General features: G+C 36.7%; 4 protein-coding genes and 1 non-coding gene across 6 annotated transcripts; 2 read left to right on the forward strand and 3 right to left on the reverse strand.

Annotated features, from left to right (window-relative positions):
• The first annotated feature begins 25877 nt into the window (after positions 1-25877).
• LOC125242653 (tyrosine kinase receptor Cad96Ca) lies at positions 25878-135636 on the forward strand. 2 transcript variants are annotated; one of them, XM_048151495.1, is made up of 11 exons: positions 25878-26048; positions 81057-81212; positions 95644-95876; positions 96134-96625; positions 97061-97165; positions 100282-100420; positions 113281-113432; positions 116093-116275; positions 130680-130819; positions 133795-133936; positions 134499-135636. In XM_048151495.1, the coding sequence occupies exons 2-11, from the start codon at positions 81164-81166 to the stop codon at positions 134721-134723; spliced, it is 1860 nt and encodes a 619-aa protein (XP_048007452.1). In that variant the 5' UTR covers positions 25878-26048; positions 81057-81163; the 3' UTR covers positions 134724-135636. The 2 variants fall into 2 exon arrangements, with proteins under 2 accessions (XP_048007452.1, XP_048007453.1); XM_048151496.1 differs by lacking the exon at positions 25878-26048 and adding an exon at positions 65840-66164.
• Positions 135637-136767: 1131 nt separating this feature from the next.
• Positions 136768-139036, reverse strand: LOC125224799. The gene has a single exon (XM_048128259.1). It carries the CDS (start codon positions 138739-138741, stop codon positions 136768-136770), a length of 1974 nt encoding a protein of 657 aa, XP_047984216.1. The 5' UTR covers positions 138742-139036.
• A 35439-nt stretch (positions 139037-174475) lies between these two features.
• LOC125224665 lies at positions 174476-175090 on the reverse strand. Its single transcript, XM_048128093.1, has one exon. It carries the CDS (start codon positions 175088-175090, stop codon positions 174476-174478), a length of 615 nt encoding a protein of 204 aa, XP_047984050.1.
• A 3647-nt stretch (positions 175091-178737) lies between these two features.
• Positions 178738-220178, forward strand: LOC125224667. The gene is made up of 5 exons (XM_048128094.1): positions 178738-178768; positions 178840-178949; positions 182058-182138; positions 209412-209567; positions 220155-220178. The coding sequence occupies exons 1-4, from the start codon at positions 178738-178740 to the stop codon at positions 209553-209555; spliced, it is 366 nt and encodes a 121-aa protein (XP_047984051.1). The 3' UTR covers positions 209556-209567; positions 220155-220178.
• Positions 187752-187823, reverse strand: Trnaa-ggc. The gene has a single exon. It is a non-coding gene; the product is annotated as a tRNA-Ala (tRNA).
• Positions 220179-231376: the final 11198 nt, after the last annotated feature.

The following is a 231376-nucleotide window of genomic DNA, read 5'->3' on the forward strand; positions in this document are numbered from 1 at the left end:
AACACTTTTCTAATTTTATATTTTTTAATAAACAATTTGAATGTATGACACAATGCTGTTTTATTTAAGTGAAATTATTGTATTATGTTTAAAAAATGCATAAATACACTTACAATATCTTGCACTAATAAGTTTAATTAAGATTCTTTCATGACAAATACAATAGTTTTCAGTATGACAGTTTCTAAAAACAGGTGTTAGTTTTTGGTGAAGTGCCTTTTAAGCTGTTATACCAGTGTTTCATAATGTTAGCTAGTGGCTGTTATGCATTTTTTTCGATTCTACTTTTGTTTGAAACGTCTTATTATATGTTCTTTTGAGTTGGGTTTTAAAGTTAATAGTTGCATAAGTTAAGTATCCGTTCCCTAAGAAACTATGAATATGGTGGTTAGAACTTTATCCTGGCTTTGAAAAAATGACATTTTTCTAACGTGCACTTTATTTCGTAAATACGTACATATATCGGAATACAATCATATTGATCAAATAAACAACACAAAGACCTCCAACTTCGTAGTACGTCATTTTATTGTATAATAAATAAACAAAAAGTTATGATTATTTTTCAAAAAAAAAAAGTTTATATTGACTCTCCTGTAAAGTTTGCAAAATGCACGTTAGTCAATTAGCCTTTCCAGCGTCGATAATATATTAAGTTGAACAGTATGGAAACGGACTCAATTTAATTTTCCGAATAAAATACCCGAGATTACTAGGAGTAACGTTAACTCAAAAATAAATGTTTTATAAAAAAACAATGATTCTTTTCTTATTTACTCATGATACATAGCTTTGGAATCAACACATATCTGCCTGTCACAAAAGGGTCATAAAAGTCATAAAAGGCCTTTAACTAAACATATATAAATGTGACGTTATATGGGTAAAGGGACTTTATTGCCGATGGCGCTTACGTCCCGCGGCGTCGTATTTGTACGCGAACATCTCTCATAACGCCGTAAGCGCCATCGACAATAAGGTCCCTTTACTCAGATAATGTCACAAATAGTAGTACTGTAGGTATAAAAATAAAAATAAATATAAATTGGGGGACAGCTTACACAGATCAACTTAGCCCCAAACTAAGCAAAGCTTGTACTATGGGTGCTAAGCGACGATATACATACTTAAATAGATAAATACATTACATACTTATATACATAGAAAACATCCATGACTCAGGAACAAATATCTATGCTCATCACACAAATAAATGCCCTTACCGGGATTCGAACCTGGGACCGCAGCTCAGCAGGCAGGGTCACTACCGACTGAGCCAGACCGGTCGTCGGTATATTCCTGAAACCCGGAAATCATATTATTAAAATAATAAGCCGACTCCATATTTGTTCAACATTTGCAGGGGTTTTGGCAACTTTAGGAGCATTTCTTTTTTTTTGCCATAAAAAAAATTGATTGTTTTAGGGAATTTTAGGTCAATTGTACTCAGAATCACGAGTACTTTCAATCTCACTGGGAGACAAAAAGTGTCCCAGAATTTCCATACATTTTTGTTACTTTCCTCCTTTGTTGCCCCATGCAACATATACGGAAAATGGTAACAAAAAAAGAAAAAATCGTATGGGACAATTTTTTTAACTACTACGATTGAAAAAGCTAGTAATTCTGAGTAGAAACAGCATTTTGTTTTTCAAAAATATCACACTTCATAAAAGTGGCAAAAAAAAAAAAAGAAATGCTCTAAATTTAATTAAATAAAATCTAATCGCGGAATTTCCGATCCGTTGATGTGCCATTTTAAATAGAGTCTGTGAAAAGTTTTTCATGAAAGCAACTGGTGAAAGCTAGAAGAAAAATAACTGCCATCTCATTTTCCGCTTCTCAAAGCCTTCATTTTTCTATCATTTAGACTTTTTATAATAAAGGACCTAACTTTTCAACTTAAAGGACAGGACGTTGAGAAAAAATAATGAAGTTCAGAACATTGCTTGAACTGTGCTTACTGAGACGCAGACTGGGTGTCTGTCCCATAAAAAGACCCGAGGGGCTAACTTCGAACCCTTTGCGAGTACCTACCACGCTGGTGCTAACAATGTTAAAAATGGTCAACAGATTTTGTGAGATATCCAATTAGGGAATCCATACTTAATGACTATTTTAAATGGGAAAGTGTGTGTGTCTATTTTTTGTCTCTCTTTCGCGGCAAAACGGAGCGACGAATTGACGTAATTTGGTAGATTGAGATGGGTGAAGGGAATGGAGAGTGACAATTGCTACTTTTTGTCTCTTTTTAACCCCCCACATCCCTAAAATGAGGGAGTGATGTTTGTATGGAGCATTCCGCACTTTTTGAATATAACGTGAGCAAAGCCGCGGGAAAAAGTTAGTCAGTTTATAATTTATGAGGTAACATAGTTTGTATTATTATATCACTTTTATCGGGATCCCTCTTTTTTATGGGATAGGAGGCAAAGGAGGCAAACTAGCAGACAGGTCGCCTGATAGTAAGCGATCACTGCCGCCCATGGACACCCGAAACAACAGAGGTGTAGGAGGTGCGTTGCGGGCCTTTGAAATGGGTGTACGAGCTTTCCTTGAAGGTTTGAAGGTCAGTTTGTTTAGTACCTCTCCGGTCATTTATGCATCAGGAGGGTAGCTAATTGCCCCACATGTTAGATCATCTCTCGTCATTTTTTTTTAAAGTAAGCGTTTAAGCGAGAACAAAGATTTCGATTTACAAGTACTCATAATATAATATGTAATAAATCTTCTTTTTCCTAAAATTATTCCGAAATGTTCATTTCGTTCATTTTGACACAGCGAAGGCCGGTTTACTCTTGGCAGTAATCTCAGGATTTGGCGAAGGCGACTGATGTAATCTGGCTAAAGATTTTCATTTTAATAAACGTCGAAAAAGTTATCTCGAGATTTGGTTCGGATACATTTGTGTGTAATTGACGTCATTACGCTACATCAACGAAAAATAGTACTTTTGAATCTGACAGTTCCAATTTAACTCCATTACTAGGAACCTTTAAGGCGAACAAAACCTACAAAAATCTTCCTAATTCTAAGCCCTCAAGACACTGTTAAGACAGCGTTGTCTGTTTAGTGTGCGTAGCCGAATGCACAAACGCTCACGATAATAACTCTTTCGTAGCTATCTATCTCTATTACTCTTGCGTATTGGCGCGATAGAGCCAAACGACATTTCTTCGGCGTTTCGGTGGCGTTTCGCGTCGCAGAAATGCCATTCGGCTACGGGGTCAGTGCAATTTCAATGTCGGGGAATGTATTTTTTAATAAATCAGTACATTGCTATTATGGACCTGCAAATTTCCCCACTTTTAGAACTGCTATTTCCTGATGATTTTTACGTTATTGACTTAATGAAAACACAGTCATGGTTACTATAATTATGCTGTGTATTAAATAACGAAAACAATAAACAAAATAAAACTATGTGACAAATATTAACAGTGGGTTTCGTAGAACATAAGTGATACTGATTTAAACATAAACTAATCGTTTTATTAGAAAACATGCGCCGACGGGACTCTTTCCAAAATTACGAAATTTTCAACAGCGCAAAAATACTGAAAATATCCTATTTTTGTTTTGAAATGGAAACTGTCTACTTCATAAATTTTGAGAAAGTTTCATTAAATTTCCATAAACTTTCCAATTTTTAGGGTTCCGTACCTCAAAGAGGAAAAACGGAACCCTTATAGGATCACTCGCGTGTCTGTCTGTCCCTCTGTCACAGCCGATTTCTCCGAAACTACTGGACCGATTTACTTGAAATTTGGCACACGTATGTAAACCTGTGGCCCAAAGACGGACATGCAATATAATCAAATGAAATTAAACGAAATTTAATCATAAGGGGCACTTTTGGGGGTAAAATTGAAAATTAAAAATCAAAGTTATTAGAACTATATTGTGATACATATCAAATGAAAGAGCATTTTATAAGCATTTCAAATATATTTTTTTTATAGTTTTTATTTTGGTAATTTAGAAGTTATTTAAGAAAAATTACCATTCCCCCCCCCTTATCTCCGAAACTACTTAGCGTAAAATTTTCAAAAAAATACACGAGATATCCCTCTACCTGTAGATTACAGGAAAACCTATTAGAAATCTACAGTCAAGCGTAAGTCGGACTTAAGAGAAAAAAACTCAAATTGAGATTTTCACTCACTGCCGCTGCAAGTACTTACTAAATGTTTTGAAATTTTGTGAGCGCCATGGACAGGTAGAAAGAAATTCATTTCTGTTTAGAAATTGTTAAAAATTTTAATCATTTGCCAAAATGACTTAAGTCCCTACTAAAAAAGAGGCGCTTAAGACTGTTTAGAACTGCACTGACCATAATATTGCCCTAATAGGTCCAAAAAATGGTGTATATATACGAAAACAAAAAAAATGTGCCACCGACAACCAAAATCTGAAGTCTATTTGCTCTATCTCTTATAGTTTCCAAAATATACGCAAAATCTTTAAAGTACAAATCTAGTGTACGTTGCTATCACATGTCGTCAGGCGCTCATGACCTTTTTGTATGGAAATGTCGAAATCCGACTCGCACTTTACCGATTTTCATAGAAAGTTGTGTTTTATTATAGTTTTGAAGGAGGTTTCTTGTTTTTAACCACCAACGCAAAAACGACGGAGTGTTATAATAATAATAGGTTTGACGCTTGACATGTCTGTCTGGCATCATAGCTCCCGAACGAATCAATCGATTTTGATTTAGTTTTTAATGTTTAAGGTGAATTCGTCGAGATTTTTTTTTGTACCACGTAGGTGGCAAACATGCATACGGTCCGCCTGATGGAAAGCGGTCACTGTTACATATGGACGCCTGCCACTCAAGGAGTGGCACATGTGCGTTGCCGAGTCGACTCATTAGAAACTTGTACAAACCTGTACTTAGAAGGGGCCTGGGTGCCGACGACTCAAAGGACCGAAGGAAGGAGGAGGAAGGAAGGAGGAAGGATCTATTGTCCTAATTACTTCCGTAGGTCCTCCAGTTGCGATACAGGCTGCCAACATTTTAATTACACTTTGTGCATTTTAATCTTTCGGGTCGCATGACCACGCCGTTGATAGTTCATAATTAATGGGAAAATACTTGAACAGGCATCCACGACTACTTTCCTAGGTTTAAAGATTGATCAGGGCTTAAACTGGGACCAGCAAGTAGATAAACCGTGTGGTAGTCGGGGCAGTGCGTGCTTTGCCTTAGGTCGAGTTGCAAAGTCTGTGGCTCCAGAAGTAGCCCGGACATGCTATTTCGCCACTGTCCATTCATTAATACAGTACGTTGCGGAGGTCTGGTTTGGGGATGTTGTCCTGAATGGGAGAGGGTCTTTCGCTTTCAGAAACGAGCTGTCAGGATCGTTGCTCAGGCACCTGTAGACAGTAGACACTCCGGCCAAAGAACTCTTTAAAAATAAGAATCCTTAAGCTAGGAACACACTACGCGGACGTCCGTCGTAAATCGACCGCGGACGGGGATCTGGACAATGAATATACACTTAACCGTGCAAACTATCGGTCGACGGACGTGGACGTGGCCTTGAGCGCATGGACGTCCGTTCGAAATCTGGCTCGCTGGATGTTTTGTTCCGTGCACACTGTTCGGTCGCGGTCGCGGTCGATTTACGACGGACGTCCGCGTAGTATGTTCCTAGCTTTACACTCATTACACTGCCTGCAATAGTTATCATGCAGGTAGCCATTTATGTAAGAGAGAACTTGGCAGCATACAAAACCAGGGGCGGCACACTCCGCGATTCTATCGCCGCGCTACAAGTACATGTCAGCGGCCGCGAGTTCGCGGCCCATTCATTGGCGACGACCTTCGCGCGGCGCAATAATAGTTATTTGTATAATAGTTATTTGAAGAATCATGAACTTGCGAGTTATTTATAGAATCCTGAATTTGCGAGTTTTTTAACACACGAGAAGTAAAATACATTTGCACCCGAGTGTAACACAAAACTTTTCCCCTCACTGTAGCGAGGAAACTACAACGCAAGAAATGCGTTTATCACTGCTTCCAGTAGTTCCACAGGTGGTAAATGATGTTTATTACTAGATTCACCTACTTTTATCAATTTTAAAGCAGTTCATTTGAATTTATTCAAGGTCAAATTACTTTACCCACTCACCAGTGGGTAAAATGCGTTTTTACCCGCTGGTATTGAAGGACAAAACACGTGTTTCCGAGCTAGTGAGGGGAAAAATTCAATGTTGGCTGCTCGCGTGCGGTCCGTTTGTTAATGTAGGTAAGAATTTAGAATGGCGTCATTTTGTGAACATCAAAGGAGCCTTCCGTACTTGTACTATTATACATAATATATTCTGTGACAAAACTAATAACATGTGTTCCAAGTACAACATTCGAAATGCCGGAAAGTTAGTAGGTATCGACCGTAAATTGGCGAAATTCAATTTACGGTCAAATTAACACATGTGATGGACCCTGCCGTCTATAATAAATTGCCGCAATATGTGGTTGAAGCGCCTAGTGTGTCGAACTTTAAGTACCTATCGCTTAAAAAATTGGCTGGTCGAGCACCCGTTCTACACTAATGACAATTTTTTTATTACCTAATTAGAAAAATATTTTTGTGCATTTTTTATATCTTGCCTAACTTTTTGTAATTTCAATCTTCTGTCTATTTATTCTCTAAGTATTATTGCTGTATAAATATTATTTTTTTAAATCAAATCTTGACGTGTAAAATGGCGTTACAAATATGAATAAATGAATATGAGTATAAGTAGTATGATTATTTTAACCATTGAAAGTTTGTACGGAACCCTCGGTGGGCGAGTCCAACTCGCACTTGGCCGGTTTTTTTTCTCTTATGTTTTCGCAACTTGTACATCAGTGATCACTTGATCAGTGATCACCAGTGATCGGGTATTTGCGGGATGTCAAGTATTAGAAACAGTGATAAGGTTACGCCGTCTGGCCCGTGATATTTTATGTCATATTAGACAAATGATCAGATGGATCGCCTGATAGTAAGCAATTACCGTCGCTCATGAACAATGAGATTACAAGACTTATAAGTAAACTGTAAATTAAACTGTTCGAAAAATAAACGCTATTCCCGTGCAAGTATTACAATATATAAAATAAACGATATTGAATAAGCAAGTGTTGTAAATAGGAATGATTATATAAAAATATAAAATAATAAAAATATACACAACTTATTATTTAGGTGTGTCATATAAAAAAGTCAAACTTCATCATAGAACCTGAATTTAACATAGAACGTGAAATTCTTCTTTTGTTTCACTGCCCAGACTATCACACAGTTTATCTACTTGCTGGTCCCATTTTAAGCCGTGATCTGTAGTCATGGATGCCTGATCTATAGTCCCGTCTGGCAGAAAGCATGAAACTTGGCATGTATATAGCTTATAGGATTATAAGAAAAAATTGAAGTAGAAACACGCCGATGTGTCAATGTTTCCCCTCTTTCCCCCCACTTTTGTATCCCTGATTTCAGTTTTTTTATATTTCCATGAAAATCGTAAAAGCTACAACAATAACGTCTAAGAGAAGTATATTCTCTATAAAATTCTCTACAATACTGTCTTTGGAAGTATATAGCTAGAACTTATAATTTTCAAACTATGCTCATTTTACCTTTGCCATATTTGTGTTTGGTGACCAGTAGCTGGATAAGTAAGGCCAGCGACTTTGCACTTTTGCCTGTGGCGATGCTGCTTGGCAAAATTGTTCCTTGGGTCAAACTGATCCGATTTATCCCAATAGTCATGAAATCGCACGTGACTACTCCCCACAAAGAGAAGGGGAAGGGGCCGGTTCCCTCGATGAAATCTATGCAATACTTCTTCTTGCTCTTAGCGACTAGGGCAAATCGTATATCATTTCCGTGTAATGTAGGGACGTGTTAATCGTTTCTGAAAAAATCGTTGTACCTTTTCATACAAAAATAACGATTTTATAACAAAATAATGTTTTTTTTATGTATTTAATTGTAACAGCCTATGGGCATTATGGGCCCTAGTCGCTAAGAGCAAGAAGAAGTATTGCATAGAATTCATCGAGGGAACCGGCCCCTTACCCTTCTCTTTGTAGGGAGTAGTCACGTGCGATTTCATGACTATTGGGATAAATCGGATCAGTTTGACCCAAGGAACAATTTTGCCAAGCAGCATCGCCACAGGCAAAAGTGCAAAGTCGCTGGCCTTACTTATCCTACTGGTCACCAAACACGAATATGGCAAAGGGAAAATGAGCATAGTTTGAAAATTATAAGTTCTAGCTATACATATACTTCCAAAGACAGTATTGTAGAGAATTTTATAGAGAATATACTTCTCTTAGACGTTATTGTTGTAGCTTTTACGGTTTTCATGGAAATATAAAAAAAACTGAAAAAAGGCATACAAAAGTGGGGAGAAGGAGGGGAAACGTTGACACCTCGGCGTGTTTCTACTTCAATTTTTTCTTATAACCCTATAAGCTATATACATGCCAAGTTTCATGCTTTCTGCCAGACGGGACTATATATTCATACTAATGCTCTGTTAACGCTCCGCACTATTCAAGTATTTTCCCATTAATATGAACTATCAACGGCGTGGTCATGCGGCCCGAAAGATTAAAATGCACAAAGTGAGTCTTTTTGAGATTTAAAGCTAAGCCATTCCATGCGAACCATTGACGCCGTGGCTTGCGTGGGCGACGGTTGCGCGATGGTCGCGCGACGGTGATGCGACGCATACGAAATCAAACCTTATCGATATGGAAGTAGACGATGCGATGAGACGCGACGGCGAGTTATATAATGTCTTTGGCTAGAAGTATAGGTACTCTAATGAGCATTATTGTATTTAGCGCCATCTCTCGGCAAAATTTACTAAGTAATTTACGCGACTTGAGACTTGTGTGAACCTTTAGGCATGGAAAGTCACATGAAAAGTTGTCGAAACTAATAATAGATGACGCTGCATTTGAATATATTGACTGATAACTCTACTAAATTGAATATAATCTAAGGTAGAGCAGAGTCTAACTGGGGAAGTACCTCCGCTTTACAAAAGACTGCGGTCAAATAGGACTAGACCTTACTCATTGTTGTGTTCCTGCCGGTGAGTAAGGCAGCCAGAGCTCAACGAGGGAGGACCTACGGAACTAATTAGGACAATAGATTGTCCTTTGAGTCGTCGGCACCCAGGCCCCTTCTAAGTACAGGTTTGTACAAGTTTCTAATGAGTCGGCAACGCACATGTGCCACTCCTTGAGTGGCAGGCGTCCATAGGTTACAGTGACCGCTTTCCATAAGGCAGACCGTATGCCTGTTTCCCACCTACGTGGTACAAAAAAAAACTGTCGACGAATTCACCTTAAACATTAAAAACTAAGTCAAAATCGATTGATTCGTTCGGGAGCTATGATGCCACAGACAGACATGTCAAGCGTCAAACCTTAAATTATTATAAAACACTCCGTCGTTTTTGCGTTGGTGGTTAAAAACAAGAAACTTCCTTCAAAACTATAATAAAACACAACTTTCTATGGAAATTGGTCAAGTGCGAGTCGGATTTCGACATTTCCATACAAACAGGTCATGAGCGCCTGACGAAATGTAATGGCAACGTACACTAAATTTCGTACTTAGATTTCGCGTATATTTCGGAAACGATAAGAGATAGAGCAAAATGGACTTCTGATTTTGGTTGTCGGTGGCACAATTTTTTTGTTTTCGTATATATATATATATATATATATACACCTTTTTTTGGACCTATGTGGGCAATATTATGGTCAGTGAAGTTATAAATGGTCTTAAGCGCCTCCTTTTTGGTAGGAACTTAAGTCATTTTGGAAAATGTTTTTTTTTTGAACAATTTCTATAACAAACGAAACAGAAATTAATTTCTTTATACCTGTCCAACGCGATTACAACATTTTAAGACGTTTAGTAACTACTTGCAGCGGCAGTGAGTGGAATTCGTAATCTGAGTTTTTTTCTCTTAAGTCCGACTTACGCTTGACTGTAGATATCTAATAGGTTTTCCTGTAATCTACAGGTAGAGGGCTATCTCGTGTATTTTTTTGAAAATTTTACGCTAAGTAATTTCGGAGATAAGGGGGGAATGGTCATTTTTTGCGTATTTTCTTAAATTACTTCTAAATTACCAAAATAAAAAAAATATGCTTCAAATGCTTATAACATGCTCTTTCATTTGATATGTAACACAATATAGTTTTAATAACTTTGATTTTTAATTTTCAATGTTACCCCCCAAAAGTGGCCCCTGTGATTAAATTTCATTTAATTAAATTACATATCCGTCTTTGGGCCACAGGTTTACATATGTGTGCCAAATTTCAAGTAAATCGGTCCAGTACTTTCGGAGAAATCGGCTGTGACAGAGGGACAGACAGACACGCGAGTGATCCTATAAGGGTTCCGTTTTTCCTCTTTCAGTTTCAGTTTCAAATTATTTATTCCCATAAGAATATAATACATATTCACTTAAATGAGAACATATAGCTTTATCTAATTGTAAATACATTGGTAGCAACAAGCAACATGCTATGAGAGTGTTAGTGAATTTATTTACAGGTTTATAAATAAGTTCCAACTATAGTATAACATGCTTCAATGACCTTAGGTAGTATACAAAGTTATTAAACATATTTGAAATCATTTGATAATCATTGTTGTTTCATGAAACTATTGTAAATTGTTATAATTCAATTATTATCTTTTCACCACATCAACTGGTAAACAAATAAAAGATTTTTTGTAAACAGATGGCAAAATTGCATCTTATCCACAAGCAAGTTTAGTGTGCAAAGCAATTTCATACAGATTGAATCTTAATGTTTTAAGCTGGCTGGTAGAATTTACCTGTAAATGATGATTTTAAATCATTAATATTGAATAAATTGATGAAAATTTGATTTAGTTTGATGTTTTACTATCAGTAGTTTGTTTGTGTTGGTGTGGTAAAAATATCTTTCTTCATTTGCAATTTCGATTTACATTTACATTTAAATTATTATTATGTATTAGTATTGCTTATATTAATGTGCTTAATATATGTTTACATTGTTTTTAACATTTCAGACTTTTCTTGAACATTTTAATAGAATTTAAAGTTTTAATACTTATTGGCCGCTCATTACATTATTTTATTTTACTCCCACATGCGTTAAATTTTTTCAAAGATAGAAGTTAATTATATTATTTAGATAAATATTTAATGACAACTTGTTTACACTTATGTACTACAGCAGTCTATCAGTTGGTATTAAATTTTCTTTGTGTCTAGAGGTCTTCTGTAGAGTCCGGGGATGTTCCAAGTTTAGTGGGTCTTCTTTAATGATTCTAGGGCTACCCTTTATAAATCTTATTGATAAATTGCTTTCTCCACTTTCCTGGCGTTGCTTTAGCTCATTTCTCAAATGCTTAAGGTAGTCATACTGGGCGCGAGTTTGGTCTGAATGTATTTTGATTTGCTCGTCGCACTTAGATCTGTTTCGCAAGATATGTTTCACTGTGGCCGTTGCTTCAAATGATACTTTTATAGGGCGATTCTTTTCAGCAGCATATTTTCCAACTCGAGATACTTTCAAAGGTTCCGGCGGACTCTTTTCTTCATAGATTTTTGAGATAATACTGAACACTTGTTCTCTGTCCATTTTGTAGCGTTCAGCCCCAGTGTTTCCAGTAGCTTCTGTTATGCCCAGTATGATTATATTTTTTTCTCTAAGACAGCGGTCCCTAAATTCGGCTACCATTTCTTCACATGATAATGGCTTCAGAGTTGAGACAGTTGGGGCGATTTTAAGGTTCTGTACATCAGTTTCCAAAGCTGTTACCTTCTTCTCAGTTTCGGCACCTGAGTTTTTCAGCTGAAGGATGTCATTTTTAATAATATTTTGCTCGTGAGTTATGTTTTGGTTCGTTTTTTTAATAATTGCCAACTCCTCTTTTAACTCCAGTATATCTGATCTCACACCTGACAACTGGTCAGTTATTGTCTTGGTAAATTTACTGAACATCTTGGATTGCGCTTTGGTGAAATCGGCCATAAACTCTGTGCGGAAATCTGCCAACTGATTTGCAATTTCATTGTCCGGTTGCTTTCTTTTCCGATGACCACGATTAAGATCTAGCTTTTTGCTATGTTTTCCCGAAGTGGACTCCGAGTCAGAGTTATTATTTGTTGAAGTGTCGCTCATTGTTATTAAGTACACATATCACTTTTATTCACAATAATTAACGATTTATAGTTGCCAAAACCGGCCAAGTGCGAGTCGGGCTCGCGCACAAAGGGTTCCGTAGCAGCAAATATAATAAACTTATTATGTCAATTTATACACCTGCCAAAATTACAGTTAAATCAACCTATCTCAAAAACTATAAGAGATACTTTGATCAAACCAAAAATCGTTGAAAGAGTTAATTAGCATGCATCACCTCTATTTTTTTTAGAATTTTATACCCCGTAGTTATAAAAATAGAGGGGGGGGGACATACTTTTTACGACTTTGAGAGCTGATATCTCAAAAACCGTTCACTTTAAGAAAAATGTTTTTTAGAAAACTTTATATCATTTTAAAAGACCTTTCCATTGATACCCCACACGGGTATGTACATCGAAAAAAAAAATTTTCATCCCTCAGTTACATGTATGGGGGCCCCACCCCCAATTCTTTTTTTTTACTATTTAGTGTCATAATTTTGTAGCGGTTCATACAACACATATTCCCATCAAATTTCATCACTGTAGTACTTATAGTTTCCGAGTAAATCGGCTGTGACAGACGGACAGACGGACAGACGGACAGACGGACAGACGGACATGACGAAACTATAAGGGTTCCGTTTTTGCCATTTTGGCTACGGAACCCTAAAAATGAGGGCGGTGATGACAACGCGATGTCGCGATTGTAAAAAGCATAAGCGGCGGGAGTTTTGCTGGCGCTTACGACATTTTGTACAGCACTCTGTTTCTTGGAGGTTAAGATTTCTTTTCTATAATTTTGTGTGAAATATTTCCTTCTGTTAGTTAATTATCACCATATATTATTGTTCTGACTATGATGCACTTGTGTTTTGTAGAAAAAATCAATTTAATTCGTTTCTAAGCCAGTAAAAGATTATTTATTTGCGGAGCGAATCTTGACAGATGTTGCTTGCGCGCGTTCCGTTATACTCTTTGAGGTACGGAACCCTAAAAATCAGCAAATAACATTGATGATTTGATATCGCATTTAAAACATTGACCCGTAATAGCAATATATTACATATTGATTGTCAATCCCTCCAATGAGGCCGCCATTTAACGGACGAAGGCCTCTTAATACGGAGTTTTTGTTGCTTCCCTTCAGACTCGTACTATCGAAGTTCCAGAGTAGGTAATAAAATTAAGCCATCAATCAGGATCTAAAAAAAGAACATTATCGGTATTTAATTATTTGTGAACAGGGCACATAGAGACATGTCCTGTCCAATGAAACGAAGGCTTTTTGCGGTTTATTTACTTTTAGATAAAAAACAAAGAGAAATTTTATAAAATTCGGTTGGTTATTTTGTTTACTGCGATCATTTGTTAGCAAATACAAAATATAATATTAAGCTTCAAACAGTACCTACCTACCAGTGGCGGGGGTAAAAATTTTCGTTGGTAAAGCCGGAGGGGTTTTTGGAATCTGTTTTGTATGGACTTCTACAGATACTAGAGAATTTTAGGGAACCCGTTGGGAATCACGTTGTATCGACGCTCTGCCACTGCTGCCTACTCAATAGAGGTAGGTAGAAGCTACAAATTAAAGTTTAAAGTTGCAAGAAATATAAGTTCAAATAATAGAAATAAATATTTTTTGATCTCATTATTATTTCAATTCAAGTGAACTGCATAGAGTTCCTACTTGTTGCAAAGAATCTAACCTAAGTTATTGGCGTTTTTGCTATTCAATCGCGCAAGGCTCCAAAGAGCTTGACATTTTCATCACATTTTTTTAACACCTCAGTCAAACTGTAGGTACCTCAGAGCTAATAAAAAAGTGACGTATTATAATTGCTTCTGTGTGAGTGCCATGACTTCTGTTTGTTACCCGTCTATCGTAAACCACGTTAATGTCACGGAAAATTATATTTATCGTATAGAGAAAATGAAGAGCGCTGCAAAACAGAGAACAAAAAAAAACTAACAATAGGCGAGACTACTAAAAAAACTAATTAGTCCGTCAATTAGATTATGAAAGAATATAACGAAAAATTACGACGGTACAGTGCGTTGAATTTTCGCGTGACGTCACGCCTAGGTACAATTTTTACTTAGAAGTGACGTCACAAGCCCCCACTCCGGAACTTTGATGCTCTATATCTTTGTATTTTTTCATTAATTAGAAAAAGCGAAAATTATGTGTACAGTAGTTTTGGACGATCTAACTGACGGACTAAACAGAATGCCATTTTTTTATGTAGTCGTCATCCCTATTTCCTTGACTTTCTCGTTATTCAGAAACTTATTAAAAATGTAGGGTACTCAGAATGGTACTCAGAATGGTACCTACATTGGTAGGTAAAGTGTAACAATAGGTGTTTAAAAGTTTCTTAAAAAGTCCCATAACTCTTACGTCTACAGAAATGAAGAGCTATGGGGAAATATTTTACATAACTTTTGTACATCCATATGTTTACACTTGACTGTACCTCAGCTACAGATGAATTTTATTGTGCATTGAAGTATAAATGCTTCGCTCCGTGCAATCCGTGCAAGTCTTCATATTCCTGAAATACTTGGTATAATCTGTTTTGTAGCACCTTAAAAGCGTTGTCAAATACCTTTGCGCGCTTCGTTGTGCAAGGAGTTATTGCAGCTTATTGGACTAAGAACTTTAAAGTGGTTTAGGATAACAAAAAATAAAACCGCCTTCAAAAAAAGCGTGTTACAAAACACGGAGAAACTAAAAAGCCAAAAATAATAAACCTTCGAATTCAGATTTATTATCGGATTGCAATAATCTAAACATCCAAATTATAAACAAATCAATTATTTTTGTAGTCGGTACCAGACCTGTTCGTCGCCTTGCTATTTCCTGTTTGCCCCACCCAACCATACGCAGGCTGGCCCCGACTCCAAAAATAATTGATTTGTTTATAATTTGGATGTTTAGATTATTGCAATCCGATAATAAATCTGAATTCGAAGGTTTATTATTTTTGGCTTTTTAGTTTCTCCGTGTTTTGTAACACGCTTTTTTTGAAGGCGGTTTTATTTTTTGTTAAAAAGTTAATTTATTTGTTGATTTTTAGTGGTTCCTAGTGATATTATATGTATCAGTCCGAATATGTGTACAGTAGTGAAAGAATTATCCTTTAACTCCTAACCGTTGAGGAGTTGACCTTCCATCATCAGCTCAGCCACATAAAATTATTACCATCAGGCGTAAATACTGGTGTACCTTTGAAAAATACACTAAGAACATTACATGTGCCTATAACATTTGAAGAGTTCCCTCGATTTCTCCAAGATCCCATCATCAGACCCCGACTTGGTGCCAATGGGACCATCTCGGGGTTATACCCGTTCGATCAAAAAAAATAATTTGAAAATCGGTCCACGATCCTCGGAGATATCGAGTAACATACATACAAAAAAAAAATAAAAAAAAAAATAAAAAAAAACATTCAGTCGAATTGAGAACCTCCTCCTTTTTTGAAGTCGGTTAAAAATAAAATTGCTTTTGTATTTGTAATTGTTTTGATATTTGTTCCTGAGTCATGGATGTTTTCTATGTATATAAGTATGTATGTTATCTATTTAAGTATGTATATCGTCGCTTAGCACCCATAGTACAAGCTTTGCTTAGTTTGGGACTAAGTTGATCTGTGTAAGGTGTCCCCCAATATTTATTTATTTATTTATTTTTGAGTGCTCTTTGGTATTAAAGTTTTAAGCAACCTAAAGTTACTAAGTACTGCTGTTTAATGGTTCTGGGATTAAAATATAGTTATTTGTTATACAAGGGGGCAAAGTTGTACCTATTTTAACGTCGAGTGTGGAATTGAAAAACGGACAAGTGAAAGGATTCTATAGTTGAACCACGAGCGAAGCGAGTGGTTCGAGAATAGAATCCTGAACTTGCGAGTTTTTTAACACACGAGAAGTAAAATAGATTTGCACCCGAGTGTAACACAAAACTTTTCCCCTCACTATAGCGAGGAAACTACAACGCAAAAAATGCGTTTATCACTGCTACCAGTAGGTCCACAGGTGGTAAATCATCTTTATTACTAGATTCACCTACCTTCATCAATTTTAAAGCAGTTAATTTGACTTTATTCAAGGTCAAATTACTTTACCCACTAGTGGATAAAATGCGTTTTTACCCGCTGGTATTAAAGGACAAAAAACGTGTTTCCGAGCTAGTGAGGGGAAAAATACTTTTTGTGTCTTACACAAAGTGCAGTCGCTTTTTCGGTGAAGGAAAACATCGTAGGGAAACCGGACTAATTCCAATAAGGCCCATTTACCCTTCGGGTTGGAAGGTCAGATGGCAGTCGCTTTCGTAAAAACTAGTGCCTACGCGAAATCTTGGGATTAGTTGTCAAAGCGGACCCCAGGATCCCATGAGCCGTGGCAAATGCCGGGATAACGCAAGGAGGAGGACACAAAGTACAACACTCTTTCACTGAGGGGTACTTTAGCAGACAAGTATTTTTGGGCTTCGTCTATTGACTTGAGCGGTATACATGATGTTCAGGAGGACTTTCCTGCTCGGATTCCCTACATACGCTCTTATCAGAAAATATATGTAACCCGAAGAGATGAGAAACACACATATTATGGCCGAATAGCTAAGGCATCTGCCACGATAGCAGAAGACACATTCCAGCAAGTAACTGAAAGTCTTTGGGTCATTATTAGTATAAGTATATTATATTTATTTCAGTTTATGAAGATGGGAGTTGGAGGCGTAAGACCGTATTGAGAAGCTGGTTACGATGCCCATTAGCGAGATAAAAACTACTTGGAGAAGAATTAAGCTGGTATGAGAATAAAGTATTACTAATTATAAACAGTTTTTGGTATTTATCGTTCTAATTGTGATATATTATCTTAAACAAATGTACATTCCATCCTTCAATATGGAGTACATGCACTTACATTAAAAATAGTAAGTATTTCTACAATATTTCCAAATATATTTCGATAGTCAGACAAACCGGAAATCCGTACAATGTTACGTACCGTCCCAGACTCGTATCTAAATAGACTATTGCACCTACCGCCTTCTGTCTAAGTATACATATTTAATTAAATAAATAGATCATATGATTCAATATAATTATTTTCCTCACTATACCTCTAGGTGGTAAGTGGGCAACATTTTCCGTTTTTCCAGCAATATTCCAAGTTAGCATAACAAACGGATTTGTTTTTTGACAGTAAATAAGTATGACTATTAATGGCTTGGCTCCCTCTCCAATATTGGACTTCTTGGTACCCTCACAGCGTCCAATGTATTGCAAGAATCTCTAACGATTTTGTAGCGTCAGGTTTAAAACAAAGCCATTATTGTGTATGCATATTTATTTTTATATGAGTACTCATAATCACAATAATTACCGTATGGCATACCTACATTATCAGTAAAGAAAAACAGAAAACACACATTAAAGTAACGCAGTGAATTTTGAAGTGAAGCATTAACAGCTTTTTATTTACCAAAGCAGACGCTGAGAGATAATTTTAGATATATGTCTGGCACAGTTACAGTATGTCGACCGTCAAACTACCTAGTCTAAGCATCCGGCTACGAAGTTAGATATTGGTTTCTGGATAATGTCCTTGCACACGTTGTTTAGTAATAGGTAGTTGGTTTGTAGATATGTCTATTAGACATTACATCGGATTATTTAGGCGTACGTGCATGCCTTCGCTTGAACCACTAATAAAATGAACACCCTAGTAAAGCAGCCCTATTCTTAGTTAATTCCCCGAATAGTCGTGCCATCTAGCATGGCAGATAAGTACTAGTGCTACCCGGTGACCAGCGCTACACTATGCAGTAGACCAAAATTATTTCAAATAAAATGTAAAAAAATAAAGTTTTTTGTCATTTTTAGAGCAGTCCGATAAGATTGACTATGCGGTATTTATATTTATCTGTTGTGAGCAATGAACGCTAAAGAAAATGACTTAACAGATTCCTTTAAAAGCTTCCATTTCGTTGCCATTTATGAAACCTTAGAACTTGGATCTGACTTGTTGATCGAAAGGATAAATTAAATTACATAATTAGTAGCAAGAAATTTTTTAACATTTCGGGCTTGATTCCGGCTATTTATGACCTTTATATTCACATTTAAAATTAATCCAGGTGATTGAAATTTACCTGTATAATTTCGTGATGTTTTAGGCCGATAAAATTACGAGTAAGTATATGAATCTCATAATTATTTTTAAATCGGGACTTAATCGCGTATAACTACATATTAAACTGACCTCCTCCTATAAAGACGGTGTACACGCCATTATCCAAAGTTGCAGGAAGCCTAAGATCACCTAAGGACGTTATACCGTTTCAATCACCTGGCGTTTATAAAATTGATTGCAGTTGTGGTAGCTCCTACATTGGAGAAACTAAGCGCACCATAGAAGAAAGGGTAAAGGAGCACATCGCGGCTGTGAAAAATCGTCAGGTCAACAAGTCTGCCGTGGCTGAACATTTGTTAGAGTCAGGGCCAAACCACTGGATCGAACTACATGACCCTAAAGTCCTTTCCACGGAACGCCATTTCTACAGTAGAAAAGTGCGCGAAGCCATTGAAATCAAAAACATCGCAATTTCAATCGGGACGAAGGTTTTAGGATCTCATCCACATGGAATCCTGTCATTAATAAGTGTAAGCCGAAAATAATATCGACAGTCGTTAAATCGAATATCGTCAGTGTTGTATGTCGACAGAGTAACATCCCTAGTGCGCAAACAGTTCAAGTTGATAATCAAAACCAAGTGCGGGTAGTTCGAAAAACTCGCGCGGCTGTCAGAAGGTGTTGATGTCATTTCAAGCCAGTCTTCTCCGAGACCACGGGGACAACGCCGTCCTTGAAACGTTGGAGGTCAGTTTAATATGTAGTTATACGCGATTAAGTCCCGATTTAAAAATAATTATGTGTAATAATCGTGAAAGTTTAAATCAGTGTAAGTATATGAATCTCTTCTATTTCTCAAGTGACACGGATACTCGGTTAAATTATATTCAAATGTAAGCAATGAAGCTAGAACAATGATGTAGCGTGTCAACATCACACGCTAAAGCAGAGTAGAGCAATTAACAGTGCAGAGTCGTTGCCATCTTATACACGGTGTAACATAGAAAACTGAATAATTTTAACAGCGTATTTCATCGGGTACCACGGCGGGCGGGTGGTCTAGTGGTAAAAAGGCGTTAGCCGCGTAAGCTGAAGACCCGGGTTCGATTCCCGGCTCGACCACCAGTGGGTTTTGTCGTTTTTTCTTTCGTGTATGATATCTATTTCAATTTATAATTTATATATAGTAGTGTGACTACTTGAAAAAAGAACAAATCAAAAAATATTCACTAAAATAATTTGATTTGTTCCCTAGTTGTATTTCACCTTTATTTTCCCTCAGAAATGCGTAGTTAAAATCTTTCGGTTTCCTCATGTTACACCGTGTATATCGGAGCAAGCAAAGAGCTCACAAATATACGATCTCAATAGAGACGTGTTCCGATATTAGTGATTAATTTTGAATCAACCTATTGGTAATACAATGAAGGTAATCTTAATGTGTACGGTTCTACTTCTAAAACTGTAACGTCTCTTTCAAAAGTTTCGAATTAGTTTTAGGTTTTATACTTAATTTATTCATTTATGTACCCGCAATGTTCCTTTTGCTATATAATGTTCATAAATCAATGCTGGATATTATTATATGTTCATATCTATTCATCGTGGATGTAAATATATTGATAATGTAATAGCTATATGTTACATTGTATGTAATGTGACATAGAAAAGATTTTGAAATTGTCTATTATGGAAAACAAATCGTTGCAAACCTAATAAAACAATCAATAACCTAACCACAAAATTAAAATTTTGAAAAAACCCCGACCGCGACATAGTGGACCGATTTTCATGAAACATGGCTAAGAACACTCCCGACTTACTCAGCTTTTAGACAAAAAAAACTAAATCCAAATATCGGGTCATCCGTTCGGGAGCTACGATGCCACAGACAGACACACACACAGACAGACAGACAGTCGGACAGACAGACAGACAGACACACACACAGACAGACACGTCAAACTTATAACACCCCGTTGTTTTTGCGTCGGGGTTTAAAAATACATTCAAAAACCGAATTGAATAAACCTAAATAAACAATCATGAGTTATAAATGTCGTATGTAAGGTCAGTGTGGGGAAGACCGTCTACCCGGAAAGACCGTCTATTGACTATAACTTTTTTGTTTACATATATACGCCTCTCACACTCTTAATATCCTATTACCTTTTCTTAATAAAAAAGTTTCAAAAACAGATAAGTAGTTGGATTTATATGAGTCTGTAATATCGTGACTAAATTGTATCGCAGGTGTTCGTTGTAATAACAGTATTATGCAATATCTGGACCTGAAAAAAAACCGGCCAAGAGCGTGTCGGGCCACGCTCAGTGTAGGGTTCCGTAGTTTTCCGTATTTTTCTCAAAAACTACTGAACCTATCAAGTTCAAAACAATTTTCCTAGAAAGTTTTTATAAAGATCTACTATTGTGATTTTTTTCATATTTTTTGAACATAGGGTTCAAAAGTTAGAGGGGGGGGGGACGCACTTTTTTTTCCTTTAGAAGCGATTATTTCCGAAAATATTGATATTATCAAAAAACAATCTTAGTAAACCCTTCTTCATTTTTAAATACCTATCCAACAATATATCACACGTTGGGGTTGGAATGAAAAAAAATATCCGCCCCCAATTTACATGTAGGGGGGGTACCCTAATAAAACATTTTTTTCCATTTTTTATTTTTGCACTTTGTTGGCGTGATTGATATACATATTGGTACCAAATTTCAGCTTTCTAGTGCTTACAGGTACTGAGATTATCCGCGGACGGACGGACGGACGGACGGACGGACGGACGGACGGACAGACAGACATGGCGAAACTATAAGGGTTCCTAGTTTGTTAATTTATGTATGTTTTTTAGGTTAGACCACGCTGCTTTCTGTGTCGCGGAATGCCCATTTTACTTGAGGCTGTAACATTACCGCAACCGCATATACACCGATATAATAGTCTTAAGGATGTTTGTTACATGACGCGACCACATCAGTAAAACAAATTATATTTGCTTGTGCTTTGTAGCCTTTTTCGCTGCGAATTGCACCAATAACACGTTAGTTACGTTTGTTGCCACCGGGCTGGGTGGCGCTAGATGCGGCAGGCTGGGCTGACAGCTGATGTGGTCGCGTTCAATGTAATGTAGTTGATAATGTTTTATTAAAATTTGTGTTCTGTTATGTTTTCCTTTTTTTCCCGTTTTTTGTGATTTATGTGTATTCTTGGTTTTTTTATGTAAATAGTTTTATTTTTTCTGTCTCTTTTCTTCATTTTCTTTTTCTTTTTATTGTTGTGTGTTTGTTATCTGTCGTGGCATCACCGAATGGGCCCTACGGAAGACCAGCGCTGGCTTCCAGCTAGCATTATGCTGAGTTGGGTCCATTTCGTGATGCGCACTTACTTAATGTTCTGTTCTCTGTTTTTTGTCCTATTCTTGTGTGTACATGTACGTACGTGTTTGTGAGCGTCATGAATAAATGTCTTTTATCTTTTATCTTTTTTTTTAGTTGACTACGGAACCCTAAAAAGGTTATGAACCCCATCTACGGGACTTATGCCGGTCTTGCCTTATAAATATAAAAATGCTTATATGTTCAAAATTGTAACATTATTTTATTAATTATCTAGCACATTCTGCCCTGTTATTACGTAAAATTGGTAAAATAACAATGATCATGATTTTGGAACCTAGTCTCATATGAAATTACGCGACAACAAGCACTAGACGGTCTTTCTGTACTCATCGCGGGAGGACGGTCAACCCGCCGAGCCTTATAAAATGTGATTTTTATGACTTAAAAGTACCTTATTTCACCAAAATATTATAAAATATTTGTAAAATATAATATTTGCTATCTCATAGGACCATGCGCATGATGCCAGACTACATTAATTATAGAGTTTTATCCACTCAAACTTTATTTCAAATAAACTATGCCGGTCTTGCCCGCACTGACCTTAATATAAAAGGCAGAATAAACAAAAATAATCGTTACTAAAAATATCCGTGTACAAAACTATGTAGGTACATAAGTACATATTTGGATGCTGATAAGCAACAATGTGTCAACCCACACGCCAACCATTTTGAGAAAATGGCGTCTAAAGATTTTTTCTCATTTTTTTGTGTTTCTCTTTAAAAACGTTGTTATTATATAGATTGTTGTGTTTTTCAGCTATAATACGTTCAGTAGTAGTGATTATTGTAGCTTAATTTCAAAACAAACTTCAATTTGACGAAATAATGCCCTTTTCTTTTATTGCGAATTGTTCGACGACGTCAAACTTTTTCAAGACTGTGTTATGATACTTAACCCACTTTTGCTAATTGTTTAAAAATATCTATGAGTCTTAAATAAACATGTTAAAGCACATAAATTGTTGTTGTAAAATACTCTACCTATGCATATTTTTAACTTTATAAGTGTTAAGTAACATATCAGTCATGGTCACTTATGTTATTAGGTATGTAGGAATCAATACATTATTTATTAATCAAACCTTTTAATGATTTTTCTACTCCCGAACTGTTATTCGTCATTTACAGGATTGTGCGTATCGAAAAAACTGAAAACGCATTGTTTGATTCTGTAATCATGGCAACGCATTGCATTAACTTTGGGCAGCTGAGCTGACAGTGCAAACCTTTGCAATACAGGAAACAGTGTGAATTTCGCGAGAATTATTAAAAAAAAACTATTAAAACCTAAGTGCATGGTCGTTGTAAAAGTATTGTATGCAATGGTGTTTAACTGACTCCAAAATACTCGTGGAAAGTACGCCACTCATATTTCTTGACCTCCTTTAAACGCCTGTTGAATAAAATACTATAAATTAACTATTAGAGTAATGATCATTTCTAGACACATATTTAAATTATCTGTGCTTTTTCAACAAAAAATCGTTACAAAAACCAAATAATCATCTTTAAAAAAAATAAACTACTTATCTAAAATATACAACAAAATATTTTTTTACGCTAAGAAATAGACTAAGTCATTTAAATTATGAATAACTCATGACTTGTACAAGAACAAAACATAAAATATCTTTAACAAAATAATAAACTACCATTCAGTAAGTATTCAAAAATCAAACAATATTTTTATGCATACATTAACACGTCTTAATGTAATTAGTAATTATAAAAAAATAGTAGCTTATATTAGATTTTTATATAAACACGTACTTGTAAAAAATGTTTGCAAACTATAATAACGAATATGTATATTCATGACTTAAAATGTTCAATTTCGTACTGAATTTACCATTCATGTGCAAAAATATACTAATGGACTAAGTCATAACTTATTCAAACATAAATTAATATGAACAGTTATATTTTACAATATAGTGTCATGGTACTTACACCAAAAACGAACAATTTATGACCCGAATATAATTTAACAATAATGACTTATGTTTTATAACACGGGTCGTAGCATAAAACAACGAATAAAATATCATTTTGCAATAATCATTCAAGTCTCATAGTGGGTAACTATGTCATTTTTTGCATTTTGCAAGAATGAGTCAAGTGTAAAAAAATCGTTGAGTCAACCCTCATAACACATTATTGTAATTTAAATATGTCTTCTGCCAATTACTATAATAAGTTAAGGTTCTTGACACATTAATGCAAAACAGGCAACACACGATAAAGGATTTGTGTTATCCTATTTTTTTACTTTTGGGATAGTGAAAATTTTCAAAATGAAAAGGTCATTTTTGCAAATAGAAGTTTAAAAATCCAGCTACAACATGGCATTAAAATCTCATTTTTTTAGTTTTTGTGGGTTGACACATTATTGCTTATCACCATCACATATATAATGTAATATACAAATTTTGTATATTACATTATAATCTTATATTCTTGTATCTTGTACTTATTCTTATAAATTCTTGTTACATTAGTGAGCAAAAAAGAATATTTGTATTGTATTTTTAACCCCCGACGCAAAAACGACGGGGTGTTATAAGTTTAACGTGTATGTATGTCTGTCTGTCTGTCTGTCTCTCTGTCTGTTTGTCTGTCTGTCTGTCTGTGGCATCGTAGCTCTCGAACGGATGAACCGATTTTGATTTAGTTTTTTTTTGTCTGAAAGCTGAGTTAGTCGGGAGTGTTCTTAGTTATGTTTCATGAAAATCGGTCCACTATGTCGCGGTCGGGGGTTTTTTCAAAATTTTTATTTTGTGGTTAGGTTATGTATTGAAAGGAAGTTTCCTTCCAAATAATAGGATAGGTATTATCCCGTATGTACGTACTATGAATCCTGTGTATCCTAACACTCCTATTTCGCTTTGTTTTTTTGTTAGACTTAATACACATTTTATAGTCCCAGTTTAAAATTACGAATTACATTCACAAGTTACTTGTATATGTAAGCCTGCAAAGTTTAATATTTTGATTTCAAATGTGAGCAATGGCATTAACATAAATTGAGCCCGGTGAAGCGGTGTCAGTTCATAGTTTCTCCAAATCTACATTATTCTACATGCTCAAAAATAGCGTGACCATTTCAGAACTTGTTACGGACTTTTCCTTCATTACATGTTTTAAAATTAGTTTCCATTTTACAAATTGTATTGTAAAGAAAACTAAAACCTTAGTTTCATTGATAATGATTGCTATATATCATATACAAATAAGTCAAATAACTTTTATCATAGAACCAAGTTACACAGAAACTTATATTATTATACTTAAATACATCTATAAAATATTGATTTTAGTCTATATGTGGTAGGGCGACACCGTCAAAAGCGAGCCTTCGTGCGTTTTCACATTATCCGATCCGATATCGGATGTCGGACCGATATCCCATACATTAAGATATCCCATATTAAGAGCGTACACCCATCTTAAAGGCCGGCAACGCACCTCCAACACCTCTGTTGTTTCGGGTGTCCATGGGCGGCGGTGATCGCTTACCATCAGGCGACCTGTCTGCTCGTTTGCCTCCTATCCCATAAAAAAAAACATTACAGGCGCCATCATGGATTTTATCTATTGAAATCCTTCCGACATCCGATATCGGATCGGATAATGTGAAAACGCACTTCGGGTGATTGCCTCGCAGGCGTTGTTGTATTTCCTTTGTTTTTCGGTTTCGGCTGTTTTCAAAACGGATGTGACGGGTTTTGAAAGAAGGAGTGTCGGTGTCAACAACACGGATGTCAAAAAGCGTCTCCCTCTGAGCGCCCCATACCTACCCCACGGCAGGCTATATCTCATTGTATCTCTTAGGCATCGTATAATAATTTAACAAGCGCTTTCAATCAAAACTCAGATTCCAAGTTCTACAATATAAAACTATGACTCGTACTTACCGACAATCAATTTACAATTGAGAGTAAAGCTAACAGTGACACTTCGCATTCATTAACTTCCCAGTCACACTGAATTATTCTTAACATACTAAAGAATACAGTTTATATTAGAGTTGGCTACAAACCGGGTTGATTGTAGTGGGGAAGAGGCTTCTGCGCGCACGCAGCCAGTGTGACGCGAGCGCCGTGCGCGGAGGCAGTTTTAACGATTTGGTGAACCAAAACGACACAGAACTGCTTTTCATCGAGTGAAAGTGCTAGGATCTGTGAAACGTGATAAGTGTTTGAGTAAACAATCTTGCAACTAGTTTTTTTGTGCGGTAAAGTGAATCTCTGATCTGTGGATGACACGGTAGGTCTGATCTTGCTTTTGATTCTGTTTTGAGTCGTGTAGGAAGTCATAACTTTGAGAGGTAACGTGTGGGTCTTCACCTTTTCGAACGGTGGATGCTAAGGAATTGAAAGTGAGTCATTGGCGGAGAATTTAGGTATTGTTGTTTAGTCATAATGTACATTTATTAAAATGATCTACGAGAGAAAAGTTCAAGATATTTTTAAAACAAACTTATACATTTTTACATAATATTTCTTAATATTATACACAAATTGTGAAAGACAATGAATTGGTATGAAGCGAATCCTTTTATATCTCATAATAAAAGCCCATACAAAAACGATTCACACAATGTCTTTTGTAAATAATTATGATTTTATGATATAAAACAAAGAGTAACTCGTTCCAAACTATGCATGGTGACGATGATAATATTTTGAAGAAAACGAAAAGAAAGGCTGAGATATGTAAATAATGTACACAAATGAAAGCGTTCCGTTCCGTTTTCTACAAACGGTGGGCAATATCAGCAAGAACATAGTTGATACAAAAGTATTAGGTATATATAAATTACATTAAGTACCTATATAGACAATTGGAAAATCTTTAGCACATTGGAAGGAATGGAATTTTTCTTAAATCAATTAAAACATAATAAACAACCAGCATAATGACATATCCGAGGCATCGTGATCATTAGTGATTGGACATTAGGCAAAGAATAATTACAAGTGGCTTATGCAAGAAGCCGATTGTCGAATAACTTCCTCGTCATACAAGGTCAAATCCGGAGAAGGGATAAGCCCAACGTTGCTGCTCGCGGATCTCAAGGTCTTATCACAAAAACTCATTAGTAACGCGAGCTTCGGTCTATCAGGTTCTCAATCGGCCAGTTATACCTGACCCAAAGTCCACTAGACTTAGTATAGAATCCTGAGACCAGCCTTTGTTTTTGAACTTGGAACTCCCAATTAATCTTTATAAGTTCTAAATAGCCAGTCATACCCCCGTATTCATAAACGTTCACTAAAGTTATCAGGCCGATAAAGTTCGTTTGTCCCTTTCTATCACACCAATACGTCGGAAAAGGACAAACGAACTTTATCGGCTTGATAACTTTAGTGGACGTTTATGAATAAGGGCGTAAGTAGATGGTTTTCATAACTTCTTGTTAGATTTTGAGCATCTAAAATTGAGCTTTTGACAAGTGTACGATGGTCGATTGGAATATAATATGTTATTTTAAGCTTCACATAAGTTAAATAAGCTTTGTGTTAAATGAAGCGTAATTTTAACAGGATTTCCCGCTTTGATTCTTGCCAATCATGACTTATTGTGTTGTTTGGTGTTATAGGCTCAATCATCAATTTTGTTATTTAACATCAAAACATTTCTCCCATAAAATTGTAAAAATGAGGCAGCTAGCTATGGTTAGTTACAATGGTTCAAATAAGTGCAAAAAATACTGTAGTACCTACGATGGATTCATTGTGTATAACTTTTTATACTGGGTGTCGATTTTTGAATGTCGACCATTAAATTTCGTGAAATTCGTTCAATAATATCTCCATTACTAGCGATTTACATTCTACTAATAGAATCGAAAACGAGTCGTCATTACCACAGTATAATAAAGAGTACTATCGTACAGTATGGCCACTCCCGCCCCCCGCTGAAAGTGCCGCCCACCCCCTCTCGGTTACCTCACAGTTACCGCCTGTCAAAAACACGAACAGTCGACCTGTCTTATTTCACTCATACAAGCATAGTACGCGTTCACCTACACGAGCTAAGACTGTGTGCTAGGAATGCGCCTCTTTCAATATATTTGATTGCCAGTGTCCGAGGTGTGTCATTACCACTAGATTTAAAATTACCAGCCGTCCTTTTTCAAAAATAGCATTCCCTCGTTTCCCACAGACTTTCGAACGGCGAATTCGTGCGTTCGAAATTCAAATATCGGTCCCCTGAAGTGTAAATTAGACAATCACTCTTAATAATAAAAGTTATCCCTGTTCCGCATAAAATTCAAAATTCAAAGTCAAATCTCAGTTGACAGTAAATTTTACTTTCTGACATTCTTAATCCTCTAAGATAATTGCGAAATAAACAACAACTCTCGGGCTTGGGTGATTTTATCTTGCAACTTGAACAATTCTCTTTTAATGCCAGCACTTTAGAATTGAATACAATCAGAGTGGCTTCACTGACACTTTTATTTATGTACTTACCCCCTTATTCATAAACGTACTCTAAAGTTATCAAGTCGATAAAATTCGTTTGTCCCTTTCCGACGTATTGGTGTGATAGAAAGGGACAAACGAACTTTATCGGCTTGATAACTTTAGTGAACGTTTATGAAGAAGGGGGTTAGTACTTATACAATTTTCTGAATTTGATCCGGTGTTTCTTTAAGATGCTACCTAATTTAATATATTATGTAATGGTAACTTTATGAAGGCTATAAAAGTTGATTACCGCGTTTATGCACGAGGCGAGGGGGAGAAAAACGTATTTATTTATTTATCCCGTGTGGTGACGGGTTAAGAATTTCACCACCCCCTTTCTTCCCGTGGGTATCGTAGAAGTCGACTGTGGGATATGGGTTAAATTGTGGCGAAGTCGAGAGGCTGGCAACCTGTCACGTAATGTCACAATTTGGACTTCTTTCAACCCCTTTTTGCCAAGAGTGGCACTGAAACTTAGTAGTTCATGTGCTCTGCCTACCCCTTTATAGGATACATGCGTAATTGTGATGTAAGTATGTATGTATGTTATTTATAGTCAAACCAATTTTAAAACAATTCATTATTTCAGCTAGTTCTCAATCAATGTTGCATGTATATGTGTTAATTACTTAACCTTCACTAACCCTCACTCTTCATAAAAAAGTAATTGGCTGAAAACGTCATTTCTTATCCATTTCAAGTACGAGTAATTGCTCTGTTAAACGACCCAAGGACCTTAATGGTTCTATTATTAAACGGTGGGAAACAACCCGTTAATCAATTAAAATTGTTTTGTTTACTTGAATATATAGATAGCTAGACATTATGTATAATGCCCGGGCATTATATATAATGCCCTTATTAAGAGGGCTTTCATGTGAAAAATAGTGAAATCGTAACCGAGCGCTTAATAATACCGTGTGTGGTATCAAATTAAAGAGCTTTCCGAGTAGTTTACAAATATATAACATATTATAGGACTTTTTATACTTAGTCTAACAAAATATGAGAAAATGTCCAGAAGTGGCAATAATTGTGACGGGGAAGGCTCGTTTTCAAAAAATTGACAAAAATATATAATAGAAATTTACAATCACTAAGGCATAAGAGCAATTTTAGTAAACGTTGCAGATTAATTTTGTATGAAAATAACTCCGATGTGATGTAGATTTTCAAAGAAATTGTCAGTTAATTTTAGGTAATTTCTGAAAAAATTGAATTCGTCTTAGCCTTGTTTACTCTTTTTTAAAACCTTATAATAAAAATGTAGTCTAAAAAGTTTGTAGTACAGGATATACGTATTATAAATTTACCAGTTTCAGTATTCCAAATTGTCCAAATTTTACAAATAAAATCGACTAATCCAGCGCTATACGCGGCTTTTCCTAAACGTGCATTCATAATTAATTTACTGAGTTAGTTTTCTAAAATCCAGTCTGATAAGCATCAAGATGATAAGATGCTCTAATTGAAACTTGAATTAAATATATCTATTGGATAACGGAAAGTGTAGTATTTCACCGACTAAAACTATCAATTTTACATTATTTTGACGTTTTTCTCGAAAGCAGCCTTAATCACTTGGGCTATACATCGATCTAAACTACCTAGATGCACCATCATGGCTTAGAATGTGTCCGCAGCAAATTGTGCTTGAAAATGTTCTAAGCACAATTGGGCGGTCAGTAGCGCTTCATCCGCCGTGTCGGCAACATGCCTAAGTGCTCCGTAAAAAAGTGCATAAATAACACCTTATATACGTTAAAAAAGGATGACGTATCGTATTTCCGGTAAGTAATTGTTAATAATTTTATAATGTTATGCATTTGTGGCCAAAATGGCTTCCTAACTTACTAAAAACATTTATTTTCTAGAATAATTAAAGTAAATTCCTTGATTTGGTCTTACGCAGTTTGTCTCTTTCTCTCGCGCTATACTAGTAATGAGCGGACGGCGACAAAAGATGGATGAAGTGGAACATAGTTAAAAATGGAATGATGGAGTCGCTAATTTATATTTTTTGTAAAAGAAGCCTATTTCATGTTATTAGTGTATGTATTTATTTATTATTATGGACCAATAAGTCTGAAATAAATGATTTCAATTCAATAATATTAATACATATCTTATAAATTACTTTAATTATAAAAAGAAACAACCCGGGAATAGCAAATTCGTTTTTAAGTAATAAAAAAGGTTTTTATTCCAGATTCCCAAAACAAGACGTTGAAAGGGGAAAATGGCGCAAGATTATAGCTGAGGAGCGGAGAGAAGATTTACCCACACAAAGCTTTGAAAGAAATTACGTAGAATAATAAATTAATGTCATCATTCAATTCTTCTTTGTTTTAATAGCTACTTAATTCATATTCTCCAAGTGCACCATCCCTCACACACACCACATACAATCCCTCAACTGTTTACCTTCACATAATCGCTACACATACACTCACTACACGCACACACACACACATATGTTATATATATTAGACGACCGGTCTGGCTCAGTCGGTAGTGACCCTGTCTGCTAAGCCGCGGTCCTGGGTTCGAATCCCGGTAAGGGCATTTATTTGTGTGATGAGCACAGATATTTGTTCCTGAGTCATGGATGTATCCTATGTATATAAGTATGTATTTATCTATTTAAGTATGTATATCGTCGTTTAGTACCCATAGTACAAGCTTTGCTTAGTTTGGGGCTAAGTTGATCTGTGTAAGGTGTCCCCAATATCTATTTATTTATTTATAAACATACATACACATACACACACACACACACACACACACACACACACACATATATATATATATATATATATATATATTAAACAGTTTTTCGCAAAAATACCGCAAATTTCCTCATTCTCGCCTTTCATCTCATAGCGCGACTCCCATGATGCCTCTGTCCATCCTCGTTCCCAATTTAAAAATGGCGTTTAGATTGTTGCAGCGCGAACGAAATTAAACTTATGTTGGTTGCAATAAGACGTAGATTTGTTTAAAAATATGCACACCTGAGATCTGCGGTCATAAAATTTTATGGCTTTCGCGATGATCACATTCATTAATGCCATAACCGCCAATTGCTTGCATTTGAAATTGAACTCTAAGTACTAAGAAATAACGTTGTTTTTGTAAAAAAATTAAAGTAGTTTTTACTACATTGCGAAGTTTTCGTTTGTCAACTAAACGCACACATTTGCAACTAAGCGATCGGACACTTTTGAGTGTCGAATTTGTAGGCGATAGTGTATCTAGGGAAGTTTAAATCGATGGGGCTATAACATATACATACACTAGCTTTTTCCCAAGTTTCGCTCGCGTTAAATTCGAAAATTGCGGAATGCTCCATACAAACTTCCAACCCATATTTTAGGGAAGTGGGGGGTTAGAAGGAGACAAAAAGTAGCCTATGTCACTCTCCATCCCTTCAACTATCTCTACTTAAAAAATCAAGTCAATTCGTCGCACAGTTTTGCCGTAAAAGGCGGACAAACAAACAGACACACACTTTCCCATTTATAATATTACTTAGTAAGTATACGTATGGATAATATACATATAAACTCGCGCCTGTATTTCCAAAAGGGTACCTAAAGTAAAGTGAAGTAATAGTACATTACATCAGAGGCCGGGAAAATGAGGATTTCCGGCCAAGTGGGTATATACGGCCGAGCGAGCGTGCGAGCGAGGCCGGATAGGGATACGAGGCCGGGAATCCGTTTTCACGCCGAGGCATGTATAGTGCTTTTCTCAAACATACAATGAAATAAAAAAAAATGCTCTAAAGGACAATATTTTATAAAAAAAAGTTACTTTGCAGGCCTAGGCCTAAAAAATAATATGAAATCCCTTTACAGTCCTCTCGAGTTATTGCGCCCAAAAAGCGATACTTCCCAGCCCATTTTAAGGAACGTAAAGACAATATTTCATTGCATGTTTGAGAAAAGTAAATTTATTAATTAAATAAAAACACAAAGTTTTACACACAGGCAATTTCCGATGGACTACAAACTAGGCTAGGCCTGTATCTTGCAGTGCCTGTACCTATGCTACTAGGCAGAGTATACATGTACATGAAACTGCTCCAAGAAACCAATACTTTACTTGTAAAGTGTGTCAACTTAAAACACTCTTTTCAGTCGTTTCTTTTTAATTTATCGCTACTCGTTTCGAATTTCCACTTTTCGGCACACGTATCGTAACTTGTTACACGTAACACACGTGTAATTATACACGTGTTTCATTTGTACGGTGACTCGACACTATAGTCAGGTGGCAAGGCATTTATTGTAATTGGGTCAGACGCAGCTGTGAACATTAAGATGCTACAGGAGTGAAAATGCTAAAATGGAAAGGAGCTCTGCTTTAACTATAGTTAAATATACTAGTGTTATTAACTAGATTTATGGAAAAATTGTCCATTGAGAACAATTCAGTTAAAAGATATTGCGAAAAAATTTAAAATCGAGGTTCCGCTCTCGACTGTTTCCTCCTTCAAGACTTAATCAATCGTTACGAAATTTGGGAATCTGAATAACAATGAGATATTCTGTGTCGGACCGTTTAGTTTTTTTGCCTAATTGTTACCAATTTTGAAAACCAGACCTTTTTTTGCGCCATAATCAATAAGGTCCTTTTTGGAAATTTTTGATGGGCTCTATCATCTTTAAAAATAATAATATCAAAGAGGATCGAGTATTATAGAGAGTTACTGTCGAAGTAAAATGTGTAATCACAGTGCATAGACTGCCATCTCTTGACACAGGCTTAAAACTTTTGAACCTCAGTTTTGACAATTTGGCCCATATTCTTAGCTTGATATGTGTTAAAATGTCAAATATTAGTATTAGCGCCATCTAGTTGAGCGTACTCCAAATGTGTAATGCTATCTAGGCCACCGTACCTTTTTCTGTATGGTACTAAGGTACGTTTTTTCCTTAGACTTTATCTGTCTATATATATATGTCTTTAATAATCAAAAAAATCAAAACGATCCGACACAGATAAAAATAATAATAATCTGTATTGAAAAAATCATTGCTCTGTCTTCAAAAACCAGGGAGGAAATATTCGAGATCGTTTGTATGGAGAATTGACCCTTCCTGTATCGTCTTAATGGCTATAAAGCCTACGTTTCTGACTTAACCCTTTACCAGATAAATGGTGTCCTTTAGCAGAATTTACGCAGCTACCTTATCTCTGGTACCTAATTTTAACCTACGATTTATAAACCGGACTAATGGTTATAAGAAGCATATCATAACGTGATATAAAGTTTTTAACTTAATATGCAGAAACAGAATTGTTGCAAGTTAGAACTTTAGAGGTACGGTATTGGCTTAAATAAAATACGAGTAGCTAGTACATATTCGTATGTAGATGCAGCTAGTTGCAAAAATACTAGCTTTATTTGACGTTCATATGCGCATTGTAATATGCCTACTTGAAAAATAAATATTTCATTTTCATTTTCATTTCATTTCATTTTTCATTTTCACTTTACCCTCTTGCAAAGAAGTTTGCCGAGCAACTCTGTAGTCAATGTAGTCATCTCTATTTCTCTGTAGTAGTTGTCTACATCGTGCATTGGAACTTAAAATGTAAGTTCAGAGCCTGTAGCCATGAGTATATTTGTTAATGCTCCGTATCCCTTTAAAAACGAGAAATCGAGATTTGCTAAATATGTTAACAACTCTCACGATCGTATCAGCTCGTATTGAAAGGGGTATTGCATGAACGTAGCTCAAGTTCCGATGCACGTAGACAATCCAATAGTAGACGTTTAGACGATAGCAGTGGGTGACCCGTTAGTAATCAATGTTATATCAAAATAACTCCATACAATTAATGCTATTTTTTTTTAAATGTGTAGTAGTGCACCCTGTGTAGTAGTTTGTTACCAGAAACTCGGCGCTATCGGTATACGCTTTGTTTCTGAGTGTATGTTGGTGTGATCCGGGAGAGTGATGTGTGTATGTGATGATTTGTGAAGTGTAATGGTGTGTGTTGGGTGTACCTACGTCCTTATAGTGTAAGGAGTGAACATGTGATCAATTCAATTCGGTATCCTGTAAGAGTCACATGAGGTTTGACAATGTAAGTGGAAGTCACGGATTTCTACCAAGAAAACTCATGCTACTCGAACGGAATTTGGGTAATAATGTTGATACCATATAGATTTTATATACCTATCACCATAGATCAAGCAAGCGCATCTACATAGCGTGCCAAACGAACTCGGTCAAAACGTCTTGGTAGGCCGACCCTACTCACATCTTGTAACTTTCGCTCGTCAATTTTTGTACATTCCACATACTTACGCATATTTTTGTATATTCAATGAAAACATTAAAAAAAATCCTCGCTTCTACGTGATATTACATTGAAACACACAAAAATTGTGAACACCTAAGGGCCAGAGACATATTTCCTTACAGGTAAATAATTATGTCAGCACATAATGTGACACGCTCTGCCCCTTAACAAATATGTAGGTTAGGTAACTTATTTCTTCTAGTGGTTGACACCGAAGCCAAAGAGTTTGCAAGTCTCGGAGAAATACCCAGCCGTTCTGCAGCTTACAATTTATGATCTATTACAGTCATCTGATTAGTTAACAGATCTACACAGCGGGGGATTAATAACTTGCATGTCGATGTTAAAAGTAATTCTTTTTTTCCATTCATTTAATAAATAATAAATATTTCAGTCTGGAACTACATAAAAATGCAATCTGATTAATTAAAATAATAATACCCATACCCGTTTATTAAAATTCCAACATGTTTTTTGTGAGATCTAAAAATTCTGTGATAAATAATTTTCTTCATAATGGTGTAAATATTAAAAAGGATGTGGTTGGGTAGTTTTAGATTCTCTTTAGAATATCAAAATAAATGCGAAGCAAAGAGCACCCCTTTTAACCCTTTTCCAGACCACATGCAACTAGAAAGTTTTCCCAAAGAAACCTAATATATTCTGCCTAAGGCAGCTTTACAGATTTATTACAGATTTCACGAAATTATAATATTATTACATATAATTTCAACCTTATATTGGAATACTAAAACTGAAATTCTGTTAGCGCGAATGCGGTCGATATATCGTAATGTGTCTGGAAAGTGGTCGAATATTTAAGTAAATAATTGAGAATGTTTAGTCAAAGAGGTTTGAGTATTATAGAGAGTTACTGTCAAAGAAAAATGTGTAATCACAGTGCATAGTCAGCCATCTCTCGACACAGGCTTAAAAATTTTGAACCTCAGTTTTGACAATTTGGCCCATATTCCTAGCTTGATATGTGTTAAAATGTCAAATGTCATTATTAGCGCCATCTAGTCGAGAGTCCTCCAAAGGTGTAGCGCCGTCTAGCCGAGATTCCTCCAAAGGTGTATCGCCATCTAGCCGACCGTACCTTTTTCTCTATAGTTCCGAGGTACGTTTTTTTCCTAGACTTTATCTGTCTATACGAAGTTACGTCTTTGGTTTAGTATAGGGTAGTGTAGATTTTACTTTGTTTTATGTTTGCCAATCATGCTAAATTATAAATAAAACCATGGATATGATTTTGATATTTAGCTCCAAATCCCAAAACGGAATTCTACAGATGTCGTGCGAAAATATTTGCCTTCGTATTCTTACGGAAACGTATGAACATATCATGCTATTTCAGTCCGGTATTGTCTGAACTTGCATTACAAAGACGAACGTTTCCGGAATAATTCAACTACGAAATTCTTGAACGTAAAAATTTTGGTACTTAAACATAAAATTACTTGAATTCTTAAACACAAGAAATATGACAAAATAAATTATTAATTATTATTCTCTTTATTGATTTCCATTCTTAATTAATGGTAAAGTGTTGTCGCGTCGGGGGACCGCTCTCAATATTAGCGCGAGGGCAGACGTCGTTGACGGTTGTGTTTCCGATGCAGACTTTAGAGTCTTATTTTAAGATTGGGTGTTGAAATTTTTGCTCAGCACTTATCTAGTTTGTTTGATTGTAAACACTTCGTTACTTGTAATTCTAATACTTCCTTTGACATTTTGGTTGTAAGTATAGTTACATTGTTCATGTTCAGGTAGTTAGTTTAATGTATGTACCTAGTGAATTTTTTGTTAAACATTTATTAAGTTAGTTTAGCTGTGTAAATATTTAGTTTTTAAGTTTTAAGTTAGACAGGCAAAGAGCGGTCCCCCGACGCGACAACACTTTACCATTAATTAAGAATGGAAATCAATAAAGAGAATAATAATTAATAATTTATTTTGTCATATTTCTTGTGTTTAAGAATTCAAGTAATTTTATGTTTAAGTACCAAAATTTTTACGTTCAAGAATTTCGTAGTTGAATTAGGCTTTCATCTTACGTATTTCGTAAGAAGGTAGAAGGTAGGTAGATATTCCTAAGAAGAAGAAGGTAGGTATTTCGTAAGAAGGAAGGTAGGTATTCCTAGAGCTACTTATTTAGTTATTTTATTACTTTTTGAAAGGTCGCACTTTTAGTTTTTTTCACCCTTTTTTATTTAATTTATAATTTAATTCACCTTTTTTTGTGTCGGGGGTTTTTTAAATTTATAATTTAAGGTTTTTATTTCTTTCTTTTTATAGGGGGCTCTTTCTTTTGTCATATTTCTTGTGTTTTGGAATTCAAGTACCGAAATGTATGTTAAGTACTTACCTACATTTTTTACGTTTAAGATGTTCTAGATGTAAGTGCATGCTGTTTTTATTAAAATACTAAAGTCACTATAAGTGTGCCGTTCAGATTTGAGGAGTTCCGTTCTGACCAACATCAGGAGTTCCACTGCACCAAATGTCACTGTTCTGGACGTAAGGGCATGCTGATCTTATAAAAATACCAAAGTCACTATAAGCGTGCCGTTCAGATTTGAGGAGTTCCGTTCTGACCATCATCAGCAGTTCCACTGCACCAAATGTCACTGTTCCGTACGTAAATGCATGCCATTCCTTTAAAAACACAAAAATCACCATATGTATGCCTTTCAGATTTGAGGAGTTCTCTCGATTTCTCCAGGATCCCATCATCAGAACTGGGTTCTGAGAAAAATGGGACCAATCTGTATTCATATACTATCAATCAAAAGAAAAAAATTAAAATCGGTCCAGTAACGACGGAGATATCGAGGAACAAACATAAAAAAAATACACACGAATTGAGAACCCCTTCCTTTGAGATTTGAGGCGGCGGTTAAAAATCAGCACCGATAACATGGTCGCGCCAGGCCGTCCTTTTCGCACTTACTAATACTACAAATATCACAGAATATTATAATAGTACAAATACAGAAGGCTCACTCCTTTGATGTTCATAAAATGCCGCCATTCTAAATTCTTACCTACATTAACAAACGGACCGCACGCGGGCAGCCGACATTGAATTCTATTGCGCCGCGTGAAGGTCGTCACCAGTGAACGGGCCGCGAAACTCGCGGCCGCCGCCATGTACATGTAGCGCGGCGATAGAATCGCGGAATGAGCCGCCCCTTTAGGCCTAGCACATGATTGCCGCGAGAGTATGTCGCCGCGAGATAGATGAGATGACACGTCTTTGTCGTAATTGTATTTAGTGACATAGGAACCGGTAGTCTATCTCGCGGTGACATACTCTCGCGGCAATCATGTGCTAACCCTGCTGGTTTTATCATTTATCGCGCGATCATGCTTGCCTCTGTAATCCATAATAAATAAATAAATAAATAATTTTGTGGCGGCGACCATCTTGGACCAGCGGCCATCACCTACAGCTACATAAATACATACATACATACATACATACAATCACGCCTGTGTCCCATGAAGGGGTAGGCAGAGCACATGAAACTACTCAGGTTTCAGTGCCACTGTTGGCAAATAAGGGGTTGAAAGAAAACGAAACTGTGACATTGCAGTAATAGGTTGCCAGCCTCTCGCCTACGCCACAATTTAACCCACATCCCACAGTCGCCTTCTACGACACCCACGAGAAGAAAGGCCCTCACCTACAGCTAATATAAATAAAAAGACTCGGCTAATTCACCTTTTATAAACAAAAAAATAAATCAAAATCGGTAGATCCGTTCAGGACACGATACGATGCCACAGACAGACACACACATACCCACATACACACACACACACACACACACACACACGCAGACAGATAGACATGTCAAACTTATAACACCTCGTCGTTTTGCGTCGGGGGTTAAAACACAACTTTCTATGATTATTGGTCAAGTGCGAGTCGGATTTCGACTCTTCCATACAATTTAGTCATGAGCGCCTGATGGAGTGTGAAAGCAACAATTTCACAAACAAATAGTAGAAGTTTAGTACATTTCGTATTTTCAAGACGTTATATCTCGGAAACGATAAGAGATAGACCAAAATGGACTTCAGATTTGGGCTTTCGGTGGCACAATAGTGCCACACGAATTTTATATTTTCGTATATATAGACATTTTTTGGACCGATTTGGATAAATTTTTTTTTTCAAAAAAATCTAACCCGGGTGTAAAATCTTTATTTTTTGAGCTAGAAGGCTGAAAAAAATACTACTTGGGTGTTTTTCTAATATATTTCGGGCCGCTAAGAATCAGCCACATAACATTGTAATTTTTTTTTATAAAAAAAAAACTAATTAATATTTTGAAAAAACCGCCGACATAGTGGACCGATTACCATCAAACATGGCTAAGAACACTCCCGACTAATTCAGCTTTCAAACAAAAAAAACTAAATCAAAATCGGTTCATCCGTTCGAGAGCTACGATGCCACAGACAGACACACACACAGACAAACAGACAGACAGACAGACAGACAGACAGACAGACAGACAGACAGACAGACAGACAGACAGACGGACAGACAGACACGTCAAACTTATAACACCCCTTCGTTTTTGCGTCGGGGGTTAAAAATACGAAGGAAAACCTTTTCGCACTACATCTGTAACTTGGTTCGTTCTATTTTCAAAAGTAACTCGAATAGTTACAAACATTGGTGAGTTGGCCTGTGTGGTGACGGGTTAAGAATTTCACCACCCCCTTTCTTCCCGTGGGTGTCGTAGAAGGCGACTATGGGATATGGGTTAAATTGTGGCGTAGGCGAGAGGCTGGCAACCTGTCACTGCAATGTCACAGTTTCGTTTTCTTTCAACCCCTTTTTTGCCAAGAGTGGCACTGAAGCTTTAGTAGTTTCATGTGTTCTGCCTACCCCTTTATGGGATATAGGCGTGATTGTATGTATGTATGTATGTATTGGTGAGTTTTTGACATTTAAGAGTACGTTGCTCGTTTGCTGCCTATTTCATTAAAAAAAATAGCATCCATTGTATGGAGATAGTCAAGCGTTCCCAAACGGATATTTACTAGAACCATAATAGTACATTACGATACATTGCAGAAAAAAGGAAGTACAGAACGTGTGCCGATAAATTAAAACGCGGCAGAAGGGAGTGATTTTAATCGACACCAGTTACGATTTTCCTTTTCGCACGTGTATCGTACGACATTTTCCAGTACAAATGGCCCTCTGAAGCCTTGATCTGACAAAATGACCCATTTTGCGCATGAATAGCTCCATCTGTACCAAGGATTATATATATAGGATTTACATAGTTCATACTAGTTTTTAGCGCCACCTATTAAGTACTGTCATAACTACACTGATCATTTATCTGCATTTATTTTTTCAAAATGTGTATTGACGTGATATCATGATTTTAAAATAAAGAAATATGTTATTTGTTCTTATAAAAAATAAAAACACTCAAAAATATTAGGGGAAAATATGATTTTGGCCACTTCCAGGCTGCGAACAGCGCCATCTAGTTTTAAGCCTAAAAGGCCCATACATTTCAGGGGTACGCTTTTTTATGGGCTTTGTCAGTCCCGTATTGTATCGTTCATGATCTGTACTGAACATTACTTTTTTCATGACTTACGCTATCGAGTTGCGTTTTCTAGCATGTAATAAAGTTATAGTAGAGGTTCACATGACGGAAACTTCCATAGTAACCATCGCGCGAAGATATTTGATCACGTGAGCATTTCGAAATAGCTTCAATTATCACGGCTCTTATACGATATAGAGGCAAACGAGATTCCTAACGAACGGCCACATTCTTCTCATTCGTTTCACCAAAGACATATATAACTCCGTATAGACAGATAAAGTCTAAGAAAAAAACGTACCTCAGTACCATACAGAAAAAGGTACGGTGGCCTAGATAGCACTACACCTTTGGGGAACGCTCAGCTAGATGGCCCTAATATTAATATTTGACATTTTAACACATATCAAGCTAAGAATATGGGCCAAATTGTCAAAACTGAGGTTCAAAAGTTTTAAGCCTGTGTCAAGAGATGGCAGTCTATGCACTGTGATTAGACATTTTGCCAAAGAGAAAACAGGATTTTGAGGAGCATCATCAGGAAAAATCGTCATGCAAGAGCAGGAGAACTTACCTAACTATGGCATGACGCGATCAAAATAAACATTTCAGTCGATACCTGAAAGACAGTAATGAAAATAATGGGCTTCGGTTTTCACACCGCTAAACAGAAACCATTACTTACTCAAAAGCAGAAAACTAACAGGTTGAAATTTGCACAAAAGTACAGAAACTGGACTGCCGATCAGTGGCGAAAAATAATATGGAGCGACAAATCCAAATTTGAGGTCATAGTTGGCGATGAACGAAGTAAAGTCATTCAATGTAAAGGAGATGCATTTCACAAAGACTGTCTTGAACGCAAGGTGTAGTTTCCAGCATCTTTAAATGATTTGGGGCTGTATGTCGGCACAGGGTGTGGGATGTCTGCAATTTATAGATGGAACCGTCAATGCAGAGAAATACAAAAGCATCTTGGAATAGAGTTCACTACCGTCTATAAGAAAGTTCAAGTATATAAATGGATTTACTTTTCAACGAGATGGTGCCTCATGTCATACTGGCAAGACAACGATGGAGTGGCTGAAACAAAAACAAATTCCTACCATATCATGGCCATCCAGCAGTCCAGACTTGTCTCCCATAAAAACTTTGTAGTGGTAAATGAAGAAAAAGTTGCGAAAAGATCCTTCTAAATCCAAAGCTGATTTTAAGGAGAAACTTGTGGGTGTCTGGAATGGAATAACCCCTGAGGAGTATAGACAGTTGGTAGATACAATGCCGCTCAGAATTAAGGCCGTTTTAGATGCAAAAGGTGACGCCACCAAGTGGTAGTTGTTCTTTTCTGCATCGGCTACGCTGAAGACGAACATTTTTGCGAGTGTTACATTTGGTGAAATTATGTTTTTTTGTTTACTAGTGAGGAAAATTGTTAATTTATGTTTTGAATAAATAAAATATGCATTATAAGCTCTCTTGTTTTTATGTTACATGTTCTACTAATCATCTAATTCATCCTGAATTTTGAGGTCGAAGTTAGGACATAATATTTTTTTCATACTAGACGATATCATTTGCATTGGGGCTCGTATGTTTTGTCTAGTATATTTTTTTTTTCCCTTATAAATATCCCCTTTCCCCTATAAATGAGTACAAACTATTCCAAGATAATTTAATAAATATACTATATTATTGGGTTGGCACAAAAGTAATGACACACTCTACAAAACTCTATATATTTCCTTTCTTAAGTTAATTGTTTTCGATAATATTCTAGTATGTTGTAGAACATTCTAGGTACTTCTAATGTGAGGGTATATAAAGCCGCCCTCGTGATTGGTTTAGTTAGATTGAAATAAAATGGACGAGCGACAAGTTCGAACACTTTACTTATACGAGTACTTGTTAGGCCACAGTGCGCGGGCTGCGGCTGACAATATCAACACTGCATTGGGCGCTGGAAGTACAAGCCATGCCACGGTGTCCAGATGGTTTGACCGTTTTAAATCAGGAGACAGGAGCCTTGAAAGTCAGTCACGCTCAGGGCGACCACCTGCATTCAATGATGACGATTTACGCCGCGAACTACAGTCGAATCCTGATGCTACTACTCGTGAATTAGCGGAAGCACTTAACTGCAGTCACCACGTTGTGGAATACTATCTGCATGAGCTTGGGTATCGAAAAGTTTTGGATCGATGGGTACCGCACATCCTTACCGACGCTAGTCGTGCAGTCCGTGTCGCCATCTGTCAATCACTTTTGCTGCGACCCCGACGTAAAGAGTTTTTGACTGATCTGGTTACGGGAGATGAATCATGGATTTATTATGAGAACGATACACGTCGTGCTTTTTGGCTGCCTTGAGAAGAAACGCCACCAACTCAACCAAAGCTGAGTCAAAAGAACCGCTTAAAAGTTTTGCTTTGTTGTTTCTGGGACTCGCAAGGCATGCTGTTTCATGAACTATTACACAATGAAACTGTAAACGCTAACAAATATTCAACACAGCTCACCGAACTATCTTCTGCTATCAAGAAAAAATTACGAAGACGAGCCACTGTAATTTTACTACATGATAACGCACGACCTCATGTCGCATCTATCGTTCGCCAACCGCTGCAAAACTTGGGCTGGGAGACGATACCCCACCCACCTTATTCTCCAGACCTCGCACCATCAGACTTTCATTTTTTTAGAGCCCTGAAACGACATTTGCGGGGTAAACAATTCAATGATTTCCATGATGTACAGGTGGAGTTGAACAACTTTTTCGAGGCACAGCCATCAGAGTTCTGGGCGAAAGGCGTCCAAACTTTGCCGGATCGTTGGCAAGAAGTCATAGATGCTAATGGTGATAACATCATCGACTAAGCTTTTTGTATTGTAATAATAATAAAAAATATAAAACGTAAACCAAGTGTCTCATTACTTTTGTGCCAACCCAATATTTTACTTACATGCAGGAAATAGGCCGGCTTATTATATTTAGGATTAAGTACTTTAATTATAAGATGCCCTGTTTCTTTTTTAATTTATGTGTACCATATTGCAATAACTTGTAGGGTAAATATCATGTTGCTGTAACCACCACCTGTACCTAGTGTAAGATCTGTACATCAACATGAGAGGAATAAAAAATCTATTCTATTTTATTCTATATCGTTGGGCCCTAAGAATGAGGTAGAAATTCGAATTACACTCGATATATTTTTTTTAACTTAAGTACTTGAAATACATTTCTAAACTCCGTGTAGCTTGTTATGTAATGGGGTGGTGAAATTATAAAATACATGTACTCGTAAAATATATATTTATTTAAAAATAAAATAAATGAAATATGATATTTATTCACTTTTAATGTTTTACCTATCCGAGTAAAATAAATAGGTGTTACACCTTATTGGCGGGTCAGTTAAATAATTTTCTAGATTATGGTTATCGTGGATTTTGGCAAAGTAACATTATAAGTTTGTTTTAGTTTTCATTCAGTCAAAACCAAAGACATAGTAAATAATAAAGTAGTTCAAGGATGATTTATATAGTTAGGATTTACAATGTTCATACTAAGAATCGCAGCTCATTTTTTTAACGCCACCTATTAAATACTATCATAACTACACTGAATGATGATGCCTACATTTTTTTTTGTTTCAAAATGTGTATGGAAGTGATATCATGATATTAAAATAAATCAATATACGTTCATATGTTCTTATAAAAAATAAAAACGCAAAAATATTTGGGAAAATATGATTCTTGCCATTTCCAGGCTGCGAAACAGCGCCATCTAGTTTTAAGCCTAAAAACCCCATACATTTCAGGGGTACGCTTTTTTGTATGGGCTTTGTCAGTCCCGTATTATATCGTTCTAGTTCTATTTCGACCTTTAAATCGCATACAGATTTTGTTTAATAATCCGAACAGTAAAATTCAGTAAAGTAAACCGATCAATATCAATAAGAGGAAACGGCTTACACTCTCTACGAGTTAGTACACAGTAACTCTTCATACAATGTCGTCTGCTCGCGACGTGTCAACACTTTGGAAAGGCCACCCGGATGCTTCCATAATGAGATGAGCACACGTTCGGAGAACTCCTGGGCACGTAGCCAATATCACATCGCTTACACTTCGTAAGAGGTTTTCGTAGCTAGCTCTCTCTATCGCTCTTCTGTAGTGGCGCGACAGAGACACTCCGTTTCGATCGCCTCATAGCGTCAACGATTGTCATTTCAGCTAGGCCAGCTGATCAGTTGCCATTTACATTATACAATTACTTGTTTGCAAGGCACGTGCGAGGAGTACCAAAGGGGATTATGTACCTATATTCTTTGAATATAACCTTTTCCCCTCACTAGCTCGGAAACACGTGTTTTGTCCTTTAATACCAGCCGGTAAAAACGCATTTTATCCACTAGTGGGTAAAGTAATTTGACCTTGAATAAAGTCAAATAAACTGCTTTAAAATTGATAAAAGTAGGTGAATCTAGTAATAATGATGATTTACCACCTGTGGAACTACTGGAAGCAGTGATAAACGCATTTTTTGCGTTGTAGTTTCCTCGCTATAGTGAGGGGAAAAGTTTCGTGTTACACTCGGGTGCAAATGTATTTTACTTCTCGTGTGTTAAAAAACTCGCAAGTTCAGGATTCTATTCTCGAACCACTCGCTTCGCTCGTGGTTCAACTATAGAATCCTTTCACTTGCTCGTTTTTCAATTCCACACTCTGCGTTAAAATACAACTTTGCCCCCTTGTATAACAAATAACTATTATCAAGTGTCACGTCATTATATTCTAACAACATAAAATGGTGATTGGAACTTTTACTCTCGTTTAAAAATTCATTGGCAATTCAATATGTCAACGGAATAACGCAGTTATGATTATGAAAGACTTATTCACACACAACTCATACCTTTCATGAATTGGTTAACTTATGTCACTTGTAGGTACTCTCGTCTTATCATTGAGTTATTATATTATTATAAGTTTGTTTATGGGAATGAAAGGAGTTGATGGATTTCTTTTCCCGGAGAAATCTAGTGCAAAGTGAATTAAGGAAGCTTGTAAAAATTCAGTAATTCAACTGGAATTTTCACCTCAGCACTTCCGAGAGAGGTCCATTATGAACTATGAACCGGGCACGTTCTTAAAATGGCATTCGTAGTAATCAAATATAGGTTTTCAAAGGGCCACGTTGACTGAATTGCATCCTGATTATTGGGGAAGGTGTGATGGAATACCTACACAATACTTTGTCCAATAGATAGACATAAAAAAATATAGGCGGAAGGTTTTCAGCGGGATCTAAATAACCTTAAATAATAAGGTTGTCTGGAACAGATCGCTTAAAGCGATAAAACCGCCTGACCTACCTTTGTGTTTAATGTAAATCTGTTATGTTTGTGGTGCAAAAAATATTATTTAAGTACTTACTTATGCTATCCTGTACACGTACAGTGCACGCTCTCATGAAGCATACCATATACTGAAATAGTCAGATATTGGTACCGTAATATCAGTACCGTGGTACTGCTTTTGTCTCTTCAACTTTATATAAATGATATGATTTTTTTTGGCGAGCAAGTGGTTATCAGTCATATTATATTGTCGTGATGGAAAAGTGGTGACATGATGATTGATGATACAAGCATATTGTAAACTACTTGATTTTTTTATAACTTAGTACCTAAATAAATAAAAACAAATACCCCCTTTCACGACAAAACGACCATTGAAAGAGAATAAGGGCCAGTAATTGCATCAACCACATTTGACAGACACATCATCGTCACGCAGCATGCAGACGTCTATGGAACTTCCCATACAATAAAATTTAACGAACGCTTTAACGATGACACGGTTTAGTGCAACCGAACCTAAAGAGTATATTTTACTTCTGTTAAAGTTCACAACCACACTACACAATGCAATGTCTGAGGAATGCAAATTGCAACTCAAATAGCTTTATAACGTTTGCTTGCCATATTTGCGTAATACGGTCTATTTGGTATTTAGTTATTTACTCATTTGCGAGGTTAAGACGAAGCAGTTGAAATGATCACGTTGTTCAATAATTGAATTTCAAAGAGCTTATATACACTTAGAAGAATGGATTCGATCATTTTGGAGTAATTGGCGGAGATACGGGGAACCGTTGAATAGAACTTTTGTGTAGATCGAAATCGATGACGCTACATTGTACTTGTGGTATTCTAATAAATGGCGGTGTACTGGCAACACTCAGTTGCTGTCAAGATGGCACCAAGTGTGTGAGGTCGGAGAATGCCGTACAGAGAAATAGTTGTTTTATTTATTACAGAACTCCTCCTTTTGATATAATATATTAAAAGAGGACAGTACAGTACTTAAAACGTCTGAAGATCCAATCGTTCGTGATGTTAGGTATACTGAACATATAGCGAGTCACCAACTTTAACGTAACCTACATAATAGAGAAAAATATATACATTGAAATGCATGCCAGGACTGTCAAAAACGAAGGAGTCAGGGTTAATGTTTATAAAATGAAAATTGGTATAACACCAAGCCTTAGGAAACTTAATTGAGGTTAGTACATAGACACATCAACGTCATGCAGCAGAAATCTATGGAATACCCCTTAAAAAAAACCGAACACTAAATTTGATGACAGACGGTATGTGCAACCGACCCTCATTTTTCGTCATAAATGCCTAAAAAATATGCCTTTATTTCCTCATTTATTTAAGCCGTGTACATCCATAAATAAAATTCAAAACACGGAAACATACTCTGTCTCAACTATTATCATTATTATTGCGAACTAACTCTCAGGGGTTGTATTGTATCTCAACGCTCCCTCACTTTGCTTTTCCAACAAACTTTGATTGCTTAATTAAGATGGAGCCGTTTAAGATTTCAGAAAACAGTGCGCTTACTCGAGAACCACGAATAATAACTTCCATTTTCATGCTTATAATTGATTGGCTTTCAATGGAAATGAAGAGGCTAAAATTATCTGTCACTAAATTAACCTGTACGTAAAATTGGCTGGTGAACTCTCGGTACAATACTTCCTCTATAATTTTTGGCAATTTGTCGAAGTACGATTGTTACATGGGTAAATTTTACTAATGGCAAGTCTATACAATCATATGCGAGCCATCCTTCTACGTTATCACAACATATCGATCTGTCAGTGAAGAAAAAAAAACTTCTGACAATTATTACAGATTGGTCTTGTATTTTCCTTGCCCTGCTTCAGACTCTTCCGAGCCCTGTTCGATCTGAATACGAAAGTCGCGTACATCATCATAGTAAATACATACTTATACTTAAATAACGATAGCCACTTTATCAGACAATATAAAGGCCTTAGAGCCCACGAGTTTTTTTATGTTTTAGAATAAAATGAGAAAGTGAACACCGCCCACAATTGATTATACTAGTGGAACCAAAAATGACATGCATTTTCAGTAACCTTATAACGTCAAAAACTTATCGTAGAGGCTTAGGTAGTTGCATTGTAATTCGTTTACATGTTTAACTAGGCCCATTAGGTATACTGTATTTATTATTCTTCTTCCATTGCCATATCCTACCGGAGGTTGGCTATCATAAGGACTATACACTGACTTAAGATACAGCCGCGCGGAATAATTATCGAGTGATTTCTTTAAACCATGTTCGCAGATTTTTGAGCCAGGAGTTACGTCGTCGTCCGGATGATCGTTCCCTTGGATCTTTCCCTGGATTATGAGTTGAAGGAGTTCATACTTCTCGTTTCGCATGATACTGTATTTAGAGTTATTTTAATAACTCCTAGATTAAAAATGGCACCAATTGGTGGTATGGTTTTTTGTTTTGTATGTACATTTAAATATATTAGGAATTAAGGAAGTATCATATAACGTATTACTTCACTATGAAAGTATTATACCTTTATCTTAAACTAGCTAATTTATGATCTTTTAGAATACCAGTCGAATTGTTCTTACAAACTGAGAAGGCCTAGCAAATGTATGCGACTTTTTCCATGGCTTCCCTAAAATTTTATTACATTAGATTATTTATATTTTACCTATCACCTATAAAATAAAGTTTATTCATTTACCAATTGCCTTTTCCTTAAACGATTTCACTACAGTCAGTAATTACCCTCTCTTCCAAGAAGGTATTCCACGAAGTTAGGAAAGGTGAAATCAAAGTAGAATTTCGCTTCCCTAGAGGTGAGTTTAAAAGGTCTCTCAAACATGTTCACCGGCGCTGTCTTTATTAACAGAACTATATAGTTCACCGCATCGACTTGGCTAAATTTACTTTAAATAGAACTGAAATCTAGAACGGTAAATTCTATGCTTTAGTAAATTACAATAATGAAGCAGCATGTCGTCACTACTTTGAAAAAATCTCGTATCTCACGCTGCTCCTCAAAGTTAAAACGCAGTAAGTCTATATGCATTCCATACATACTTACTACAATTTTCTATTTATTGACAGACGAAGATACAAGTTTTTTTAAAAGTAGTGACGATGTGTATTACAGGATCTACGGTTTCATCTGAAGTTGATACTAGAAAATCAAGGATGAAAATATGTACATCCCGTATTAACCATTTATGTATTTATTACGTTTTTTGTTATCAGAATTAAACCAGCAGGCCTAGCACATGATGGCCGCGGGAGTATGTCGCCGCGAGATAGACTACCTGTCCTTATGTCATTAATACAATTAGACAAAGACGTGTCATCTATCTCGCGGCGACATACTCCCGCGGCCATCATGTGCTAGGCCTACAGCTAGAGGTTTCAGCTCAACAAACCCTGAAAACCTTTAGCTGGTTTAATTCTATTCTAAAAAAAAATGATGTGAAGACGTGAGAGAAGCAGATCTTCGGTCTCTATTACATTTCTTTATATAAATACTAGCTTTTGCCCACGGCTTCGCTCGCGTTAGAAAGAGACAAAACGTAGCCTATGTCACTCTCCATCCCTTCCACTATCTCCACTTAAAAAATCACGTCAATTCGTCGCTCCGTTTTGCCGTGAAAGACGGACAAACAAACAGACACACACACTTTCGCATTTATAATATTAGTATGGATTACAATAGACGTTGGGCAAAGTTGACATTGTTTTGCTAGACGGTTGCTATCCTGAGATCCTGACTGGCATCTCAATAACGAATTCCATGAAGAAAGCAAAAACTAGAAATATGATGTGTGCGTAGCCGAATGGCACAAACGCTCACGAAATGCTTACGGAACGAAACGCTCGTAGATATCTATCTCTATCGCGTGACAGAGCCAGACTACCTTTCGCGGCGTTTCGTTTTCGTTTCGCGTCGCAGAAATGACATTCGGCTACGGGACCTGGTAGCTTTCAGCAATGAAGAAAACGACATGATCAGTTTTATTTCCCGAATCGCTCAAAGTTTAAATAATATCTTACATTTACATGAGATAGGAGGCAAATGAGCAACCTGCCCTGATGGTAAGTGATCACCGCCGCTCATAGACACTCCAAAAGGGTTAGAGGTACGTTGCCGGCCTTTAATATGGGAGTAAGTTTTTATATTGAAGGTTTGTCTAAAATTTAACTTTTTACTTTCCCTTTAATTCTAGCGCTGGTAGCCTACACTGAGAGAAAATTCAACCAGTTTTCATGTTCGTTCAACAAGTTTTTTGGTTAAAATAGCGCCTACGTGCTCTTTGGTTCAAACAACAAGCTACTTGTCATTTGAATCGGCAATATATTTGAATCAACAAGTCGATTTTATAAAAACAACCTGACACATTGTTTTAAACATGCTGATTCAAACGGATAAACCGCAACAAGTCGAACTTGTTAAATTCACAATGCAAATTTCTCTCAGTGTAGCGGTAAGTACGTTCGACTTTCGTTCCGGAGGTCGCGGGTTCGAACCCCGGCTCGCACTAATGAGAGTAATGAGTTTTTCGGAATTTATGTGCGAAATATCATTTGATATTTGCCAGTCGCTTTTCGGTGAAGGAAAACATCGTGAGGAAACCGGACTAATTCCAATAAGGTTTAGTTTACCCTTCGGGTTGGAGGGTCAGATGGCAGTCGCTTTCGTAAAAACCAGTGTCTACGCCAAATCTTAGGATTAGTAGTCAAAGCGGACCCTAGGATCCCATGAGCCGTGGCAAATGCTGGGATAAAGCAAGGAGGACGACGACTTCCCCTTTAATTGTTCTTCTTGTATACTGTACTGTAGCTATTCCTGTACTGGGGATTAACGCTCAAATTGCCGCTGCTGCCTAAGCATTATGGAGCTCGGTTTTCGCACCTAATTGCGATCTTGACCTCGCATCGCAGATTACGTACAGGTATGTGCATTCTATAGACGATATACCGTGTAGTTGCAAACTAAAAATAAATTTGTCTGATTTCCCTCTGTTTTCATTACATATGCCACCATTTAGTGTCTTTAATTTCCTAGTTTGGACAAACAAAAATATGCACCTTGTATTTTTAAAAACGGTTGAAAGATTGAACGATGAAATTAAATTGTACCTATAAGACCGATTTAAAATAAATAAATCATACAACCAAACCGTGGTCTAGATACTTAATTTTGCGAAACATCTAAGTAGTTTTGTTGTCGTACTCTCCTTACGATATCTTTTCTTAATTTTTAATTTAGTTAACTATTTTACCAGTTAATAGACCTGCTGAGCAGGAAAGCGTACCCTGGCGCTGAGCCGGGAAAACGCTAGGTTGAAGAAGAAGAATAGACCTGCTGTTTGGGACCCATTTCTTGTATGAATATCATACATACATACATACAATACATACAATCACGCCTGTATCCCATGAAGGGGTAGGCAGAGCGCATGAAACTACCCAAGTTTCAGTGCCACTCTTGGCAAATAAGGGGTTGTATTAATATCGAAATCAATTAATAAGATATTTACAATCGACACCATGGTAATTAATACGTCATTGCATGTAAAACAATTGCAGTAATAAATTTGAATATCACATTGTTCTCCAATTGATATGCAACGTTTCCAACTAATGTCATATTTTTTTCTAGAACTTGTAACTTTCCATCTTAATGGCTAGCGCCATCTGCTTAAGATAGCTCTTAGCAGAAACTAATGGTACAGTTGGGTAAAATTATCTTGAGAGAGAATTTTCTTTCATTGAAATAAGTATGACAAAAATCCAGCATAACTAGAATTTCTATAAATTTTATTTTTAACCCCTGACGCAAAAACGACGGGGTGTTTGTCCGTCTGTCTGTCTGTCTGTGTGTGTGGCTGTCTGTGGCATCGTAGCTCCCGAACGGATGAACCGATTTTGATTTAGTTATTTGTTTGAAAGCTGAATTAGTCGGGAGTGTTCTTAGCCGTATTTCATGAAAATCGGTCCACTATGTCGGGGTTTTTTTCAAAATTATAATTTTGTGATTATGACCGATATCAACTATTATGAAAGTACAAACGTATCAGTAAACATGTCATTCAATTTCAATCAGTCTTAGTACAGTCACAGACTTTAAATGTTGATCCACTTCTAGCTCATTTTATACTGGAACGTCATAGCTTAACTATGCTTAACTATCAGATGACCATACAAAAAGTACTGACGTTGTCTGAACTAGCATGTCAAATAGGTACGATCGTTTCCGAGAAAATACGACGATAAACATCTGTAACATGCTCTTCTGTTTCTAGGATTGTCTAAAACTTGTTATAAAACTTGTTAAATTAAAAGTCGTTTACGAACACAATTACAGTTCTGTGTCGCCGTAGTGAACTAGTAAAAGGTCACGACAGCGTTGCTCACATATGCCTGACAACATTTCAACATGCTTTCACAATCAATTCATCACAATCATTCTTACACAGATTGACTGAGGCCCACGGTAAGCTCAAGAAGGCTTGTGCTGTGGGTACTCAGACAACGATATATATAATATATAAATACTTATATACATAGAAAACATCCATGACTCAGGAACAAATATCTGTGCTCATCACACTAATAAATGTCCTTACCGGGATTCGAACCCGGGACCGCGGCGCAGCAGGCAGGGTCACTACCGACTGCGCCAGACCGGTCGTCATCAGTCAGGTCGGTCGTCAGGTCTTGTGGAGAATGGTACTGTAGGGAACGAGTTAATTTAGAATTTCAAAGAGAAACATTTTATCATAGTACGATACGATATCATTACGATACGAGCTTTTTTAGGGTTCCGTAGTCAACTAGGAACCCTTATAGTTTCGCCATGTCTGTCTGTCCGTCCGTCCGTCCGTCCGTCCGTCCGTCCGTCCGTCCGTCCGTCCGTCCGTCCGTCCGTCCGCGGATAATCTCAGTAACCGTAAGCACTAGAATGCTGAAATTTGGTACCAATATGTATATCAATCACGCCAACAAAGTGCAAAAATAAAAAATGGAAAAAGATGTTTTATTAGGGTACCCCCCCTACATGTAAAGTGGGGGCTGATATTTTTTTTCATTTCAACCCCAACGTGTGATATATTGTTGGATAGGTATTTAAAAATGAATAAGGGTTTACTAAGATTGTTTTTTGATAATATGAATATTTTTGGAAATAATCGCTCCTAAAGGAAAAAAAGTGCGTCCCCCCCCCCCTCTAACTTTTGAACCATATGTTTAAAAAATATGAAAAAAATCGCAAAAGTAGAACTTTATAAAGACTTTCTAGGAAAATTGTTTTGAACTTGATAGGTTTAGTAGTTTTTGAGAAAAATACGGAAAACTACGGAACCCTACACTGAGCGTGGCCCGACACGCTCTTGGCCGGTTTTTGATAACTAGCTACCAGTGGCGGGGCGTCGATAAATACAACTCGATTCCCTAAAATTCTCCAGTATCTGTAGAAGTCCATACAAAACAGATCCCGAAAACGCCTCCGATTTTAACAACGACTTATATCACACTACATACTTATATCACATGCACATGTCATACTCAATGGCGTCAATAGCTTTGGTATGAAATGTATTTTAATTTACCGAAATATAGGGTGTTAAAAAAATAGTCACGGATATTTTACGGGGACATTAAAACAAATTAACTTCCACTAGAAATTTAAAAAAAACTTTTCATATGATTTTTTTTTGTTTTCATTTCGGTTCAGCGGAAAAACTGGCCAGGTACAGTTAAGGGATACTAAAACCTGTTCAATGAGTTTTCATTAAATGATTACATTAACAGGTTGTTTTAACGTAGCAAACTTGTTTCCTGGTTTACTCAAAAAAAAAAGATAATATAACCTATGATGTTTCGTACATAAATACATTTCAGGAACGGTGTATCATCAGCCGTAAAAATATCCTTGACTAATATTGTGAAACCCTTAATATAAAATATTCACATTAAATTTACCGCTTAAAGACGCGTTCATCATTAAGATACAAGTGAGGAAAACAGGAAATTCAAAACGAGAGAAATAAAACAAAACACTACCGAAGGGCACTGAGATTAGTGACTTAGTTGGCAAAGTGCTGAATTCAGGGCCATGAGTTTGATTCGCTACCCAGGCAGTAGGTAATTTGTCCACTTTTAAATTTATTCTAAGATTATAACCAAAAATGTGCCTAGTGGTCTTGACAAATAAGAAATCTTGGTGTCACTTTTCCCAGAGGGCTCCCATTTATTTTCAAAGGAACATCAAGTTGTGTCAACTCGAATAAATTTTACATAGCAAAGCGACGTATCTTGGTTAATATGTACATAAGTGTGTCTTAAATAGTGTATATTCTCACTAATATACCTATTACTATACTTAATAAATAAAAGTACGGTGACATTTTTGTATGACATACTTTTAACTAAGTAATAGCCGACACGGCTTATTATTTCATTCAAGATAGAAAAGATAAAAGTCACCTGCTGAATATACACCGTGTCCAATAAGTCCGAATACTCACATTTTACTTCAGTTCTAAAGATATAGGGATCACAGGCCATCAAATTCTTATTTAAACTAAAGAGTATATTCCTCTTAATAAAATACAAGCACAAAGTACATGAAATTTCCGAAGTGTCTAAGAAAAACAAAGAGGTAAATTGCCAACAAAATACTTGCTCGGCACGCAGGTGACGAGTTATTTTTTATAAGGAGAATCTGTATGTGATAAAACAGACGCCACGTGTCCAAAATAAACTATTATGGGTACCGAGGATAGATAACGTTCCGGGCAACTAGAAAAATGTGCCTAGGTTCCAGAGCTCACCATCGGCCCAGGTGTGGGATGCAGTATGTAAGCGAGGTAAACTACCTTCAGTACTTACAGATAAAAGCGTTAAAATCAACGTTTTTTTCTTTAAAACCAAGGTTTTGGAGAAAAAAATGACTTAAAGTTAAAAAGGATGCTTGGGAATGAGTATCATGTGTCCCAACAAGACGCACCTCCAGCACATTCGGCAAATGGTATTCTAGCGTAGTTTCAGACTAATTTGGCAGTTTTTTATCCGAAACATGAGTGGCCACCCAGGCCTCCAGGTTTAGGCGTATTAGACTATTTTGTATGGTCATACATGCTTTGATTGAAGACTAAATTTTAATAAAATCATAAACCTAGATCATTTCAAAAAGGTTATCGAGAGTATTTGGGATGAAATGTGAAGAAAACGGTGCGTGCCGCGTGTGATCCGTTTGAGAAGCGTTTGAGGCTGGTAAACAAGTTAATGCTGGAGTTATTCCAAAACATTTGTTGTGAATGTAGTAAATAAGAGTGCCATTCATAAAATATAATAATAATGTAGTAACTATTTGTTCATTTTGTTTTATTGGATATTTGTGCTGTATTCAAACTTATTGGACACGGTGTACAATTCCGGAGTCCTTTAAAGTACAAATGAGCTGCTTTACTACTTAAATATTTAAATAGTGTAAGATGCAGCCGGATCTAAGCTTGCGCAAACGCGACGCGGATCACGGATCTACCTTTCATAACCCTCTCGCGTCCGTCTCGTTACGTGCAGCTCGTATTCATTTAGACCACGCGAAGTCGAGTTTAAGTAGTAACTACCTACCTATTATCATTTTACTTCAGTTTAATTTTACAGGACGCAGTGCTTAAGCACTAAGTTTATTTTTCGTCTTTTTAATATCTCAACGGTTCCCATGTCCTTTTAAAACTTGAATATAAGTAATTATGTATTTTAATAGTTTACGTAAATAATGTTTTTTTATGATTTACTCACGGCCAAGTGGGTGCTTAATCTATGCGCGTAAAATGTTGATATCAAAATGTAAGTTTTCCTTTTAGTGTCTTTAAAATAAACTCTTTAAAACTCGTGTGAAAATGGTTAGGCTTACTAAATGGAAATATATTGAACTTGCCAGCCTGTGCCTTATCTCAGATGTTTTTTTGACCCCAAGCCAAGCACTTAGATACCTAAGTAAATACCTACGATAAAATTTATATTTAATCGAGCTACTTGTTGAATGTCGTCGAGTTTACCTAGTTTTACTCCAAGGAGTCCATATCTTCACAAGTTTGATAAGACTTAATTTAATTTTGTGGTGCGTTCTAAACTTTGTCGAACAAAACATATTAAATAATAGAATGAGTTGACAAAATATTACTTGTATTTGTTACTTCTTATAACAACTTTGTATTTACTTTTACCTATTAAAGTTTTCACAAAACTCTATTAAAAGCTAAAGGTTATTTTGTACATGACTTTGTACTTTCGCCAGTTTAGCAAATTTAACTTTGATCATAATGCTACGAAAACTTCTGTGTAACAAACTGTTGGTTATTTATTACTCGCATTTTCTTGTTATTTTTAGTTTCAAACTAGAATAACTTTGTCTAGTATTCGTGGAATACCTTGACGCGATGTATTCTGACCGCTCAACGAAGGCAGCGCGTATGGGCGCCTTAACCAGAGGCTAGCTCGTGCCTCAAAATACATAACATGCGAACATGATTAAAGTCCAATTTATACTGGGTTATATACATATTATATCTGAGGCGAGCACTTACGTCGCGCATGCTAAGGGAACGCTCAACACAAGTAAAATGAATTCGTGACTTGTGCTAATAATGGCCGACTCATAAACCTATAAAATTATTAGGCCTAGCCTAGCCAGTTCAATAAGCAAAAATATTGTATAATGTTATTTACTTTAACGATACGTTGTTCTTTTGTAACTTTATGATTGTGTTTTAACACGCATCTTTTCTTATAAGTATCAATTTGCATTATTACTGCATAAATGTTCCTTTTGAAGTTCATTGTACATTCTTCTCAGAAAAAGCCTTATAGATGAAATACAATAATAAATGATCGTTTTTCGCTCACAAAGTATTTCAATGCTGTTTCATGTCAAAGTGACGATCTTTTTAAAAAAAAGCTCCTTTTAACTTCCATTTTCAAACAATAGAGATGAAAATAGAGTTCTATTTTCTAATTATATTTTAACATAAGTCCTTGACTGGCCTTGACTGGGAGGCCATTGTAACTAATCCATATTTTCCATGCCGCAGTCCGACCTAGTTTTTGTAGGTAACTTTTAGTTTGTTATTTAGTTTTATTTATAGGTTTAATTTTATTCATAGGTTTAGTTTAGTTTTCATGTTATTGTTTTAGGTATTACTAGTTTATATGGTTTTGTGTTTAATTTAATATTTAATAAATATCATTTGCTAAAAAAAAAAAAAAAAATATTTTCCATTATTACACTATGATGTTGAGTTCTACATGTATCCACTGAACACGCCTACCATATATAACCGGTGGTAACTGGACACTCTATTTAATAATGCAAACATTGTAAAACATGGAATAAATGGACCATTTACATTTGCCCTCCAGCCGAGATTTGCCCCGCTGTACCTTAACAGCTTTTTATGCGGTAAATGATTAAAAATAGATGTCTAATTTTAGCTTATAATGTAGAGGTGCGTGCTAATTGTAGAGATTCGTACTAGATTTACATGTACCTTCTATAATATATATATTAGAGTTTTAGAAATAGTATGATAATAATAACGTAAACATGTGATATTATTAGCTTCAGTAATACAACTAATACATGAATCATAATAACCTACTATATACCTAAGCATCATAAAAATACAAATATTTTCATATAAAGGTACCTATAATGTTAATGCCTAAATAGGCTAGTTTCCTACTAGTCAAATCAGCTCCTTTTTAAGAACTGTCAAAACGATTTGCTAATATGGAATTACTATGAAATACTGAGGAGTGACGTCACGTTCAATTCATTTACTTTATAACTTTCTCTTTGACTTATTAAATAGAAATGATGTGTAAACTTAACTACTGTCCATGTTTTTCTTCTAATTATGTGGTGCTTTATTTCGTGCACTGCATAAAATATTTTGTTTTAAGTATAGAAAACTAGCCTATTATAAACAACTGATTGAAGGTTCAAACTTCAAAAACAAAAATAAAGCAATAACTGCTAGTAAGGTGCACACACTTGTCAGTTTTTTACCAGTCTCTGCGCGTCCACGTGCGACTGGTCACTGACTTTTGACTAACGGTAGCCACGCCATGTGACCACACTACATCTCATTCCAAAACGCAGTCGCTATCGGACCTCTCATAGATATGTATACAATGTATGTGACGACCGGTCTGGCGCAGTCGGTAGTGACCCTGCCTGCTGCGCCGCGGTCCCGGGTTCGAATCCCGGTAAGGGCATTTATTTGTGTGATGAGCACAGATATTTGTTCCCGAGTCATGGATGTTTTCTATATATATAAGTATTTATATATTATATATATCGTTGTCTGAGTACCCACAACACAAGCCTTCTTGAGCTTACCGTGGGACTCAGTCAATCTGTGTGAGTCAGTAAAAAAAAAAAAATGTCCTTAGTTAAGGCGTTGAAAATGTGTTTATATATATCTGATGCCGGTACAGCGATACGATATTTCTAGTCTGGTGGGGAAACACATCTTGATCACCGGCTCGTTGCAATCGTGTTGATTTACCTCGTGTTTTAGATAGATTGCGGTGGCGATGAGCAATGAGGTAGTTAGTATATATGTATGTGTATGATGGAAGGTGGCCTCTCCGTTTGATGACGGACATATTTTTTATTTTAGTTTTGTGTTATTTTTCTTCCCTGCTAGGATAAATCACAGTGACAGTTTAACCCCCTTATTCATAAACGTTCACTAAAGTTATCAAGCCGATAAAGTTCGTTTGTCCCTTTCTGACGTATTGGTGTGATAGAAAGAGACAAACGAGAGGTTAGTATTTATATTTACGGCATCCCTTAATGCCTTCATTGCATTTTTTAGTATTCAATTTTAAAACGATGCTTATCCTACACCTGTCGCTAGGTGGCCTAGCGGTTAACGTGCGACTTTCAATTCGGAGGTCGCGGGTTCGAACCCCGGCTCGTAACAATGAGTTTTTCGAAACTTATGTGCGAAATGTCATTTCATATTTTGACAGTCGTTTTTCGGTGAAGGAAAACATCGTGAGGAAATCGGACTAATTCCAATAAGGATTAGTTAGCCTTCGGGTAGGAAGGTCAGATGGCAGTAACTTTCGTAATAAGTGCCTACACCAAATCTTGGGATTAGTTGACAAAGTGGACTAACACTTTGCGATGGTAGTAACTTAGTAGTTTTAGAGGCGTACCTACCGCTCCTATACGCGATTCTCTATCGATAGTACTAGCTACGCAGTTCGAGGTGTACCGATATTTCGTGGAGCCCTGACAGTGGCCATGAGACGACCGGACAGACGGCGTCATCGGCGGCACATCAAAGCTCGCCGGCGTTATTTACGAGCCCTTTCTCTTTGCTGCCAGAATCATTGCCATCACCTGTCGATCCGAGTCGATGGTTTAGATAAACCAGTAAGTATGAGCTACTCTTTGAAGCTCCTTGTTTAGGTACATGTAAAGACAATAATTTCATATTATAAAAAAGTGCCCCGTCGCGACTATGGTGTCAGTTTCTTTGTAATTTAATGTTCGCGAGAAACTTACTTTTCCCGGGTCATCAAGTAGGTGGGCGTTTTAGTGTTTTCTACATAGATCCGGCGCCGGGTCGGGTGATCATCACGTTACACTGGTTTTCTTGAAAAATCTACTCGCCCGCTGCTGTCCTTCCGATGACATACTACTCTTAATCTTTAGGCCCCTCTTAAGGGTATTTTCCCCTCACTAGTTCGAAAACACGTGTTTTATCCAGCGGGTAAAAACGCATTTTATCCACTAGTGGGTAAAGTAATTTGACCTTGAATGTAGTCAAATTAACTGCTTTAAAATTGATAAAAGTAGGTGAATCTAATAATGAAGATGATTTACCACCTGTGGAACTACTGGAAGCAGTGATAAACGCATTTTTTGCGTTGTAGTTTCCTCGCTATAGTGAGGGGAAAAGTTGTGTTACTGAAATGTATGGAAATAATCTAAATAAACATGAATAAAACTGGAGATTCTAAGACAGGACAAAAGCAAACACGAGCCGCTTGTACATGAACAGCCCCTTAGTAGTATTGATGGTGGTCAGCTTTTGGGACTCTTCTGATAATTTTATTTGATTGTAGGCCTGACTACAGTCTAATTTAGAGTAATGTTGACCATTGCTTAATTTAGCAAAAACTTCATCGATCCTAGGCAAAGGGTATTTATCAACGTGAATATCTTTATTTAATGTTACCGAATAGTCTGCACATATCCTAATACTGCCATTAGATTTCGGCACCGGGACAATGGGCGTCGCGTACTCAGAGTGGTTTACTGGTTCTAATATACCGACCTCAACTAACCTTGCGAGTTCGGCCTCCACTGCATCCTTAATAGCAAAAGGCAAAGGGCGCGCTTTACAAAACTTCGGACTCGTACCTTCCTTCAACCGTAAATTAACCTCGGATCGTGTATAACAGCCTAATTCCTTATTAAATAATTCGTTATACTTGTTGACCAATTCTCGTATCTCTGGGTTATTCTCTGGAAATAAATCAATTTTATGTACTTTAGACGCAATAGTCATATCAAATGCAGACATAAACTCTCGCCCAAGTAACGGTGAACCGCCATTTTCGACAACATAGAATCGAATATTTTGCGAGCGCCCTTGAAAGTTGGCTAGTGTATGAAAATGGCCTAAGGGCGAAATTTTATGTCCGTTGTAAAAACACATCTTAATATTACTTTTTACAAGTTTCTTGTGTGAAAAACGTTTGAAATACAACTCACTTGATATTACATTAGTGCCTGAACCAGAGTCTATTTCCATAATAAGATTGATATTGCCATCAAGTGTAATCGGAACTAGGAATGGTTTGTTATTATTAACTGACCTTAAGTTAAAAAGCTGACATTCTTTACAATTATGAATCGAATCCGTTTCATCAGAACTAGAGTTTGTTCCCGTGTTAATATGATTAACTGATTTAATCTTGGAACTGCACATCTTCAGTAGATGACCCTTCTCCTTGCACCTTTGACAGCGGTAGTTCTTGTATCGACATGTCTCGGCCGCGTGGCTCTTCATGCCACAGACTGCGCAACGGTCTTCTTTCTTGTGCACCTTCTCAGGCCCGCCTGGGCGCGCAGCGCGTGTCCACAACAGGGGCGCCTCCTTGGCCTCAGTACTCGCGGCAGCGATCGCCGCGGCGCTAGCTGTAGTTGCGCGCGCCTGTTTTGCGACCACTGTCTGTTGTGCTACTTCTAATGCCTTTGAGAATGTAAGTTTTGACGCATCTTGCTCACAAACGCGATCTCTGACTGCTCCTGATCTCAGTCCGAGAACGAAGCGGTCGCGGTACACTTTATCGAGAGAAGATTCAAAATCACAGTGAACAGCCAAGCCTCTCAATCGAGCTGCCCAATCCTCTACGCTTTCTGCCTCCGCTTGCATTGCGTTATAGAACTTACTAAGGTCCGCAAATGTTGCACGTTTCGGGGTCAGATGCTTGTTCAACACTTCTATCAACTCGTCAAATTTTGAACTCTCAACCACGTTAGGGTGAAGTAAATTACGGAGTAAAAGATAGGCTTCGTCGGATAAATGAGTCAATAAGACAGCACGTTTCTTGTCCTCGGAATCTATTCCATTTAACAAAATGAACTGTTTTACCTTGTTACAGAAAATTTCCCATTGTTGCGTTTTGGGTTCAAATGCACTTAAAGTGCCGATAGTCATCGTCGCCATGTGAAATGTATGGAAATAATCTAAATAAACATGAATAAAACTGGAGATTCTAAGACAGGACAAAAGAATATATTTTCTCTCAGAAAGACATTGACAACATCCACTCACAACCATAAACAATGAGATAGAGGATACATATCAGTTACACACAGGTGAAATAGTACATTTCGATACAAGTGCGAAAAAGAGGAAGTTCGAAACGAGTGGCGATAAATTAAAACACGACCGAAGGGAGTGTTTTAAATCGACACGAGTTACGAATTCCCTTTTCGCACGTGTATCGAACGACGTTTTTCAGTACAGATGGACCTCCGAACGGTAAAATCAGGCAATAGTTACAGATTGTATCAGTTTTCACAATTAAAACGTTTTCAAAAAGAATATACCTACGCTGATTTTGTGGAAAAAGTCAAAACAATCTTTAAATGGAGATAAAGCTACGAATGTATTTTTGGAATACGTACGGTTAATAGATAAACAAGAAAACAGTAGAAAGGTGGATAGTTTATCGGTATTCTACAGGTTACATTTCGTGAAGTGTGCGATGGGATTATTGAAAGTTAAACCAAATTGTTGAATAAATAGAGTAATATAGGAATAAGTTTCCTTTATACCACGATTTAGAAACATAAGAAAAAAAAATATGTTTTGCCCATCCAGGCTTTTAATTCATAATTTCCAAAAAGTGGAATACGTCCTTTATAAATCACATTGGTCAGGACGAGGATAAACACGGACTTGCGTTTCACAGTTAAGTCGTCACTTCACCACTGATTCGCACAAAAGGATTTGTGCATCCAGCTTTATCATCATGTGAACGGCTAAGGAGTGAAACTCATTTTCGTCACATCTATTACCAGCCCACTATAACTTGGAACTTTAAGGGTATTTATTTACTGCCTTCTATTTATTTTTTCGTATTTTAATATTTGAACAATTTGTATTATAAATAATGTATTCATCACATTCCTATTTTTATTCGTATGATATAAATCAAGACTGAATAGGTAAACCGGCGCCGTCATAGACTGCATCGAAACTTTTCTTCGGGTGAGATTATAAGTCAAAATTCGGCTGCCCTAAGCAGAAATCAAGTATCTGGGTTTTGCCAAATTTTACAGTAGAGCGAAAAAACGTTTTTTTTTTTATTTTTCCTGATTACCTGCTTATTAATTAATTGATAGCCTTTTAAACAGACGAACTTTATTATACTAGATATCATTAATAGTGTACTATAATTATTTTTTCAAAATGATTAGCACAATCATTTTAAAATACAAAACCGGCCAAGAGCGTGTCGGGCCACGCTTAGTGTAGGGTTCCGTAGTTTTTCGTATTTTTCTCAAAAACTACTGAACCTATCAAGTTCAAAACAATTTTCCTAGAAAGTATTTATAAAGTTCTACTTTTGTGATTTTTTTCATATTTTTTAAACATATGGTTCAAAAGTTAGAGGGGGGGGACGCACTTTTTTTTCCTTTAGGAGCGATTATTTCCGAAAATATTAATATTATCAAAAAACGGTCTTAGTAAACCCTTATTCATTTTTAAATACCTATCCAACAATATATCACACGTTGGGGTTGGAATGAAAAAAAATATCAGCCCCCACTTTACATGTAGAGGGGGTACCCTAATAAAACATTTTTTTCCATTTTTTATTTTTGCACTTTGTTGGCGTGATTGATATACGTATTGGTACCAAATTTCAGCTTTCTAGTGCTTACGGTTACTGAGATTATCCGCGGACGGACGGACGGACGGACGGACGGACGGACGGACGGACGGACGGACGGACGGACGGACGGACAGACAGACATGGCGAAACTATAAGGGTTCCTAGTTGACTACGGAACCCTAAAAACAGCTTTCTGTGTAGATTGCGATAAGAAAATTTTAAAGCTTTTCTACAAGAAAGCAAGTATCTTGAACTATTTTCTTGAGCTTTGGTAGTCTTGTTATTTTTAACTGTATCTAAAACAAAAACTACAGAACGGATTTTCATGGGGTTTTCACCAATAAATAGAATGATTCTTGAGAAAGGTTTTAGTATATAAGTATATAATTTGTTGAGATCTTATTTGAATTAGTTGAAATATGTCAATTTTTGCTAATCAAGTCGGACAAAATTCTGCTGGCTGAGAGCTTTAATCGAAAACGCTGCCTAAACTGTTTGAGCTATATCAAAACAATGTATTGCGAAATTGTGTATCTTTCATAGACCTACAAAAAAAGTCTGTAATAGCATATATGTATACAATGGCCGCTGGTATATGTATACAATGTATACATTTTAGATAGATTCCTTTATCGTAGTGTATGTCATGCTTGTGTAAATAAGGTTTTAATATAAATGCAATGTTGGAGTAATCCACGGAAAAGAAGCTCTGGTTGTGTTTGAATGCAAGTTGTCTTAAGATTATAGGTTTAAGAGGTTTTTCTGTCACGAAGAGTTCAAAAATACTCATGAAATTGAATCAATTACTTACGTTGTAGGAGACTCTTTAAATCATAAAAAATAATGAAAGTTATAGTCTTTCTTAATTATAATAATAGGGAACTTGACTGTAGTTAAAATAAATTATTTTATATCATGCACGAAATAAAGCGTCAGATAATTATGAGAAAAACATGGACAGCAGTTATTTTTAAATCCAATTTCTATTTAATAAGTCAGGTAGAAATATATAAAGTAACGGAGTTGACCGCGACGTCACTCAATTCAATTTCATATAAATTCCATATTAGCAAGTCTTTTAAATTCGTTTTCACAGTTCTTAAAAAGAAGCTGATTTAACTAGGAGGCTAGTAGCCTATTGATCAACTAACCAACATGCAATAATTATGTAAGTATGTTCGATATATGTATTTTCGTATTTTGTATAAAAGAAGTTACATATTACAGGTAAATAAGACAAGTTCCTCGTGATTTTACTGTATACATCTGGTTGTTTTTAATACTAAGGCAATTTCTACCTGAAACCCAAATTAATACATGTATAAGTAATTACAAGCTTTTGACATCATAACAAAATGATAGACGCCGGAGTCAAGTAACTTCGCAATGAATATCAATAGTTCTACGCTAAAGTCAAGTAACTTATCAATAAATATCAGTATTTCTACACTGAAGTCAAGTAACTTCGCAATCGATATCAATATTTCAACTCTGAAGTCAAGTAACTTAGCCATCTAATATGAATTGCAAGTATCTTTCGCAAGATACTCGATTTCAAGATAGAAATAGGGTAGATACTTGACTTTAGCTTAGAATACCCCGTTAAAAAAAGATACTTGAATTTTTTAAAGTTCTATATTTTGAAAAATATACATTATAAAAATTTCAAAAAAGTACTGAAATATGTATTTTGAAAAAATGAATCGAATGATGTAAAAAACCACTTTTTGGAAAAATTGAGATACTTGATTTCTGCGTAGGGCAGCCGAAATGCTTTACTTCTTTCCAATCCATACTTCCATACTTAATATGTATTATAAATGGGAAAGTGTGTGTCTGTTTGTTTCATTTGTTTGTCCGTCTTTCACGGCAAAACGGAGCGACTAATTGTCGTGATTTTTTAAGTGGAGATAGTTGAAGGGATGGAAAGTGACATAGGCTACTTTTTGTGTCTTTCTAATGCGAGCGAAGCCGCGGGCAAAAGCTAGTAATAAAACTATAAAGTATAGTGCCTAATAGTACCTACTGACAAATTTTACGAGACCAATGAAATTGAAAAGGGCCAACTTTTGACGTTTTTATCCTTTATACTGCAGGACGCTTGGTGGACCGCATAAGTTATCAGCTGCAAAAGTGCATGGCGAATTTATCAATGAATGCATTCATAATTTCTCCATGCCATTTTGCAGCTCACTGTACAATGTATATCTAAGAGGCTATTGCCAGATTAGTGGTCATGGGGTATTACGCCACGCGCACACGGGCGCACGCGCAGGCGCCGGTCGCGCGCGCGCACGCACTGCTCAACTCCATGCTAGAAGCATACCCGGAGTGTGATTTGTTCGCTAGTGCAATTGGATGATTGATGATGGAATGTAAGAAGGAGATTGAGAGGGAGATGCCTGTAAGTAGTATTACTATTAATTAAGCTAACTTTGTAAAATATACTTTTATACATGATGTATAAGTATTATCGATACCAATTTGTGCCGCTGTGGCCTTAGCTGTTAAGGTACAATTGTAAACTGGGAATAAATAAATAAATTATATGTATATGAGCGACCTATAGAATCAAAAATATTTAATTTCGTATAAATTTCTACTACCTACTTAATTAATTTTATCAATACAAATAAGACAATATTACAGATCCTATTTATCTTAAGATCACTGGCCGTGAACACAAACAATTTTGTGTTTTCCCCAGCATTACTTAGCAAATTGGCAGACCAAAACATCTCGTTGACAAGGCGTTAGCGGCTTTGTTGTTAACTCATTAAGGTGTAGAACCGGTTCGATGACGTCAGGTAGTGGGGTCCGTGGTCACGACTTGCGTGCGACCAGTCATCCGAGAGATCCGGCGCGAGCGCGTCGCCGCCGCTAGCGCCATCTTTTATTTGTTTATCAAACTTTCAAATTGTACATCAAATATTGCACAACATTGAAATTACAGACTTTTAAAAAAACTTTGAATAAAACCCGTTTAAAACAAATGTCTAAGTGATTATTTTATTGTGTTTTGTGTTGACTATAAAATAAATTTCTAACGATTAACGTAATCTAGACAGGATTTAGTATCATTAATGAACTTTCTATTTTGTTAAACGAATCAATTGGATGTGAATCGAATGGCGCTGAACGACAGTTTTCTACATAAACTTTCTCCGATACATGATTGGGTAATTGCATTTACTTATATAGTTTCTATAGGTAATCATTATTCCTTAGTCACGTTACGCGTTAAGGCGAACTGTCATCATGGTTAACAAAATAGATGTAGGCGTATTTTATTCATAAAGGGTTTACTGTTACTTATTTTATAATAATTCTTGAATTAAACGCTTAAAATAAATAAAATGTTACTGTAAAAGCCCAAGGTATGGTATAAACTCAGTTTTACCGGGAAATCCTTGGTTTTATCGATGCCGTTTGGTAAAAGCCCGAAGTAAGAAATATTTGTTGTTACACCTGTAAACCTAGGTCTTATCACGGCAGTCAGTACTTTGTTGTATGTTGTGTCACTTGTATATCAGGAAGAATTTGAACAACTTCTGTCTTCAAAATTGGATCAGCTAGTTACTTAGTACCATAATATTGAATGTTAGGCACCTTATACAATAGGCCAAGCAATAAAAAAATATAGAAAGAAATGCAAGGACCAAAACTTTTGACTTCGTAACTTTATTTGGGCTAGTTAGGAATCTTAGGAGCTTAACATATCCAACATACCTTGACATAAGTTCCAGGCTGTACCCCTAAAACTGGAAGTACAAAAAATAAGTACCTATCCCAGGTACTGAAGCAATAAAAACCGATTAAATTTGTTGCAAGCTGATTTATATTTAGGATACTTTGTACAGTTTACGAGATATCGGCTATTGAATATTTTATTCGGTGGTCAAAAAATTTACAAATAAATTAGTCTATTTTGCAGACAGCATAAAGACCCTTTAAGCATAGAAGACCGCAAAAAGGTCCTAAATCATTAACAATCGATTCAGAGTGATTTCGGCATTTTTTTTAAATATGACAATAAAAATATACCTATCAGTTCCGAAATCCTCGAATTGGAGTTTGATTCAGCAAACAAAAATTAGAAATCGCACGTTCTTGCTTGACACTATTTTGCTAATTGCTGACCACTGTTTCTTAATTGTTGTCAACGTTGTATAATATTTGGGAAACAGCGATAAGACCTAGCTTACCTAGATCGATTTGTCACTCCCGATAATTCCCATATAGCAAATCTGTTTTAAATGCGAATAATATGATTCAAGAGTCTCTCAGTTAAAGATAAGAAATAATAATATAACCCAATTCAAAAGGCAGGTAAGTATGGTCGCGCGATAAATGATAAAACATCAGGCATTCCATTACATATCGAACTTACAAATAGTGCGATAGGGACGGCCTGATGTTTTATCATTTATCGCGCGACCTTGCTTGCCTGCCAGAACGATATCGCTATCCGAAATATTTCATTCGTCATCGTACGTCTCGCCAGACGATATTCGAATGACATCCTCCATATAGTTATGGCGTAATTATGTGGTCCTGATTTTTAAGATGTTTTACTTCACACAAAATAAGTAAAAGCAATTGTCTTTCTTTATTACTTCTTTTATACCAGTGCCCTGTTTATCAAAACTTACAAGCCTTGTATTACAAGCATTTTGCCTGTAAAATTATTCATTATTACAAGAAAGTGTTTATCAAAACTTCACTTGTAGACTACAAGTTACAAGTGACGTTTTTAATTTTACAAGTATATTTTTACACGTGTATTCGTGATTTTGTTTATCAAAATATTACTTGTAAGTTACAACTTGTAAAAAATGACGCAAAAACCTTAGGGAGTCCGGAGACCCTCTATTCCGTATTACAAGTTCACAAGTGTCGGTTGGTAGGTGTTTTTAATTATAATATTTTATTTCAAAATGTGGCTAAATGATTCGAGTGGCCACGGAACCAGATTTATAATAGTCATGTTCATACAATAAAAAATATAGTAGATTATGTTAGAAGGGAGCAAAATTACATATTTACAGCGAGAGCGTAAATTGAATCCTGAGCATAGCGAGGGATTCAAGTGTTAACAAAAGGTGGAAATTTTGTTAATATTATATACTGATAACATGAAGTCCTTGAAGGAAAAGTGCAACTTTGCTCCTCACAGAGAAAAAAGTAGCCTTTCCCTTGAGTGCTGTGAAAATATCATTTTAAAATCCCGCTTCTAACGAATAGCATTTGTCGAATTATATCAATAAGCTCACTAATTCCAATAAGGTCTAGTTTACCCTTCAGGTTGGAAGGACAGATGGCAGTCGCTTTAGTAAAAACTAGTGCCTATGCCAAATCTTGGGATTAAATGTCAAAGCGGACCCCAGCCTCCATGAGCCATGGCAAATGGCGGGATAACGCAAGGAGGATGAGGATGATATCAATTAGCTCATATGTGACTATGTCAAAAATTTAAATGGCTATGTGCCGGAAAATTTCGTACGATACACGTGGGAAAAGGGAATTCGTATTTTTTTTTATATGTTAGGCACAGACGTTATACTATTCAGCCATGTATTTAACTAGTCCACAACCATTTAAAAACAAAAAAAAGTGACATGGCGGGGAAAGAACATGGTTGCGGTACATTAATTTGATTTTAGAATTCACAAGAATTACAAGTAAAAATTTACAAGTGTGTAATTTCACAATCCTTGTAAGCTTTTTTTGATAAACGTAATTTACACGTACTTGTGAAATTTTTCTTGTAACGTGTAACTTGTGAACTTGTAGACTTGTAATATTTGATAAACAGGGCACAGTTCTACAAGTTCACAAGTTACCCATTACAAGCTAATTTTTACAAGTAAGTACGTGTAAATTGTGTTTATCAAAAAATACAAGATTTGTAAAATGTGTAATTTTGTAAACTTGTAAATTTTTACTTGTAAATTCTAAAATCAAATCAATGTACCGCCACCATGTTCTTTTCCCGCCACGTCACTTTTTTTTGTTTTTAAATGGCTGTGGCCTGGTTAAATACGTGGCTGAATAGTATAACGCCTGACATCAAAAAAAAATACGAATTCCCTTTTCGCACGTCGTGTATCGTACGAAATTTTCCGGCACATGGCCATTAAAATTTTTGAAATAGTCACGTATGAGCTAATTGATAGCGGAGTAGATATTTATAATAGAAGCGGAATTTGAAAATGATATTTTCACATCACTCAAGGGAAAGGCTACTTTTTTCTCTGTGAGGAGGGAGCAAAGTTGCACTTTTCCTTCAAGGACTTCATGTTGTCAGTATAAAATATTAACAAAATTTCCACCTTATGTTAACACTTGAATCCCTCGCTATGCTCAGGATTCAATTTACGCTCTCGCTGTAAATATCTAATTTTGCTCCCTTCTAACATTATCTACTATATTTATTGTATGAACATGACTATTATAAATCTGGTTCCGTGGCCACTCGAATCATTTAAGAATAAGAATAAGAATAAGAATTTATTTATTGCCTCAAAAAACTTACAAGTAACCTTACATTTAGCTTCATAGTATTTAGCCTCATTTTGAAATAAAATCTAATTAAAAACACCAACCAACCGACACTTGTGAACTTGTATACGGAATAGAGGGTTTTGCGTCATTTTTTACAAGTTGTAACTTACAAGTATATTTTGATGAACAAAATCACGAATACACGTGTAAAAATATACTTGTAAAATTAAAAACGTCACTTGTAACTTGTAGTCTACAAGTGAAGTTTTGATAAACACATTCTTGTAATAATGAATAATTTTACAGGCAAAATGCTTGTAATACAAGTCTTGTAAGTTTTGATAAACAGGGCACTGATCTATTCATTTCATTATAGTTGACTTGTAAAGTCCATACACAAGATGGTATGTAGGTTATAAGAACTATAAATGTATACTACGTAGTCTAACGCTCAATTTAATAGTTATGATGTAGAAAATAGTAAAGTATCGGTAATCCACGAGTGATCGCGAGAGAAAGCCGCGCCGCGGCACGCTTTACCGCGCGTGGTCAAGTGGACCATTGTAGCTGTGAATTATCACTTGAAAGTTAATCCTAAGCTGTTATTTTAATTTAAAACCCGAAGAATGTTCGATGAGTTTACGTTTACACACATACAAACATGCATAACCCTATTTCCTCGATGGGATTTTTGTGATCAAATCAGAGAACTTGAAGAAAGGTCAGGTGCACCTTAAAACGCACCTAGCGTATATGTACATAGAATGTTATGAAAGCGATAGAAGCGACAATTAGTGTCAATTCATCGTCTATGTCCACCCCCTCCGGGACTAATTGTACATAAATATTATAAGACCTTTTTTCACAAACTGAGGCCACTGTAATTTCAACAAAGCTATACTAAAACCATAATTAGGTTCCGAAAATAAAAGATGGCTGACCAATGGCTGGCTATAGATACCCTTATAAGTATTAGATGTTAATATTAAGTATTATTGTACAAGTTGTACAACAGAGTTATCTCCAAAAAATGTTTTCAAATTCGCTCCTCTCGCCAACTCGATCCACATCTTAACGAAATACAGTACAGGGAAAATGAGTCAGTATTTTTTCCTTTTTACTTATTATAGAGAAACGGTCCAAAATATTTTTAAATAATTTCCTAGTATGCCTTTTCCTTGTACTGCCCGTGTACAGTAATATTTTCCATAAAGTTTTTCGTGCAGTCAGGTGTCAGTACCAAACCTTTTTTTTAAATTTAAATTGGTCGAATTTCTGGATTTTCTGGAATTTCGTATATTTAGCCCTTTATTTATTTAGCACGCAATCTGAGTGGGCCTGCGGAGTTTTCTGAGAATAGAAGAAATAAAATGGCAATAATAGTTTTGAATGATTTACGGTTAATTTAACACGACTTATTTATATTGGCCGGAATATAAAATGAGATCGTTTATTTGGCTCGGAGTTGCTATCATTTTAGTTATTTTAGTATTACTATCTAAAGCTGTTGGTTTTCCATGAAAATAAATAAATAAAATATAATACACCGTCATTTACTCATCGTTGTTTGTCGATCTTGATATTACGATGTAAGTAACATAAACACATTATACTGACCATGGTTTAAGATATACCGATTAATTCCGGTCACTGCAACTTAAGGAAAAGCAAACCCAAGTAATATTTTCACGCGGATTGTTTACTGTAAGTTAAAAAAAGGAAATAATTAATCTGAAACTGTGCAAAGTATTGTCGTGTACTGACAGTTATTGTTTTTCCTGAGGCCTGTGTCACCGCGTTTACAATGATAGTCCGACAGCAACACTTCGTCGTTTAATGTATGTCCAATAAGTAAATATTGATGCTGGGTGCTAATGTTAATTATTGATCCAGATATGGGCTACACATTGTCTGTCAACACCAATACATATATTACAAAAAAATAACACTCTTACAGTTTGTGAAGAAGAAGCGCTGGTAGCCTAGCGGTAAGTGCGAGCGACTTTCGTTCTGGAGGTCACGGGTTCGAACCCCGGCTCGCACCAACCAATGAGTTTTTCATTTATGTGCGAAATGTCATTTGATATTTGCCAGTCGCTTTTCGGCGAAGGAAAACATCGTGAGGATAACGCAAGGAGGATGATGATGACAGTTTGTGAAGCAAGAGATTAACTTTATAAATAAATAAAGTAAGTGATCCAATAATTGACAAAAAACATTCCGCGATTATTTTGACATCACCTCAAAATAGAACCAGGATCATAGGTGATTTAGGGGTCAAACTTCCGACTGAACAACAAAATCCAGTTCTTCTTAGTTTCCAGGTTACATATTACAGGCTGATGCTGAGCCTAGTGCACATCTTTATAGTAGATTATACACCAAGGGAATAAAACACTGTTTTATGTTACGGGCGCGACATTGAATCCTGAACGTAACGAAGGACTCCTAGTTTTACTCCCGAGCGTAGCGAGGGAGTTATAGAATCAATTCCCGAGCGAAGCGAGGGAATTAAGACTGAGTCCTGAGTGCAGTGAGGGATTCAAGCGCCCAAGACAAAAACAGTTTTATTCCCGAGGTATATACTCTACTTTTCTCACCTTATGCGAGACAAGAAAAAACAGCAAATTAATAGTGTTTATATTTATATATTTAAGAAAATAATTATAATTTAAAAATACAAGTTTATATTTGAGACATTAGTCCAATTATGGAAACTTGTCACAACTCGTTTCTGACAGCATTTCAACAAATGAAGATCGTGCGTCAAATGAAAATCGAGTCGGTCGCGGCTTCGGTTTTTGAAAATCGAGTTGGCCATGCCCGCCGCGGGCATTACGGCTTAACGAAATTAGACTTTATCGTCATAGCAATAAGGTGCAATTATTTGGCAATTACATTATTGCGCCGTGTGTAATAATGAATTTTCATACAACATTATATCACGGTTGTTGACAAGGGATATAATGTCATGCTTTCCGTGAAGTTCTAATGACATATAATCCGACTTTGTCGAGCATGAGGTGTGAAAAATTACTTGTACACGTTACGTACATTGTACTTTTATAATATAAGTAGGTAGTTTAAATTTAAGAAAAGCGTTTTCACTTTTTTTTACATATTTAATTTATACACATCGCATAGCATCAGACAATGTATGCCTTTCAGATTTGAGGAGTTCCCTCGATTTCTCCAGGATCCCATCATCAGAACTGGGTTCTGAGAAAAATGGGACCAATCTGTATGCATATACATTCAATCAAAAAAAAATTTTTCAACATCGGTCCAGTAACGACGGAGATATCGAGGAACAAACAACCGTCCTTCTTGAGATATGAGACGACGGTTAAAAATAATGTTAATTAATCGCGTTCGACCTGTATGTGACTTTAAATATAATATGTTTAATGATTTCTTATCAAGTGCTAAAATATAAAGTTTCATGGTTTTATCATTTAAAATTAAGAAATCCCATACAAACTTTCAACCTCTTTTTCAACCCCTTCATCCCTTTTTTTCGAAATAAAAAGTAGCCTATGTTCTGTCTCAGGGTCTAAAGATTGTCTGTTCCAAATTTCATCAAAATCGGTTACGTGCTTACGTGGTTTAAGCGGGAAAGCGTAACAGACAGACAGACAGACAGACAGACAGACAGAGTTACTTTCACATTTATAATATTAGTATGGAATAGTATGGATTATAAACTCTATTAATACCCAACTCTTCTTTAAAGTATCGAGTTCTAATTTTATCCCGCTGCGTACAAATAAGTTTATCCTTTATTCGAAAACTTTTCAGGTTTACAAATTAATGGTGTTTCATGAAACGCCTCCGGATGAATGAGCCGGGTCGACGCGATCGGAAGTTACTTCCTAGCAAATGGATAAAAAGTTTATCCCAAAACTTGGTAGGCCGGTAAAATGCCCAAACCAAACACTGAGGCTGTCATTGGTAATGAGATAATCACATTAGTTACAAATTCCCCTTTCGCACGTGTATCGTACGAAGTTTTTCAACAGATATGGCCCTTAGTTTAGACTTGACAAGAAATGTATAGGGTACTACTTTGCGAACTAGTGCGGAGAAAAAACACCGTATATACTGAACAATATATTTTTCTAATCAGTTAACTTTGTACAATGTAAAAAATAATGAATGTAAGTGGGAGAAAAATTAAGTGCTATAAGGAACAAAGGAGATGGCGGGACGACCTGGACGCATTCTACCCAAAATGGTGGGAGAATGCCGACAACAGGGTCGAGTGGAGAAAGCGAGGGGAGGCCTTTGCCCAGCAGTGGGACACAAAAGAGGCTAAAAAAAAGGAACAATTAACTGTGTTTACAATCGTAATTTACACTCTATATAGGGTGCCGCTCTGTCGAGGGCTCCACAAGCCTTCGGAAATGTCATATACTTGAAATTTTTGACCCTTGCCTTCGTGACCCGGTGGCCGTGCGGTTTAGGCATCCGTCCGGTAAATGGAGGACGCTGGTTCGATTCCAGTTCGGGACACTTGGTCACTTTTTCTTTGTTTTGTATATGACATTTATTTCATATTAATCATAATTTATTTCTAAGCATATATTTCTAATCTCTCTCTTGAGAATCTGTGGAGTATGTGCCGACAACCTCCGATCGCCCAGGAAGTGGCTCAGCGGAAATGGAGATGGATCGGTCATACCCTTCGAAGAGGAGCTACCAACAGCGCCAGTATCGCGTTTGAGTGGCGGCCTCAAGGAGGAAAGAGGGCCCGCAAACGCCCCGTACACACCTGGAGGCGGAGCGTTGAGAACGAGCTGAGGGAATATGTACTGAGCTGGAACGAGGTCAAGGCGGTGGCTCAAGATAGAAAGGCGTGGAAGGATCTTGTGGAGGCCCTATGCACCTATGGGGTGCCTTAGGACATACAACAACAACAACATATATTTCTAATACTCGTTACGTTAATGGATTCATAGGCAACGTATCTAATTTTTGCCTTAGATGAGTATACGCATTCAGAATTTTTGGAAGTGTCACCGAACTCATTCTAAGGTGAAAAATAGTATAGTTAAACAGATTTCAGTCCCAATCAAGTACCAGGCTCACAGCTGTGCACTGCAGTGTGCATTTGAAAGCAGATAACTTTGCCCGCTACTCGCAAGAGCTAACTTTTAGAAGCTCGTATCCCAACTGTATTTTCTGATACAAAGTGCAACAATGCTGTTATGATTAAGGTATAATTTCAAATGAAAGATGAAGAGTAGATAGGATTAGTGAAGATGATATTGTGAACAAAGCTGTCGTGACATCCTTTGCTTTGCAACGATATTGCGAACTGTTCAGGCGTGTGTTTGTACTTGAATTGAAACTAACATTACTGTCATTTACTTTGTTTTTTAATTACATAATAATGCATATATTTGACGACCGGTCTGGCGCAGTCGGTAGTGACCCTGCCTGCTACGCAGCGGTCCCGGGTTCGAATCCCGGTAAGGGCATTTATTTGTGTGATGAGATAATTGTTCCTGAGTCATGGTTGTTTTCTATGTATATAAGTATTTATATATTATATATATCGTTGTCTGAGTACCCACAACACAAGCCTTCTTGAGCTTACCGTGGGCTTCAGTCAATCTGTGTAAGAATATCCTATAATATTTAATATTTATTTATGTATTTTATTTATTTATATTGAGAATAAGAAGTTTTTTCACCCACGAATGTAATTTAGGAACTTCTACACAATATTTATTATTTTACCGATGTCGATAAATTGTACTTTCTTAAGACAGTTTTGATTAGTTAACTATGACAATGTGGTATGCCTATGAATTAACGAATAATTATAATATAACTTATATACTTATTATGAATACATATAAAACTGTCATAATTTTCATAGTTGATAGCTACTAAGTAAGTTACCCTAAATAGGCTACTAGACTCATATCTAATTTTGCACAATAAATGATTGTCTTCTGTAATATTTGACATAAGAAACCAATATTTAATGATTTTGGGTATTAAATGTGTACGATGACTAAGTATTTTTAATTCAAAAATGTATTTTTTTTTTTAATTTTGGCCATTGAAAACGCTGTCGGCCGTGTAGTGACGTCATAGAATTCATGTCAAATCAATCACTGACATAATGACCTTTATGCCTCGTACTTAAAGTGTCAGAAAGCGTTGTTTTCACTGTGAATTACTTCATTCACAGAAAATCTACAGATGACATGGCTGATGTTGTTTCTGCCTGATTACGTAAAAGTATTCTTTAAAAATATTTTTGCGGTTTATAGAGTCATAATAAAATATAGTGATATTTTTTTCGGTTAACTGGACAGTAAGTAATAATACAAGACAAACTTTAAAAAAGGGTCAAGTAGCCTATTTATATTTTTAATATTCTAACCTCAAATCTCTCAAGGAAGGTGGTTTTCAAGTCGTATGTATGTTTTTTTTTGTTCCACGATATATTATCTCCGTCGTTACTGGACCGATTTTGAAATTTTTTTATTTATTGAATGTATATGCATACAGATTGGTCCCATTTTTCTCAGAACCCAGTTCTGATGACGGAATCCTGGAGATATCGAGGGAACTCCTCAAATCTGAAAGGCACACATATGGTGATTTTTGTGTTTTTTAAGGAACAGCATGCATTTACGTATGGAACAGTGACATTTGGTGCAGTGGAACTGCTGATGATGGTCAGAACGGAACTCCTCAAATCTGAACGGCACGCTTATAGTGACTTTGGTATTTTTATAAGAACAGCATGCACTTACGTCCAGAACAGTGACATTTGGTGCAGCGGAACCGCTGATGATGGTCAGAACGGAACTCCTCAAATCTGAACGGCACGCTTATAGTGACTTTATTATTTTTATAAGAACAGCATGCACTTACGTCCAGAACAGTGACATTTGGTGCAGTGGAACTGCTGATGATGGTCAGAACCGAACTCCTCAAATCTGAACGGCACACTTATGGTTACTTTGGTATTTTTATAAGAACAGCATGCACTTACGTCCAGAACAATGACATTTGGTGCAGTGGAACTGCTGATGAAGATCAGATCGGAACTCCTTAAATCTGAACGGCGCACTTATAGTGACTTTGGTATTTTTATAAGAATAGCATGCATTTAAGTTCAGAACAGAATATAGAGTTTTCAAGTCAAATTTTGTCAAACTTTGATTTCTTATAATCGGATTCATGGGGGATTGTTGAGGAAACTCCTCAAACCTTAACGGTATACGTATATTCATTTGTGTTGCCATCAAATAATTAAAGTATTAAAAGCAGTTTTAAAAAATACCTACACAATCCAACATTCGCAAGTAGCTTTCACCAGAACCCCAACGGCGGCGGTTTTTTTTCTTAAAAATTATATTCGAAAAAGTAAATAGCTTACATGACTTTTTTAAAAAACAAGTATTCGGTTATCGATTTATTATTAACTGGAAATTCCTTAGTTAATTGACGTCATTGCCACCAAAACTTCTATATCAAAGTAAGTGACCGTTGAAATATGTGCAGCTCAAGTCAGGGGTTCTTAAAGTAAGGGCCGACAGAAAAACAAATAACTCTTAACCAGTTATTATTGATCTCTCTATTACACACTTAAAATCGTGAATCGATCAAACACATGGAGAATCGATCAAACAGCTGTTATATTATGTTATGATCCCATGACATGCAAGTCAAAATAAAAATCGATCCAAAATTGACGAAGTACTGTCATATCAATATCAGATACTTACAAAACCAACAATTAAATTTATAACTACCTTATTATGCACCATCGTATTTGAAGACGGTTTTAATTAGCCATTAAAATTCACTACCACATAGTCTCTAAAGTTTCTGAAAAATAATGTTTAGCGGCCCGCTACTTGGTCGCCCAGGTACATTTCCACAGTGATACCAGTGCAATAAACAAACTATCCGACAAAAACGGTTTTTTAGATTCAATAAATATACCAAAACGTTTTGTGTTAAAATTTATTTTTGTTTGAACAGAGTCATTATTTGTGTAATGGAATATGTAAAGATTTTTAAAAAACTTGTAAAATATCGGCAATTTTAATACCTCGAATGGTGCAAATTTTTTATAGCACCGGCCACACCTTTGTTTACAATAATTCCGGCTAATTCAAAATAGGAATATAGTAAACTCCGAAATTGGGCTACTCATTTCACTCGGCTGTTTGTCGAACCTCGAACGGAAACATGATCAAAGAGATGTAGCGAAGACCTCTGTCACTGTCACCTTGCTTCGAAATTAATTATTTTCCTCTTATCTCCGTAACTCAAAGTGAAAAAACAGTGCAAGCACATCATAGAAATTCAAATAAATGCTCTTGGCGTCTTTTGTTTCCTTAGGTATGTGGGTATAATGTAAAATACCCCATAATGGACGGTGATGCCATTATGGACAAAATAAACACAAATCCTTAAAAATAAGCATCTAAAATTAGTTTCTAAAAACTGACGGCATTGTACCATAAACAAGAGTCATAGAGCTGCTTAATTTTGAAGTTTTATTTAATTCGGTTATTTCTGAAGGATTTGGCGGCAAGATAAAAGTCATCAGTTTACTGAAAAAAATATCACGACGAATTCTTAGTAATGTTGCTAAGAGAGTTGAGTTCATGTATAAAATAATAAAAAAATAATACTCGGTGTAAACTTGAATGAGTTTTACTTACTGCATTAACCATGAGATAAGGTATAAAACATACTAGTGTGTTACTCCAAAGATATAAAGAAATAGTGTTTTTTTGCGAATGTCCATAACTGGAACCGGAAAACTGCCTACCTCCTACGATGGACAAGGAACAATTTACGAAACCAAAATTTACAAGAAACAATCCTATGTTAAAATAATCCAAACTAATTTTATTGGGGTATATAAAATTGACTAAATGAGTATCAGTTGGCTTTAAAAGTAAAATTTTAAACTTATTTCACTGTCCATAATGGGGGATCCATTACTGGAGAACTGCCGTCCATGATTGAAGAAAAAACACCTTATTTTAATTTGTTAATTATGAAGAAACCAATAGGAATATCTATTCTGCAATATGCTTAAAATGTAAAAGAAGGATAAGACATTCAAGTTTTAACACGCTTAGCGGTAAAATTTATACATGTATCAGTGAAATATCAAAAATAGGCAAAATTTTATCTTAAACTGTCCATAATTGGGTCCGTTACCTTATTTGTCCTCATTTATTAATTTTTGCAGCTTTCAATTCAGGATTGCTATTTTCCCATTTCATGGGTATTTCAAAGAAGATTTAAAAAATAACTGTTTTCAGGAATTAATTATATTCCCAACTGGAAATTATCTAAACCTTTATTTCGTTTTAAATTTCAGTAATCCGAGCTTGATCCATGTCAGGAGTCGTGAAATATTTCAGAGCCGAAAAAGCTTTGATTTCCCTAGGATTGCTAAGCCACCACCAACCAAAAGGATCCCACTATCATTTTTAATGGCATTTCTATGAATTTCTTGGCTGAAACATAATCGGATTACATTTATTTAGAACCAAAGAAATGTACGAAAAGTTTCCAGTTTTTTCCACTGGAAATTCATTCATGGAAAATATATTCTGACATCTATGCATGTTATTACTTGAATAATATTATATTTTCTACATTTCTGAGTTTCTCTTGTGTTAGAAATAATTAGAATGTTCCTATACAATCCAATCTGCGGCTTTGACTTACAAATTAAAGAAGGAAGAGAAAATATTTTAATTTTTATTTTTCTACTTGTCGACTGTAATCTGTCAATTAGGCCACCACAGACTAAACTATAAGTGCTAACTTTTCAGTGTTGGATACTCTATGGCAGTTCCGACTCAATTATAATAAGCTCATTAGAACTTCATACAATTTCTATACTAATTTGCGATACCTGGCAAATTTTCCTGCATCTGAAATTCATTTTTTTTTATCTGTCGCGTTATCGGCCAATCAGAGACGGTTATTACAAACAATTGGTTGCTAGGTAATTCGATGTTGATACAACGGTGAACGACACTATTAACATTAATTTTAATTTGCATGAATGATGATATTTCCGTCCACTGATGATGAAGATGATGACTCGTAGAAAAAGTATTGTATACAATAGTGATATAATTAAGCTTTTCACTCTCGTACCGTACTATTAGGCCACTCAGCAAGCTTCGTGGCTTAAACATGGTACTCGACTGAAAAGCTTTGTATTATATCACGATTGTATAAAATACTATTATTCAACAATTTGGCTTTATGATAAAAGTGTATAAGAGGAGTTTAAAGACAATAAATGATCAATATTTTTTTCATCACATTTGCTGTTTAAAGGTCTCATTGCGTCTACGACACGTGTACTGGAGAATAATGTAGGTACTATTTTATTCCCAAGGGAGTAATGGATTTAGTTTTAATAATCAATATGATCCGTACAAATACTTCAGGCAAATGTTTCAATCAGCCAAGGATTTTTTTTGCACAACCAAAATTTAACTATTAAGCTATAAAAAAATATTATACGATCTATAAAATGCATTTTATTTATGTTTTACAATTATTTCGGTGTGTTTTGCATTTATTTCGTAAATTTAACTCAAATAAATCGTTATAATTTACAATCCGGCAATATGTTCTCGATACGCGCTTGACCGCGTGCCAGAGCGAGGCGCCCACCGTTGCCTAGCAACGGAGAGTACAACAGAGGCTTCAATGACCAAAATGAATGAATGAATGAAAAATAAGTAAAAAAAAATTGTTAAATTATATGCTTCTTTGAACATTGCATTTAATTTATATGCAGTATGTTCGTGTTTGTTTTCGTTCAAAAAGTGTTTGTTATCAAAAACAATTGATTTAATTTGAATAATCTGATATAGATCAAGAATTCAAGATACACTACTGGTCGCAACGCCGCCGTAGCGTTGAAGGTTTTGCCTTATGACTTTTCCTCTGTATTTTTCTCTCAAATGTGATGAAAAACATTGTATGTAACTCCGGAGGTAAGGACATTAATAACTTGTGTCTATAATCAACTCCAGCCTGCGGCTGTCGTGGATTATTAACACACGTTATTAATGTCCTCCTTACCTCCCTTGTTGCACAATAAATAAATATAAATAAATATTAAGTATAGGACCCTCTTACACAGATTGACTGAGTCCCACGGTAAGCTCAAGAAGGCTTGTGTTGTGGGTACTCAGACAACGATATATATAATATGTAAATACTTATATACATAGAAAACATCCATGACTCAGGAAGAAATATCTGTGCTCATCACACAAATAAATGCCTTTACCGGGATTCGAACCCGGGACCGCGGCTTAGCAGGCAGGGTCACTACCCGCTAGGCCAGACCGGTCGTCAACGGTACAATGTACTATTGTATTTTGTATATGTATCTTATACTTCATAGAGATAAAAAAAAAATTGAAACTAAAGTGCTCCTGGAATTACTCTTTTTCGATGACTAGGAAGGTGTATACGTATAGTTTAGTTTTAGATATTATGTTACATTAAAACATTTTAAACGCATTATATTATTGTTTCAGGTGACAGTGTAATACATGTGCTAAGTGAGTGATGAGGTGCAGTGTAGTGTCACCACAAATGCGGCGGCGACGGTTTCCCCCCACCGCCGTGCAGTGACCACGCAGCCATGCTGACACAGACGTTGTGGATATTCCTGACAGGATGCTTGGCGTTCGGTAAGTGTGAAAATAAAAGTAGAAATTGAAAAGTGGCAACAAAACTGGATGATACTATTATTTTTAATATTATTTTTGCCACTTATTCGTTTTTACTCTTTTTTGGCAGACTATTGAATCGTCACAGATAAGGCGATACCCCTGTCAATATATGTCTGTATATGTAGAGACCACGCTATAAGGCTGACAAATACGTCGTGTAAGATCCAAGAAACATGCACGCGGACTCACAAATTTTTATCATCAACTTTTACTTAGCAGCAGCTCCGAAATCATACAAAAATACAAATTTAGGGTACCTATTGGTACTTCTTTTAACAGAATCTGTGGTCATTCGACGTTATGAGTACATTTAAAATTGGAAATTACGGATTGTCATAGCTCAAATTGTTACGAAACATTATTCTGCTGTTTCATTTCACTAGGATATTGTTTTTAAGCTCTTATGCTCGTATTGATATTTATATTATTTATCATAAACCATGATCGCAAGAGGTTAAAAAGTTAAATATAGGTAGCATAGCAGAGGTTCAAGTCACGACGGTTACAACATTTATCGTAGAAATAAATCGAAATAGAAAACTAAACAAATTCACATCTCTAAATCGACGCTTCTCCGAGACAACGTCTCAGAAAATGTGAAAATGTGATTAGGGGCCGTCCATAAATTACGTCATTCTAAATTAGGGGGGGGGTTTGGTCTGCGGATGACGGTAAATGATAGATGGGGGGGGGGGGGGGTGTTTCGAAATTGACGTCATTCTTATTTATTTATTTATAGTTTATTTTTCACGTACAAAAAGATTATTTCTAAAAAGAAATTTCTTCCGGCACACCTAGTAAGTGAGACTGCAAATGTGAGAGGCGGCTAAGGCGCATACAATACTAAAATAACTCATAATAAACATACATAAGTAATGCAACATAGATGTACACAAATACAGTAATAACTACAGATAAAATACTCTAACAATAATATTACATATAATACTAGCTGCCCGCCCCGGCTTCGCCCGTGGTACTTAAATGTATTATACATATAAACCTTCTTTAAGAATCAGTCTATCTATTTAAAAAAACCGCATCAGAATCCGTTGCGTAGTTTTAAAGATCTAAGCATACATAGGGACAGACAGCGAAAGCGACTTTGTTTTATACTATGTATTTATATTATATTATAAGTAGTTATATTATATCAATGATTATTGCCAAAGTAAAAATAATAAAAGATGATTCTATAACCAAGTGTTTTAATCATATAATACCCTATTTTTCTCAAATCTGCAATGTTTTATTTTGTCAAACTGGTAATGACGTCAATTTTGGGAGAAGGGGGGGGGTCATTAAGATATGACGATAGGATGATTATAGGGGGGGGGTCTAAAATCTGAAAAAATCGATGACGTAATTTATGGACAGCCCCTTAGTCACATATGTCACAAGACAAGTCGTATGTTTGTTTTAATATGTCAACTAATAACAAAGCCAATCCAACTTAATAACAGCGCGTACAACTTGGGTTCAAGCTTAATATTACCTAGATGACTTGGGCGAAGTTGAGATGCTGCTCATTAATGTAATAAATGTTTGTGAAATATACTAATATGCCGAGCTAGAAATTATGCAATTTATGACGGTCACCGGTGTCACGATAATTCTGAATAGACGCAATACTAAACACACATTTTGGTTGTAAAATGGATCATGTGGTGTGAATGCTTCATTTGAAGATATCTTCGAAACGAAAATACTGACTATTGTAGCCACCGCGCCGCGCTTAAATGAAAAGTTATTTATTATTTATTTATTTATTTTATTTCAAAAAACTTATGACTATATTACATTTTTTCTTTTCGCCAAACTGGAACCAGTTTGTTGGCGAATAGTGCGCTCTCAAACATATTTTACCTTAATTAAGTTGTTTACCACAAACCACAATGCAACTTACAACTAACATGCGTTTGCGTACCTACTTCGTCTCACGACAGCAGCGTCTTCAACGACTTTACTTTGAACGTAGCCAGCTTGCAAGTGTCAAAAGTTTCAAAATGTTGTGTTTATCAGATATATTTATATCCGATTAGATTTCCTTATTTCATTATAAAAAGTAGGTATACTATAAACTTGCTACTTGTCCAAATTATTTCCATCTCATCTCAATTAATTTAAATTATAAAATCATGTTTGGTGGTCCTTGGTGTCCAAGGAATTAAAGTTTGCTCCCAACTTTAATATGTCTACCGTACACTAACTTACGAGTAAGTATTTCTCTCTGAACTGAATTTGACCTATAAGACTAATTTCGAACTACTTTAATAGTTCTCATGCTGAACTAATTATCGTTAAACGAGAAACTGCTTAAATGTAAATACCTTCTTGAGTTTAAGGGTAATTGGTGCGACTCAATTTTAATTTGCTAACAGTAGGTATACAGCTGTTAACAGAATCAAAAATTAAAGTAAGATTTTAGATTATGATGAAAATATAATATGAAATAAAAAGTAGCTAAGTAGAAAATTAATAAAATAAAAAAATAAATATTGGGGACACCTTACACAGATCAACTTAGCCCCAAACTAAGCAAAGCTTGTACTATGGGTGCTAAGCGACGATATACATACTTAAATAGATAAATACATATTTATATACATAGAAAACATCCATGACTCAGGAACAAATATCTGTGCTCATCACACAAATAAATGCCCTTACCAGGATTCGAACCCAGGACCGCGGCTCAGCAGGCAGGGTCACTACCGACTAAGCCAGACCGGTCGTCAAAAACTTATGATTGATCATTAGCCATCACCAATTGCGATCATTCTAAGTTCAAATATTTGATTGGCCAGGTAAAATTTTGCGTCCTCGCCTCGCTCGTAACTCTCAAAATGACTACTGACTAGTGTGACCACACTGACCGCATTGAGGCAGACGGCTAGCGCCGGTGACCACGCGACCATGCCGCCTGTGCAATAATTGGGTCTCCCTAGTAATCCGACAACACAGCACTGCAAATAATTATTAGTAGCTAGCGAAAGGTACAAGCCTTGTATTACAAGTGTGTTTCCATGGAAACCCATACGATTTGACAATTCGCGCACTTGTAATACAAGGCTTGTACCTTTCGAGAAACGGGCCCCTTGTAGTTAAGTGCAAATGAAATGAACACATGATTTTCATGATATAGAAGTAGAGAGAATCAAGCATTCTCTATCGTGAAACGCATCACGCATTATACTTGTAACGACATGTAAATAAATTGAGATAAATCATACAAGGTACATGTTTATCCATGAAAAATTGTTACATAATTCTAGTTTAAAATCAAAATACCTATAACTTAAGACGTTATTATCAAGATATTTGTATGCTCTAGGTAATTATTATAATAATCGTAGTAGGTAACATATTTTAGGCACATTGAAAAACGAAGCAGGTAAGTACATAAATAAGCTTGTAAAACTTGTAATTAACTTGTAACTAATCATGTATTATGTTTATACATTTCTGTATTTAATAATTAATGATTCTACAACAATAAAATTGCTTGTTTCTGAACTAATTCGATGTGAGTAACAAAAATTGGTACAATAAATCATACCTAATCGAATAAATTAGAAAAAAATATATACAGGTGATTAATCTTCATAGTGTTATTATATTATTCCATTTTTTATTGCATACGTGATGTTAATAAATCGGATCAACGAAATTGGCTCACTCGCATACAATTGCCATAATGAATGCTAGTTAGGTAATTACGAATACATTACAATATCCGCCTGGATTAATTAAAACCAGAATACTGTTTAAATTCCCTATCCGATTGAACGTCTAGGACCTTTGGTATGTTAAAGCGCGATATGACTTTATTTGTATGAGTTGATACTTATACCTGATTGGTTTTGCCAACGATTTAGGCTGTCCATATTTCACTTGGAATTCAATTGTACACTGACTAAATCAATCAAACCCGTTAAGCATTATATCTGTACCGTAATAGTAATTAGATTCAAATTGCTTTTAGGAAATAATAACTGTTATGATAATAGACATACTTAAGTTTATCGATGTCTGCGTCTAAGTCCGATACCATATAGAGGCCTAAGCGCTCACTTGACCGGTTTTTTCTATGCGTATTAGAAGTCTCGAAGCATTAGACGTTCTTAGAAAGTACTAGGACTGTATAAACTACGAGCAGGTCTAGGCTAGCATTCCCGTATGTGGGACGTCCCGAGTCCAGTGCGGATGCATGTGTGCTACACATACACGCATCTGATCAATACGCGACGTCTCTACGATCCCTATGACCGTTCCTTTCTAGCTCGTGGCGTATCGACGTTTGAAAGGAGATGGGTGCTATACGCATCTAGGACATTGGTTCTGGAGAAAAAAAAACTATTCACGACGAGTCCCGGTTTGTGTGTGCCTTCGGGATAAGGCTTTATTTGTTATGGCCCTAACGGGTGGGCTGAACTTGTACTAAGGCAGCATACAGTTTCAGAAGTCTGTGCTGAATAGATATTGGGATTTAACTGATAGTATTACACATATGTTTGACACATTAATTCTATTTCTAAGCTGTTTCTTAGGGTCAACACACAAGCAAATTCTGAAAATACATACCTAGGTAATACCCATGCATAGGTAAAAATTTAGACATTCTGGATTATGGATTTGTATATTTGACTAATATTATTAGCTTGCTCATAAATATTAGAGTGAGCAATATACAAAAACGAGACTGAATATTTTATTTTCAAGTCGAGTTTCAGAGCCACCAATTATCAACAAATCAGCGACGTTTCAGGAAAGACGTCCAATTTGAAAACAAAAAATAAAATGCAAACCTATGTATTTTTTATGTAAGTACCTAAGTAAATATATTATATTGACTTGTAAAAGAGGCCTTGTGGCCTACTTGTCAATATCATACCTACTTAAATGTATTCATTTATGATTTTGAATGCTCGGATTTTAAGTACCAACAGATCAGTTCAGCACAGAATTAACGCAAGATGGATGAAATGGCCACAGGTCACAGGCACAACGTGCGATCCCCGCATGCCCCTTAGTCTGAAGGGGAAAAGTCTTGTATGAAAGTGAGTGCTGGGTCGTCAAGAAGAAGGATGAGAGAAGTCTGCATGTGAATGAAATGAGAATGTTGCGATGGATGTGTGGTGTGACAAGACGGGATAGGATTCGGAATGAGTATATAAGGAGAAGCCTGAGAGTAGCGCCAGTGACAGAGAAGTTGAGAGGAAGCAGATTAGCATGGTATGGGTGTGTAATGCGGAGGGATGAAAGCAATATTATAAAACGAGTGGTAAATATTATGAAGGTGGATGGTGACAACGGTAGTAGAAGGCCTAATACAAGATGGATGGAATGTGTGAACAATGATATGAGAGTGAAAGGTGTTAGTATGGAAATGACGGCTGATAGAGAGGAATGGAGGAGGAAAATCTGCTGCGCCGACCCCAAATAATGAGAAGAGGGCAAGAGAATGATTTATAATTTTTGAATAAGATATTTGCAAATTTGTTCGGAACCCACGGTGCGCGACCAGCCTTTTCTTATCCACCACTAAAAATAACATCAGTTTCATAATAAATCATTGGCAACAAAATATGATCATTGCCCAAAAAAAGTTAAACTATCGATATGTTAGTCTCACTACAAGAAATGACCTTGAAGTGTTACAGGTTCCATCTTAGAATGGGTATAATAATAGCCAAGCAAATATATTGTAGTATGCATATGCATAACAGACCTAGAGTCTGAGCTAAAAAAGAATAGTTACAGAAAGTATAGCAACGTCGGAAATTCAGACGCTCCGTGGCTATCGAAATGCATATATTGCTTTTCTTATTGGTTAGGCCAGCAATTCGGAAAAACGATTTTTCCAAACAGTTGGCCTAGCCAAAGTTTCAGTCAGTGACGTTACGACCGGGAGAGCTAGCTGGGCCATTTTTTTTTCAAAGTTGTCCACCCCACTTTTTTTGTAACATGGGTATTTTTAAGCCATTCATACTCAGCATCGCGAGGTCTTTCGATCCTGATAGGAGAAAAAAAATGCCGCAAGTTTTCCATACATTATTCAAACCTTCCATTCCGTTATCGCCATACAAAATGTATGAAAAAATGGTAACGGAATAGGAAGCAAACCTTGGGACACTTTTTTTTCTCCTATTAGGATTGATAGAGCTCGTGATTCTGAGCGGACCACATAAAAATTTCCAAATCCAAAAAATATGGGGGGAAAAACTTTCAAAATAAAATGGCCCAGCTACGAACGCTTACGAAGCGTAAGCTATTATGTCAGTGACTGGGTATAGCCTAAATATACGTTTCATTTTGTCAACATCCACGTGTACGGATAAAACTACAAGCCATGTGTACTCAGCTGACACAATCCAATAAGACGTCAACATGAGGATCCGTTTCTAGGTAAACATTAGACAAACAGGAAACATAATAATAAGGATAACAATACGTACCGATGTAGTGCGAAAAGATTTGCCTTCGTATTGTTACGCAAACGTACGAACGTGTCATGCTATTTCAGTCAGTCTCAGTACAAGATGTACTGACTTGGACTGAACTGGCATGACAAATACGAAGGTTTCTGGGAAAATACGAAGGAATCCCTTTTCACACTACTGTACACATCGATGATGGAAAAAAATAATTATCTACATCTCTAACCTTAATTAGTGTCTACACGTGCAGAAAATAATTCGAAACAAGTGGCAATAAATTAAAAGAGCATTTCTTTTTTTTTCGCCACTTTCATGAAATGTGATATTTTAGAAAAAAAAATTGCTATTTCTACTTACAATCACTAGCTATTTCAATCCTAGTAATTAAAAAAAATGGTCCCATACGATTTTTTCTTATTTTGTTACCATTGTCAGTACATATTGTGTGGGGTAACAAAAGAGGAAAGTAACAAAAATGTATGGAAATTCTGGGGCACTTTTTGTCTCCGAGTGAGATTGAAAGTACTCTTGATTCTGAGTACAATTAGTAATGCAGAAATTGCAGAACATTCCCAAAAAGCGGAAACATTCTTGAGAATGTTCGCAGAACATTCCTGCAACATGAAATTTATTGTTTAAGAACGAACATACTTGAAATAAAGTTTAAATGGGCATAATATAAAACTATAATTATGTTATTATACATATAATATTGCCTATTACAGTAAGATATTTTGTCGATAAGTGATAAGTTACCAATAAGTTGCTTAAATTCTCACTTCGACTTTCAGACTTCACGGTTTTAGTCCTAACTTTTTTAAATTGGATACCGAACTATTATTTTTTGTATATTTATAATATTATTTCTTGATTGATTGATTGATTTTGATTTGGTCATGTCAAAATATTAATAAAAAAAAAAGATCGCTGTCAGGATCGAACCTGAGAACATCGGCATACGAAGCCAGCGCACTACCACGGGACTACTAAATCATGGTATAAATTACGAAGTTACTAAGTATTCTGATAAATTCTCGTTCTCGAGAACATTCTCAGAAGTTACCGAAAATTCTCATGAGGAAAGTTCTGCAACTTTGGAAACTTCTCGTCCGTGCATTGCTAAGTACAATTGACCTACAATTCCCTAAAAAAATCAAAATAAAAAAAATGGCAAAAAAAAAAATAAGAAATGCTCAAAAATCAACCTTTGAAATCGACATGAGGTGCAAAATTAATTTTTCGCATACATTTTACAGTAGATACTTACATATTATTATAATGCCACTTTAAAGATTCGACCACGGAAAGGACGAGAAAAAGCAATATGTGGATAATTTCCGATTTTCTGGACGATGCGAAGCAGAAAAACTAAGTAACTATACAATCCTTAATTAATTATAAATTACCTTAATTTATTATAAAATGCCATGACTCTGTAAGACAAATAATTTATCTGTGAAAGAGATTTAAGTAAATAGTTTATGAAACAAAATAGTAGGTTTTATTGAATAATTTACTACCCCTATATTTTAATGTACCATTTGTAGCCAACAGTAACTTTACTTTAGTACCAAACAAATCTTAGTCGGTCGGACCCGCGATATAAAATCGCAAATATATGTTTGAATAAACCATCCCTTGCAGTTTGTAAATACCTAATGAATTATAATATATAGTCAGACGACGCAACGGAGCCACGCTGTTACGTCGTCGCCCAAATCTAATGTTTAATTTGTTTATTTTTTGTATGTCTTTTGTATTTTTTTTTGTGAGTCATGTTTTGTATTTTGTAGTTTCACAGTGCCTTGGTGTAAACTGTAATGCTGTGTTACTTTTTTGATTAAATAAATAAATAATAAAAAAATCTTTTATTTCGTAATACATCAAAACTTATGTTTACTAATTTAACTATATCGCTACACTTTTAATCTGCTTGGTCCAGTAGACAAACATACCGTACTCTTTTTAGGGTTCCCTGCCATTACATGTTCACTTTTTTGTCAGTCCGACAGTCTGTCTGATTATTTCGCGTCTTTAGATAAAAAAAAACTCATATAACACAAAACCAAAAACTTTGTTTCAGGCCGGGATTAGAACCCTGACACCTGCGACGTGCCTGCGATTATTAGACCGACCCTTTTAGCTATTACGCGCCGCTGATGCTCGGCTGACGAAATTAGCGACCATATTTATTTTGCGTTTACTAATGCGAAAGAAAAACGCTAAGCTCGATCGATTTTCACCCTCGAAAACCCCCACATAACAAATTTCAGCGAAATCGTTAAAGCGGTTTTCGAGATCGTCGGTATACATATATAAATAAATAAAGAATTGCTTGTTTAAAGGTATAACATAAGATATTTACGTACTTAGATCTAGTCTACTAAAATCGCTGTCAATAGAAATAGTTGAAAATAACATAGTACCTAAGTAGGTAAACAATGTAAAAAATCTTTCGATATAAATACCTACCCATATTCATTCAAGTACTATATTACAGTTTTAATGATTTAGGACCACGATGTGGCAAAAATTTATAAAATAACAAGATGATATATCCAGTATTTGATGTGAAAGAATAGTTATTTGTTTTACAAGGGGGCAAAGTAGTTGTTTACCCGCACGTGCCAAAATTGATACCAGAGCAAGCTAAAGATTCCAATATTGAACCGCGAGCGTAGCGAGTGGTTCAAAAAGTGGAATCTTGAGCGTTGCGAGGGTATCAAGGCACGAAGGTTAAACAAACTTTGCCACCGAGTGAAACACAAAATTTTTCACCACACCAACACGAACAAAATACTGACTATATAAAACATCAAAATAAATGAAATCCATCAATTTATTCAATATTTTATGATTCAATATTATCATTTATAGCTAAAATCTAGCAGCCAGATTAAGACATCGAATTAAAATTTGTATGAAATTACTTTGTGGTGAAAAAATAATTTAAGATATTTTCAATACGTGAAAGGTTTGTTTACATTGTCAGCAAATTTTAGTGATGGCGTCGTTACGGTCTGTCGACGATGCATGTGAAAATTTGAATCTTTTATGTCGGCGTGAAAGAATGTAAGACATGTTTGTACCGCCAAACCTTATTCTCAAGGGAATCAAAATTAATAGGTTACTTCTGGTTAAACAAGAACAATGCAATTTGAGAAACAATGTCCTTTTATGCTATGAATACCGGAAAAATTAAAAGTACCAAAGTAATAAATAAGAAATAAGTTTTTTGTACGGATAAAGAATTTCTATGAAACCCTCGGTAGGTGGGTCAAATTTGTACTTGTCTGTTTTTTTTTTTCATTTAGTTACACGATATGATTCGACTTGGTACTATGGGCATAATGTTTATAGAAATAAGTGAAATTTTTTCACGTGTTCCCCCAGAAATAGGTTTTAAAAGATTAATAAACTACAAAATAAGGTAAATGACTGTGTAAGTACCTTTACGTGGCATATAACAGTCATAACCGTAAAGTTATATTATGGGCAGAGGAAGTTGTTTGACTTTTTGTCAAAGTAAAGTTTAAAACTAAGTCCCAGTTTTAAGGCAAACATAATACCTACATATGTACATGCAAACTTGGTCTTCGCAGTAAACAAATCGTGACTTAAATTTGCGACGAGCAGGGTTGAGAATACGACATAATTCCTGCCGTGATATGAAGACATTCCCTATTTAGCATAACGCAGAAATTTCAATAAAGTAAAGAAGCCAATATAAAACACGTTCCATAAGTGAAAACCGACGCACACAAATAACCATAGTTAGGGCATTCTAGATTATGTCTTAAGAACTACGCGAAAGACTTTAATACCGTTTGTGCGATGTTCAGGCCTTATATTTCTAACGCTGGACCGTCTTAATACAAGCCCTACCAAAAGTTCATTATCTTACAGTTGAGTTTAGAGTGTCCACGTTTTGGAAAGAACTCCTATGCATTTTTGCTAGCCTGGTACCTCGGACGCGCACACATCGCACCGGCTCGACTCTCATTCCACACTTCAAGGCTATAACCCACATCGGCTGGAGTTTTCTGTCCCTTACGCGCGCGACATCATACGCGGAGATCTGACAAGGTCGTCTATAGTTTACGTCAGGTATTTAGCAAGTCTAGACGAAGACTGCCATGTGAACTTTCTTGCACACCGGACGCTACCTCATTCCGTGGAAAGGAGGATTGTAAAAACTAGTCCGAAACGAAACCATAGTGGATTGTTCCGTATTTGCACAGTACATACCTATATATGATGGGGATGTCGGCATGTTTGACCATCATAATATGAAATGATGTCCATTGAATTAAGTCAACATGATAGATAATTATTATTAATTCTAGAACACAAATAACTATTTTCTAACGTAGGTACACCTTCTTGTACAACATTTATTAAAATTGGATCGAAACATGTCGAACGCTATATCGACTTAATACGTGAGTAACCCGCTTAAAATATTTTTAAATACTTATAATTCCTCTGGGATTTATAATGTTTTGGTGGTGGTCTGGTTTAAAAAATAAAAAAACTTATTCGTAATTATTAATTACAAAAACAATCTGCAGACAATACAGTCTCAGTTACAGTAAGCAGCAGACAATAATTACACATAATTACTACGCTAATTTTGCAATACTACTACGAATAATTTTGCAATTAAAAAATAAGTAAAACATTCAAATTATGTTTAATATTCACTAGATTAAGTATCAGATATTAAAAAAATGCCATGCGATAAACCTGTATGTACAATATATGTAGGTACTACAATACATGTTAATATTTTATGTTCAGTAGGGACAAAAAATATGAATATAAATCATTTTCATAACACAAACTGATAAAGATTGTTCTTAATTTTTCAAAATCGTCGTGTTGATGTACAGATTTACAATTAGTATTTTCCCTGTGTTGATTAGTGCGGTGAAAATTTTTGTGTTTTACTCGTTGGTAATTCGTTTAACCTTCGACCATTGAAACCCTCTCAACGCTAAAAATTCACAGTTTGAATCTATCGCTTGCTCAGGTATCAATATGTACTATTATTAGTACGAGCGGTTAAACAATTTTTCCTCCTTGCAAAACAAAGAACTATTATCGGTACCTCTGGGTTCCTAAGAAGGATCGCTAAATATGAAACGATAAGGGTGATTGGTGATGCTTTGGATAAAGTTTACTTTAAGCCAAGTTGCATAAATGGTATAACTTCGTAAGTCCGGGCGTCCTTGTACAGGGTTTTGAACTCATATAAATAAAACAAGTCTTAAATTCAAAATCGGAAAAATTGTTCAGAGTTTTAACGAAGATAAGTTGGTGACGAGACGATGATGTAATAATTAATTTTAGTTATGAGTTTTTATGCACGAAAAAATTAAAACTAGTGGTTAGTGACGATATAGCTATATAACTACCTTATATAAGGTACACCGGGTTAAAATCCCGACTGGGGGATTGGGGGACAATTGTAACTGATCCATTTTTTCCATTATTACACTATTAAAGTGGGTTCCACGTGCTGACTGTATCCACTGAACACGCGTGTCATGTATAACCAGTGGACACTCTAATTAATAATGCAAACATTGTAAAACATGGGAAAAAATGAATCAGTTGCATTTGTTCCCCAGTCGAAATTGTACCGCTGTACCCAAATAATACTCCTACTTACGTGGTATGTATTTCAATAGATAGGAGTAAATATGACTATGAATCTACATAAAAGCCATTAGGCTTGAAAGTTTTTTTTCGCGTAAATTTAAACTTTTTGTTAAGCGGCTATCATATCAGGCTGTCCTTTTCTTGGACTTTAAGGTTTATCAGTTTTATCACACAAAATTTAGTGTGCAGCGCCCGTAGATTTTGGTTAACAAAACAACATTAATTAGATACCTACCTTCTATCAGAATTTTATTTAGTCGTAACAAGTCCTCATAACTGAAAATTTATATAAAACTGTAAAAGCAATAAAGTTAATGTTGCTGAAACCATTCCGTTCGTAATGGACCATTAAACAAAAACAATTATTAGACCAAACAGTTTCGGTAGTAAAATTTATTTTTGTTACTATCAATATCTTCTTACTTAGCTGATTTGGGAATGAAGAAATATGGTTAACTGTCAAAGTCAATTAAGCTGTCTCAGGGACCAATATGAAAGCCTCCTAATCGCATGTTTATTCACGAAAGTGTAAAATATAAATAAAGAATTTTAGCGCAGAAGCAAATTCACTACGTTCGAAGTATCAGCGCGACCGCGAGGTTCGAGAAGCAAGCAAGCAAGCACCTTTGTAGATTTTTATCGTCGAGCGATGCGTCAACTTTACGCACATCAACTAACACTAGTCATCACATCCCACGACCATAACTTTTGGTAACCATATCGAATGTTCCACATCTCTCAATTAGAAAGGGACCAATGACATTCTGTAGCAAGGTGCTGCATTTCGTGGACGCCCGGTGAAAGTGAACGAGGGTCGCCTGACTTTCACTCAACCTTGTGTTACGGTGGACGTTACGTTATATTATAACTCCTATTATGTATTCAACGCGTGTTTCGTAACGGTTAATATTTTGATCGAATACGGTCACATATTATTAGATTTTTTTTTGTATCCTTTAATTTTTTGCTGTTGCCAGTGCTGGAATAATTTAGGTACCTATTCTATAAAGGTAATTACCGTTTGTTAATTTTAATTGAGAAAACTACTCCACTTAAGAATTGCCGTGTCTAAAAGGGTGATAAAGCATAACTAGTTGAGTAAATGACTTGATTTGGGCTGAGTTACAGGAGTGTAATCGCATAAGTGGTTCAAGCGAATGCACATACACCTAAAAATATAGCGGTCTCACCATAGAAAAAAATATAATCTAAATACTTAAGGTACTCTCCCTTCATGTTTCATAGTCTCGACTGCCCAGTATATTTACTTTATGGTCTTTATAATCAATCTCATCATACATGTGATTGCGGATTGATTCAATATTAACTGTAATTAACAAAATAAAGTTAAGCGTTACTTAGATATTGATATTACTGTTAATGTAACAAATACTACGTCGTGATAAATGGATACCAACATATCCTAATTTATTGCCAGATTTGGGACATTATGATGTAGGTTCGTGAAGCCATCAAGTTAAAGATATCATCGCATTTTGTCTATATTACCCTTTGGGTGTAATAAAACATGAACTCGTATTTCTTTTTGTAAATGTTTTAACGTGGATCTACCATAATGTTTTACAGAACCAGTTTTCGACAACTAGAAACAGAATAGTAACAGAAATGCATTCTCGAACGAGATAATATTTTTCTTCTTTGAAGATTAAACTCAAGGATAAACCTCTAAGTGGAACTCGGAAAAAAATACTTTTTATTTATTCAGCCATAGAATTCTAACCTCAAGATCTTGAAAGCTTCAAATGGCAGCAAAATAGATTACCCATTGTTACTTGTTTCCATATGAATTCATTTGAAGAAACAATCTTTGTAATACCTACTCATTTAATTAAATAAGTTTTGAGAGGTACTGTTTCAAAAGTCATTCATCGACTTGCAGAATACTTAGTAAAAAGTTTATCTATTGAATTTTTTTTATCTTGCTTTAAATTTTTATTTAGGTTGCAATTGGAAAACCATCAATCAATACTGTCATTGCTGAATCCATACTAATATTATAATTGGGAAAGTGTGTTTCTTTTTGTTTGTCCACCTTTCACGGCAAAACGGAGCGATGAATTGTCGTGAGTTTTTTAAGTGGAGATAGTTGAAGGAATGGAGAGTGACATAGGCTACTTTTTGTCTCTTTTTAACGCGAGCGAAGCCACGGGCAAAAGCTAGTACTTTTATATTCGAACAAGTAATAACCATTGATTTTTGACATAAATCCTCAAAGTTATATATTCGTAGTCACACAAATGCTTATATCATTTTTTTTCTTCCAGCATCGCCTCAAATCATCGCCGACCTGCAGAATCTGCAGAACCTCCTACAAGTTCAGCGGGTATGGTACGCGAGGGTCACGGACCCCAAGGGCACGGAAGTGGCCAGGGCGTTCATGGACGCCAAGGGGGACCAGGCCGTCAAATATTACCTGGACACTCGCGGCCCTCCCACGCCCTTTGCGATCAACTCTCGCACAGGAGTCGTCACTGTCAATGATACACTTATCGATAAGGTATGTTGATCGAGCTAATGAAGAAAAAAAAAACGGTTTAGGAAATATGAAAAATATTCGTTAAATAGAAACAAAGTAATAAGAAATTTTATATATTTGAAATTCATAATTATCATGTTAGTCATTAAAAAGTCTTAGCAATTAAATGAAAATGCAGGTAACCTAGTACCTACTTCATTGCTCACGTCTAGTTATTCATATGATAAAGTCAAGTAGTATTTTGGTAAGTAATAGTAATTTGAACTTTTCTATTCCAGGAAAACAAAACGTACTTATTATGGGTTTATGCAGACGATGGCACTATACCAAAAAAGACAGAAATTTTGGCTTTAATCACCGACGCCAGTGGAAGTAGGAAAAAAGTCCCGAGCCCCCCACCTTTCCCTCCTAATTTCCCAGACCTCTTTCCTCGTCCAATTTCAATGGGGACACCGATTCAACCACCAACCAAAGTAACTGATGAAGTTTTTGAAGAAACTACAGTACCTGATATAACTACAACTGTGACATCAGTTCAAACAACTGTTAAAATAGAAGACCGTAACGAGACACACAGAGACAATACGAGTATAATAAAAGAAGTAAACGACCCAACAGAATCTCCTGATGTAAATAATAATGATGTGTCGTTTGCTACTATTATACCGTTGATTGCTATAGGTGGACTAATCGTTATTGTAGTAGCAGTTATTATCTTTGTTTGGAAGAGGAATCATGGACAGAAAGAACCGAGCAAGAAGGATGATATGGTAAGTTCTTTTAATAAGTATGTAACAGCATTCAGCACAGCAAGACATAGAATTACAATATTTTAACACATTGCATTAATAACATGTTCGCTATCGTACACAGTTCATACGAAAGTAACAAATAATCGCTCAAAATATAATTATATCTAAATAAAATTTATAACTATTTTTAAAATCGAAAATCTACAGTTAACAAAAATCTATCATTGTCGTCAACTTGCATCAACCTCGGGCCTCCTTTCTGATTAGTAAGTTCATTTTTAAACTCATTATTATAGTCTAAACTTGACTCAAAAGCCTTCTTTCTATCATGATCATCACATTCATCACCACCTTACATTCCTCAATTCATATCTCAGTTGTTCAAAACTGATTTACAAATTATCAGGAATTTGTCAGCTTCTCAATTCTCAATTGATATGTCCTCCTCCGCAGACCAAAGATTCGAGTGGCATCGTTCTTCAAGAGCCGACCTTGAACTGGGAGCGGCCGCGGGCCTACTCCAACCGGTACGAGGCGTGGGACAACGGCCATTTGCAGGTCAGTCTGCCCTTGCCATTCCTACAATTTGGCTGAACGAGAACAGTCATAGAATGTATTGGATCCTAACTTAGGGGCACCAACGTTTCCGCTTCATAAGCATTTCGTAGCGATATGGTATATCGATCTATTTTATTGGCGTGACAGAGCCAGACTACGTTTCGATCGACACGTAGCGTCAACTATTTATTTTCACTTCTCATGACGACCGGTCTGGCCTAGCGCGTAGCGACCCTGCCTGCTAAGCCGCGGTCCCGGGTTCGAATCCCGGTAAGGGCATTTATTTGTGTGATGAACACAGATATTTGTTCCTGAGTCATGGATGTTTTCTATGTATATATGTATGTATTTATCTATATAAGTAAGTATATCGTCGCCTAGCACCTATAGTACAAGCTTTGCTTAGTTTGGGGCTAGGTTGATCTGTGTAAGGCCCCAATATTTATATTTATTTATTTTGCTAGACCAGCATATCTCACGACTCTTCTATTTCCGCAATGATTTGTCAGATGTAGTCAGTCGTTTTTAAGTCCTATCTAAAACTGAAATATGTTCTTAGTATCGCATTTCGCGCTCCTCCATCACTGGTGGGTGGAGTATCCTTCTTAGCGGCTAGAATGGAGTTCTCGTATTAAAAGCAGCGTTGGTGCACGCTAGTCACGTTAAACTTGTTGCGAAACGTCACGTAAACCTTATCCGAGACCTTCGTATAATTATATTACGTACAATGATTCTGGACAACTTTACTGTCACTGTCACAGGTGCGACTGAACTTTCAAAAGCAAGTTCGGCTTTGCAAGCTACATCCGAGCACACGCTCGAAATTAGTTAGGGTCGCCGTTGCCGATTATGGCAGGGATAGCTATATATCGCGCTCCAAGACCCTCCCGTCAATTGACACTTACAATATGACCTCCTGAGACCACTTTATATCGCGTTATCCCGGCTTTTCCCAGGGTTCACATTAATCTTACAACTAGGGAATTTAAACACTGTAAAGGAGGGTAAATTCAAAACTTGGATTTCTTTGTAAATTTCAAGTGTAGGACGTCTAAAATACCGTGACAGTAGCAATAACAAACCACCCTGTAGTAAGAGATAATCAAGCTACTAAGTCTTATCAAACATAACAACCGATATTGAAGGGTGTCATGTCAATCATGTCGCCAATTGGCCTTTTCGTTAGGGGCTACTAACTTACCTAAATGTTGATATGGGTTCTATTGTTACTGAATATATAGTAAATAGGTCAACATCAAACATTCGTACAGCAAGTAGGCCACAAGGGCCCTATTTTCGTACGAACAAGAGTAGGTACCTACAAACGGTTATGAAACTATTTAGTAAATACAATTGGAAAATTTGGGAATTCTAGCTGAAGTATGTACCTAACTACTTATTAATTAGAGACCTATAAAGTCTCTAAATGTCAAATTTCAATACACTTAAATAATATTGTTAAAAATACAGAATTTTTGAAGGCAGAATAAATGAGCGTAAAATTTATTAATACTTACTTCCTCCATTAATGCAATAAAGTAATTCTAGACAGTCTAGACGGCCATGGCATTGAACCCGCCATGCCATACGTGTCTTTTAATACTCATTGAGATGTTAGTTTAATTTAAAGTATTTTTAAGTTAGTTTTACATGTACAGAGAAATTTTGAATAAACAGTCTATATTAAGGAATTATTTGTATAATCCAAGTTTCAAGAATGACAATTTATCACAATTTCCCAAAGCTTTCGTGTACTGAAGTTTGATATTATTGTATATTATTCGAGTAATTAATGACTTTAATCAATGTTTACTCTAAAACAACTAAAGCTTGCAAATCTTAGAATTTTCAGTAAAAGCATGGGCTTAGCCTACAATTTTAAGTAAACGTTGTGGATTGTAACAAACCATTAGGTAAATATTAATTTAGCTGGAATTTAAAGTATGAGTAAATTAAGTTCACCACAAAGTTACTGAAGCAAATGCTTTACAGTCATAATTACTGTTTTATTTAAAGCTACTATTATACTTATATCTCAGAGTATTAAATATAATATTTAGATACCTATACCACTCACGTTACTCTAGCCTCTGTGCCTACTGTGCCTAAACATTTTACGCACTCATGCCTGATGATGATGATGGGACTCATATAAACCTTAAAATCTTAATTTACAATTAAAATAACTACAAACTACTTATACATAAAAAGAAAAATAAAACCACACTAAATGGAATCTAAATCTGACTATTTATAGTAGATAATGCCTTAACTTAAAGCATTAAGTGCGCCTTTTTGTACTGCAATATTTTTTTGTTCAATACAGATTATATAAGTATAAAAAAGGTCCTTGCGGTAGAACCAAAGATGCTGGCTGCGATATCACGCCCTCAGCCTTGAATAATGCTGGGAGCGAATATTCTCACTGACATTTTCATTGACAGCATGGAGCGTGGAAAACAAATGGAATGCGTTTCCTTTGAGCGGCAATAAGCTGAGCGGCAAATTGCACCAAATTTCGTTACTCCAGCAATATTGTTCGAGTTTTTGCGCGTTTTTTGTGCAGAGAACATACTTTGTGCGCCAGAAAAATGCAAGCTCTCGTGTGGCACGTACAATTACTCTTTATTAAATTCTGCTTTCAATTTTACTATCGCTACACCATCGCTACACATAGGTAATTTTAGTAGTTTTTTTACACAAACTAATTTATATCTAGTGATAGGTATTAAATTTTGATGCAGCACTGATCTTTAACTGGCACAATCAGGCACATCTCAGTAATAATAAATAATTGAGCCTATACAGTATACTTACCATAGTTTTGGGAACAGACCTCTTCTGACGTGTGAGACACCATAACTATTAATAGTTTATTATGTACTTACGAATAGCCAACGATAAAGTTTTTTTCAAAATAAGTAGGGTTATAATTCTTTATAATATGAAACAATCACTGACATTGAGTTTTATCAAAGAATGCTATTGATGAATGTGACGTCCTAAGTAGCACAACTTGCAATCTCGCGCGCAAGTGCATTCTTGAAGTTCGAACACGCTTCGATGTTTTGACGCTGATCAATACTTTTATAACAAAAAATTGTTTATCTTTTCAGTTGTCAGAAGAGACCACGATCACGAAGGATGAACCGAGCGACGAGTGGGAGTTCCCTCGGCACCGACTGAGAATCTTCAACATTGTGGGCGAGGGCGCCTTCGGCCAGGTCTGGCGTGCCCAAGCCATCGACATCGATGGTAAGTGACCTCAGTCTCAGGGAGACCTAGCGCGCAAGCTTAAAGCCATGCCAGTGTGCGTAGCCGAAAGCCGAATACACAAACGCTCACGATAATATCTCTTTCGTATCTATCTATACCTATATCCCTATCGCTCTTGCGTATTAGCGCAACAGAGCTAAACTGCGTTTCTGTCGGCGTCTGGCGTGAAAATGCCATTCGGCTAGCAGGCCAGATATGTGCGTGTCCTACAGTTACAGGAGAACGCATGTTGTGGCGTATTATTCGGTGCACCACTGGTACTGCCTTAGCTCGAAAACGAGCAATAAGGCACAATGAGGATCGCACTCGTCCGGACTCTCATTTTAGTTTTACTTGTGACAGATGTGGTAGATAATATGATCACGGATTGGATTATATAGCCGCAAGCGGCGCTGCCGCTCGATCAATGCTGCTTAAATCATCTGTAATGTACAAGGCCTAATTTTAATGATTTTATTTGTACTTTCTGTTTTAATTAACTATAATGATGTTGACGATCTTTTAGTGAAAGCCTTTATTTATTTTATAATTGTGCGAAATACTGTGTTCATTTTCTTAAAAAAAATCTATCTATCTATTTCTCTAATGATGATGATGCTGATGACTGGTACTGCCTTCACTTAATAGGTTTCTATGTATGTTAAATCTTATGAAGTCAAATCAGTTCTAACTACTACGCAGCACTCCAGTTAAATGTCATGAAACTCGTCTGTGATTTTTCGTACCTACTGTGTAAATCAACCCTAAACTCTGTTTCATAATGGCATAGTATTTAAATTAAGTATCATTTGTGAATGACAAAACCTATACCCAATACCATGTTATTTATTAAAGTACGAATCAAGTAAGGTAACGGACCCAATCATGGACGGTTTAAGAAAAATTTTCGCCTCTTTTCGATATTTCACTGATAAATGTAAAAATTCTACCGCTAAGCGTGTTAAATCTTGAATGTCCTATCCTTCTTTTACATTTCAAGCGTATTGCAGAATGGATACTCCTATTGGTTTCTTCATAGTTAACAAATTAAAAATAGGTGTTTTTTCTCCAATTATGGACGGCAGTTCTCCAGTAATGGATCCCCCATTATGGACAGTGAAATAAGTTTAAAATTTTACTTTTAAAGCCAACTGATACTCATGAGTCAATATACAATTAGTTTGAGTTATTTTAACATAGGATTGTTTCTTGTAAATTTTGGTTTTGTAAATTGTTCCTTGTCCATCATAGGAGGTAGGCAGTTTTTCGGTTCCAGTAATGGACACTCGCAAAATAACGCCATTTCTTTATATCTTTGGAGCAACAAACTAGTATGTTTTGTACCTTATCTCATGCTTAATGCAGTAAGTAAAACGCATTCAAGTTTACACCGAGTATTATTTTTTTATTATTTTATACATGAACTTAACTCTCTTAGCAACATTACTAAGAATTCGTCTTGATATTTTTTTCAGCAAACTGATGAATTTTATCTTGTCGCCAAATCCTTCAGAAATAACCGAATTAATTGAAACTTCAAAATGAAACAGCTCTACAACTCTAGTTTATGGTACATAGCTGTCAGTTTTTAACCGTCGCCTCATATCTCAAGAAGGACGGTTATCAAGTCGTCTGTATGTTTTTTATTTTTTTTAATGTTTGTTCCTCGATATCTCCGTCGTTACTGGACCGATTTTGAAAAAAAAAAAAATTTTATTGAATGTATATACATACAGATTGGTCCCATTTTTCTCAGAACCCAGTTCTGATGATGGGATCCTGGAGAAATCGAGGGAACTCCTCGAATCTGAAAGGCATACATATGGTGATTTTTGTGTTTTTAAAGGAACAGCATGCATTAAGGTACGGAACAGTGACATTTGGTGCAATGGAACTGCTGATGATGGCCAGAACGGAACTCTTCAAATCTGAACGGCACGCTTATAGTGACTTTGGTATTTTTATAAGAACAGCATGCACTTTCGTCCAGAACAGTGACATTTGGTGCAGTGGAATTGCTGATGATGGTCAGAACCAAACTCCTCAAATCTGAAAGGCACGCTTATAGTGACTTTGGTATTTTTATAAGAACAGCATGCACTTTCGTCCAGAACAGTGACATTTGGTGCAGTGGAACTGCTGATGATGGCCAGAACCAAACTCCTCAAATCTGAACGGCACGCTTATAGTGACTTTGCCATTTTTATAAGAACAGCATGCGCTTACGTCTAGAACAGTGACATTTGGTACAGTGGAACTGCTGATGATGGTCAGAACCGAACTCCTCAAATCTGAACGGCACGCTTATAGTGACTTTGGTATTTTTATAAGAACAGTATGCACTTACGTCCAGAACAGTGACATTTGGTGCAGTGGAACTGCTGATGATAGTCAGGACCGTACTCCTCAAATCTGAACGGCACACTCATAGTGACTTTGGTATTTTTGTAAGAAAAGCATGCATTTAAGTTCAGAACAGTGACATTTATTTAGTTATGTTTGTTAAGCATATTGAGTTTTCAAGTCAAAGTTTGTCAAGCTTCGATGTCTTATAATATAACGTTAAGGTTTGAGGAGTTTCCTCAATTCCTCATGAATCCGTCATGAGAAATTGAGGAAACTCCTCAAACCTTAACGTTATACGTATATTCATTTGTGTTGCCATCTAATAATTAAAGTATTAAAAGCAGTTTTAAAAAATACTTACACATTTCTACATAATCCAACATTCGCAAGTAGCTTTCACCAGAACCCGAAAGGCGACGGTTTTTTTTTCTTAAAAATTATTAGAAACTAATTTTAGATACTTATTTTTAAGGATTTGTGTTTTTTTGTCCATAATGGCATCACCGTCCATTATGGGGTACTTCACCTTAGTTTGTTATTGTTATTACAATGCTGAGCCTTTGTGTGAAGGTGACATTTTTTATTTAAAAGACAAAGGCTGTTGTAAAGTTTCCATAAAACTAAAAATGTTAAATCTCTGCTCAAAACAAATGCCAACTTTAATTCAAGTGCCAAAAACTTGTATAGAGAGCACTCTGAATGTGAAGAGCAAAAGTATTAAATGATGATCCTTGTGTTAAAAAAACTGAATCCAGTAACAATCTACATCTATACGAGTACCATTAATATTCAGTATGAATAGACATACAGTCAGCAGTCTAGCGGCTGTAATCTGTATAGATGTATTTTGACAACCGGTCTGGCCTAGTCGGTAGCGACCCTGCCTGCTACGTCGCGGTCCCGGGTTCGAATCCCGGTAAGGGCATTTATTTGTGTGATGAGCAAACATATTTGTTCCTGAGTCATGGATGTTTTCTATGTATTTAAGTATTATATATATCGTTGTCTGTGTACCCACAACACAAGCCTTCTTGAGCTTACTGTGGGACAGTCAATCTGTGTAAGAATGTCCTATAATATTTATTTATTTATTTATATTTTAATAAATTACTCATGATTATATTGATGATGCTGACTACGCTAATCTCTGGTAGATACATAGCTTGTCCGCTTTACGAGATTATAGCCAACCTAATCTTAATCTTGTACTATAAAATAAAGTTCTAGTTAATACCTAATTGGTTCCTTTTCTTTCTCACTTAGATATCTGGCCTATATGGGAATGCTTAATATAACTCTTATAAGAAGTCACTGCTATATGATGCCGGCCTGTCAATATCTCAAGGGACGTTTCTTTAAACAAGTATTTTTTCCGGCCAATAATAGTCACTGAACGGACAAATATTCGACATACGAATTAGTATGTTGTATACCTATTAGACATTATTACCAACGTGCGTAAGAACGTTTTCACATTGATCCGATATCGGATGTAGGACTAATATCCTATATAATAAGCATGCCATCTTTGTTTATTTTCCTTTGAAATCCTTCTGACATCCGATATCGGATCGGATAATGTGAAAACGCACTAACGGGGTAGTACTAATTGTCACAAACACACAATTTTATGGTCATGTCAAACATGCTATACTCGTCAAGTCGTCAGCCAATCTGAATCCTAGGCCACTGTAGAACCCTTTCAAAGTAAAAGTGAAACTGACTTCTAGACCAAATAAAGCACGGTTTCAATACGACAGGGATCTAGAGTGGCCTAGGATTCTATTTGGTTGGCTGTACCTACACATTATATGCGGCAGCAGTTGAAACTATATTTTGTCTGAATGAGATATAATATTTAAAATTAACAACAATATTAGGGGCAGCGTCAGTGCACAAGTTGGGTACCTAATAGTGAATAGATATTATACATTTTTATTTAAGAATTTCTCTTAAAGCCTCCGCCACACATAAAGCGTTTTGATAGCGTAGCGTCAGCGGAGCGCAATGATAGCGGTGAGCCGGCGGAACGCTGGCGTTCCGCTCGCATTCCGCTCGCAATCCGCGCTCGCTAGTTCCCGCCGGCGTCCGCTGGGCGCAACGCCAGCGCGTTCGTCGGGCGCACCGCTATCGTTGCGCTCCGCTAACGCTCCGCTACCGCTCCGCCTACGCTATCAAAACGAGCACGTGTGGCCGAGCTTTTAACCTTTACATTTGGTATCTATCTAAAGCCTGACCAGAAATATGTACCCACGTGAAAAATAAAGACAGATAACAGTTAGACATAGGTGTGTATTTACTAAATTACTATTTAATGTTAAATTTAGGGTAAGCATTATTTAGAATTATAGCAACTTAAGAACGGTACATAGCTTTGTAAAAAATGAGCGCTGTCTCGCCAACAAACTGCATGAGCAGTTTGGCGAGAAACTATAAAAATGTAAAATGTATGTTACCTTTAAATAAATAAAAAAAAAAATAAAAATAAAGGGCTCTGTAATATAACATGTGCAAAAAAAACAGAAACAGTTCTTTGAAGAACATCAAGCAGATTATACCTCACTTAAAGCCTGACCAGAAATATATGACTACGGGCCATGTTGTGGAATTTCATTAGAACTATTTTCTTCATACTATACTGAACTCTCATCCCATTCACCAGAATAACAGCGCCCTCCTGACAACAGTCATATATTTCTGTTCTCGCTTTAGTTACCTAGGTTATATGCATGGTTAAAACAAAATAGGCGAGAGGCTGGCAACCTGTCACTGCACTGTCACAGTTTCGTTTTCTTTCAACCCCTTATATGCCAAGAGTGGCACTGAAGCTTTAGTAGTTTCATGTTTTCGGCCTACCCCTTTGTGGGATACAGGCGTGATTGTATGTATGTATGTTAAAATAAAATACCAAACATTTTGACGTTCCACTATTTAGCTTTATTAATTATGCGTTTTATGACCACTAGTTTCATTATACTAGTAACATACTCATAATCATTAGAGAGATGAGAACCTGTAAATTTGAACTGTAATAAAGCAATTTTGGATGCTAATAGGTATTGTTTTCCAAGCTGTTATAATAAATATTGGGGGACACCTTACACAGATCAACTTAGCCCCAAACTAAGCAAAGCTTGTACTATGGGTGCTAAGCGACGATATACATACTTAAATAGATAAATACATACTTACGAGTATAATACATAGAAAACATCCATGACTCAGGAACAAATATCTGTGCTCATCACACAAATAAATGCCCTTACCGGGATTCGAACCTGGGACCGCGGCTCAGCAGGCAGGGTCACTACCTACTGAGCCAGACCGGTCGTCGTGTTATTATGCGGATAAATCCCGTTACAGCGAGCGTTTTCGAGCTCTACGTTCAAAACGATATTGTAATAAATTATTGCTTGTTCTATTGTGAAGCCAAAGAGGATCGAGTGTATAGAGAAACTGTCAAAGTAAAATGTGTAGTCACCGTGCATAGACTGCCATCTCCCGACACATAATTAAAACTTTTGAACCTCAGTTTTGGCAATTTAACTCATATTCTGAAGTTGGCATATGTGTTAAATTGACAAATATTAATATTAGCAGAGAATCATCATACCATACCGTACATTTTTCTTGATAGTTCCATGCTACATTTTTTCCCAAAACTAACTATCTACGGAGTTAAATAATAATATGTCTTTGTTGAAGCACTCACTCTTTAAGATAATTAGGTAAATACGAATAAATACTGACAACGTTTTCGTACCGCAAGCCTCGCAGTCGATTCAAGAGTTTTCCCGCTTTGAGAGGGAAAGTGGCGTGATTTCAGATTTGAACCTAGTTCAGTTCATTTCAGGGGCATTTATTTTTATGATGTACACGTGTAGATAATCTGTTCCTAAGTTATGGGTAGTTTCTACATAATATAGTTGTTAGTCCTACACAGTACAGGTTTTGTTTAGTTTGAAGATGGGTTCATCTGTGTAAAATGTACCTCAATATTAATATATCTTCTCTACAGCTTATAAGACAAAGTCGCCCGCCGCGTCTGTATGTGTGTGTATGTGTGTTCACGATATAAAATCAAAAACGAATGAGAGGATTTTCATACGGTTCTGATCTATAAATAAAGTGACTCTTGAGGAAGGTTTGGGTATATAATTCGTTGAGGTTTTGTTTGAATTGGTTGAAATATGACGATATTTGCTAATTGAGTCGGACCAAAATCCAGCTGGCTGAGAGCTTTAATCGAAAACGCTGCCCAAACCGCTTTAGCTAAGTATATCAAAACAATGCATGGCGAAATCGATGTCTCACTTATATAATATGACCACGACCACAAAAAAAAAACCCCGCGACTTTTACGGATAACTTAGTTACTATCACCATTTTTAGGGTTCCGTACCAAAAAGGTACAACAGGAACCCTTATGGTGCGACTCTGTCCGTCTGTCACATTGTTAAATATCTCGAGAACTGTATATGCTATCGATATGAAATTTGGAATAGTTGTAAACATTGTGAACCTCTACAATTTGAAAGTATTTTTTTTAAATTAATTAATATAAATGATAGAAAATGGCCAAAATGAAAGGGGGGCAAACTGAAAATTTCAAGTAACTAGGTCAAGTGGGGTATCGTTAGAAAGAGCTCAAATTGTACATATCAAAACTATTTTTTATAATTTTTTGGTTCTGGAAAAAAAATGTTTTTTGAAGAAAAATGTAAAAAAAAATACCGTCCCCCCCCTGATCTCCGAAGTTTACCAACATAAATTTATGAATTTTTACCAAACATAGCTATTAAAATGAATATTACAGGAAAAATAAAATCGTACACGTATCTTGAAAATGTTTTTATTTATTTATAAAAAACTTTTCAGATTTACATTTTCAATTTCAACACCCTTGCGGGTGTTTATTGTACCTGTATTTTTTTAACAAAATAACAATGAAATTACCTGCCTTCAAATAGAAGCAAACTGGTTAAAATCGGTTCACGCAATAAACAATTATTCCATAAAAATTATCTTCCATACTAACTCGCGCACATTAGTTCACTCAATTTGCCGATAGATGTCGCTGTACGTTGAACGCTCATTTCCTACATCGCGTTTTTCCTGATATAAATGAGGTCGGTTCAGGAGCGTCCTTGCGACATGTCGTAAGTCGTAAACTATTGAAGTCGAATAGTCTTGATTTTATTTGGACGTTGTCTAATAAAAATAAAATTGTATATTAAAATATTACTTGTTATGTGGGAAATTGAGTCTTGAGGGATTTAGTCAAATCTGTAGAGTTCTATGAATAACATTTTGATGATTCAACTATTGAAAGTTTGTACGGAACCCTAGGTGAGCGAGTCCGACTCGCACTTGACCGGTTTTTTTATATTAATCCCCGTGCGTAGCCGGGGGCGCGGGCCGCTAGTACTTACAAGCTTTTATTCAACTTGCCTTGTTAGTATGTTAGTTTGGGTCCAAACGTAGAAGCTAAATTTGACCCACTTCCCGGCTTCCGATTGAGCTGAAATTTTGCACACATATGTAAATTACGTGACAATGCAATAATATGGTATTATGAAACTGATCTGATGATGGAGTAGAAAGGTGGTCATATGAACTCTGTTATGAAACGTCGTATCCCTTTCCAGTAAGGGCCAGGTTTTTAGAAACGTCTCGGAGAGTAGTAGATTACTGTTGAAAGAAAGGTACAGTGGGCGATAAAAGCTTATGTCAATAATGAAATTGCAAAAACCTTATTTTATATTTATCAAACTATACGGCGTTTTAGTTAGGAAAGCACCGTCCGGTATACAACATGTCATAAATACATTAATGCACGATGAATTTGTGAAATTATTTAGCAAACACTTTGCCATGCGACATTAGTTTTGCATTTACTTGCAGTTAGTTAAATTCGAGTCACTGTGCATTATGCTCATACCTACTTGTCGCTTTTATAGTCTGTAGGAAACTCGAATGAATTTACAAGTTAATTTAAAATTGCATATAAGGTACAGAGGATTTTCAACTGAACGAATTTTGTCCATGCTTTAACACTATAATATTAACTTGAGCTCCATGTGTATTCACTAATGCAAAAATACAGTAATACAGTAATCCAAAAATGGTAAAACATGGAAAAAATCGAGCTGTTGATATTTACCCTCAATAATGTAATTATACCTACCCTGTACCTGTACCTTGCTTCTAGATTCATATATTAGGCGTATAATTTAAATAAAAGAGAAATGTTTCGCTTGTGCAGTAATAGGCTAGTTTCACATATTCATATTCATATTCATATATTTATTGATAAAGTTAATTACAAGTCAAGAAAAATGTACATATAATGGTTTACACTTGTATGTAAATATAAGTTACAAATACATCACTCAAACAGTTTACAATTATATCTATTTATAAACAGGAAATACAATGTCATTTTTTTATCAATATCCAATAACACATACAATTAATTTAATACAATATAAAATTCTACAATATTTTTATTATACATATCACTATAAAATCAATTCACATTTCATTTCATGTTGTAAGACCGTGGATCAATGACACCCGAAAAATTCATCTATGGTGTAGCAAGCTAATTCCAGTAATATTTTTTTGATTTTATTGTAAAATACGATATCGCTCGGGGCAGCTCTTATCTCGGCAGGCAATGAGTTATACAGTCTGACCCCCAACACGCCAACGGATTTTTTGGCTTTTGCAGTGGTGTGGGCCGGGACCAGAAGAAGCGTTGCACCGCGTGTGCTTCTGCCCGACTGCTGTTCACGTGTTTTATACGAGCTGATATTTTTTCTTACGTACTTGCACGCTTCCAATATGTAAACGCTAGGTAATGTTAGTATTTTGTACTTAATGAATAGGGTATGTGCCGAGTGGTCGAAAGGTTTCCCCGCGATTATTCGTATGGCTCGCTTTTGGAGTTTGAACACTCGTTCGCGATCCGCAGCCGTCCCCCAAAGATCAACGCCATATATCATTGTCGAGTGAAAGTACCCGTAGTACGCCTTTAGTATATTGTCATTCGAAAGCGTCGGGGCTAATCTGGACAATGCAAACGCCGCTGAAGATAACCTATCACACATCAGGTCTATGTGAGCTGACCATGTTAGACCAGAGTCAAACATGAAACCCAAGTATTTTGTTTGGTCAACTTGGGGTAATGGGGTGTGATTGAGATATATTTCTAAGTTAGTGTGGCAGTTTCGAAGTTGGAAATTAATTAAACACGTTTTCTCCACGTTTAAGAGCATACCGTTGGCGCGGAACCTTTGCGATATTTGCGTCATAACATTGGTCAGCTTCAGTGTTAGTGTTTCGGTATCCTCAGCGTTGACTATTATGCAAGTATCATCTGCGTAGGTCACGTACTCGGCATCAGAGCAGGCAGCCGTGATGTCGTTCACAAGCAATAAAAATAAATAATTCCCAATCGTTGATCCTTGGGGCACGGCACACTCTCCTGTGGCTTCTAGACTGGATTTGGAATTAAGGACGTGGGTGCGCTGTACTCGGTTTCTAAGAAATGACGCGATTAACTTGTGAAAGTTGCCTCCAATCCCGTAGCACCACATTTTTTGTAGAAGGAGCTGGTGATCCACCATCTCGAAGGCGCGCGACAGGTCGCAGAAGACAGCTGCGACCTTCCGCCCGCCACCGAGGTGGGCGAGCACCCGCTCCTTCAGGTCGCGCGCCGCGCTCACAGTCGACCGCCCCGCCTGGTACGCGTACTGCTGTTTATTAAGGATGTTATTACTCATAAGGTGATCCATGATTCGCTTACTTAGCAGTTTTTCAAAGATCTTGGAGACTATAGGTATAAGTGCGACAGGCCTAAAATTCTTGAGAACATGCATCTCGCCTTTTCCCTTATAAATAGGTTGAATTTTAATGACCTTGAGGGAGTCAGGATACACACCCTCTAAAACGCAATTATTAAACAACTTTAATATTAACGATATTACGATAGGTGGGAAGTAGCCTAGTACGTTAGTGGTCATATCGTTGCTATCCCTAGATGGTTTACACTTTATCTGTTTTAGTGCTAGGATTATTTCATTAAGTGTAAAAGGCGCAAACTGTAACTCGTCGAGCTCAGCCGGTAAGTATTTTTCAAGATAAGCGAGCGCATCTCTAGGGCACTGTTTCGGATTGTGGGCATTCGCAGTAGTATAATACCGGTTTAGCGCATGCGCGGCAGCAGTGGCACGCGCCTCGGCGCAGTCGCCCTCCGACCGGCTAACGAGTACGTCTATCGCACCGCTGCCGCGCCTGTTGTTATTGCACGTCTCGGATGCTATGATACGCCACACACCTCGGTGCATGTCGTCACATAATTCAATATGTTTATTTATGTACTTGGTTCTTCGTTTTTAAAAGTTCTAGGGAATATCTTAACTCAAGTTCTAACAAATGTGAAAACATGTCGACATCACCCTTCGATAGACTTTGTTTACAAGTGCGAATTTGGTTACGTAACTCTCGTAAAGTGTCATTGGTCCACACACTAGACTTATTTTTAACAGGGCACTTCTTTTCTGGGAAATGCACATTAAAATAATGTTTTATAACATTTAGAACGGACTCACATTGCATACTAGGACATATATTTCTTGATAACAAGGTGTCCCAGTCATAAAAACTTAAAGTTTGTTTAAAACTATGATTTTTTTCCTTTGAAAAGGAACGTTTTACTACATAGCATGTTTTTAAGTCAGCTTTGCCTACACTGATTGCGATACTTGTACTCAAATGGTCAGACAGATTCAGTTGGTTGCAAATATTGTATTATTTGTCTTGCAAGTATTGTACTTTTTATGGTAGTTTTAGATAAATTTGTGTAAATGTGGTCAATACAAGTCTCTGTTGACATTGTTATTCTAGTTGGTTGGTGAATTTGTTGTTTGAATCCAAACTGTTTTAAAATATTACATAATGATTTAGTATTATTATTCGGGGCAAGAAAATCCATGTTTATATCTCCAACTATGACAACTTTATTATTACTTATTACATTTAGACTAAATAATTGGTTGAGTTTTGAGAACAATATATCACTATCAGCGTTCGGAGGTCGATATATACATACTACAATTAGTTCCATGCCTATACATTCGACAGCACAGATCTCAAACTGCTTCTCCAATGAGAGGTCGGATACTTCACGTCGCTCGATAGTCGTGATGTCAGGATTGACGTATATGCAAGCACCACCTCCTTTGCGCGTCGGTCTGCAGTACTGGGCACGGAGACTATAGTTTAATATGTTCACAGAGGAGATTTGCGTTGATGACAACCAATGCTCCGTTATACACAGCACATCTATTCGATCGCGAAGTTGTAGTTCACATTCCAGCTTACATGTTTTGTGTTCGAGTCTGTTTATATTTTGATGGAGTATGGTGACCAGCTTCGTGCTTGACTTATTATTGTTGAGAATCGGCGGTGACGGAGGCTGGGGCGGTGTCATCGACGGTGGTGGCAACGGCGGCGACGTCAGAGGCTCCGTCAGCGGCTGCGGAGCGTCGCCGGCAGTTGCGGGGCGAGCCTCTCGCACGCCCGGCGCCGTGCCGAAACCACTCCCGAACCTCCGTCATGGGAGGCCAATTTTCACCATTCATAAGAATGTCAAAACTGCTCCGCGCCACCGTTATCACGAAAGATGCATAGTGATTGTGCCTTAGCTGTAACTTTTCCACTATACTGTCAGTGACGCCGCATTTTTTATGGATATATGACTTAATGTCATCAGGAGTCGTGTTAGTTGCAAAAAAGCATGCATGAATTTTTTTTGCGCGTTCAGCTGTCATATATAGATACAGATGTCATATATACCATAGATCAAGCAAACGTATCTACTTAGCGTGTCGAATGAACTCAGTGAAATCCACTGAGTTGTCCGTCTTTACTCGCAGCTTGCAGCTTTCGGGCGTCAATTTTTGTAAGTTGAAGTCAACCAAAACATAAAAAATGCCTCGTTACGTGATATTCAATTGCAACAACACAAAAATTATGAACAATCAAGAGCCTGAGACATATTTAAAATTACAGGCAAGAATCAACTTCAGTACAAAATTTGACACGCTCGGCCCCTATACAAATATATGAATTTGTTTCTTCTATCTAAATTAAGTTCTGTGGCTAGTTTCCTACTAGTCGCGTCAGCTTTTTAAGAACTGTCAAAACGATTTGCTAATGTGGAATTACTATGAAATACTGAGGAGTGACGTCACGGTCAATTCATTTACTTTATATCTTTCTCTTTGACTTATTAAATATAAATTATGGTTAAACATAAACTACTGTCCATATTTTTCTTCTAATTATGTGGTGCTTTATTTCGTGCCCTGCATAAAATATTTTATTTTAAGTATAGGAAACTAGGCTATTGTGGTAGCAGGTGTGAATGCGAAGCTGATAAAATATGTGCCAAGTAAAGTCATCACACCAGAAACAAATGATTAATTTAACTTTGGAATGTTTTTCAGGTAAGAAAGGCGAGCAGACAGTGGCAGTAAAGACGCTGAAAGAAAACGCGTCAGAGAAGGAGAAGACAGACCTCGTGCAAGAACTGATAGTGATGAAAAACCTCGGCACCCATCCCAATGTAGTCAGGCTCATAGGTTGCTGCACTGAAAAGGTAAGGACAATTTTCCAGGAATGTTAAAAGTCTGTAATGTTTAGGGTGGCTCACGTACATATATATGAAAAAACTTATTTTTCGATGGGGTACTTATGGACTAAGAACTGAGAATTTATGGAAAGTTAGTGTTTAAAAAACCTTAGAACAAAAACATGGCCGACGGGCCGGATTAGATAATATCAAAGAGGATCAAGTATTATAGAGAGTTACTGTCAAAGTAAAATGTGTAATCACATCTCTTGACACAAGCTTAAAACTGTAAAACCTCAGTTTTGACAATTTGGCCCATATTATTAGCTTGATGCGTGTTAAAATGTCAAATATTAATATTAGCGCCATCTAGCCGAGCGTTCCCCAAAGGTATAACGCCATCTAGGCCACCGTACCTACATCTATACGGTTCTGAGGTACTCTCTACATTGTCCCAAAGTTTCATCCTTGAGAAGCGGCTAGCGGCTCTGGGCTTTTTGGACATAAATTTTGTAATGATATCTCAACAACAAGCCCTTTGATTTGAAATATTTAATAGTGTAAGAAATCTGGTTTTCATTTAATTTTGTACACTATTTCAACATGTGATTTATAAGTTACAAAATAGCAAAAATAAAATATATTTTTATAAATTTTTCAAAATTTTTTCTTTGATGAAGAAATTGAAATTTCCGTGTACAAAGAAAAAAAATGTTTAAACAATTTGAAAATGAAAAAAAAATATTTCATTAGTTTTCATACAAAATAAAAATAAAAATATCCACACTTACTATCATGTCAATGACCACTATAGGTACCTAAATCCCGGAGCCCGACGGCTAACAGTCCACTCGCATTGACGAAATAAAACTGACAAACGGTTGGCGTCTACGACTATTTTAGAGATTACTGCGTTTTATTGTATCAATTTTATAAAAAAAGCTTTTGAAGTTTTTGAGTTTATGGCTTTTATGATTTTTTTGTTTCTTTAATTATACTTATATTTTTTTTACGAAAATAACTTTAAGTTATAAACATTTCTAACTGAAGGTGTGTGGTTAAGCTTACTTTTAACGTTAACATTCCTAGTAACAATAGTGATAATATGTGATATACCAACATACTTCCCTACTCGTACATACCCGGTGTAAGATGAGGGAACCGAAAGATTTTAACTACGCTTTTCGGAGGGCAAAATAAAGATAAAAATAAATGTTATATATTATGTTATATTCAAAAAAATTGTAATTTTTTTTAAATAAAAAGTATTAATTTTACTTAAAAATGTTATTGGTAAAACTGGCATTTAAAATAAAAATTTACATTTTTTTTTTCTAAAAAAAATACTTCTTGTAATGAGTTACTACTTATTTTTTGACATCTATCAACGAGGATAGTTAGATTGTCCGATAACGGCTTCATCACCATCAAAATAGCCTTATCTTCTGAAAAATAATAAGTGTTATTTTTTAAATGCTTATACACATATGGATATGAGGAAATTATGTCAGTTATCGAAGATACATGTATAATAGAAAAAATATTTACACAAACGTAACAGAACAAATAAGTAAAAAAAACTATTACTACAGTTTCTTTAAGTTAGTTAATTGCTGTTAAATTATGTAATTTAATGCTTAAATCACAGGTCAGATAAAAATATCCTCCTAAAATTCTATTAATAGTATCTGTAGAACAGATTATTCAATTTAACTTTAGAATAACTCAAACTAAATTAATTTCATTACAAATGCCAAGGAAGAGTCGTGATAAACGTCAAGATCTGATCCTTAAGCTAGTAGATCCAATAATCTCATATTAAAGAGTCGACTTCATTTTTCTACTAAACCCGAGAGGTTATCAACTTTGAGCTTTTAAGAAAGACTTAGTTTCATTTTTAATAAATGTTAGACTATTAGGACAGTGTGGCGAGCTATCTCGATAATGATAAGCCATTTATTAAGCGCTGCGATAGTTTCTCTTATCTACTGAAATATCAATTTCTACATCGATGATTTTACTTAAAAGAAAATGTTGTCTAAATTATGTTCAGTTCAATAACTACTACTTTTGTCTGAAACCCTTCGAGTCCCAGTGACATCATATGATGTCAGTAAAATATAAGTAAATACGTATAAATGCTTGGGGCTCGAAGGGTTAAAATAAAGCCATCCCTATCTCAATTCTTGCAGTTAACTGCACTCGGACCTATTGCTTTTCTAAATCACAATATTATTTTGTCTTTCACTACACATTTATAATATTATTTATATAAATGAGTAGGTACGATTAACAATAACTGGTCGTGTAAAGCCACTAGTTTACGCTCCATTGTATCGTAGTATTATAGTGATGACAAAGAGAGATATACTATTATGCTACGGAGCATGAATATGAGCAATTGGCATTTGACCTACGCAGCCTATTTCACGTGCTCTGCCTTCCCCTGATTAGAAAACAAGCGTGAGTTAATATATGTACTTATATCAAATCCCGTGTAGTGACGGGTTAAGAATTTCACCACCCATTTCCACCCGTGAGTGTCGTAGAAGTAGACTGTGCGTAGACGAGAGGCTGACACCCTGTCACAACTTCGTTTCCTTTAATCCTCTTAATTGCCGAGAGTGGCACCGAAGCGTGATTATAAGTATGAATGTATGTACACTAATCCATCAATATCTTCCTAGGAGCCAACCCTAGTAATAATGGAGTTCGTGAGCCTCGGAAAGCTCCAGCAGTTTCTGCGAGACTCCCGAGCAGAGCGGCACTACGGCAACACTCACGCCGGGAGCCAGTTCCTCACCTCGCGAGACCTCACCCACTTCGCGTACCAGGTGGCGCGGGGCATGGACTTCCTCAGTTCTAAAGGGGTAAGTGTATAACTCAGAGTTATATCATCATCATCATCATCAGCCTATCGCAGTCCACTGCTGGACATAGGCCTCCCCAATTTCACGCCACCGTTTCCGATCTTCGGCTGCTCGCATCCAGCTGCTGCCAGCCATCCCGCGCAAATCGTCGCTCCACCTTGCCTGAGGCCGTCCTACACTACGCTTGCCGAGACGCGGTCTCTACTCAAGAACTCGTTTACCCCAACGGTTGTCGGTTCTACGGCTAATATGGCCAGCCCACTGCCACTTCAGCTTGCTAATACGGTGGGCTATGTCGATCACTTTGGTTCTCTGCCGGATAACCTCATTTCTGATTCGATCCCGCAGAGAGACGCCGAGCATAGCCCTTTCCATAGCCCGCTGAGCGACTTTGAACTTGTGGACCAGCCGTACTGTCAGTGTCCACGTTTCGGCCCCGTACGTCATGACGGGTAGGACGCACTGATTGAAGACTTTTGTCTTCAGGCACTGTGGGATCGACGATGTAAAAACTCGACGTAGCTTCCCAAATGCTGCCCAACCTAGCTGAATTCTTCTATTCACCTCATCCTCGAAGTTGTTTCTACCCATCTGCAATGTTTGCCCGAGATAAACATATCTTTGAACAACTTCGAGAACGGCGCCGTGTACCGCGATCGGTTCCGGTAGTACATGTTCATTGAACATGACCTTGGTTTTATCCAAGTTCATCCGTAGGCCGATGCGTACAGAAGAGTCAGCCAGGTCGTTCAGCATCTGTTGTAGGTCCTGCAGCGTTTCTGACACGATGACGATATCATCAGCGAATCGCAAGTGAGAGATGTACTTGCCATTAATGTTGATGCCACGTCCTTTCCAGCTCAGAGTCTTAAACATGTCCTCCATTGCATTTGAGAACAATTTCGGGGAGATGACGTCCCCTTGTCTCACACCTCTATGCAATGGTATAGGACTTGTTTGCTGATTCTGTACTTGGACGGACATGGTGGCGGCCTCGTAAAGACATCTCATCACTTGGATATACCGCCAATCTACTTGACATCGCTGCAAGGACTCCAGAACGGACCAGATCTCAATCGAGTCAAAAGCCTTCTCATAGTCCACAAATGCTAGACACAGGGGCTGATTATACTCCTCGGTCTTCTGTATAATCTGCCGCACTGTGTGGATGTGGTCTATGGTGCCGTATCCACTCCGAAATCCAGCCTGCTCCGGAGGTTGGAATTCGTCGAGTCTTCGCGCAAGACGGTTCGTGATCACTCTTGAGAACAGCTTATAGACATGGCTTAGAAGAGAAATGGGTCGATAGTTCTTCATCAAGGTTTTGTCTCCCTTTTTGAAGAACAGGACGACCACACTTCTACTCCATGCCTCCGGAGTTCTCCCTTCGAATAGGACAGCGTTAAAAAGCTTTTGGAGCTCCCTCAGTACGGGTTTACCACCTGCCTTTAACAACTCTGTTGTAACGCCATCCTCTTCAGGGGCTTTTCCGTTTTTAAGCCGCCCAAGAGCGATCTCGATTTCGCCGATACTGACTTCTGGCAGGTCTTCGGTGTAGTGGCGTGTTAAAGTAGCTCTAGAATCCTCATTTTCAGGATCAGGTCGAGATGCATGTGAAGCGTATAACCGGCCATAGAAGTTTTCCACTTCAGAAAGGACTGCCGGCTTCGAAGTAACGACTTCTCCACGAGCTGTGGTCAACTTCGTCAGGTGGCTTCTTCCTAGAGATTGTACGAACACCTTTGACCCCCGGTTCTGCTCGATCGCTCTTTCAATCGCAAGAGTATTGGAGCACCGAAGATCGTGTCGTACGTGCTTATTGATCTCTCGGTTTAGAGTCCGTTTCCCTGACGAAGTGACGGGTGGGTTTTCACGTCTTTCCTTCATTAGCCCTAAGGTCTCTTCCGAAAGCTTTTTTTTTATTGAACATAGTGCAAGCTTACAGTCTGAACCAATACACCTACACATTAACAATACATGCAATATAATAAAAATAAAACATGCTTAGGTAAAATGTCGAACAAGTCAAACTAATCAAATAAACAATTAAGAGGAAAAATAAAATGAGAAAATTTAAAACAATGTCAAAACAGATTACAGGTCAGTCAAATAAAAATTTATAAATTGTCTAGCAGTTTTGCATAAGTATGCTAAACGATCGGCAAACATGTCAACGTCAACGTGCTGAGTGAGCATCGCCTGGAGAAGCGTTAAAGCACGCGTGGTGGGCGCGTGCCTCGCGTAACACGTGCGAGCGGTCGGCCGCTGCAGCAGACACGGCCGGCGACGCGGTGCCACCGCCCCTCCAAGTCGCGCGGCACACGCTTGGGAACTAATAACCCTATCTTTCCTAACACATCTGGGCTATCAACATGGTGGTGGATGATGGAGAGATAGTGTATCAGGAGCAGCAACTTCCTCCTCAAACCGAGGGTGTCTAGCCCAACCATCCCCGAGACAAAAATGGAAGGGTAGAGGTACGGGTAGTATCCATAAGCTTTCTTGTACAACCAGCGTGCAAATTTCCGTTGTGTTTTCTCAAGCATTAAGGAATACTTGGCTTCATACGGATCCCAGACAACCGCACCATACTCCAACTTACTGCGTACGTAAGCATTATAGAGAACCTTGGCCACTCCGACGTGAAATTGCTTGGATATTCTCATTACAAATCCTAAGGTTTTACTGGCCTGCCTGCTAATGCTAGTGATATGCGAATGGAAGTCAAATTTGCTATCCAACATTAAACCCAGGTCACGAATATCAGTGACTTTCTCCAAAGACGAGCCCGCTAGACTGTACTCAGTTTGGAGTGCGGAACGTTTACGTGTGAAAGTTATCGCCTTACACTTTTTGGCATTAAAGGGAAGTCTATTTCTCACGCTCCACCCAGCAGCAGCATCAATATCAGCTTGCAACGCCGCACTGTCACTACTATCACCAATGCCTAGGAGCAGCTTCAGGTCATCGGCGAAAAGAAGACATTTAGCTGCCCTAAATGTATCAGGCAAGTCATTTATCATAATAAGAAAAAGAGTGGGGCCAAGGGTACTGCCCTGACTTACACCAGACAGCGTACAGTAATCGCTAGACTCGAAGCCGCTCACCCTAACGTACTGTTGCCTACCGCACATATAACTAGCTAAGAACTCTAATAGCTTCGGCGTGAAGCCCACTAGCGCCAACTTGCCCAGCAATATGTCATTGTCGACCAGGTCGAAAGCTTTTCTAAAGTCGAAATAAGCTGCATCGACCTGGCGACCAACATCCATCTCCTTGCAGACATAGTCAGCAAGAGCAACAAGATTCGTGACAGTGGATCGCGACTTACGGAAGCCGTGCTGACTGGGGTGCAAGCGATCTGCCACCTGTACACTTATATGGCGATTGAGCATGATTTCAAATATCTTGCCAAACACAGGCAGCACGGCTATAGGCCTAAAAGAGGTAATATCCGTATTGTTACCTTCCTTGGGAACTGGCGTCACCCTAGAAGTTTTCCAGCGATTTGGATAGACGGAACATCTGAGCGAAAGGTTAAATATATGCATTAGAGGCGTAACCAATGTGTCAGCACAATCTTTGGCTAGAAATACTGGGATACCGTCCGGTCCGCTAGATGAGCGGGGTTTAATTTTACGTATAGCCGCCCTTAAATCAGACTCAGAAACGAAGGGAATGGAGACAGTTCTCGAGTCACCGGAGACGTGTGCCAAGCGCGCCGCGGTCGCCGCGTCCAGGTTCGGCCTATCTTGCTGGAACACGGAGCTGAAATAATTGGCGAAGGCATCCGCAGCATCCTGACCACTCACTTCTCTTCCATTAAAATAAAAAGACTCGTCACTGTGCTGTCGTTCCCTTTTTTGTCTTTGACATAATCCCAGAACTTCCCGGGCAACTAATAATATTACGTTGTACATTATGAAGGTAAAGTTTATACGCATCATCAATCAAATACTTTACTTGTGTTCTGTAATATTTGAACATATGCCAATTGAAATCCTTGCCCTCTTGTCTGAAACGTTTCAAGTGAAAATATTTTAATTTAATATTGCGTATAATCTCCCCTGTGAACCATTTTGGGTATACGTATTTAGAATTATTATTAGTACGATTTTTTAAAGGAACAAATTGATTGATACACGAATAAAGTTTGGTGTACAGAATTTCGGTAGCAGAATCAACATCAGCAGCTGACAGGAGATCGGTCCAATCAATGGCTGCCAGAGCCGGATAGAGCATTTGGTAGTCCGCCTTACGCCAGTTCCAGTCTGGGCAGGAGGCGGCGCGCGAGCGCGGCGGGGCGGACGGCGGAGGCAGGCTGCAGGGAAACGTTACTAAAAGCGCAAGGGGTGGGTGGTACGCGTCCATCGGGACCAACGCTTCATCAGAACAGGCATATACCGACAAAAGTTTTTCATCCAAATCACTCAGCACGAGATCCAACATGCCCCCGTGTTCATTAAAAACATTATTATATTGAGTCAGTTTACAAAAGTCGCAAAATAAATCAAAGTCACATTTAACACTAGAAGAACATGAATTAAGATTAAAATCGCCTAACAAAATGAAACATAGGTCAGGATAAGCACATACAGCATTTTCAATACATGTCAAAACATTCGTATACTGGTCAGCATTATAGCTCGGAGGTAGGTATACGACACAACACAGAAATTTCAAATTCTTATAAGTGATTATTGCAAATAACAATTCCATATCAGTGGTAAGGCCATCGATATCATGGAGGACACGCATTGAATAGCGGTCTCGCGCGGCCAGCAGCACCCCGCCCCAGCCGGCGTCGCCCGCGCGGTCTCGTCGCGCCACGCGCCACCCGCTGGGGAAGAGCTCACCGTCGCACACGGAGCTTGTCAGAAAGGTTTCCGTAAGGCCAATAATGTCAAATTTACAAGCTATAACATTCTTAATAAACATGTCAGTCTTAGATCGCAATCCCCGGACGTTCTGGTAGTTAAACAATAGTTTTTTCTGCCGGGGGTGGGCCGTCGACACGGCTTTTCCCCGGCCGGAACGAAAGTTCTGTCGCCAATATTTAACACATATTCCTTCGGCCCAATTACTAGCTGACAGCACTCGGTCAGAGAACTTTGTGGGCACTCCAAGCTTGAATGATGAATAGTTCCCCCGGGGCTTAAGGGGTTCGACCGTACACACGTCACTTTCACAGATAGTCTCCAGATGTGCCCGCACTTGTTCAGCTGTGGTGCCTTCCTGAACGTAACATAGATGTAACTGTTGCAGTCGCTCCGCAGCAGACAAGGGAGTAGCACCAGGCGGCGCCGTGCCGCGGCACATGCCACTCTCGGCGCCGGCTCGTCCCACGAGACCGCTAGCTCTGCTTCTACGTCTGTGTCCACCAACGTCGCTGCCACAATAGCCGTTTCCCCCAGAGACTCCTTGGGCACCACTACGATCACGATTACTATCGTCTTTGGAGGGTGGGTTAGACATCCGTCCCCTCCTGTACTGCACACTTTTCCAAGCTAGTTCGTTTTCTGCAGTAGTGGAGGTATTGTCACGACTATCATCGTCATGGTCATGGTCGCTTGCATCACCGTTAACAACATTAATTTTCCTACTATCCAGCGGCTTGCTTGCAGAATTTGGAAGAGCCAGAGGAGCACTTTCTGGTACAACTTGTTGTATAGAGCAGAGCGCAGGGGATTTTGTCGTAGTAACGGGGTTGCCAGCGGTAGAAATAGGCAAGTTTAACTTGGATGTTTCTGGCTGGGGTGACAAATGAGCACTATGTGCAGATATATCCACCTGCTGCGTTTGCTTGCATGTGCTAGACGGTGTTACAGTCGACGGAGAGGTGGTGAATTCATTTAGTTTAGTTAATAGCGAGCTCTGAATATCTAAAACCTTATTCATTGTTTGTTTAAGCTCAGTTGTCATGGGCAAGATGGCATCCAAGAGCCAAGAAGGGTTCCGGTTTGCAAATAGAGTGTTAAGCTCTTCCCTTATAATAGATCGTAGTGTGGCTCCGCCGCATGCACACCTAGGCGGCGGCTCGTCCACTCGATGAGTTTTCTTTGACCTGTACTGCCCTCGCTCAATGGTGATATTTTTAAAGTCGTTATCCAAGTCCAAATCTGAGGTATCAACTATTTCAGCAATTGAACCATCATTACCCATACAGTTGCTTAGGCTAGGAAATAGACGTACAGGTGTATTTGTATTTCCAGTTTTGGGTATTGTACGTCGGCAATCCATACAAATCCAGCAATTGAGGTCCTCGTTTGACAAAGCTAGGTATCTATCCAACATTAACCCGGCACACAATAAGTCGTACGATTGAGCGCATTTACTACATTTCATGTATCTTCCATCTTCAGCTACTAATTTGCAACCAGCGCACAGAGCCATGTTGGACGAAACCGCTGAGTATATTGGCTAGGATAAATATGCTAACGTGATGTGGTTTCCGAACGCTCCCTTCTGTTGACAGTTGCAATTATGATGTTGGCATACGTGCTAATGTGTCACCCTCTATCCAATCTGTCGCCAATGTCACTGTCAGAACTGTCAACGTCAGTTTGCTTCAACAGCTGTGTACGTCACGTTGTTATCCCGTTATCTTTGACGAAATTTCGGATTTTTAAAGTGTAAACGGTTATCTACGTACTTTACTGTGGCAGGAAACGTTGAAATGTTGTGCACCGTAGTTGAATTCGACGTGATTTCGTCCGCAAGGCGGACCACGCCACTGTTGTACACTTCACCACAATGTTCGTAAGCTTTTATAACTTATTAAGGATTAAAGTTTAGCGAGCCTTCTCTTAGAGATGTTTATCTTGCTGGGGTTGCCAGCCTGACTTCCTGCCCTTGCGCTGAATTTCACAAAATCTCGTACCTTCCTCCCTGAGGATGCGAACCACATCTTGAAGGTTCTGGTCAACGTCAGGCTGTAGTTTCCATGGCAGCGAATCGGCTCTCCAGATTTGACTGGAACGTTTCAGATCCTATCATAGTTTGGAGCAGAGTTGGTCGGAGTCTGGCCTTCATCAAGCGGACGCGTTCAGCACGGAAATTGATATTCAGAGAGCCTCGGACGAGTCGGTGATCGCTACCGGTATTGAACCTGTTGATCACGGAGACGTCTCTGAATATGTGCCGTTTGTCCGTCATGATGAAGTCGATCTCATTTTTAGTCATAGTGTCGGGGCTTTGCCACGTCCACTTCCTTTGGGGCTGCTTCTTGAAGAATGAGTTCATCAAGAAGAGCCCCTCGCGTTCGAGAAAGTTGACAAGCATTTGCCCCCTATGATTCCTGCTTCCATAACCATGGGATCCTACTACCGATTCGCTGAAATTTTGTACTCCCACTTTAGCGTTAAAATCCCCCATGACAACGTTGAAATGGGTCTTAGTAGTGGAGTGGAGGGCTCTCGATATGTCGTCGAACATTTCCTGCACCTCATCATCCGAATGTGTCGAGGTCGGTGCGTACACCTGTACCACCTTGAGGCTATACCTCTCGGTGAGCTTGATAATGAGGTACGCTACCCTGTTCGACACACTGGATATTTCCACAACGTTGTCAGAGAGGGACTTGTGAACCAGAAACCCAACGCCACCTTGGGATTGTTGGTCTCCCTCTCGGAAGTACAATAGGTGGCCTGATTCGAGAGTTATGGTGTCCTCCCCCTCTCTTCGGACTTCACATAACCCTAGTATGTGCCACCTAATCTTCCCAAGTTCCACCTCGAGTTGCGCCAGATGCGAGTCAAGTCGAAGCGTGCGTCCGTTAAACGTCGCCAGGGTCAGTCGGTTGTGGTGGCCGTCCGTAACCCGGAGATTCTTCGCACCCCCCGCCCCGCCGTTACCGTGGTCGCCACCAAGACCAGGAATACCGGAGCTGCCGGGAACTGGGGGCCGTGACCTTATTTGTGCTTCCATTAAGGGGGGGTTTGCCCATAATCGCCACGCTGGGCAGACGGGTTGGCGATCGCAGTAGGTTGGTGTTGTGCTGATAGTTGACGGCGCTGCTGCCCACCGCCAGCATGTTGACCTTAGTCGCCTCTTACGACACCCCCGGAAGGAAATGGGGTGGGCCTATTCTATGCCGGGCCCACGCAGCACGTTATATATTAATAAAGGACGTTATATATTAAATATTAATTTCATTGCCTGTCCACCAAACAAAAGGTAAATATTCAGACAAATTCAGACTTTAATATAAACACCATTCCGTATAATGAACTTGGGGGGGTCATGGGTGTGGGCGAGGTCCACGCGCAGGATGACGCGGCCCGGCGTGGTGAGCAGCCGGTTCCGGCATTTGTGGTGCAGAGTGCACTTCCAGGACACCGTGTTCTTCCGCACGCTGTGGGGCCCGAACGGGTACCCGTTGACTAGAGTCATCTTCGCCGAAAGAGCGTAGCCGTGTTTGCATAGAAAATCGGCCCTTTCGCCAAATGTTCACTGTAATTTTTTTTTAAAGAGCTCTCGTGACAAATATTATTTACTGTAAGTTTGAGGTTTCTATCTTTTTTATTTTCTGAGATATGATTTTTTTATTAATTTACATAATATCAATTTTTTTCAACATTGGCTAATGCGATTTACTTGAACTTTTGGGACAATAATATACATGTAATGACTCACATGTTCTAGCAATAATATTTAATAGTGCCGAAAAAAATCTTGGCTTAAAGTAGGAAACAAACCTCTTTATTATTAACAATATTGGTACTGGAAGATTGCATTCATAAAGGTATTACGACTAAAATTCACCTATTTACTGTGTAGCTCGTTTGCGGTATGGGTAGTATCCTTTATTATTCCAGTTTCTAGTATGAAGTACCTACTGGATTATTTTGAAAAAAAATATATGTTGCAGGCCTTTATATAAGCAATTACTTGACAAAGAACTGTAGGTGTCGCTTTTCTAAAAAGCGAGAAAAAAAAATTCTGAAGTTTTGTTTCCTACTTTAAGCCAAGATTTTTTTCGGCACTATTAAATATTATTGCTAGAATATGTGAGTCATTACATGTATATTATTGTCCCAAAAGTTCAAGTGAATCGCATTAGCCAATGTTGAAAAAAATGGATATTATGTAAATTAATAAAAAAATCATATCTCAGAAAATAAAAAAGATAGAAACCTCAAACTTACAGTAAATAATATTTGTCATGAGAGCTCTTTAAAAAAAAAATTACAGTGAACATTTGGCGAAAGGGCCGATTTTCTATGCAAACACGGCTACGCTCTTTGTTTCATCATTGTTTGTTCCGTCATCGTCATCATCCCACATACTTTCGTTAACAAATTCGGGTTCCATTTTGGGTGCCACAGCGTTGTTTTCATCTTCATCAGGTATCGTAACAAATTCTTCTTTAGCTGATCCAGATGGTCCAGCTTCTAATGGGTCCACACATTTCCGTTTAACAGGTCCAGATTGTGAGGATGAAGAATTGTTTGATGCTATTGATGGCCTATTTGGTCGCTTAATTGCTACTGGAGTTAAGGAGGGCTTAGAATCAGAGTTATATAGGTATTATAAATAGTAGAGAGCCCGCCGCAGACGTGTCGCAGTTCTGAACATACAATAGGCTACTCGCCTCCTAGTCAAATCAGCTTCTTTTTAAGAACTGTCAAAACGAATTTGAACGACTTGCTAATATGGAATTTATATGAAATCGAATTGAGTGACGTTACGGTCAACTCAGTTACTTTACATATTTCTACCTGACTTATTAAATAGAAATTGGATTTAAAAATAACTTCTGTCCATGTTTTTCTTATAATTATCTGATGCTTTATTACGTGTGTGGCATACAAAATTTTATTTTAAATACAGTCAAATTCCCTATTGTTGTGTGCGTGCGCGCTAGTCATTCGCATCGCATGTACACAGGCATAGAAAGAATGTGCGTGTATTGCACAACAGCCAATAGGATTGTCCATTTACATGTGTGTGTGGGTACAAGACTACAAGAACTTGCGATAGGCGTATTCAATACATAATTATAAATCGCCCGGTATGTCCAATCTCCGCCCTTCCTACATATATCTGTGGTGTATAATCATAAGATCTGGGGCCCATTTTTCAAAGCTGAAAGTTACAAGTTACAAGCGGATGTCCCTTTCCAACTTGTCATATTAGATACTGACTACCACTTGTAAATTGTAGCTTCGAGAAATGGGCGCCAGGGAGTCACTAGTATAAAACAAAGTCGCTTCCCGCTGTCTGTCTTTATGCTAAGACCTTTGAAAGTGCGCAATGGATTTTGATGTGGCTTTTTTAATACGTAGAATGTTCAAGGTGAAGGTTTATTATGTATAATACCCGTGAAAAGCTAGTTAAGCTTTTATGGTTGATATTAACCTTGTTAATTAAGAATAATGTGCAATGATTATCAGTGATCAGAATGGACGGTGCCGCACCGTGTAAGTCGGAGTAAAAAAAAAATTTAAATTATAGGTACTTCACAAAATTGCTTTTTGGACGAGACGGTGGCTATGAGACATATCCAATATATAATAGTCCATATTCACCATTCGTGTCGATCACAGATCACATTTTTTAACTACGTCAACGATATTGATGAGCTTAAATTAGTTATTAATTAACTTTAACTTACCTTTTACTTTAACTTTTTATACAGCATGCTGTATAAAGCATTCTTGTTTGTTTGAAATTGTATTGTTTAAAAATAGAGAAATCAACAATGTCATATTACCTAAACACTGTCCCACTCTCAATTATAAATTTAACGGCTTTGTAGACTTGGCTGACCCATATTAAATATTTGTGGGTACGGACATTAAAAATGTACGGACTAGGAAATTTATTTTTCTTGGAAAAAATTTAGCTCCCGAAATCCGTGATCTCTGCTTTGTCTTCTGGGAAACAGGTGTAGGTGTAGGTGGTGTGGTATATGTTTGATTGTAATACCTACTTAGCATAAATGCACATCCAATTTTACTCAAACTGCAAACTGCTACTGTATTGTACTGAAAATCATATGAGCAAGAAAATTTGAAGTACTTAATATTGTGCTGCTAAAAACTGAAATACCATACACCAAAGAAAATGCGAACAAATCCACTCGTGGCGGAGCCGTGAATCAAACCCGAGTCTTCACCTTACACGACTAGCGTTTTCAACTCTCCACCATCCCGATCACTAGTAGAAAAATAAAATTGTAATACGTACCAAAACGTGTATCTATATTACCTCGTTGGTTCAATGAAGGATCTTATTTTATCTGTTCACATTACTGGAATGTTCGTATCAAAGCTTAGAGCTATTCGTTTTTAGGAGTTTTGATTTCGTATAGGAACATTAGTTACAATCACTGTTACCGTAACGGTGCCGTTCCATTCGTTTCCATCACCCTTTACGTGGGTACCTTTTTTCGTTTACTGCAAGTCCATTACGTGAACATACCGTATTTTAAATTGATAGAAAGTGTGATTTAAACTCTTAAGTTCGAATTTCGTAAACGACGTACAACCACAATACTTTATATGCATAGTGGATTTTAAATGATACTTGTAAGGGAATATAGACATGTGTACTATGTGTAGGTACCTACCTGCCTGCTATTTATATAGCATCAGCAATTAGATATTAATATTATTTAAGTAAAACAAATAAGTTTTAATCCGAAATTTAGTTTTAAATTAAATTCTAAATCCATACCATAAAATTATTTAAAAAGTTTTGGGGAAGTTCTATGAAAAACTTGTGCCATTTATAGAAGTGCGCTTGAAGCTTTTACAGTGACACATACAATTTACATTAAAAATTCGTTTCTGGTTCGCTCACGGTCAACCTAACACGCTCCTCCTCGCTACGCTCGTCGTCGCACCTAACTGGACTGTCACATGTGATGTCTGTTCTGTTACCAATAATATAACGATAAATTATATTACTCGCGATCGTTATGATAAATAAGTATATAAACATAAATATTAGTATAAAACGTATTTATGATGAATGACATTATGAACATAAGTCATTCGAAGTTACGATAGTTATTAACATAAAATTGTTATAAATAATGATCGTTATAATGTAAAATTGTATGAGAAACATTTTCGGACTACCAATAATCTATATAACAATTTTATATGAACTTTGGCGCACCCATATTAAATAGAAGAAATATTAAGTATAGGGGCCGAGAGCGTGTCACATTTTGTACTTACATACATTGTTACTTGCCTGTGATAGGAAATATATCTTTGGCCCTTGAGACAATAATTCACGTATCGACGTATTATTGCAAAGCTGTGAGTAGGGACAGATCACTTAGACCTTTTGTCTAAGTTCGGGCACATTAAGTAGATGCGTTTGCTTAATGTATATATGATATTAATGAAATCTGTGGTTTTTATTTCTAACTGACAGGCAAAATTGTTCGGCAAATTGATAGTCATTGGCCTCCTTTAGGTGGGTACAAATTTTGACACCGCCGTGGCAACATTAAAGTTGTACCTTTATTTTAGACTTTTTATGTCAATATACATATTTATAACAGTAGTTATAAACTCATCACCAAAAAAACTTACATCACTACTTAATAAAAATTTAAACATTATACATGTTACAACCTTTACAATGTTTGTTTTCATGCAGTCAGTACGTACTACGTAGTTAGTATTATAAACTACCAATTTACGTCCTATTGGAATACTACAATTTACTTCAGCCTAGTTTCAATTTAAACATGCAAATTGAATGTCTCAATTTCAATTGAGCGGAGAGAAGAAAGTTGCAAAACAATTTAGTCGATACTCCCGATTGCATATGCAAATTTTATTTGAATTAGTTTATTTAGACATGTAGTTTATCTATAAAAACTGAACATTTCCCGCAACTCAGAATTGTTGTTTAAGGTAAAATGTAAAATATAAAGGTATGTCTCTACATGACCAATTCTATCAGTCTACTCCTACGTGTGTTTTATGTGTGTGGAATGTTCCGGATTTAATTTGGATAATAATTTAACTTATTAGGTATTTAACATATTTTCTGGTACAAATATAAAGTACATAGATTTGCGTTTATCTTTGTACATGTGTGGTATTTATTTACGTATCAACTATGGATGTCAATTTTAAGTAGCGGCGATGGCCGAGTGGATTTTTCATCCGCTAGATATAGCCGCATCAAATTCATAATTTGTACCATTATTGTTTCGGATAGTAGGTATGCACGAAATAAAAGAGATCTCACGCATGAACGAAGGGCTATACCCAACAGTCAGTCGCATGTACATAATTAATGTACATATAAGTAGTCCTGGCGGGCAAGCACAGTCGCGTGATAAAGCGCAGCCTATCACGTCCGGCAATCCTTCTCGCACTATTAGTAAGTGCGAAAGGGAAACACCGACGTGATAAGGTTTATCAAACTAGTATGCTACGCCCGCTGGATTGCAATTATCCGACTCCAGGATCGTCCCTAGATAATAGGTAACGACCACCCCAAAGCATCAGAATATGACTTTATATGACCCGAGATACGGCACGCAATGCATACGATTTGCACGTCGTTCCAAAGCTTGATTATATGTCGATATAACATGTGTAAAGTACAAATTGCATCCAACGTGTGCGCCATCTTCTAAACCTCTCTTAAAATACGGCGCACTTAAAATACGACAGCGGGGAAAATTTAATACTACTCAGAGTTTTAAGTATATCGACACAGGAAATTACAAATGTTGGAAAAGGTAAACGCCTAATACTTTTGAGGACATCATATCAAAGACGAATCTTAATATACTTAATCTACATTAACTGAATGTAACTAAATGCTCTAATTTAGAAAATTGTATCCCTTAGGCACTGATCCCACCGCGAGCTAAATATGAGCTATCGGCTATAAAACGAATAAAAGATAATCACTCCCGCGCAAATAAAAGAGACACGGCGATGTTGATAGTTCACAACAGTGCCTCACGCCAAAAATATTTTAGTTAAATGCTACAAACAAAAAAAAAATACTGACCAAATATTAGTTGGTTTGCCTACCAGATCGTAGAGAACTTACTACTCAGAGACCAAAGTGTGCTATATTATTCAAGGTAGTTAATAGTACCCTAGAGACTGAACTAATGGACTGATGGACAAACCCTTAGAGCGCTTTCGCACAACGTCCAATCTGAACCCATGAAAATATGGTCCGTAGTAACCGTAGAACTCTTTCTATGGTAATTACTACTAAGGTATATCTTCGTCATTCGATTCGATTTCTTTCCATCATTCGTATCATTCATTCCATCATTATTTTCATCATTTCGATTTAGCGCGTAAATTACCATAGAAATGGTTCTACGGCGACTATGGACCATATTTTCATGGGTTCGGATCGGATTTGTATTGGCGAAACCGCTCCTAACCAAACTTTAATTCCGCAGATAATCCACCGGGACCTCGCAGCGAGGAACGTGCTAATCACAGAGGAGCGCATGTGCAAGGTGGCAGACTTCGGTTTTGCGCGCGATGTGGCTGGCACGCACGTGTATGAGAGGAAGAGCGATGGCCGCCTGCCTATTCGGTAAAACACTGATTTTAGTCTTGTTTTTTGCAGCCTTTAAGGTGTCCCACTGCTGGACAAAGGATTCCCTCCTAGACTTCCAATCATCCCTTGTAAATGCAGCATCCGTGTACAGTAGTTGCTAAGAAATGAGTTCAGGGTACGTAGCCGAATGGCACAAACGCTCACGAAACGCTCGTAGATATCTATCTATCTCTATCGCTCTTGCGTATTGGCGCGTCAGAGCCAGACTACCTTTCGTGGCGTTTCGTTTCATTCCGGTGCGACGACCCGAGGTTGTTATCTTTAAACTAAAAATATTTATTTACCTATTTAATTAATCGTATGGCACGAAAATAGGTAAATATTTAAAAAATAAAAGTTCCAGTTAAATAATAAAACAAGTCTAAAAAGAATACAAAAGTTGAATCCTTATTTTGTCCTCAGAAATGGGTGCTTAAAATATTTTCTGTTCGTGTAATCTGTTTTGTGGGACACTGTAGGTACTTGTATAAGCTGTATACTTTTATGTTAATAAATAATTAAAAAAAAAAACACCGTGAATATGTGTATTCGCAAAAATACCTGTGACAATCAGTAAAAAGGCCAAACGCACTTGACCCCGTATGGCACACATCCGAAATTACTTTACCTACAATAGTCTCGTACAAAATAAGCGTCCCTTACTAAGCGCATGTACAATAGTGATTGAATTTGTCGGCTTAAAATACCATTCGTTTCGTATTTGAACTATTCGCTGAAATAGCACAGATATTGCAATCAATCAGGATAAGCTAAAGCCGAAAATCTATACTTGCATGTAGATAAGCTTTTGAGCGCCGAATATCCGACTGCCTCCCGCTTCGGATCTGAGGGCCTACCGCGAACCAAGTTTAACGTGTTGCCCTCTATCGTTAATGTCAATTCGTACGTAAGTGTGACAGGGATGCAACGAACCTAACTTGGTTAATAAACCCTCTATTCTGATGACGTATGCATGTGGTTTCAGTTACAAATTCTACTTTATGTAGGTCGTTGGTTCACAGCTTAGCCCTGGGTTTAAAAAAACTTACAGATATTTTTTTGTGCTAATAAGTAAGTATTCACATTAATAATAACAATGGATTGTTGAAGTTATAGTATCAGCGTCACGAATTTCATTTTTCCAATCAGTTACCACTTATGTAGAATGTTTGAAAATTGTGGGGCATTTTTGTCTGCTCGCAGTAGGTACCAAATTGTTTCTCACGAAAATGCTCAATACTTTATAAACTCTATCCATAACTTAATCTAAAAATCAAATGAATTCTTTGTTAAAAATCTTAAACAGATAATCCAAACCCAAATAATGCAATTTTAAGAGGATTTTTTCAATTCTTGCATCGGTTTCGTCATTGCCTAACTATCCTGTCCCGAGGTCCTGATGACGTGAATACCTAGACGTCGTTGAGCGAATGTAAAATAAGGGTTTTTTGAACTCAAAAACTGTATTGTCCCAGAGCTGTAAGAACCTCTCTTTGACACGTGACAGCGCCCACAAAACGTAAACTCGCGCAACCAAATGAAATTTTAAATAAAATCCTGCGATAATATTTAAAAAAAAAACCAGTACATTAAAACAATATTTCGCTTACTTTACACATAATCTAACACATGTTACATTTTTGCGGATCTTCGTTAGTGTGTATTTTACGATATTCATTTATCACGCAGGATTTACTTATTATGTCATTTATCATTCATTTTTATTTTTAAACTAGTGCTGTGGCAGAGTCTGTCATTTCGATTCAAATGACATTTCAGTAAGTTGATAGAAATCGTATATTTGTTTAAGCGCCTCTGTGTACATAGGGCCTAATCGATTCAACCAATTCGACATTAATCGTTAGATTTGGCAAACGATACGTCTTAGCCACGGGATACCCCCATTTGCCAGAATTTCATTTGCCATAATTTTATTTGCCACCCTATTCAACAATCATAATATTGTTTCTCATAACATCTTATGCCATAATCATTGTTTACTATATTAATCAAGTGCCAGAAACTTTGTTTCCCATGAAGTCAGTTTCCATAATGTCATTTGTCAGAATCATCGAAATCAGTAATTACCACATTCCATACCATCATTTGTCATCCAAATTAGCGACCAGAAAAGTCAATTTCCATATTGTGATTTGGCAGAATCATCGAAATGCGTAATTATCACAGAGACGACACTACTAGAAGTATTAGAGAATGAATCTGCTATCAGAAAGTAGGTTAGGTTAGGTTAGAACTGTGACCCCCTGGAAAATGAAACTGCTATCAGAAAGTAGGTTAGGTCAGGTTAGAACTGTGACCCCCTGAAAAATGAAACTGCTTGAAAAGTAGGTTAGGATAGGTTAGAACTGTAACCCCCTGGAAAATGAAAATGCTATCAGAAAGTAGGTTAGGTTAGGTTAGAACTGCGACCCCCTGGAAAATGAAACTGCTATCAGAAAGTAGGTTAGGTTAGGTTAGAACTGTGACTGTGACCCCTGGAAAATGAAACTGCTTGAAAAGTAGGTTAGGTTAGGTTAGAACTGTGACCCCCTGGAAAATGAAACTGCTATCAGAAAGTAGGTTAGGTAATAATATGGGCGACAATTAATATGGCAATAATTGCTTATGGCGTTTGAATATTATATTAAACAATATTATTGCACTTAATAATATGGTTAACAAATAGTATGGCATTGTACGAGTATGGTAATGTTCGGATAAACAACCAGTATGTCATACAATTTATATGGTAAACAAATCATTCGGGCAAATGAAATTCAGGCAAGTTAGATTCGGGCATATGAATATTATGTTAAATGACTGTCGGGCAAACAATAGACAACTCTTAGCCACACCGCAACATACTTCAAAACAAATGTGAACTTACAGATCCGGGACAATAGCTAGTCGAATAGCTAAACTACAGTGTCTTAAAAAAATATGAATTGAAAAATATATTTCTATAATTTCAGGTGGATGGCTCCAGAATCGCTGTATGATGACATATTTAGTGTTAAATCTGATATCTGGAGCTTCGGTGTTCTTCTGTGGGAGATCGTCACACTTGGATCCACGCCGTATCCTGGATTGTCCGCTGGTGACGTAATGAGAAAGGTAAAAAAATGGCATTCCACTAGACTAGAGCATTGTGCAAAAAGGACAGTTTTATAGGAAATTCTATTAGAAAATACCTTATTGCACTTGAAGTAAGGAGTCTTCTGTTATAGAAATGCACAAAAATTCGCAACCTGTAGGTAGATGGAGTTAAATAGAATGTGCACCGCTTATATATGGTACGCGTGTTCAGTGGATACATGTAGAACACAACATCATAGTGTAATAATGGAATAAATGGTTTAGTTCCAATTGTCCCCCAGTCGAGATTTGCCCCGCTGTAAATGTCTATTACGATTAAAGGTAACTTTTCATAACTTAAATAACCTCGTCCTGCACACCATTTTAGCCCTTGAATGTTAAGCCGAATTAGTTAAAGAATAGGGCAGATTTCTCTTTGTTTCTCGTTTTGTTTCAAGTAAATAACACAATAATAATACAGTTTAACCTTAGCCTATCCAGACTTTTTATTTATAACGTGAAAGTATCGAAATGTCCTTTAAACATTACACAGGGTAGGACGAAAATAGAACTGTTGTTTTGACTGAGTATTTTTTCACAGGTTCGCGAAGGTCACCGCCTCGAAAAACCCGAGCACTGTCGCCGGGAGCTGTACAACATTATGTACTACTGCTGGGAGGCCGAGGCCTCCTCCCGCCCAGACTTCAAAGAAGTTGTCTCCATGCTTGAACGGCTGCTGTGCACAGAAACCGACTACATAGAACTGGAGAGGTTCCCCGACCATTCATACTATAACGTGCAGCATTTGGACGGAGAGAAACTTTAGCAATTTGAATTTGTAACTGTGCGAATGAGCGGACTCAATTATGATAATGTTATGGAAATTTACTCGAGCGTTTTTCTGCACGCATTTGAGATAATCTTGGATGTAAAACATTCAGCTGTAAACACAGACCACCGCTACTAGACAGAACAGTCAAGCCAACTTAAAGTCCTCACACATAAAAACTCTCATAGTAATTAAGTATGGGTAAGCAACTGCTAGAATATTTATAAGAACATAGTTTTAGGGTTCAACCTGGGCTGTTGTACAGTCAGCTGCAGAGAAAAGTAGAAGGTACTGTATAAGTAGGTAGCCCGTGCCCAGCCCAGCGCCGCCGTGTAGCCATCTTCTATTTCTGAATTGATTTTAATAAGAGGAGTAATGTACTATGTAATAATTCAGTTTGCAACTTCGTACAATTATTACGATGCGCGAACAAACTATGGATATGCGGCGTTGCAATCGGGAATTATATTGGGGCTAGAGCAGTCTAGCAACGTTGCATTTTAAGTAACAGAACATTTACATTCATTCAATTAGTTGCGAAAAGCCTTCACGACTACTACTCACATTATTGTATACAAATTTGTATGCAGGGGTCTACTTTTCTCTGCAGCTGACTGTACTATGTAACTATTATACTATGTAAAATAAAATTGTTCATGTGTCTGGTGACAGTGGTCACCACGCGCTCGTTGTAAACCTTTTTTTTAATACTACGTCGGTGGCAAACAAGCATACGGTCCGCCTGATGAAAGCGGTCACCGTAATAGGTACATGGACCTTCAGAAAGCAGTGTTTATGTAGTCTGTGGCTAAATGAACTTTTTATTGCTGAATATAAAAGGCACTTAGAGTACGCAGCTGAATGTAGATCGTGTTGTGCGAATTTTGAGATGCCTGGAGCTACTTTAGAATCTTAACCCTTTACCGCATATTGTTCCATATTTGGCCGTTATAAATTCTACTCTGCTGACAGCTGTTACAGTTCCAATTTGAACAAATATTGCATACGTCACATGCGGTAAAGGGTTAAAGGGTAACGAATCTTCAAAACTAAAGGCCATGCAGGCGATTTCTTAGCACTACATACGTAGGGAAAATAGCTGCGATAAAACTATTGCGATCCTTTTTGATAAAAAAATGATCTAAGCCACATCTATCGTCTTTCATTTTCTGTATCTGTTGAAATACTCCAGTTAATAATTATTACCCACTTGTAAAACAAAATTTGTATGGCCACTAAAAAAATAACGTTCTACCATTACCATGTGTATACAAAATCTGCATTTAATTCTTTTGGTGGTTGTACATTTTTGTCATCATCGTTAATTCGCTTCTACTCATTTCCTCAAAGGTTGACTGGAAGAGATCCCATTAACCCGTCGTCTGTTTCTGTCAAAAATTTGTCATAAAATAATTAACTTTGAGATATTTTTTTAAAGTCCAACGCCTATGTTAGGATCCTTATCAAACACAGACGAAGGGTTAAGTGATGAGTCCGCCTACATTGTATAATACTGACTCTGTAACTGTGTCTCTTTTGTTTCCTTTATGTACAATAAAGCTTATACATACATACATACATATTAATAATCCAGTTTCAGGAAATTAGTGCCAAACGGTGTTCTAAAATATGTCATATAATTTACCCTAAACCTAAACAAACTATAAATGTCTACGTTGACATTGACATATTTACCTAATTACCTAATTATTACCGCATATTGATGTAACAATTTGATTTCGACAAATATTCTATAAAGATTTCTTCGGCAATAACGTACAGATTACTTACATCAGTAGATTATGTTTAAGGTTTCTTTTTTATAATTCCATCCACTTAGTTGCTAGTCTTTAGCTATAGGGATATGTAATGATCTAATGATAAGTATACATTTATTTTTAGTCTATAATATAAATATTTGTACAGTATAATATAGTGTTGTGAATATGTTTTTTTTTTAACTTATCCTCGTCGTGAATAAATGTTTGTTTAAAAACGCTTAGTAGTTTGATTTTTGTAAATTGAATAAAAATCACAATAATTAAACAAACTTCTTCTGAAATTTAAGTTGCTTAACAAACTTTGTATTAAGTATAATTTCCACAATAAATACAAATGTACCACATATGGTTCCAAAAATAAGGGCCAAATATCCACTATGTAGAGTTTGAAAAGATAGAGCGTCTCTTTTGCTGTATTCACTATCTAATTTGTCCAGGAGTAGCGCTCGCTGTCTTAACACATAACCTCTCAAATATTTTACGACTCCATTATTAATGCCATATTGTCGGAAATTTGTTAAAACACTAGAAAATACTTTCATAAACGGAAAACCTTTCAAAGATACAGTTTCTAAAGGAACAGTGAAGACGTTTGTTGGGAACGCATAATACATATAATTTCCGAATTTATCACTCAACTCTGGTACTATAGCCGACGCATACTCCAGTTCCAAGCGGCTGCACAAAAGAGAGAAGTTCCTGTGGATTGCCACATCTCTTAACGCGTCTTTTATATCGTATGTATCGATCCACTTGTCCAAAAAATAAAGATCAATGGGGTCAGTTGAATTCTCAAATAGGTCGTGCAATTCTTCAGAACCGCCTAATTTTAAGCCACTTTCAACCAATTCCTCGACGGTAGATATCTGATATTCGAAACTGGGGTTCGTCAAGACATCTATTAATTTTGTTTGGTAAGCAGTTAGTAGTAAAATGCAGTAAAGGTTTATAAAGACAAAAAATACACGCAAACTGTTCGTAAGCGGTCGTGAATGTGCACAAAATCCCAAATTACTTATCCACGTGTTAATAAAATAATGATCCAGATTGGTTCTATAACTTGGATCCTTGCTCAGCTTAGCCAATATCATCCAGCTTAAAGCAATAAATACAAAAGCAGATATAACGGTCAACCATACAGTTTTCTGAAATATCGCAAAAAGAGATAGCCAGGCCGGTTTTGGTAATGCTCGTGGAACGACCCAGGTGTAGGAGTCGGCTAAGTAAGTTGAGCTACACTCGAAATCTTCATGAACTTCGTCATCGGGAAAAATGCCTCCTAAAAGAAGATGGCCTCTTTTGTCAATTAAGTCTTTCAGAGCTCCGTCCCAGTCACCGTGAAATAACTTCTCTCCGCGATTATCTTTCAGGATTTTGTGACGCAGGGTAAGGTTGTATTGCTTTGCTACCTGATTAATCAATAGACTTTCAATATTAGGGTCCAAGGGATTACGACTTATAAAGGGCTGTCGTTCTAGAGCAAGCACTTCCAAACTACATCCCATCATGTCCCTTGGAATCTTGGATTCAAAAACTGTTTTCGCATATTTCAATTTGCCACTTTCACAACTGTTTTCCAGGATCAGCCTATTTCTTATTGATTCATTATAGTATCCACAGAATTTAGGTGGTTCATAGGGCCGCCAACTGTAAATATTAGCCTTCCGGACATTATTAGCTTCTGGTATAATCACAACGGCGTTTATTACATTATTTTTAAAAAGGCACAATAGCATATCTTCAGCATGTCTGATATTTTGATCATTCGAATTGGTTATCGAGAAATATACTAGAATAAATAAAGCACTTGGATTCCAACTCCTAGCACGAATAAGTCGTGCTGCGATATAACTGAAGTCTTTATACTCTTCTATGATTACAACAAAGTATTCAGCTAGAGCTGTAGCTTCGAAGTGATCCATAAATGATTGAGTATTCTTTTCTGTTGCTGTGTTTTCAATATTTACACATATCCCTTTGTCTCTTTTTGTAGGTGAAGATATTTTTACTGAATATCTTAGTTTTTTGTGCACAGATTTAATGATACCGTGCCTTATTCCAGCCACTGGCGTGCTGACGTTCAAAGTGTTTACAAAATACAGAAGACTAGAACGGTTAAAATTTGTATCAATTATTTCACTAACACAATTTGAGAAGTCACTGACTACGGTAGGTCCATGAGGGTTAATTTTTGCTTTGGCGCCAACACTCAACAAAATAATTATTTTTATCATTTCGATGCACTTAGAACTCGTTGCGAAAACACTTTCTAAATATATATTCTTCTAATACTAAATGTTCGTCGTGCGTGCAATGAATGACTGAAACTAAAATACCTAGGTTATGACATTGTGCGAGTATCACGCTGTTAGCAGATAATTATCACTGACAACGAAAGTTACTTATGGAACCATTTAAAGTTAAATTATTTTCAGCGAGTAATGATAAGTCTTATTAACTGAATATTCCGGTCAACAGAAACAATAATTACGGGTACATGTTAACATTCAATTTTCTATTGAATAAGTGTTAAAACCTCGTGTGGTGACGTAATAATTTCACCATCCCCTTTTTTCCAGTGGGTATCGTAGAAATCGTTTGTGGGATAAGGGTTCAGTTATATTGTAGGCGATAGGCTAGTAACCTGGTACTGCAAAATCACGATTTCTTTTAATTTTTTTTTTGTTATCTCGTTTCGTTTTCTTTTGACTACTTAACTGCTAAGAAGGGTGCTTAATCTTAAGCAGTTTCATGTTCTCTGTGTTCCCTTTTGGGAATACAGACGTGAGTAAGTAATTAACTATGTAAATAATTAATTATCTTTGTGTTATTAAAAAGACAAACTTAAAAAAAAAAAAACATTTTGTTACCTATGTGATGTAATAGAGATAGATAGATGTAATACGAGTATATTTAGTACTTTTGTATGATGGCAATATGAAGAGACCAATATGGGACTGCGTTCAAATCATGTTCAAATGCAAAATAGGCAGTCCCTTTCCGATTAATTTAAACTGAAGAACCGCTAGTGAGAACACTTGCCAACTCCGACATTGCAGCTGCGAAAACGTTCCTCTTAAGCCAAATAAGGAAAACCGTCTTCAAACTGATAACACAAGGGCAGTCCTGTTTTCCTCTCTGCAGGGTTAGCAGTGTTAGCACATGATTGCCGCGGGAGTATGTCGCCGCGAGATAGACTACCCGTCCTTATGTCATTAATACAGTTAGAACAAGACGTGTGATCTATCTCGCGGCGACATACTCTCTCGGCAATCATGTGCTAGGCCTACTGGTCCGGGTGTTAAAATTATCGGAAATGTTTTTACACAATTTTAATTGTTTTGATCATAGGATACATTTGATTTTTTTCATTATTCTAAAAGTAGGAGTAAAAACTGATAAGATAACAATTGTCTTAAGTTCTCCTAACGTTCATAATAATTGAATACTTGAAAATAAATAAAACCTAGTATAATTAACAATAACTAAAAAATACTAGTGCCTACGCCAAATTTTGGGAAAAGTTGTCAAAGCGCAAAGCAAAAGGAATAGTTGTCAAAGGCAAAGTTGGCAAAATGACGGGAGGGTGCATTGTGGTAATTTCAAAAGACGTCTAATTTCGAAAGTCACATAAAAATCACCATTATTTCCACCATATCAAAATTCCCCTTTCGAAATTACCTGAGCATTTCTGTGCTTCAAAGTACTCCAATACACCCGATAATGCAAGGAGAATGATAGACGAGCATAGGTATGATAAAACCTGACCGGAAATATGTGACTACGCGCCATGTTGCGGAATATCATTACACTCAGTTCAACCTTACTTGTCCAATCATGTAAACAAACACTGCTGGAAAACATTATCTCACTTTTCTCTGAAATGGCACATTAACCATCACTAAAAATGTTATTATACACTTAAATAAACTCACAAAGTATTGAAATCAATCGAAAAACCACTGAAAAATATCATTTTTAAAACGATTTTCATCAATAGTTGTAATTACGAACGGATGACATCAAAAACTCCTGACATTACGAAGTCTAGATTGTCTATGAGTCGTAATGTTGGGATGACAACTTATCGTTAGGAACGATCGATATTAATCATCGATCATATTTAACGTTTCGTTTGTTTACATGATAGGACAAGTAAAGATGAACCGACTGTAGAACTATAATTATTCTTCATAGCAAGGGCGGCTCACTCCGCGATTCTATCGCCGCGCTACAAGTACATGCCGGCGGCCGCGAGTTCGCGGCCTAATCAGGGGTGGCGCGCGTTCTCACGGAACGCACGTTCGCACTTTCTAATGTTACTTTACGTCGCGAGTTTTTTTTAAGGTTCATATGCGATGTCCGCGTGTGGAATGGCTAATAATGCTTAGTTAAATAGATATCATGAATAAAATAAATACCATGGGACATGTTTACACAGATCTACTATTGATTAAGGCCCCGAAAAGATTCAATAAGGCTTGTGATATTGGAACTTAAACAAAAATTTATAAATACTATATATTTATACCTAGAAAGTACCCACGACTTGAATATAATAGTATAACATTTTATCTGAGTATTAAATCGTTTTAATCCGTAGGGAACCCTATCGCCGGGCGTCGCGCACGTGCGGCTCGTTTCTTTGTTAGAATTTTGTAGGCATTTAAAAAGGCGGCATGTCGTGAACATCAAAGCAGTGGGCCTTCTGTACTTGTACTATTATATATTCTGTGTTCATAGGTACTATCCGGAACTGTCATCGTATACATCGGAAAAACAGCACTCCTTTCGACAAATAGTCATATTAGTCATATAGTTTCTAGTCAGGCTTTATGACCACGAGTATAGGCTACTAGACTCATATCTAATTTGGCACAAGAAATGATTGTCTTCTGTCATATTTGACATAAGATACCAATATTTAATGATTTTGGGTATTAAATGTGTACGATGACTAAGTATTTTTAATTTATAAATGCGAGTAATTTTTATTTATTTTGGCCACCGAAACGCTGTCGGTCATGTAGTGACGTCATAGAATTCATGTCAAATCAATCACTGACATATGACGTGTATGCCTCGTACTTAAAGTGTCAGAAAGTGCTGTTTTCGCACTGACTGACTTCATTCACAGATAATCTATATGAGAGATGACATGGCTGATGTTGTTTTTGCGTAATTACGCAAAAGTGTACTTTAAAAAAAAATTGCGGTTTTTAAGTCATAATAAAATATAGTGATTTTTTTTCGGTTAATTGGACAGTAAGTAATAATATAAGACAAACTTTAAAAAAGGGTCAAGTAGCCTATTATATTTGTGTAATAATATTCTCCTTGATATCAATATCCAGGGAGGAAAAAGAGGACAATATTTGTAAGGGGAATTGACAGCCTCTATCCTCTTAAATCAAGTGTTCAGTAAGTTCATTAGGATTACTCCAAACAATCTGAACATACTTGCAGCTTTGAGTTCGCTATTCGCATTCTCCAGTGCATTAGAGTAACGAGCAATTCATTTGAAAAGGTAGTTTCTGGAATCTGGTTGAATTGGTACTCTTGGCCAGTAATATACGACTATTGTCAAGAGGGCGCTGTTATTCTGATGTATGCCCTGACAGTTCAGTATAGTTATGAAAAAAATAGTTTCAATAATATCCGCAACATGGCGCGTAGTCATAATTAGTTATACATATTTCTGGTCAATCTTTAGTGTAGGAGAGCGATTATGTGAAATATAAATCAAAGTAAATAAGCGGAGAATTTAAGTTTTTTTTTTTCATACATATCCAGAGATTTTTTATATGATTTCCACTGTATAATCCGCCTCTTTTGATACTAGAAAGAAATATGACCCATAATTTCTATAAATTTTTCGAACTTTCCATTCCATTACCGCCGTACAAAGTCTATGAAAAACCTAATGGTAACGGAATGGAAAAAAACTTCTAGGACACTTTTTTCCACAGGATCGTCGATTGTAAGTAAATTACCAAATAAAAAAAATTGGGGAGACACCTATAGGTAAACTAAATGGCCCTTTTATTTGATTACTGATACTTACTTTTGATTAGTTCTTTACCATTAAATATTAATGGTTATCATTTATTAGTATGAACAATTTTATAATATCACTCAAAGTCAGTGAATAATGTTATGGTACAGATAAAAATTGGAATGATGCCGGGATATGAAGATACCTTATCGCGTGAGCTCTCACTGCACTTATACCATGATCTGTTTTTTCGATATTTTATAGTGATTGAACAATGATTCTCTAGAACCCTGTCTTGTTGACAATATTGACATCGTGATTTATTTTGCCAGAGGTCAACTTGACGTTTACTGTGAAATGGTTCCACGTGTGTGAAAAGATTACGGCGACCATTCTGACCTAGTGGATCAGGGTGGTAGGGTCAGTAACCTGCCTTGTGATGGGCATAGATTTTCATGAATTCATAGATTCATGGATGATTTTCATGCATTTAGTTATCTGTATGTATTTTGATGTGAAAACAAACAAAACTACTTATGACCACAGAACTAAATCAAGATAGAAGGAAAATGCTCGGCGATTAACAGCGAAACTGAGCGTGTAACGTTTTGTGTCGAGCCTATGACGTCACGAGTGTACTTTAGTGATGGGAACGTTGTCGCCGCGTAACCCGCGTGGAAACTATTTAAAAAGATCGATTGTGGAGGATGCGTGCGGCGGGCTGCCCGCCGAAGTTAAAAATATCGGATGTTCATCTTCGTTGTGAAATGAAGTAAGTACCTGTATTCGTGTGATGACAAACAATTCACTAGTAGGTATATAATTTGCCTAAGGCCAGGAACAAAGATTTTAGTAGGTAGGTATTAATACTAGTTAATATTTCGTAATATTTTTAATAAAATCGACCATGTACTCACAGCATTATCTTCGTGTTATTTGTTACAACTTTTAGTAATTTAAAATTTTAGTAATAAATTAACACATTTTTAGAGTTATTTTTATTCATAATAAATATAGAGCGTATTATGTTTGTATTTGTTTTTCTGTCGACCACAAATTCAACGTTAATACCGTAACTGTAACCTATTTTTAAGTTAAATTTAGGACTTCCGGTTCGGGTGCCATCTTAGTGGCATCGCGTCGCGAATAACTTCTCCTTCTTTTGCTCATTAATGTTGTTTAAAGTGTAATATCGATAGCTTATTATGCAGTAAACTAATGTTATAGTGAGAAGCTGATGAAGAATTAATCTCGAAACGCGTTTAGCCCCTTTTTTGTCATCGACGGCCTATCAATTTACAAGTGCCTACTACCGAACAACGTCGCACTTACCTTGACACTGGCAAAATAGTCCCATCAAGTGGGACTGAGGCCATTTATAAAAAAAAAAAAAGTTAAATTTAATTTTCACTCGTACTTTATATGTATAGTTTCATAACAATATAAAAACATAATTATAATTTCCACTGCTTCGCAAAATCGATTTAAATCGTATAAGGAAATCGCAGCGTACATGACGATATAGTTCTGTGGTGCACCACTATTCTTAAGTTCGACGTGAGTTCGACGGACAAAATAACAAACCTACCTTCACTTTGTCTCGACAGTTTGAATAGCCTATTTTTATATCGCTTGTGTTAAACGCACGCCAAGTCGGACTCGTCAAATTAAAGCCGCAATGGAAAACTAGTTTGACGGCCGTACGTCAGCTAATGTTTTGATGATAAAAATAGGAAAATCGTGTTTTTTATTTAATAAAAAATATTTTAGGACAAATGGTACTTACCGATGATAGGAAACACTTTGCTTAACACCCTTGCTTTTATTGGTGGTGTTTGAACAGTTAATTATCGAGCACCGACCCATTTTGTATTTTTCACTGTATGTCACTCGCGGGCACCGGTCGGGAGCAGACTGTCGTGCACGGCGAACAATGTTACTCGCTATTTAACGTTTCCGCACGCGAAGTAGATACACTTTTTCCTTCTATCTTGATTTATTTCTGTGCTTATGACTATTGTAATTTTTGAAAAAAAAAAAATTTTTTTACTATTTTGAAATGTTTTTTCAAATAAAAAGTTAATGTTAAATAAAACTGGCACTTAAAATGAGATTTAACGTTTTTTTTTTCTAAAAACCTCATTTTTGAAAGGTTAACTCACTTTTTAGCATAAGTATATCAATCAAGATAGTGAGACTATTCCCCATAATGGCATCAACGCAGTTAAAAAGGCACTTATCGTCGCTGCGCGTGCAAATTTCGCTATGTGTTTTTAACCTACTTTACAGGAGACACAAAAAACTGTTTATTTCGGCAATTATTGAACATAGATAAATCAATATTTTTATGGCATAAGTATTTTCACTTTTGCATACATTAAGAAATAACTTGAAATTATATTTCAGTTATTATAAGGTTAAAAAAATATTTTTTCATAAATATGTTACATAGCGATTATAATTTGAGTCGTAAAAAACCGGTATGTGTCTTACAATCACTTAACTAGATTTTATTCTTAAGGAACAAAATACAATTTGTGCACTTTATCGTCACATGGTTATTTAATCATATGATTTGAATTAACTATGTTGTTGTTTATTTGTAATTTAGCAATTCATTTTCGAATTAATTATTTCAGAAAAAACACGATTTAATACTATAAGCTTAATACACAATACTATAATAAAAAACTCGATTAAATTAATATATTACCACCAATATATTATAACTATAATAATATATTTTTTCCATTAATTTTTATGAATGGAGTTTTCAGTTACAAAGTTGCTCAATGTGGTATTATGTAAACATTTATGTATTGAATAAGATTTCATTATGCATTTTTTAACTTGAAAAAACCGGATAATGCTAGTCTGGCTCGAACACCGAAGGTTACGTGTATATTTTACTATTTTTTTTTCTCACAACTATATTATAAATCATGTATGGTGTAAGGTGTAAGACGATTTATTTTCCAAATTTCATAGTTTAGGTCAAACGGAAGTACCCTATTAATTTTGACTTCCTTGAGAGTGTAGATTTTTTTTCAACTCAATTAACCTATGTTGTATTTACTTAGAAATAAGGTTTTTTTTACAGCTTCAAAGAACGGTACAGTACACTTGAGTATAGGGTTTTTCCGAAATAAATAAAAAAACTTTGTGTGATTTCTCAAGTCAGCTTTTTTTCATTTATTAAACATTTTATTTTCATTTATTTATTTTAAAATGTTTCCAGAAAGGATAGATAGATCTTATCACACAAAATTTCATACAAAACGATGTCTTACCAATGCAATGTTAAATCACTTGCTATTTTTTTAAGTTACTTAGCATAACTTTATCGTATTTCGATAGTTTGTAATATACGTTTACACGCACTGAACCCTACACGAAATTTGTCATTATACTAAACACTAATAAATTTCTGACAGTTAATCTTAAACATCAATTTAAAATGATTTATTTTTAACAAATATTAAAAAATAACTATTCGGTCAGAGTGAGTACTTTCAGACATAGTCTCAATAAAAAGGGAAACTACACTCTCTGTCTCATTTATAGAGGTTATACTTGACTACAAACCCACCTACCATACACCATTTAAACAAGCTTTAAGAGAGTAGGCTAGATTTTTATAAGAAAAGCCTGCTATGTGACGTAAAACACACGATCTGGAAACATTCACGATTTCTACAAATAGTACAAAATTATCGCTGTGTATGAGATTGTACAAATCGGGCACAAACATCTAACACATCTTTTTATACAATATTTCCGAAAATATAGCTATGTGTCATAATTCACATAGCAGGCGCAATTCCAAAACTGCTGTTATAAGAAGATAATGTAGTTATGTGATTTATTGCAGTTAGCGACTATAGGAGGAACGTTCAATGTATGGTCATCACATACCTACTTTTGATAAAACCTGTAATACTGAAATGAGCTCGACGCTGTTTTTGGAGCATATGTATTTAGAAATAAGGTTTAAAATGGCATTGAAAACGAAAAATCGTTAAAAATCACATAGCGAATTTTGCACGCGCAGCGACGTTATTGAGTAACAATAAGATTTTTTTTTCTATTGGTAATCCGAATCTAGGCGATATCTTGAAAAGTTTATATGACATTATAGTCTCTAAATGTGCTCAGGAGTACACTGTTAAAATTTTTCGGATTATTAGGGCCCAGGGTGTATATATTTCTAAGTAACCACAAGCCTTCTTGATCTTACCTTGGGGCTAAGTCGTTGATTGTGAATTCTTAGACAGATTGACTAAGCCCCTTTTATTGAAAATGAAAAGGGTCTACCCACGTAATACCGTGGGTCTCTATTGGTTTCGATAAAGTCTTAAGTCATATTGTATTGTTTTGTCCACATTTTCGCTAGTCATAATTTGAATTTTTACAGAAACGCGTAATTTTTCAGGATTGCCATAAAACAAACCTAATCTAACCTATCTACAGATGACCCCCTGAAAAGTTTTATTTAATTTCATTTATTTCAGCATACATACATAAGCATTACAACCATTATAAGATAAGTTAACCGTTTCAGAATAATAACATGATAATCTGGCAAACATTACATTATGAATTATGACTTTAGATCATTATGATATCATATCAAACAAAGAGATCCGATAATACCGTACTTTACGCGTTTACAAATTGAATTAAATATGTAAATTCATATCCGAGTAAATAGCTTAATCAATCAATGAATCATGGGGTAATCGTTTATATTTGCACGTGTTATATACACGTGGCAATCATTCATGTTATCTGGGCATTTTGGCGATAACAATCACCAAAAATATTATTTCATCACATTTGCTGTTTAAAGGTTTCATTGCGTCTACGTGTACTGAAGAATAATGTACTATTTTATTCCCAAGGGAATAATGGATTTAGTTATAATAGTACATTGTGCAACAAGGGGAGGAAGTTGAATACTACTAACGAGAGTAAGTTAAATCGCGACGGCTTGCCGGAGCGATTTAAAGACTCGAGTTAGTAATATTCATACTCCCCGAGTTACACACAATGTTTTTCATCACACTCGCAATGTAAAAAATATGTAAATAGGCGTAAAAAAGTTAAGTACGGTACAAGAAATTTCATTATTCCCTTGGGAGAACGATTTTTCTATAACTCACGCTCCGCCTGCGTGCAAGAGCACATTTAAAGTGCGGGTGTGATGAAAAAATTAATACAATCCGTATAATACTTCAGGCAAAGGATGTTTCAATCAGCCAAGGATTTTTTTTTTCACAATTAAACTTTTTTTTACTATTAAGCTGTAAAAAAATATTATACGGTATGAAATATGAATTTTATTTATGTTTTACAATTATTTCAGTGTGTTTTATATTTATTTTGTAAATTTCACGTAGATAAATCCTTATAATTAGCAACCTGGCAGGAAATTGTGACGGCCATCTCGATTTGCGTTTGACCGTGTTACCATATAGCAACGGGCAGTTCAACAGAAAATTGAATGAGAAAATGTCGACAAATATTTTGACGGACATGTAAAATGAGTTCAATTGTACATGCTTCTTTGAATATTGCAATAAATTGTGCTCAAAAAGCGTTTGTAATCAAGAACAATGGATTTATATGAAGAATCCGATATAGGTGAAGATAGACTACTGGTCGCAGCGGCGCCGCCATTCATTGAAGGGCTTGCCTTATGATTTTTTTTCCTTTGCGTTTCTCTCAAATGTGATGAAAAATATTGTGTGTAACTCAGGAAGTAAGGATTTGAACTCGTATCTATAACTCTCTCCAGGCTGCGGCTGTCGCGAGTTATAACACTCGTTGACAAAATCCCCCTTACCTCCCTTGTTGCACAATATACTATTTCTAAGGTAGGTAAATTTTAAGTTTTTCCTACTCAGAATCACGAGCCCTTTCGATCTGAAAAATGGTCCCAAAATTTTCTATTATTTTGCACTTTCTACTTTGTAACCGCTGCACAAAGTGTTTGAAAAATGGTAACAAAGTGGAAAAATTAAATTTGGGACGGCTTTTTTTTACCTAGTAGTATCGAAAGGGCTCGAGATTCTGAGTAGGAAAAACATTAAAATTACCTATTTTCGAAAAATAAGTTGTGGCTTAGGCGAGAGGCTGGCAACCAGTAGCCTTACCATGACTTTTTTAAGTGAAAAAATACGTTACGTTTTCAGTGAGAGTTACGAAAAATGTATGGAAAAACTGAACAGCGCTCCAAGCGGAAACGCTCACGTACTAAAATTTTCATCGGTACCATAAGTTATTAACGTGTTTACTCCGAGTTTTTAATACGTTCCTAACTTTACAGCTAAGGCGCTCTCTTTCTGATTGTATGAAGTCAATAGAACCAGAACTATTTGACAGTCTCTAGTGAAATCTCAATACTTTACGTGAGTAATCATGACAGTCACTAACGTAAAAGTAAACCACCAATTCACTCTGATGTGTCATTACTGTCAAATTATATAACAATCCCACAACATTTTCACGATTATATTTTCAATTTTAAATGCAATTATGACTAATATGTATTAATGTATAATATTACGTGAAATTAAAGAACAGCTTAAATGTAGCAGTTAGTCAGTAGTTCGATAAAAAGATAAACCAGTGATGAAACCAGTGCTTGATACTTTTACAAAGGTAATGAGTTAGGTATATTTATTCATCATTTTGTACTGTTTAGCTACAGTTGAGATGATTATATTGGTTGCTTTCAGAAAAAGAAGATATTATTGAAAACAATATTTCCATGCCAGCCGTATGGTATTCAGCAAACCCAACGTAGAAGATTGTTCAAATTGATAATGAATGAGGCAGTTAAGAATCAACTGATTACCTACAGCAGCAGGCAGTACCAATTCATGGGCATGTTAGTTCCTCAATGCACAATACTTGTACCTATAGTCACCATAACACCATATCTTGTGGGTATATATTTGAAGTGAACCAAAGGAAAAAACTTCAAAAAAATTATCCTATTACTGAAATAAAGTATCTCATTCTGTGACTTTGTTTATTTTGTAATATTCTTGAGTAGTAGGCTAAGTATTTAATAAATTGACGTGAAACGAAAACTAAAAACCTAAAATTCAGCGTTTACGTATTTACATATCAAACATCAATTACAACGACATCGACATAGGTAACGACAAAGTCTAAGGTAAGGTATAGAACTTTTGAAGGCGATTAGGCCATTATGGGGTGTATATGAAGATTATAATTTGATACAAAAGTGAGTAGAAAAAGCATTTTGAAACAAGTAAAAATTGTATCTAATTTTTTGGCAGGGCACGTAGCCAAATGCTCAAACGATTATGATAACATCGTTATCGTAGCTTAGCTATCTCTATCACTTTTCCGTATTGACATGACAGAGCTAGACTGAATTTCGATCGGCGTTTAGCGCATAGATTTAAAGTCCATGGTTTAGCGTCAACGATTGACATTTCAGCTAAGTCCTTGTGTCAAAATTAACAAAGCAAATTTTTTTTTTAATTTATTGGGAGCATTGGCAACTTGGCCATCAGCGCAAACATACAATATTTAATACAACATACAGCAGAAGAAACAATTACAGGAATAACAATTACTTTGTTAATCATAAAAGTAATATTGCACATATTGAAATGCAAAACTTATGACTATTTAGTAACTACACAATACAATGTTTTATGAATGAAAAGAAGTATTTTTGAACAATTACAAATTATTTACAAAGCGCTAATAGTGTGCATAATAAATTCATAAATTATAGGGTTTAAAACAGCCTTCAAGTTCATTTCCCGGTTCTTTGCTTGGCTGAAAATCCCGGGAAATACCGGTACCGAAAGTACCGGGAATTCCCGGGATTTTCAAAACCCTAATAGGGATTCAGCAAACCCTAATAGGGATAGGGATAGGGATAGGGATAGGGTTAGGGATAGGGATAGGGGTAATCGGTCGGCAATCGGTAATTATAAGCGATAATGCGAGAAAGTACTTTTTACCCACCGACAATAGTGCCGAGATACGGAGCTATGTGAGTTCTGTTGTACAATATGTAGTTTCCTCAGTGTATATAGAATACATACCTACTCGGACCTACTGCCTACGCTGTGGTCGCTGTGTAAAATTTGTACAACCACTGCAAGCATTTCTTTTTTAAAAACAATAGTAATATGAGTAATCGAAAAAAACGCAGACAAACGTCTGCATAGAAACCTACAGATCCAAATGAAAATTTTATTATTTGTATATGTTTGAATAAGAATTATTTTAGTACGCGAGCGAAACCGCGGGCAAAAGCTAATTCTATATAAGATGCTATGTACCCTTTTTCTGTAAAAAATATTTCTATTTCTTTACTACTCGAGAACATCACAAATAAACAAAGTCAATTAATGAAATAATTTATTTTAGTAACAGGATTATTTTTTGGAGTTGAGGTTTTTTCCTTTATTGGAGCACTTCTATACATATACCTACCTGTGGTGATCATGGCCAATAATACCATTAAGTGCATCGCGGAACAAAAACACCTATAAATTGGTACTGCTCCCCTCTGCTGCCCTAAGGTTTTGAGTAGCGTAACTGCCAGAGTGCCACAGTATTAATATCAATTGAACCATCTTCCATGTTGACTGAATACCATGAGGGTTTGTTCGGAAATATTGATTTCAATCATAGCTTCCGTCATCTTTCTGAAACCAAAAACTGTTTTGAGCAATATAATCATCTCAATTGTAAATAATACAAAATGATGGCCAAAAATAACTCATTACCTTATTTGATTTGTTCAATGGTTTATCTTTTTATTCAATTTTGACTAATCTTGAATTTCACGTAATATTATAAATTAATGCAATATGTTAGTCATAATTTTATTTAAAATGCAAATATAATCGTGAAAATTCCGTGTGATTTTTGTATAACTTGACAGACATGTCACGTCAGAATGACTTGGCCTATGGTTTGAGGCCTACTACCGAATACCGAAGTTATCGAAATGTGGACATGCGTCTCTTTTACTCTTATCAGTATAAAGTGAAAGAGGAAGAATCCCTCAGTGCGTATGTTTCGAAATTTGCAGTAGACCCTATATTGACAGATTTCGATAGGTAAATTACATTTACTTATGATTTTAGTTCCATCGCGTAAACACCAGAGGCGTAGCATTCGCCTATAGTTCTTTCTCCGTTTATTGATAAACTTAGAAAGGGATAGAAGCAGCTTCTTTGACGTGAAGTTAGGCACAATATATTGTAAACAAACGTAAACTCACTTACTTTCTGAGTAAAGTAATACGGCTCTCACTTGGGCAGCCCATGGTAACGGTACAGCTGTCACTGCAATGTGACAGTTTCGTTTTCTTCCAACCCCATATTTGCCAAGAGTGGCACTGAATCTTTAGTAGTTTCATGTGTTCTGCCTACCCCTTTATGGGATACAGGCGTGATTGTATGTATGTGTATATAAGTTTTTGAATCTTTTTTCGCGAAAATGCCCATCTGCTCCTAAAATTATATCACTGTATGATGTAAAGGACGGTAAATTCAATTTAGTTTGAGTCTTCAAAGGCTGAAGCGTTAGGATTGTAAGAAGGGACAAAAATACTGCCGAATTAACATAACAAAATTTACCGTCAGAATGTGACATGAAAATATACGGTAAACTGGGTTCGGTAAAGTCACATCTCGGACACTGGCGATCAAATATATGAAAGAGGCGCGTTCCTAGCACACATTCTAAGCTCGTGTAGGTGAACGCGTACCATGCTTGTATGAGTGAGATATGACAGGTCGACTGTTCGCGTTTTTGACAGGCGGTAACTGTGAGGTAACCGAGAGGGGGTGAGCGGCACTTTCAGCGGGGAGCGGGAGTGGCCATACTGTACGATAGTACTCTTTATTATACTGTGGTAAAGTTATGAGTCGCATAAGCGAACTTGACGAAATACAAGTAATAGTAAATTAATACACGACCGAAGGGAGTGTTTTAAATCGACACGGGATAACTTACTTTCAGTACAGATGGTGCTTTTTTTTACGCACTAGTGCGAGAAGTGGTTAATTTCTTGTCAAGTCGAAACTTCGGAGGGCCATCTGTACAGGAAAACGTCGTACAATACACGTGCGAAAAGGAAATTCGTTACTCGTGTCGATTTAAAACACTTACTTCCGGTCTCGTTTCAAACTTCCTTTTTTCCGCACTTGTATTTTAATGTACTATTTTATCTCACTAATCGCTCTTCCTTATGGTGCGACAAAATTAACGATTGTCTGTTCGGCTAGGCCGGGAGGACTGACAGTTTTTGAATAAGGTAACTTGACTACATGTACCTAATAGAGAATACATACACTACCTACATGTACAATCAAAATGCACTATAAAGAAATATGTAGTTTAATTTTAATAGGCAACGATCTGTATACGTTTAAATGGTCCTGCTAGCAGGAAGTCAATTACTTAAAAAAAAAAAAATATTTGAATGATCCTACTAACTTGATGACCAGTCGGGCCTAGTGGGTAGCGACCGTGCTTGCTAATGAATCCGCTGGGTGCCCTCTATTTCGCCTATCGTTAATTCGCATAATTTGAATTCGCATAACAGATTTGGCATAACATAATTGTTCATAACATTGAATAAGCATAATATTAAAAATGCATAATTCTTATTTCGCATAACAATGAATCGGCATAATTGAAATTTGCATACTATTATTTCGTATAACTTTAATTATCCTAAAATGAATTGCCATACTTCTAACTGTATGGAGCAAGCGATTGCATCAATCAGGGGCAGATTTTCCAACTTCGAGCGCTCGATTTTGAGTGTTTAATTTTTATACTGTCTCACTTATTAAGCATGAAAAAAATAGGGGTAAGTGAGGTACAGCGGGGCAAATCTCGAGTGGGGGGCAAATGTAACTGGTCAATTTCTTCCACGTTTTACAATGTTTGCATTATCAAAAAAATTGTTTATTTTTAAGAAACATACATGCATTTATGAACTTAACTGTTAATCTTAAATTAAAGAGATTATTTTAAGTTAAGGAGTCTTTATTTTATTTATACATTACTTATTAAGTTTTTCGTTTTTCATAAGTGTTTTTCAGAAAATAGAGTGTCTACCAGTTATGTAGTAGGCGTGTTCAGTGGATACATGTTATAATGGAATAATGGAAATAGTGTAATAATGGAAAATATGGATTAGTTACAATTGCCTTTTAGTCTAGATTTGCCCCGCTGTACCTTACTAAAGAAATTGAAAATATATTATTTAAATAATATTATTTCATCGTTCAGATTTTCGCAGATCGCACGTGCCAATACTGATACCCGAGCAAGCGGAAGATTTCAATATTGAACCGCGAGCGTAGCCAGTGGTTCAAAAAGTGGAATCTTGAGCGTTGCGAGGGTTTCAAGGCACATTAACCTTCGAACGACACGTTAAACATTGCCACCGAGTTTGAAACACAAAATTTTTCGCCACCCCAACACGAACAAAATATACTGACCATAAAACATCAAACTCAAACTCAACAAATCAAAACCATCGATTTCTTCAATATTTATGATTCAAAATAATCAGTTATAGGTAAAATTCTATCAGCTAGCTTAAGACATAAAGTTAAAATTTGTATGAAATTACTTTGATGGGTAAAATGCAATTTTGCTATCTGTTTTCGAACAGAAAAGTAGGCCGTTACCCGTTAGTGTGGTGAAAATATAATTTTCTTGTATGCCATTTAAATATTCTACGAAACAAAGTTATGCTTATTATACTTATACCAGTTCATCGTTATAACAATTTACATTATGCGCATTAGTATTATACGAAATCTGTTATGCGAAATAATGATATGCGTATTAAACGTTATGCGTAATAAACGGTATGCCAATTCATATTAGGAGTATTCAGTTATGCGAATTAATATAGACCCGAATCCGCTATGGAGTTAAGCGATAAAAAATGTATTTTATCCCTTGATCACAAATTCATAACTCAATAATTATGATGGAATAAATGGTTTACCTTGGGTCATTATTCCAAAATGACGGAAGCATCGACCGTGACGTGAAAAATAAAATAAATGCGGGATGGATGAAATGGCGACAGGTCTCAGGGACAACATGCGATCGACGGATGCCCCTTAAACTTAAGGGGAAAATCTATAAGACGATTGTGAGGCCTGTTGTATTGTATGGATCTGAATGCTGGGCGACAAAGGTGGAGGATGAAAGGAGAGTGCACTTAGCGGAAATGAGAATGTTGAGATGGATGTGTGGAGTGACCAGAATGGATCGGATCAGGAATGAGTATATTAGGGGAAGTTTGAAAGTTGCGACTATAACGGAAAAGATGAGGAGTGGCAGGTTGGCGTGGTACGGTCATGTAATGAGGAGGGATGAGTGTCATATAGGCAAAAGAAAGTTGGAGATGAATGTTGATGGATGGAGAGGGAGGGGTAAACCCAAACAACGATGGATGGATTGTGTGAAAGAGGACATGAGAAAGAAAGATGTGAGTGTTGAGATGACAAAAGATAGGGGAGAATGGAAGAGGAAGACATGTTGTACCGACCCCACATAACGTGGGATAAGGGTAGGAGGAAGAAGAAGAAATGGTTTACGAATAACGCAAAATGGATTTAATTTCAACAGTGATATGAAGTTCTGCAATAAAAAAATATATTTATTTTTATTTAAAACCATACGACAAACTCCATTTTCCATGACGTCCTCGATGGCAGTAGTATCACATAATTAGTTATACCATACACGCGAGAAGATTAATTAACTACTAATAAATCATACTTATGACTCTTATTAGGTAATAAACGATTATAAAACATGTCCATTGCTGGTATTCTGCCAGTGCCTTAGATATCAATAAACAAAATTTAATCCAAACGCCTGCATTATCTCCCTCTCTCACATGCTTATTTATGCAATAGGCACTTATGATTTTCGCGATAGAAAATCAGCTTAGCTTCGATCGACACCAAGTGACAATACAAACGTACTTGTAAATTCGTCGTAAGACTGAGATAATCCTGGATCAGTGGGGATGATCTGGGCTGAATGAAATTTGAACGTCGAACGTTGACTCCTAAATGTTGAGAGAAAGTAAATACAAATAAAGAAAAGGAGATCTGTGTACGTCTAGTCCAGATAAAACATTTTATATGACACGTTTATTTTACTCAAAAATTATAAACTAAATATTATAGGCCACTCTTACACCATATCGACTAAGCCCTGCGGTAAGCTCAAGAAGGCATGTGTTGTGGGTAGGTACTCAGTAGCCATCGGTATCTCGTGGCATTTTGGTGGCATTTGACAGTTGTTGACAGACTAGTGATGTGACAATGTTTTTCCTACCTACGAGTCGGGAAAAATAAACGAATTAAAAGAAGGAATGTTAATTAAATTAATATATTATGAAATACGTGATAAGATAAACAATAATATTTGTTCTAAATGTTCACAAGTCAGCCTATGTCTTCTACTTGAGAAAATCCACTTTGTGTTTAAGAAAACGATCTTTCAACCTCAACTGAAGTAATGGTAAAAAAGCTCTGAATAGAAGTTCTGAATGCTCTCTTGCAATTTTCCGCCCAATTTTGTACCCCGATAATTCCACTTCTTGGAATTTGATTATCCGCATATCCGGATAAAAAGGATAGTAATATTTTTATTTTATTTAATAAAGCAGGAATAATGTAGGAAAAAGACACTTAGACTTGTCACATCAATATTCTGTCAAGTGCCACCTAAATGCCACGAGTTACCGATGTGTAGTACTCAGATAACGATACATATATTATAATATATCAATACATAGAAAGCATCCATATACCAGCAAGAAATATCTATGCTTATCACAAAAATAAATTCTAATTTGAACCCAGAGCCATCGGCTTAGCAGGCACGGTCAGCAACCACAAGGCCAGACCAGTCAAAACCTGATATTTTATGTATTTTCACCACATAATAAATGTATTACACACTCATCAATCATATAAACGCTGAAATGGATCACAAAGCTCAAACCGAGCCAGCAACTCCAAACCACAGCTAAATGAGTGGGAACAAGCCACGCGTATTTGCATCTATTTTGGTTTAATGGCGAACAATGGCAAAAACGTAGAGAAGCACAATTTGTTTTAATAACTATTTGAAGAATAAGAGTTTTGCATGATTCACGGTTATTTTGATTAGACTTATATTGACCGTCTATTTGAAGATTTTTTAAATATTTTTTCACGACTCCAACTGGGTCCAATAGTCATAGGGCTTACGGCGAAATTATGGGCAAAAGCTGCACTTTATGCAGAAAGCAAGCCACTTTGCACAGTGATACTAGGGACCAATACAAAGGTTTTCATCCGAGGAAACACGATTTTCATCCACTAGAATTCAAGATGGCGGACATTTTCCAAAATGGCGGCCGCATATTTTTAAAAAATTATAGAATCGTAACGGCTGCACCGATTTTGATGGTTGGGGTGTCTATCGCATCGTATTGAAGCGTTCATTAATATAAAAATATAAAATAATAAAAAAAATTAAGATGGCGGCCGAATAATAAGAAAAATATGAAAATTTCAAACTTTTTTTTTCATTCTCGTGCAATTTTCCAATAAATTTTCTATGATATTGCCACATTTTTATCTATTTAAATTAAACCTGATAATATTATCTACATAATAAAATAAAAATCATGAAAATCCGTTGAGTAGTTTTTGAACTATACTCATTTGAAATGGAGCGCGCGGATTTGAAAGACGTTTTCGCACGTGATGTAAACAATTTTGGAATCATAACGGCTGCACCGATTTTAATGGTTGGGGTAGCTACCAGTTTGTATTAAAACATTTATTTATATAAAAATTAAAATCATTTAAAAAATAAAGATGGCGGCCGAATAATAAAAAAAATATGAAATTTTCAATTTTTTTTTTATTCTCACGAAATTTACAAATAGTTTTTCTACCATATGGTCACATTTTTATTTATTTAAATAAAATCTGATATTAACATCTGGAAAATAAAACAAAAAACATTAAAATCCGTTCAGTAGTTTTTGAACTATACGCATTGAAAATGAAGCGCGCGGGTTTGAAAGACGTCTTTGCACTTGATATAACATGCATCGTATCGTTTGGTACCGCTATACACGCAAGACTGATTATTTATTTTGGTCACAACTTACTATATTACTATTCAGAATCAATGTTTTTAGTATTTATATACATTATTAGTTTTTTATTCCTAGTTTAGGTATATTTAGACAACCCCCGTAAACTTGACCATCACATAATTTTTATTTTAATACGTAAAAGAACTTAACACTTTCGCTACCAAGAACCCGACTGTCGGGCACACCGCTCGTAGAAGCGTAGCCGATTACATGGGTTTCCCCGTATGTAGCGAAAATGTCGTAGCGCCGCGTAGAGCCCGGTTTCGAAAGTGTTAAATGCACATAACATAACATTTGTATTAATAGCAATTGTCCTTTCCGAGGACTCCAGAGATAATTTTCGACAACTTCTGTAGGGGGCTTCAGAAATATCTATGTATAAAATAACTTGTTTTCTGCGACAAGGAGCGTATGTTTTTGTAGTGCTGGCGATGTTGGTGGGATGCTGGTTATTAATTTTGGTTGGAAACAGTTCCTTGCGCACCAAGTTAACCGATAAATGTTGAGTCTGCGGATCAAGTTTTCAAGCTTGGCCATTATTCCTCCAGGAAGACACTGTTCAGTATGACAACCAACAAGACTTTTTCCAGAAACTGTAGCCTGTTGATGTTATAAGTGTGGTGATTATTTTTTTCTAAACAATTTACTTCCTCAGAGAACATTTGCTCTGCTATTTTAGGGTAAACCATAGGAACGTAACCGGAAGAAGCTGATAGCCTCATTGTACCTCGCGCAAAAGATATGGCGGAACAGGGACTCACGCGTATCATCACATCTTCCGATACAGATGTCTTGGTATTTAAATAAAAACCACTGGAGTCTTCGGGTGAAGGATAGACGTAAAGTCAGTGGCCAGATTCGGGTTTGGACCTAGCTTAGAGCCTCGAAAGGTCTTTGCCTCATGTGAGACCTCGAGTGAGTTCAGGGTGGTAACGGATGCTAGAGTGTCCCATGCCCTTTGTTGAGTTTATCTCGCAGTTTGTAGCCGTGGAGGCTTTCAGGGCGTTACGTACGAGATCGGACGTGATGTAAATGGAGGCAGGAATGACGGCAAAACGACACTTTACGAGTGCCTCAGCCGCCAAACCATACCGGTAAACAGGCCTGAGTCCATGCTTGCTCAGTAAAATATGTGTTAAGAACGGTCCCAATTTGGCATTTAAGCATGTGCTCTATGGAGCTAATTATATTGGGAAATTTCCAATTCTTATCTAGTATACTTTCTTAAGACTTCAAATGAGAATAACCTACCGGAGTATAAGGTACTACTGCTATTGGTGGTTTTTACGCTTTTACGTCTGATACCACTTCTTTTTCAATACAAAAGGAAAAAAATCATATTCTAAAACATTGTTTGCACACACACTGAAGTTATACCAGCTTTGATAGAAACATCGCAGTTCTGGATATTACTTCTGTGTCTATGCCATCATCCTGGGATTGGAAGACGTACAATGATAGTTGGGTACTGCAGTGGTCTGAAAACAGGGAGATATGGTATGAATATGTATACTTGGACAATTGCGGTTGTGAAAAAGGCTGCGAAACAATACGCTGTACGTGTTGTGGGTCTACCCTGCGCGGCGCAATGCAAATAATGCAATGTATTAATAATGTTATATTTGCAAAGGGATCTGCCAAAATAAAAAGTATTTTGCAAAAATGATATTATAAATTATTATGTTATCATTATTTCCTTGTTTGATATTATTTTGTATCTCTTTTATCTTTCAGTTTAACCTAGACGAGAAGCAAAAAATATGTTTTGTATTAATATATGTTTTCGTAGCCCCCTACAGAAGTTGTCGAAAATTATCTCTGGAGTCCTCGGAAAGGACAATTGCTATTAATACAAATGTTATGTTATGTGCATTTAAGTTCTTTTACGTATTAAAATAAAAATTATGTGATGGTCAAGTTTACGGGGTTGTCTAAATATACCTAAACTAGGAATAAAAAACTAATAATGTATATAAATACTAAAAACATTGATTATGAATAGTAATATAGTAAGTTGTGACCAAAATAAATAATCAGTCTTGCGTGTATAGCGGTACCAAACGATACGATGCATCACATATCAAGTGCAAAGACGTCTTTCAAACCCGCGCGCTTCATTTTCAATGCGTATAGTTCAAAAACTACTGAACGGATTTTAATGTTTTTTGTTTTATTTTCCAGATGTTAATATCAGATTTTATTTAAATAAATAAAAATGTGACCATATATGGTAGAAAAACTATTTGTAAATTTCGTGAGAATAAAAAAAATTGAAAATTTCATATTTTTTTTATTATTCGGCCGCCATCTTTATTTTTTAAATTATTTTAATTTTTATATAAATAAATGTTTTAATACAAACTGATAGCTACCCCAACCATTAAAATCGGTGCAGCCGTTATGATTCCAAAATTGTTTACATCACGTGCGAAAACGGCTTTCAAATCCGCGCGCTCCATTTCAAATGAGTATAGTTCAAAAACTGCTCAACAGATTTTCATGATTTTTATTTTATTATGTAGATAATATTATCAGGTTTAATTTAAATACATAAAAATGTGGCCATATCATAGAAAGTTTATTGGAAAATTGCACGAGAATGAAAAAAGAAGTTTGAAATTTTCATATTTTTCTTATTATTCGGCCGCCATCTTAATTTTTTTATGACTTTATTTTTTTATATCAATGAACGTTTTAATACAATGCGATAGACACCCCAACCATCAAAATCGGTGCAGCCGTTACGATTCTATAAATTTTTAAAAATATGCGGCCGCCATTTTGGAAAATGTCCACCATCTTGAATTCTAGTGGATGAAAATCGTGTTTCCTCGGATGAAAACGTTTGTATTGGTCCCTAGTATCACTGTGCAAAGTGGCTTGCTTTCTGCATAAAATGCAGTTTTTTTCCGTAAGCCCTATGACTACAATGTATCCACAAGAGTGCAAAGTTCTTAAGACGCTACAGGAGCGAAAATGCTAGAATGGAAAGGAGCCCCCCTTTCAATTTGGGAATTCTAGTTTAATATACTCGTGTATGGGTTAAATTGTGGCGTAGGTGAGAGGCTGGCAACCTGTCACTGCAATGTCAGTTTCGTTTTCTTTCAATCCCTTATTTGCCAAGAGTGGCACTGAAACTTGAGTAGTTTCATGTGCTCGGCCTACCCCTTCATGGGATACATGCGTGATTGTATGTATGTTGTATGTATGTATACTCGTGTTATTAACTAGATTTATCAAAAAAAAAACTGTCCATTCAGAACAACTCAGTTAAAAGATAATGCGAAAAAATATTTAAAATCGAGGTTCCGCTCTCAACTGTTTCCTCCTTCAAAACTTAATCAATCGTAACGAAATTTAAGAATCTGAATAACAATGAAATTATCTGTGTCGGACCGTTTAGTTTTTTGGCCAATCGTTCCCAATTTTGAATACCATACCTTTTTTGCGCCATAATCAATAAGGCCGTTTTTGGAATTTTTTGATGGGCTCTAGCGTCTTTAAAAATAAGAATATTAAAAAAATCAAAATTATCCGACACAGATAAAAATTATATTAACGTGTGTTGAAAAAATCAGTGCTCTATCTTCAAAAACCAGGGAGGAAAGTAGTCAAGAGCGTTTGTATGGAGAATTAACCCCTCCTGTATCGTCTTAAGCTGTGTATAATTTATTTATAAATGATGATTTTGAATCATAAATATTGAATAAATTGATGGATTTCATTTATTTTGATGTTTTATAAGTTAGTATTTTGTAAAACAGATTCAATAACTATTGATTGAAACTATCATACAAAGAGTTCTACGGCTAAGACGGATCTTATTTTCACGAATCCAGATTTGGATAGAACGTAGTGCGAAACAGCTCTTAACGTTTCTGCCATCACTTTACCCACAACACGGTAGTGAATGTTGTTTTATGCAAATACTGTACTCTTGTCTCGTATGCAGTGGTGCTAAAAGATCAGCGGCGCCCAATTTACATCGCAATGACATATCTGCCGCCACGCGCCGTGGTAGTAGGAACCATAGACTAATAACACCTCACCCTATCCTCACTTATGAGCCTATTTTGTCCCACTGCTGGGCAAAGGCCTCCCCACTCTTTTTCCATTCCTCTCGGTTTGGTGCAACAACTGACCAGTCTCTCAAAAAGGAGTCTAAGTTATCTCGCCATCGCCGACGAGGTCTGCCGGATCCTCGATTTGACTCGAGGGGCTCCCACTGCTTGGTAGTCTTGGCCCATAAGTCATTCGGCATGCGACAGACGTGGCCAGCCCAGTCCCACTTTAACTTGGCCGCTTTCCGAGCTACATCAATTATCTGGTGTATAGCTTTGATATTTTAAATTAAGACTGAATTTGGGTAAACATGCATGCTCCATCCTAGATGGTTTTGGCACTTTTCACCAGATGAGTTTGTAGTCAAATAGCAATAAGCAAGTAGCCGAATCAGTACCACTACTTAACATTAGATGTTACAATAAGAGTACTGTTTTGAATGATTCACGGCTGATAATTGAGTAGGTAAAGTTTTTTGAAGATTGGCAAATAATATATTTTTCTGATAGATTACGTTATAACGATCACGGAAGGTAGCTCTTTTATTTTTATTTCGTATAATTTGATTATTATCTTTTTTTAAGTTTATTATTCGCCTATCTTCAAAAAACTTTACCAAGCCAATTCTGCTACTCTCCATAAAATAGCCCCAGATTAAGTTACGCGCTTGTCAGACAGATTGGCGGTCTAGTTATAATTTAGTCTAGTTAGTTCAACCACCTTTATGTACAATAAGTCCTTACTAACCACAAAATTATTTCTTTGTGTAAAGGGATCAAAATTTGTAATCTATTTTTTTTGTACTGGAAACAATGGGGCTAACTTCGCCTAATTTAAAGATAGTAATAAAATACTAAAGACATAATCTCACTCTCATCTGAGAGTTTCTTCTCTTACACTTACATTCATTACGCCCGTAAAATAAATTAAAAAGTTCCTGATTTTCGATTAAGCTTTTAATTATAATCCCTTAATTCTCCAAAAACCTTCCGCAAAATAAATCTCGTAAGTAATGGCTTAAGAAGCCCTCAATTACCACTAGGTTTGCCGACAAGTATCTCGCGGGTGATATAAACTTTTCGACTTTTCCGAACTGATTTATTTAGAAAGGTTAATTTGAGACTACAAGTTTACACCTACAGATAGTACCATACCTATTCCACCCGTAGGAGGCATAAATTAAAATTACTAGTGTTTCGTTTCGTGAGCGTTTGTGCCATTCGGCTATGTACCCAGATGGCCTTCCGAAGTTTCGACCTGACATATAATCGCACACTAGTGCGTAAAAAAACACCATCTGTACTGAAATAGTACATTACGATACAAGTGCGTAAAAAAGGAACGTGTATCATACGACGTTTTTCAGTACAGATGAGCCACCGAAGTTTCGACCTGGCATATAATGAACCACTTCTCGCACTAGAGCGTTAAAAAAAACACCATCTGTACTGAAATAATATTTTCAGCGCAAAACTGTAAAACTTATTGCTAACTGACCTCCTATTTCTACTGGCCTTTATGGTAAATAACTGGAAAAGAGCGGAAAATTTGTAATTTTACTCGGTAATTGGTGGATTTGTGATTTCAACGAAACTCAGGATTATCCATTGCGCGCCGCGACCGGCGGAAACGTGTCTAGAATGGCGAGAGGAGAATCGGAACGAAGTTGTTTTCAGTATGAATATCTCATTTCCATATTCAGATTTATATTTTTGAAAAATCAATACACTGAAATAAAACCCAAACATACCTATGTTAGATGTGAAGGGAATTTTCCGATGCTGCCGCTGTGTGTTGTCACTAAAAATCAACGCGGCAGCCCCCGTGCTGAAAATAATATGCTGAGCTTGAACCTTTTTGCTGACACTTAGGCTTGCCACAGACAGTCTTAAAAATTCATAATCTTAAAAAAAATGTATGCAAACTGACAGTTCAAACTGACACTGACAGATCAGATCTGTCAGTGTCAATTTGCATACAATTTTTTTTTAAGATTATGAATTTTTAAGACTGTCTGTGGCAAGCATTGAACTACTATGTATAAATTATACTACGTACTAGAAATGACAACTCGAACATATTCTGTGCGCCGACCGGCAGCGGCGGCAGCGCGAGGCGCATGCGCGTGAAGCGAACCGTGTCATAGAGTAAGACTTGACCACCTAGACGCGACACTTTTAGTGTAGACCTTTGTTTTATACTGTGTGTGTGAAATACTAAGTAGTTTATGTTTAGCACTATTGTAAATTGTGTTATATTTAATTTCTACTCAGTGAAATAAAAATAAGTAATTGTTTTTTTCATAAATTTTAATTTCCTTTGAATAAAATTAGTTTTGTAAGTTTCTGTCGCTCAGAATAATAATCGCGCCATTCACCTTGTTTTACCTCCCTTAAACACCGGTTGCATTAAATACTTTAATACTATTTCAGTTTTGGTGTCACTATTTTTCGTCAATAATGAGAATTATAATTCAGAAATAATTCAAAATCATGCTTATTGTATAATATTATCGACTAAAATTCGTATTAGAACCGTGTAATATTCAAAACTATAAATTGAAATAAATATTTTTATCTGGGGGCACGGCAGTGCCCCCGCCAAGTCGAGCAAAAAGGGGCACGGCCGTACCATCCTTTTCTCGAAGCATTTCAGACCATTTTCAACCCCCTGTTACTCCGTTCTGGATAAAACTAGAAGCTTCAATTTTCAGCACCCAAGTAGTCATTGTATAAACACGGTATATTCCAAATTTTATTAAATTTAAACCAATAGTTTAGGAATAATTACTAGCCAAAGTTTCTTAGTTTTGTCACTCACTGACTGACTGACATACGATCATCAATGATAATAAGACACTTCTAGTACACTTGGAAGCTTCAAATTTAGAATACAGTAAGTGTTTAGTGTATAGATCACACAAAAATTAAGAAATGTTGCAATTTCATTCCAGGTTTTTAGATACATCAACTGCATAAATAACTTTGTAATCTTATATCAATATATGGGATTACCAAGTTATATTTGCAGTTGATTTGCAGTGAATACCTAAATCAGTGTACATGTCTATGTAAAATAATAAGTTTATACAGGTGCCCTATGTGGTGATGGGTTAAAAATCTCACAACCCCATTTCCTCACATGGAAGTCGTAGAAGTCAACTATGGGATATGGATTCCATTGTGGTGTGTGCGAATAGGCTGACAACCCTTTAATAATTTGCCAATGGTGGCACTGAAAAGTGTAGTTTCGTGTGCTCTGCCTACCCTGTTTGGGAATACATATCTGTGTAAACGAAATTTTCAAACAATCAGTTTTCCTATATCACCAACCGCATAACTAACTTTGTAATCCCATATCAATATATAGGATTGCAAGGTTACATGTGCAGTAATTACAGTGAATATATCAGTGTGTTGTAAAATAGAGGTACAATTAAATAATACGTACCTAAATATTATGTTCAAATGTGAAAAAAACTTGTATGTTTCGTTAAGTCGTTAATAGTAGGTACAGTTGAGATCATAAATATGTGTACCTACATTTTTTCAACTAATTTGCAATGGGTTAAGGTGAAAGAATGTGTAGCTGATTAAGCGTAGAGCAAGTAGAGCGACCGCTCTAGGTGCCAAATGGTAAGGGGGCCGCCAAAATCGTACAGCTACATGTAAAAAAAAATCAAATAAAAAGTATTACCTAGATTGCGTGTGCGCGCACATATTCCAAAATAGCGAGAGGTGTCAGGAATTAATTCAGATATTGAAGTGGTTGTGGAACGATGTAACAAAATGTCGCAGTCTCGCAGTGTACAACATTCATAAGGCGCTTGCTGCTGCTAAGGTGCCATGAAAGGAGGATTTTAGTCATTGACAAACCTTTGAAAGACAATACCTATTAATTAAAATGGACTGACTTGGCAATCGCATGAGTATACAATGTATCTCACAAGTTATCATATTACTTACAACGATGACAAAATTGTTTCATGCGATTGCCAAGTCAGCCCATTTTCTTTAAAACATGAAATATTTTTCATATTGATATGATAGCTATGAGTAATATGTTAATTAGGTTAGCTATAGGTAAACTACGTAATAACTTGTGGCAGAAGGTCCTTTAAGTAGGGACTGAATAAATTAACCGACTTGGTATTACAGGGATCTCAACTCTTTTTACGCCAGAAGAACTGAGTTGCGAAGACTTGGTGTTTTTACAAATTTTGTTTTTGATGGGATATTATATATTGAAAACAGAATATGATCACAATTATTATACCTTATTACCTACATGTCATGTCTGCGCGATTCATCTATGATTCCAGTTGTCAAAATGGCGGCCATAGCATCGCGTTTAAGGAGCCCGTCCCTTCATTATAATAATAGGCTAGTTTCCTATACTTAAAATAAAACATTTTATGCAGTGCCTGAAATAAAGCACCACATAATTAGAAGATATATATGGACAGTAGTTATATTTAAACATAATTTCTATTTAATAAGTCAAAGAGAAATATATAAAGTAAATGAATTGACCGTGACGTCAATTCTCAGTATTTCATAGTAATTCCATATTAGCAAATCGTTTTGACAGTTTTTAAAAAGAAGCTGATTTGACTAGTAGGAAACTAGCCTATTACTTAAATTAAGTTAGATCAAAATAGCTTGTCTACTAACCGATGAAATGTGACACCGTCACTTTTATTAGATTTTCTCGTATGACTTCAACAGTATCTTATAGCACAGGAAGGCATTTTTTCATTTTATTTGTGTGCAGTCAGAGACAACCTCCTCCCACCACGCGCAGAGACTGACTGAGGCAACATAAGTCCACTGGACTTATGTTTGTGGCGCAAACTTTTTGTTCGCCGTGTCCTCTCTAGTACATTATACCTCAATGGTGGCAAGCCTTATGGTCTGTTTTTTATAAATTTATTGTTTGTTCTTATTGTTTATGTTGACATGTGTTTGCAAAATAAAATATATTTTATGTTAATATATTTTAGATTATTCGCTTAAAATAAGTATTTACCTTGCTATATCAATTCCTTTTATTCTCCTTGTTTGTAACTAAATCACAGCACAATGCACATTATGGACACACACGACTATGTAAGGCGGTTGATAAGAATTGAAATAGAAACTGATTAACGAATATTAATTAGTATTCAATGGAGAATTACCTACCGAACTAAACACAAAAACATAAGTCTTTATCCACGCGTACGACGTACATCATCACCTTACACGGGCACTTTAAAGAGTGACATTATTTTTTACTAGACAATTTTTTTTTTATGTTTATGATTTATCCATGGATTTTTCACTCGATTTTAAATTTCAGAAACGAAACTGTTTCAGTGGCTGCGTTCCTTCCCGTAATAAGGTTTTATAACTTTGTATAGCGTTAAAGCTTAGTCACAGCCGTCCAAAGCATAGAAATATAATGTCAGCATATAAGAGCATTGAAATCACTTCGTTTTAGCAAAACTACAGGTTTGTGGACCAAAAGTCTCAAGGACTGTACTTATTTATGATTTAAATTTTCACCACAGATACACACATTTTCATCCTCTTTAAAACATAGTTTCAAAATCGGTTTAAAATGGTAGAAAATATAGACGAACTCTATGAAAAGACGGTGTCAGTGTCATCAACCTTTCTTCCAATATAAATTTTGTGGTTATTTTAAAACATTCATACTAATTTCAATACAGCGATTGTATTACAAATAAATGTGATATATTTTTATTGCATGGTGTTTTATGGAAAATTTATTACGCTATGTTTTATATTCTCGTTTACAATCATGACTCAATGCTTTGGTGAGTATTTTGTAACAATTAATTAAATAAAATAGGGCTACGAATTTAAATGCAATACAAAAATATCAAGTGTGTCATGCTACACATGGTTTTTTATAAACTTTTACAATAATTTAAATAATTGATAGTTAATACACAAAAGTAAAGGAAGTTTTATCCAGACATAACGTACAAACGTATAGTAATGAAAGATTTATAGAATCACTGCCCTGCGGAAAAGATTTCAATGAAATAAAATAAAAAAAAATAAAAAAATATTGGGGACACCTTACACAGATCAACTTAGCCCCAAACTAAGCAAAGCTTGTACTATGGGTGCTAAGCGACGATATACATACTTAAATAGATAAATACATACTTATATACATAGAAAACATCCATGACTCAGGAACAAATATCAGTGCTCATCACACAAATAAATGCCCTTACCGGGATTCGAACCCAGGACCGCGGCTTAGCAGGCAGGGTCACTACCGACTGAGCCAGACCGGTCGTCAAATATAGCCATATTTAACAGTTCTTTATCTTAAAAGCTACAGCCAGCACCACAAAACAAAGCCGCACATGGCAGCGGTCAAACTTGTAAATTATGAATTTAATAAGCCGCACGGGGGCCGATTTTTGAGTCTCACTGTCACTAAAATACCGGTTGAAAACGGTGAATTGCCTATTATTTTCAGTGACAATTCTCTGAATTCGAACGCCGTGAGACTCAAAAATCGGCCCCCTGCTCTGAAAATATATCTAAATGCTTGCTGACAGGTACCAAAAGACAAGCAAATTAATTAAATAGAAATAGTTATCGTCTGCTAAATCATATTACAAAGCCAACTTGAGTAGTTTAAATACTTTAACTGAAATATCTTCTAGATTTAAATTGAATCATCCTATTTAATACTTAGAAGTATTTATTGCAGTAAAATACTGTAGAATTTTTCCATTTATTAATTTACTTGCTGTGATTTAAAACCATATAATTATGAATAATATTATAAGTATCACAATTCATAACCAGACAACGTAACTTTTCCAGCAATTTCGGTGCAACATGGTAGAAATAAAGGAATTCAATACATGTGTTTTACAGGTGCATGATCACTGAAGGCTCATTTTATACTGTTATTAATCCTATTCAAGTATTCCAACTGGCTTCGAACATATTATACGAGCAGCATTAGCTGCCAGGCGTAGTGATGGCAGGGTGGACCAAAAACAAAATGTTGACCGAATGGTGGCCGCTATCGGGTGTAAGAAGCGCCTGGCATCCGTTGGCACGTTGGGTGGACGACATTCGAAAAACTGCGGGGCACTTCTGGATGACATTAGCCCAGGACCGGGATAAGTGGCGTACACAAAGGGAGGCTGAAATGATGATGATGATGATTCGAGTATGTATTCCTTTAATGCGACAATGCTGAACCAAAATTGCTGGAAAAGTTACGATGTCTGATCATAACCACTTATAACGAGAGTTGACGACACAATAACTTTCTCTATGTTAATATTTTCATTTTGGATATAAAAATGGAGCTTGTAATTTTCCCCAACGCTTTCAGCACACGGGTCAAAAGACTAAGATGGAGAGATAAGGCACGTTTCAGGTCTGTTGAGAGAACGTTATGTGACGTACATTAATTCGCGTAAGTGTTATATGTCAGTTTATGTTTGAGTAACTTTTCTTAAATTCAGAACAAGTGCTATGTTGAGCAGAGGTCGGCGAATGTGAACTACAATATTTTATTTTTTTACCGCCGCAGGAAGGTGGTTCTCAATTCGTCTGTATGTTTTTTTTTTTAATGTTTGTTCCACGATATCTCCGTCGTTATTGGACCGATTTTGATTTTTTTTTATTGAATGTATGAATACCGATTGGTCCCATTTTTATCAGAACCCAGTTCTGATGATGAAATCCTGGAGAAATCGAGGGAACTCCTCAAATCTGAAAGGCATACATATGGTGATTTTTGTGTTTTTATAAAAACAGCATGCATTTACGTACGGAACAGTGGCATTTGGTGCAGTGAAATAGTCAAGTAGCTCAGCTCACCCTCTCCGAACTCTGATGATAAGCAATAGTTATTTGTTTTTCAAAGGGCACAGTTGTTGTTTAATCGCTTGTGCCAATATTGATGCCATAGGTAGTTTCATGGCACATAGGTTAAACAAAGTTTGCCACCGAGTGGAACACATTTTCACCACACCAACATTAGAAACATATTAATTTTATAACTAAACTAAAGGAAATCCATGAATTTATTTATTAAACATTTAGGATTCAACATTTTTATTTATGTAAACGTTAATTCTACCAGCCAGCTTTGAGCACCAAGTATCAAATTACGAGGCTACGAACAGAGAACCCGACTCTCGGGTCATTGGTCAAATCTGAACGGCACGCTTATAGTGACTTTGCCATTTTTATAAGAACAGCATGCGCTTACGTCTAGAACAGTGACATTTGGTACAGTGAAACTGCTGATGATGGTCAGAACCGAACTCCTCAAATCTGAACGGCACGCTTATAGTGACTTTGGTATTTTTATAAGAACAGCATGCACTTACGTCCAGAACAGTGACATTTGGTGCAGTGGAACTGCTGACGATAGTCAGAACCGAACTCCTCAAATCTGAACGGCACACTCATAGTGACTTTGTTATTTTTGTAAGAAAAGCATGCATTTAAGTTCAGAACAGTGACATTTATTTAGTTATGTTTGTTAAGCATATTGAGTTTTCAAGTCAAAGTTTGTCAAGCTTCGATTTCTTATAATATAATCGGATTAATGAGGAATTGAGGAAACTCCTCAAACCTTAACGTTATACGTATATTCATTTGTGTTGCCATTTAATAATTAAAGCATTAAAAGCAGTTTTAAAAAATACTTACACATTTCTACATAATCCAACATTCGCAAGTAGCTTTCACCAGAACCCGAAAGGCGACGGTTTTTTTTCTTAAAAATTATTCAATAAAATGGTAGTCTGATTTAAGATACTATGTTAAAAATTTATCACGTATTTACATTTAGACGACATGTTTGGCCTAGCGGGTAGTGACTCTACCTTCCAAAGCGCGATCCTGGGTTAGAATCCCGGTAAGAGTATTTATTTGTGCCATGCATGACTGACGAACACAGATATTTGTTTCTGAGCCATGGATATTTTCTACGTATATTATATACGTATGTACTATCAGCTGCAAAAGGGTATGGAGAAATTATAAATGAATTGCACTTTTGTAGCTGATCTTGACCTTACCGTGGGACTCAGTCAAACTGTGTAAGAATGCCTTAGTTAAAATATTTATTTTTGAACTTAAGAATAAGTAAGTACAAGCATCATCAGCTTGACGTGGACCAAGGTGACAAGATACTACTTACTACTTACTACGACTACTTACTACCTACTACTTACTGGTACTTGTATAATCACGACCAAAACAGGGTTTTAATTAACCTGGGCTTTCATCAAAAGGCCAAATCAGTAACTTCTTACAAGTCACATGACAATCTATTCGTAAAACAAGGACCGAAGAACAATACAGACTGTAGCCTTAAACTACCTTGTTCCAACAATAGATAAGTTTTGAGTTTACTCTCGCAACCCGATTCAGAATCACCCATTTGATTTTGCTTCAATTCTGATTTTGATACGACGCGTCGTCGATTATCGTCTTGGTGAGCGGCGCAATCTCACGAGCAACATTAATTTTATTTCTATCTTTTGTTTCGCATTTATTTATTTATAAATTAAAGTAAAAATGGGAAAAATTCACACTTCCGGCAGGACTCGAACCTGCGACCTCTAGCCTTGCCGGGGCCATCGCCCCGCCCATAGGGTGGGCTATAACGCCACCCTAAGGCGGTTGAGAATTAAGGGAAGGCATGGATAAATTCGCACACATCCAGCAGGCCTCCGTGGCGCAGATGGCCCCGGCAAGGCCAGAGGTCGCAGGTTCGAGTCCTGCCGGAAGTGTGAAATTTTCCATTTTTCCTTTAATTAAAAAATATGTTATATCGCTCTGCATGATAAAATACAAAATTTTCGCATTTATTAATTAGGCATTTCGTCGACTTGAGTTGACTTGGTGACGAATACGGTTACTTTATGCGATTACGCAGAGTTGAAAGTATACGATGAATGGACGTTGAAAATTTTTTCACAAATTTATCTCATACAATCGAGCATGCGCGCTTAACCCTTTATAAGGCACAAGCAGGTCAGGAGTTATACAAAATTGAACCATATTTTATTTTATTTTCATTTTTAATTCTTGGAAAACAACAGAAGTATGCGATAAGATATATAATACAGGTTTTTGACACTTTGTCCGCATCAGTATTTTACCCGTGGGGCTAAAAACGTGAAGGGCTTCAGAGAGTGGTCGTATCAAATCCGTTAACATTTTAAAAATAGAATCGGGTTCAAGTTTTCATTCGGTTTACCCGGCTACGCGTGGGTAACTCGGTAATCTCTCAAAGAAACTACTTCAATATTAACTTTAAGTCGTATTAATTGACCCCAAATTGGGTAAGGTGCCTTTTGAATGGAAGTTGGCCCAAGTTTTTGTCAACAACCATCGGGGGGTGTGGATGACCCCAACGGGTTATTTATAACAAATAAATTACAGGTTTTATAATTAAGTGGGGTATTTTTGGTATCCACTTTCCACTAAACTTTGTTTCCGGAGAACTTATGGGTTCTCTTAGGTTTAGGATCTCAGTTAAACTCGCTAGTCTTATACACCGTGTTTTTTTTGTTTTCCGTTAAAATCGATACGTAGCTAGGTTCATTATCAGGAACCACCCTGTATATCACTTTTAGTTAAATTCGCAAAAAAAAATTCTCACATTTTCATACATAATAAATGAATTAATAGTGTGAGATACCCTTAAGAATAACATTCAAGTTAGTGTCAAATGATTGACGGCATATGTCAAAACAAAATTATCATTAGGAATTGGTAAAGGCTATCACACACGTGTTTAGTAATTATCTTTATTTTTTATTTAACCGTCGCCTCGAATCTCTCAAGAAGGACGGTTCTCAAGTCGTCTGTATGTTTTTTTTATTTTTTATGTTTGTTCCTCGATATCTCCGTCGTTACTGGACCCGATTTTGAAATTTTTTTTTTGATTGAATGTATATGCATACAGATTGGTCCCATTTTTCTCAGAACCCAATTCTGATGATGAAATCCTAGAGAAATCGAGGGAACTCCTCGAATCTGAAAGGCATGCATATGGTGATTTTTGTGTTTTTAAAGGAACAGCATGCATTTAGGTACGTAACAGTGACATTTGGTGCAGTGGAACTACTGATGATGGCCAGAACGGAACTCTTCAAATCTGAACGGCACGCTTATAGTGACTTTGGTATTTTTATAAGAACAGCAGTGCTTACGTCCAGAACAGTGTGACATTTGGTGCAGTGGAACTGCTGATGATGGTCAGAACCAAACTCTTCAAATCTGAACGGCACGCTTATAGTGACTTTGGTATTTTTATAAGAACAGCATGCACTTTCGTCCAGAACAGTGACATTTGGTGCAGTGGAACTGCTGATGATGGCCAGAACCAAACTCCTCAAATCTGAACGGCACGCTTATAGTGACTTTGCCATTTTTATAAGAACAGCATGCACTTACGCCTAGAATAGTGACATTTGGTACAGTAGAACTGCTGATGATGGTCAGAACCGAACTCCTCAAATCTGAACGGCACGCTTATAGTGACTTTGGTATTTTTATAAGAACAGCATACACTTACGTCCAGAACAGTGACATTTGGTGCAGTGGAACTGCTGATGATGGTCAGAACCGAACTCCTCAAATCTGAACGGCACGCTTATAGTGACTTTGGTATTTTTTAAGAACAGCATACACTTACGTCCAGAACAGTGACATTTGGTGCAGTGGAACTGCTGATGATGGTCAGAACCGAACTCCTCAAATCTGAACGGCACACTTATAGTGACTTTGGTATTCTTATAAGAACAGTATGCACTTACGTCCAGAACAGTGATATTTGGTGCAGTGGAACTGCTGATGATGGTCAGAACCAAACTCCTCAAATCTGAACGGCACACTTATAGTGACTTTGGTATTCTTATAAGAACAGCATGCACTTACGTCCAGAACAGTGATATTTGGTGCAGTGGAACTGCTGATGATGGTCAGAACCGAACTCCTCAAATCTGAACGGCACACTCATAGTGACTTTGGTATTTTTGTAAGAAAAGCATGCATTTAAGTTCAGAACAGTGACATTTATTTAGTTATGTTTGTTAAGCATATTTTGAGTTTTCAAGTCAATGTTTGTCAAGCTTCGATTTCTTATAATCGGATTCATGAGGAATTGAGGAAACTAACCTTAACGTTATACGTATATTCATTTGTGTTGCCATCTAATAATTAAAGCATTAAAAGCAGTTTTAAAAAATACCTACACATTTCTACATAATCCAACATTCGCAAGTAGCTTTCACCAGAACCCGAAAGGCGACGGTTTTTTTTTCTTAAAAATTATTTATAATGTGTTTATATGTTTTTTATATTGTTTTGTGTGTTTTTGTATTTTACTTTTATATTCATATTATAAACAGCCTTTTTTTTTTAACGTTGGGGAAATGCATTTACGCATGCCACCTTGTCCGGGGGACCAGTGGCGATGACGGACTAACCAGTGTAGGACTACCGTCTAAAACCACCAACGAATTCCGTCTCCGCCTTGGGAGGAGTGTCGCAGGGTCACAAGCATTCCACCACGTACACCCCGGCGGGCGGCCTACTGGCCGCATGCAGTTTGGGCGCCAGTTGGGCAGGCACCCCCATTCGCGTGGGCGTTTAGGTACGGGTACTCCCCCGGAGCACCGCGCAGCCCATTACGGCGGAGGCATCAGGTGCGCGTAGCGCCTGGCTCTGCCGCCAGCCCGTCGACGGCGGAGTGGGTGCGCGTCAGGGTCGTTCTCGCGCGCACGTTCCGCTGTCTCCTTCTGCGACATAACATAATGGCTGAAGGAGACCATCGCCGTCCATGCCTCCTCGCTGTCAAGCATAGACTTCACAATCCTCTGCAGCGAGAGGTCTGTGCCTATTATTGCCTGCAGGCTGGCCCGCTGGGGCCCCCATGCAGGGCACTCTTCGAGAACATGACGGGGCGTATCTACTAATGCGCCACACTCATGACACATGGGGGATTCTTCCCTCTCTATTCGAAGTGTTTCCGTCTGGGCTAATGCCCGGATGTTTCTTACTTCATCTCCGTCCAGGAATTCTGCTGCTGCCCTTCTTTCAGCTCTGTAGCGGTGAACATTCGCGAGAATCTGTGCCTGAAGATCCCAGGGGGGGTCTGCAGCCAAGACCGTCGCCGCCGCAAAAGAAACCGTACGATACCCCCGTATGGCTCTTATGGATATTGCCCTCTGTGGTCGGCGAAGCAGCGCTCTATTTTCAGCAGAAAGGGCATCTACCCATATGGGAGCGCCATATAAGGCCATACTTCGCAGAACACGAGAGTATAGGAGTCTACACGTAGCATTTGGCTCACCCACGTTGGGAAGCAGCCGGCCGAGAGGCTGTAGATATAAGCCTAGGGCCTAAGCTGGCAAAGTGCGCTTTAAATTGCCAACGGCCGTCCAAAATGAGGCCAAGGTATTTCATTTGGGCCTTAACCGCGACGACCTCCCCGTTTACTCTAATATTGGCATTACGAGGGGTCCTCTTCTCGGGCCATGGAAGAGCAGAACTTCCGTCTTTGGAAGGGACACCTGAAGACCTATCTGATGGATTCGTTCCACCACAAGCGAGGTTCCAATAGTCACCTTCCTTGCTGCATCTTCATAAGAGGAACCCCGACACGTAATGAGAGTGTCATCTGCATAGGCCAACACATTCATGCCAGGCAGAACTGGGCCTCGTAATAGCCAGTCGAACCCAACGTTCCATAGGGTAGGTCCAAGGACAGATCCCTGAGGGACTCCTAGCTCAACCGGTCGCCGAAGAAGCTCACCGCTTCCGTCTTCCCACATCACGTAGCGATCTTCCAGATAATTGTTCAGTAGTCGCTGCAGGTAGGTAGGTACCTTAAAGGAACGAAGTGCCTCCCTAAGTGTTTCGAATGGGAGACTATTAAAAGCGTTCTTGACATCCAAGGAGACTGCCAGCATTACATTCCCGCTATGTGTAGCCTCTCTTGAGAGCGCTTTTAGATGGTCTACTGCGTCGACTGTCGATCGACCCGCCCGGAAACCAAACTGCCTGTCTGAGAGATTAGGGCCCTCCTCTTCCAGGTGTCGGGTGAGACGGTCAGCTAGGATTTTCTCTAGCAACTTACCTACCTCATCCAGCAAGACTATTGGTCTGTATCCGGATGGTTGACCACTAGGACGGGCCTCTTTGGGAATCTAGCAGACCCTACCCGTTTTCCATCGCTTCGGAAATTTTCCAGCATGAATGCACTTATTGAAAAAGTCCTGGATCCAGTCCACCCACGACTCTGCAATTATAAAAAAGAGTCGGCCGGGCACTCCATCTGGTCCTGGGGCTGTGCGTCTCTTCCGAAGCCGATGTAAGGCTTTCGTCATTTCTTCGTCTCTTATTGGCGGGATATCTGTCTCGTTCACTTCTAGAGCCGGGGGTGCCATCCTAGGAGGTTGGTGTCCCTGCGAGACCGGGAATAAAACTTCCATGACGCTTTCTAAGGCATCTCGTGATAGAGTCTCAGTTGCAGGCGCACCGTGCGCTATGAGTTTTTTGCGCGCGGCTTTGTATTTGTAATTGTGTAATTTCACTAGCGAGATTATGAACTAACGAAATATTGTGAACCGTAACGTACAGTTCACAATTTGACGGATTATTTTTACGTTAGATTATAATCTAACGAAGTGAAACCGTCAAATTGTAAACTGTCATGGCGTCGGAACGAAGCTATCGCTCTGATTGGTCGGTTTTATAGTAGTTCGTTCTGTGGCCATAGAGTGACATAAATAGACACTGCAATCACAGATGTCAATCAAAAACCTTATTAAACTTTTATCATCAAAATTCGAAATATTGTTTAAGGAAATGTTTGAACTTGCTAAGGAAACAAAATTGTCAGTTACTTTGCTTGTTATGTGGCGGCTTAATTCGTATATTTCTTGTGATTTAATATTCAGTTTTCGAAAAAAAAAACCGTTAGTTTATAATCTTACTAGTGAGATTATGAACTGTGCTGTGTGTTGTTTTGAGGTCCTCTGTGGGCCTAGAACGATCTAACAAAAAACTGACCATTCAGAGCACTAGCTTCTGGCGCATATGACGATTTACAATTTATCGGTTTCTATCCGTTAGATTATAATCTAACGAAAAATAATCCGTTAAATTGTGAACGTTACGGTTCACCATAACTCGTCAGTTCCTAATCTCACTAGTAAGATCTCACACTAACGGTTTGTTTTTTTCGAAAACTGAATATTAAATCACAAGAAATATCCGAATTAAGCGGCCACATAACAAGCAAAGTAACTGATAATTTTGTTTCTCTGGCAACTTCGACCGTTTCCTTAAAGTCACATACAGGTCGAACGCGATTAATTAACATTATTTTACCTTTTTTCCCGTAACGTTGGGAAAAAAGGTAAAATAATGTTAATTAATCGCGTTCGACCTGTATGTGACTTTAAATATGTTTACAAAGCGCGAGAACTTAAAGTGTTTTACGTCTCCTTAAACATATATCGAATTTTGATGATAAAAGTTTAATGAGGTTTTTGACTGACATCTGTGATTGCAGTGTCTATTTGTGTCAGTCACTCTATGGCCACAGAACGATCTACTATAAAACCGACAAATCAGAGCGCTAGCTTCGTTCCGACGCCATGACAGTTTAGAATTTGACGGTTTCGCTTCGTTAGATTATAATCTAACGTAAAAATAATCCGTCAAATTGTGAACTGTACGTTACGGTTCACAATATTTCGTTAGTTCATAATCTCGCTAGTGAAATTATAAACTAACGGTTTTTACAATTTTACGGTGACATATACATAGAAATCATCCATGACTCAGGAACAAATATCTGTGCTCATCACACAAATAAATGCCCTGTATGCCCTGTATGCCCAAATGTATTACGAGAAAACAAGCGCCTGTTGCAAATTGATAGGCAAATCATACAAATGAGCAGTAAAATTTTTTGTTGTTGATTTGACCGATATCACGTGTGATTTAAATATTATTATTGGCAGTTTTATGAAGTACAGTTTAGGTACAGTTTATTGATATATGATCCAGAACATAGTTCCCACACGTTGGGGCGATACACGGCTATGCGCGCCAACCTGACGTCAGAATGGCGTGTCTATGTAACTATCTATTTAATGCGTGATTGCATGAGGTACAGTTTTCTTCGCTATAGGTACAGTTTAGTACAGTTTAGGTACAGTTATTTGGTGCAAATGTTGTGACGATTCAGACATCTCTCACGCCATCCTGACGGACACGAAATTTTCACCAAACATGGATATTATAATGAATATTACAGGAGAAATAAAATCGTACACGTATCTTTTTTTTATTTATAAAAAACCTTTCAGATTTACATTTTCAATTTCAGCACCCTTGCGGGTGTTTATTGTACCTGTTTTTTTAACAAAATAACAATGAAATGACCTGCTTTCAAATATAGGCAAAATGGTTAAAATCGGTTCACGCAATAAACAATTATTCCATAAAAATCATCTTCCATACTAGCTCGCGCGCATTAGTTTACTCAATTTGCCGATAGATGTCGCTGTACGTTGAACGCTCATTTCCTACATCGCGTTTTTCCTGATATAATGAGGTCGGTTCAGAAGCGTCCTTGCGACATGTCGTAAGTCGTAAACTATTGAAGTCGAATAATCTTTAATTTATTTGGACGTTGTCTAACAATAAAATTGTATATTAAAATATTACTTGTTATGTGGGAAATTGAGTCTTGAGGGATTTAGTCAAATCTGTAGAGTTCTATGAGTTCATTTTGATGATTCAACTATTGAAAATTTGTACCGAACCCTCGGTGAGCGAGTCCGACTCGCACTTGACCGGTTTTTTATTGTGAGCAGTGCCCCGTTGTTGTGTCATGAAAAATTTAAATATTTGTATCATTCAGTTGGAAATCAAAATGGAGTGCAGCGCAAATGTTTTCAGCGAATGTGAGATCTAAGTTCGGGGCAAACTATTACTTTAAATTGCTTACCCAAATATCTCTGTTTGTTGTTGCCAGGCACCAGTCGAGACCAGACGAGCCCACGAGCAAACACACTTAGCGATGATCAAGACGACATACAGAAGCAATTAGACAACGAAGCTAGGGACCGGCTTCAGTTTGCCACAGTGAGTATGGAAAATGCATTAACTATGGGATTTTTTTCTACATAATATACCTATATCAGAATACAAACACGGCACGGCTTACGAGTACATTCAGATTCAGATCATTTATTCAAAAAAGAATAATATTTAAACGTCAAATATATAATACATGCAGTTCATTGTTAATTAATTACACTATTCATCATCATTAACCCCCGACGCAAAAACGACGGGGTGTTATAAGTTTGACGTGTCTGTCTGTCTGTCTGTCTGTCTGTCTGTCTGTCTGTCTGTCCGTCTGTCCGTCTGTCTGTCTGTCTGTCTGTCTGTCTGTCGGTCTGTCTGTCTGTCTGTTTGTCTGTCTGTGTGTGTGTCTGTCTGTGGCATCGTAGCTCCTGAACGGATGAACCGATTCCGATTTAGTTTTTTTTATTTGAAAGCTGTGTTATCTTGCCTTATCCCAGTCACTTGGGGTCGGCGCAGCATGTCTTTCTCTTCCATACATCTCTGTCACTCGTCATCTCATCATTAACTTGTTTCAGTTCCATATCATGTCTCACACAGTCCATCCACCTCTTCTTCGGTTTTCCTCTCCCGTTACTTCCACCACCTTCCACATTCATTCGTAATATCTTTCTCGTCACATGCCTTTCATCCCTCCGCATTACATGTCCATACCATGCTAGTCGATTCGCTCTTACTTTAATTACACTATTCATAATAATCATAATAGTACCTTAAAATAACAAAACATGGTTTACTTAGCAAACTGTACTTAAGTTAACCCTTTCCAACCGAAGAAATCGAGGTTTGCTAAATAATTTTTTAATTTTAATGACATATGTTAAAGTTAACAATTTATATGTTAACAACCCCCTAACAACCCCACGATCGTATCAGCTCAGGTGTAAAGGGATAAGTTACAATTATATTTACTACATTGTGTTAATAGTTATTTGTTTTACACGGGGACAAAGTTTTTGTTTAACCGCACGTGCCAATATTGATACCCGAGCAAGCGAAAGATTCCAATATTAAAAAGTGGAATCTTGAGCGTTGCGAGGGTTTCAAGGCACGAAGGTTGAACAAACTTTGCCTCCGAGTGAAACACAAAAAATTTCACCACACCAACACGAACAAAATACTGACTATAAAACATGAAAGTAACTAAATCAAATCCCATCAATTTATCCAATGTTTATGATTCAAAATCATCAATTATAGGAAAATTCTACCAGTCAGCTTAAGACATCAAGTTAAAATTTGTATGAAATTACTTTGCACTCTTGTGGATAAAATGCAAATTTGCTATCTGTTTTCGAATAGCAAAGTAAGCATTTAACAGTTGGTGTGGTGATAATACATTTTACATTTCGTTAATACATCTTTAAATTAATTAGGTACTTGTGCTTGTACTTGGGTACTTGATTACATAATATATTTGATGTGTTAGGGCCAATGAGTTTGTCACTTGCAGAAACTCAGGTACACTGTAACATGCAAGGTCAATATAATTTACTTTATTTTTTTGAATAACATAGTACCTACTCCAGATTTTTTGTCCCACCTAAAAGCTAAGTCATTTAGCAATCTATAAAAGTTTAACAAGTCACCCTGGGGATCGCTACATCACGTTGGTTCAGCATTTTCTTTACAATAATTAGAAAGGAATTCAGATTATCCAATTTAATCCTTAAATGCATGACCTTGACAAAGATTTATTAAAATTTGAATTTTGACATGCTGTCAATAGAGTCAAAAGTAGATGATGCATATATACATCACTATGCATTTAAGGGTTAAATTGTACGCAGTGGTAAACGAGTACATTCAATTTCAGTCTCATTTCAACTAATGTTTTTTTTTTATTTTGTAGCAATAGTAGTAGTAAAACTTAACATAGTTGTCAAAGCGGACCCCAGGGTCTCATGAGCCGTGGCAAATGCCGGGACAACACAAGGAGTATGATGAATGATGAGTAGTATAGTAAAACTTAGCATTTTTATATTAAAGGAAAAATTGGAAAAATTTAATTTATTTATATTTAATTTAGACGTGTGTACATAAGGAAAGGCATGGAAAGATTTGCGATGTCCGGCGTGGCTTCCGTAGCTCAATTGGTTAAGAGCATTGCACGGATTGCAAAAAGGATGCGGGTTCAAGTCCCGCCGGAAGCGTAAATTTTTCCAATTTTTCCTTTAAGGTAAAATACCCCATAATGGACGGTGATGCCATTATGGACAAAAAAACACAAATCCTTAAAAATAAGTATCTAAAATAAGTTTCTAAAAACTGACTGCTATGTACCATAAAGTAGAGTTGTAGAGCTGTTTAATTTTGAAGTTTCAATTAATTCGGTTATTTCTGAAGGATTTGGAGACAAGACAAATTTCACCAGTTTACTGAAAAAAATATCAAGACAAATTCTTAGTAATGTTGCTAAGAGAGATGAGTTCATGTATAAAATAATAAAAAAATAACGCACGGTGTAATCTTGAATGCGTTTTACTTACTGCATTAAGCATGAGATAAGGTAAAAAACATACTAGTTTGTTGCTCCAAAGATATAAAGAAATGACGTTATTTTGCAAGTGTCCATTACTGGACCCGAAAAACTGCCTACCTCCTATGATGGACAAGGAACAATTTACAAAACCAAAATTTACAAGAAACAATCCTATGTTAAAATAACCCAAACTAATTGTATTTATGGTGTATAAAATTGACTCATTGCGTATCAGTTGGCTTTAAAAGTAAAATTTTAAACTTATTTCACTGTCCATAATGGGGGATCCATTACTGGAGAACTGCCGTCCATAATTGGAGAAAAAGCACCTAGTTTTAATTTGTTAACTATGAAGAAACCAATAGGAGTATCTATTCTGCAATACGCTTGAAATGTAGAAGAAGGATAGGACATTCAAGATTTTAACACGCTTGGCGGTAGAATTTTTACATTTATCAGTGAAATATCAAAAACAGGCGAATTTTTTTCTTAAACTGTCCATGATTGGGTCCGTCACCTTAATATAAAAATGTTTAGAATCGTTAGCAGACGTTTCTGCTTGTTAAAAATTAAAACTTAGCATACCATAAGATTTATCTTACTTATTTTTTATATCATTACAGCCCAAAACAATATGGGTTCTCCATTTTCCTACCCACATAATGCAAATGCCACACAGCAACAAACGGATGCATTGGAACTCTGTAAGTATTTTCCTCTTCTTCTCCGCACCCCGAAAGAGTTACGCCGTGTCTTGCGTGGGCGACGGTCGCCATCGCATCGTCTACTTCCATATCGATAAGGTTTGAATTCGTATGCGTCGCATCGCCGTCGCGCGACCATCGCGCGACCGTCGCCCACGCAAGCCACGGCGTTAGACACTCCCGACCGGGCAATTCGGTTAGCTTTGCTACATAGCAATTGCAAGGATTAGTACAGGACGTGCCTTTACGTGCGCTGCCACACATTTGACAATAGGCTACTTGCCTCCTAGTCAAATCAGCTTCTTTTTAAGAACTGTCAAAACGAATTTGAACGACTTGCTAATATGGAATTTATCTATATATATAAAAATGAAATGCGTTTGTTAGTTACCTATAAACTCGAGAACGGCTGGACCGATTTACGTAATTTTGCTATTGAAATGTTTGTATTAGACCGCAGAAGGTTTAGGCAGTGTAAAAACACGTAAATATTGTGATGATAATTAGAAAACAGTGATTCTTTTTTCCCATACAAATTGTTCCTACCTGACAACTTGACAATGACGTGACGTTAATGACAGGTGCGTTCCAAACTTACATTAATGACGGATGCGTTCCAAACGCATTGTGATTTTATTAATTTATCTTGGCAAAATAATGTGAAAATTAGTAATTATTCCGTTAAAGAAATAAGGAATGGCAAAATAATGTGAAAATTAGTAATTATTCCGTTAAAGAAATCTAAATATATAAAAGAAGAAGCTGACTGACTGACTGACATATCAACGCACAGCCGAAACCGCTGGTCCTAGAGATCTCAAATTTTACACGTAGGTTCCTTATATAGTGTAGAGGAGCACTAAGAAAGGATTTTCCAAAATTCACCTCCTAAGGGGGTCAAATGGGGGTTCAAAGTTTGTATGGGAAACAAGATTAGTTTGACTATTTTATTCGAAACTTCACAGGAAGATTCCTTAAGACATATGACTGAATACGTGTTTCAGGTTTTTTGAAAATTTAACCCCTAAAAGGGTGAAAATGGGGGTGATAAAGTCAAAAAATCAATATGGGTATCGTTTTTATGGTTTATCGGGTCGCTGATCACGATAAATACAACGTTTTTAAAATCTAACGAGGCGGAAGTGAAATACCTTCTCCCCTGTTGTGGTGCAATGGGGTCTAAATATCAAAAAAATATATAAAAGAAGATATTGACTGACTGACTGACATATCAACGCACAGCCGAAACCGCTGGTCCTAGAGATGTCAAATTTGGCACGTAGGTTCCTTATATAGTGTAGAGGAGCACTAAGAAAGGATTTTTCAAAATTCGCCTCCTAAGGGGGTTAAATGGGGGTTCAAAGTTTGTATGGGGAAACAATGTTAGTTTCACTGGTTTATTCGAAACTTCACAAGAGGGATCCTAAAAACATATGACTAAAGACGTGTTTCAGGTTTTTTGAAAATTTAACCCCTAAAAGGGTGAATAGGTGGTGGTAAAGTCAAAAAACTAATATGGGTATCATTTTTAGGGTTTATTGGGTCGCTGATCACGATAAATACAACGTTTTTAAAATCTAACGAGGCGGAAGTGAAATACCTTCTCCCCTGTTGTGGTGCAATGGGGTTTAAATATCAAAAAAATATATAAAAGAAGAAACTGACTGACTGACTGACTGACATATCAACGCACAGCCGAAACTGCTGGTCCTAGAGATTTCAAATTTGGCACATATGTTCCTCATATAGTGTAGAGGAGCATTAAGAAAGGATTTTTCAAAATTCCTCTCCTAAGGGGGTGAAATGGGGGTTCAAATTTTGTATGTGGAAACAAGATTAGTTTGATTATTTTATTCGAAACTTCACAGGAAGATTCCCAAAGACATAGACTAAATACATGTTTCAGGATTATTGAAAGTTTAATCCCTAAAAGGGTGAAAAGGGGGTGATAAAGTCAAAAAAACAATATGGGTATCGTTTTTATGATTAATCGTGTCGCTGATCACGATAAATACAACGCTTTTAAAATCTAACGAGGCGGAAGTGAAATACCTTCTCCCCTGTTGTAGTGCAATGGGGTTTAAATATCAAAAAATATATAAAAGAAGAAACTGACTGACTGACTAACTGACATATCAACACACAGCCGAAACCGCTGGTCCTAGAGATTTCAAATTTGGCACATAGGTTCCTTATATGGCGTAGAGGAGCACTAAGAAAGGATTTTTCAAAATTCTCCTCTTAAAAGGGTGAAATGGGGGTTCAAAGTTTGTATCGGGAAACAAGTTTAGTTTGACTATTTTATTCGAAACTTCACAGGAGGATTCCTAAAGACATGTTTCAGGTTTTTTGAAAATTTGACCCCTAAAGGGGTGCAAAGGGGGTAAAGTCAAAAACACAATATGGGTATCGTTTTTATGGTTTATCGGGTCGCTGATCACGATAAATATTTAAAATCGAATGAGGTGGAAAATAAATTTTCTCCCCTGTTGTTGTGCAATGGGGTTAAAATATCCAAAATAGCCATAAGTATAGGTTTAGTTTTTATCTTTACTTCTGGTTCAAGAGATTTCAAATTGACACGGAAGTTCCTTAGAGGAGCACTAAGAAAGGATTTTTCAAAGTTCACCTCCTAGCATGATAATTTGACAGGGGCAAGGACAGGGACAGGGACAGGGACAGGGACAGGGACAGGGACAGGGACAGGGACAGGGTCAGGGACAGGAACGGGATAGGGTTAGGGATAGGGAAGGGATAGGGGTAGGGGGTAGGGGGTAGGGGTAGGGGTAGGGAAGGGGTAGGGGTAGGGATAGGGATAGGGATGCGGATGCGGATAGGGATAGGGATAGGGGACGGGGATAGGGATAGGGGAGGGACAGGGGCAGGGGCAGGGGCAGGGACGGGACGGGGACGGGGACGGGGACAAGGATAGGGATAGGGACGGGGATAAGAATAGGGATTGGGGTCGGAATAATCGGTCGGCAATCGATATCTAGGCAGTGTAAAATGCAGGTGGCTCAGTGGGAAGGGATTAGTAAGTATGCATCGGCGAGTATCCTGCATCCGTAATAACTATTACATTCAATGTGCTGTAAGAAGATCGTTGTTTGCTTGCCTTTTATATGTTTACGTTTGCAATAAGTATAAGCAAAATGGAAAAAATTGTAAGCGATAATGCAAGGAAGTACTTTTTACCCTACCGACCATAGCGTCGAGATACTGGCTATGTGGGTTGTATGAAGTTTCCCCAGTATAAATATTTATATAGGTAAAATACATACATATTCGTACCTACTACCTACGCTGTGGTCGCTGTGTAACAATTCTACAATCATTGCAAGAATTTCTTTTAAAACAATAGTAATATGTGTAAGGTACAGTCAGCCAAAAAAGTGGTTTACCACTTTTTGATCAATAGAGTCGAAAAGTAGGAAACCACTTTCATGGCTGACCGTACAGCAAATAGATCAGTTACAATGGCCCCCCCAGTCGAGAATTGCCCCGCTTTACCTTAATCGAAATAATCGCGGACAGATATACCTACAAAGAAACCTACGGATCCAAATGAAAATCTTATTTTTTTTTGTAAACGTTTCAATAAGAATACTTTTATTACGCGGGCGAAGCCGCGGGTAAAAGCTAGTATGAAATAAAATTGAGTGACGTCACGGTCAACTCGGTTACTTTATACATATATTTTTACCTGACTTATTAAATAGAAATTGGATTTAAAAATAAGTTCTGTCCATGTTTTTCGTATAATTATCTAATGCTTTATTTCGTGAATGGTATAAAATATTTTATTTTAACTACAGTCAAGTTCCCTGTTGTGTGAATTTTGTTAACCCTGTGCAATACAGGCAAAAGTATATTTATGGAAACTATAGGTAGCCGTAATGAGACAATGCGGATCAATATTGGATAATTGGAACTGAAGCCAAAGCCTGAGGAAGTCACAATTGATTTTTAAAGAGATGTCCCGAATAGGTGGTGATATTAGCCGGATATCATCAGATGGTTCAAATTTATTTTTCTAACTCAACGAGCCAGAGCCACTGATTTGTATATTTACAAGACATCCCCTATATTTTATTTATTTTTTTGTTGAACTTCTACAGCATTTTGTCCACGACTTGTATCTTTTTATATGTAAGAAGTATGTACTTAGTGAATATAAAAACAAAAGATTTGTTTTAACTCTTCACTCCTCTTATAGGTACATATTTATAACTAGCCCGCGGCTTCGCTCGCGTTAGAAAGAGACAAAAAGTAACCTATGTCACTCACAGAATTATAGTTAAGCCAGAATGAGTAGTTAGGTCAAAAAGTGTGTCCACATGAGAGGGCATTGTTTGGGCTGGTGTCCCTCTCGCACTTACTGACAATGTCAACATTATTAAGTGACGTCATCGCTGTCATAAATTGGGGATACCAGTCAATTTTCAAAGTTACTATCAAATCTACTAATTCCCAATTGAAGGTATTTTTTAATTATACATATCTTTGATTTATTGCCATCAAAATAATTACATTATAATGATTTGCCAATTCTTTAAAATATATCGAAACCCTAGTTTGAATATAGCACTAAAATATAAGAAGTTATAAAGTCAGGTATTATACATGTAAAAATACTACTACTATGGTAACCTCATTAACACTGGCCACACGTGCGAGAGGGACACCAGCCCAAACAATGCCCTCTCATGTGGACTGTTTTCGCTACTCTGATACGATCACCTTTCTATCTCAGTGATAAGGTTCAATGTAGTATGGCAAAAAATGTGATTGCGCTGTCCCCTGTAAAGGTCTTTGATGTCACTCTCCATCCCTTCAACTATCTCCACTTAAAAAATCACGTTAATTCGTCGCTCCGTTTTGCCGTGAAAGACGGACAAACAAACAGACACACACACTTTCCCATTTATAATATTAGTATGTATTATAAAAATGAATTGTAGAACTATTAAGTATTACTTACAAATTGAACAATCTTTACGGCGGCTAAATCAGTGACCCCTCAAGGAAGAATTACATTTATGTATTTCATAACTAGCAACACTCATTATACGGTTTATTTTCTTTTGCAAGGCAAGGCATATTTATTGTACATACAGATTATATTATTGCGAACAATTTCAGTCACGTTAATTATGAAAAAAGGTTCGCACACAAAGCATAACTTTAGCTAAGTTTTTACTTTTTTTGCAACAGAATATTCGATATCCGGCCAAATAGTAGGCATACTTTCGGCAAAATAGCTACCAAATAGCCCAATATTCGTGGAGTCTCTACTTTTTACATACTTTTTATAACCATATCATGTCCAACGGCCGGTCAATTCAATCAATTCGAATTCATAAAGATTAACAATTAGACTCAATTTATATCGTGCTATTTTGGGGTAAATGTAATCCATTTCTATTTAGGTAATTTGCATAAGGGATTTTCATTTAAATTGAATGTTTGTTGGTAAATAAATACAGTCCACAGCAAAACTACTTTATCAGCAACGTAGGTACTCGCTCGGAATACTTCACACTAACCATTATTGATTCACAAATTATAAATGCAAACATCAATCGCAATGAAAAAATCAACAGTGATCGACTCTGGCCAACGTGGGACTCGAACCCACATCCTTGGATTGCCGGTCCAATGCGTTACCAATTGCGCCAGCTGACCATCCGTCCATGACTGCGAATTTAACCATTGCGACTGTGACGCACGACTACGTCACCGTGTCGTAGTCATGCATCACCAACGACATCTACATATTCCAAGGTTTACAACCCTAGCCAACCCTGAGGACTTGCACTATTGATTTTTCAGTACGAGTATAGCTGAAAACTTGCGCATACAAACTAACCCCCTTATTCATAAACGTACTCTAAAGTTATCGAGCCGATAAAGTTAATTTGTCCTTTTCTATCACACTAATACGTCGAAAAGGGACAAACGAACTTTATCGGCTTGATAACTTTAGAGCACGTTTATAAGGGGGTAACTCCGTGAAACACAAATAAATTCTAAGAAATAACCGTTTTAGTTGGTGCTCGGTTTGATGGCGCTATATTCATATTTAACACTTTTATGGTACTAAGGGTTGGTTGCACCAAACCGTCTGTCTCCGATTTAGCGTTCGCAAATTTTGCCTTGCCTAAGATACAAGTATTAAGTTACTAGAAGTTACAAAATTTATTCATGAGAACATAATAAAACAACTTGTAGTTAGTACTTAAGTCGTCAAGTCCATTTTAGCTTTGATAAAATTTAGCTTGAATATTTATTTCCATTATCTTTATTCTTATGAATTTGCGGCAATGGTTTCATAATTGGGATAAGTATTAGCAAAGAGGATCTAGTATTATAGAGAGTTACTGTCAAAGTAAAATGTGTAATCACAGTGCATAGACTGCCATCTCTCGACACTAGCTTAGAACTTTTGAACCTCAGTTTTGATAATTTGGCCCATATTCTTAGCTTGATATGTATTTAAATGTCAAATATTAATATTAGCGCCATCTAGCTGAGTGTACCCCAAAGGTGTAACGCCACCTAGGCCACCGTACCTTTTTCTCTATGGCTTTGAGGGACGTTTTTTTCTTAGATTTTATCCGTCTATACGGAGTTACATAATATATGTCATTGGTATTAGGTATGATGGACATACTTCAATTGTAAAATGTTGTTACTAGATTGCAGTGCTGTAGGCGGGTGTTTGTTTTTATGTTTTAATTTCAAACAGCAATATTATTAAAAAAGTGTACCGGTTTGTTTCAGATAATTTCAAAACTAAAAGCGAAACGAGATTATAACGAACCAAACATTCTTAAGAAATTGCAGCAAAGTGAGTATTAATTACAATTTTAATAATATTTGTATAGACCAGGGACAACATTAAATAGCAAGTGCGAGTGATAATAAAAGTACGCAGAAATAATAATAAAATATGACTACCTATGTCAAAACTCATGGTAATTTTATTTTAAAAAACAATCTCTCAGAACATGTAAGGTTACGGAGTTAGGCACTAGTCCCACCGCGAGCTAGTAAGCCATGAGCTATCGGTTATAAAAACGAACAAAAGATAAGCACTCCCGTGCAAATAAAAGAGACGGCGATATTGATAGTTCACTGCTGGGCGAGTAACTTTAAACATGTCTCTTTTATTTCCACTGTACATTTACATGTGCTTATCTTTTTTTCGTTTTTTATAGCCGATAGCTCATAGCTTACTAGCTCGCGGTGAGATCAGCGCCTTACAAGCCTTTTATAAGATACTGTTTAAAAGCGGTAAATGACTGTGGCACCGCCATTGTTATGTGGAGCCAGATCAAGATAAAATCGTAACGAATTTGATAGCCCCACCTCTGCAAGGTTAAGTAAATGTCGCAATTTCATCGATGTTTGATGTTTAAAATAACATTTGCTTTGCACTGACCGTCACGTGGTTGTCAAAGATGTTGCCAATTTATCTTGGAAACACTCTACGAGTATAAGTAGCTTATTTATAAGTAGACAGCTGCTTAATAGTAAGAAAATGTTCACCAAAAGTCCATATTTTCACCGATTCTTGCATTGGCTCATGTCATTCACGATTTAATTACCAAATCTGACCTTTGATGGAATAATACGGTTTACCCTTGAATCGCCGACAGACACTTCTTCGAATATTATTTCAAAGACAACGTTTCAAATAATTTCATTTCATCGATAGTTTATATCGTAGAACAATCGATACAAGTAAAATCAAACCGTAGACTTTTATTTCGTAGATAAGTTATTCCGAGTATACTTTATATCGTCGTATTTCGTTTCGTGTTTTTTCATTTCATTTTGTTTTACATTAAATACAATTCATTACGCATAATATTATTTCAATTATGATTTTTTCTAAAATTTTACAATTTGTAAACTGTTTGATTGGTCACTGTTCTAACCTAACCTAAACCTACTTTAAATAAAAAAAAGGTTCGTTATTGTGTGGGGTCGCAGTTCTAACCTAACCTAAACATACTCTGTAAACTGTTTGTTTTTGTGTGTGGTCACAGTTCTAACCTAACCTAAACCTACTCTGCAATACGTTTGCTTCTGTGTAAATCACAGGTCGAACCTAACCTAAACCTACTCAGTAAACTGTTTGTTTGTGTGTTTGGTCACAGTTCTAACCTAACCTAAACCTACTCTGCAATACGTTTGCTTTTGTGTAAATCACAGGTCGAACCTAACCAAAACCTAGTCTGTAAACTATTTGTTTTTTTGTGTGGTCACAGTTCTAACCTAACCTAAACCTACTCTGCAATACGTATGCTTCTGTGTAAATCACAGGTCGAACCTAACCTAAACCTACTCTGTAAACTATTTGTTTTTTTGTGTGGTCACAGTTCTAACCTAACCTAAACCTAATTTAAAAGCCATTCGTTGTTGTGAAGGTCGCAGTTCTAACCTAACCTGAACCTATTTGGTAAGCCGTTTTTTTCTGTGTGATCACACTTCTAACTTAAACCTATTCTAATATAGGATTTAAGCCAATGGTCATAGTTTAATTATGGACGTATGTGATGTGCCACGATAAAATCGACAATTTGAAGTTTCCTGCAATAGAAACATCTATAAATGTGTAGTACGACAAATGAGAAAGTTTTGTAATAATACGTCGAATAAATGAATTTCGATGTTTTGTAGTTCTGCTATTTGAAGTACTTTGAAACGAATCAGCGATGAAGAAATATTAGTTGAATAGTATTTATAACAACTAAGAAACTTTCAAATAAATAGTAGTTGAAACAAACTTACTTGAAACAATTTTACTCGAACTAAACTTTCGATGATTTGTTGTCGATGAAATGATATTCGATGAAAAGTTGGTCGGCGAAACAAGGGTACACCGAATAATACGAACTAATCCGCGCTGTTGCAGAATGTAGTTTGTATAAGACTAATAGCAACATTAATTTATTCATGGTTTCCATGGTTACATACCTCTATGTAATATTTCTTCTTGGACAATACATCATTCGTCTCACACGTACTTCTGGTTTTTATTAGTTTATAATACTTTTATGGACCCTAGGCCATTGTTACTTCCTTTAACACACGCGTGTCTTTGGGAATGTTACGATCTAAATATTACTCCATTAAATTTCGTACTGAGCTTTTACCGTAAAACATAATAAACTCCAAACCTAGAAATAACTTTAATACTTTTGACTATCTGAAACAGCAAAAGCAACAGGTCAAAGATCTATCATTGTAATTGAAGACTTACATCGTACGCCGTGGCTTGCGTGGGCGACGGTCGCGCGACGGTCGCCCACGCAATTGATATTCGGTATATTGGTTGGTCGCGTTGGGATTGTATTGTTCCTTGTCCATCATAGGAGGCACGCAGCTTTCCGGTTCCAGATATGGACACTCGCAAAATAATACTATTTTTTTACATCTTTGGAGCAACAAACTAGTATGTTTCATATCTTATCTCACGCTTAATGTAGTAAATAAAACTCATTCAAGTTTACACAGAGTATTATTTTTTTATTATTTTATACATGAACTCAACTCTCTTAGCAACGTTACTAAAGCCTGTCAACCAAATTTTGGCAGTAGCAATGTACATCAAACTAAAGTATGGTATCCCTATGAAACGAACAAAAACCAGCAATGTACGTCGAACAGCCACAGATATTTTTTTTTTCAAGGGGCTCGCTCCTTCCTTACGAATTAGATAATGTATTAAGGCGAGATGATCTGTCAAACTAACCAATCCAAGGGGGTGAGGTGCGCGGCGTCCGGGCAGCCCCGCCCGCGCGGCGATGTTCGCTTGTCGCACGCGGGAACTCAAATTCGCGCGGCAGCATGACACAGACGGATCGCAGTCATAATGATCGCCGTATTTTAACTGGGCTTTCTTAGTTTTTTCATGAAATAGGAGGCAAATGAGCAGCTCATCGCCTGATGGTAAACGATCACCGCCTTTATTTTTTTTATTAGGTTTCATCATTTGTGTAAGTAATACTAAGGGTACGTATCACAATGTTTAAAATGAAAAAACCTAACGTTAAATGACCTACGTTCAAAATACCTAAAATCAAAATACCTAATGATTTTAAATACCTAAGCAAGTTACACCTACGCACGAATTACCGAAATTGAAAATACCTATTGGACTAAATACCTAATGTTTGAAATACCAAAAACTATGTCACCTAAATTTTATACACATACATTTGAAATACCCTATGGTCAAAATACCTAAAATGATTAACCGGTCAAAATACCGAAGTAGTAGGGTAGGTTCCGCGAGCGTAAAAGAGGGTATATTGAAGTATTAATTTTAAGCATAGTATAGTTACGCATAATATATCTAGGCATATTTTTGTTCGTTCGAATATATGTTGTGCATAAAGGTTTTTCGTCGAATGGTTTTTATGCATAACCTGGTTTAATCGAAATTTATCACGCAGAATTTTTATCATAGCTAATACTACTATATTGATGTCGCAGTTCTAACCTAACCTAACCGACATTCGTGCATTCTTAACACAATATTGTATTTCTTGAGGTCGCAGTTTTAACCTAACCTAACCGACTCTCCTGACTGCATTTAGTATGGGTGGTTATTCTGATTTTAAGAAATATGCCAAATACAATTATGCAAATCAATGCTATTCATAAAAAAACAATCGGCGTAAAAAGTATTATGCGAACTTTTTTTCGGGCAAAGTAATATTAGTATTATTTTAGATTATGTCAAATAAGTTTTCTGCCAAATTAACATTCGTCGAAAATCGATTATGCGAAGTTTGTTATGCGAAAATCGTTCCGGACAATTAAAGGTATGCCAAATAGAGGGAACCCGATAGGTTTAAATCTTATATTAGAGTAGGTTTAGGTTAGGTTAGAACTCCGCCCTTACACAACAACGAACGGCTTTTAAAGTAGGTTTAGGTTAGGTTAAAACTGCGATCACACAGAAAAGAACGGCTTACAGAGTAGGTTTAGGTTAGGTTAGAACTGCGATCCTACACATCAACGCACGACCTTTAAAATAGGTTTAGGTTAGGTTAGAAGAAGGTTAGGTTAGTTGTGACCAAACATAAAAACAAATAATTTACAAATTGTAAAATTTTATAAAAATTAACAATTGAAATAGGTTTACAAAATTGAAATAATATTATGCGTAGTAAATTTTATTTCATGTAAAACAAAATGAAATGAAAAAACACAAAACAAAATACCATATCGGAATAAGTTATCCACGAAGTAAAAGTCCACGGTTTAATTTGACTTGTATCGGTCATTCTACGATATGAACTGTCGATGAAATGAAATTATTTGAAACGTTGTCTTTGAAATAATATTCGATTAATTGTCTGTCGACGATTCAAGGGTAAACCGGTTATTTAAGCCCCACTTATTAGACATTTTTGCTTTTCGGATTTAATCATTAGGTATTTCGATTTTAGGTATTTTGAACGTAGGTCATTTAACGTTAGTTTTTTTAATTTTAGGTATTTTGAACGTAGGTCATTTAACGTTAGTTTTTTTATTTTAGACATTATAATATGCACCTTTTTAAACTTTAGGTATTTTGAATTTCGGTCGAAACACCATTATGTATTTTGATTTTAGGTATTTTGAACGTAGGTCATTTAACGTTAGGTTTTTTAACTTTAGACATTGTGATACGTACCCAATACTAATGATTTATAGTTACAGTGTGTTTGGTCAGCGTTGTCGGAGCTTTTAAAGACGTACCTAAAGTACAATCAATTTTATCGAACTTCTAGTAATCGCACTTATTTACAGATCGACAGGGTGAAATAAAAAGGACCATTCAAACTTTGCATAGTGACTTTTGAGGTCATTATGAACAACTTTTATTAAGGGTCCAATGCTGAAACATATACGAAAAAAAATTGGATGTTCCATAGAAATGAGCTGTATCATGACAGTCGAAATGTATAAAATAGATATTTTTTTGCGTTTTCAGCATTAGTCCCACAGTAAATAGAAGCACAATTTGATTTGATTAGAAATTACGAGTTACAACTATTTACCTGCAAATATATACTGTGTAGAGAATTTTATGGAAATATACCTACTTCTCCTAAACATCATAACTGTAGCTTTTCCTGAATATATAAAAAAAACTGAAAATGGGGACATAAAAATGGGTAGGAGGGTGAAGATTAACATCTCGGCGAGTTTTCTACTTCATTTACAAGTTTTTTCCTAGTAACCGTCAGCTTCTTTGACCATAAACTTTATGTAAAAAGATATTATGTCACGTCACTGCTGTTTAAAAATACACATTATTTTTTTCAGCCGTGAATAAATAACGCTTTTTCATTTTCATATTGAATGCCTTTAACCTGTATACATGCCAAAGTTTCGAATTTTATTCTTGTTGTTCATGAACCTACTAATAGCAGGTTACTTACTCGTATAACGTATTTTGATGATCATGATGAAATCACTCATCCAGTCACTGATGAAATCTGTGCTATTTATATTAAGATATGAATAAAATCTAAAGTATGAAAACTATGCAATTGAAACTTTGTCTATTTAATAAAGTTGCTATTGATATCATATCCTGACAATTATATTTATCTGGTTTAAACCAGACCCCAAATTCGAGGATTCAGAAGAACGACAAAATGCTTCAAGAAAACAGCTTTTCTCTTCGCTTGACTCGTGTTGGTGGGGGCACTACCGCCACTAATATCTCCAAATAAAATACAACCCAGCAAAAGATAAAATATCATACTTCATAATAATTTATTGATAAATCAATACCATTCTATGCCTACCTCGAATTCTCAAGTCAACTTTTGTCAAAGGAGTCAGACAGCTTGCTGAAGGATTCGTATAATCTTGCAAATTAGACAAATATCTGTAAATATAAAGTACCGTAATCATACCCACCAAATAAAAATAAAAAAAATTGTCCAGCTTTATCAATGTATGATTATGGACTTTCATTAAAATTTATTGAGAAGTTAAAATACTGAAATCTTTTAACTATTATGGAAAAATGGCGACAGTTGACAAACAAAATTTCTGTCAGGCTGGCCACATGTTTGGCATAGACATAGAAAAAATATAGACGGAGGGTAGCACGATCTAATTAACCTTATACCAAATTTTGAAAGACAGAAATACCTACCCTACCTGATCTTCAATCAGTACTGTATCTACCGCCGCCTTTTCTTTCGAACAACTCAATATGTTTATGAAAATTATACGTAAGTTTGTTCACTAGTTGGACATCAGTCATATATTTTCTAAGTGGAAAGTTGTGCTGTAATGACGTCACAGACGCGTCATCTAGGGGTTTCTACAATCTATGATGTTTAGATATCGTAAATGTCACTTGATAACATCATATGAAAATTAAATACTTACGAGTATATATAAATTATCATTTTCTTACCTTTTCACAGTCTTTGGTTAGAATTTTCTTTATTTATTTGTTTTCTAGCACGCAATTATTTTTTCTGCCTCCTCAAAGCTTTGTTCCCCATTGTTTCAATGACACGTGACCACGCGGAGAAAACTGACACAGGTCCGTCCTCTGAAAGCGCCGCCGCGCGACTGAAGAGGCCATAAGTGCCATCGAAAATGTTTTCAATTTCAAAAAATTTTTCAAAAAAATTTTTTTTTTGCAAAAACAGGATTAGTAACGGGTCTTTAAAATTGGGTTCATAGTTGTTCCATCTTTCCTCTGCGGATTTGGTAGTATTTGATAATTATTATATTATTTTAATGACGCTACCGGCACAAACTCATCAGATTCGTCTAGATAATCTTATTACCTATATATTGAAGTAAAAAAGAAGTCAAAAAAGTTTTTATCCCAGCTATGGGAACGATTTATTGGTTAAAGAAGAGGTAACTTTGGGATCATTTTCTATCGAGCGAAGTTGTAACATTCATGTTGTTCAACTCCATAACATACTCACCAGATGCTGAAATTTAACATATATCGTTTTCAGATTTTTCCATTGCGTTTTCCTATGTTTTTAACGGCTTCAAAAAACGAGTCCACGCAGCGTCTACGGAAATATATCGCCTTAAAAAGGGACGGATATGTGCTAGTTATTTCTCTTTTTGGTAGGATGGAGATTTCCACAGATAAGATACAAATGACACGCGAATTTCCACCGATTTTCAAAACTAGTGTTGCTAGCCCGCGATTTTTCAAATTTGCCGCCTTTTTCTAGTGACAAGATTTGGTTGACGGTCTATAAGAATTCATCATAATGTTTTTTTCAGTAAACTGATGACCAGGGCCCGTAACTAAAAAAAAAATATATACAACATTTTGTTAAAAATTATTATGGTAGAAGAACAGATAAATTTTTAGTCCCGAAAATAGTGTGTCGCCGATCTTGGGGCTTTAAATGTAAGGCTAGATTCTACACGAAAAATCGATCTAATTTTGTTTTGGGGCATTTAAAAATAAATGAAAATTAGATACTTTATTAGTCCTCAAAGTTTAATGGTTAAGTCAATGTATTATTGGATTTTGCGATAATATCGTCATTTCGTTGTACGAGGGTGAGATTACATTAATACCTTGGTACGGGGGCCTTTCATTGATAATTTTCAATTCCGCTTACAAACTTTTCTTCCTACCTTGGAATAAAGAGGATTATCTTTGTCTTTCGCCTTCTTGTAGCCTTAAAACTTGTTTAAAAACCAGTTAAAAACAAAGCTGACATCGACAATAAAGAAATACCATTGACGTATTTCTGTCAAATTATTTTATTCAATAAGTACAAAATGTCGAATCAACCGTTTACTGCGGCAGAATTAACTGATATGGTGTTGTTATACGGGGAAACACGAGGAAATGGAGCCCAAGCTCTCAGACTTTATCGAGAACGGTTTCCCAATCGTAGGATTCCACATAACTCTCGGGTAATAGTGAATGCTGTTCAACGAATAAGAGAGGGCCTACCGATTACCGGAAATACGCTGGAAGCAGTGGGCAACAACCCTTTGCCATTGCGATTCCATGACAGAGTTTTAAATTATTTTACTGACCATCCTCACTCAAGTACAAGGGACGCAGCTAGAATTTTTGAAGTCGACCACTCGGTGATTCATAAAATTTTAAAGAAAAACAAACAGCACCCTTTCAAGCCAGAGAGAGTACACGCATTGCTTCCGAGGGATTTCCCAATACGTAAAGCTTATTGTGATTGGTTTTTACGACAACATGGTCAAAATGCGGACTTCCTAAAAAGTATTATCTGGACCGATGAAAGCACATTTTGCCGTAATGGTATGTGGAATCGCAGAAATGTCCATTACTGATCAGCGGAGAATCCTCATTGGGCTAAGGAAACTGGTCATCAATATCGATGGTCTCTGAACGTATGGGCGGGTATTATTGATGAGACCATTATTGGCCCAGTGTTCATTGATGGCACACTGAACTCTGATAAATACCTGATGCTTTTAAATGAGCACGTTGTAACTTTTCTAAATGGGTTGCCTGCTGGCCGCCGTGCCGAAATTTGGTATCAGCAGGATGGTGCACCGGCACATTCTTCAGTCGCAGTCCGTAACAGATTAAATGAAATCTTTGGAAATCATTGGATTGGAAGATTTGGTCCTCATCGATGGCCACCAAGATCACCAGACTTGACGCCACTGGATTTTTATTTATGGGGGGCTATAAAAAATGATGTGTATGCTACACCGTCTGAGACGATGGAAGTTATGAGAGAAAAGATCATTGCCAGTTCTCGTAAGATTCGTTTGGCTACTTTACGATCTGTTCACAGAACAATCTTAAGACGATATGCAACTTGCATGCGACGAGAGGGCAGGCATGTTGAAATAAGAAGAAACCGAGAGTGAGTCTTATTGTTTAACTGATAAATAGGAGCTATTCGTTTTGAGTGTTTTTTTTACTTTAACAATAAATTAAGTCACAAAAAATGTTGTTTGTGCTTTTCTTTTCCTAAAAATTGCCTGCATAACAATAATACCAATGCGATACTTGGAAATAAATTAGATTATCATTTAATTGTTCAGTTCAGTTTATTTGTTAGATTCTAATGAACTTGACGTGACATTCATTTGACATTTGACGTCTCTTAAAGATAAACATGTATTAGTTACGATGTCAAGTTAACATTGGATTACGTACATTGAAAATCTCATTTACTTTGTATGAAAATAATTAAATTAACAAATTGCATTTTTTTAAGAACTTGTAAAACAAAAGTTGCTTAGTTTCGTGAGTCGAATCTAACCTTACATTTAAAGCCCCAAGATCGGCGACACACTGTATACAATGAAATAGAATGGTTAAGAGAGGAAAACAAATATAGTTTATTGCAAGTAAAGAATAAATTAAAAAAAACACTTATAGATAACCTACCTTAATTGCAGCTACCAAGCAGTAATAGGAATTCATTGTATTGTTTGTTATACTTACTATTTTGTAAAGCATGTTAGTTTAAGCACATATTCACGTAGGTGTGTATTTACTAAATTACTATTTAATGTTAAATTTAGGGTAAGCATTATTTAGAATTATAGCAACTTAAGAATGGTACATAGCTTTGTAAAAAATGAGCGCTGTCTCGCCAACAAACTGCATGAGCAGTTTGGCGAGAAACTTTAAAAATGTAAAATGTATGTTACCTTTAAATAAATAAATTAAAAAAAAAAAAAAAAAAAACTTTCATGCCGATGACATCAATTTGACGTCACGCTGCATATATTTGTTTATTTGTTTATTTATTACAGTACATCCACATCATATGTATTACATCTTACACAATTGATTTAATTGCTTATAGTTCTCAGTCTGATACAAAATGACAATTAAAGATAGCATATGACTTACTTGACTTGACTTAGTGTCCTGTGTCCTCTAGATGGGGCAGAGGGCATCCACAGTGCGTCGCCATCCCGAGCGGTTTTGAGCTTCGCGCTTTACTTCGCTCCAGGTTATCCCTATCGCCTTCGCTTCTGCAGTGATCGTCCGCCGCCAGGACTGCTTAGGGCGGGCACGTCTTCGCTTTCCTTGGGGATTCCAGTCTAGGGCTTGCCTCGGTATGTGGTCGGGGTCCCTTCGGAGCGTATGGCCAATCCAGTTCCATTTGCGGCGTTTGATCTGCTGATTGATCGGCGTCTCACCGCAGCGTTCCCACAGAGCTGTGTTGGAGATTTTCTCGGGCCAGTATATTTCGAGAATGCGGCGAAGACAGCGGTTGACAAAGACCTGGATCCGTTGCGAGATGTCCTTAGTGACCTTCCACGTCTCACATCCGTACAGCAACACGGGTTTCACGTTGGACCGGAATATCTTGAGCTTAACTCTCCGAGTCAGTTTCCGCGATTGCCATATAGGACGGAGTCGTGCGAAGGTTGCTCTCGCCTTGGCGATCCTCGAAGCGATGTCCTCTTCGGTCCCTCCAGTTTCCGTCACTACACTACCAAGGTACGTAAATTTGTGGACTGTCTCCACACCCTCTGTGCCGATGAGCAACGGTACCGAACTGGTTGCTCTGCACCTCATGTCTTGGGTCTTCCTGGTGTTGATTTTGAGTCCCGTCTCCAAAGCCTCTCACCGTAGGTCGTCCAATTTGGCTTGCATGTCGGCGCGTGTGTGGCTCAATAGGCATAGATCATCGGCATAGTCTAAATCTTCCAGCACGTTGGACAGCCCCCACTCTATGCCGCGGCGCTTTCTATTGGTCTTGACCATGATGCCATCGAGGACGACAAGGAAGAGGAGAGGAGAAAGAAGACACCCCTGTCGTACACCGGCCTGAACCGGTATGTCCTCCGAGATGAGACCGTCGTGAGTTACTCTACAGGAATAGTTCCTGTAGATGGCCTTAATCAAGTTTGTTATTTTCTCGGGGACTCCAATTTCTTGTAGCCGGTCCCAGATACAGTTCCATCTCAAGGTGTCGAAGGCTTTTTCGAAGTCCACAAAGGTCAGGTACATTTCCCTCTGAAATTCTGATGCCTGTTCGAGAATTATGCGTAAGGTGTTGATCTGGTCCGTACACGATCGGTTGGGCCGGAAGCCAGCTTGCTCTTTGCGCAGAAGAGGTTCTACTGCCCTCGAGAGTCTGTCCGAGATGATCCTGCAGAGCACCTTGGAAGGAATCGAGAGCAAAGTGATGCCTCTCCAATTGCCACAGTCACTGAGGTCTCCCTTCTTGGGTACGGTGATCAGAAGGCCCTTGCTCCAGTCACAAGGTAACTCTTCGGCTGACCAGATGTTCCTCAGGAGAGGCGTCAGCGCGTTTGCAGCGGTAGGGATGTCGGCTTTCAGCATTTCCGCTGTGATGAGGTCCTCTCCTGGGGCTTTCCCATTCTTCAGCGATCGGATAGCCTTCACTACTTCGTCCGTTGTAGGGGAGACACATCGATGTCCAGGCCTTGTGTGGGCAAGCTGGCCGCACTTGTAAGCGTAGCGGGGTCGTTTGGGACTTGGAAGATCTCTTCAAAGTGCTCCCGCCAGCGTTGAAGCTGTCCCTCCGATGTCACAATAAACTGGCCTGTCTTGTCTTTCAAAGGCTTCTTCTTCCTCTGGTTTCTATTTCCGGCCAAGGTCTTCGTCGCCTTGTACATCTCCCTGAGATTTCCGGAGTTGGCTGCGCGTTGGGCACAGTCCGCAACCTCCTCAGCCCATACTCGACGGTCATGACGGGTACTGCGGTAGATTTTTCTGCGAACTTGTCCGTATCGGCGCCTCAGGTCTTCGCGCACTGCCTCGTCACTAGTTGCCAGGAGCTGAAGATGTAACCCGCGCCTTTCTTCGATGAGTTGCCAGGTATTTTGTGACATCCAGTCTTCGCGTGTGTGCGTTTTGTGTCCAAGGACGACGGAGCTGGTCTCTGTATAGGCCATTTTGATGTGGTTCCACTCCGCGTCGACAGAAGTGGTAGGGCCCGCTTTGAGAACGGAGAAACGGTTTCGCAGCTCGAGTCTAAAGGCGTCTCCTACATCTGGGTCCTGCAGCTTGTTGACCTCGAAGCGTTTGCCCATCTTGGTAGTCGCGCTGGCAGCTCGGGCTACAGCTACTTTGAGCCGCACCTCAGCGACGACTAGGTGGTGGTCACTGTCGATATCCGCGCCACGGCGGTTACGAACGTCGAGCAGTGATGAACGCCATTTGGAGCTGATGGCGAGATGGTCAATCTGGTTCTTGGTGACTCCATCGGGTGAGTTCCATGTGTACTTATGGTGGTCTCCTTGAATGAATAATGTGCCTCCGATGGTAAGGTCGTTGTTTTGGCAGAATTCCAAAAATCTCTCCCCGTTCTCATTCCGGACTCCCAGCCCATTTGTGCCCATGTGTCTCTGACATCCGTCGTTGTCTGTGCCAACCTTGGCATTGAGATCCCCCATGACGATGACTATGTCCTGCTTGCGGGTGTTTTTCAAAGTTAGGTTGAGTGAACTATAGAAATCGTCCTTGTCTTCTCTTGATGCCAGGTTTGTCGGCGCGTAACATTGAACGACGGTTATCTTGCGGGCCTTACTGTTAAATCGGGCTGTGACGATTCTATCTGAGATGGGTTTCCAGTCCAGTAGGCTCTGCTTCGCAACATCAGAAAGGAGGAATCCTACGCCTTTCTCACGTACACCCTCTTCGTCTTCCTTCCCGGAGTAAAGAAAAGTGAGGCCCCTGGACGTTCTCAGTTCTCCGAATCCATTTCTGCGCACTTCACTGAGACCGAGTATTTGCAGTTTGTATCGGAGCATTTCTGCTTCTGCTTGGGCTAGTCGGCTATCTTCGCTCAGTGTTCGCACGTTCCAGCAAGCAATTCGTGTCCGTATTTTCATGCCAAAGGTCGTCGTAGTTTGATCGGTCCGGTTTTGCACTGTTTCAGTTTCTTTAATCGTTGAGTTTCGGGTAAGCGAAGGATTAGTCCACTATACCCTAGCCCAATGGTGGGGCTGCCACCTCGGAGCCGTTGGGCTTGCTCGGTTTTGTTTCGGGTATCCTCCCTAGTGAGTTGATTCTGTTTTGAGGCGCAGAAGATTCACCTTTCGCCCTGCATCCTCAGCTCAGCTGCAGCACAGAGGTAGCGGTCGCGCGGCGGCGCGGCTGCAGCAGTCCCCAGAGGGGACGGCGGGGACGTGGATGACGCGGACTGGCTAGAGCTCTGCGAACAATACGGTGTTCCGCTACGAACACAGCAGATGGTTTCTTGGCATTTTATAGGTAATGCTGTTCTCACTACCAGCGCTTCCCACCAAGACCAAACCCTAGCTTCCCCCCCCCAAGATAGGATAGCATATAGGATGATTCAAATAGTTTTATTGTAGTAATTAATCATTATCCATTAATGAATTTAATCGTGTACAAATGACTTCAAAAGTAAGCTATTCGAACGTGGAATAATTAATATCTACTTGATACGTGAAAAGTAAATTAAATTATTTGTTTATTTTTTTACATTCATTTTATTAAATATTTTTGTAACTATATTTCAATAAATTATTGAAACAAAATAATTGTTTCCTATTCATATCACGTATCAAGTAGGTATTAATTATTCCGCGTATGAATAGCTTACTTTTGAAGTCATGATTAAAATGATTGATACAAACTGCCATCCCTTTTCTAACCCACTAAAAGGACGAAAATCAAAAAAAGCTGAAATTACTTTTCTTCTACTTCTATTTACTACCTTTTTACTAAGTTTTAAGTCCCTAACTAAAAATAAAATTGGATCCCCATACAAACTGAAATCTACTTTTTAACCCCCTTAGGGGTCAAATTTTTCAGAATCGCTTCTAACGTCTAATATACATTATAAACGTAAACTGTTGTGCCAAATTCAACTTCTTAGCTTTTGTAGTTTCGGCAAACTATCTATAATCACAATTTTACTGATGTTCATAGCGAAACTTTAAGTCGGTCTGGCGGATGGTTGGGTCCATCCGATTGGTCTGGCTGCTTACAAACGGTCTAGTTATAGTTCCCTGTGTATCATATATCAAAATCAGGCTTGAGAAAATGAGGAAAGTTAGAGTCGTTTTTTGTCAACTTTGTCGCGTCTGGCAAAAGTTACGGCCGGCGGAAACGGTCTGGCATTGATGATAACTAACTTCTAACAACGTGTTCTAACACATACATAAAACACAGCCTTGAGAATTTAAGGAAAGTTAGCACTTTTTTTTTTCACCTTCAGCACTTGATAGCAAAAAAATGGCCGATGGGCCGAACTAGAAAATATGCAGACGTTAAACGTCGATACGAACTCTACATTATCCCAAAGTTTCATCCTTGAGAATTTGAGGAAGGTCTGGCGGCCCTCGGCTCTTGATCTAATAGAAACTTTATAAATATACAATGTAGCATTATTCCGAATTGGTTTTGTTGTCATCCTAAACTTTTATCTCGTTTATTATTCTCGTTGTACTGAATAAAAAATATGAACAGTTTTCTTTCCTACAGAAGACAACCTCAAAGCCTGAGATTGAAAGAGTAAGTTTTTTTCTCTTAATTTATCTACAAAGAAATTTTTTATTAAAAACTAGAAAACTAAGGTAAGATCCCAATTTGTTGAAATTTGTGCAAATAGGCTGTATAAATTACAGAAAGTTGGAATTAAAGTAAGTCGTACTGAATAATATTAAATCTTTATCTGTCTAGAAAGTTTCTAATATTCTACCAGGTGTCTCACCTCATCTAACCTGCTGTGCAGGTCAGTATCACATTGTCTTACCTACCTTTCATAACCAGCATAATTTCTTAGAAGTATATTTAATGGTTAGATAAGTTATGATTACGATTTATTTTGATTTAGTGATCTACCTATTATTATAATTAAATTAAATTGCACTTTTACTTTAGTCAAAAACTTTGCCCCGTACAGAAAATCCATACTAATATTATAAATGGGAAAGTGTGTGTGTCTGTTTGTTTGTCCGTCTTTCACGGCAAAGCGGAGCGACGACTTGACGTGATTTTTTAAGTGGAGATACGAGGGGTGATCCAAAAGTAATGATAATCAGTATGAAAGACACATAAAATGTTTAATAAAATAATTTATTTTTCTACGTAATCTCCTTCCAAGTCTACACACTTGGACCATCGTTTCTCCAGACTACGAATTCCTTTAAAAAAAAAATCTTTTTCTTGACCCTCCAAAAATGCCTCCACAGCGGCCATTACCTCGCCATCATTCAAAAATTTGTTGCCTCTAAGATCTTCCTTCAGCCGTGGAAAGAGATAAAAGTCGCTGGGGGCTAGGTCTGGCGAATATGGGGGTGTTCCAGCAATTCGAACCCTGAATCACGGATGGCAGCCATCGCAACACCGGCCTTGTGGGGCGGTGCGTTGTCCTGGTGAAACAGGATGCCAGCTCGAAGTTTACCCCGCCGCTTTTCTTTGATTGCCTCTCTCAATCTGCGTATTTGGTCAGCGTAGTAGGAGCCCGTAATAGTGGTTCCCTTTTCCAGGTATTCGATCATTATGACTCCCTCAGCATCCCAAAACACTGAAGCCATGACCTTACCAGCGGAGCTTGCTACCTTGAATTTCTTCGGTGTAGGGGACGACGCTCGCTTCCAGGTCATGGATTGCTGTTTGGTCTTAGGATCGAAATGATGGATCCAAGACTCGTCCATGGTTACAAACCGACGCAAAAATGTTTCGGGATCAGTTTGAAATTTTTCAAGATTAGACTTCGAAATCTCACAACGTATTTTCTTTTGTTCAGCCGTTAACATTCTAGGCACCCAACGAGCGGAGACTTTTTTCATATGTAATTCATCAGTTAAGATTCTTTGAATGCTGCCATACGAGATGCCTGTGAGCTCAACTAGATGCCTGATAGTCATCCTTCTATCTGTTAAAACGAGATCATTAATTTTTTTTACGTTTTCTCCAGTAAGGGCGACAGATGGACGGCCTTCGCGGTGTTCATCTTGAGTGGATGTTCTTCCCAAGTTAAACTCCTTTGACCAGCGTGCCACTGTAGAATACGGCGGAGCGGACTCCCCCAGTGTTCCCACTAATTCAGCGTATATATCTTTAGTACACATTTTTTTCAAACAGAAGTATTTAATAACCGCTCTCACCTCAGTTTTCTCCATTTTTGCGATATTGTTCCGACTGCTCGTGAAAAAACAAATGCAACTCTCTGACAGATACATATTTTTTTTTTTATTTTTTTTTATTTACTAAGGAGTCTTTGTGGACAGTAACGGCATACCTATTTATTTTAATCCGATGCAAAAAGTATTCAGTTATCATTACTTTTGGATCACCCCTCGTAGTTGAAGGGATGGAGAGTGACATAGGCTACTTTTTGTCTCTTTCTAACGCGAGCGAAGCCGCGGGCAAAAGCTAGTTATAAATATTATAATATACGCACGAGTAGGTAATACAAAAATTGCTAACCGAAGTATTTTTATTTGCTTTTATCGCTGGCTCTTTCTACATTAAACTGATTGTCAGCGAGAAAATTTAGAATTATTATTCCTAAAAACCTATAATTCCAACCAGTTCGCGTCAGATATTTATTTAAGAATTAAGATAATCGGACTATAGGGAAGTACTAAAACTGTATACTAGGCGGATCTTGAAAGTCATAAAGCTTTTTATTATGTAATGTACCTAGAGGTATTTAAAACTAGAAACGGCCATAGAATCTATTTGAAGCACGTAGTCTTAATTGCTAAAGTTTTCCAATTATTCGTACTGCCGGTCGGTGGTTAGATGTCGTTCTTCCTGAATCTTGGTCGTCTTATATTTTATTACTAGTGGGTTTTTTACTACTTCATTGGTTTTAATATTGAACTCGATAGCATTAACCCTAGGTTTCTCCAAAGAGCCAGTTCACCGACGCGATAAGACAACGAATTTTTTTTGGAAACGGTCATGTCTATGAGGAGGAGCTCTTTAGTTCTACGGGACCCAAGTCTACGTATATTTTAAGCAGAGGTCAGAGTAATAAGCAACAATGTGCTTATTTATTTTTGTTCTCAACTCGACACTATGTTATCATTAAGTAGTTAATTCAACACAATAAGAAACCCAAATTATCGGATTTCTTGCGAAAAATCAACAATTTAAACATGACAATTCCGACTACATCTCTCCCAATTTCTAAAATGACGCTAGAAACAAGGTCGACAAAACGTCCCTCGTTCGCGTTGATTAGGCAACAGCAACTGGGTCTTCATTTTGGGTTTATATCGTCGCAGTAAATGGGATGCGTGACGCAGCATCCTGCGAAGGTCGCTCCAATTTTAACAAGAGTAATTTTATTTTCTACCTACTAAATGTTGTCATTCACGTTCCCACTATATTCGTATATTAGAGGCTGAACGTGTCACAATTTGAACTGATAGTTACTTACCTGTGATATGAAATGAAATGCCACGCGAAATCTGCAAGCTGTCAGTATTTAGGGCCGCACTACCTATACTCCTATTTTTAATTAGCCGGAATTATTGTAAACAAAAGTGTGGCCGGTGCTAAAAAAAATTTGCACCATTCGAGGTATTAAAATTGACGATATTTTACACGTTTAATAAAAATCTTTACATATTCCACTACACAAATAATGACTCTTTTTAAACGAAAATAAATTGAAACACTAAAACTTTTTGGTATATTTATTGAAATTAAAAAGCCGTTTTTGTCGGGTAGTTTGTATATTGCACTGGTATTACTGTGGAAATGTACCTGGGCGACCAAGTAGCGGGCCGCTAAACATTATTTTTTAGCAACTTTTGAGACTAGGTGGCAGTGATTTTTAATTAATAATTAAAACCGTCTTTTTCAAATGCGATGGTGGTAATAAGGTGGTTATAAATTAAATTATTGGTTTTGTGAGTATCTGATATGACAGGACATCGTCTATTTTGGACCGATTTCTATATTGACTTGCATGGGATCATAACATAATATAACAGTCATTGTGTTCGATCGCTTCACGATTTTTAAGTATGTAATAGAGTGATCGTTAATAACTGGTTAAAAGTAATTTGATTTTCTCTCGGCCCTTACTCTGAGAACCCCTGACTTGAGCTGCACGTGTTACTTTGACAGTGACAGCAGTTTGTTTACGTTTATTCCGTTCAATTTGTAATGGGACTATAGTCGTTTTGACCGGGTTTCTATGGCACGCTAAGTAGATGCGTTTTCTTTTTTCTTGATCTATGGTATATACGAAATCTGTGTACGTTTCAATGGTTGGATTTGAAGCCACCGAGATAATTATAATTATTAAAATAAAGCTTCCATATATATCTATCTATCTATTAATTTTCTCATTAATCTCATGATAACATATCAAACATATTTAAATAATATTTTTGTCAATAATCACTCTCGTAAGTTATGTACTTAAGTAGAAAATGGTAACAGAAAGTTAATAAGTTCTGGTTTTCCAGGACAGCCGTTCAGTTGTATTGCGGCCGTCTCCATTTTTCGTAATAACTAGGAAAAGTAGAAAACCCGTGCTTTATTAAACCGACTATTATTTAGTGGTCCTTGGCGTTCTAAGGCTTAAATCGAATGGTTATACGTTAAGGTGACGGACCCAATCATGGACAGTTTAAGAAAAAAATTCGCCTGTTTTTGATATTTCACTGATAAATGTAAAAATTCTACCGCCAAGCGTGTTAAATCTTGAATGTCCTATCCTTCTTCTACATTTCAAGCGTATTGCAGAATAGATACTCCTATTGGTTTCTTCATAGTTAACAAATTAAAACTAGGTGTTTTTTCTCCAATTATGGACGGCAGTTCTCCAGTAATGGATCCCCCATTATGGACAGTGAAATAAGTTTAAAATTTTACTTTTAAAGCCAACTGATACGCTATGAGTCAATTTTATACACCATAAATACAATTAGTTTGGGTTATTTTAACATAGGATTGTTTCTCGTAAATTTTGGTTTTGTAAATTGTTCCTTGTCCATCATAGGAGGTAGGCAGTTTTTCGGGTCCAGTAATGGACACTCGCAAAATAACGTCATTTCTTTATATCTTTGGAGCAACAAACTAGTATGTTTTATACCTTATCTCATGCTTAATGCAGTAAGTAAAACGCATTCAAGATTACACCGTGCGTTATTTTTTTATTATTTTATACATGAACTCATTTCTCTTAGCAACATTACTAAGAATTCGTCTTGATATTTTTTTCAGTAAACTGGTGAATTTTATCTTGTCTCCAAATCCTTCAGAAATAACCGAATTAATTGAAACTTCAAAATTAAACAGCTCTACAACTCTAGTTTATGGTACATAGCCGTCAGTTTTTTGAAACTTATTTTAGATACTTATTTTTAAGGATTTGTGTTTTTTTGTCCATAATGGCATCACCGTCCATTATGGGGTATTTTACCTTAATATGAAAACAATAGAAATCTAAACCCAGTCTACTGCTAATTCAGCAATTCCCGTCAACTTTGTACAAAAATTAAGGGAAAAGTTAAATTTGTTTTTTATTAATTCCTATTTTGTTACCAAGATTTGGTTGATGAATTGAGATTTTATTAAGTTTTATTTCGTCATTAAGGTTCTCTAGTATCTATATTTTCTTAATTATAACAATTATCCTGTATATATCTTACGAAAGTCGAATTATATCACTAAATGTTGGTAACAAAATAGGATCAATTAAAATTTGCTGACGTGGCATTGTACAAAGTTGACGGGAATTGCTGTATTCAAGAATAGAACACTGAAACTAATCTGATGTGTGTTTAAATTACAAATGTATAAAGTTCACTCAACTGTTGATATTTCGTTAGTCACTGAATTTTGGACAATATATTTTTGCGGTTTAACTTAACCGATTATGAAGTTAATGAAAATTAAATTTTATTCATCTATTATAAAATAGAGTAATCTCTGAGCCATTTTGATGACTTAAAATATAATCTAACATGGGACAGTTTTTATACTGTTGATCGCAAAACAAACTGCCAAAGCCCGTTGAGGTTTATTTATAGTTATTAAGGTTTAATTAAGGTTGTTTTTAGTTAACCGATCAAGTAATCAGCGGTAGACAATGTGGAAATATACTCTGGCATGGCGATTTTGTCAGTCAGAAAAAGGTGGTTGATTATGATTAGGTAAAAATATATGCGCAAGAAGTTGACTTTCAATGAAACTTGTTATTTCATATTTTTAAATTTAAAAAAAATGAAAAATTCACACCTCCAGCAAGACTCGATCTTCTGCATTAACTGTGAAACTTTTTCTAGAAATGTTTAGTTGAGATTACATTATTATTTACTTTATTGCAGATCAAGACTCTAGTTCATCCTCAGCCAAAAGAGCCGCAGAAGCATCATCGGCACTACCAGCAGCATCTAGTAGATTTACTTTTCGTGTGCCATTGCCTCTCAACAGATATCAAACCAATAGAAAATATTCAAGGAGTCAGATAGATGGTTATCAAAGTAAGTACCTATTCAATACAAGTACTTGTGCGCTTCAATAAAATAATTCTGCACTCTAAAAGTCCAAACAAATACCTCAATGTCTTCGCTTTTATTTGTACTTTGTTGTGACGTTCAATAAATGTTTTCTATTCTATTCTGTGTATATGAGTCCTATAGTTCGAATCAGGTTTGATTCGTATTTCAACAAAAAGTTTTCAATCACATTTTTGTCAGGATATCGTACGGAACTATTCTTTTGTGGCATGTAGGTATAGTCAATCAATTGGAACCCTAGGCCACTCTAAAACCATGTCAAAATGACAAGCAGTAAGTTAGAGAAATTTCTTACTATCTGATTTATAATTATAACGTCACTATGACATAGTTCTACAGCGGCGTAGGATTCCAATTGATTGACTGTACGAGTATTACTAACATGCGCAACTTTCTATCTGAAAATATTCCGAGTATTCTTAAAGAGCCTGGATGTCTCTAAAATTCAGAATTTAATAAAGATCGTGCTTTTACGAACAAGAACCTTGGTGTATACAAATACGGTTTGAATTTCAATCGAAGTTGAAAAGTAACATTTTCAATAATCGTTTTGCGGTAGACTATTCAATTTTGCCGAATACCGCTTATTTGGTGAATCAAAGCAAATGTATGTACTCTTTTCATATCCATCTACACACCGGAAATTTCTTATCCGTTAGTGAGTTAAGACGGAGTTTCCAAAATAAACGAATAGTTTATACGGATGTGGCCCGCATGAACCTTCTAAAATGGACCTTTCCCTAGTTGAAAATAAATTTCTATGATCATGCACTTACTTTTTCAATAGTTTGTTAAATAACTCTCTTGAAATAATTACAAACTCTTTTATTGGATCTAGAGCCTTTACCATTAGGTCTGGTGAAAACCGCATTAACACTAGGAAAGTATTAACTGCAAACATAGTCAAATTCATATTTTTTACATTCATAATACAAAATCACCATACCAACGATTCGGAAACCTGGCAGGAAAGTATGGTATGAATCAGGCCGTCCCTATCGCACTATTTGTAAGTTCGATAGGGACGGCCTGATGGTTTATCATTTATCGCGCAACCATGCTTGCCTGCCTGGTTTTAACTAGGAAACCAGCGCTTCAAGGTATGTGGTTAACAAGAAGCTGCTGAGAAGCCCGTTTTTTATTTGTTTTTGTCTTACGAATTGAAAAGGCATTGTCACTTGTCCCGGTAAACTCGACACCACGTCAGCGTGCTTACGCTGATGTTGTGAGTCAGCCACGAACAGCTGGCCGGGTCAACGCACCTACTAAGGTGTGTGATGAACGGGCCCCACTCAAGAAGTCCTTCCGCGCCAGTGTGGATAAGGAGGGATTCACACTGGTGGAAAGGAATAACAAGACACGCAGGGCGCCTCGAAAGACTCTGTGTGGCACTGCAGAGCCGGTTAATTCTGGTCACAGACCAATACAACAAGACGGCCCTTACAGGGCGACTCGCGGTCACCAAGCATACGACAAATCGGGTGTATAAAAGTTTGAACGCGTGCGACACCGATCAGAGCGCCCAAGTATACGACCCGCTAACAGTGTTCGTGTCCGCTCGGGAAAAAATCTTAAATAATTAAATTTGGTTGCAAACAATGGTTTCTTGCAGCATAAAGTGGTGTGGCATGTCTTCTAACACTTCCACATATAAAAAAGATGGACTAACATTCCATAGTTAAGTCAAATTAATTATTTTGTTGAATATTTTTTATTATCCGCGGAGTTCATTTATACTGGTCAATATGGTTGTACTGAGCGGCGCCGAGGCGCGTCCATCCCTTTTTGCCTAGTTAACAATGCGATATGCTATCCCTTTCACGTAAACGACTAGGGATGGGGCCATGTTAGTTTATGTCTGTTGCGGGAACTTCGTACTACCGTTCGTACCATGTGTTACTACCAATATATAAAAGAAAGCAGATTTGTAATTGTGAATAATTATCTAGAATCTGTAGTCTGTAGTGTTATTTAGTTGATTGATTAGTTTAGAATATTTAGTTGATAATTTAACTTAGTAAACGTAAGTAAAAATGCACAGTTTATTTATTAGTTACTAGAATGATTTTTATTAAGGTGCTATAACAATCATCATCCTCCTTGCGTTATCCCGGTATCGGCATTCGCCACGGCTCATGGGAGCCTGGGGTCCGCTTTAGAAACTAATCCCAAGATTTGGCGTAGGCACTAGTTTTATGAAAGCGACTGCCATCTGACCTTCCAACCCGAAGGGTAACTTGAGGAATTGAGGTCAACATCATAATCAGATATGAAATTTAATCTATGGCCACGTTTCTGGTCCATCAGCAGATCAGCTCCATGATACCATAATATTGCATCGTCACATGATTTACACAATTATGTGTGCAAAATTTCAGCTCAATCGGTTAAAATATCTGCTTTAAAAGTTGCATGATTTCACCCGAATATACTAACATTGCAAGTTAAATAAAAGCTTGCAAAAACGCCTAACTTGCGCATTTCTTACCATTACTTGTAGAAATAATACTTTATAACTAACGAAATATAAATAATATAATTATAATATTATAATTTGTTGCAAAACTAATTCACCACAGTACTGGTACCGGTACCATTGTCTATAATAGACATGTCCCATTCCCATTCCTACGGCTAATCGTAAAGGCGCGCCATTATTTGAAACGACCAATGGCAGCACCGTGCGCTCCCGCCTCACCCCGCAAGGATTGGTGATTTGCGTCTCGAACAATATCGCTTGCATTAGGCTTCTAGTGGGGTGTTCTGTGATTCTGGTCTACGGGTCGCAACACCGAGTGGGGCGCTCTACGTCCCATACAACCATTTCGGTCGCAAAATCTTCAAATCAGTAACTAACTGTCAAATGTGACATAACGCGTGGTAATGTCGTGCAAACAATGCGACCGTATTGATACAATAACAAAATGTAGTCGGCGTGTGCACTTGTTACGGTAACAAAATGTGTACGAATCTGTGGCTGTCAATGTCACTGTCAGAACGATTTTTAACGACACATTATTAGTCGACGTATGCACACATAACGGTAACAACATGTGGACGAATTTTTGGCTGTCATTGTCACTGTCAGAACGGTTTCTGACAGTGACATTGACAGAATTTGTACACACATGTGTAGGTCTGATTACCGAACTGCTCCTAAACCACTGTATCCGCAAATGACAATCTGAAATACGAAGGTTTCTCAAACTGTCTTGTGAAGTTGTGGACTGGTTGCTGTGAATCATTTAAATATGAGCGAATTAAATAATAATAAACAACGACGACCATTTAAGCACTCTTCGACATTTTATAGAAATGTGGGAAAGTTAAGAAAAGTACCGAACGAGGTGTACCCTTGTTTCGCCGACAAACTTTTCATCGAATATCATTTCATCGACAACAAAGCATCGAAAGTTTAGTTCGAGTAAAATTGTTTCGAGTAATTTGGTTTCAACTACTATTTATTTGAAATTTTCTTAGTTTTAATAAATACTATTCAACTAATATTTCTTCATCGCTGATTCATTTCAAAGTACTTCAAATAGCAGAAATACAAAACATCGCAATTCATTTAGTCGACGTATTATTACAAAACTTTCTCATTTGTCGTACTACACATTTATGGATGTTTTATTCTAGGAAACTTCAAATTGTCGATTTTATCGTGGCACATTACATACGTCCATAATTAGACTATGACCATTGGCTTTAATCCTATATTAGAGTACCAGTAGGTTTAGGTTAGGTTAGAACTGCGATGCTACAACACGATGAACGGGTTTTAAAGTAGGTTTAGGTTAGGTTAGAACTGTGACCACACACAAAAACGACCAGTTTACAGAGTAGGTTTAGGTTAGGTTAGAACTGCGACCTACACGACAACGAATAGCTTTTAAACCACAAACAAAAACGACCAGCTTACAGAGTAGGTTTAGGTTAGGTTAGAACTGTGACCACACAGAAACAAATAGTTTACAGAGTAGGTTTAGGTTAAGAGTTTTGAATGATTCACGGTTATTTTCATTAGACTTATATTGACCGGGATATAGACCGTGATTACCTTTTTGATTTTTGTCGAGCTCCCAATATTTCGACGCAGTTGCATGCATCATGATCACGGAAAACGGTCTATATCCCGGTCAATATAAGTCTAGGTTTAGGTTAGGTTCGACCTGTGATTTACACAGAAGCAAACGTATTGCAGAGTAGGTTTAGGTTAGGTTAGAACTGCGACCCTACACATCAACGAACGGTTTATACATATAGTAGGTTTAGGTTAGGTTAGAACTGTGACCACAGACAAAAACAAACAGTTTACAGAGTAGGTTTAGGTTAGGTTAGAACTGTGATCACACAGAAACAAACGGCTTGCAGAGTAGGTTTAGGTTAGGTTAAAACTGCGACCCTACACAACAACGAACCGTTTTTAAAGTAGGTTTAGGTTAGATTAGAACTGTGACTAAGGGCCGGTTGCATCAAACCGTCTGTCACCGTTAAAGCGTTCGTTAAATTTTATTGTATGGGAAGTTCCATAGACGTCTGCAGCGTGACGATGATGTGTCTGTTAAATGTGGTTGATGCAACTGGCCCTAAACAAACAGTTTATAAATTGTAAAATTTTAGAAGAAATCATAATTGAAATAATATTATTCGTAATGAATTGTATTTAATGTAAAACAAAATGAAATGAAAAAACACGGAATGAAACACCACGATATAAAGTATACTCGGAATAACTTATCTACGAAGTAAAAGTCTACGGTTTGATTTTACTTGTGTCGATTGTTCTACGATATGAACTGTCGATGAAATGAAATTATTTGAAACGTTGTCTTTGAAATAATATTCGAACAAGTGTCTGTCGGCGATTCAAGGGTAAACCACAGAACGATAATACAAATAGATAAGCACTTTATAGTTACTTAATGTATTAGATATATAATTTTTAATTCTTATTGATAAAAAAGATGTGTAGTATTGCTTTACACAATAAAAGTAGGTATCAAATGAAATAGAGTATTTACTGTGATATTAATAGATGTCTCGTGAAGTGCATACTAGAGTAAATTCCTATACATAACGTAGTTAGTATTATTCTAACCTTCATTATTTTTAGGCAGAAATGACACAGAAGTTCAGATCGCTGAAATTAATGTTGATAGTAATATTAATGAAAATCGACGTATATTATATTGTTATGAATGCTGGTAGTTACTACTTAGTATTTGTGACGCAGTTTTCTTTATGTATTGGGTTCTTCTGTTGCGCAATAATAGTTTTTTTCAGTACAACTGCTGCTTTTTTTAACGCAGTAGTGCGAGCACTGATTCATTTCTTGTCTGGTCGAAACTCTTAGCTTAGATTTAGGTACTGAAAATCGTCGTACGATACACGTGCGAAAAGGACATTCGCAACTCGTGTCGATTTAATACACTCCCTTCGTTCGTGTATTAATTTATCGCTACTCGTATCGATATTTCTCTTTTCCGCACTTGTATTTTGTTTGGGTTACAAAAAAAACAAATTATTTACTCTACTACGTTTTATTTATGTCTCTTTAACATTACAAATTTGTGGACACTTATCTCTACAAAAATTATTATTATTATTTAATAAGCAGGCAGGCAGTTAAAGAACTGATATAGCCTGTATCCAGTGATCATTGTGACAGTAATCATAGCCGAGTTGTAGATGTGATGTGCTTGTCTAGTCTATTTTTAAACTGATTCACATTTTGTGCTGAGACCACGTCCTCTGGGAGCTTGTTCCAAGATCTCACTACTCGATTGCTCAAAAAGTGTTTATAAGGGTTACTGTGAGATCTATCACTCTCTAGCTTTAAGAGGTGACCTCTCAAACGAGTGTCGTTATTACGCTTGAACATCTCTTGAAATTCCTTGAGGTCGTAATGTCCAGTTAGTATTTTGAATGTCTCTATTAAATCCCCACGTTCTCTGCGGTCTTTTAGAGTAGTGAGCTTTAGTTCTTTTAGCCTTTCCTCATACGGCTTGTTTTTAAGTTGTCTTGGCAGTTTAGTGAAGCTACGTTGGACTTTCTCTAGCATATCAATATCTTTGGCAAAGTAGGGACTCCAGGCTTGAAAAACGTACTCCAGTATAGGTCTGACATAAGTTTTGTATATTTTTAGCATCATATCTGGTGTCAAAGTCTTGAAAGCTTTTCTGATCAGATAAATTATACTTCTGGCTTTTTTGACGATTGTAGATATGTGCTCTTCCCATTTCAAGTTTTCGGAGATCTTAACGCCCAGGTCAGTTTGCGTTTGTACAACCGTTAGTGGATTGCCTTCCAAGTGATAAGTCAGGCGGGGATTCCTATTTCCTATATGGAGTACTGTACATTTAGCAGAGTTTAGATTGATTAACCATTCTTTAGACCAGCTTGCTATGGCATCTAGATCACTTTGTAGTTGGTTATAGTCAACAAATGGGTTAGAAAATATCTTAGTATCATCCGCAAAAGTACTAATACTGCACTTGATGCGCTGTGGAAGGTCAACTGTGTACAGTATGTAAAGCACCGGGCCTAGGACTGAACCTTGTGGTACTCCACTATTAATCCGTCTTTGCTGAGACTTGGTCAAACCAACTCTAACTTCAAAGATTCTTTGTTGCAGGAAAGCCCTTACCCATAGTAACAGTTTCCCACGGATTCCCAAGTGTTCTAGTTTAAGAAGTAGCCTTTCTGTGGGAACTTTGTCAAATGCCTTTTCATAATCAAGATAAATTACATCCGTAGGGTCTCTGTTGTCAAAGCTTTTTGTCCAGGAAGAGAGGCAAGATAACAAGTTGGATACTGTAGATCGATGAGGGCAGAAACCATGCTGTTGGTCACCTATTACACTGTCCAGGGCAAGAAATCCTCTTATGTGTTTAACTATAATTTTTTCCATAGCTTTGGATGCTACACTAGCAACACTTATCGGCCTGTAGTTCGATGGTTGAAGCTTGTTGCCCTTTTTGTATATTGGAGTGACAGTAGCTGTTTTCCATTGCTCGGGTAAAAAATCTTGACAAAAGAAGTTCAGATCGCTGAAATTAATGTTGATAGTAATATTAATGACGACTACTTCAACAAGTGTCAATTGTGAAATGCCGCAAAATACTAGTTGCTCTATAGAAGACCCTAATAATATGATCCCCGATCCTTTACAACCCAGCAGCTCGGTACGCACGTTACAATTTTTTTTTAATCTTCTTCAGTGAGGACAACTGAGTACGACGGCATATTTAATTGTTTATAAAGTTTGAGGATACCTGGAAAAAATGAATACAAGAAGCCATTTTGTAAATCCAATAAATATTCACTGCTTTCGGTCACGTGTGTACGCTACGACTATTTTGCGACCGTTTGTTGACCGTTTGGTGACCGTTTGTCGACTGTTTTTTACATAGAATATTACCCAGTCTTAATCCATATTTTAACAACTTTATTGGTTTTCTAGGCATTATTTTTATTATTTCAGTATACTATATGCACCGAAGCACTAAAACTTCACCAATCAATATAGTTATGTACACAAACACCGAGTAGTCAATAATATTACTGCTGGTTAAACTGAGGTAAATTGATGGCGCGTTGATAAATTTAGACTTATTTTATGAAATCACTCGAGCAATTTAATTGGCCATGGTAATTAGGGCACATTATATTACAAATGCAAACAATATTTATCTTTAACAAATTCTTCCGCCATTACATTTTAATGTCTAATGATTTTATTTCTTTTTTACTTTGACGTCTCTGACAGTCGCCATTTGAAAAGAATGAAATGAACGAATGATTTTGGGAACGTTGTCGCCAAACGGTAACAATGTGTGCACGCGTAGTGCACACTTCTGTCACTTCTGTGACATTTGTGCATGCCTGTTACCAATCGTCCCCATTTGGGTCGCCTCGACTAAACGTCGACCGTACTGCGACTAAGCATTGAGGCCCGAAGACCTGTGTGTACACAAAATAGGACGATTTGCGTAGGAACGACGACCGATTATGGTTATATGAGGGTGTCTCGCCTGCACTACTTCGCCGTGGCAGACGAGGTGGTGGACTACGTTTACTGGAAGACTGGCTACACGATGTCATATCGGTCACTTGAAAAAAGATAATTAATAAATAATACAAAATAAATATAAAAGAGCCACCTTTCCGTGATCGTTATAACGTAATCTGTTAGAAAAATATTGCTTATCTTCAAAAAACTTTACCTACCCAATCAATTGTCCATATTTTACCTAACTACCATAGAAACAATAGATTCATTTGCTTCGCAATTTATCTCCTATTTTACTACAGCTACCAATACCAATTTGCCAAAATTGGATTGCATTGAATTTGCATACTTTTAATGGAAGTTACCGCTTCAATTAACTAGTAAAAAGGTTGTTTAGGGAAGCTATATTTTACCGGGAGATTAGTGCCGGTGTCAGGAATTTCCACTACAAATTCATTTCAGATTTTCAGTCGAATCGCTTGTTTTAACAATTGTATAAAATATGAGATAAAAATTCACCTACCATCTGCTGATCTGCCACTTATTATCATTGAAATATCACCATACAACGGACTAATTTTAGAAGTGAATGATAGGATCTTTTTAATGTTGAGGAACGTACATTATGTACGTATACTTCAAACTTTGACATAAATACATTCAAAATTAACGACTCCAAAATAAAGAGTCACAGAATGTGTACTATACATTCCATCCACTACTTTTCTTTAAGTTCCGAACGTGTGTCTAATCTATTTAAACGGCCGAATCTATTAACGATGGTTAAGAGAGGCGGTGGGGTTAGGACATACGTAATAAAAACCTTTGCTTAATCGAAATCAACGTTTTATTTATACAAAACTAGCTTTTGCCCGCGGCTTCGCTCGCGTTAGAAAGAGACAAAAAGTAGCCTATGTCACTTTCCATCCCTTCAACTATCTCCACTTAAAAAATCACGTCAATTCGTCGCTCTGTTTTGCCGTGAAAGACGGACAAACAAACAGACACACACACTTTCCCATTTATAATATTAGTATGGATAATTCAACCCGCAATGTAATGCAAACACAATAGTGAGAAACCCTCGTTAATAGTTAGTTTTAAAAGCATAATATATCGCGTATGTAATGTCATTACTTACATACAGCCATGTTTAGAGTTAATTACAGCTGAGAATATTGAAAAAAAAAATGGATTGAAAATTAATAGTAGGTACTCGTATATGAAAAACGGCTCTTAATTATGAGTAATCATAACACTAATGAATACTGTCTGGTTTAATTTGTCGATAAAGCTTACTCACTGTACTTTGTTTGGTCAGGTCATTAATATTCGTGTTTTGAATGATTCACGGTTATTTTCATTAGACATATTGACCGGGATATAGACCGTGATTACCTTTTTGATTTTTGTCGAGCTCCCGATATTTCGACGCAGTTGCATGCATCATGATCACGGAAAACTGACGAAGGCGGGTGGATGTTAAAATTGCATAGACAGTCAGTAAAAATCAAAAAGGTAATCACGGTCTATATCCCGGTCAATATAAGTCTAACATTAATATTCGGTTCAAAAAAATACCCACAGTTCTACATTCAGAATTAGCCAGTCTGAGAAGCAAGCCAAATTAATTAGGCTGTAATGATCCAATTCGAGTCTCTTAAGGAAAGTAATACTTATTAACACCCCCGAAGGAAGATTGTCTTTTCTCAAACATGCAATGAAATATTGTCTTTACGTTCCTTAAAATGGGCTGGGAAGTATCGCTTTTTGGGCGCAACAACTCGAGAGGACTGTAAAGGGATTTCATATTATTTTTTAGGCCTAGGCCTGCAAAGTAACTTATTTTATAAAATATTGTCCTTTAGAGTATTTTTTTTTAATTTCATTGTATGTTTGAGAAAAGCACTATACATGCCTCGGCGTGAAAACGGATTCCCGGCCTCGTATCCCTATATACCCACTTGGCCGGAAATCCTCATTTTCCCGGCCTCTGATGTAATGTACTATTTATGTTTACGGTTATAGCTTGGAAAAACATTCTAAATAAATAAAGACACACTTAGAAGTTTATAAATTACTATAGTCTTTACTTTCTGAGAAACTGTCAATTTGTTGTTTTACATGTGTAGGTAGGTATGAGTATGAGATAGTTTCCCGAGATAAATATTTCTTAACACATGTCATGACCACTTTTTCATAGTTGTTTTGCCAAAAAACCGATGTTTTGTAGGGAAACGCATTTTGATTATGTCGTTAGTTATGTTATTGGGTCTCCATAACTGCCGGGAGACAGTGGCGCCGGCCATTTAATTCAGCGGAATGACGTCTTTAAAATCACAGCGAGAATGTAACGCAATATATCCTGTACTAGTTTATATCACAAGTAGGGCAGTGAAATAAAATTCTTATTTACTGCCCGAGGTTTGTTTACAATTTTTCTGTTCGATGGACTCGGAAAGTGTCAAATTCGATTAACGCAGTGTGCCAGAAATATATTTCGCACATCTATTTATCATTATTTTACTTATTTCCAGGTAGCCGAACAGGGGAAAGAATCCGACGTCTACCGTGGAGGTATAGAAGTAAACATTCGGTCATGAAACACTCGAAAACAAATAATAAGTGATTTTAAGGTTAGTACCTATGTGAAGTAGCGATTTAAACTTTCACGATTTTTTGTGTGTCGACAATGTAACATACCTAAAGCGTACAAGTTTCTTATGGATCGGCAACGCGCATGTGACACCCATTGAGTTGCAGGCGTTCATAGGTTACGGTGACCGCTTTCCATCAGGCGGACCGTATGCCTGTTTGCCACCGACGTGGTATAAAAAAAGGGCGCAAAATGTTACGAATTCTTACTGCGGGGTAGGTAAATAGTTGAAAAAACTCATAGAGCTAGAAGGTGTTGATGTCAATTTTAGCCAGTATGCTCCTAAACCACGGGGAAAAATATATGTTTTGAAACACTGGCCAGATATTGCTCTAAACCCAGATGAGTGCAGGAAGAGGGGAGGAGCTAGGCCTTTGCCCAGCAGTGGGGCACAGTGGGCTCTAAATAATAATAACTTACGTGTAAAGTAAAAATGTTCTATCCCTGAAGAGTATCACTTGCGGCAAATTTTTTACAACAACACTGGGCCACTTTCCGAACATAAGAAATACCTAATAAAATATACTTACATATTATTGACGGTTTTACTGGTTGTTTGTTGGCCTTAGTCCCTCGGGACATTATTAGCCGTTCCTCTTCCCATCCTTGTGATATCAGTTATCGTTATTGATTATCGACATCTAGGCTACGGTATCGAAAGGGGCATTGAGGCAGGTCAGCAATCGATGCTACTAAAACATTAATAAGAGAATGCATACATACTTTGCAATGGCATTGCTTTAGCTGGGAGTTTCATTGGAACGATTTTGTGGCACAGTTATACACAAAATTGTATTTTCATTGTGACTTTATGGCGTAGCCAATAGGACTCATATCCAATTTGGCACAATAATGGATGCTGATACGCAATAATGTGTTATCCCACATGCATTTTGCAATAAGATGTCAACTCAAAAATTTCACGATTAAAGTTGACATTTTATTGCAAAATTCATGTGGAATAACACATTATTGCATATTAGCATACTACAGAGGACTGTCATTTAATGATAGTCCTCTGTAGTATTTGACGTAAGAAACCAATATTTATAGATTTTGGGTATTAAAATGTATGTCGACTATGTATTTTTGATTAAAAATGGGTGTAATTTACTTTTTTAGTTTTGGCCACAGAAAACGCTATCAGCGATATAGTGACGTCATAGAATAAGCACCTATATTTTAAAAATATTTTTGCGGTTTTTAAGTCATAACAAAATATATATGTATGGTAATATTTTTCGGTTAATTGGACAGTAATTAATAATATGAGCCAGACTTTAAAGGGTCAAGTAGATAATAATTCACGCGTCGAAGGTATTGTATTTATCTTTCTCATTCTCATACATACAGAAGACTACGATATACCACGGAGCATAAGCGAGGGGTCAGTTTTCTAGGCGCCCTTTTTGTTCAAAAAGTTCATTATTAAAATAAGTACCCAATTCCCAGACAATCAACTAAATAAATGTAAATAAGTAAGACTGACAATCAAAATAAGTAAACCCATTTTATTTTGTAAACCTCAAATAACGCAGCGACACTGATTGAGCGCTGGACGTAAACAAATAGGCATTCACCATCTGTGTGATTGCGTTGGCAAAATTATCAATTAAGATGAAATGGAAACATTATTTTAGCAATATAGCAACAGATGTAGTGTACTGATAATTAGGGTACGTATCACAATGTCTATAGTTAAAAAAACCTAACGTTAAATGACCTACGTTCAAAATACCTAAAATCAAAATACATAATGGTGTTTCTGCCGAAATTCAAAATACCTAAAGTTTAAAAAGGTGCATATTTATAATGTCTAAAATAAAAAACTAACGTTAAATGACCTACGTTCAAAATACCTAAAATTAAAAAAACGAACGTTAAATGAACTACGTTCAAAATACCTAAAATCGAAATACCTAATAATTAAATCCGAAAAGCAAAAATGTCTACTAAATGGGGCTTAAATAACCGGTATACCCTTGAATCGTCGACAGACAATTAAGCGAATATTATTTCAAAGACAACGTTTCAAATAATTTCATTTCATCGACAGTTCATATCGTAGAATGATCGATACAAGTCAAATTAAACCGTGGACTTTTACTTCGTAGATAACTTATGCCGAGTATACTTTATATCGTGGTATTTTGTTTTGTGTTTTTTCATTTCATTTTGTTTTACATTGCATAAAATTTATTACGCGTAATATTATTTCAATTGTGTAATTGTGTATACCTAAGTATTTCAATTGTTATTTTTTTTTTAATTTTACAATTTGTAAATTATTTGTTTTTATGTTAGGTCACAACTAACGTAACCTTCTTCTAACCTAACCTAAACCTATTTTAAAGGTCGTGCGTTGATGTGTAGGGTCGCAGTTCTACCCTAACCTAAACCTACTCTGTAAGCCGTTCTTTTCCGTGTGATCGCAGTTCTAACCTAACCTAAACCTACTCTGTAAACTGTTTGTTTTTGTGTTTGGTCACAGTACTAACCTAACCTAAACCTAATCTGTAAACTGTTTTTGCGCGTGGTCACAGTTCTAACCTAACCTAAACCTACTTTAAAAGCCGTTCGTTGTTGTGTAAGGGCGGAGTTCTAACCTAACCTAAACCTACTCTAATATAGGATTTAAACCAATCGGGTTCCCTCTATTTGGCATACCTTTAATTGTCCGAAGCGATTTTCGCATAACAGACTTCGCATAATCGATTTTCGACGAATGTTAATTTGGCAGAAAACTTATTTGACATAATATAAAATAATACTAATATTCTTTGTACGGAAATGAGTTCGCATAATACTTTTTACGCCGATTGTTTTTTATGAATAACATTGATTTGCAAAATTGTATTTGGAATATTTCTTAAAATCAGAATAACCACCTATATTATACTAAATGCAGTCAGGAGAGTCGGTTAGGTTAGGTTAGAACTGCGACCTCAAGAAATACAATATTTTGTTAAGAATGCACAAATATCGGTTAGGTTAGGTTAGAACTGCAACATCAATATGATGTAGTATTAGCTATGATAAAAATTCTGCGTGATAAATTTCGACTAAACAATGTTATGCATAAAAACCACTCGACGAAAAACCTTTATGCACAACATATATATTTGAACAAACAAAAATATGCCTAGATAAATTATGCGTAACTATACTATGCTTAAAATTAATACTTCAATATACCCTCTTTTACGCTCGCGGAACCTACACTACTACTTCGGTATTTTGACCGGTTAATCATTTTAGGTATTTTGACCATAGGGTATTTCAAATGTTGGTGTATAAAATTTAGGTTACATAGTTTTTGGTATTTAAAACATTAGGTATTTAGTCCAATAGGTATTTTAAATTTCGGTAATTCGTGCGTAGGTGTAACTTGCTTAGGTATTTAAAATCATTAGGTATTTTGAACGTAGGTCATTTAAAGTTAGATTTTTTTAATTTTAGAGTCTGGCTAGCCAAATATTGTTGACAGATATTTCCTTGTGGTATCACCAATTGTCTATGGTTTAAAAAAAAGGCTAAAAGTCTGCTGTCAATTTATGTCACTTATTCAAATTGTTCGCGGGTTATTAAGGGTAAATCTTAAATATTATAACAATGACGATACCAAGCGAGGTCCGCAATTTGCTGTTTAAGCTAATAAATAATTACAACCAAGAGCGAAGTCGACGTGAAGCGGCATATAATGAAAAACTGCAATGTTTACAAGTCGTAAACAATATAGTAGGTTGGTGCTCTATTAATATTTTGATACTTTAAGTACTAGTTCTAACATTTGCCTATAACTTTGATTAAGTATGTGAATATAATAAAACTTAAATCTCATAAACAGGAAAAGAGTGTAAAGACAAGGAGAAACTCGAAGCTCTGGAAAGCATTAATAAAATAAAAATATTGGAACGTAACGACTTACTTACGAAAAACCAATATTTAGAAGAAATCAGTGAAGTGACTGGTCAGTAGTAATTTGATATAAAAATATAAAAAATAAAATAAATAATATAATTTAGCCTATATACGTTCCACTGCTGGGCACAGGCCTCCTCTCATGTCTGAGAGGGCTCGGGCTATATATTAGTCTCCACGCCAGCCCAATGCGGGTTGGAGACTTCACATAATTTTTTTTCATTTCATTTGAATTTCTTCGCTGATGTATGCAGGTTTCCTCACGATGTTTTCCTTCACCGTAAAGCTAGTGGTACATATTAAATGATATTTCGTACGTAAGTTCCGAAAAACTCATTGGTACGAGCCAGGATTTGAACCCGCGACCTCCGGATTGAAAGTCGGGCGTCATATCCACTCGGCCACCACTGCTTATATGGCAATAAAAATATAAAATATATAAAAATATCTTGGTGAAACATGTCTATATATGAGCGGCAAAAATGTCGATAGTGCATTTTCTTTACCTACCTACTTAACATACTAAACAGACATTTGAAATAAAACTCCTTTAAACGGATTAATCGCGTAGGTATATTAACATCATGACCTACGTTTCGAGCCCTTTACAGCACTCGTCTTCACAGGGTCTACCCCTAAGACAGACATTTGAACCTTAAAAAATGTCAATTACCACCATTAATTGGATCAAATGCTAACAGATTTTGTCAAATTTCTGTACATAATTATATTAGCAATTTCTATTGATTTTCAATATAAGTGTGCACAGAAAACAAAAATATTGTCTAGTATCAAAACTATATCTCCTACTATACCAAATGTGACCAGCCCTAGATTTTTTGAATTTCCCGCCAAAAGTTGGGGCAATATTTCATTAGTCACACTCTAGACATTGTGATACGTACCCAATAATTACTTATTAAAAACCGGCCAAGAGCGTGTCGGGCCATTATCTGTGTAGGGTTCTGTAGGAGTCTGTAAGTCACTTTAAAGTTTAAAAGCAATTCGATAATTTAGTAGCCCAAAGTACAGCGCCATCTCTCGGTGAATTGGGTTACTAATTTATACAAATTAGTCGGGTTATAATATAACCCTATAATGGAACAATATATTATAATATATTGATTTAAACTAACACGATCTTCCCTCATATTATTAAATTAAAACGGGACTTAATCTACCCGTGACCACGGACGTAATGTCATGTCCGAAACGTCGGGTTAAATATAAAACGTAAGTTTTACGCGATTAAGTCCCGTTTTAATTTAATAATATAATATATTATAATGTTGGATTTTCGGTGATAATTTTGGATTGCGAGAACCAATTTGAATAATTGTTTTTTTTTTATAAAATACGATTAAAATACTAAAATATGTAAACTTAGCAAAAAAATGCATGAAGTTACATTACAGACTTAGTTCTGATAACTTTGTACAATTTTTCAAAAAATGTTCAACTTATCAAGTTCAACATAAATTTCCTAGAAAGTCAAAAGTTCGACTTTTGAGATTTTTTTCATATTTTTCAAAAGTTTGGTTCAAAAGTTAATTAGAGGGAGGGGACGCATTGATTTTTTTTATTCTAGGAGCGATTTTTCCGAAAATTGAAATTGAACTGAATTGAAATTTCATGCTCAATTGTCGTCACAAAACTGACATCGAGTTAATTTTTAACCGTCGCCTCATATCTCAAGAAGGACGGTTATCAAGTCGTCTGTATGTTTTTTTTTTATTTTTTATGTTTGTTCCTCGATATCTCCGTCGTTCCTGGACCGATTTTGAAAATTTTTTTTTGATTGAATGTATATACATACAGATTGGTCCCATTTTTCTCAGAACCCAGTTCTGATGATGGGATCCTGGAGAAATCGAGGGAACTCCTCCAATCTGAAAGGCATACATATAGTGATTTTTGTGTTAATAAAGTAACAGCATGCATTTAGGTACGGAACAGTGACATTTGGTGCAGTGGAACTGCTGATGATGGCCAGAACGGAACTCTTCAAATCTGAACGGCACGCTTATAGTGACTTGGGTATTTTTATACGAACAGCATGCACTTTCGTACAGAATAGTGACATTTGGTGCAGTGGAATTTCTGATGATGGTCAGAACCGAACTCCTCAAATCTGAACGGCACGCTTATAGTGACTTTGGTATTTTTATAAGAACAACATGCACTTTCGTCCAGAACAGTGACATTTGGTGCAGTGGAACTGCTGATGATGGCCAGAACCAAACTCCTCAAATCTGAACGGCACGCTTATAGTGACTTTGCCATTTTTATAAGAACAGCATGCACTTTCGTCCAGAACAGTGACATTTGGTGCAGTGGAATTTCTGATGATGGTCAGAACCGAACTCCTCAAATCTGAACGGCACGCTTATAGTGACTTTGGTATTTTTATAAGAACATCATGCACTTTCGTTCAGAACAGTGACATTTGGTGCAGTGGAACTGCTGATGATGGCCAGAACCAAACTCCTCAAATCTGAACGGCACGCTTATAGTGACTTTGCCATTTTTATAAGAACAGCATGCACTTTCATCCAGAACAGTGACATTTGGTGCAGTGGAATTTTTGATGATGGTCAGAACCGAACTCCTCAAATCTGAACGGCATACTTATAGTGACTTTGGTATTTTTATAAGAACAGCATGCACTTTCGTCCAGAACAGTGACATTTGGTGCAGTGGAACTGCTGATGATGGCCAGAACCAAACTCCTCAAACCTGAACGGCACACTCATAGTGACTTTGGTATTTTTGTAAGAAAAGCATGCATTTAAGTTCAGAACAGTGACATTTATTTAGTTATGTTTGTTAAGCATATGTTTTGAAGTCAAAGTTTGTCAAGCTTCGATTTCTTATAATATAATCGGATTCATGAGGAATTGAGGAAACTCCTCAAACCTTAACGTTATACGTATATTCATTTGTGTTTCCATCTAATAATTAAAGCATTAAAAGCAGTTTTAAAAAATACTTACACATTTCTACATAATCCAACATTCGCAAGTAGCTTTCACCAGAACCCGAAAGGCGACGGTTTTTTTTTCTTAAAAATTATTGTTAACAACTTTCACTAATTTTGGGCCCCAATTTTTGAAAATGCCCTTATTCTACTTTTTTAATCGCCGCTCCAAATCTCAAGGAAGGTGGTTTTCAATTTGTCTGTATGTTTTTGTTTTGTTTATTCCACGATATCTCCGTCGTTACTGGATCGATTTTGAAAAACATTTTTTGGATTGAATATACATACAGATTGGTTCCATTTTTATCAGAACTCAGTTCTGATGGTGGGATCCTGGAGAAATTTTGAGGGAAGTCCTCAAATCTGAAAGACGTACATATGGTGATTTTTGTGTTTTTAAAGGAACAACATGCATTTACGTACGGAACAGTGACATTTGGTACAGTGGAACTGCTGATGATGGTCAGAACGGAACTCCTCAAATCTGAACGGCACACTTATAGTGACTTTGGTATTTTTATAAGAACAGCATGCACTTACGTCCAGAACAGTGACATTTGGTGCAGTGGAACTGCTGATGAAGATTAAAACGAAACTCCTTAGATCTGAACGGCACCCTTGTAATGAAATTGGAATTTTTATAAGAACAGCTTACGTTTACGTTCAGAATAGTGACATTTGGTGCAGTGGAACGTCTGATGATGATCAGAACGGAACTCCTCAAATCTGAACGGCACACTTATAGTGAGTGAGAGAGTTCAGAACAGTGACATTTATTGATTAGGAGATTTGTTCTCTTTGTTATGCTTACATATTGATTATTGAGGTTTCAAATTTTATCAAGCTCGATTTCTTATAATCGGATATCGGATTCATGAGGAATTGTGTGTATATCCGTGTTTCCATCAAATAATCAAAGATTTACATTATAAGCAGTTTTAAAAAATACCTACATATTTCTACATTATCCAACATTCGCAAGTACCTATCTTTCACCAGAACCCCAAAAGTGGCGGTTTTTTTCCTAAAAAATATATTTTACCACTTGGTCGGCGTGATTGATATACATATTAGTACCACTACCAAATTTCAGCTTTCTAGTGCTAACGATCACATAATTATATTATCCGCGGACAGACAGACAGACATAGCCGTTCCTAGTTGACTACGGAACCCTAAAAAGCCTTTTGTTCACTTGCAAAGTATATTAGTCAACAGTGTCTGTCAGCAGTTTCTAACCGCTACACAACAACAGATGTGTATCGTGTGATTGTACCATTGTACGTAGTTATATTTGTACCTACTTTGCACAAGTCCGATCTTGCATCTTAAATTGGTACGTCCCTATTATTATAAAAAAGATGTAAATCGGATGAGAATGCAATAAATATTACGATTGATTATAACTACCAAAAGAACAAATGCGATGAAACTATGTAATCATCTCATTGAATATTACCTAGGTACTTACCCTTGGAAAGAAAAGTAATACCTACAGCCACTGTTAAAAACTTGTACCAAAAATGAAATAATACTTAAGTTTACTAGTAGCAGTAGTAGAAATTAAATTAAAGCATTCTTTATACCGGTTTATTCAAATGAGCAAAAAATAGAGTGAATTTTGAAAGCAAACACCTGGCCTCAGGGCATTTCCATAAAAATACATGGCAAAGAGCGTTCGCTTTAAAAAAAAATCACAGTGGCGCTATAAGAAAAATTATATTAAAAACGAAATCTAAAATCACGAGCATTTCAGACGTTTTAAATAAGTATAAAAGGTACTTATAATGGGTATGAAAAAGATGAGTGTTAGAGGCAGAGACTATTATTATAACAGTAGTAAGTGTATATTTGTAATTTTAGTAGTACAAAGAATGCGGAGCAGTTCCGGCTAATTACACGGAAGCTTGCGTGACTCCAGAGAGCTATTCCAAATACTTTGTAAGCATCCGCCTACAACATGCCAGTATACAATATAGTAAATTACATTTGGATCTTGTTTTTACATTTATATAAGCATGTTTTTATTTGTATTATAGAGGTATTGCATGTATTGTTAATGTGTAGGTGTATTGGTTGAAACTGTAAGCTTACACTATGTTCAATAAATAAATAAATAAAAATAAATAAATAGTATAAAGATATAAGTATACCTAGATATTTTTCTGGCACGAACGAAGTGACACTAGTGACTTCCTTCCGATATTTAGTTCATCGATAACTTACATTATAATATGTCATTAATTATTGCCGTGGCACTGAATCTTGAGTAGTTTTATGTGCTCTGCCTACCCTGTTAGGGAATATAAGCTTGAATTTATGTCTGTATAACATTCATGTTTTATACATACCTATGTCATAAATTTGAAAATAAATGGAAGTAATAATAAAACGAGCCTTATTTTAATAGTTTGCATAATTTCTTACATGATTAATTGATTAATATTTTAGAGACTATTATTAGGGGTACCTTATGTAAAGCTATTTATCGATAAAAGGGTTGTAGATGTTTTTATTTCGTCAAGCACTAACAACTTGACGTTCGTGCCAGAAAAATATTTAGGTATAGATAAAAGAAAAATTTTGTGTTACACACGGGTGCAAATGTATTTTACGTCTCGTGTGTTGAAAAACTCGCAAGTACCTACTCACTTCGCTCGTGGTTCAACAATATAATCCTTTCGCTTGCTCATTTTTCAATTCCACACTCGGCGTTAAATATAACTTTTCACCCTTGTATAACAAATAACTATTACACAGGCCACGAATACTTATTGAGATTATTTAGAAAACCCATATCCCAATTACTTTGCGTTATTGTTATCAGTGTTGTTATAGAGGTAATATATCACTGAGTTCCTATGGCTAAGATTACAATCTCCTGTCTCCATCATCACATCAGTTCCATATCATTAAGGTTCTTAACTTAAGGGACACTACTGGTCACGAATACTTATTGAGATTATTTAGAAAACCCATATCCCAATTACTTTGCGTTATTGTTATCAGTGTTGTTATAGAGGTAATATATCACTGAGTTCCTGTGGCTAAGATTACAATCTCCTGTCTCCATCATCACAGCAATTCCCGAAAAGTTTGTACATTTGGATCACGTCTCTGATTTTGATAAAAATTGGTAGGATGATAGAGTCCATGATGCTGAGCATGATCCACTAGGTTTCCCAAAATGTCCCAAGCAGTTTGTATGAAACTTTCCTTTTTTGTTACCGAAAATGTATAGAAATCTGGTAACAAAAAAGGAAGGTTTCATACAAACTACCTGGGACATTTTGGGAAACATAGTGGATCTTGCTCAGCATCATGGACTCTATCAGCCAACCAATTTTTATCAAAATCGGAGACGTGATCCAAATGTACAAACTTTTCGGGAATTACTCATCACATCAGTTCCATATCATTAAGGTTCTTAACTTAAGGGACACTACCGGTCGGTCTACTCATTGAGACTTTTCTAAAACCTTAAACAAATAGGTTAAGTACATCATAATTATTATCACAGATATCCAATAATGGTTACCTACTATCTCATCAATCATCATCATATCCGCTCGGTGGTATTATTGTATTGGTAGTTAAGTAGGCAAGAGGGATGTTTGTTCTATTTAACTTTCAAAATTTGACCTGTTGTTAATTATTTATGTACATGCACTACATAATTACATTACGATACGATACAAGTGCGTAAAAAAGGAAGTTCGAAACGAGTGGCGATAAATTAAAACACGACCGAAGGGAGTGTTTTAAATCGATACGAGTTACGAATTTCATTTTCGCACGTGTATCGTACGACGTTTTCCAGTACAGATGAGCCTCCGAAGTTTCGACCTAGCATATAATGAACCACTTCTCGCACTAGTGCGTAAAAAAAAACAACATCTGTACTATAAAATACATTTATTTTGCAAGTAGGCCACAAGGGATCGTTTACTAGTCAATACATAATATACAATAAATAATATACGAAAAAAAAACAATAAGATATATTTAAACACAACAGCCAAGTACCTGGTTAAACATTACATTAATAATAATTTTCAGAGAATAAGAATAACAGAGATGTCTCTGTAGTTAACAATTTATGTAAAAGAAACATATACTTACATAGTTAATAAGCTTTTAACAATGTACAACCTAACTAGGTAGTTCCACGGATCTCGTGACTTTGACAAACGCGCGCTAGGTAC

Source organism: Leguminivora glycinivorella, chromosome 3 (genome assembly GCF_023078275.1).
Source record: "Leguminivora glycinivorella isolate SPB_JAAS2020 chromosome 3, LegGlyc_1.1, whole genome shotgun sequence".
NCBI classification, from domain to species: domain Eukaryota; kingdom Metazoa; phylum Arthropoda; class Insecta; order Lepidoptera; family Tortricidae; genus Leguminivora; species Leguminivora glycinivorella.

Bases quoted from the DNA above. Each gene is read 5' to 3' on its own strand.
- LOC125242653 (XM_048151495.1), top strand. From the start codon at position 81,164: ATGCTGACACAGACGTTGTGGATATTCCTGACAGGATGCTTGGCGTTC. The intron at 81,213-95,643 runs GTAAGTGTGAAA...TTTTTCTTCCAG, and splicing joins GACAGGATGCTTGGCGTTCG to CATCGCCTCAAATCATCGCC. The intron at 100,421-113,280 runs GTAAGTGACCTC...AATGTTTTTCAG, and splicing joins CCAAGCCATCGACATCGATG to GTAAGAAAGGCGAGCAGACA.
- LOC125224799 (XM_048128259.1), bottom strand. From the start codon at position 138,741: ATGATAAAAATAATTATTTTGTTGAGTGTTGGCGCCAAAGCAAAAATT.
- LOC125224665 (XM_048128093.1), bottom strand. From the start codon at position 175,090: ATGGCCTTATATGGCGCTCCCATATGGGTAGATGCCCTTTCTGCTGAA.
- LOC125224667 (XM_048128094.1), top strand. From the start codon at position 178,738: ATGGAGTGCAGCGCAAATGTTTTCAGCGAAT. The intron at 178,950-182,057 runs GTGAGTATGGAA...ATATCATTACAG, and splicing joins ACCGGCTTCAGTTTGCCACA to CCCAAAACAATATGGGTTCT. The intron at 182,139-209,411 runs GTAAGTATTTTC...ACTTTATTGCAG, and splicing joins AACGGATGCATTGGAACTCT to ATCAAGACTCTAGTTCATCC.